Consider the following 288,358-nt stretch of genomic DNA (forward strand, 5'->3'; position numbering starts at 1 on the left):
TGATCCTTCTTGTCTCAGTCTCCCAAGTACTGGAATTGCAGGTGTTCACCTCGACACTCGGCTTCAAAAAAAAAAAAAAAATGTAGACTCATATGATTGTCTGGGCTTTTTTTTTTTTTTTCTTATCCCTAGGAGTACTAAATCATCTTAGGAAATCATAGCAAATGTATCTTTGATAGGTTTTGGTTTTGTTTTTGTGTTTGTTTTTGTTTTTGTTTTTGGTGGTACTGGGGTTCCTGGAAACCCTTCTACCTCTGGGCTACACTCCCAGACCTATTTTTAGATTTTTATATGGAAACAGGGTCTCTTTAAGCCAGTGAGACTGGCTTCGAACCTGCACGATCCTCCTGCCTTTGCCTCCCAAGCGTGGGGATTACAAGCGTGTGCCACCACGCCCGGCTGCTTCTCCATCTTCACCTTCTTCTTCACTCTTCCTTTCGTATTTAGTAAAGCTCATTCTGATAATTTTTACAGTGGCTCTCTTGTCCTGACAGAATCCTGAACTGTACCCTTTCAAGGCAAGTAAGTTAGAGAAACCAGATCTCATTGGCTTATAACTGGTACTGATTTCAAGACAGAAAAGAGTTTCTTACCTCAACTTTAATCATACCATTTTTTCTACCTCCTCCCCTCGGGATAAAGAGGAATCCTCGCCATAAAGCTACATCAGGTAAAGGTGAACTCAGTCACTGCATTTTCTCCTCCTCCTCCTCCTCCTCCTCCTCCTCCTCCTCCTTTTCTCTTCTTCTTCTTCTTCTTCTTCTTCTTCTTCTTCCTCTTCTCCTTCCTCTTCTCCTTCTTCTTCTTCCTCTTCTCCTTCTTCTTCTTCTTCTTCTTCTTCTTCTTCTTCTTCTTCTTCTTCTTCTTCTTCTTCTTTCTCTCTCTCTCTCTCTCTCTCTCTCTCTCTCTCTCTCTTTCTCCTTTCTTTCTTTTATAGTGTTGGGAATTTAACTCAGGGGCATTTTACCTCCAAGCTACACCCCCAGCCCAAGTATTTATTTATTTATTTATTTATTTATTTATTTATTTATTTATTTTGTGTGTGGTACTGGAGGTGGAGCCCAGGAGCTTTTACACCTCCGGGCTATACTACTAGACCTATTTTATACTTTATTTGGAAACAGGGTCTCACTAAGTTGCAGAGGACCTCACTAAGTAGCTGAGGCTGGCTTCGAACCTGCTCGATCCTTCTGTCTCAGCCTCCCCAAGCGCTGGGATTACAAGCGTGTGACACAACGCCTGGCTTTATTCATTATTTTGAAACAGGGTCTCACTAAGTGTTGGAGGACCCAAGTAGCTGAGGCTGGTCTCAAACTCGTGATCCTCCTGTCTCAGTCTCCCAAGTACGCCACCAAGTACACCAAGTGTGCCACCATGCCTGGCTCATTGTACTTATTTCTAAAGAAAGTTGTCCATGACAATACTCAATTGCACCTTGTGAGACTGAACATGCTCACTGTAAATGCTGTCTTTAAACACTTTAGCACTGTAAAAGAGAGAGAAAGAAATCTTTAAGTACCTGTATATTTGTATGTATATTATTTATTTTAAAGTGTGTGTGTGTGTGTGTGTGTGTGTGTGTGTGTGTGTGTGTTTTACTGGAGACTGAACCCAGGGGCACTCTACCACTGAGAAACCTTCAGCTATTATTTATTTATTTATTTATTTATTTATTGGTGGTACTGGGGGTGGAACCCAGGGGCTTTTCTACCTACGGGCTATACTCCCAGACCTATTTTATATTTTATTTGGAAACAGGGTCTCACTAAGTTGCTGAGAGCCTCACTGAGGCTGGCTTTGAACCTGTGCGATCCTCCTGTCTCAGCCTCCCAAGCGCTGGGATTACAAGTGTGAGCCACCACACTCAGGTCATTTTTTAATTTTTTATTTTGAAACTGGATCTTCCTAAATTGTCGAGACTGATCTTGAACTTGTGATCCTCCTATCTTAGCCTCCCAAATACTAGGATTGCATGTTGAGTGCCACCACATCTAGCTTAAAGCCTGGATACATGAACTTTACAGGCCTTAGGACTCCCATGACCTGATGCTCCTGACAATGAACAGCACAGTAGTAAGAGCTAAGCACATTTCAGATGCAGTGCGTCATATTCTTTTGGGGAGTAAAGTTTCCTATCAGCTATGCAGCAGGCATATGTATGAGGCAAAAAGGATGTATGAATTTATTAATGGGTTAGGTTATTCATGCTTGAGAGTCTTTTCGAAAAGACTGACACGGCCTTTGAAACCACAGGTAGAGGTAGAAAACTTCCTCATGCGGCACTAATAGGATGTGGCATTTGAGATGGTGTCTGCGGGAGCTGCAGAGCGATGGGCCCCAGCCCTGAAGAGTGCAGGTGCTGCGGCACTCAAAATGAAGCCCAGACACCTGTGTTAAGTTCATGTAATAACACTGGCCTGGCTGGTTACTGAGGTCTGTTCAAAACTCTGAGTATAACACTTTTTTTTTTTTTTTTTTTTTTTTTTTTTTTTTGGTGGTACTGGGGTTCCTGGAAGCCCTTCTACCTCCGGGCTACACTCCCAGACCTATTTTTACATTTTCATTTTGGAAACAGGGTCTCCTAAGCCAGCGCGCACGGCTGGCTTCGAACCTGCGCGATCCTCCTGTCTCCGCCTCCCAAGCGCGGGGATTACAAGCGTGCGCCACCACGCCCGGCTGAGTATAACTCTTAAAGATGTGTAGCAATTCTTTTTTCTCTTCTCTGTCTTTGTGTGTATGTGTGTGGGGGGGAGGTACTCAATATTGAATCCAGGGAGATTCTGGCTTTGAGCTACACCCACAACCTTATTTTATTTTATTTTTTGGTGGTACTGGGGTTCCTGGAAGCCCTTCTACCTCCGGGCTACACTCCCAGACCTATTTTTACATTTTTTTAATTGGAAGCAGGGTCTCCTAAGCCAGCGCGCATGGCTGGCTTCGAACCTGCGCGATCCTCCTGTCTCTGCCTCCCAAGCGCGGGGATTACAAGCTTGCGCCACCACGCCCGGCCAACCCTATTTTATTTTTGAAACGGGGCTTTACTAATTTGCAGAGAGCCTCCCTAAGTTGCTGAGGCTGGCCATGAACCTGCAATCCTCCTGTCTCAACCTCCCAACTCCTGGGATTACAGCCATGTGCCACCACACCTAACTGCAATCATTTTCCTGATATAAACTTTCTGATACACAGTGCTACACAAAGAATTTGCACCTAGAACCAAAGCAGGCCCAGAATGTTCTAGAAAAATTTATACTTTGATTTTTTTTTTTTAGAATTCAGTAAGAAGCCTGCCACCATGGTTTATTCTAGCCCTTCCGCTTCATAAAAGGCATAATTCTTAGTGTGTTCTCCAAAATGGGACACAAAGTATCCTTTATACTGGATCATGTTCTGCTTCAGCCCTGCTGCCTCGCTGATGAAGAAAGCGTTCCAGCTCCCCAACTACCTAAGAATTTAGAGAGAATCTGTCTTCTTTAATCATTCTTGTGTTTCTACAGTGTGTCCCTCAAATCTACACATGTTCTAATGTACCCCTCTCCTGCTCACTGTCCAAAGATGAGTTTTAAAAAGAATGATCTGCCAAATGCAGAACCGACAACTTTCATGGCTACCTATCAAATAAACAATATGACTAGGTCATTTGTCTTACAACAGAGAAATTTGTAGCAACTTTTCCTGAAAATATAGTTTCATTCCCATTGGTCTCCTTCATGCCTAGCACAAAGAGTTCTCTTTGCCACAAATCAATTCCTTGAAGACAGACAAAATAACCCAGAAGAACTATGGACGTGTTGCCTGATATGAGGATTCTATAATTTTCATATCCTCTACAGCCAGGCCCTGTGGCACACAAATCCTCAGTTTCTATATCCAGCATAATGCAACCTTCCCAAGTAGGGGTAGCCAGCTTCTATTCCAGCCACCCTAGTCAGAGCCTCTCATTACATCCCACTGTCTGCTTCTCTCAAAGAGTCTCATGACGCCTTCCATCCTATGCCAAATTGTATGGCCATTCATCTTCTACCACCACCATCACTCTCTCCCATTTCCTCCTTTCTCAGTATCCTCCCCTTCTCTGTCTTCCAAACTAGTATAAAGCTCAATACAGAAGCCAAGATTTGTCCAGAAATGTCCATTATATCCTTGGAAATGTCTCTGGGCTCTCACTCTACTCCCTAGCTTTAAGTGAAATCTGTCTGTCCCATGAAGAAACCACTTCCCTAAGCTTCACTTAAGTACTTGTTGGCTGTTGGTAAATGAGAACATTCTTGTTTGATGGCTTTCGTTTTCTTAATGAAATAGGAGAGATTACCATCTTCTAAAAGTGATTAGGGGCGGGGGTGGTGGCGCACGCTTGTAAATCCCAGCATTTCGGAGGCTAAGACAAGAGGATCGCGGTTCGCGGCCAGCCTTAGCTATTTAGTGAGGCCCTTTGCAACTCAGTGAGACCCTATTTCAGAATAAAGAATAAAAAATAGGGCTGGGGGTGTAGCTTGAAGGTAGAATGCTGGGTTCCATCCCCAGTACTGCAAAATAAATAAATAAATAAATAAATAAATAAATAAATAAACTGATTAGGTAGGTGGGGGCATCAGAGATTTAAATAAAATGTTATCTTCCCTTTTTAATTCATTAAGTGATATCAAATCATATTTTGAAATTTATCATTACTTCAACTTTTTCTAGCTACCTCCTCTCCTAACACAGTGGTCTAAGCCAGCATTGTGATCTCCTTGGCCTTCAGCTTAAGGATTTTTATGTGGCTCTAGTTTACAACAGTGGACTGAAAAAATTCCTAATTTTAGAAAAGAGTGAGCAGGGAGTCATATAAAATGTGAGTGATGAAAAAGAAAAATTGCTTATCTAAGGAAGGATGAATAAAATTTGGAAGGAAAAAGATTCCCTATCAAAAGCTGTATTAAAATTCTTAGCATGGCCAGGCGTGGTGGCGCACACTTGTAATCCCCGCGCTTGGGAGGCGGGGACAGGAGGATCGCGCAGGTTCGAATCCAGCCACGCTGGCTTAAGAGACCCTGTTTCCCAAACAACAACAACAAAAAAGTATAAAAATAGATCTGGGAGTGTAGCCCAGAGGTAGAAGGGTTTCCAGGAACCCCAGTACCACCAAAATAATAATAATAATAATAATAATAATAATAATAATAATAATAATTCTTAGCATGGTCCACGGGCCTGGAATGACCTGCCTCCTGCTTACTTTTCCAGCTTTATCTTGCAAATGTTTTCCCACTTACTTGCATTTTAGCTCTTTTCACCTAGTTTGATATCTCCTTTCTAAATCTTTGCACATATATTCCTTTTGCAAGAAATATTCATCTCTACCTTTTCTTGCCTAACTACTTTCTACCATCTCTGTTCAGAGAAGATCTATTGTTGATACATTTTGCAATTTATCCTCAGTCAAAAGTGTGATTGTTTTCCCTTCTTCCTTAACTCCAGGAAGTTCCACTCCCACTAACAAAAGTTCCTGGTTCGGGTTTCCTTTGTAGCAGTCATTTTATGTGCGTGCCTAGCACACTAGCCTAATATTAGCTTCAAGGTACAAGAAACTGTGGTTGTTGCTGTTGTACTGGGGATTGAACCCAAGGGCATTCTGCCTCCTAGTTATATTCTCAACCCTTATTTTTAAAGAGTATCATGCTAAATTGCTGAGACTCTTGCTAAGTTGCTGAGGCTGGCTTTGAACCTATGACCCTCCTGTCTCATCCTCCCAAGTACTAGGATTACAGGCATGCACTACCACACTACCACATCTGGCTAAAAATCTATGATTTACTAATCATTTTCTCACCTAACATAATGCTTGGTATATAGCAACCACACCACAAATACGAGATGAAGGAAAAACCATCCTTAAGTTGGGCAAATTACTAAATTTTAACTCATATGCCCAAATTAATCACACACAAACACACACACACACACACACACACACATACACACACACACACACACACACACATGCACCAGTAATAAAAAATAAAAATAGATATCTGATATAAATGAGTGAATAAGGCTGAGAATAAGATAATAGGAATTTGTGAAAACTATGGGGAATTGAAGAGCATGCCCTGTATAAAGGCATTCAAAATTCTAACAACTTTGAAATGTCACTATGACAAAATGCAGCAAGTTTATATTCCAGACTCACCTATAGGATAACCTTTTCTTAAATAAATTCATATATTCACTGTATATTCATTACAAATGATATTATAGATGATATTTAAGGCCATGAGAAAATGAAAAATGGTCACTTTTTTTTTAGAAAAGCATACTAAATATAGCAATGGCATTCTCATTTTGTCTAAAAATACATGGGGAAAGCACTGTGCAAAGGTTTGAACTAAAATGTCAATAGTGGCTATCTCTAGCTGATAGGATTATATGGCCTTCAGTGTCTTACAGTGAACATATGTTATTTGTTTTATTCTTTTGAAATTGGTGGTTATGATTATTATATGATATTAATAATCATTATACTGAGGTTTATTGTTACATATTTGCAAGTTATGCACATACATAATTGTTTTCCCTTCTTCCTTAACTCCAATTTCATTTCCCACTACCTCCCATTTCCTACCCCCCAGTTCCCTTCCTCTACTTTCCTGGTTTTTCTTTTATTTTCATGAGATTTCACTCCGCCTCCCAATGATTTTATTTTTCTCTTTAGCTTCTATATTTAAGAGAAAACAAATGATCCATGACTTTAAGTCTGGCTTATTTAACTTAATATAGTGTTCACCATTTTCATCCCTTTTCCTGTATGTGGCATAATTTTATTCTTCTTTATAGCTGAATAAAACTCCATTGTGTATTCCTCAGTGTATATACATCACAATTTCTTTATCCATTCAACTGCTGACAGAAACCTAGGCTGGTTCCATAAATTGCCTATTGTGAATTGCATTGCTATAAACATGGGTATGCATGTATCATTATAATATTCTGACTTTAATTGCTTGAGATAAATACCAAGGATTAGTATAGTGGGTTCATGGCGTGTGTGTGTGTGGGGGGGGATACTGGAGATTAAACCCAGAGGCATTATACCTCTGAGTTATACCCCCAGCCCTATAGAAGCAAGCTTACTATTCTCCTGTATCAGCCTCCCAAGTACTGGGATTACAAGTATGTGCCACCAAGCTCCATTTATTATTATTTCTTGTTCTTAATGACTGCCATTCTAATTAAAGTGAGATGAAATTTTAGTGTAGCTCTTTGATCCACTTTGAATTGACTTTTGTGCAAGAGTAAAGAGGCTGTCTTTTCTTCAATATATGTTTTTGGCACCTTTGTAAAGGAACAGATAACTGTATCTATGGAGATTATTTCTGTGTTTTCTATTTAGTCCCACTGGTCTATGTGTTTGTTTTTATACTAGCAATATGCTGTACTTATTTCTATAGCTCTGTATTATAATTTAAAATCTGATATTATGATGCCTTTAGCATTGTTCTTTTTGCTTAGAATTCCTTTCACTATTTTGAGTCTTTTTATTCTTCCATATAAAGTTTATGACTTATTTAGTTTTGTGAAGAACATCATTGATATTTTAATGGGGATTGCCATTGAATGCATAGATCTCTTTTGGTAATTTGGACTTTTTTTTTTTTTTTTTTGGTGGTACTGGGGATTGAACTCTTCTACCTCCGGGCTATACTCCCAGACCTATTTTATATTTTATTTGAAACAGGGTCTCTTAAGTCAGCGCGGCTGGCTTCGAACCTGCGCAATCCTCCTGTCTCCACCTCCCAAGTGCGGGGATTACAAGCATGCACCACCACACTCAGCTTAATTTGGACATTTTAACAATATTAATTCTGCCTATCCATGAACATGGGTGATTATTCAATTTCTAGTGTCTGCTCCAATTTCCTTCTTCAGGTTCTATAATTTTCATTGTAGAGGTCTAAATATACCCTTGGGTATATTTATTCCTAGGCTTTTTTTTTTCCCTTGAAGAAATTGTAAATGGAATTGCTTTCCTGTTTTTTTTTTTTTTTTGCATCAGATTATTATTTTTTTGTGTGTGTGGTACTGGGGATGAAGCCCAGGGGGATTCATTCTGCCTCCAAGTTATATCCCCAACCCTATTTTTTATTCTTTATTTTGAAACAGGGTCTTGCTGAGTTGCAAAGGGCCTCACTAAGTAGATGAGGCTGTCCTCGAACCCCGATCCTTTTGTCTCAGCCTCCTGAATGCTGGAATTACAAGTATGCGCCACCACACCCAGCTCAGATTAATTACTTATGTATATTAAAGCTATTGCTATTTTGTTTTTTGGTTTTTTTAAATTTTTTTTTATTTATTTATTTTTTATTTTTAATTGGTGCACTGTATTCATACATCATAGTGGGATACATACTTTTGTAGACATACATGCACAAAATGCCCAGTCAGCCCCCACCCGATCCCCACCCCATTCTCTCCCTATCCCTCCCTCCCATGCTTGGCTTAGTGATTGACATCTAGTATTATAGCTATTTATCAAAAATTAAAAATGATAATCTCACATAACAGTTTCATTTGTCTGATACCAAGCTTTTGATGACTTAAAGATAACATTTCAATATTTCTTTTTGCTTTCTTTCTTACCAGAGAATCTATTTTTTCTATTTTTTAGGTGAAACTATCATATATTTATATATTTATTTTTCAGAAAAAAAAATCTATCCTAATATGGAATATGGACTCTAGGTACCCACAACGATCTTGAAAAAGAACAAAGCTAGAAGATGTATATTTTCTGATTTCAAGCCATATAAAGCTACAATAATTGAAACAGTGTAGTACTATTCTAAAGGCAGATATATAAACCATTGGAATTAAATAAAAGCCTAGAGCTAAATTCTTCCCTATATTGTCAAGTTATTTTTGACAAGGTTTCCACGAACATTTGGTGGTGGGAATAATAATCTTTTAACTAAATATTGTTGAAAAATAATAATTACATGGAAAAGAATAAAATTGGACCCTTACCTAATCCCATATACAAATATTAACTCAAAATAGATAAAAGACCTAAATATAAATCTTAAGACAATAAACTTTTAGGAGAAAATCTGGGTCATAAAACCTCACAACATTGAAATTGGCAGTGATTTCTTGGTTATGATTTCAATGGCACAGGCAACAGAAGAGTATACAAACTCCCTAAAAAATAAAAAACATATTGTATATCCAAAGACAATGTAAACAGAGTTAACAGTTACTAATAGAATGGGATAAAATATTTCCAAATGCTATATCTGAAGGTATATTAATATTCCAACTAGAAATCCTAGAAATTAACAACAATAAAGGCAAACAATACCCTTTAGAGATAGGTAAAAGACTAACATAAATAATGAATCTCCACAGATAACCAATCTTAGTTGTCTGTTGGATGGAAAATCTTGTTTCTCTAGTTCTGGAGTGTGTTACCTATTTCTTCTTTGTAGTTAATCTCTTTGAGTATTTTCTCTAGTGCTGGTTTTGAAGACATAAATTCCTTCAGTTTCTGTTTGTCATGGAAGCTTCTTATTTCCCCATCTAATTTGATAGAAAGTTTTGCTGGGTAGGAAATTTTTGGCTGGAAGTTGTTTTCTTTCAAAATTGGGAATATGTTACTCCAAGACCTTCTGGCTCTCATAACTTGGTTTGGGAAGTCTGGAGTGATTCTAATTGGTTTGCCTCTGAATGTCACTTGGCCCTTTGCTTTTGTTGCCTTTAAGATTCTCTGCTTGGCTTCCACATTGGTCATTTTGACAATTATGTGGCGTGGGGATCCTCTTCTCCGATCCTGTCTAAAGGGAGTTCTATAAGTTTCCTGGACCTGCGTATCGACCTCTTGCTCTATGTCTGGAAAATTTTCTGCTATTACTTCCTTGAAGAGATTGTTGATCCCTTTGGTTTCACTTTCTTTTCCCTCCTCTATTCCAATTATTCTTAGGTTAGCTCTCTTAAAATGGGCCCATATTTCTTCAATATCAGATTCCTGCTGTCGGATATTTTTTCCTAGATTAGAAACTATGCGTTCATTTTTGGAATGATCATCTTCTAAGAGCGAGATTCTGTTCTCCATGTGTTCTAATCGGTTGTTTGTGCTTTGAATTGAGGCCTTTACTTCATTAATTGCATCCTTTATCTCTTTTTGGCTCTCTCTGAGTTCTTTTCGAAGCACCTCTATTATTTCTACAGTTATTTTCCTGATTTGATCTTCTAGAAATCTCTGATTTTCTGTTTTATCGGGTTCTGATGTTGTGGGGTTGTGAGCATTCATTGCTCCAGTATTATTCCTCTTTCCCATGATTTCGGAAGTTTGTGCCTTCTCTGGGTTCTTCCCTTGGGTCACTATGACTTCACTTAAGGTGCTCTGGATCTCGAGTCAGTAGTATCTCAGACCCCACTACTCCTTTACTGGGTTGTATCACAGAGTCTCCGACCCAGAGAGTCGATAGAGGCTGCTTTAGACTGTGGGGGGTGCCAGGTTGCACGTTCTCCTATGGTGTGATATCACTGCCACCGCCCCTCTTCCACTGGGTCAAGTCCCAGTGAGTACAGTACTGGGATTTCTCCTCTGTGGCCCACAATTTGACTCACTGTTCTTGAGTACGCAGATGTAGCTGTACTGAATTCGGTGAATTCAGTGTTGTTTCCGCTGGTGGCAATATGGCGCCGCTGCTACACCCTCAGCTATGGGGCTGGCATTTTTTTTTCTTGGTTTTGATTTCCACTCTGAATCCCTGCAGCGTGTGCTGAGCTCAGCCACTGGGAGCTTTAGATGCCCTCTGTGCCGAGAAATCCCGCCTGGCTGTTCCGCAGCGGCTCCCCTCGGCTTGCTGTGGCCGTCCCGTGAATTCGCCGGTGCCGCCGGCAGTATGGCGCTGCTGCCGCATCCTCGGGCGTGAAGCCGCGTCCTCGGGCGTGAGGATCTCCTCTGTGGCTCTGTTCTCAGTCTGCTTTCTCTCTGGAGCCTGGTGATTTTTTTTGTTTCTCTGGTGATGTTGTTTTCTGGCTTTGAAAAGCGCTGATTTTGTGGTAATGGAGATTTGTTGTTAGCGGGGCTCTTAAGCCCCGCTTTTCTCGGTCGCCATCTTCCCGGAAGTCCTCGCTATTTTGTATATTGATTTTATATCCTACTGAATTTGTTTATTAGCTCGTGAAGTCTTCTGGATTTTTTTAAAGTATATAGGATCATATAATCTGCAGTGATAGTTTGACTTGTTCCTTTCCTATTTGTATCCCTCTCTTTTCTTTTTTTGTCTAATTATGCTGAAGAAAATTTCAAGTACTATATCAAATAGAGGTGGTAGCATGGGCATCCTTGTCTTGTTACTGATTTTAGAGGAAATACTTTCAGTTTTTCCCCATTAATTATAATGTTTGCTTTAAGTTTATCATATAAATTCTTTATTATGTTGAGGTATAAGCCTTCTTTCCCTAGTTTCATCAGTGGTTTTTTTTTTAATCATGAAAGGATGTTAAATTTTGTTGGAGACTTCTGCATTTATTGGGATGATAATGTGATTTTTGTCCTTAATTCTATTTATTTATTTTGTGGTACTGGGGCTGGAACTCACCGGCATTCAATCTCTGAGATACACCCCCTATTTTATTCTTTTATTTTGAAACAGGGTCTCACTAAGTTGTGGATGGCTTCACTAAGTTGCTGAGGCTGGCTGCAAACCTGTCTCAGCCTCCCAATCCTGGGATTACAGTCGTGCACCACCAAGCCCAGATCTTAATTCTATTTATGTGGTGAGTTACATTTATTGATTTGTATACATTAAACCATCCTTGCATCTCTGGAATGAATACAATTTGATCATGATATACAATCTTCTTAATGTATTTTTGAATGTGATTTGTTAATATTTTAAGGATTCTTGTATCTATTTTCATGAGGGATATTTATCTATAGTTTTCTTTCCTTATGTGTCCTTTTCTAATTTTTTTTTTTTTTTTTTTTTTTTTTTTTTTTTTTTTTTTTGGTGGTACTGGGGATGGAACCCTTCTACCTCCGGGCTACACTCTCAGACCTACTTTATATTTTTATTTGGAAACAGGGTCTCTTAAGCCAGCGAGGGGCTTTGAACCTGTGCGATACTCCTGTCTCAGCCTCCCAAGGGCGGGGATTAGGATCTTGTGCCACCATGCCCAGCTCCTTTTCTGATTTTTGTAGTGTATTGGAAAATGTTCAACCTTTTTCTATTTCATGGAATTATTTGAAGGACATTGGCATTAGTTCTTTAAAGGTCTGGTAGAATTCACCTGTATGTTGTTTTTGTATTCAGAAATAGTTTTTACAAGGAAGAGAAGCAATTCAGGTGGCAATGTAAAAATAAAATAGAGGAGAATAGGATTGGAGTCAGGGAGATTGATTATTGTAATAGAATGGGTGAAAATGGTGAAAGCCAAATTAAGACAGTGGCTATAAGAGTAAACACAGTAATTAAATATAAGAACATGGAACAAACAGGATTTGGTAATCATATGTTTGTTTAGGTTGAAGATAAAGGTAAATGAACATTAGTTTATACATGGTAATTTTCATTGATAGTTTTAGATGTATTCTGGTTTGAAACAAAGGTTATATGATCGTTAGCCTTAAGCATGGCCATTAAAACTGAAATTAAATGAAATTCCACAGGGAGAATATGTAAAGTAATAATAGGACAAAAGGCTAGATTATGGGGAACTCTTAAGGTAAGAGTCAGGTAGAAGAAAAAAAAACGTCAAGTTTAAGAGTCAGTTAGGAATTAGAAAGAAAAACAGTAGAAGTGGTTTTAAAGTAGAAAAATCGATTGGGAAAAAAAGCATCTTGTCTATTTCTGATGTCTCCTTCTTATGAAAGGACCTTATTTAGTTCCAGGTCTTTCTCTACATTGAATGATTTATATGATTTGTAAAGAATGTTTGATTTAGCTCTGCCCTCTAAACTCTTAACAAGGTTGTCCACAGACACTAAGTTCTCTTCTGATCCTCTATGTTGTATTGGTCAAGCACTACTAGGAATTGGAGGTATAAACCTGCCTAATTCTATGAACTAGTTGGCAGGCCTATTTAGCTTTCATATGCTTATTGCTGATAAGAGTAGGTGACGTCAGCCAACTTACTCATATCACTAATATTTTGGCTTCCATTTATATCCCTTATTTTATTTCCTAAATTATTTGCCAACTAGTCAAAACAGTGGTGGATTGTTTTATTGAGACTTTCTTGGAAATTGCAATAACTGATGTCAAATGCTGAAAAAGTCAGGTAAGGAAGAGACTGAAAAATTAATCTGGAAAGTTAGAGGTAATTATAAAACACTATCTTCCTTAATAAAGTGAAACACAGTTTCTCCAAGGAAGGTATTTGATTAACTATCTCCATAGTGGGATTCCATAGTTTGGATAAGGTTTGAGTGCATCCTCCCAAAATTTCATGTGTCAGAGACTTGGTTCTCAGTGGTAGTGGGACCTTTAAAAGGCAGGGCCTAGTGGGACGTCATTAGACCATTGAACATGCTCCTCTTGAAAGAGTTTAAAAATGTTTTTATGAAATTGAGGTATTACAAAACCAAACTATACCCTTGACTGGTTCTCTGGCTTTCTATTTGAAGAAATGATCTCTCATTCTGATGCATTCCCCCTATAATGCTGTTGGGCCCTCACCAGAGGCTGAATTAATGAGGCTACCCTACCTTGAACTTTCAGACTGCAAAACTGTGAGCTAAATAAACCTTTTGTCCTTACACAGTTAGCCTTTCTTGGGTCTTATGTTACAGTCATGAAAAATTCATTAATGAATGGGGAGAGAGGCAACTAAAACTTTTGCCCCAATCCTTGTTCTGTAAGATTCTCTAGAATCTGTAAGATTTTCTAGATGCCATCTAGAAAACTATATTAGCCAGAGCTGTTTTAGTTGCAAATGAAGAAAATTTACTTTGAAACATCTTAGATGAGGGTGGTAGGGTGATTGGGGAAAGAGGCAGAATTAGTGGTCACTTAATTAATGAAGGGCAATGGATGAGTCTCTGATCCTGGATTTCAAATGATGTCATTTGGGTTCAGACTCTCAATTACTCATATCTGTCTTCTAGTGTTTTTGATATATCATAATACAGGCTTGCTCCATCTTGTGTTGAAAATGGTCAGGAGCAGCTCAAACCTCAGTAAAATTTTCAGTTGGCTCTGGAAAGACTGGTTCGGTTTATGTGTCTGTATCTTTGTGGCAGGAGGACAAAAGTCACATTAACAGACATATCAGATAGAGGAAGAGCATTCCCTGAAAATAAAAAATGGACGGAGTGAGTGTTGTTGACAACATTCTGCGCCCTTGGTTGCCTGTCATCCATAGTTGTTCTTCTTCTGTTCATGTAATTTCAAAAGTACCCTAGCCCCCCAAAATGTAATTATTCTTCTGTTCATGTAATTTCAAAAGTACCCTAGCCCCCCAAAATGTAATTATTCTATAGACAACTGAAACACTCTCTCATCCAAATGGGAGACATGCTAACATCTCATCCAGTTATTGCATTTGGCTTGAAAACCAAGAATTCTGAATAATGTACATTTCTTTTGGCCAGGTCTGGATGTACCTCTTCATGATAACAGCAGGATAAACGTAATTTTATTAGTCCTATTGAGGAAGGGCATCCTAATTAAAAAGCAGATGAAGTCCTTGGTTATTTAACTTAGTGGTCTTGGGTTTGCTCTCTAGGAAGCACTCTTTCATCCATTGCCCACATGAGAATATGGGAAGTCAGTACAATTCTCTTGAAATCTTAGTTGGCTACTGGTCATTTTGCTTTCTGGTAAATGTGATTAAGAAACTAAAAGCAGGCAGTATGAGATCTTTTTTCTATTTGCAATGGGTTGTCAAGTTGCAATGCAATGTCTATCCCCCAGTCAGCTTAACTAAGTCTTTTGGTTTTGGCCTTTGCATACAAAATTATCAGCTAAGAAATAACTTCAGGGATAATGCAGCCAGGTTATCTCTGTCTCTTTGCCCCAAACTTGCATCTCAGTGGATGGCTCCTTACAATAGGACTAATTTATGTCTGGATAGCAAGAGAGGTGTGAAATGATCATGGACCAGGCTTTTTCCAGAGTTCCAATAATATCTTTCTCTGTGTTTCAAACTCACTGTCTTTGTTTGCATTAACTTTTAGCTCATGGCAGAGCATACAGATTTCCAAGCCTGAAACATGCAGGTTTATTTAACTAAGTCATGTGGACTTCTGGCTACATGCAGAAAGGAGGTATCTTAGAAATACAGTTTTCTCGTTTGCATCCAGATTGCTAGCTTGAATTGAAGTTCATCCTTTCTTGTAGGACCTCATTAATGAACCCACTCCAAAATCCTGACATCGTTATACTGATTCCCCCTACAGTTTAATCTCCATACTATCCCAAATCCACTATTTAATAGTTTCATTAATTAATTAACTTACTTATTTTGTAGAACGGGGATGGAACTCATGGGCATTTTACCTCTGAGCTACACCTTCAGCCCGATTTTATTCTTTTATTTTTTTAATTTAATTATTATTATTTTTTTGGTGGTACTGGGGTTCCTGGAAGCCCTTCTACCTCCAGGCTACACTCACAGACCTATTTTTACATTTTTATTTGGAAACAGGGTCTCCTAAGCCAGCGCGCGCGGCTGGCTTCAAACCTGCGCGATCCTCCTGTCTCTGCCTCCCAAGCGCGGGGATAACAAGCGTGTGCCACCACGCCCGGCTTATTCTTTTATTTTGAAACAGAGTCTTGCTAAGTTGCAGAGGGCCTCACTAAGTAGCTGAGGCTAGCCACAACCTGCAATCCTCCTGTCTCAGTCTCCTAAGTACTGGGATTACAAGCGTAAACCACCATGCCTGGCTTTTATTTATTTTTGCTCCTAGCACATAGTATTTATGTCAAATTTTCTAGCCAGGGACAAGAGATCTTTATAATTGTGCACCCCACTACACTCAGAAGTTGTAAATTTGGGGGTATGTCATTTGGAACTACTTTATGTACTAGTCAGGAATAAAAATGCAATCCTTACCCCTTTGAGATGTCATATTCTCTTCCCGTTTGTCAGTTTTGGGTTTCATATCATTTTGGATTCATGTTCTGGGAATTTAAAATGTGAAGTATTATTAGGCTGTTATCAGATTTTATCTGGATGCAGGAGTTAACTTTTTTATCTTCATGACACTTTTGGAGGGGTATCTGGTCCACATGCTTTCTTAATTTGTTGCTGAGATCTATCAGGAAATATATTGTACAACAATTTCTCAGAGTTTGATTGTTTGGCCTCTATCCTTACCTCAGAAATGGGGCAGTTGTTGTCTTCTCAAAAGCATCCTTTTTGTGTGTGTGGTGCTGGGAGTTGAACTCAGGGATATTCTATCTCTAAGCTACACCCCCAGCCCTTTATTATGTTTTATTTTTTTGTTTTGAAACAAGGTCCTGCTAGGTTGCTGAGTTTCATCAAGTTGCTCGCTAGGTCCTGAACTGATCCTCCTGTCTCAGTCTCCCAAGTACTGGGATTATAGATGTGTGCCACCACACTCAGCTTCAAAAGCATTCTTCACTTTGTGGATTCCTACCACAACTCTGCCATGGGTTTCTGTCACCTTCTACTGTGGCGTGCTGCTAGCAATCAATTGGCCTCTCATCATGAACCATATTTACATAGCTCTTAAATAATTTTGCATCTCTTTTTCATTGCACTGTCGTCCAAGAAGATGTAGGAGTGGGACTGATTATCAATGCCATATGGTCTCTGCTCATACACATTTTCCTTCCATTTCTATTTGACTGTAGCTTCCTATGCTATACAAATGTCCAGGTAGAAAGCAGGGCATAAGCCACAGGCTCCTTGTTTTTGAATCCTCAAGTCTTCCTGGAGTATCTATTGCTTATATCCTGAGGTTTTAACTCTAATAAGAGCCAGAAAATGTCTCAGTTCATGGGCTCTTCTCCCTGGAGAGTGTCTCTTTTTTTGTAATGATTTCTTAGGCAGAGTCACTCTATATCATGACCAGAAGCTAGAGGCAGCTTGAGATTTTTCTTCGTTCCAGAGTTGGATGCTTTCCTTTTTGGTTAGCCAAAATGGTGAGCCTTTCTGAAGAGCTTAATTTTGTTATCCTGTCCATTCTTGACCTTGTTACTATGGCTAAGGATACAGTATTTGGCCAGCTTGAAATATGGAACCATTCGTACAGAATGGGAATTAAGATTGGGCAATGGATGAGTGCTCCTAGGGAAAAAGGTATAAGCCTATATTGGTTAGAATTAACTTTTAAATTTTAGTAGCGAGCAGGGCATGGTGGCGCACGCTTGTAATCCCAGCATTTGGGAGGCTAAGACAGGAGGATTGCGGTTCATGGATAACCTCCACTATTTAGTGAAGCCCTTTACAAATCAGTGAAACCGTTTCAAAATAAAGAATAAAAACAGGGCTGGGAGTATAGAATGCCCCTGGGTTCTATCTCCAGTACCGCAAAAAAAAAAAAAAAAAAAAAATTAAAAAAATTTTTTAGTAGTTCAACACAAAGGAACCCATATGAATTCTGACATAAGCAGTCCTAATTGCCAAGCAGTTATCCTCTAGCCTGAAGAGTCAGGAAACCATTTTTTCCACCTTGATCACCTTCAACACATAGCCTCCAATGCAAATGTATCCATCTCCTTTATTTGGTGGGGGACAGGGAGATAGATCTTGGAAGATTGTTCATGGGATACTTTCATAGGCCAGTATTGGAATAGGAGCACATCACTTCTCACATTTCACTGTTTAAAACCTAATTGGCACACCTAACCCATACATACATGACTTGGAGGAGAGGCTGGGAAATATGCAATTGTGCGTCCAGAAGAATCTAGACATCTGTAAGATTCCACTATTCTGATCACCACATATGTATTTATCTCCTTTCCCACATATAAATCCTATATCTCAAGGAAGATAACCCAAAGTTCTACCTAGTCACTGGGCAGGCACAAAGTCCATGATTTTCAAATAATGTGTAGTCCTCTTCATTTGGTTTATTATTTTTTTATTTTGGTGGTACTGGGGATGGAACCCAGGGGCCCTCTACCTCTGGGCTACACTCCCAGACCTATTTTATATTTTATTTGGAGACAGGGTCTCTTAAACCAGCTGAGGCTGGCTTTGAACCTGCATGATCCTCCTATCTCAGCCTCCCAAGTGCGGGGATTACAAGTGTGCGCCACCACGCCTGGCTCTTCATTTGGTTTAGATGTGACTTATGAACTTAGAAAGATGTTACCTCTGCAAACCCAATAAACAGTGGTAGATCCGGGATAGGTAACTGCAGTATGCTCTGTCATCTGGAAAGAAGAAACACAGGAAACTTTGTAATATTGGTGCATAACAATAAAATGCCACGTGCAACCCACGTCCTCTTGAAAGTGGAGGAAGTTTTGATGTGACCCCAACTTTATTCTTTGGGAGGAACTCTGTTTTCCATTATTTCATAAGGCCCTGATACCAGCTTCTGAATTGTCACACTTTCACATTCTACTTCCCACTTAGTAAGCTTGGGATTAAATGGCTGTCCTGTTATTTTAACATCTGAATAATTACATTTGAGCAAGGTTCATAGTTATATTAGTATTAAAATTCCTTAAAAAGCTGGGCATGGTGGCTCACGCTTGTAATCCCCGCACTTGGGAGGCTGAGACAGGAGGATCGCACAGGTTCGAAGCCAGCCTCAGCTAATTAGTGAGGCTTTCAAGCAACTTAGTGAGACCCTGATTCCAATAAAATATATTTTAAAAAAAGGTCTGGGTGTATAGCCCAGAGGTAGAAAGCCTCTGGGTTCCACCCCCAGTACCACACACACACACAAAAAAAATTCCTTTAAAAACTTCTGACCTGTATTTCTTTTTGTGGTCTTTTGTTTGTTTTTGGTCTTGGGGATGGAGCCCATGGGTGTTCTACCTCTGAGCTACACTCCCAGCCCCATTTTTTATTCTTTATTTTGAAACAGGGTCTCACTGAGGTGCAAAGAACCTCACTAAGTAGCTGAGGCTGTCCAAAAACTGTGATTCTCTGCTCTCAGTCTCCCTAAGGCTGGGATTACAAATGTGCGCCACCACGCCCGGCTTCTGGCCTGTATTTTGTAGTAACTACATCCAAAGTTCTTTTTTACATAAATGTCAAGTCTCATTTTTTCTTTGCTTACTTATCTCATGCCTCTTTCTTTACAACTCTGTTGCATCCACTTGGAGGCCATCTGAAGGGTTTGCTTGGATGGGACAACCAAACCCTTGATCCAATCTTTGTTGCAGGACTAAATCTTAAGGGAATTGTACTAAAAAAATCCAAAAAAGGTGCTTCTAATTCGGTGGCTGTGTTCCAAGTCATGTTTCAAGACACTCATGCTCCTTCTCTCTCTTGACTCTGGAATCTCTATTGTCTGATTTTGAAAAGCACTATACTCATTTGCACCAAGCTGATGAAAACAGAGGGACAAGAGGACTTTCTTAAGCCAGAACATGAGCATATAATTTCTATTCATATTTCACTGGCCAGAACTCAATCACATGGCCACAATCACATGGAAGTCATGAAGGTTAGTTTAACTGTGTGCCCGAAAAGAAGAAATAACTTATAAGGAAAAAAAATTCTAGAAAAACAAAGAGTCACCTTAGGGACCTTGTCCATTATAATATTTTAAAATAATTTTAATGGTATAATATAATTATACATAACTGTGAGATTCAAAGTGATAGTCATATATGCCCACAACATCTCTTAGTGTGTTTCTGTCCTAACCCCATCCAGCTATCCCCTTCCTCCCTCCCTGTACATGCTAATAAGGTCCTTATAATAGTTTTGACTTATCCTACCAGCCCCCAAAAGGTCATTATTTCACTAGTGTACAAAAGAGCAAGAACTAATTTTCTTTCCAAATAATGATATTAAAGAGAATACTTCTTATTTTTTGGTGGTACTAGGGATTAATCCCAGGGGGGTGCTATCTCTGAGCCTATCCTTCTCCCCATATTTCTAAATTTTGAAACAGGGTGGTTGTTATAGTTAGATATAAAGTGTCCCCTAAAGAGCTCATGACTTAAAGTTTGGAGCTGATGTAACTGAGTCATAAGGGTTGTAATGGAAGCAATGGATATATCCATGGGTGGTGACCCAGGCCAGTAGGGTGTGGCTGGAGGTGGGTTTCTAGGTGTGGCCTTGGGGACTATATAAATGGCTCCTCTTTCTCCTGCTCACTCTCTTGCTTCTAGTCTCCATGTTGTGAGCACAGCCCATGTGTTCTCCCTCTCTTTGATTCCTGTCGCCATGCCCAGACATCTGGTCCCAGGCCCGAAGATGCAAGAAAATAGATCATCTATCATCTAAGTTACATGGTTAATCTTTTAGATGATTAGCTTCAAGAATGCTGACTGGAAAAGTGGTCTTGATAACTTATTGTGCACTGATTTTGAGTCTGCAATCCTCTGTCTCAGCATCTTAAGAGAGAACTTGGGCACTCTGCATCTGAGCTACACCCATCCTCAGCCCAATTCTATTATTTATTTACTTGTGGCACTAGGAATGGATCCTAGGGGCATTATATGTCTGAGGTACAGCTCTAGCTTATTCTTTTATTTCGAAACAGGGTCTCACTAAGTTGTGGAGGGCCTAAGTAGCTGAAGCTGGCCTTGAACCTGTGATTCTCCTGTCTGTGCCTCCCAAGTACTGGGATTACAGGCATACACCAATATGTCCAGCTGAGAACACTTGAAAGTGGGATTGGTAAAGCAGTTAAGACTACAGGGGGTTGATGAGCTAATTTCAGATAACAAAGACTTTGTAGAATACATTTTCAAAGAAAGCTTGACTGTAAAGGAAAGAAATTAGAGTTGAAATACAGAAAGATAAGGAAACAGAATTGGTTAAGGATTGAAGACAAACGAATAAATGGAAGCTAGGCATGATGATACAGGCCTGTAAACCAGCTACCCAGGAGGTTGAGGCAGCAGGCAATTTAGGAAGAAAATTTTGAGGCCAGCTTGGGAAACTTATGGAGACTGTCTCAAAAGGGTTAGGGATCCAGCTCAGTGGTTCAATGCTTGCTTAGCATGCTTGAGGCTCAGAGTTGAATACTCTGCACAGCAAATAAACAGGTGAACAAATAGCAAAAGAGGGTAAATGGAACTAAAACATGGGTGGAGAGCGAATCTTGTACAAGAGCAAGGAGCTTCTTATTTCTCAGATATTGGTAAAAAATTCAGGAAATTTCTAGCATTTGGAAAATTGAAGAAATCTGTGCTTAATGGCTTTGATCATCTTGTGAAGTCTGAAGTCCTATAATGACATGGGAGTGGAATTAAGACTGCAAAAAGTATTCAAGTGGAAAGGGAGACAAAGGCGCTAAAGAATATATGAAATGGGAAGGAGGGATCCAGCTTAAATTATAGAAACTAAATCTGTAGTGGTGTGATACACAACGTAGTGTTCTGTTCTATACCGGAACTCAGCAAACACTGCAGGAGAGGAATAGGCAGATGGTTAGCACTTTGTATGTATATTTACTATCGCACTGATTACACTGGAAAACCCCTGGAAACAGAGACTTTGATTTCAGAAATTACGCACACAGTAGGCACATGATGAGTTTTTTGCTTGAATGAATTGATTTAATCACCACCAATTCTGCCGTGGTACTCTGTAGAGTACTGGCAACTGCCCACATCTCATATGGCATGCCAGTGCTAAAAAGAAGAAAAATGCTTAAAAAAAAAAATCCAGGCACGCTTAGCTAAACTTAGCATTCTTAAAATGGCAACTGTGTCAGTTGAGACATGCTTTTTATCTTGTGCCAGTACATCTGTCTTTGATGTTTGCTTCCTTTTCCTTATGACACTCTACTCGTACTAGACCAGAGATGGATAATTTCGAGTTCAATAAGCTTATACTATCATTTCAGAAGTTGGGCAAGTTCTCGGGTCTTAAGAATGATCTCAGAATCCCCACAATATTCCTCTCGTAGGGAGACAAAAATGATTACTTCTGATAAAGCGTAGGTACGGCGTGGAACTGCCGAACAAGCCTGGCACAGATCGCACACCCTCCTCGCCCGAGCTGCAGCGCCAAGACATCGCCTGAACCCACTTCCTATACAGCACGCACGCACGTGCCAAGGCAGGTTCAGGAAGTCTATGATGCAAGACTTCAACTTGGCCCAGGAAGGCTCCTTTCCCCTCTCTCGAGACCCAAAGCTCCCGACTTGGCGGAGAGGAAGGGGGCAAAAAATAGAGGCCAGGAATAAGCCCAGCAGGCGGAGCCGGCGGCGCGCCGCGGGCCTGGCGGGAGCAGCCCGGCGCTTCCGCACTGGCTCCCGCCGCCCGCGTCCCGGCCTCCACAGCTCGCTTCCCACTGGGGCCGCGCGCGCCGCCGCTCGGCGCCGGCTGATGGCGTCACCGCGCTTCCGCCTGCGGCTGCGTTCTAGTCGCCAGCCAGGAAGGAAGCAGGGCGGGCTGCCGCGCCGTGCGTGGGGGAAGTAGCGGGGAAAGAGGAGCAATCCCGGAGCTCGCGGCGCCCGCCGCCCGCGGTCCCGCTGTCCCCGCCCACCGCGCCCCCGGCCGCGTCCCGGGCGCACTTCCCGGCGTCCTCGCCGCCCGCGGGTCCCGACGCCGCCCCCCGCTCCCTCCTTCCTTCCTTCCCTCCCGCCCGCGCCCTCCCTCCGCCCTGCGCCGGGCTCCCCGCCCTTAGTATCGCGAGACGAGGTGAGAGCTGGCGGAGCGGCGGCGGCGGCGGCGGCGGCAGTAGAGGTGACCGAGGCGGTGGCGGCGGAGGCGGCACCCAGCGCTGTGTCGGCCCCGGTGCGGCCGAAGTCGCGGTAGAGCGTACCCCACGCCCTCCCCCGCCCGCGCCTCCCGCGTCCCGGGGATGGAGAAGGCGACGGTTCCGGCGGCGGCGGCGGCGGCGGCGGCGGCGGAGGGAGAAGGGAGCCCCCCGGCGGTGGCGGCGGCGGCGGCGGGCCCCCCCGCGGCGGCGGAGGTCGGCGGCGGCGGCGCTGGCGGCGGCGGCGGGGCTCGCTCGGCCTCGTCTCCTCGTGGGATGGTGCGAGTCTGCGACCTGCTCCTGAAGAAGAAGCCGCCGCCGCCGCCGCAGCCGCAGCAGCCGCCGCAGCAGCACAAGGCCAAGCGGAACCGGACTTGCCGACCCCCCAGCAGCAGCGAAAGCAGCAGCGACAGCGACAACAGCGGCGGCGGCGGCGGCGGCGGCGGCGGCGGCACCAGCAGCAACAACAGCGAGGAAGAAGAGGACGACGACGACGAGGAAGAGGAGGTTTCTGAGGCAAGGGCCTGGGTTCAAAGGAAAGAGGGAGGAAGGGGCCGTAAGGGTTAGGGGCCGGCGGTGGGAGGGGACTTGCGTTGGGACAGATTCCTCAGGGTGATCTATCTTGGGGACGAGGCTTTCGACTGCCCCCTTTCTTCTTTCCTCGGCCTAAATCGTGAGGTGTGGGAATGTGGGGGAGGGTAGCTGACACGTGGGGGTGGGAGGATCGCGGAGTCCACAGAGTTGGTGAACAGCCGGTTATCCTGGGATGGTTCCCATGCTTCAGAATGAAAGGAGCTGATTAGATCCCCTCTTTGCACACACCCGGGAGGAGGGTGGTCTGCCTGGGGCCAGTACGGCCACCTTGTTCCTGGGGCGGGGGCGGAGCTAAGACGGGAGGGGTAAGATAATAGGTGGATGAGTCTCTCGGGGAAAGGCTAGGAGGAGGTTGGTACATTTCTCCCAGTTGTGAGGTAGAGGGGAGCAGTTTTGCAGGGATTGTAAGATTGTAGTGGACTCGAGCTAAGTATTCGGGTACGTGAGAGACACGTGAGAGGCTGTACTTTTCCATACTGTTCTGCTGCAGGGTTTTTGTTTTTTTTTATAACCGTTGTAGCTGAAGTAACCTTCACTTTCTACATTTCAAGGATTTTGGATGAACTGATCTTTACCTATACAGATTTATGAATAACTTAGAAGATGAGAAATGTATTTGATCCTTACCCGTATACATATGTACATCTTCAAATGCTTCCATAGGTAGGAAGAATTAAACTAGGTCCTGTTTTTTAAGTAATATGGGGCAACAAAGAGTCTGCTTTTTGGAACTAGGCTTGGTTGTGGTGAGTTGGAATAGGAAGGCCTCTTGATTTGTCCTAGTGATCTGGTTTCATAATAACTGTTTATAATTTTTCCTGGGTCCACAGACAGGCGGCGTTGCAGGACCTTATTCCTGAAGGAAGGCCTTATAACCCAAAGCTCAGTTGTTAAGACCATACTGATCGCCAACTAAGAGACTGCTTTAGTAGTTACCGTCTCTTTTATAGCTCTTTTGTCCTCTTCCCGAAATGGAAGCTAGGAAAATTTTTATCTAGAGAAGTTGCAAACGAAAACAGCTTTAAAAGTTGATAAAAACTTTAGTTCTGAGAGAAGAGAACAACTGTTTTGTCTACAAGTACCATGCCACTTACTCTTTTCCACAAACAGAGCTTGGTGACAGGCTGGTTTTCTTTTCTTTTCTTTTCTTTTTCTTTTTTTTTTTGGTGGTACTAGGGATGGAACCCAGGGGCCTTTTACCTCTCAGATATACCACCAGCCCTATTTTACTTTTTTTTTTGTTTCAAAACAAGGTCTCACTGAGTTGTGTAGGGCCTAAGTTGCTGAGGCTGGTCTGGAAACTGTGATCCTCTGGTCTCAGCCTCCCAAGTACTGGGATTACAAGTGTGTGCCACCACTCTCCTCAAGGCTGGTTTTCTGATATTGCATACAGGTTCTGTTCAACTAGAGAAGTAGTTTTTAAAGGGCTTTAAATTTTTCTTATTATAAGAACTGGTTCTTTTTTTTTTTTTCTTTTAATCTCAGGTTGGATGAAGTTATATAGGTAGAGATATAAGAGTTGAAGTGAGTGTATGAAAAAGATGAACACTCCTTGCTATTATTTCTCTTTGGCTTATTGGATTCTGAGGATAGGTTTGTTTGTATTGATAGATTTTGTATTGTCTTGATTGGATGTTTGAGGATAGTGTGTTGCTCAGGCTTCATTTGAAGCCATGAAAAAAAAAAAAAGATGTGATGGGATCCTCATCACCAGTAAAATCTGTTATGGTACTTAGAATCATGAGAAACTTTTTAGAAATAAAATACTAGTTCAGCCTCTTTAAATATGTGGGTAATAGTAAGAAACTCAGACCAGTGCACTTTTATTTTCCTGTGATTCTGAGGATTGAACCCAGGACCATTCTACCTCTGAACTATACCCCCAGCTCTATTTTATTTTTATTTTGAAACAGGGATTCACTAGGTTGATAAGTCTCATTACTTGCTGAGGCTGTCTACAATTCTGTCTCACCCAAGTACTGGGATTACAAGTGTACACTTTTTAATGATAACTTATTTTCTTGTATCTCTTTTAAAAAATGTGGGCACTGGATTACAATTTAATTACAATTTGCCCAATTATGCAGCTAGGGGCAAAGTAGCTGTAATATTTTATTAAAAATTTAAAACTTCCAACAGCGTATCAAGCTCTGGCTTGGAATAATGTCATGATACTTGAATGCAGTGCTTACTGGAATATTCTGCTGCAGACTCTACTTAGGTTTGTAGTTTTGTCCACTGGAATGTGGGCTAATAATCCCTTAAATCATAGATGGCTGTATGTTTGTACATAAGTTAATATTGTGGGTCAGGTGTTTTTTCTTGGAAAATAGGAGTGGTATATGTTGACTTTGATCAACTGGGGGAGTGTTGCTTAGTTTTTAATGTGCATTGTACTGTCTTCTACACAGTGGTATAAACAATGGGTTTGTTATTTGTTATAAAGATGAGCCAGGAAAAATATGTGTAAGGAAGTGCAACCATTACAAAATATATACATGATGCAGAGTGAGCAGACAAAAAGGAATAAATTTTTTTCTGCACATACTTGGCCTTCGTTTTTTGATCAAGGTAAAGAAATAAACCTGATGGTTGCTGAATACCATAAGCCAAATAGGTGAGTTGTGCAATGTTTTCTTTTGATTACCACTTTCCTGACGTGTCATCAGAAGTTTTAACTTTATGGAGTTAGGAAGCCTTGTGGCTAAAATCACAGTAAACTTTTCTCATTCATTGTTACAGACTACACAATTTAAAAGTATGGATAACAAAATTTAGAGTTAATCTTTTTAGTAAAAATCATCAAAAGATTATAAAGAAATATGAAAATTATGCTTCTATAGCATTTGAGCCGAAAAAAGTATAAAGAGTGACTCAATGTAACAAATACACTGGTTTGGTAAGAAAAAAAATGCTGGCTGGATATTCTCTGCTGAAAGGGAAAAATGGGAAGGAGAATGAAGTATCTAAGAGCTTTATTTAAATATTGATGAATCAGAATATAATTTTTGTCAAACATTAGTGTTGGCTATTGAGAATTGGATTTTCTCCAAAGTATTTTAAAATAGGATGATTATGCTTTAGGTAATTTACATGACTTTCAGTATATCTGGAAACAAAAGTATAAGGCCAAGAGCTCTCCTTTTCCCTTTCACTCCTTTATTTGATGTGAGACCTTAGATCAAAAATTGAAAAGGGCCCGGTTGCAGTGGCACATTCGTGTAATCCCAGCATTTGGGAGGTAAGGCCCTCTGCAACTCAGTGAGACTGTGTTTCAAAATTAAAAAGACTAAAAAATATGTCTGGGGCTGTAGTTTGAGGTACAATGCCCCTGGGTTCTATCCCCAGTACTGCAAAAAACAAAATAAACAAACAAAAAAAATCGAAAAGGCATAATATTCTTGGCTTCTAGTGGGTGACTGACCAATATGACAAATAGAAACTTGTTTCCCAACGTAAAAGCCGTGATGCAGGTTTTTTTTTTTTTTGGTGGCAGTGGGGTTCCTAGAAGCCCTTCTACCTCCGGGCTATACTCCCAGACCTATTTTATATATTTTTTAAATTTGGAAACAGGGTTTCTTAAGCCAGCAAGGCTGGCTCTGAACCAGCGTGATCCTCCTGTCTCCGCCTCCCAAGCATGGGGATTACAAGCGTGCGCCACCACGCCCGGTTTGAAATTAGTGGACTAAAATTATATCTTTTACTCAAATAAGAAAAAATGGTGAAGGGTATACTTCATTACAAAAATAACATTGACTTATTTAAAGGATATTTTTAATGTATTTGAACAATAGTGTTTTCTAAAGAAGAATTCATAGTGTTCAAATTTGGTACTAAAAGTTGGGTGTTTATTTTCAAAAGTAATATTTTTGTTAATGATGCATAAAATGTAAATATAGTGGGAGTTTATAAGAATTTCATCTATTTTTGTAGCTAACCTGTGGCATTAAAGTGATAAATTTAGAGAGAAATTTTCGACAAGGGAAGCCAGTAAATAAATTAGTACTGACTTAGTACCGAAAGGATTTGCAAGGCTAGGGAGATTCTGTTTATAGACCTACTAAAGATAGGGTTGAAAATGAGGGAAAAAGATAAAATTATTTCAAAATTAGGGTGTTTCTTCAACTTCATTTCCAAATCTTTTGTTTTTAATGCAAAAATGCTAAATTCCTTGGTTGTAAATGTGGAAGAATCCCAGATTAGCCCAGAGATGCTTGCTTGTTTCATTTTTTAATTGATGTAGCAGTATTTGTAAACTAGTTGTTAAGATCTTTGAAGCAGTGTTTTCTTAATTATCTTTCTCCTATCCTGCTTAAGCACAGTGCTTAATAAAAAACATTTTCAGTGAATAGTATTTTAGGAGGATCCAGAGTTTATTTAGACACAGAGAAGGAGTAGAGCTTCTTTCTTTTTGGATCCACAGGCTCTCAGTAGCTTAAGTTTGGAGTTCAGCATCTTTCAATTTCTTTATTCTCTTAGTTATGGTGTTCTTCCATAGGTACTAGAGGGAAGTCCATTTTAACTAATAGGCATTGATTGATAAGTACCTTACGCCTTCTAGATAATATTTAGATTTTAAAACATAGTAAAATCTATTATTTACCCAGTGACTCCTATGTGTGAAGTCTAGGTAATGGTTAAGAGCATGGAGCTTGAATTCAAATTCTTGACCCATTACTTAGTACCTCTGTGAACTTGGGAAATTTATTTCTCTTCACCTCAGTTTTTTCATATGTAAATGATAGTAATAATAGATCCTACCTTAGAGCATTATTATGAGAGTTAAATGAGTTAATGCATTTTTTTTTTACCATAACTCTAATGAAGTAGGTGTTACTATATTTGTTTCATTATCCAATACATGTTTGGAATTCCTACTTTATGCTCTATACTGTGTTGTATTGGGTAACAAAACTGTTAAGACATAGATTTAAAAATATACCTGTGAAGCCAGGTGTGGTGGCTCATGCCTGTAATCCAGGATTTGAGAAGAAGATCACAGGTTCAAGGCCAGCCTCAGCAATTTATCCAGGACCTCAGCAACTTAGTGATACCCTTTCTCAAAATAAAAAAATAAAATAGGGCTGGGGATGTAACTCAGGTAGAAAGCGCTTAGGTTCAATCCCCAGTAAACCCCCCCCCCCAAAAAAAAAAGAAAAAAAGTGCCAGTGAGTAAATACAGGGTTGGGAATTGTGAATGTGAAGTTAAATGTGAACGTGAAGTTAGTATATCCTGTTTAAGGTGTGTAATGCTCAAGTCTTAGAAGTATAAAAATGCTTGGACAGAACATTTGTTTTACAGGCTTAGAAAACTTCATCAGGATCATATAGCTAATAAGTATTAGAATAGAATTTAAATATTTTTTATTCAAAGCATGCTCATTCATTCATTTATTCACTCACTCATTCACATGCTTAGTTAAGCTATGTAATATTGAGTGTAACATCTCTAATGTATAGAGGAAGACACTTTCTGCCAGTAAGGTAGCCAAATTACAGGGATTATAAGCGTGCACCACCATATCCAGCTGATACCATGAAATTAAACAAAAAAAATTGTGTGAAAGGAGCTTACAGAGTTTTTTGTTTTCCTTTCCTTTCTCCCCCAGTCCCGTAGTATGTGTGCAGAATTTTTATTAGATTCCCAGAGAGGTCTGTGACCTCCTCCTCTTCCCTTACTGCCTTGTCATTTTGAATAATTCTTCCCTTAGAGATAGAAAGGAATCTGGCAGCCATTTATTTGGATTGTTTAAAGTTTGCAAACCCCCCCCCCCCCCCCAGTACTGGGGATTGAACCCAGGGGCATTCTACTTCCAAGCTATAACCGACCCTATTTTTTATTCTTTATTTTGAAACAGGGTTTCACTGAGTTGCAAAGGACCTCACCAAGTAACTAAGGCTATCCATGATCCAGGATCCTCCTGTCTCAGCCTCCCAAATGCTAGGATTACAAGTGTGTGTCACCATGCCCACTTCTGCAAACCACTTTTAAGATGGTAATGTGGTTTTAATCTTAGTACTTTGGAGACTGAGACAGGAGGATAACAGATTTGCCATCGGCCTCAGCTACTTAGTGAGGCTCTCCGCAGCTTAGTGAGACCCTGTTTCAAAATAAAGAATAAAAAATAGGGCGGGGTACCATAGCTTAGAAGTAGAATGTCCCTGGGTTCAAACCCAAGTACCACCCCCCCCAAAAAAAAAGAAGGTAATGTGGTAGCAGAGAAGATCTGTTTATGAATCACAGGTTTTAGATTTATGTCTTCCTAGTAAACCAGCACTGTGCCTACTCTCTTATCTCTTTAGCCCTTTAATTGATGAAGCAATTTACATCTAGAGTGCCATGACTGTCAGATCTGAAAGCAAAAATCTTATCTTGCTTGTCTTTTTGTCTCAAACTGTACAGTACTTTGTGTGTTAAGTAAGGCTTAGCATCTAACTTGTTCTAGCTTATCATGAAGTCTGAGGTAAAAATATTTATACATACTCCTTTATTAGCCACTTACTATGGGAACTATGTGGAACCTCAAATCTTTTTTTTTTTTTTTTTTTTTTTTGTGGTACTGGGGAGGGAACCAGGGGCATTCTACCTCTGGGTTATACTCCCAAACCTATTTTAATTTTATATTTTTATTTGGAAACAGCGTCTCTCTAAGTAGCTGAGGCTGGCTTTGAACCTTTATGATCCTCCTGTCTCAGCTTCCCAAGTATTGGGATTACAAGCGCGTGCCATCATGCCAGGCTAGCCCTTTTTATTTTTCATTTTTTATTTTGAAACAGGGTCTCACTGAGTTGCCAAGGGCCTCTGTAAATAGCTGAGGCTTGCAGTGAACCCCCATCCTCCTGTCTCAGCCTCCCAAATGCTTGGATTACAAGTGTACACCACCACACACGGCTCACCTCAAAAACTTGAGGTGACAAGTTGGCTGTAATTACTTACATGGACCTCTATAAGGTGTTTTAATTGGATTCTAATTTTTAGTTGCTTTGAACTTTACCAACCTAATTGGAGATATATTGTGAAAGTTTTGTTTTGAATAATCAGTCTTTATAAACAGTTATTTAAACATCACATTTTTTACTTCTAAATATCACTAGACCATTCATTAGACTGCTTCTGCTGGCATCTGATTATGTTATTGATTTGATTAGAAAAATAACAGGTATATTTGAGGCAGTGTAGTTGTATTTATGACAGTAGTGTATTTTGAATTTTTATAAAGATAACTTAGTGGGTGATGGGTGAGTTTAAATAGGTATCAGAGATAACAAAAATCATAATTCTTATTTTAAATAATGCTATGGTATATCTACACAAAATAGATTATATTTCTGGCTGCTATGCTGTGAAAATGGGGGAATAATCTAGAGAAGGATAGTTTTAAAAAATTTTTAGAGTCGGGAGTGGTGGTATATGCTTGTGATCCTAGTACTTGGGAGGCTGAGGTAGGAAAATTCCAGGTTCAAAGCCAGCCTCATAATTTAGCGCAGCTCTCAGCAACATAGCAAGACCCTGTTTCCAAACAACAACAACAACAACAAAATTCCCCCAAACAGTCTTGGGATATAGCTCAGAGATAGAATGTCCCATGTTCAATCCCTACCACCACCACCACCACCACCACCCCCACACACATTAATTATACTTAATTATATTTTTGTTGCTTATTATTCAATTTAACCAGCTACTCAAATATGGAGAAAATAATGAGGTATATCACCTAATGTTATATTAATCTTGAAAATAAGTAAACTTATTTTTTATTTCTTGAGATTACTAGACTAGGCATGACATATTTGTGGAACTAGTTAATAGCTGTGCTCTCTAGCGGGGAATTTTGTCTCCTTTTCGCTCTTTCCCAAAAGACTATTAGCTGGTCTAATTTAACCTTTTATACCTCTACCTCTCAAGAGATTCAAATAAAAAGGGAAAAAACAAAAGTGAAGAAATGAAAACTTTTTCAAGGTGAACCCAGGCCTTGTGCCAGCTAAGCATATGCTCTGCCTGTGAGCTTCTTCCAATTCTTAATTTGGGCCTTTTCCTCATGGATCCATCTCATATAATTTAAAAACGTTTGAATAAAAATTATTTCAGAGGAGTTGGGTGCCATGGTGCAGGCCTATAATTCTAGTACTTGGGAGGATGAGACAGGAAGACTGCAGGTTCAACAGCCTTAGCAACCTGGTGAAGCCCTCACCAAGTTGAGAACCTTAGAATCTTAGATTCTGTTTCAAAATAAAACAAAAAATAAAAGGAGTTGAGGATGTAGCTGGGAGGTAAAATGCCCCTGAGATCAATTCCCAGTACCACAAAAACAACAAAGGGCTGAGAGTGTAGCTCAGAGGTTACTATCCCTGGGTTTCATCTACACACACACACACACACACACACACACACACACTCTCTCTCTCTCTCTCTCTCTCTCTCTCTCTCTCTCTCTCACACACACACACACGCACACACACACACACACACACACACACACCATTATAGAAGGATCTGTGGAAAGATTAGTTTCATTAGTTTTGAATTTGGAATACATGTCCATTAACTTGGGAATCTATTTTCCTTTGTCTTTTCTATCATCCTAAATAAATGAAACCTGAGAAGAAAAGGAAGTCTTAATGCTTGTGTTGTACTAGGTCTCTTTCCAGTTCAGCCTTTATCCCCATTATTGTCTCTTTCCTTATGCCATGTTTGTCTTTTCATATAGAATTATAATGAAAATTGTTGTGTTACAAACTCTAGTATAGCTCTTACTAGGGTGAGGTAAAATTTAGGAGTTAATTCTTGGCAAACATTTATTAGTATCTCTTATATGTGGCAGTTTACAGTATCTAATAATCCCAGCCATTTCCTTCTCTGATTAAATTAGTTGTATTTAAAATAATCTCATATGATAAACATATACAATTTAAGTGACTTTATACATGTTAGTAAAATTTACTTCTGTGGAACATTCACAGTGATGGAATTTAGTTTCCTACGTGATTTTTAGAATATAGTTACCACTAATACCCTAGCAAAATCAATTAGGAATTATTAGGATTTGAAGAAAAGTGCTTCCTAGAATCATAAAATTTAAGTATTAATGACACTAGTAATAAAACTTTGAAGATAATTTTGTGTATTATTACTTTATTTGTAAGTCTCTGTTTTCAGCGTAACTCAGTAATTTTTGGTATTGAGGATGAGATCTGTGTATAGCATTTTTTTCTTTATAGAATGTCCTTGACAACTAAATTAAACTTAGGAGTCATGCATTCTAATTTTATCCTGAAGATTTTCTAGTAAGAAAGGGGGTCTATATTAATATGCTTGGTGATTGTTATAGGTCGAGATCTGTTAAAACAGGAGAAATTAAAGTACAGGACAATGTAGGGTAAAAAATAATCTTTTAGATTAAGTTTTAAATATAGTGTTTCATATTAAATACCAATTAAGCATTATTAGTTTTATTAGTAACACTAACTGTTAGTGCATTAGTTTCATTATTAATATTAAACATTAGTTTCTACAAGTATATACATATTTGTAGAAAATTTGACAGTATCAAAAATATAGAATACAAAAATCATCAATAATCTTGCTCTCTAGAATTACCTTCTGTAACCTGTCTTCATTCTTTTTCCTTGATATATACCAGTCAATCATGAAGAACAGAGCTGTCACTTAGAAATTTTGCATGCAGAAAGGTTAAGAATTCTTTACATATATCAATTGAAGAGAGCAGTTGTTAGATAATGATTATCTAACTATAGAAACTAATGAATATATTCATACTTGTAAAAGTTTTGTAGTATGTAGTGGTTTTTATCCTTTTCTTAGAGTATATGCTGCTTACAACTTGTTATATGTCAAATCTTTTAGGTTATTTTGAGAGAGAGAAAGGGAGGGATGTGTGTGTCTAATAAAATGCATTAGAATTTTTCACATTGTTCACATTTACTTGTGAATGTTCCATACTATGAATATTAATAATTTATTTTATGTTGGTGGGCATGTATTTATTTTGGTTACATTGCTGTTACAAATACAATGCTGCATTGTTGCACAATTATTTTCAAGTACAAAAATACTTCTTTGGGATGGATCTCTGAAAATGGAATTGCTAAGTTGGACCAGAGGATATTCTCATGTAAATTTGATACATACCCATAAGTTTCACTCTATCAGAAGTATGTAAAAAAACTCAATATAAATAAGATCAGTTTTCTTAGTTTTAAAAGATCTGTTAAAGTGGAATTTTTTTATTTTCCATATTCTGTCAGTATTGAGCAGATTTTTGTGTTTTCATTTGGAACATGAAATCCTTTATCCTTCACTTATTCTGTTAGTGTAGCCTGTGTTTTTCTTAGACATTTGTTGGTGATACTTATATTTGTGGGTATTAATCCTTTATGATGTACCATTTGTTTATATTTTCTGTTTATTAAGCTTTTATAATATGGAAAAACTTATTATTATTTTATTTATTTATTTATTTTTTGGTGGTACTGGGGTTCCTGGAAACCCTTCTACCTCCGGGCTACACTCCCAGATCTCTTTTATATTTTATTTGGAAACAGGGTCTCTTAAGCCAGCGAGGCTGGCTTCAAACCTGCGCAATCCTCCTGTCTCCGCCTCCCAAGTGTGGGGATTACAAGTGTGTGCCACCACGCCTGGCTGGAAAAACTTTTTTTTTATATAGGAAATTCTTTTGGTACTGGAGATTGAGCTCAGGGTCATCCTACCTCTGAGCTACACCCCCACAGTCCTTTTTATTTGTCTTTGCTTTGTGAGGCAGGGGCAGAGTAGGCAGGCAGTTTACCACTATGTCTCCAGCCCCTTATTTGTTATGAGTGGTTACTATGTTCTGATTGTTCAAGAGGTTGATGATAATATCCACATTTCATAGTTTCATATTTTTCTACCTTGTGTAGGACAGGACAGGTCATTCCTACCTGAGCATCATAGAATGCTTTTCCAAAGAAATGTTTTCTGTTGCTAAAAAGAGGTTGTTGAAGGAAATTTACCCCTCTATCCACATGTATCCAACGTTCTTTATGTTTTCTATTTTCTCTTTAGCTTTCACATAAGAGAGAAAACAGGAATCCTTGACTTTCTGAGACTGGCTGATCTCACTTAGCTTCTTTTCTAGTTCTGCCCATTTTCTTGCAAATGATATAATTTTGTTCTTTATGGCTGAGCAGAATTCATAGTGTGTATATGCAACATTTTTTTTTTTTAAGCAGGAAGGGAAAGAGTATTGTATATAAGACCTCCAAAGTATTCCTTGATTTTACTTCTCCATTTCTATCACTGTCATTCTAGCAGTGTTATTTTTCTTCAGTTTCATGGTAGTCTCCTAATTTGGTCTCCTAGACCCCATACTTCATTCTTCATACAGCAAGCAACTAGGCAGACTTTACAGAAATGCCAGTCATTATTTAATGTCTCATTGCTCTTAGAATAAAATCCAAACTCCTAACTTGGCCTGCAAGACTTTCCAGGGCTGCTTCTATTGTCCTGGCCTCCTTTTGTATCCCTTTCAGTTCACTCACTACCTTCTTGTCACACTGACCTTTCTATTCTAAATATGCAGACTTTCTGGCTTGGGATCTTTTTACATCTGAGGTTATTCTTCCCCTGGCTTTTTTTTTTTTTTTTTTTTTTTTTTTGTCCTTTAAGTTTCATTGTAGATATCCTTTCTTTTCCAGGGTTGTTGAAGGAAACTTACGCCTCTATACTTCCTCTTCTACTTCTCTTTCAGTTTTCTTCCTGTGACTAGGTAAATTGAGCTGGGATAAGAAATAAAAAATCCTCTGATATTTGTTGAGACATTATTAGTACTAAACACTTTAGTGAACTCTTTTGTCTGTTTTCTACCACATAGGGGTTTGTGTGTTGTGGGTGGGGTGGAGAAATTTCAGTATTTAGCATCCCCAAATTCCTCGTACTCATTTGTTTCCACATCAGTTTTAGTTATTATGAGTTGAGCTTTGTGAAATTGCTGTTTTTATAAGTCTAAAGTTCTTAAATATTTGTGATTTCATATGGTTCAACATAATGCATTAGCATGCTTTGATGTTAAGATCTTGTTAAGAGTTTTGAGTTGGGTGTGATGGCACACACTTGTAATTCTAGTACTTGGGAGGCTGAGACAGGAGGATATCAGATTTGTGGCCAGCCTCAACTACTTTGTAAGGCCCTCCAAAACTTAGTGAGACCATGTTTCAAAACAAAGAATAAAAAAATAAGGCTGGGAGTGTAGTTCAGAGGTAGAATGTCCCTAGGTTCAATCCCCAGTACTGTAAAAGAAAGAAAGGAAGAAAGAGTTTTGAATATTGTCTGTTTAACCTGTCAGATGTGCTTTTCTAATTATCTTTTCAAAGTTGTCATAAAATATTCTCATTTACATTTGATAGGATATATATTGTGATTTGAGTTAATTTATGGGAGAAATAGAGGTATAATGGAGTACTGGATCATATTGACTTCAGTACATCAGTTTATTCTCTTGATTTTTTTTTTTTTTTTTTTTGCTGGTCTGGGGATGGAACCCAGGGGCATTCAACCTCTGAGCTATACCCCCTGCCCTATTTTTCACTCTTTATTTTGAAACCGGGTCTCACTGAGTTGCAGAGGGCCTCACTAAGTAGCTGAGGCTGTCTGCAAACTGTGATCCTCTGGTCTCAGCCTCCCGAATTCTGGGATTATAAGCATGCGCCACCATGCTCGGCTCTGTTCTCTTGAATTTTCTAACTGAACTGTCATATTGATTTCAACAAATTATTTTGTATTTTTCAATACTTGCATTCTTTTCTTTTTGCATCAGTTTTGAGTGCCCCCAAAATGTTGAATGTCATTGATAATAGAGGGTATTCTTGTCTTTCTCTTATTTTATTTTTATATTTTTACTAGACCAGTGTGATACAAACATACATGCATACAGCTCTTGGTGTGCTTTCCTCTACATCACACTCCACTATCCCCTCCTCCCTCTCTAAATGATAGCAAAACAAGTAATGCTTTTATGTATTGCCAAAGCATTATTTGAATTGTTTTCTTCTTCAGTACTCTTTTTTCACCTTCTCACATTTCCCCCACCTCCTTCTATTATCCTACTGGTCTTTTTCCACATGTATCCAAAGACCTTTGTGTTTTCTACTTTCTTTCTAGCTTTCACATAAGAGAGAAAACAGCAATCCTTGACTTTCTGATACTGGCTGATCTCACTGAGTGTAGTATTTTCTAGTTCTACCCATTTTCTTGCAAATGACAATGTTGTTTATGGCTGAGTAGAATTCATTGTGTGTATATAACACATTTTCTTTTCTTTCTTTTTTCTTTTTGGTGGTCTTGGGGTTCCTGGAAACCCTTCTACCTCCGGGCTACATTCCCAGACCTATTTTATATTTTTATTTGGAAACAGGGTCTCTTAAGCCAACGCGGCTGGCTTCGAACCTGCGTGTTCTTCCTGTCTCTGCCTCCCAAGCGTGGGAATTAGAAGCGTGCGCCGTCACACCTGGCTACATTTTCTTTATTCATTCATCTATTGCTGGACACTTGGGTTGGTTCCATAATTTGATGTACCTTCATATTGATTTCCATCGTGGTTGTACTAAGTTAAAATCCCACCAACAGTGTTAGAAGTGTTTGCATTTTCCCAAGTCTTTGCCAACATTTATTATTGTTTGTATTCTTTTTTTGTTTTTCAGTACTGGAAATTGAACCCAGGGGCATTCTACCTCCCAGCTGCACCCCTAGCCCTCTTTATTTATTTATGTATTTGTTTGTTTGTTTATTTATTTATTTATTTATTTATTTATTTATTTATTTATTGCGGTACTGGGGATGGAAGCCAGGGGCATTTTACCTCTCAGCTACACCCCAGCCCTATTTTTTTTTTTTTTTTTACGTCTCTTAAAAAAGTTTTGAAACAGGGTCTCACTGAGTCGCAAATGACCTTGCTAAGTAGCTGAGGCTGTCTACAAACCATGATCCTCCAGCCTCTCGAATGCTGGGATTACAAGTGTGCACCACTGTGCCTGGCTTCCTGTTTTTTATTCATTATTTTGAAACGGAGACTAAGTTGTGGAGGGTCTCATTAAGTAGCTGAGGCAGGCCTTGAATCTGTGATTCTCCTGTCTCTGCCTCCCAAATACTGTTGCTTGTATTCTTGATGATTGCCATTCTAACTGTACTTAGATGTAATCTCTATGGTTTAGATTTGCATTTGCATTTCCCTAATTGCCAAAGATACTGGATTTTATATATAAAATTAAGATTGTATTTCTTTTGAGAATTTTCTGTTCAGTTCCGTTGACCATTTATTGTTTTTTTTTTTTTTTTAGTGTTTTTTGAGTTCTTTATATATTCTAGATATCTGTCTTCTGTCAGAGGAATAGCTGGCAAAGATTTTCTCCCATTCTGTAGACTGACTTCAGACTTGTGTTTTCTTTGCTACATAGAAATTTTTTAGTTTGGTACCATCCCATTTTATCACATGCATTTTTGGTGTTGTTGAAATGATTATCTTTTTATCCTCTTAATATGTTCATATTGCAATCATAGATTACCAGATATTAGATAGTATTTGGAGTACTTGGTATGATGTAGTTATTAACCCAGTTTTGTTTTCAGATTTGTTGGGAGAAACTAAATATTCTCTTCCTTATATCAGTCTTAAAATGATTTATGTTCTACAAATGTTATTTATATGTGTTCCTTTTCCTATTTTATGTTATATTTTTAACTATTTTTGACACTGAAGTACTAGAAGGGAGTTTGAGCAATTGCTTTATTTGATAACTAAGGATTTTTAAAGTAATTTAGTGCATACTTTTTTAATAACTTTTTTTTTTTGCGGTATTAGGGATGGAACCTAAGGGCATTCTACCTCCAAGCTACACCCCTAGCCCTATTTTTTATTCTTTATTTTGAAACAGGATCTCTGAGTTGCAAAGGACCTCACTAAGTAGCTGAGGCTGGCAGTAAATTGCAATTTCCTGTCTCAGCCTCTGGAGTGCTGGGATTAAAAGTGTGTGCCACCACACCCGGTTTTAGTAATCGTTTTTATTATAGTAAACAGTAGCACAAATTTTATCATCTGAATTGTTTTTACATGTACAGTTCTATAGTTTTAAGTATTTTCACAATGTTGTGCAATATATCATAAGAACTTTCTCATCTTGAAAAACTGATATTGTACAGTATGCCTATTGAGTAACAACTACATTTTCCCCTTCCTCTAGCCTTTGGCACCCATCACTCAATTTTCTGTTGTATATGTTTTTCCCCTCTCTGTTTCACTCTTTGTCTGTCTCTATACTTGTTCCTGAACCCAGAAGCGTTCTATCACAGAGCTACACTCCGAGACTTTCTCACTTTTTAAAAATCCTGTTTTGTTTATCTTTATTTTGTTTGAGGAATCTGAAAGGTAGAGTACATTATCTTTTTCTATTTTATTAAATCACATAGTAAATGTAGACTGTAGAAGTTGAAAGATACAGAATAAGAGTGCAAATGTCCTTTTTTTTATATCCCAGATATAAAGTTTAAGTATATGTAATTCTATGCCTTCTTCTGTATTTTCACACAAATACAAACATATCTATTTATGTAAAGAAATTTTTGTTTTGTGTAAATGGGAACATAAAAATACTGTCTTTTTAAATTGATAATATGTCATAGACTTTCCATGTGAACACACATGTAGGTAGTTATTGCTTTTAATGTCTGTAGTGTATTCCCTTGTCAGGTATTATGATTTGTTTTCTAATTCACTTAAATTTGGGTTGCACCTAGTATTTTGCAGTTGACTCTTTCATATAGGTATTTGTATATGTATTTCTCCATTATGGTAGGGCATGTTTCTAGTGGTAAAAGTGCCAGACCAAATGATACATGGGTCTGTTTTTGTAATTGCTATTTAGTAATACTTGCCTATATCATCATTTTATTTTTATTTTTATTTTTTATTGGTGCACTGTATTCCTACATCATAATGGGATAAAAAACTTGTGTAGATATACGTGCACACATCGCCCAGTTAGCCCCTACCTCACACCATTCCCTCCTCCTTCCTCCTTCTCATGCTTGGCTTAGTGGTTGACGTCTAATATAGCAATTTATCCAAAGTTAACAATGATAATCTTACATAACAGATTCGTTTGTCTGCTATATCATTATTTTTAACACTGGTGATTTTGTAGTGGTATGAAATCTTCTTGGTCAAATGTCAGTTTTCAAGTCCTATTCATATCTTCTTTCCAGTTGGTGCTTTCTGTTGACTGCCTTATCCATAAAGGATCTCATCAAATATCACTTTTTCTCTGTAGGTATTTAAATGTGTGCTTACTATGTGCCAGAAATAGTTCTGATTGTTTGAGGTTGATAATATTATCCACATTTCATAGTTTAAAAAAAATCAAGGCAAAGAAAAATACTTTTCTCAAGGTCAATTAATGATGGAAATGTTATATGAACAGTCTCATGTCAAAGTTGGCTTTTTAACACTTATGCTCTGCTGCTTCCTTAGTAACCTTTTATGGCCTGTATGGCCTTAATTACTCAAGAAATATGTTTTATATAAATTGTAGCACTCACTATTCCAGCTAGGTTTTTTTTTTACAAATCTACAAGAATGATATCTTACTCTAATTTATGTGTAGTGACTTATCCCTTATACCCAAAATACATTATCCAAGTGTAGCTAGTTAACATTGCTCTGTTGTGTTTCAACTTGTTGGTTCTTTAATTTCCTTCTTGGAAAAAGTCATAGTTTTGATCTTGAGATGGATTTCATAATTGTCAGGATTAAGAATCAATCAGTATGCTATTTTTCATTTTTGAAACTTCAAATAAAACGCATGCCTTGAAGATGATCTCTTTTATATTTTTAAAATGTAAAATGGGAAGAATGCTGTTTTAGACCCTGTTATCCCTCTTAATTCATCCTGTCAGGTAAGTGAGACATGTGAACTGAATTTCTTAGAGCCTCAAACAAAAGGAGCATGCCAATACCTTCTTTAGGCAGCGGACAGGTGATAAAGTATGCAAAAACACTTGTGAATTTATGAGGAAGATTGGAAGGCCTTGTGAAAATGGGCTTGCTGGCTACTCAGATACTTGGCTTAGCCTCCCAAATGCTGGGATTACAAGTGTGCCACCATGCCTGGATGATATATGGCTATTTTTACATTTAAAATATCTTTTATTTTTCTTCACAATTCCACTTAATTTGATTATTTTATTTATAGACTTGTAGATTGCCAAAAATTTTCAGTTGTAAATGTGTATGTATAGTAATTATTTTAGGTGGAGCTGATAGTATTACTACAGACTAAGGCAGTGGGCTTTTGTAATAAAAAGTCCACAAATGATAGTTGTTTTGATTAGATACCATTGAAGGTTATATTTTGGCTTTCCTAAGATCTTTAGGATTTAGATGGTAGATTCCCCTAGAAATTTAAAATTGATAATACTTCATCTGTTAGAAAAAGAGGTAGAAATAAGAATAATGGGAAATGTATATCCTTTTTTATCTTTTCTGGGAATGGTAAGTTAGCAAACCATATACCTATGACTTTGCTGCTGTTGGTTTAGTAGTTAATGCTAGGTAGGGTTCTAGATAAAATGGCAAGTGTCAAAGCAAAGATTCTGTCATGTTTTCTTCATCTCAGACCCTTTAAAACATTCCTAATTTACTTTGTATACAGTCTTTTCACTTGTTCCTTTTCTCTTCCACATACTCACTTCACAGTTGAAGATCCCTTCTATCATTAGCTCAGCTTTCTGGCTACACCCTGAGCTCTAGTACCTGAATTCTCTTGGGTAAATCCAAGTAAGGTAATATGTTTTAAAGTTGTGAATGTGCCTTAGTTGTGAGAATTCTTTTAATATTATGATGTTCTTAGCTACTTTACCCTTAGCAACCAGGTCCTCTTGTTTGTTATTCCATGGAGCACAGGAGAATAGCTTAGCTTTAACAAGAGGACCTGTTCATTAGCTTAGGCAACCTAGAATTTAAGATTTGTACATGTTAAATACTAAGGTCCTACTGATCTCACTACCATAGCAAAGTTTTTCTGAAAATTCTCATCAAAGCACAGTTAGGAAAAAGGGTCAGATTTCCCTACCTCCCTCCTTTCCTGCAGTAACGGGGATTGAACCCAGGGTCATTCTACCTCTGAGCTACACACCTAGCTCTATTTTTTTATTCTTTATTTGAAAACAGGGTCTTGCTAAGTTACAGAAGGCCTCACTAAACTTAGCTGAGGCTGACTGCAAACGTGCAGTCATCCTGTTTCAGCCTTCTAAGAACTGGGATTATAAGTGTGAGCCATAGACTCCAATTTCATTAAACTCCAGTCATGTGAGTACTTCACGCATTTTGTGCCTGACCAAAAAAATGCATTTTATTCTAAAATAACCTATTTTCTCTATTTCTCTTCTTAATTATATTCTGCAATGAAACATGATACAGAAGGAGTTTGAAGTCAAGCTGGCTTTGGAATCCTGCTTTAGTAATGTGTGATTTGGGGAAAGTTTTTTTTTGGTGATACTGGGGGTGGAATTCAGGGACTTTTCTACCTCCGGGCTATACTCCCAGACCTATTTTATACTTTATTTGGAAACAGGGTCTCATTAAGTTGCTGAGAGCCTCAATAAGTAGCTGAGGCTGGCTTTGAACCTGTGCCATCCTCCTGTCTCAGCCTCCCAAGCGCTGGCATTACAAGCGTGTGCCACCATGCCTGGCTACCTAACCTTATTTTCATTATCCATGTTGGGGCTAATGATTATTTTTTAACAGAGTTTCTCCAAAGAATGAAGATAATTTACATATCTAGCATAGCACACTGCCTTACATGTTGGAGGTACTTGTTAACTTGTGATAGTACTCTGAATTTAGTTCTGACATACAATTCTAGAATGTAGTTGTCACTTTTTTTCAGGCAGAAACAGCGTCCTTTACTATTATTAGGTTAGAGATTTCAGTTAGATTCTCTTGTACACTTTAGATTTGCTTTTCCTTAAAACATACTTTAGCCGGGCATGGTGGCACATGCTTGTAATCCCCGTGCTTGGGAGGTGGAGACTGGAGGATCGCGTATGCTGGCTTAAGAGACCCTGTTTCCAAATTTAAAAAAAAGTATAAAAATAGGTCTGGGAGTGTAGTCTGGAAGTAGAAGGGTTTCCCGGAACCCCAGTACCACCAAAAAAAAAAAAAAAAAAAAAAACACCTTAAATTTTTGCAGATTGCATATAGTTTCAGGGAGTTAAAGAGCTCTTGCATAGGTCTGTGAACCTTGGATTATAAATTCTGAGTCAGTAGTACTGGATTGCATCTTTTGTCCTTTGAGAAGTTCAATGATTAATCTTTCCTATTTTTTATAACCTCTAAAATTAAAAGTAAACACCTTTTTCCTAACTCTCTGCAGTTATCACACCAGTAGTTACAGAATTTTTCTTTCAGGAGTTCCTACTACATAGTTTTTCAGAGAGGTTTTTCTTTTGATAATGATCTATTAGAAAATTATAAATGACTGCCAACTATTCTTCTTTCTGAAACCATTGGAATCTTGATTCAGAAAAAAAGAAGAGATCATTGGTTTTACATGTTTATCCCCCTAGCTAGGTAAAGGGTATGTATGGGAAAATATATTTAATAAAGTGTACAGCTATTTCCTCATGAGTTAACTGTCAATATGTCACATGATTTCTTTAGGCTTATTTTATAAATATTGACTGACCTTGTAAATAGAGGGATGCAGCATATTCCTTTAACTTTTTTCACAGTGTCCTGATACTGTTTAAAGATTAGATTAAAGCATACTGAAGAGCAAGAAAAGATGCTATTGTATTACTCAGACTGCTTTTGAGGTGCAAAAGGGCCTCATTATCTCTGTAACCATAGTGTGTGGTTGCATGTGTGGGGGGCAAGTGAGAGCCCCGTGGATGGATTCAGACTTGAATAATGTCATTAATGTTTCAGCATTTCTGGTCTCTCTTTTCTTCTCTGTTAGCTTTATTTTTAGCAAAGATGGATGTAGACAAAGAAAAGGAATGGGATATTCTAGGTAGACCTCAGTTGTGAAAAATAACATTTACGAGAACCATGTAGAATATGTTCTCTATATAAGAGGAGGATTATATTATCAGAAAGAGATAGGAAGGGAAGCCGGGTGTGATGGCGCACACTTGTAATCCCAGCATTTAGAGGATCGCAGTTCACGGACAGCTTCAGCTACTTAGTGAGGCCCTTTGCAACTCAGTGAGACCCAGTTTCAAAATAAAGAATAAAAAGTAGGGCAGGGTGTGTAGCTCGGAGGTCAATGCCCTTAGGTTCCATCCCCAGACCCACTAAAAAAAAAAAAAAAAAAAAAAAAAAAAAAAAAAAAAAAGAAAGAGATAGGAAGGAAACATGTTAAACAGTAAAATTAAAATTATAGTACATAGTCTATAGATCAGAAAATTTGAAGAAGATAAAAAGCAGCTGAATCCCAGAGGAAACTGGAACCCAGATACTCAAGGTAAGCTCAGGTTTTTCCAGGGAAATCTCGGAATGACTCCAAACTTCGAGTCGTCAAATACAAAGAGCAGTACTGGACAGTTGGGTAATGATCAGTAGGTCTTTTTTCTTTTTCGGGGTGGGGGGCGTGGTACTGGGGATGGAACCAAGGGACATTCTACCTCCAAACTACACCCCCAGCCCTATTTTTATTTTTTATTTTGAAACAGGGTCTCACTGAGTGGCAAAGGGCCTCACTAAGTAGCAGAGGATGGCCCTGAACCTGGATCTTCCTGTTTCAGCCTCCCAAATGCTGGGATTATAAACCAGTGCTACCACGCCCGGTGATCACTAGGTCTTTAAAGAATTACATTCCAGAGTGCTTGGTCAGTTGGGCCTCCTTCCTGACTTTTCTCCAGCCTACATGGCTCAGGGGAAATGGAGGTTGTCCTCAGGCCTGAAGTTTAAGGACTGTCTTAAAAAATTGGGCCAACAAGCTGGGCGTAGTGGCTCACACTTGTAATCCCAGCATTTGGGAGGCTGAGACAGGAGGATGTAGTTTGAAGACAGCCTCAGCTACTTAGGCGCTGTGCAACTCAGTGAGACACTGTTTCAAAAAATGAAAAGACTTAAAAATAGGGATGGGGTGTAGCTCAGAGGTACAATGCCCCTGGGTTCCATCCTTAGTACTGCAAAAAAAAAAAAAAAAAAAGAAAAAGGCCCACAGTTCAGTAGTATTTGCACTGCACTGAGGAGATGTGTAGGCAGTGAAGCATGCTATCAGCAAAAAGCAGATTTGTCTGTCCCCAGCCAGCTTGATTTCCTCTCCAGGTGTGCTACCTGCTTAAGTAGTATTTCTTTTTTATTTAAGGGAGAGGCCACTTGGGAAAACAAACCTAAACCCAGAGAAAGCACACCCTCAAGTAAATCTTTTACTCACCATTACATACAGGGATAATCAAACAATGGAGGAGACTTGATAATGGAAGAGGATTAAGATGAATAAAAGAAAAACTGACTTCAGATAAAATTCAGAAGAAAACCACAAATATAAACATAAGATTTAAGAGCACATTGTTTTGATTAATTATAGTTACACTAAAAAGTGACAGGATAATTATAATTTTTTATGGATGGTCTAAGTAATGATTTAACATGATTCAAGACAGTTATGATTTAGAATTAAGAGGAAAAACTATCTGTATATATGAAGCAATATAATCTGGAAAAATTGAGAGGACATTTAAGGTATGGAAATAAATCCCCAAATTTTCACAGCTATAATTATAAGTTTAAAAGGAGAGATCAGGATTGATAGAGAATAATAAAAGATATACTTGAAGAAATTTTGAGCTGGAGAAAAATAATGGATTTTCAGATCAAAAGAGCCTATTTAGTACCAAGCAGAAGGATAAAAAAAGATTCACATCAAGATACATCTGGTTAAATTTCAGACTGTTAAGGGTAAAAAATCCCGAAATTACTACCAAGGAGAGGGAATAAAACATAGAAAATCAAATTGAGTTCTTAGCAGCCATGCTCAGTGCTTAAAGACTAGCAACTGAAAACAGATTTGGACTTAAGATTAAGATTTTTATGCCCAACTATATAACATGTCAGGACAAGTACATTTTTGTACTTGGAAAAACTATGGATCCCATATAAAAATATTTGAGATACTATGGTACATTGAAAAAGTTAACTTCAGAGGAAGGATATGGTTGTGATTGGTGGGGAATGGGTAGAAATAGTGAAAGCCATAGTGATAATCTTGGGCCTTTAAAAAATAATTGAAGAAAGAAGAGATTCAAGAGTTTTTAAGTCTAAAATACATGAACAGTTCTTCAACTAATAATGTGTAGATGCTATAAAATTATGTTTGGCTTCAGTGTATTTTGTTATAAATGTGATTAATTGATTTTTTAGTTTTTAGAATGAGCTTAATTATAGTTGTAGGGTAAAATGTGTTATATACTTTTTATCCTAAAATATAAAATTAATATAGGCTGGGTGTGGTGGCGCACGCTTGTAATCCCAGCATTTGAGAGGCTGAGACTGGAGGATCGCGGTTCATAGACAGCCTCAGCTACTTAGTGAGGCCCTCTGCAACTCAGTGAGACCCGGTTTCAAAAATAAAGAGTAAAAAAATAGGGCAAGGGGTGTAGCTCAGAGGTCAAATACCCCTGGGTTCCACCCCAGCCCCCCCATAAATATTTACATATATATAAAATTAATATATAATATATAACACTAGGAAGTGGAGAAAACAAAAGGTCATGCTCATTTCTTCAGTGGACAGTCAAGAAATAACAGCATAACAGTATTTTGTAATTTTGATGCATGAGGATAACAAACATCTTGTCCCTTTGTAGCCTTTACTTTTTAAAAAAACTCCCAAGTGCATGCATCACATTTCTAATATTAAAAAGGTTGCAGACTTGATGCAGCTACTTACTTCACTTGCAGCACTGTTGTCAGTGACACAGATACGTTCTAGATCCATGGCTTTTAGAAACTGAAGTCAAAATGGAAGAAATAATAGGAAAAACTAGAAATCCAGGAATAATAGAAAGTTTAATCGATTGCATATGTGACTTTTTATGTGGGCTATAGGATTATTTGCTGGCTCACACTTTGGATTTAAATTCCCGTCTCCTTTCTGTAAAATCTGATGGGAAACTTTTTTTTTAATTGTGAAAAAATTGAAGTACAGAAAAATTATTAGACCTTCTCTCCAGTGACTCTAAATAAGATGATATTTTCTCTGATGTTTAAAAGACCAGGAGCAGCCGGGTGTGATGGCGCACGCTTGTAATCCCCGTGCTTGGGAGGTGGAGACAGGAGGATGGGATCGCGCAGGTTCAAAGCCAGCCTTGCTGGCTTAAGAGACCCTGTTTCCAAATAAAAATTATAAAAATAGGTCTGGGAGTATAGCCCAGAGGTAGAAGGGCTTCCAGGAACCCCAGTACCACCAAAATAAATAAATAAATAAATAAAATAAAATAAAATAAATAAAATAAAAGACCAGGAGTAGAAACCTGCTTTGTCCTTAAGGTAGATCCTGACATCCAGGGTTATGGGAGGCAGGGTGTGTCTCAAAGATTGGAAGAAGGTAGACATAGAAATTGTGTTTGTCTCCGGCCTCTAAGAAAATGGATGATCTTAAGTTCCTAGCTCTGCCATCTCCCTCAGACAGTATTTGTTGAATGGAGGAATCTTTAAAGTCACATTGCCACTTTAAAGTCACATTAACATCCTGTTTAGGTTCTACATAGATAGTTTTTAAAAGCTTGATTTTAGATCAGGAACATGCATTTTTGGGAAGCTAAATTCTAATTGCATATACTTATATTTTTTAATAGAAAATCTTATGGCACTATAGGCCTCTTAAGAATTGAGATGTAGATTCTGCAACAAAGACCCTAAGACCTGCATATTCTAGCTGCAGTGATTATATTGAATTGTACATAGCAAGCTACAGTATTGAAAAATCATTATGTGAATATAGAAACTTAAAATACTTTCATTCTAAGAAATACTTCATAAAGTATTTCTCACAATTTCCCAGTAATCTTACTGGGAATTGTGAGAATTTGTATGGTTAAGAGGATGTGCCAGGTGTGGTGTGAAATGCTTATAAATCCAGTACTTGAAAGGCTGAGACAGGAGGCTCGCAGGTTCACAGACAACTTTTAGCTACTTAGTGAGGCCCTCTGCAACTTAGTGAGACCAAGTTTTAAAATAAAGAATAAAAAATGGGGTTGGGTGTGTAGCTCAGAGGTAGAATGCTCTTAGTCTCAATCGCCAGTACTGCAATAAACAAAACAACAAAGGGGATAGGTTCTTCAAGTGTATAAAAAATATGAAATTATGTTTGGCAGTTAAGTTATACTTTTAAACATTTTATAAGCTATTGGTTATTCAATGCCTAGCTTTCCAAAAATATAATTACCTTCATGGTAAGAAATTGGCATATATATTCTTGAAGAGGATAGGGGTTGATAGGTTTTCTAAAATTACTTAATTCTGATAAAGAAATTGGTAATAGAGTGGAAACCAAGAATGTGTCTCAGCTTTTATTTCATAAATCATACCGGTGAGAGATCTTTTGCATATATAAAGCTTGGTAAGTATTCTCTCCTACCTTCTAATACCGCTTACTTTTTGTTGGAAACTTGATAGTAACTAGGTATCTAAATTTATGGGAGAAGTTTAAAGTAATTATAACATTACTTATTTTGTAGTTGTTATACTGGGAATTGAACCCAGGGGCATTATACCTCTGAGATACACCTCCAGCTCTGTTTTAGTTTTCATTTTGAAACAGGAGCTCCTTAAGTTGCTGAAGCTGTTCTTTGAACCTGGGAGCTTTCTGTCTTAGCCTCCCAAGAACTGGGATTACAAGTGTGTATCACTATGCCTGGCTCTAATATTTCTTTGAACATAGCTGTGGTATGAGATGTCCTCATGTTGATCAAAGAGGCAGTTTATAGTTAACATTGAAGATCAGAATTTCTTTGCTTCATTTGTTTTTATGTTGAGATAGAGTTTCACTATGTTGTCCAGGCTGGTCTGAAACTTCTGGGCTCAACTCTTCCTTCTTCCTCAGCTTCCTGAGTAGTTGGGGCTATAGGAGTAGCCACTATGTCCAGCTGAAATCAGTGTTTATTTATATATGTATGAGGATAGTGATAGACTCTTATTTGTATGTCCACCTTGGGGATTTGGAGATGTCACATCATGCTTTTGAGATTCTTTTTATGTGACAATGCCTAATGATCCTCTGTCTTAAGGTCAGGATAAGGTCAATGGAAAAGGGAATGGTACCCTTTGTAATTTCTAGCCTAGCCCTGGGTGGGTAAAGATAACTGAATGTAATACAATTTTTGATAATTTGAATTATGGATTTGAAAAAGGGTAGTCTTTCTGTGTAATTGAAATAATTATGCCACGTGTGGTGGTTCATGCTTATAATCCTAGTATGTGAGAGCCTGAGTTAGGAAGATCACAGATTCAAGGCCAGCCTCTGCTACTTAGTGAGGCCCTCCCCAACTAAGTTAGATCCTGTTTCAAAATAAGGAATAAGCTGGGCATGGTGGCACACGCTTGTAATCCCCTCACCTGGGAGGTGCAGACAGGAGGATCGTGTGCAGGTTCGAAGCCAGCCACGCTGGCTTAAGAGACCTTGTTTCCAAATATATAAAATAGGTCTGGGAGTGTAGCCCAGAGGTAGAAGGGCATCCAGGAACCCCAGTACCAATAAATAGATAGATAGATAGGCTGAGGATGTAGCTCAGAGATAGAATGCCCCTGGGCTCAATCCCTAGTAACACACACACACACACACACACACACACACACACACACACACTAATTGAATTGCTACAGGTAAACAGTGATTTATTATAAATAGATTAGCTAGAAGTAGAGTGGTAACAGATATTTAGCTAGAAGTAGAGTGGTAACAGATACTTTGAGACCTTAAATTGGAGTTTAATGTCAGGGACCCCAGATCATCAAGAATCAGAGGGGGAGAACTAGTGACGACAATGGATTCCAAGGCTACTTGCATAGTGTTTACATCCTGATTACTTTCTATGTCTTTGGCTTTGGATTTAAGATTTTTTAATATATATACTGGACTTTGAACTCAGGGAGCTTCTACCACTGAATTACACCCCTAGCCCTGCTTTATTTTTTATTTTGAGACACAGCCTCACTACATTACTGATGTGTAGCCTTGAGCCTGCAGTCCTCTTGTCGGTGGTATGTATTTCTTTTTGTCAGTAAATACCTGTACCTTTGAGTCAGAAGAAAGTTAATATTTACTAGCCAGATTGAAAGTGATATGAGATTAAGCCTATTTACAAAGAAAAACATTGACATAAGTAATTTTATTGTGCATGTACTTGTTTTTATTTTTATTTGAAAGTATACAATACAGACAAAATGGTGGGTGAATATAACATAAAAGCAATATTTTCCCAGTTTTATGTACATAGAATCTTTATAAAATCATAGAAAAGCATTGAATTTAGGGTAAGACCCAACATGGGTAGAGATGATAAATCCAAGTATTCAGCAGACAAAACTCTTGCCAGAGACATGAAGAGAAAGACTAGCTGTTTTGTTTGTTACTTTGCTTAGTGTGTTACTTATATTGGGACAAGACTGCTTATATTTCATTCTGTGTACAGGATACATCTGGGTGAAATAATTTATTTTAAAGTACTGGGGATTGAACCCAGGGATAGTCTACCTTCTAGCTACACCCTCACTTTATTTTATTTATTTATTTATTTATTTATTTATTTATTTATTTTATTTAGAAACAGGGCCTCCTTAGGTTGATGTGAGTCTCACTACTTAATGAGATTGGCCTTGAACCTGTGATCCTCCTGTCTCTGCCTCCCAAGTACTGGGATTACAGGCATGTGCCACTACATCTGGCCTGAAATATTTTATACTTAAAATAATTTTCTTTGCTACTATTCTAAGTTTAACTTTATTAGGGAAGGATGAAAAGAAACTATACTTTATCAGAAAAGGAAAATTCATGAAGATTGTAAAAATTAAACTGTCAAAAGCAAGGATGGAGTTCATCTAGATATGGACTTTTGGTGGTAGACTAGTTTATTTGTCATTTTATAGTCAGTGTATAATGTAAAGCTTGCCACCTAGTAAACACAGTAAATATTTGTATAAATAAATGATTAAAATGCTAATGGTGATCTTTAATAAATTTTTTTTGCTAGGGGCTTTTATAATATTAGTCTTAAAATTCATTTAAACAATAAAATATTTTAAGATATTTAAAATAAAATAACTAGTATACACCCTTACTTGTATTTAGAATATACCTTGGATGGCCTTTGCTTTTATTTCTTGTAATGGGGGGATATAGTTTTATATATCTTTTACTTAAGGTTTCCTTTAGGTATTCTTCCACATTTTCTAGAAGCCTGTCTGTCTTTATTCTGGAGATCCTGGTGAAGATTAATTCTTTTTTTTTTTTTTTTTTTTTTTCGGTACTGAGGATGGAACCCAGGGGCATTCACTTCCGAATTACACCCCTAGTCCTGTTTTTTATTCTTTATTTTGAAACAGGTTCTCACTGAGTTGCAAAGGGCTTCACTAAGTAGCTGAGGCTATCCTTGAACTATGGTCATCCTGTCTCAGCCTTCGAAATGCTGGGGTTACAAGTTTGGGCCACCATGCCTAGCTTAGATTAATTATTCTTATTTTTATATATTAACCAAATCATATCATATTCAAGAAACTGAAATAGAAACTTTTCAGTGTTCTGTGTTAATAAAAATCTAATTAGGGTCTATTTTTTCTTTTAGTTTACATTGCGTTTTCTTTTTTAAGAATCACTATAGAATTTTGTGCTTTAAAAATGAGTAATTAAACATAAACTGGAAGACAAATATATCTAGCAGTATTATTTAGAATGTACCAAACCGGGCATGGTGGCACACACATAAATAGAATAGGCAATATAAATGCCTATCAGTAGTGTACTGATGAAATACATTATCATACGTTTCTTCAGTGAAATACACATGTGTTAATCTGTAACATTTATCATGGAATATTATATTTAAAAAATGAGAATGCAGAAAAGTATAGTTTTCCATCGGTAGTCCCTTGGAATTTTTGGAGAATTGTGTCCAAGACACCCTTCAGGTAGCAAAATTCATGGGTGTTCAAATGCCTTATATAAAATAGCATCACATTTGCATATAATTTTTTCCATTTACTTTATATCCAATACAATGTAAATACCATGTGAATAATTGTTGTGGTATATTGTTTAGGGAATAATGACAAAACTTGTCTGTATATGTTCAGTACAGATGCATTTTTTTTTTTTTTTTGTGGTTGATGCTGGGAATTGAACCAAGGGACAGTCTACCTCTTATTTTAACATTGTTTTTCTGTTGTGAAACAGGGTATCACTATATTGTTGAGGGCATTGCTCAGTTGCTGAGGCTAGCTTTGAACCTGTGATACTCCTGTCCCAGTTTCTTTTATTGTGAAACAGAGACTTGATAAGTTGCTGACTGCCCCCTGTAAGTTGCTGAGGCTGGCTTTGAACACATAATCTTCTTGTCTCAGTTTCCCAAGTACTGGGATTATAGGCCTGTACCACCATGCCCTTCCCAGGTGCTATTTTTTGTTCTGAATATTTTCTATTTGGGTTGGATAGAATCCATGGATGTTGGACTCGGTGAAAACAGAGGGCCAACTATGCATATTTGTATAAAACAATTTTAAATTAAGTGCTTGAAATATGTAACTTATTACATCAATTGGTCATGCCTCTTAGGGGTGGTGAGAGGTTTACTTTTCCCTGTATGCTCTTTTATACCTTGAGTGTTTTCCATGTGCACATATTACTTTTTTTTGTGGGGGGCGTCTGGGCATGTACTTTATAGACCTCTGAGCTACAACCCCTGCCCAAGTTTTTTTTCTTTATTTTGAAACAGGGTCTCACTGAGTTGTGAAGGGCCTCACTAAGTAGCTAAGGCTGTCTGCGAACTGCCATCCTGGGTTCTAAGCCTCCTGAATGCCGGGATTACAAGTGTGCGCCACCACACTCAGCTGCATGTATTACTTTATAGGTAAAAGCTATAGTTAATAAAAACTATAGTGATAGTGAAAAGAATATAACTGTGATACATTAAATATACAACTAGACATCAATTTCTATGCTTATTGTCTTATCTTTTCAGAAAACAAAATTATTCAGTGTCCCCCTAGATTCTTCCATTGCCCCCTTATTTTTACTCAATGCCCCCAGTTGCACCCAAGGCCACTACCATACTCCTGGATCGTTTCAGCATCCCCTCTGGTGGTGTGGTATCTTCACCTTTGGACATTTGTGAAGAACTTTTAGTCATTTACAGCATGACTGGTTTAGGAGAGTTACAGATTAATATCATGGAATGCATTGTTTTATTTAAGTGCATGGATTTAAAATTTTTCAGATATTATTAGCTTATTATTAGTTGTTGTATTAAAGACTTTAATATGTTTGATTTATGCTTGGTCTAGGCTGTTGCAGATGTGGGTTTTATATATCTAATGTACTAGCTCTTCCACAGTAGAAAATAGGAAAATAAAGATATAATAGTGATAAATTTCTCATACTTTTTTTTTTTTTGTATACCCTTCTCAGTCCTGTTTTATTTTATTTGGAAATACGTTGTCACTAAATTGCTGAGGGCCTTGCTAAGTTGTTAAAGCTGACCTCAAACTTGTAATTCTCCTGTTTCAGCCTCCCAAGTACTGAGATTACAGGTCCACATCACCCTGCCTGTCATCTCATACATTTTGAAAAGTGAAATTATTTTGAATTTTTTTCTAGTAGCAGTTGTGGCTTGCTATTTATTTATTTATTTATTTATTTATTTATTTATTTATTTATTTTTGTGATGCTAAGGATGGAGCCCAGGGCCTCTTTCCTGGCAGTCAAGCACTCTACCACTGAGCTATACCCCCAGCTCTAAAGTAGTTTGTTTTTTTGTGGGTAGATGAAATAATTACATTTGTTCTACTACCAATTATATGCCCAAATTTTGTTTGAAAATGTGGATTTTGAAATCTCACCATTTCTTAGACATATAATTTGATAATAAACTTCTTTGAATGGAATTGTTAATTTAAAAAAGTTTTATGTGGGGGAACAAACATCAAGAAGGTATTAAGTTATTACAAATAGCTCCAGCTCTTTGTCAGTACATTTCCACATTTATTTTTTGGCTTTGGTTTCTTTTTCCTTATTCAAGGAAACCAGACCTGGTCCTAGATACTTATTAAGCTTCTATCATTTTCTTTCTTTTTATATGAGGCTTCATTTTAGGCATTGGGATTCTGTTTCACTAGGTATTTTCATTTATGATTTACAATTTTTGTGTGGTTTATATTTGTTTAATATCTTTGCTGTTAGCAAAAGAAAGGTCTTGTGCCATTGAAATCCATTTTAAACAAATGGGAAGCAACTTTTTTTTCATCCGTGAACTAAGGTTGAGCTGAAGATGGTTCACTTTTAGGATTATGGTTCTTAAGACATATGTGTACAAGTCTTCTTTCATATCCTTTGCCTAGAGGAGCCTGCTGTGGCATAGGTTATATTAGCAAAAAAGTTTAGAAAGCAAAATTAGTGAAAAAATAATTGTTTTTCTATATAACAGAAACTAAAGAAATTTTAAAATTTAAATTCTGTTCATACAGAATATTTTCATAGTCTTATTTCAGTGACCTAAACATATAAAGAATAAAGTTGTGTTATTGAAACTTATTACTGGTGTAGTTAGGGGTGTAGCTCAGTGGTAGAGCATGTGCTAAGCATGTAAAAGGACTTGGGTATGATTTCTCAGCACTACCTAAACTAATAATAAAAAATCATTACTAGAGGTAGCATATGATGTAAAGGTAGGATTAGGATGCAGTACTGGATATCAGACAATTAACTTACTCATGCATTTGTTTATTTGGTCAACAAATACTTCAGTGCTTGATCTATGCCAGAGGTTGCTGGCCCTGGTTATGCACTGGCAAATGAAGTGTTTCCTGCTTTCATCACACTTAAGTCTGTGAGGAAGACAGTTAACAAATGGTATATACGAACCGGGCGTGGTGGTGCACGCTTGTAATCCCCGTGCTTGGGAGGCAGAGACAGGAGGATCGTGCAGGTTCAAAGCCAGCCGCGCGTGCTGGCTTAGGAGACCCTGTTTCCAAATAAAAAATGTAAAAATAGGCCTGGGAGTGTAGCCTGGAGGTAGAAGGGCTTCCGGGAACCCCAGTACCACCTCCCCCCCCAAAAAAAAAAACAACAAAAAACAAATGGTATATAAACATCCATAATACTGTAGAAAAAAACCATAATCATATATTTATTATTAAAACAACGCAGGAGGCTGTTGATTCAGTTCTTAGCACTGAATCAACAAAACACTAAACCGATGACAAAATCTTAATAGTAAATATGAGAAAACAGTAGGGAAACACATAGGACAAGAAGAGAGTTAAAGGAAGTGATAGCCTTGACTGGCTTGAGTCATAGAAGTCCTAATTTCTTACCAAACTAAGGATTTGGAAAGCCCTTTTCTTGACTTATAGGAAAAGTGAGTACTGCAAAATATCAGTTCTTTGAACTCAAAGAAGTTTTGAGGAAGAAAAATGTTAATGATGACTTAAATCTTAGGATGAAGCAATTTATTTGGAACGTGGAAATAATTGACCTAGAAGGTGGGAAATCAAAAAGTCAGTTCGCCAGTTCATCTCTACTGCATTTGAATCTTACTTTAAGCTGGGCCTCAGCAATGCGATTTATTCTGTTTGTGAGGGCACCAAATCCTAAGCATTCCTATACGTAAATAAAAATACTAGGTATGATCTGAGGTAAAACATTTATAATTTCTTTGTCATTAATTGCACTTAGTTTTTGAGTCACACAATTTTGGATTTGTATTTGATTTTGACTGTGCTGTATAACTGTGTGCCCTGTCTGGGACTTGATTTTCTTATCTGTAAAAAGAATACCACCCAAATAAAATATAGTTGGTGTTTCTGAGAGCAGAATCCAGAACCAAATGTCTAGATTTAAATTTTAGCTCCTAAACTGAGAGTGAAGCACAACACAACCTGAATTCCCATTACAGATCACTGGTTCGAAGACAGCTGTAGCAATTTGATGAGGCTCTCAGCAACTTTATGAGGCCCTCTCTCAGAATGAAAAATAAAATAGATTGGAAGTGTAGCTTGAAGGTAGAATGCACCTGGGTTCAATCCTTAGTACCACCCAAAAGTCTTCAGTTGAATTAATTTAAGCAGGGAATAATTGAATAAGTTGCTTAGCCTCTCTGTGCCCTAATTTCCATACATGTAAAATGGGGATATTGATAGCATCTTTAGGATTATTGTGAGAATTAAATGAGTTAATATATACAAAGCATTTTAAATGGCATGCAGTAAGCACAGTGTACTTTCTGTTTTATTAACACATAGCTGGTGGTTAGGGTTAAGTAACATACTTATTTAAACAAAACCAATAGTGCTTCCAAAGTATCAGGTACTGTATTATTTCAGCTCAGAAACATGTTAAGAAACGTATCTGTCTTGTTGGTTGGGTCTAGAACACTTTCTGGTATACAGTAGATGCACCAAATCTCTTAGAGTATTTATGGTAATGGAAAAAACCCAGATTATTTCTTGGGTCAGTAAATGAAGTTAAAGGTACTACCAGAAAATGAATATGCCATGGTGTGTAATTTCTTGCTTCAGGAAACCAGTTTGCCATTAAAAAAATTCTACATGAAAAAATTATTTTGTATACTCTTAAGTCAACAACTGTAATATGTATATTATATAATCTATTTGCCTGTTATTGCAAATTCCTAACTTGGTATTGTCTTGCCTACTTCTTTGCATCTTTAATACAGCCATTAATCTTACGACAAGGCTTTAGTAAGGATAAATTGCTGCGTAACCCACTTCAACCTCTTTTGTTCAGCCAGGAAGCCAGACATGTAAAATAGCTTTTTAAAAAAAAAGTAATTGTTTCTTTTTGGAAAAATTAGGATTTTAAAATTTGAAAAGGTAAAATAAGAAGCTTTTTTTTTTTTTTTCCTATTTTGTCTGTTGAAATTACTTGACAGAAGTTTGCTTTGGAATAGAGCTTCTGTATCTTTAAAAAATACACAGTGAGTCACCCCCTGCTCTTTTGGTAGATGCCTGGCTAGTGAACAGCTAAGCTGCTTTAGGCATGTAATAGAACATTCCATTTCCTGTTCCCTTGCTGACACAGAGGAGTGTTCCTGCTGGCAATGATCTAATCATAGTGCAGTAAGAAACATGGCAGTTTGATAAAACATGGTGGAGACAGCGGCTGAAATGGAAGCATATGTTCTAGAAGACATTCTTGAGGTAGGGTTAGGTTTGTAAATGAAATGAAAGTTGAAATCCAAACAAAGAAATCTTATCTGCTGGAATTATTTTACAGATGAATAGATTAGAGGAGAGAGCAAAGAGAGGCAGAGTATAAAAGCAAGACACGGTCAGACCTTCTTCCGTGTGAGAATGTCAGTTTGGTTCACATGATTATTAAAGAAGCTTAGAATTATTTTGTTTAAAGTTCATGTTTTCTGAGTTGTGGATACATATTTGGCAGGGTAAGAAAAAGGAGACGGGTTTGGAATTAATAAAAAGCCTGTGCTGGTGGTGACCTTTAGATTAACTCATTAGAAGGTGGGGTCTGCAAAGCAGCTTTGAGTAGGTTTAGTATCTTATGTCTTAGAATTCATTTACATATCTAAGCCTAACGCTGTGCTTGCAATTAACTATTTAAAATAACTGATTATTTTATCTTAAAACTAAGCATATAAATATAATTACCTAATTTAGGTGGTACACTCTTGTTCTAAATTTTTCATGTGACTGTGATTATTATAAAATGTGAAATTAAAAAATTTAAAAGCCTTGAGATTTAAGGTATTCATACTAGAGTGCCATGAATGAAATTTTTCTGTAATTCAGTATAAGGATTTTAAATTATATTTTCTTTTTTCTGATTGTGTCAGTGATATTTTTTAGAACCTATTTGAGTGTAAATCAGCTCCAGCAAATACATGTCTAAGTGAAACTATAATTGATTTTGGACTTGGCTATATACTATGCTACCAGAAAGATGTATTTATAGGTAAAGATTCCATGTTCTTATCTGCAGGGTTGTAGGGGTTTTTGTTTCTTGTTTTGTTTTTTCTCTTTTCTTCATTAAGAAAAAATGCTTAATTCAGATAAAGAGGCTTCATGGTGAGTGGTATTTCTAATACTTAGAATGTTAGGATAATTCTGATTAACTCTTTCACTGTCTTCTGGAAGAGGTTTTATTGTGGCGAAGAGGGCTTGGGAGAAGCTGCAAAGAGAAGCTAGGCGGGGTTAGCAGGAGAAAAAAGCCTATGCGCATTATAAAGTGCTGCATGATCAATGAGCATTTTCTAGAGTCCCTCAGTGTGTGCCTGGAGCTGACATTGCAGCAAGTCTCAGGGTTCTGCAGGATGAAAACTGATTCCATTTTATTATCTACCTCCTTGCAGCCACCTGCCAACATACTCGTAACCCATCCCAAAACCCATTTTGTGGTTAATTTCTATTCTTTTTTTCTTACTTTGTTTTTTACTTTGATACTATTAGTAAGTTCCTTTAAAATGATGTGGTGAAATTATCTACTTAGAAATACACTTTCATTAAGAGACTTTAGTAATTATGAGTAGTCATGTGACTTAGTGGTTCAGTTTAAACAAGTTTAATTAGATTATGAAGTTGTAGTACATTTTAATTTGCAATTTTATATTTTTGCTTTGGATTCTACAGAAGTGTATTTTACAGTTTTAATGAATCTGACAGTTAATAAGGGATCATGTGAAATTTCAGTGTGTAACAGGTATTAGAAATCTTACTTATTTTTGATGAAAAACCCACTTGAGCCTTGTTTTGTGCTTTAAGTACAGATTTTAAAAATTGCTATCAAACAGTTACCTTTTCATTGTTTGTATTAAAATGATCAGATTATGACTTTGGGTTACCAAGTTTATCCATTGTTACTAGTTATTAAAATAACTTGCAGTTTTAATTATTGGTCCTGTTATCTATCTTAATTGATTTTTATACCTGTTGCATTAAACCATATTGAGGAGGTTTCTCTTTTCAAATATTATGTATTTGTTAGTAATTGGCAGTTAGGTGTGAAAACTTTCCAAGTAATAGTAAGGGGATTATTAAAAATGACAAGTGTATAGAATAACCTAATGCTAAAAATAACAGTGCAGAGAATAAACTTACTCTCTGAAGTAAAATGTACTGTTTCTTAAAGCTCCTCATATTGAAAGTAGATGGACAGGTATTATATAATCTTTCCACAAAAATATTTTTTGTTCTTTAAAGGGATATTATCTTGTATAAATGTTTAATCTCAGATAATAGGGTACTTTTATATATCACAGCAACAATTTTATTATTGTACTTAATTTTGAGCTATTTGAAGGTTGTTAATTTCCTTTGTGATTTTATTTATCAAACATATGGTATTATATATAGATTGTGCTTATTTAAATTAATAATTTTTCTGTCTTTGTAAATTGAACCTTTGAATCATAAATATTTAAAAAATACTCTTATTAAATATTGGTAAAATAGGAACTAAATCACTATCATAAGTGAATAATTCTCCTAGTGGCTTGCCTTTTAAATTGATTGCTTAGTATGCATATCCATATGAACTAAGTTGATATTTTAGATCTTTTTTATTTTAGATTTTATTTTTATAATATGGTTTTATTGGTGCCTTATAGTCTCATATCATAATGTAGATCATGTTGACAGTGATATACCTACAACACAAATACTTTAGATCTTAAAGCTCATAAGCAACCCTGGAGTGGTGGCATACTTGGAAGGGTGAGAGGGCAAGGCAAGAAGATCCCTGGTTTCACAGGTTTACAGCCAGCCTTAACAACTTATAGAGAACAACTTAGTGAGACTTTGTTTCAAAATAAAAAATAAAATAGGCTAGGGGTGGAGCTCAGAGGTAGAATGCCCCCAATTCAATCCCCACTATCCTTTGTTCCCACATAAAAAAAACTTCTAAGTAAAATTATTAAAATAAGTTTTAAAAATTTATAGTAAAACGAGAAGAGGTTGATTTAAACTTATTTTTATTACTCTCAATTATCTGGGTAATGGATTAAAGAAAATAACTTGGTTAAATCTAGTCACTATTTTTCTTCAAACCAAAGTAGTCAAAGGATTCCATTACTTTCAGGAAACTAGACAAATACAAATGCTAGTAATACAGGGCTGGGAGTCAATATAAATACTTTTCTGTGATGTTTGCATTTTTCCCCCCAAAATATGATCATAATTTTAGAAATCTGATGTTTTTCCTTTAAGTTATATGTAATGTAGATCTTAGTTGTACTTAGACCAATAGGAAGAAAAGGTCCACTAAGAAAGTTTTTTCTTGTATATACTACACATGACCAAGGGCTACATCTATAAAACTGAGGTTTTATATATAAGCTTTTTTTATATGAAAATATAAAGCATAATTATTTCAGAAACTTGATTACCATATATTTTGGCTTTATTACTTATTATCAAATCAGTTTCAGAAGTTCCCTATGAGAAGTGTCACACAGAAAAAAGTCCTACTTAAGATTGAAACTTGTAAAAAATAGTATCTCTTACTGCTTTGTAAAGGAACCTGGTTTGTATCCGTGGGCTCCATCAATGTGGTGAAGCATGGTGATATTATAAGAGTAGTTTTGACATCACAGCTCCTCTAAAAGAGGCTTGGGAATCCCCACAGTTCCCGTGGATCACACTTGAATCTTACCCGTCTACAGCTAGCTATTAAGGGGGCAAAACTAAGATTTTTACTTAAGTCTGCTTTATTCAAAGATATTCTTTTGCAGTTTGATTGAACTTATTAATTCTTAATATACTCCCAACTTCTGTTATCTTTGACACTGTCCTCTATAGGTCACTTTACTGTCAACTACAATATAGCAAGTTCAGAAGTGGGAAGAAATATTACATGATAATTTGCACGGTAATTTAAGCTCTTACTTAAATCATTCAGAATTTTGGAAAATACAGAATTCGTTGTCTCCCAAGGGAAGTAGTGAGTAAAAGGAGAAAATAGAAATAAGTAGAAAATTGTTTTTTTGATAGAAAAACATTAAGTAGTAATGAAGTTTTGATACTGGCAAAGATAATTAAAAAATGAAATGAGAACCAAAGGTGGTGGTGCTCACTTGTAATCCTAGTACTTGGGAGACTGAGACAGGAGGATTGCAAGTTCAAAGCCAGCCTCTGCAACTTAGTGAGATCTTGTTTCCAAATAAGAAATAAATTTGGGCCGTGAGTATATGTTAGAGATAGAATGCCTCTGGGTTCAATCCCCAGAACCACAAAACAAAACAAAAAACAAAATAAAAAGAAGATGCTATTTCATATTTTCCAAAACCTTGTGCTGTGTTTAAGTGTTTATCTACTTTAGATATTATTTTAAAAGATTTTGTGTTATCTTTTTATATCCTCTATCTTTTCATATATATATATATATATGTTCTCCCCCCCCCCCCCCCCCCCCCCCAGTTTCTCTCTTCTGTGATTTTTAGTTTTCTCCTTGAACTAAAGGGAGACGACTTTGGGTAGAAAGCTGCCTTCTTCTATGAAGCTATCCAGTTAAATGTTATTCAGTAAAAATATTAGCATTAAACTTACCATTTGTCACTGAAAGATTTGGCACATGAATCATTTTTATAAATATTTTACAAAGATTTATAAAATGTAGATTTTAGGATGTTATATAAGTGGGAGTGCCAAATTATATTGGCATTGATTTTAAGACTTTCTAGGCTCTCTTTCTCATTGTGTTGAGTTTGTAGTGTTATAGTCTGATTTTTTTGTGAATACATTTTTTCTTGGTGTCTTCGGTGATTTAATTTAGAGGGGTAAGTGTGAGTGTTAGAGGTGTGTGTGTGTGTGTGTGTGTGTGTGTGTGTGTGTGTGTGTGTGTTTTAGTGGGTATTGAACCTAGAGGCAGTCTACTTCCCAGTTCCCCAAATCCCCCCTTTTTTGTGGTACTGGGCATGGAACCCAGGGACATTCTACCTCCGAGCTATACCCCCAGCCCAGTTTTTTATTTTTTTATTTTCAAACAGGGTTACATTAAGTTGCAGAGGGCCTCAGTAAGTAGCTGAGGCCGGCCTTGAACCTGCAATCCTCCTGTCTCAGCCTCCCAAGTACTTCACCAACCCCTTATACTTTTTTTTTTTTTTTTGTACTTGGGCCTTCTACCTCTGGGTTACACTCCCAGACCTGTTTTATATTTTTATTTGGAAATAGAGTCTCACTAAGTTGCTGAGAGCCTCACTAAGTAGCTGAGGCTGGCTTCCAATCTACGCAGTCCTCCTGTCTCAGCCTCCCAAGTACTGGGATTATAAGTGTGAGCCTCCACACCTGGCTACTTTTTGTTTTGAAACAGTCTGATAAATTAGTAAGGCTGTCCTTGAACCTATGATCTTCCTGTGTCAGCCTCCAAAGTACTGGGATTAGTGTTCACTACCACACATGGTTTAGGATTATATTTTGAACATACTTAAATATTTGTTTTTCATTTTAACTGACAATCTTCACAGTGAAGACATGCTGTCTTTTTTCCTTAGAGAATGTCTTTGAACATTTGGCTTTGACTAGGTGAAAATATGAAATAGGAAAGTAGGATTAAAAGTCATTTGTATTATAGTACATCAACCCTGGTGATCACTTGGTTGGGATTTTAAATATTGTAAACTTTGTATACTGATTCAAACAAACTTTTATATTGTTGCATTTTTATAAACTTTAAAATTAGGTCATACCATAGCTGAGCTTGGTGGCACAGGCTTGTAATCCCAGCATTTGGGAGGCTGAGACTGGAGGATCCTGGAGGATCAGGGTTCGTGTATAGCCTCAGCTACTTAGTGGGGCCCTCTGCAATTTAGTGAGACCCGGTTTCAAAATAAAGAATAAAAAATAGGGGATGTAGCTTGGAGGTTAAATTACCCTAGGTTCCACCCCCAGACCTGCAAAAAAAAAAAAAAAAAAAAAAGTAATACCATATTGTAGCTCTAGGACCCTATCTGTATATAAAAAATTTATAACTAGATTTCTTTAAATCATGTCTTCAATAACTTCCAAAAAGTTTGAGATGATAGCACATATTTTACATTTCTCAAAAGCTTCATAACCCATTTTACAATGTTGTTTTACATTTAAGAATCAAATTCAAGCTCAGTTTGGCACCTGATCTATGTATTATTTGCCTTCATTCTAACCATCCAATTTTGTCTACCTATCCTTTTCTGCTCTGAAAAAATACTGTGAGACCATAATATATTTAGAGTATTATATCTTTCACTAAATGGTAAAAATTTAAATACAGAGACTGTGGCTCTCTTTAAATTAAAATTATTTATGTTTTATATAAAATCTACTTAATCCCCTAAAAGAACTTATAGTAGTTCATAAGAGCACATGCTGTATAAAAAATTAAAAATACAAAAGCTGGGCGTGGTGGCACATGCATGTAATCCAGCATTCGGGAGGCTGAGACATGAGGATCCCTGTTCACAGACATCCTCAGCTACTTAGGCCCTTTGCAACTCATTGAGACCCAGTTTCAAAATAAAGAATAAAAAATAGGGCTGGGGGTGTAGCTCAGAGGTATTAGAATGCCCCTGGTAAGTTTAAACTAGGGCAAGAATAGAATACTGAAAAGATTAAGCAATGTGTTTAGTTCTAGTTAATTGGCAGCCAGCCAGGTTTGGAAAAAGTATTGTTTTGGGTCAATAAGTATGATATTATCTGTAGTTCCCCCCCCCCTCGATTCTTTTATCTGGCTGAGGTCGAATCCTTTTATTTTTACTTTGCTGAGAGGTTTTATTCTTAAAGGATATTGAATTTTGTCTTTTAGTTACGTATGTATCTTTTGAGACTGACTCTGAGATTTTCCTCCTTTATTTAATTGTGTGAATTGTATTTTGTAGTTTAATCCAACTTTATATTCTTGAGATGAACACCATGAGGTCATTATGTATGACTCCTTATTTATATAGCTGGGTTTGGTTTGCTAATAATCTTGTAAAGGATTATTCCTCACAAAGCATACTATATTTTTCTTGTGATATATTTGATCACTTTTTGTATCAGAAATCTCCCTCATACAGTGATGGGGTAGTATAGCCTTTTCTGCATTTTGAAAGTTAAGAATAATTGTTTGAATTTAATAGTAGAGGTATCTGCCTCTTGAATTTTGTCAGAAGGCTTTTAATTAAAATTTCAATTTTTTTAATAGACCCAGGAATTTTCTAACATTTTGTTTTCTTTTTGCCATACTGGGGCAATACCCAGGGCTTTGACCATGCTAGGGCAAGCACTCTCTACCCCTGAGCTATGTTCCAGCTCCCCCTGCCCGCCCTCCCTCCCTGGATCCAGGGTCTGGCAACTTTGCTGAGGCTGGCCTTAAACTTGCAATCTTCTTCTTTCAACTTTCTCAATAGCTGGGATTACAGGTGTGAGCTATTGTGCCTGTCATTTGTGTCTGGTAAGAAATTTGTCCAATTCAATCTAACTCAACATAATAATAATCTCACATAACAGTTTCATTTGTCTGAAACCAAGCTTTTGATGACTTAAAGATAACATTTCAATATTTCTTTTTGCTTTCTTTCTTACCAGAGAATTTTTTTTCTTTTTCTTTTTCTTTTTTGGTGAAACTATCATACATTTATGTATTTATTTTTTAGAAAAAATTATCCTAATGTGGAATATGGACTCTAGATACCCAAAATGATCTCGAAAAAGAACAAAGCTAGAAGATGTATATTTTCTGATTTCAAACCTTATAAAGCTACAATAATTGAGACAGTGTAGTACTGTTATAAAGGCAGATATATAAATCATTGGAGTTAAATACAAGCCTAGAGATAAATTGTCAAGTTATTTTTGACAAGGTTTCCATGAACATTTGGTGGAGGAAATAATAATCTTTTAACTAAATATTGTTGAAAAATAATAATTACATGAAAAAGAATAAAATTGGACCCTTACCTAACACCATATACAAATATTAACTCAAAATAGATAAAAGACCTAAATATAAATCTTAAGACCATAAACTTTTAGAAGAAAATCTGGGTCATTAAACCTCACAACATTGAAATTGGCAGTGATTTCTTGGATATGATTTCAATGGCACAGGCAACAGAAGGGTAAACAAACTCCCTAAAAATTAAAAAAAAATTGCATATCCAAAGACAATGTAAACAGAGTTAAAAGTTACTGATTGAATGGGATAAAATATTTCCAAATGCTATATCTGAAGGTATATTAATATTCCAACTAGAAATCCTAAAAATTAGCAACAATAAAAGCAAACAATACAATTTAGAGATAGGTAAAAGACTAACATAAATAATGAGTCTCCACAGATAACCAATCTTAGTTGTCTGTTAGATGGAAAATCTTGTTTCTCTGGTTCTGGTGTGTATTACCTATTTTTTCTTTGTAGTTAATCTCTTTGAGTATTTTCTCTAGCGCTGGTTTTGAAGACATAAATTCCTTCAGTTTCTGTTTGTCATGGAAGCTTCTTATTTCTCCATCTAATTTGATAGAAAGTTTTGCTGGGTAGGAAATTTTTGGCTGGGAGTTGTTTTCAATTTCAGAGTTTGGAATATGTTACTCCAAGTCCTTCTGGCTTTCTTGACTTGGTTTGGGATGTGTGGAGTGATTCTAATTGGTTTGTCTCTGAATGTCACTTGGCCCTTTGTTTTTGTTGCCTTTAAGATTCTCTGCTTGGCTTCTACATTGGTCATTTTGACAATTATGTGGCATGGGGTTCCTCTTCTCCGATCCTGTCTAAAAGGGGTTCTATAAGTTTCCTGGACCTGTGTATCAACCTCTTGCTCTGTGTTTGGAAAATTTTCTGCTATTACTTCTTTGAAGAGATTGTTGATCCCTTTGGTTTCACCTTCTTTTCCCTCCTCTATTCCAGTTATTCTCAGGTTAGCTCTCTTAAAATGGGCTCATATTTCTTCAATGTCAGATTCCTGCTGTCGGATTTTTTTTCTAGATTAGAAACTAGGCGTTCATGTTTGGAATGATCATCTTCTAAGAGCGAGATTCTGTTCTCCATGTGGTCTAATCGGTTGTTTGTACTTTGAATTGAGGCCTTTACTTCATTAATTGCATCCTTTATCTCTTTTTGGCGCTCTCTGAATTCTTTTCGAAACACCTCTATTATTTCTACAGTTATTTTCCTGATTTGATCTTCTAGAAATCTCTGAATTTCTGTTTTATCGGGTTCTGATGTTGTGGGGTTGTGGGCATTCATTACTCCATTTTTATTCCTCTTTCCCATGATTTTGGAAGTTTGTGCCTTCTCTGGGTTCTTCCCTTGGGTCACTACGACTTTACTTAAGGTGCTCTGGATCTCGAGTCTGTGGTATCTCAGACCCCACTACTCCTTTACTGGGTTGTATCTCAGAGTCTCAGACCCAGGGAGTCAATCGAGGCTGCTTTAGACCATGGGGGGGGTGCCAGGTTGCACGTTCTCCTATGGTGTGCTATCTCTGCCACCGCCACTCCCCCACTGGGTAAAGTCCCTGGGAGCGCTGTACTGGGATATCTTCTCTAGGGGCCTCAATTTGACTCACTGTTGTTGAGTGCGCCGATGGAGCTGTAGTGGACTTGGTGAATTTGCTGCTGCTGCTGCCGCTGGTGGCAATATGGCGCCGCTGCCACACCCTCGGCTGTGAGGCTGGCGTATTTCTTCTCTGGTTTTGCGCTCCACTCTGAGTCCCTGCAGGGTGTGCTGAGCCCAGCCGCTGGGAGCTCTAGATGCTCCTTGCGCCAAAAAATCACCTTGGCTCGCTGTCTGCCTCTCCTCTCTGGAGCCTGGTGGGCTGTTGAGTGCGTTGGTCTGGAGTCCTTGCATCTACTTTTTAAATGCCTTTTTCTTTGTGCTTTAATTTGAGTAATTTCTGTTGCTATTTTTAAGATCCACTGGTCTTCTACAGGATCTTAGATCCAATCTGGTGCTGTTATAGGCTATCAAATTTTTAATATTTATTTTTTGGAGAAGTGTTGGTGATATTGCCAAGGACATTTTTAGCTCTGGAAATTGTATTTGATCCTTTAGTTTTACAGATTTTGTTTTTTTCTTCATTATGTTCATTTAAAAAATATTGGAGTGTACTTAAAGGGCTGTTTTAAACCTATTGTTTGCTAATTTACCATCTACAATTTCAAGGACGATTTCTGTTTACTACTTTTCTCCTTAGTTTGACATGTTTTCTTCTTTGTAAGTCTAGTAATTTTTATTCAATGCTGAACATTGTTATGTTACAGTATTTTCCTCTTTTAAAGAATATTTATTTTTCCTGGCAGGTTACTTTAGAACCAAAATCCTTTTTAAGTTTCTTTTGGAGCACTGCTAGAACATTTTTCTAGTAGTCTGTTTTCTAGTTAAAGTAACTCTACTATTTTATGTGACCTTTCTGGTTTCTCTATCAAATACTTCAGGTTTTTAGTGAAATATCTTTTTCCTAGTTAGTTGTCTGTGTTTCCCAATCAACCCTGTTGGAGCACCCATTTATTTAGCTTACAGTTCCTTAGTTGTTCTTTTCTCAAATTGTCTTTCTAGTTTTCTTCTCACAGGTGTTAGCTGCCTCACATTCTCCAAACTCTAGTAGCTTTATCCTGAACTTAGTAGGACTTAATTACTTCTTTGTTATTACTGATCACATTAGTCATTAGTGTTGCCCATTGTCTGAAAGAGATGGTGTATTCACATAGACTATGTATGAGGAAAATACAGACTTAGATTTATGCTAAATATGTATATTTACACTGTTAAACCATATACTGTATTTAAACTGCTGACTTGTGGAGACAGCTATGCTAAAGAAGACTACTATGCTGTGACAAACTTGTGCTGAAATACCTTTCTTGGTTAATTGAGTCCCCTATTTTAAACTCTTGTTTAGTTGTAAAGTCACTTCATTTTGTGTGCATGCAGTATATACTTAATACAGTGTCAGAGGTGACATTGGAAATGCTTCTCCTCACAGTGACCTGCCAGTGCATAATAACATCATCTAATGTGCTTATGTTACATAGTATATCTTTGAGAGCCTCAACATATTTAGTCAAAAATATCAAAAATTGCTCAGAGCTTCTTAGGTTTAAAAAATTGAATATGTTTTGGAAAAAATTTAAAATAAATTTTTTAGGTTATTACTTATGGCAGTCATTGTGTGGTTAGCTCTTTTGGTATAGGATGAAAACATCATTAATTATAAAATTTCATGAAACTTAGAAAATGAAACAAAAATCTGTATAGAAAAGTTTCAAAGAAAATTTAAATGATATATTTTGACATATTTTCAAATCATTCTCAATGAAGGTACAAATGTATACACATTTTTAATATATTGTGATCACCTATGAAAAAATTTTTTTCTTTTCTCATTCTTTTGTCTTTAAATATCTTCTAGAAGAATCACTTTATAAATAAATGTGCCAAAATTATTTTTAACTTAAATAATACTGCAGTATTTTTTGTTTGTACTTTAATTTCAGAAAAATTTAGATAGATTTTTGGATCAAGATAAAATGGATTTTGAAGATTTATTAGTCCATATTCAGTATAAAAATTTTAAAACACAAAGGGAAGACAAATATCTTAAAATTTGTATTCATTTTTCTTTATGCTGTGTCTGAACTATTTTTAATAATTCTGAGAATTTTGTTCTTTTTAATGTATGTCTAGAGGTTTTTTCTATTTTATTTTTGAAAATAAGTGTCTTGTCAACCATAATATTCTAGTTTAGAATTGTAACTTACTGTGCATTTGTATTGGATATCTGGGCTATTTTCAGTTTTCCTATAAAAGACTCTTTCTTTTTTTTTTTTGGTGGTACTGGGGTTCCTGGAAGCCCTTCTACCTCCGGAATACACTCCCAGAACTATTTTATATTTTTATTTGGAAACAGGGTCTCCTAAACCAATGTGGGCGGCTGGCTTCTAACCTGCTGATCCTCCTGTCTCCGCCTCCCAAGCACGGGGAAGGGATTACAAGGGTGCGCCACCACGCCCTGCCTATAAAAGACTTTAAAATGTCCTTTAACTATTTTCCTAAAGGAGATTTAACTACTTTTGTGGTAATTTTATGTGAATTTTTGTCAAATTTGATCAAACTTTTTGCATTTATTATTTACGTACTTTTGCTAAGGACATTTTTTGCATAAACTAATTTCCTCACAATTTGAGAAAAGAACAACTAAGGAACTATAAGCTAAATAAATAGGCTCTCCGACAGGGTTGATTGGGAAACTCAGACAACTAACTAGGAAAAAGAAAGATACTCCACTAATTTCCTCACTAATTTCTTTGCTTTTATAAATCTTTTCTTTATAGAGATCAAGTATAATTTATGTGTATGGGGTTTTATTAAATCTCCCTAGAATTTATGTTAAAATACATGTTATAGTCGGCATGGTGGCACACTCTTGTAATCCCAGCATTCGGGAGTCTGAGAGAGGATGGCGGTTCGCAGACAGCCTCAGCTACTTAGGCCCTCTGCAACTTGGTGAGACCCTGTTTCAAAATAAAGAATAAAAAAATAGGGCAGGGGTGTAGCTCCTTGGTTCCATCCCGAGACCCGCAAATAAGTAAATAAATAAAACACATGTTATGTTGAAATGAGATAAAAATATTAGCTTCCCTCCATACCTTTTAAACAAATGGCTAATTTGTGATTTCATATATGTTGTATTTAGCATTATCAGTTTTCTTTACAGAACAATCTTTAAAAAATATTGACTAATTTTACTAGCTAAAAATTGAGCTTGACACCCAATATAGTTAAACCTGAAGATTAGTCCTGATAGATAAACATGTGAGATTCTAGTTGGACTCCTCCTGGTAAGAGTTCAACCTCTGATGGAAAGGAGAAGAGAATATCATAGTGGTAGGTGAGGTGAAGACACCCAAAAGATAGAGGGGTGGATTTCTCATTAAAACAGTACAGGCAGCCTGGCGTGGTGGCACACAATTGTAATCCCAGCATTTGGGAGGCTGACACAGAATAATTGTGGTTCCTGGCCAACTTCAGCTACTTAGTGAGGCCCTTTGCAACTTAGTGAGACCCTGTTTCAAAATAAGACTAAAATATAGGGCTGGGGGTGTAGCTCAGAGGTAGAATGCCTCTGGGTTTTATCCAAGTACGGCAAAAAGAACCCCAAAACCAAACAACAAATAAACAGAATAGGGATTCAGATTTACTCTCTAGTGACTAGCTCAGTTCAGAGAACATGATAGATATTTTCATGATAACTATTTGCTTAATAATTGAAAACATGTGAAATATGATTTTTTTTTTTAAGATGGTACTGGGGTTCCTGGAAACCCTTCTACTTCCGGTCTACACTCCCAGACCTATTTCATACTTTTTTATTTGGAAACTGGGTCTCAAGCCAGCATGGCTGGCTTCGAACCTGCGCGATCCTCCTGTCTCCGCCTCCCAAGCGCGGGGATTACAAGCGTGCGCCACCACACCCGGTGAAATATGATATTTTAATGTGAAATATAAAATACTGTTTTTGAATATAAATGAAGCCCAGCAGAAGCTAGAATTACTAAATGCTTTTTATTCAATTTTTAACCTTTATATAATTACTTTTGTAATGGAGCTACTACTTTTTTAAGCAATGGTTTTAACCTTGAGCTTGCATTAGTTTCACCTGGGGAGCTTTTAATCCTGTGCTAAAGCCATAACCCAAGATATGGTCCAGGCAGGTTTGGGTGCCTGTGAATTCTAGTGTGTAACGCCACTGTTCTGAGACATAGGTAAAGAGTATTTAAGGCAATTTGTTTCAAGAACTCTCCAAGAGAATAAAGTTGCTTCTGTTTTAAATGCTGAATGGAAGGAAATTTGAACTGCTTATGCTTTCTAAATTAGTTCAGATGAGCCAGGTGTGGTGGCACATATTTGTAATTCCAGTACTTGGGAGACTGAGACAGGAGAATTGCATGTTCAAGGACAGCCTCAGCAAGTAGTGAGACTCTCATCAATCTAGTGAGACCCTGTTTCAAAATTTATAAAAAAAATAATAATTAAAAAGGGGCCGGGACTGTAGAGCAGGGGTAGAATGTCTCTGGGCTCAATCCTAGTATAAAAAAATAATAAATGTTTCAGATGGGATTCCATGGACTGTTGTGGTAGCCTTTTTTCAGAATTAAGTGATTTGAATAAAACTTTTTTTCTCCGGTATCATCATCATCATCATCATCATCATCATTGTTATGTGTACTGTTGGGGATTCAACTCTATTTTAGTTTTTTTTTTTTTTTGGGTTGTTGTTGTTGTTTTTGGTGGTACTGGGGTTCTTGGAAGCCCTTCTACCTCTGGGCTACACTCCCAGACCTATGGGTTTTTTTAAATATATTTTTATTTGGAAACAGGGTCTCTTAAGCCAGCAAAGCTGGCTTCGAACCTGTGCAATCCTCCTGTCTCTGCCTCCCAAGCCAGGGGATTACAAGCTTGTGCCACCACGCCCGGCTCTATTTTAGTCTTATTTGGAAGAAAGGTCTGACTAAATCACTCGGGGCCTTGCTTTGATTAATGAGGCTGGCTTCAGACCTGCTGTCCTCATGTCTCAGCCTAACAAGTACTGGGATTATAGGCATATACTGCCATCCTGGTTCATTATTTTATTATCTAAATTCAGTTTGTTCTATAATCAGTACAGATAGACTAAAGTCCTTTATATTTCTTTAATTGATAGCTGTGAAAAATTTCTCCTTTAGTATTTATTTTTCTGGTTTCAGAAAGGATATATACTAAGCCGCCAGTATTAAGTTTTATTACAGTAGTAGTCTCTGGATGGCAAATATGTACTACTTGGGTATATTCTGTTGTCAGAAACATAAGGGAATGATAAAATAATGGGGAGGAATGAAGATGTCTTTCAGGGTCTCCTATCATTTTAAATATTTTTAGGGATAAAATATTCATTCAACAGTCTTCCTCTTACCTAACCTACACTACTGTTGTCTTTAACTATAGCCAAAAGTTGAATTTTGTTTTCAGTTAGAAAGACACAAATTCTTGGATAACGTTAATCTTATGTTTTTTATTTTTCAGGTTTTAGATCATGTTACTTAAGGATATGTAACCTAGGATATTTAACTTATACAGTATCAGGCATTGCAGATGGCTCATATAATTTATTATACAGTTCTTGGACTTGATTTTTTGGGGGAGAACAGTGGCTTTGATTTTGTTTGGGGGTAGTGTGCTATAGGCCAGATGCTCAATAAAAGGAGTACTTATGATTTGATTTGATATCCTTTGTGATTTGGGGGTAAAGTTATAATATGCTAAAAATAGTTCTTTGTGTATGTGTGGTACTGGGGGGTGGAACCTAGGGGCTTTTCTACCTTTGGGTTATCCTTCCAGATCTATATTTTAAATACTTTATTTGGAAATAGGGTCACACTAAATTGCTGAGAGCCTCATTTAAGTAGCCGAGGCTGACTTTGAACCTGTGCAGTCCTTCTCTCTCAGCTTCCCAAGCGCTGGGATTACAAGCGTGTGCCACTATGCCCGGCAAAAATAAATTATTTTTAAATTTTCTCTTTTCTCTCTAATGCTAGTTTGTTTATTCTAAGTTACTTTTTTGAGGTTATTAATTTTGGACCACATGATTGTCAGCATTCAAATCTGTCTTTTTTTCTTTTCTATAATATGGATTTGGGCTGAAAATTTTTATATTTCAAAGACATTTTACATGCATACCATATAGATAGCCTAGCCATATTTCTTGGTGATTCTTAAACTTTTAGTGATGTATGTATGTATTTGTGTGTGTGTGTGTGTGTGTGTGTATGTATGTATGTGTGTATGTATGTATATTGGCAGTACTGAGGATAGAACCCAGGGGTATTCTACCTCAACCTACACCCCTAGCCCTATTTTTTATTCTTTATTTTGAAACAGCATCTCACTGATTTGCAAAGGGCCTCACTGAGTAGATGAGGCTGTCCACAAACCTCAATCTTCCTGTCTCTGCCTCCCAAATGCTGAGATTACAAGTGTGTGCCCCCACACCCAGCTAAGTATGTATGCATATATATATCTTTAAACAGTCTCTATCAAATGAAACATAAATTTGATGGTTACTCAGTTAATTTGTTTGCTGTATATTGGTAAGATAACAAATGCATTTTTCATTTGCATTGAGAAATTAAATAATTGGTTTGGGGAGTTTAATGGTCTCAATATAAACAAATATTTTCTGGATAATTTAATGAAAATTCATATTATTTGCCATCATTATTCTGGGTAGCATATCAAAGCCAGTGATATTTTAGTGAAGCTTCTCCATTGACTGTTTCTATACTGTGTATATACAGTTAGCTGGTAAATGGCTCGACATATCATTCAGTCTTCTTGTGACAATTTTAGAACGTACCTGTTTTCCTGATGTGATTTTTTAAAATGTTTTGATTTAGATTATATGTGTGTGGGTACTCTATAGATAGAGAAAAAAATTTTGGTAGTAATCAGAATTTACATTGATTTATACACAGTAGCTCTAAATATTTTTAGTTTTATGCCAACAAATAGCAGTGGCTGAATCGATACAAAGTATACTGTCATGGCTATCTTAATTTTTTTAACCTTTGCTCAGTTTGTCTAAATGTTTTCTCTTGAAAGTGCTTTTTAAGCTGGGCGTGGAAGAGCATGCCTATAATCCCCATACTTGGGATGCTGAGAGGATTGTAGATTGAAGGACAATCTCAGCAACCTAAATATATGCCCAGTTTCAAAACAAAACAAAAAAAGGCTGGAGGTATAGTTCTGAGGTAAAATGCCCTTGAGTTCAATCTCATACTACAAAAAAAAAAAAAAAAGTAAATGCTTTTTATAGGATTCCTTTGTCTTTTAAAAAGTTGTCAAGGCCAGGTGTATTGTTTTTTTTTTTTTAATTTGTAGGAATTTAATATGTCTTTTTAGGAGTGTGAGTTTTTTTTATTACAAATGCTATTTGTTTTAATGTTCTGATTATGCAGTTTTATAAATTTGAGTGGAATATTCTCAGTCCTGTTTTCTCTTAAACTTATTTATTTATTTATTTATTTATTTATTTATTTATTTATTTGTACTGGAATGGAACCTAGGGCCTTCTACCTCTGGGCTACAGTCCCAGACCTTTTTTATATTTTATTTGGAAACAGGGTTTCACTAAGTTGCTGAGAGCCTCACTAAGTAGCTGAGGCTGGCTTCAAACTTACATGATCCACTTGTCTCTGCCTCCAAAGTACTAGGATTACAAGCATGAGCCAACACACCTGGCTAAACCATATTATTTTTAATGTGCTATTTTGCTTAAAATATGAAGCTTAATCATAATGTATTTATTACCTTATAGCATTAAAGTCAATATTGCTGTGTAAAGAACATGTGAACTAGATTTTCATAATTAAACAATATTTAGTATAAGACTGTGGGAATATATAAGACTTGAATAGTATTTGCTTAGTAAGTGAGCTTTTCTACCTTGTATCACAAGAAACTTTCTCATTGAGAAGCAGCGAGATCTAACAGTTTCAAAGCTGTTTAGGTCAGTGAAGGTAGGGATTTGGTAGCATAAACATCAGCTTTTTTGAGAGAAGTCAGTTTGTTTAGACAAACAGAACATTGGTATTAATTGGGAAATTCTTATAGATCCCTTTCTAAAAATTGGATATATTGATTTTTTTGTATTTCAAATTATATAAATAAAATATAATATTTATGTTAAATTTAACCAGTATTTTTATTTATGACATTTAATATGTGAAGTGCTATGGGGCAAACCTTGATCAGTAAAGACACAAGCCCTGTCAACTAGAAATTACTTAACCTCGTCATTGAGATTCATGTCCAAAATTACATAGGTAGACAATATTTATTGGATTACCCAGAAAGTTTCTTTTAATAGTGCAAGTGATAATTATTTTAATCTTTGTAATTTGAGTTATTTTGATGTTATATTTGGTTAGACCAGTTGTAAAGTCATCCTATTTTTAGGATGAAAGCAAAATTTTTGTGTCAAGGCTCATATAACTCAGCCTGCTACTTCTTGTCTGCCAGCTCACAACAAAATTAGTCAGTTAGAAAAATTAGACTTCAGTGGTGAAACTAAAACAGGGACATTCATGATTAATGACATTTTTTTCATGGGCATGGATTTTCATGATTGCAATTTTCATTTGTGTTTTGCAAAAGTAATAATTATTTAATGAAACCTCAAAGATGTCATTGCAAGTGTTATCTAATAGTTTTTCAGACCTTTTTTTAATTAGGTCTTGGCTAAAAATAATAAATAAAAATAACTTAGTTATAGAAATCTCTTACTATTTCAGTCCTTTGAATGGTTCTTGAGGACACTTCTAAGTAAGGAATCCACTATAGTTGTGTGTGTGTGTGTGTGTGTGTGTGTGTGTGTGTGTGTGTGTACAGGGGATTGAAACCAGTGACATTCTACCTCTGAGCTACACCCCCAGCCTTAAATTATTACTTATATTTTGATACAGGTCTCACCAAGTTGCAGCAGGCCTTATTAAGTAGCTAAGGCTGGCCTTGAACCTAGGATCTTCCTTTCTCAGCTTCCCAAGTACTAGGATTATAAGCATGTGCCACCATGCCTGGCAAAAAGTAATTTTTTAAATGCTTGTTTATAGTGACACTCAGCATTTAGAGTTGATGCATATATCCAGGAATAAATTTTTAATGTTGTTAGATTTGTTTGCCTTAAAAACTCTGTCAAGTGACTTAAATGAATTATGTGCCAGCTCTACATTGTTTTAACTAAAGTGTCTCCTGACTGGCCCTTTTTGGGTGAATTTTTTGGGTGGTAAGGAGGAACATTGCTTTACTTTGGGTTGTGTATAGTATTTGTCATCTATATGTAAATTCATCTTTTTAGGAACTAATCTCTATGCAAGATTCGGTTTAGTTTAAACATATGACATTCTCTCACTACTTACATCTAGATTGATGCTCATAAATATGTTCAAAAGCTTTTCCTTTAAGAGTCCAAGGCTAGGTACTGTGGTACATGTTTCTAATCCCAGTTCTTCAAGAGGCTAAGACAGGTTGGTAGGTTTGCTGCCAGCCTGGGCAATTTAATGAGACCCTGTTGAAAAAAAAAATAGAGCTGGGCTACATGCTACAGCATGCTCCTGGGTTTAATCTCTTGTTCCACAAAACAAAACACAAAGATTTTTACTATTTCCCAATTTTAATATTTTGGAGTTTAATGGAAGTCCTAAGCAAGCATAAATGTAGTCCGTTTTTATTTGATGGCATAAAATTCTACCTTTATATTCATATGAAGCAAAATTGATGGGTAAGGAAAAGTACCAATGATAGCATTGGTCCGTTTGGGTAAATACTAAAATTAACTATTTAATTAATTATTTTATTTTGCAGTGCTGGGGATGAAACCCAGGGGCATCATCCCCAACCTATTTTTTATCCTTTAATTTGAAACAGGGTCTCACTGAGTTGCAAAGGACCTCACTAAGTAGCGCCTCACTAAGTAGCTGGCCCTGTTCAAGCCACAATCTTCCTGTGTCTCAGCCTCCCAAATGCTGGGATTGCGAGCCTGTGCCACTATACCCGGCTTACTGAAATTTATTAATATGGTTATGTATACTATGCCTGATTCTAAGAAAGCATATACCTAGTGTTTCACTATTACTTTTTTCCTGGTGGTTGGTATTGTACTCAGGGTGTTCTGTGTTTTAGTTTTTTTTTTAATGTATGTGGTACTTGGTATTATACAAAGGGTGTTATATATATTACTTCTGACAGAATAAAGGAAATAATGATAAAGCAGAATCAAAAGCCAGAGAGGGGGGAAAATCCATGAATGTTAGTTCTTAGAATTATTAAAATTGTAAAGCTCTAAAAATGAAATTGGTAGCAAATATAGAAATTGTCACTGAACAGTGAAAAATATAATGCTTCTACAAATCCCTTTCATGTACCTATACCAATACCATTTGAATGGAATGGGCATTTTCAGAAAAAACCAAACTACCAAATCTCCTATAAGAATTAGTACTCTGAAAAATATTATCTATTAGAGAAATTGTATTTATTTTTTATTTTATTTCATTTTTTTTCCTAGTGTTACTGGGGTTTCTGGAAGCCCTTCTACCTCTGGGCTACACTCCCAGACCTATTTTATACTTTTTTATTTGGAAACAGGGTCTCTTAAGCCAGCGTAGCTGGCTTTGAACCTGCGCGATCCTCCTGTCTCTGCCTCCCAAGCGCAGGGATTACAAGCATGCGCCATCACGCTCGGTGAGAAATTGTATTTCTAATTAAAGAGATTTCAACAAAGACAATTTTAAATTCAGATGACTTCATGTGCAGATTATATGAAACATAAAAAAAATAATGCCAGTTTTATATTAACTTTCTAGAATATAGACATGGAGGGAATTACACCCCCTTACTTGAGACATAAATTATTATTGATAACAAAGCCAAGTAAAGATAAGAAAATTACAAACCATTATATATTGTGAACACACATACAGAATCCTAGTGAAATGTTGGCAAGCAATCCAGCAATATGTAAATATGATAATACCTCATAACCAAATGTTAAATATCCTAGAAATATAAAGTTGGTTGGATATTTACTAATCAGTATAATTTATGATGTCAGTACACTAAAGGAAAAAGTTTTATAATCTCATTAGATAACAGAAAAAAAATTTGACAAAATTCAACATCTACTGATAATTCTCAGTAAACTAAGAATCTAAGAGAACTTTTTACCCAATAAAGGGCATTTAAGAAAAACCCATAGCCAACATCATACTTAGTGGTGAGACTGATTTCTTTCTAAGATTAAGAACAAAAAAGGCCGGGCGTGGTGGCGCACGTTTGTAATCCCAGCGCTTGGAAGGCGGAGACAGGAGGATCACGCAGGTTCGAAGCCAGCTGCACTGGCTTAGGAGACCCTGTTTCCAAATACAAAAGTATAAAAAATAGGTCTGGGAGTGTAGCCTGGAGGTAGAAGGGTTTCCAGGAACCCCAGTTCCACCAAAAAAAGAACAAAATAAAGTTTTCCACTCTCATTATTCTTACTATATAACTAGAAGATCCTAGTCAGGTAAGTCAAAATTGAAATAAAACAATTGGAAAAAAGTATCTTTATAGTTGACATGATTGTCTATATATAAAATGGTTGGAATTCATAAAACAGCTGTCAGAACTAAAGATTTTAGCAAAGATTCATATTTCTCTATATTCAAAATTAACATTTGGAAAAGAAAATTTGTTTTGAAGTACCATTTATAACACCACAAAATAGGAAACAAATTAAGGATAAATCTAAGTGTATATTAGTTTACATGCTAGAACTAAAAAATATTTATGAAATTAATCAAAGATGGCCTAAATAAAAATATGAAACACTATATATATAATTGAAAAACTCAGCATTTTTAAGATGTTTTTCCTCCTCCCATCTGCTGAAAAGGATTTTTTTTTTTTTTTTTTTTTTTTGGTTTGGGGGGTGGTACTTGGGTTATTGGAAACCCTTCTACCTTCGGGCTATACTCCCAGACCTATTTTATATTTTTATTTGGAAACAGGGTCTTTTAAGCCAGTGAGGCTGGCTTTGAACCTACGAGATCCTCCTGTCTCCACCTCCCAAGCGCGGGGATTACAAGCATGCACCACCATGCTTGGCTAAAAAGGATTTTTTTAAACACAATTTTAATGAGAATTCCACCAGATTTTGGTGGTGGTGGGGTATGAAATAGACTTTCTAATGTCTGTATAGGGAAAGGTCTTAGACTAGCCGAAATAATTTTGAAAAATAAGAACTAAGGTGGAACATTTCAAGACTTAAACTGTAAAGAAAACTTTACTAATCAAGACAGACTATATAGCTATACTAACCACAACAGTATGTTATTGGCAAAGGTTTAACTGCAGTGGTTAATGAAACAATAGAGTCTAGAGAAGATCCATAGAACATGATCAGTTGTCTTTTTGATAGAGTTGCCAGTGCAATTCAATAAAGAAAATATAGTTTTCTTAACAGATAAAGTTGAAGTGTTTAAATATCCTTTTACGATAAACAATTTACACTCAGAGATTGCACTGCATATAAAAATTAACCTAAAGTAAGTCAAAACAAAGAAAACACGAGAAAGTCTTTATGACCTTGTATTAAATTAGGGTACACACAACATACACCTAAAACAAAAAATTGACTATACTATTTTTTTGGGGGGGGATTGTACCCGGGGGCATTCTACCTTCAAGTTACACCTCCAGCCTTATTTATTTATTTATTTATTTATTTATTTATTTATTTATTTATTTGTGGTACTGAGAATGGAACTCAGGGGACTATACCCCCAGACCTATTTTTTTAATATTTTATTTGGAAACAGGTTCTCACTGAGTTTCTGAGAACCTTAGTAAATTAGTTGAGGCTGGCTTCAAACCTGTGCAATCCTCCTGTCTCAGCCTCCCAGGTACTGGGAATATAAGCATGCAACACCATGCCCCGCTTGATTTTATTTTATTAAAATCAAATGCTTGTTCTTTAGAAGATATTAAAAATATGAAAATATAAGCCACCAATATTGAGAAAATTATATAAACCACTTATCTGATAAAGTTGTATCCAGAATGTATTAAGGATTCTCGACTCAATAATGAGAAAACAAAGAACTCAATCAAAATTGAGGAGAAGGTTTTAACAAATACTTTGTCAAAGAAGTACCACCAATGACAATTAAACTTAGGAAAACATATTCATCACCAGTTTGCTATTAGGAAAATGCAGAGAAACTGACAGGAGTATCACAGGTTCATGGCCAGCCACAACTATGAGTGAGGTTCTCTGCAATTTAATGAGACCTTATTTCAAATAAAGAATAAAAGCCAGGGTTGATGGTGTAGCTAGGTGGTAAAATGCTCCTGGGTTCAATTCTGAAGTATTGCTACCAAAAAAAAAAAAAGTGCAGTCATTTGTCTAAAGTAAATAGTATGGAAGGGTATGGTTAACTAAAAGACAAATTCCGTAATTGATTTTTTCCTTTGATTACCACTGTTAATTATCTGGGTTTATCAATTATGAGAATTTTTTTCATGTGTATTTTTACACATGCTTATATTTTGTTTTGCTTTTTCAATTCAATTAAATATGGACATACCATGTTTGTAGTTTGTGTTTTCCACCTAAGGTAAAGATGCTTCTGCATCTATAAGTACTTAATGTTTAAGGTTCTATTCTGGATGCAAGGGATAGATCAACAAACAATAGGCCTCTGCCCTAGTGTATTTGTATTTAAGTGAGAGGAAAAGAAAAAAGTAAGTTCCTGAAGTTAAATAAGGCAGGCTAAAAAGATGTATGATGGGACAGAAAGGTTTGTTAAATGATTGAGGGATAGTACTTCACATGTAGATTTACTTTATTCTTAAGGTAGCTATTTATTTCATACAGTTTACTTAACCATTAGTCCATTGATTTTATTTGTGATAGTTTTTTCATATTAATATTACAATGAATTTCCATGTACATATTTATTTGCTTACGTATACAAATATTTTATGGACTAGATTCTAGAAAGAAAATTACATTTTTTAATGTTGGTCTTTAGACTCTACCAAAAATTTCTCCAAAATATTAGATATTGTCAGTGATAAAAAATGATATGTATTTTGTTCTTACCTTGTTTCTAGTGAAGTTGAGCATATTTACTAGGTATTTGTTTTTTTTCTATATATTACTCATAAAATTCTGTCCATTGTGTTTATTTTCCTACCAAATAAGGTAGGAAAAGAAGGTATTTTTAAATACCTTATTTTAAATTTAAAAATTTTCTTAATATATACACAATATTTTCTCCTAGCATATCAGTTTTCTCTAGCATATCAATTTATGCCCTCTTCAGATTTTTATTTTTATACTGTCAAAATCTGTCAGTCTTTTCTATCCAAACATTTAGGTTTTGTATCTTTCCAGAACAGCTATCTTTATCTACAGTTTATAGTAATTTAGTCTCTCATATTTTCTTCTAATACATAGTTTTATATTTTTCTAGTAGATTTTAATTCATCTGAATTTTTAATATCCTATTATAGGGGTCTCATTATTTTTTATAGCTTCATAGCGATTCAGTGATATGCCTTCTTACTCATTTGAAATACCATCCTGATCATATTTTAACAGGCATAGTGGTGCATGATTGTAATCCCAGTACGTGGAAGGCTGAGACAGGAAGATCACAGGTTCACAGCCAGCTTCAGCTACTTAGGTTCTTTGCAACTCACTGAGACCCTGTTCAAAGTAAAGGATAAAAAATAGGTCCGGGAGTGTGGCTCAGAGGTAGAATACCCCTGGGTTCGATCCCCAGATAGATAGACACACACACACACCTCACACGCGCGCGCGCGCGCGCACACACACACACACACACAAATATATGTGTTCTTGATTCAATACCAAGTTTTTATTATTGTCATTTTATATTTGACATCTCGTAGGACATCCCTCCTGGTTCACTTTTTCAAAAAATTTTTGGCTATTTTTGTGTATTTTCTCTTCCAGATGAACTTTAGAGTCAACATGTCAAGTTCCATTAAAAATCCCTTTGGGATTTTGATTGGAAGTGCATTGAATTTACAGATTAATTTGGGGGAGAATTGACATCTTTATTGAGTCTTCCCATCCAGAAACATGGTATGCCTCTCATTTCTTCAGGTGTTCTTATATATACTTTAGTAAAGTTTTTTTTTCCATGTAGGTGTTCTTTTTTTTTTTTTTTTTGGTAGGTCCCTTCCTGTTTTTTTTTTTTTTTTTGTGTGTGTGTGTGTGTGTATGTGTGTGAATTACATCTTTTTTGTGTTTAGTGATTCATTTCCTAGTGGGTTATTGCTAATAAGGAAAGCAACTCTATTTTTTATGTTGTTCTTATCATTTATTTAAAGTTGATTCTTTTGAAAGTTCTAGAACCATGATTATGTTTTCTACAAATGATGACATTCTTTTATTTCCTTTTTTAGTATTTATACTTCCAGGGGTGTTTTCTTTTGTTTTTCTGTTCTTATTGAGTTAGTTTTCTAGAAATGTTCACTACTATTTCTGATTTGAAAATCTTATTCCTGATTTAAGTTGATTGTTTCTAAGTTTTAAACTTCTAAAGCTATAAACACACATACAGGAACACACACACATATATATACATACATACATACACACACACACCTTTGACTTTTGGTAGGATATCAGAAACAGAAGTTTTCCCCTTGGTTTAACAAGTAATTTTATGGAAATGGTTATCGTATTTAACCATTTACTTTTATTGAGATGTGATATATGTTCTTTTTACTTCTAATATTTAATATGATTCAATACATTTACTAATAATGGTAATGATTTGCTTTATTTTAAATAATTATTTGATAAGAATTTATTTAGATACTACATTATAAAAGGAACTGTGCCATACATTTTGATAGCACAGAGGCCTGAAAGATTCTTTGTTTTTAGATTGAGAAGAGGGATAACAAAGTACCCAAGAAGAAGGTGTTTTCTGGCTATCATAGTGTTAAGGAGGAAATAAACGGATGGATGTCTAGTGGTAGAAAGATGGAGTGCCTCCTTTAATGGTATGGCTTGAGAAGATAAAATGTAAGCTTTGACTGAAGATTGAAAGAGTTGGAAAAAAGCATTTAGGCAGAGGAAAATCACTTTCTTCTGAAATGAATCAATTTCATTTCTTTGTATTTTCTTTTATCCTTTTTATTATAGTCATTTTATGATGCTTTTTTACTTTTATATTTAATTTGCTAATGTCTATACTCTTTGTTTTTTCTATATAGGTTTGTTAATAGGGTTAATTTTGAGCTAAAGAGTTTTTCTATTTTCTGGGTCTTATAAATAAAAGTAATAGCTTTTTTTTGGGGGGGGTAGTACTGGGGTTCCTGGAAACCCTTCTACCGCAGGGCTACACTCCCAGACTGATTTTATACTTTTAAAATATGGAAACAATGTCTCTTATGCCAGCGGGGCTGGCTTCCAACCTGCCTGATCCTCCTGTATCCGTTACAAACGTGCATCATAGGCTCAGCTAGTAATGAAATTCCTGTAAACCCATTTTGAAAGTTAGGTCTATGGCTACCTTTAAGATTTCTTTAGTGCACATATCCCACCATCAATTTTGCTTATAGCTTCATAGTCATGTTCATTTTTCTAATTTTAATAACATTTTATAAATTTTTGTGTAATTTTTAACCATTGTGTTTCTTTTAATAGAACCTTTGTCTTCTCAGTTCTGTTATTTCTATTTTTATCACTATTAATTACATTGATATATTTGGTTTGTATTTTATTTTAAAATCTTATTTATTTAACTCTTTCCTGGGTGCTAATCAGTATACTTAAAGCTTTAAGTGTTTTTTTTAAGGACAGATATAGCCAAATCCTATGGGCAATCATTTGCTTGTAATTTTAATTATTATTCCTTTGAATTCTGAGAATTAATTAGTAGATGTTATATTTTTTCTATCTTAATGTTTAAATAGAGTATCTTCTTTAATTTTTAGTTTCTTCTAATTTTGTGGACCAAGAATATAACCTTGTATAAATTTTTCTTTTGAAATCTGCTGATTTTTTTTGTTTGTTTGTTTAATGTATGGTCAGATTTTTGTTTGCCATGGATGGTTGGGTGAATGGCTGGCTGGCTAGCTGGCTAGCGGGCGGGCGGGCGGGCAGGCAGGCAGGCAGGCAGGCACTGGGGATTGATTTCAGGGGCATTTTAAGTCCTAGTTACATCCCCCTCTCCTCCACTTCCCCCTTCCTCCTCCTTTTTTTCCTCCTTTCCCCTAGCTGGCTCTCTTTCTTCTTCCCTTCTTTCCTCCCTTTTCCTGGAGATTGGATCACAGGGTGTTCTACCTCTGAGCTACATCCCCAGATTTTTAAATTCTGAAGCAGGGTTTCTCTAAAGTTACTGTATGCTGGCCTAGAATCTTCAGTCCTCCTGAAGCACTGAGATTATTGGCATGTGTTGCCCAGGCCTACTAGGCGCTTTTTATTTTTTATTTTGAAATAGAGTCATACTGAATTGTTGGAGCTGGTCTCTAACCAGCAATACTCCTGTCTCAGCATTGCAAGCACTGGAATTATAGATGTGCTCCACCATGCCTGGCTTGTTTGATTTTTTTTTTTTTTTTTTTTTTTTTTTTTGGTGATACTGGGATTCCTGGAAACCCTTCTACCTCCGGGCTGCACTCCCAGACCTATATTTATATTTTTATTTGGAAACAGGCTCTCCTAAACCAGCGAGACTGGCCTTGAACGTGCGCAATCCTCCTGGGTCTGCCTCCCAAGCGCGGGGATTACAAGCGTGCGCCACCACGCCTGGTGTTTGATTTTTGTTTTTTAAACAAACAGATATTCTCTGTATTTTCTGCTCATGTTTATCAAGTTGTCTTTCACTATAAATATAACAGGTAATTCTAAGTCCCCTATACCTTGCGTAATATACTTTTGTTCTTCATTTTCTGAGAGGGATATGAAAAGATTTTCACTGTTAATTTTCCAATTTTTTATATTGCTAGCATTTTTACTTTATATGTTTTTGTATTATGTTGTTAGGTGCATACATTTTGGGCTATTACTAATTCTTGGTGTGATTTAACTGTTGTTATTGCATATTTTTAAACTACTTAATACTTCTGGCACAAATTCTTTTAGTTTGGGTTTTTTCCTAACTTTGAAATTTGTGGTGAAATATCACTTTTATTTTCTAATATTGAAGGTTGTGGTGAAGGTCGTGTTATTTTATTGTTTTGACTTCTCCTTCCCTTTCATGTCTTCAGCTGAATGTACTTAGGTATTTATTTCTCCTCCCAATTTGGGAATTATGCATATCTGATTCCTGTTCTCTGGACAGTGAATTCAGTTAGACAGCATTTGTAACTTATTATTCCCTGGAACATAGGCCTTCAGCATTTTAGTTCTGGCTTTTATGTTTTTTAAATAATCAGGAAGCTTACTAATATATTTATATTACATTATACTTCTACTTTTATAAGCTAAAGAAATCATTCAGGAATTACTTTAGATGTTACAGATAATGTATTTTTTTAGTTTCTTTTCTAATGCTTAGTTTGTGATTCCAAAGATGTGTCTTTCTTGAATTTGCTGCTGCTGTTTTTTTTTTTTTTTTTTTTTTGCAGTACTGGGGATAGAACCCAGGGGTGTTCTGCCTACAAGATACACCCCACAGCCCTATTTTTATTCTTTATTTCGAATCAGGATCTCACTGAGTTGCAAAAGGCCTCATTAAGTAGCTGAGGATGTCCCTGAACCGTGATCCTCCTGGTTTAGCTCCCAAATACTGGGATTATAAGCTTGGCCTCCACGCCCAGCTTGTTTCTTGTTCTTGAAGGAATACTTTAGATTCAGAAAATGTTTGTGTTTTTTAAGTCTCAAAGTGTTCACGTACCTAAAAAACAATTATTTATTCTGTAGTTGAGAATTTCACTGTCAAATAATTGTGCTTCATAACTTTTAATTGGACAGTTTTCTACCATTTGTATTTTATTTAGGAAATAAAAATTTGATTTTGAAATTGCTTAATAATCTACCCTGCTTCTATATTTAAGAATCTTCTTAGATTTTATACATAGATTTTATATGCTTGCAATTCTAAAATTTCAGCTGGTTTCATGGTGTATGTATTTCTGTATCTATGTGTTCTAAAATCATCTAATACAAAACCTTATAGCTATTTTTCTGAGGCTGTTTTTAGATAACTGATGAAAAATACTATCAGAAGCTAAATTCTTAATTAAATATCATCCTACTATTTAATTGTATTGATAAAGAGTTTGAGGGAGTTTTTGAAATGCTCTTAAATTTGTTATAGAAAAATCTATGTATAAACTCTAGAATTGAGAATTCCATAGACTTGTATAACCTTAAACATTTATAATTTATAAAATTCATAATTAGTGAAATTTTATATTGGGTTATGCTGATTACCTATTGAGTTGTGGGCAAATAAGTACTTTGAAGCATAAGAAAGGAAGTCATATTTTGTGTAAGCTCTATCTATGGAACAAAGTTATTTTAAATGATTATTAGTACATTCCTAGATCCAAAGTAGGTGCTTACTAAACTTGTTAGCTCAAGAATAAAAGTGTAGGAATAAATCAGTCATTTATGAGCCAGACGTTGTGGCACACACTTAAAATCCTAATACTTGGGAGACTGAGACTGGAGGATCATAGTTTCAAGGACAGACAGCCTCAGCAATTTAGTGAGGCTCTCAACAATCTATAAGAAAATCAATTTGGGAATGTAGCTCAGAGGTAGAATGCTTCTGAGTTAAATTCTCAGTACCCTCCACCAAAAAAAAATCAGTCATTTTCGTGTGTGTGTGTGGTGGTGGGGGTACTGGGGTTCCTGGAGGCCCTTCTACCTCTGGTCTACACTCCCAGACCTAGTTTATATTTTTGAAACAGGGTCTCTTAAGTCAGTGCGGCTAGCTTTCAACCTTCGCGATCCACCTGTCTCCGCCTCCCAGGCGCGGGGATTACAAGCGTCTTAAAATAAAAAGGTCTGGGTATGTTGCTCAGTGATAGAGCACCTCTGGCTTCAATCCCCAGTACTCCCCCACCCCCCCAAAAAAAAGACTCCAAAAATATAGACCAGATTGCAAGCATGCATAGGGCTTGGTGGTGCTTGCCTGTAATCCCAGTACTTGGGAGGCTGAGACAGGAGGATCACAGGTTTTAGGACAACTTCAGCTATTTAGTGAAGTCCTCCACAATTTAGTGAGAAACTGCTTCAAAAATAAAGAATAAAAAAATGGAGCTGGGGTGTAGTTTCGGAGGTAGAATGTCCCTGGGTTCCATCCCCAGTACTGGGGGAAAAAGAAAAAAAAAAAACAAAAACCCAGAAACAACAACAAAACAAACCAAGTTGGTGAGGTCCAGCAGGATTGTAATCCCAGTACTTGGGAGTCTGAGACAGGAGGATCACAGGTTCTTGGCCAGCCTCAGCTGTTTAGTGAGGTCCTATTTCAAAATAAAGAATAAAAAATAGGGCTGGGGTGTAGCTTAGAATGCCCCTGGTTTCAATCAGAAATTTTTTTTGTGAGGATTAAGGACTATGTGCAAAAGAGAATAAATGAGGAATACCTTATTCAAAGAATTTATAAGATAAAAATGATCATTTTTTTCTAGGCTTGAAAGACAACTATTAAGAATTTATTCAGAGGCTGAGGGCTAGCTCAGTGGTAGAATATTTGCTTACAAGTATTTGTGAAGACGAGGGTTTAATCTCCAGCATTGTGGACACACACACACACACACACACACACACACACACAACGCACGCACGCACAAACACACTTTCAATTACTTTTATAAGATTTATCATAGATGCAAGTTGCTTAAATTTTATATCCACCTACATATAAAGTTATATGTATATATATAACTTTTTATCTCTTAATATTTATAAGATTATTTTTTTATTGTATGTGTATTGTTGGTTGAACCCAGGGTCATTCTACCTGTGGTCTATATCCCCAGTCCTATATTGGTTTTTATTTTGAAATAAGGCATTGCTAAATTGCTGAGGCCAAACCTGCCATCCTCCCAAGTATAGGAATTACAGATGTGTGCCACTACACCCTGCCGCAAAAGATACTTTCATAGTGTTAAAACGATTCAAAGATTCAAAAACTGTTGCCTTAAATGATACTTACCTAGCCTGTGATTTGAATATCACTTAATAAGTTATATTTGAATTAAGTAGCTCAGTTCCTGGCAGTCTCAAGTCAAGTTGTTTGTACTGTGCCTTTATGTTTTATAGGTAAAATGCTATTTTGGGTAAATATCTATCTGTCCCACTAATGACATTGAAATAGCCAAATTGGTCATAAAAATCAAACATTTTACATATACTTAAAATTTATAAAACATAGCAAAACTTCATACACTATTTTTAGAATGATTATTCTACATTGACTGAATTTACTAAAAGATTTTAAAAAGTTAAAATATAGCTGGTCATGGTGTGCACGCTTGTAATCCCAGCGCTTGGGAAGCCGAGACAGGAGGATTGCTCAGGTTTAAAGCCAGCTTCAGCTATTTAGTGAGGCTCTCAGCAACTTAGTGAGACACTGTTTTCAAATAAAGTATAAAATAGGTCTGGGAGTATATCCTCGAGGTGTAAAAGCCCCTGGGTTCCACCCCCAGTACCACACACAGAATGTTAGAATATGGCAAACTTTGGAAGCAAGTGTGGAACTATTTGTTATCTTTTTTGAAAAACACACTATCAGTTTAAAATTTAGATTTCCATCTTGATAAAAGTCAATAAGTGCCTAGGATAGTTTTCAGAGCAACAAAAACAGTAATTGGTGAATTAGTGGCAAAATAGTAGGATGGGCTGTGTTGAATACCAGGAAATTCAAATTTTGAGATTGCCAGCGTTCTAATTTTTTTAAATAGGTTAATATAAGTAAGAGAGTGAACTCTTCTCATTCTTACCTTTGCATAATTTTATATTTGAGTACCTAATTTTTGTCTCTGAAGTCACGTTTATCCAACGAGACCTTTCAAGTGGTCTCTGTCTTTCTAAAACACTAATTACTTTTTGCCTTAATGCTTAAATCCTTCAGTAGCTTATAATATAGATTCTGCCTTCTTAGTACAGTATTGAAAGGCTCCGTATTACTCAACATCATTTAGAATGGTTTTCTCCTTCCACTCCATGTTGATTTATCTATTTAGTACTTAATAAAAAAAAACTTGATAGTTTTTTTGTGCAGTGTTTTTTATGTTGTGTATTTGTGGAAGGCATTAATTATAATAAAATCTACTCTGTATTTTTTTCTTCAGTGTCTAGATTACTGCTGTGCACATAGTATGTAGTTGGTGGTGAAGTTAATCAAAATGCATACTAACCTTATACTTTGGAATAAACTAAATGGACTTCTTTTTCTTTTTCTTTTTTTTTTTGGTGGTACTGGGGTTCCTGGAAGCCCTTCTACCTTCGGGCTATACTCCCAGACCTGTTTTATACTTTTTTTTTTTTTTTTTTAATTTGGAAACAGGGTCTCTTAAGCCAGCTTGGTCTTTAATCTTCTAAACTTTAACAGTTTAATTAGCCTGCACGATTCTTGTTTTATCATTCTTTTGCTACTGCCTTTGAAAACAGCTTAAAAATTTAAAATACTCTTGTATTTTTTATCTCCCTAACATTTTAACAGTTTATTTGATTAGCTAAAATTAATTTACTTACAAGTTTTATGAAGTTTTCAAATATTTATACCATTTTCAGAGCATCATGGTTCTTATACTTGAAATATTACAAATTTCCTTTAATAAGCATTTATTAAAAAAAACTTCACAGTATGCATGGTTACCACATAGGTGATTTTAAAGAATAGAACAATATAGAGTTCTGATATTAATATGGTTGCGTATTTATTATTTATTGCAGTGTCTAGAAGTACCGTAGATTTGTTAAATTTCTTTAAATTGTGTTAGTGATATTTTATAAAATTACCAACTTTTTATCAGTAAACAAAATATGTTTTGATATCTCTTTAATTAGCACTATGATACAGTTTGTTTAAAAAAGAAAACGTATTTTTTTTTCCCTTGTGTCTTGGGGTATTTTCTAATTTTTAAGAATTTCTTAAGTCAGGTGTGGTGGCGCACGCTTGTAATCCCAGCATTCGGGAGGCTGAGACTGGAGGATCGCGGTTTGTGGACAGCCTCAGCTACTTAGTAAGGCCCTCTGCAACTTAGATCCTGTTTCAAAATAAAGAATAAAAAATGGGGCAGAGGGTGTAGCTTGGAGGTCAAATGTCCCTGGGTTCCATCCCTGCAAACAAAAAAGAAAACAAACAAAAATAATTTCTTTTTTATTAAATCCTGTTTATTTTAGGTGTTTATTTATGGTCTGTAGGCCCTTCAGGTCTCAGATACCATTTTATTGTGTCCAAGTGATCCAGACTATTTTCATCATAGTGCTAAGATGTTATTTGCCACTTTTACTTTGCTAACATTTGCACTAATGGTGGTAAATCTTCTGGTCCCTTAAGGTCATGGCATTGCACTATATTAGTCTTATTTTGTTCTTTATTGTCATGCACTTGTAGTTAGAAAAAAGGTAAGAGGCTTGTAATCACAGTTCTTGGGAGACTGAGAAAGGAACATCACAGGTTCAAGGCCAGCCTCAGCTATTTAGTGAGGCCCTCCACAACTTAATGAGACCCTGTTTAAACAATAAAAAATCGGGCTAGGGGTGTAGATTGGAGGTAGATGCCTCAGGGTTCAATCCCCAGTAAACCCCCCCCACACACACACACCCAGTTTTACTTTAATAATATCCTTGAAGAAACAATAAAAATATTAATTTTATAAAAGCTCTACTTTAAAATGAATTGTGAAATAGCAAATTTTTCATATTAGTAGGCGCAATGTATTAAGGAATTCTGCTGCATATAAAATATATTTAGAGGAAAAAGCACTGGTGCTATTTTTTTTTTTTTTTTTTTTTGTGGTACTGGGGTTCCTGGAAGCCCTTCTACCTCCGGGCTACACTCCCAGACCTCTTTTTACATTTTATATTTGGAAACAGGGTCTCCTAAGCCAGCGCGCGCGGCTGGCTTCGAACCTGCGCGATCCTCCTGTCTCTGCCTCCCAAGCATGGGGATTACAAGCGTGCGCCACCACGCCCGGCCACTGGTGCTATATTTTGAGATGTAAGGTGCATTTAGCCACCCCCCCCCCCCCCAATGAAATGTCACTTTTACCGGGAAGCACAACTGATAGACTATGGCTTTTAACTTAGGGTGTGTGGCAGTGGGTCTATCATTTTAATTGACAGTGTCTGTTGCCCGTGATAAAAACTTTGAAGTACACATTTAAACTTTGGAACTTGCAATTGCCTAGGCTTGATAGCTTTCCAATATGTAAAGGCTTTTCTGTTAAAGCCAATAGAGATATAAATGAATATGATTTTATATGATAGCATAATTTCTATATTGGATATATCAATAAATATGGCTTTGAGTGAAGTGTTTGGGAAGGTAGTACTTTATAAATATATCAACGTGTCCTATTAGTAAAATGTTTAAAAATTGTTGATTTTATAATTGGAGAGGGAGAGACTGGATTTATTTCATTAATTAAAGTCAGAAGTTTCACAGCCTAACTGCTAATTTATAAACTTACATATATCTTGCAACCACATTAAAATTGAAAAGAATACATAGAATTTTAGGAAGCAAAACTAGACTGCAGTTGAATAATAAAGTTTTTAAATCTTTTTGTTAATAAACAAGGGTCTTAGTGTCCTGTTGAACTTTATTAAAGGGCAGTTTTACTTATTACTGATACTTACATTAGATATCTTTCTTTCCTCCTCTTTTTTCTCCTTCCCTTTCTTTTTCCTTCCTTCCTTTTTTTGTGTTTGTTTTTTAGGTGGAGTCTTTCATTTTGGATCAGGATGATCTGGAAAATCCAATGCTGGAAACGGCTTCCAAGTTGCTCTTGTCAGGTACTGCTGACGGTGCAGACCTCAGGACAGTAGATCCAGAAACACAGGCTAGACTGGAAGCTCTGTTAGAAGCTGCAGGTATGTCTGGAAACACTAAATGATAAATGTATCTTATTATCTGAAGTTGCACATAAATCTAATAAAACCTGCTATTATAAATGTATGATTTTGTATGTTTAGGATGATACTGTTTAGGATGATACTGGTGATAAGATATAAAGATTTGATTACTTTCTAGAGAATTATATGGAACATTTCATTAACACATTTGAATTTTCATTAGCAGAGTAAATTACACATGCCATAGTTTGCCTTACAAAATAGGATTTCTTACACAGTTGATTTTCATTATTCATGAATTCCTTATTTTTGAATTTGCCTACCTGATGAAAAGTACTTGTAACCCTTAAATCAGTACTGTCTTTCATGGATAGGCAGAGAGCAGCAAAAATTTTTAGTCACCATATGTGCATATTCCTAGTTAAGGTGATCAAGGTGATGCTGTACTTTTTTTTTTTTTTTTTTTGTGGTACTGGAAGCCCTTCTTCCTCCGGGCTACACTCCCAGACCTATTATTTACATTTTCATTTTGGAAACAGGGTCTCCTAAGCCAGCGCGCGCGGCTGGCTTCCAACCTGCGCGATCCTCCTGTCTCTGCCTCCCAAGCGCGGGGATTACAAGCGTGCGCCATCACGCCCGGCTGAACTTTCTTTTAATTCTCATACTATAAGTACACATTCTTTAGCCTTTTGTTTAATGCTACATTTTCCACCTTTTTGTAATTTTTGCTGATGATTTCAGTGTTTAAAATGGCTGCCAAGCATAATGTTGAAGGTACTGTCCAAGTGTTCCTTAGTATGAGAAAGCTGTAATATGCCTTACAGAGAAAAGATGTAGGTTAGGTAAGTTTCACTGAGGCATGAATTACAGTGCTGTTGGCTATGAGTTCAGTGTTAATGAGCAATAAATATATCTTTAAACAGAAATACATATAAAACAAGATTATGGATGTTTATGAAAATGCCGTGACTGAGGCTTATAACTTTGTCCTAGGAAAAATGGTTCAGTATTTACTAATTTGGGGTTTGTATTAACTTGACAGAAGGTAACTATCATGAATTACAATAATTGTATATAATCTCCCCCCACATTTTGGTATAGGCTTTTTTTTTGATATCCTGTAAAATGAACCATATTTTTGTAAAGAAGATTGTATTTCCCCATAAAACAGTGTTTTAATTAGGGATTATATATATGACCAAAGAGTTAGTACCACATACATAATAATTCAGAATCTGTATGATCATTTAAAAAAACATTTATTTTCTTGTTATTAAAAATAGACTTAAATATTCTGTGGACATTAGTTGTTCATGGCTTGAGAACCCTGATACTGTATATATTGCACATGCAATACATGTAAACTGTTATTGCATGTGAAACTGACTTATTAGTGTTCAGTAATTCTTTTCAAAAGATACCTTGTTACACAGGACCTAAATATTTGCCTTACTCATGTTCAAACTTAATTTCTACCCTGGGTAAGGTTCTAGAGTGAGTTCTTAAAACATCTTGACCAAAAGCAGATAAATCTATAGTAAGAATACATGCAAGGTCTTTTAAGCATAGAAGACTGTTTGTATAGAATAGTAGAGACATAATTTAGCTTTTGCCAGAAATTTATCGATGCTATGGAAGTTTATGAGGAAAGAGAATTATGAAATTAGTTGAAATTATGTTAAAAGAGGAATAGGAAATATTTTTTTTCTGATGAAAGAAGATACAGATTGAGAAAATTCTTCTTTAAATGCTTACTATTTAGCCAGAAGTGGTGGTGCACGCTTGTAATCCCCGCGCTTGGGAGGCTGAGACAGAAGGTTCGCACAGGTTCGGAGCCAGCCTCAGCTACTGAGTGAGGGTCTCAGCAACTTAATGAGACCCTGTTTCCAAATAAAATATAAAATGGGTCTGGGAGTATAGCCTGGAGGTAGTAAAGCCCCTGGGTTCCATCCCCAGTACCACCAAAAAGACAAAAATCAAAAAAAGCTTACCATCTAATAGGAGCAGGATGTCTTTTTCTCGCTCCCCAGGGAACAGAACCAGGCCTAAAGATGCTGCAGGGAAGTAGATTACAATTGATAGCTAACTTTTGGAGCAAAGAGTGTCTTTTTATAGGATGCTAGTAGTTGCTTCATTGCTCATTTCTATACTTAGGTTTTTTTCTTTACAGTAACAAGCTAGCTTCCTTTCTCCTTCTCTTCCTTCCTCACTTTTTCACATCTCTCCTTAATTCTTTTGCTTTGTGTTTCTGTTGGAGAGGGGAGGTTGTGAGGGTTGTTACTTGAGGATCGAATCCAGGGGCATTCTACCTCCATGCTGCACCTAAGTCTTTTTTATTTTTTTGCTTTGAAACAAGGTCTTGCTAGGTTGCTGAGAGTCTCTTCATTGCTGAAGCTATCCTTGAAATCTGTGAACTTCCTGTCTCAGCCTCCCATGTAGTGGGATTATGAGTGTGCACCATCATGCCCAGCTTCTCCCCCCTTTTTGATGAAAAGTTTCACACAAAAGCTTAGACACAGTAACATAGTGAGCCTTCTCTGTGTCCCTCATCTGGTTTCAGTAACCATGGTATATGGTCAGTCTTGTTTCATATTTTTTTACTTGTTTCATATTTACCCATTACCACCTAGCTGACATCTTCACCCTTGTTAATTTAAAGGAGATCTAAGCTTTATGTCATTATATATATAAATACTTCAACATAGATCTATAATTTCAAAATTTCTAAGAGAAGTGTAACTGTAAGTACCACTGCACATCTAAAGGAAAAAAAAACAGAAGTTTCCTAATGTCACCAAACATCTTGTCAAGCATTCAGAAATTCTCAGTTATTTCATGTTGTATTTTTGTAGTTGATAGCCTGGGATTAGTAACCAGGCAAGTTTCTTTTCTTTTCTTTTCTTTTCTTTTCTTTTCTTTTCTTTTATTTTCTTTTATTTTATTTTATTTTATGAGGCTGAGGATGGAACCCAGGGGGATTCAACCTCTGAGCTACATTCCCTGCCTTATTACTTTTTATTTTTTATTTTGAAACATGGTCTGACTAAGTTGTAGGGGGCCTCATTAAGCAGCTGAGGCTGTCCGCAAGCCGAGATCCTCAGGTCTCAGCTTCTCGAATGCTGGGATTACAAGTGTGCACCACCACACCCAGCTAAGTTTCACATATTTTAAAATGTAAGTGTTTCTAATCATAACAGTTCTTTGTCCCTATCCCACATTTATTTGTTGAAGAAATGGACATTAGTCCTATTTTATGGATTTTTTTTCATTGTAACTCTGAGCTGTATTTTCTATAGACAAGAATTCAGATCCAGATATTTGACTAATTAAGGTTTATTTTGTTTTGGAGAAGATTAGCCATTTATGGCACTATACATTTTTTCCTTGTCACATAAGAACTGTTGTTTCTCATTTTGTGATGTTGTGATGAGAAAGGATAAATGAGAGGCAAAATATTTGAGTCGTGGGTGAAATGGTTTTCTTACCAATTTTTTTTTCCCCCCCAGTGGAGATTTGTTTCCATCCCCTCCATCCCCCCCCCCCCCAGTACTGGGGTTGAAACTCAGGGACATTCTATCTCCAAGCCACACTCACAGGCCCTATTTTTATTCTTTATTTTGAAACAGTCTCATTCAGTGGCAAAGGGCCTCACTAAGTAGCTGAGGCTGGCCGTGAACCAATATCCTCCTGTCTCAGCCTCCCAAATGCTGGGAGTACAAGCCTACGCCATCACACCTGGCTCTTTAAAATGGAGATTTGTAATTGAAGCCAGGGCTGTTACTACCTCTGAGCTACTTCCTTAGCTCTATTTTATTTATTATTTAGAAATAGGGTCTTGCTAAATTGCTGAAACTGACCTCAAATTGGCAATCCTCTTGTCTCAGCTCTCACTTATTGAGATTATAGGCATACACCCTCACCAGGCTAGAAACTTTGTTATTCTTTGAATCTCTGCCTTCTGTGTCTCTTCTTTCATAAGCTCTTAGGATTGTTTTGGGCCAACCAGGATAATCTGTCTTATTATCAGTTGCACATACAATGTAATATAGGAGTAAAACTTAATCAAATTGTGTCCCAGGGATTGTGAAATATATGTATACCAGGGGTAAGTAAGATTGGGAACATTTTAGAATTTTTGGCAGTGATTAGGCAAAGACCCTCTTAACTGCTTTTAGGTCAGTTACAGCTCTTATTTGCCTTCATAAATACTAGCTTAGATTTTAAAATTTTTTAAATTTTATCAAAGATGGAGTTTGGGTGCATTTTAGTTTTCTTGTAATTATATTCTAAGAGGAAAAGGGAGAAAACCAAAATTTTTTTTTAATTGGTGCATTATATTCATATATCATATTAGGGTAAAAAACTTGTGTGTACATACATGTACACATCACCAATTTAACCCCTACCCAATTCCCACCCCATCCCCTCCCTCTCCCTCCTTCCCTTGCTTGGCTTAGTGGTTGGCTTTGATATGTTTTAGTGCATTGTGTGTTTTAGAGAATTTCCTTCTTACCCCCTTCCATCTCCTCATTTAGGTTGTTCCTATAGGATTTCCTTTTTCTTCTAGAGTTCCTCCTATGACCCGTTTCTCCTTAGCTTTCACATATTAGGGAAAGCATCTGATTTCTTATTTTTTGTGACTGACTAACCTCACTTGACATTATCTCACTTAGCATAATGTCCTCCAGTTCCATCCATTTCCCTGAAAATGATGTAATTGAGTTCTTTTTAATGGCTGAGTAAAATTCCATTGTGTACATATCCCACAGTTTTGTAATCCATTTATGTATTGATGGACATCTAAAACATTGTTGGTGGGATTGCAAATTAGTGCAACCACTTTGGAAAACAGTATGGAGAATCCTTAGAAGACTGGGAACCAATCTACCATTTGACCCACCAATATCACTTCTGTGTATCTACCCAAAAGAAAGGAAACCAAACTACCAAACTAATGCATGTGTATCTATGTCCATAGCTGCACAATTCACCTTAGCCAAATTATGGAACCAGCCAAATATTTACTCCATTAAAATCCGAAATCTAGCCGGGGTGGAGGCAGAGACAGGAGGATCGCTCTGGTTCGCAGCCAGCCTCACTGGCTTAAGAGACCTTGTTTCCAAATACAAATATAAAAATAGGTCTGGGAGTGTAGCCCAGAGGTAGAAGGGTTTCCAGGAACCCCAGTATCACCCCCCCCCCAAAAAAAAATCTGAAATCTAGACTTTAATATATCTTTTATCTTAAATTCTTTGGTTCTACTGTTCAATTAATTGAATGCCAGACTCTGGAAAGAATAATTTGGTTATGTTTCTTTAACCATTGATTAATATCTTAAAACTGGAAAAGCTGGGTATGATGGTGCACACTTGTAAATCTCAGCATTCAGCAGGCTGAGACAGGAGGATCTTGGTTCACGGAGAGCCTCAGATACTTAGTGAGGCCCTTTGCAACCCAGTGAGACCCTGTTTCAAAATAAAGAATAAAAAAATAGGGTTAGGGGTGTGGCTTGGAAGTAGAATGCCCCTGGGTTCCATCTTCAGTACTGCAAACAAGCAAGCAAGCAAACAAACCAACCAACTAAAAAAAAAAAAAAAAAAAAAAAAAAAACTGGATAAGACCAGAGAAAAAGGATTCCTGTATCAGGGATAGCTAGTATAAATAATGACATAAAAGGTTACTATCTATATTTGGGTCACTCCTTAATTATCTTTATACTAAAATTATCATATTTCACTATTCTTAAAGCAGTGACTAGTTTTTGCTGGTTCATATATATATCCTCTTGACTAGGTCTTTATTGTTATCACAGACAAAAATACTTGCTACACAGTTTGATCCTGGTTGGCTGAATATTGGAGCTAAATTTTCTTATATTAAAATCTGTAACCTTGACCCCAGTTCCATAATATATATGGTACACACCTAGAATCTCAATACTTTTGAGGCCAAGATAGGATTGCAGGTTCAAGACCAGCCTCAATATTCTAGCAAGACCCTATTTCAAAGTAAAGTAGGGTGTAGCTCAGAGATAGAATACCTTTGGGTTCAATCTCTAGTACAAAAAAGGGTGATCTATTGAATCTATAATATGACTTTTAATATTCTAGATATTAATGATATAGCTTATATAGTAGTTGTTTTATCTGAACAAAACTTTTTAATTTTTGTGCCTTTTGATAGATAAGAAATTTTGACTGCTCTCAACATTTGGTTATAGCCAAAATCATCTTAGAGACTTCTCAGATTTATTTTTGGCTTTATAAGACAATGTTTGGCATCTCAGTTTTTTTAAGAAAGAAAAGCAAACAAATAAAAATTTGTAATAATAAACTTTAAACACTAACTTATTGTACCATTGCAGTATTATAACATATATTTGTGCAGATAAGCTTATTGGTGCTGAGTTATCTTTTTTGTCTGTTTTAAAACCTATAATAGTGTCTCTTCAACTTTAATTTGCATCTTAATCATTTGGGGATCTTTTAAAAATGTAAATTTTAGGCTATTAAATCTTGAGAACTGAGGTTCTGCATTTTTGACAGGCACCCAAATGATACAGTGCTTTTATTTGTACCATATATTGAGTAACAGTGTTCTATAATATCCATTGTAGTATTACATATAATATTTCTTAATCTTGATCTTGCATAGAACTGTTTTTCAAATATGGAACTGCCTAGGCCCTATATTGAGCGTATTGAATTAGATCTGCAGATAAAGGGTAGCTGAGAAACTGTATTTTACAAAGGTGATTCTGATGGGCAGCTTGGATTAAGGACCACCAGGTTATAATAATGGTTAAGAGGCAAGCTAGCTCTGGGAAAGCAATGTGATATTTTGTTATTGTTGCTTACCATTTCTTCTTTTGAATATTTTTTCTTTTGCTACTCTGAAGAATTTTGGGGTTTGGTACTTTTAGATATGATTTTGTTTGTGTAATATGTTGTAGACATAATTTGAAATAAGCGGTACTCATACATAGGTTATCTTTTATATTTAGCATAGATTGTCTTATTAGGCCATTTTTGGTTGCAAGTGATAGCCTAAATAAACATACTTGAGCAAAAGTGGACATTTACCAAAAATATAGGGATGGTGCTGGCACTACTGGCGTCAGTGCATCAAAAATAACTTTTCAGGTTATTTCTTTCTCTATTCTCTATGTTGACTTTATTTTGGACACTCTTTTTCTGTATGTGATGATAAAAGTAGCTAAATAGCTCATGACTCATATTTTACCAATTTAGCAACCTTTGAACATAGGTTCTTCCAAAGACAGGAGAAATGTCTAAGTAAGCACTTCTAGTTGTCCCAGCATAGGCTAAAGACCCGTTTCTTGCACTGGATGGTGATAGAATCACAGACTTATGAGCCACATGGAATAGATAAGAGTTTTAGAAAATTAGAGAAGAGGAATCTCAAAAAAGAATCTAGATAGACTATATATAATTACTGTACCATGTAGAGGTTATTTTTATATATAATATATAGATGTTAAGTAACTTCAATTTTATCCTGTTTTCTCTTTTGGGGTATATTCGTATTGGTGTGAAAATAATACTCTAGGAATAGGCAAATTATCCACGGCTGACGGTAAAGCCTTTGCAGATCCTGAAGTGCTCCGGAGGTTGACATCTTCTGTTAGTTGTGCGTTGGATGAAGCTGCTGCTGCACTTACCCGTATGAGAGCTGAAAGCACAGCAAATGCAGGGCAGTCGGACAAGTAAGTACTTTTTTGCTGTGATTAGTATGAAAACCATTTTTTAAAAAATAAAAATCAGTAACATCGAGTAATTACTGTTTTGCACCTGATACTGCTAATCATTTAATATGTAATCTCCTACTTGTACTCATAAAAACTTTACAAGCCATACATTTTTTTATTCTTATTTTGTAGATGAAAAGTTGGGAGAACTGAGTAATTTGATAAAGATCAAATAGGTGAAAAGTGGGAGAATATCAGTACTTATTTGAAGGCTTACTTCTTACCTACCCATTATATTATAAAAGACCTTTTGCATACTTTTTGTTTCATTTTCCAATTAGTCACGCTATTTTTCAGTTCCTATGCGTAGTTCTGATCATATTAAAGGGCAAAGTTTTATTTGTTTTATGAATCAAATCATGGATCTAGTTCCTGTAATGTCATTGGGAATCCAAGGGACTTTATTTTTGAATTTCATATATTTTTTTTTATATAGTGAGTTAAGGGCTCAGGAAATAGTTTGTGATTTGGTGTTTTGAGGTTTCCTGATGTTGATACAGTAAAAATCAGAATATCAAATACAAATACAGTTTTGGACATATTTATAGAAAAATGGATGTGAACTCCAAGGAAGTGATTAGAAAAGAATTATTAAGAACCTGCTATTAGCCAGGTATGGTGGCGCATACTTGTAACACCAGTACTTGGGGGAGGCTGAGAGAGGAGGATCTCAGGTTCACAGCCAACCTGAGGCCCTCTGCAATTTAGTGAGACAAAAAAATAAAGTAGGGTGAGGAATATAGGCCAAAAGTAGAATGCCCCTGCATTCAATACCCAACACTTAAAAAAAAAAAAAAAAAAAAAAGCTGGGTGTGGTGGCTTACACCTGTAATTCTAGTACTTAGAAGGCCATGACAGGAGGATTGAAGGTTCTAAACCAATATCAGCAATTTAGCAAGGATCTGAGCAACTTATTTAGACCTTGTTTCAAAATAAAAAAATAAAATAAAGTATGACAGGGGTTGGGGAGTGTAGGTCTGAGGTAGAATGACCCCGAGTTCAGTCCTTAGTGACACACACACACACACACACACACACACACACACACTAATAAATAAGCTGGACATGGTGGTACACATCTGTAATCCCAGTGCTTAGGAGGCTGAGGAAGGAGAATCCCAGGATTAAGGCTAGCTTCTGCAACTTGTGTGTGTGTAGAGGGGTGTTGCTTGTACCCAGTACCATGTACCACATACATAAAATCATTAATATGTTATTTTTCCCCCCCTAACAAAAATGATGCTATTTTATGTATTTTAGCAGTTGAAAGATGGGGGAGTGTTATACCTCTATTTTGCTTAACAGTGGAGTTGCATTCTGAAAAATGCATCCTTAGCTGATTTTATTCTTGTATAAACATCACAGAGTATATTTGCCAAACTAAAACAGCCACTACATTTCTAGGTGGTAATCATGGGACCCTGTCAGGAATGCAGACTGTCATTGAGTAGAGAAAATGACAGCGTTTAAGAACTCTCCTTAAAAAACTGTCTTTTTCTAAGAGTGTTTTCATGCAGCTATTAAATTAAGAGTATAAAGAAAGGTTATATAAAATTAACAAGTGTACAGATTTGCTATTTTTCTTAGCTCCTTCAACTAGAAATTTGTGATTTTAGTAATTTACTATTCTCCTATATTTTTTTTCCCTGTGGTTAACTTTGGGTTCTGTTCCTTAGAAATGTTTAATATTATTAGCCTAAAATATTATTGATAACCTCAGATTTTTTTGAATGTGTCTTCTGAGACTGGCAAGAGAAAATGAAAATCAACTTAAGTATATTAAAGATAGTTCAAACAGGAAGTAGAATAGAAAATAAAAAATCATAGACAACTGGGTGTGTTGGCACATGCCTGTAATCCCTGTTCCTGGGAGGCTCAGACAGGAAAGTTGCGGGTTTAAGACCACCCTCAGCAAACTGGTTGAGGCTCTCGGAAATCTAGTGAGACCCTGTTTGAAAATAAAAAGGGGCTGGGGGGTGTAGATGAGAGGTAAAATACTCTGGATTCAGTCCCCTGGAAACCCTCCCTTCCCTATACACACACACAGTCATAAATTATTTAACATTGAAACAATAAAGCACTATTTTGATAATCATTTGTATATTCATCAAAACTTGGGAAATATGATACATCTAAGTACACTGATTGCTATGTGTCAGATTTTGTTTAGTGTGTGTGCCAGATTTAAAATGCTTTTTGCTTAAAGTTCTGAAGTTCAACTCTTGCTAGAGTAATCCTACTGTGAGGTTGTGTTAATGGTGGCATATACATGTGTAAATTGAATAAAAAGTGAAAATGATAGAGAAATGAAGAAATGAGAAATTAATACCTTGAACAAGAAGAAAGGTATTTTTATTTATGAAATATACTATGGAAAGGATTTACTCTAAACTTGCTTAAAAGTTAAAATTACATGTGAGTACTTTCGGTATCCTATGAAGTAAAGAGACAAGCTTGTTAATTAAGTACTGTTTCAGACATTGTTAAGGGGACAATACAATTAATAAGCAAATGAAATAAATAATATGGCAAATGTTGATAAGAGCTGTAGGTAAAAAAGTCAAATGGGGAAGTGGTAAGAATATTTGGGTTGGAAGTCATGTTACAGTTTTAAAATGGGGGGTCAGGGAAGCCCTTAATTAAACATATAATCTTCTCTACAAACACGTGATAATAGGTAAGGTAGTTGCTTCTGGAGAGAAACTGTTTGGACAGAGGGGAGAATAAATGGAAATAACTTAAGGTTGGAGTTTATTTAGCATATTTGATGATAGCAAGAAGGCTACTATGATTACAATAGAAAGAATAAGGGTAAGGAGAGGACATAAAGTCAGAAGGGTAAAAGAGAGTCATAATATTCTGCTACTGGGAAGATCTTGTAAGGATTTCACTTTATACTGTGAGATTTTGAGGATTCTGAGCAGAGGAATGACATGATCTTTTTTTTTTTTTTTTTGGTGGGTCTGGAGATGGAACCCAGGGCCATTCGACCTCTGAGCTACACTCCCTGCCCTATTTTTATTCTTTAATTTTAAATGGTCTCACTAAGTTGCAGAGGGCCTCACTAAGTAGCTGAGGCTGTCTGAACTGCAATCCTCTGGTCTCCGCCTCCTGAATGCTGGGATTACAAGTGTGAGCCACCACTCCCGGCTTCTACTTTTCCTTAAAGTACTTTTTTTATTTTTTTTTTTTTTTAAGCTCTCTTGTTGAAGAAGAGAGTCTGGAGAGCAAAGGTGAAAGCAGAGAGACTAGTTAGGAAGTTTTCCCATAGTTTGGGCTAAAGATGATCTTGAATTTGGTTGGTTACAATGGCAAAGGGAGAGAAAGATTATCCATTGGTGACTGTAACTAAAGAAATAAGGCCATATTTCAAAAGGATGTATGATTTGAGTTATATTTGAAATAAGGAAAATACTAATGAGCATTTATTCAGTTTTAGAGTGAATTTTATCCAGAAGTTAAAGTTATATCTATAGTAATTCTTTTAGGAGATCCAAAGGGCAGAAGCTTTTTTTTAGGGGGGGAAAAGATCCAAAAAAACTCTTCTGTTGCACTTTTTTCTCTTTCCTTGACCTTTACTCCAGCTATTTCTTTGCCTAGATATTTTTGAAACTTCCCCAAAATATAATTATATAAGTAAATAGTTCTTTCAGAAAGATTCTTTATCAGTTATTTATGTCACATGCTCCCATGTTTTCTGTCTGGTTTCTGTTTACTTGATGGATGATTCAGGTCTTTATAAGAAACACATGTTTTTACTCACTTTATGCTTTTTAAAATTAACTCCTATCTCCGGGCGTGGTGGTGCATGCTTGTAATCCCCACGCTTGGGAGGCAGAGACAGGAGGGTCTCGCTGGTTCGAAGCCAGCCTTGCTGGCTTAAGAGACCCTGTTTCCAAATTTAAAAAATATATAAAATAGGTCTGGGAGTGTAACCCGGAGGTTAGAAGGGTTTCCAGGAACCCCAGTACCACACACACACACACACACACACACACACACACACTCAAAATTTTTCTAGTAACAACAAAATAAATATTTATGACTTGTGTTTCTTAAAATTTCTTTATTTTGAAATAGCAAGGGTCACTAAGTATCTGAAGCTGGCTGCGAACCTACGCCTTGCTAAAATTTTTTTTTGGGGGGTAGTACTGGATATGGAACTCAGGGGCATTCTACCTTTGAGCTACACCCCCCAGCTCTATTTTTTATTCTTTATTTTGAAACAGGGTCTCACTGAGTTGCAAAGGGCTTCACTAAGTAGCTGATCCTCCTGTCTCAACCTCCCAAATGCTGGTATTACAAGCATGCACCACCTTGCCCGGCTTAAATAATTTGTATTTTATGTGAAATTTCTGTAATATTTTATCTTAAAACTTTGTTACTTCACTTAAGGTAAATAGATTTTATTCTTTAATTACATAATGGAAATTATTTGATTATGTTGATAATTTTAATTCAGTGATCTTTCTGTAGATTTTTATGTGAGCATAATTTTTAGCTTTCTATTGTGAAATGTTATTTGAAATAACCATTCTTAGTTCTATTCTCAAGAAACAATAATTATGCTGTGTAATTTTTTTATTCTCAATATATTATACTATAATATTCTTTATTCAATAGCCGCAGTTTGGCAGAAGCCTGTTCAGAAGGAGATGTAAATGCTGTGCGGAAGTTACTCATTGAAGGCCGAAGTGTAAATGAGCACACCGAGGAAGGGGAGAGCCTCCTTTGCTTAGCTTGTTCTGCTGGATACTATGAGCTTGCACAGGTTTGTATTATCATAATATAATAGAAAAGTCAATAAACACAAACCTTACCTAATGAAAATGTTGAGATAAATGTTTATTTTATTAATACGTATTATGTGTAAATATATATGTTCAATATTTTTTTTTTTTTAACATGAGGCACTGGGTTCTATTTCCAGTATTGCCAAAGAAGAGTTGTGGTTGGGAGAACATGAAATTATTTTAATATCTTTTAAACTTTATTTTTCTCTTTAGGTTTTGTTGGCAATGCATGCAAATGTGGAAGATAGAGGAATCAAAGGAGACATTACACCTTTAATGGCTGCTGCTAATGGAGGACATGTCAAAATTGTGAAGTTGCTGCTAGCCCATAAAGCTGATGTCAATGCACAGTCTTCAACAGGTCATACATACTTCTTTTTCAGTTTTGCTAACTAGGAGCATTCTTTGGTAATAATCATGTAATATGGAAATGATCTTTAGTGATGCTTTCACAATTCCCTTATTTCTTAGAAATGTTACATGTTTGTGTACTTCTATGTATGGTTAAAGGATATAGAATAAATTTTGAATGAAATGTTTTCCTTTTTTTTAATGAGGGCTAATACTTGGCCATTTGAGCTTTTTTTAGATTAAACATTGATCTAGGTAAATGGACCACTGTCAGTATAGGTGATAGCTCTCTCAAATCCAGGTTTTCTTTTTTTCTGAGAGAACAGAAGAGGAGATGAGGATAATGAAAGGATATTAAATAAAAGATTGGTCCATCATTCTCTACTGTTACTAAACTGTTGCCTGTGGAAAAGAAAGATTTATTAAAACATTATGTCTCATTTGTTCATGACTTTAATTCCCTGCCCAACCTGGGTCTAGATAGAGTGTGTAAAAATTATAAATTATATGAAAATATATTTTGTTATTTTCTCCATGTAAAAATTTCAAAATTTATTATCTTAAATACATTTTATAGTCTACATGAAAATTTTTACTTTATTTAGATGATTTTTCATGTAACATGAGAGATATTGAGATTTTTTTTTGGGGGGGTGGTACTGGGGTTCCTGGAAGCCCTTCTACCTCCGGGCTACACTCCCAGACCTATTTTTACATTTTTTATTTGGGAACCTGCATGATCCTTCTGTCTCTGCCTCCCAAGTGCGGGGATTACAAGCATGCGTCATCATGCCCGGTGAGAAAGTTTTTGAAATCAGTTTTAATTTTAATCACTAGTTTTTTAAGTTGCAGTAAAAACAAATTTATATAATGAAGGAATGGTATAAGACATATAAAATGAATATTTTAGATGTATAATTATTAATATTTATTAAAATAATGTTTAAATTATTTTTATGGTTATAGTTAAAGGTAGTAACTTGTGTTTCATTCGAAAGGAAAAGTTAGTTTTAAGGCAGAATGTTCAGTTACTTTGCTGCTTGGTAGTCCTGATGAGTAGGAATCCCACATGTGTTTGACTCGTTTTAAATAGAAAAATAGAATTAGGGATTTGGTTACAAGAGCATAAAATGATGTAAGGAAAGGAATTATATACAAGTCTGTTGTTTAATATTTATTATGGATATAGTTTTCGTAATGTACATTAGATGTTTTGTTTTAGTGTTCTGTGCTAATGTGTTTTTGTTTTTCTTCAATAAAACAGGCAATACAGCACTTACATATGCTTGTGCTGGAGGCTATGTAGATGTTGTCAAGGTGCTCTTGGAATCCGGTGCTAGTATTGAGGACCATAATGAAAATGGTCATACTCCTCTTATGGAAGCTGGAAGTGCTGGACACGTGGAAGTAGCCAGATTGCTGCTAGAAAATGGGGCTGGCATTAATACGCATTCCAATGAATTTAAAGAGAGTGCACTTACATTAGCTTGTTACAAAGGTACAGTATTAACCCTTTTAAAAATGTAATTATTAAACATGAAATTACAGTTATTTTGTATAACTTAGTTTTTAAACCAACTGTAAAAATAATAGTGATATATACTATTCAGTTTTTGTGTGTGTGATACTGGGGATGGAACCCAAGGGCATTCTAATTTTGATCTACAGCCCAGCCCTAGTTTTTCTTCTTTATTTTGGAACTGGGTCTCACTGAGTTGCAAAGGACCTCACTAAGTAGCTGAGGCTATCTTTGAACTGTGATCCTCTTTTCTCAGCCTCCCAAATGCTGGGATTACAGTTACTTAGTATTTTATACATAGTATTTTAAAGTAAGGACTCAAAATTATAAATATGAACAAAAATGATTTGTTCCAGTTGTTTTTGCTTTTTAATTTTTTTTTTTTCAGTAATGGGAATTAAACTCAGGAGCATTCTATCTCTGAGCCACACTCCCAGCCCTAATTTTTATTCTTTATTTTGAAACAAGTTCTCACTAGGTTGTTGAAGTCCTCACGAAGTAGCTGAGGATGGCCATGAACCTTCGATCATTTTGTCTCAGCCTCCCAAATACTAGGATTACAAGTGTGGGCCACCCTGACTGGCATTTTTCAGTTGTTTTATTAGAAACAGGAACTTGGATTTTAACTTCAACTGTAATTTATGATGGTTTTCTATGTTGGAAATATTTTACCTCGTTAAAAGAGGATACATGATAATTTAAATGCAAACCAGCCTGAAAATTTTGGTAATACAGACACGGTACGCTCTTTTGGGTGGGCCAGACAATTACCTGAAAAAATGCTTGGTTTGCAAAAATGTTTTATATTTTTGGATTATTTTTCATTTTTTATTTTTTATTTTATTTTATTTTATTTTTGTGGTACTGGAGATGGAACCCTTCTACCTCTGGGCTACACTCCCAGACGTATTTTTTAAAATATTTTTTTATTTGTAAACAGGGTCTCTTAAGCCAGCAAGGCTGGCTTTGAACCTGCGTGATCCTTCTGTCTCCGCCTCCCAAATGTGGGGATTACAAGCTTGTGCCACCACACCCAGCTATATTTCTGTATTTTTAAAAGAGTAATTTTCAGATGCCACATTGTGTGATCAATAAGTTGCTTTAAGGGTTTTTTTCTTTTGTTTTTTTAATTTTATAGATCGTTAAAAAAATAAAGGAGGCATACAATTTTGTGTCTGTATCAATTGTTCCTAAAGTGGGCAATACTGCCCCCCCTTGGGGCACTGAAAATATATGTTCATAAAAGAATGCAATTTGCCCCTGCAGCTTTTTGTTTGCTTAAACAGAGTAGATTTCCACAAAAGAATGGGACTGAGTAATAAAAAAAAAAATTAAAAGGGGGAGAGAAGCCAAATAAATTTGGGAGACTGGTATACATTCATTTCATTGTTACATACTGCAGCTGAACCATATTTCTGTCCTCAGTTAACTGGTACATTCTTGTCCTTGATGTAACAAGAAAAAGCTGTGGGAAGACCAGATACAGAATTTAGGGAGGTGCTCACTCTCAAAGACTGACCCTCCATTCGTACTCCTATGAGTGCCTTCTTAAATTTTGTACCCTAGTCTTTGAATTGCTCAGTCTAATCTTGTCCCTGATGTTGTTCTGTTTTATTCTATTTAAGAGTGGGTAAGTTTAAGTGTCTATTGGAATAATTTCTCTTAAAACCTAAGAAAACAATGCTTAGATACATAAATGACTCAAATTTAAGTTACATTTGAAAAGTAGCTTTATTTACTTAATAAACTTTTGATTATCTGATATTAACACATTGTTGGCTGGGGAACACAGCTGATATCCTTACTTGCCCAGCCTTGTTGGTAATTAGGAAAAGCCTGGTCTTTGTTAGGGAGGAGAGGAGATAAGGCTTGGGGCAGGCTGATTGGGTGGATCTCTCCCCTTTTCACAAACACTTTTCAACTCAGAACTGGGTGCATTTCACTACTGAGTCCCAGCTGGCCAGAGAGCCCTGAGATAGGGCTACGTGTAACTCCTCTTGACTCTATCCTACCTTTGTAGCCCCACTCTGCTTTCCAAGAGTAACAGCTCAAGGTGGGGCTTGCATGCTTTAATTAGAAGCTGGATAAAGAACTGAGCTGGTGCGGTGGTGAACATCTTTCCAGCTTCCAGGAATCCATGAGGCCCTTTCCTTCCTCATTTTTGGTGATGTGTTTTAGGATACAGATTGATAAGGAGACAGGGAAGGGATCAAACTCAGGCTGACACCCAGAATCTTTGTGGGGGGTGGGGGGAGAATAACAGACTTTCCGGAAAGGGAGGTATAGGTAGTCAGAAGTAAAGATGTGGCAGATACTACACTTGCAGAGGTAAGTCTTGTTTTAACTGTTTACCTTTATTCCACTCTATTTATTCTTCCCTCTTTCCAGTTGATTATAAAATCACTATCGTTCTTTTCAAATAAAGGAGTGATGTCATTTTCTATCATTCCTTGCATAGTATTTGAGTTTCTTTTAGAATATCATCAGCATTCTGCTTTTTAACCATTCGAGGTATCTGTATTGTATGGTTTATTTGAAATTCTATGCGTGTGTGTGTGTTTATATCTGAATAAATGTAAATTAAGTGGACTTGTTTTCAAGAATATATAGGCAGGCCCCAATTTATAAGATTATTATTAAAACATTTGTGACTTACTAAAATTTAAAACATATTCTCATAGAAATAGTTTGAATGATTACTATCACAGTCATAGAAGATAATTTATTCCATAGTGCAAATGGGTGTGGTTGCACACACCTGTAATCCCAGTGTTTAGGAGACTGAGACAGGAGGATCACAGGTGTGAGGCCAACCTCAGCAGTGTAGTGAGACTCTTAGCAACCTAGTGAGACTTTTTTTTTCCCCCTCAGAACAAAACATTTTAAAAGACTGGAGAGTGTAGCTCAGAGATAAAATGCCCTTGGGTTCAACCCCTGGTAAGCCCTTCCTCTCTCACACCCACTCAAAGTTATACAGAGTATATTCTGGATGTTGAAAAACAGCAACTTTATTCACCTGCAGCAGGGATTCTGGTAACAACAGTTTCTAGGACAAGAGGATAAGCAGTAGAATAGCATGATCATAATTTTTGTTAGGAAGTTGAGAGTGGCTTATAGATGGCATTAGCACTCTTAGAAATTTAGTAGAATGGGCCGGGCGTGGTGGCGCACGCTTGTAATCCCCGCGCTTGGGAGGCAGAGACAGGAGGATCGCGTAGGTTCGAAGCCAGACTTGTGCGCTGGCTTAGGAGACCCTGTTTCCAAATAAAAATGTAAAAATAGGTCTGGGAGTGTAGCCCGGAGGTAGAAGGGCTTCCAGGAACCCCAGTACCACCAAAAAAAAAAAAAAGAAAGAAATTAGTAGAATGAATTAAATATATCGAAATATCATATTTATTTATTTAGTGGAACTGGGGATTGACGCCAGAGGCATTCTACCTCTGGGCTATACCTGCATCCTGTTTTATTTATAGAGGGCCTCATTACGTTGCTGAGGCTGACTGGGAACTTGTGATCCTCCTGTCTCAACCTCTCGAGTATTAGAAATAGAGGCACGCACCACTACACCCAACTAAAATATTTTTACAGGAAATATAAGTAACCCTACACATTTTTCCTTTAGGACACCTAGAGATGGTGCGGTTTCTTTTGGAAGCAGGCGCAGATCAAGAGCATAAAACAGATGAAATGCACACTGCTCTAATGGAAGCTTGCATGGTAAAACTGGTTAAAATATACACTTGAAATATATTTATGTACTAGATTCGGAAAGACAGAGTTAGTGGACAGTAAGCTCCTTTTCCTTGGGTGCAAAAATCATTTTTTTTTTATTGTGGAATATAATTTCAGCTATCTGAATTAGTAGTAGTTTTCAGAGCTTTTAACATCTGTTTATCACTTTTTGAGGCTTCATTGTATCACTTGCATTTTCTTTGCCTCAAATAATTTTATACTGGCTTTCTGGTTGGCACAAAAGTGGTTTTTTTAAAGCTTGATAAGTGATAATACTAGGTATATTATGTACCTCAAACTAATTAAAAAAAACTCTTTAAAAGCAGAGTATTATAATTATTTTACATAATTTCCCCTTGTCTTGATCTTCTCTAAGCCATGTATTCTTTTTTTAAGAATTGGTTTTAGTTTTCATACTTGGGAATGGGTTTATGACAATAAGAAGACAGTACAGATCATAGATTTAAGAGAATGACATACCAAAGGTAAAGACACAAAGTGAATTTGAAGTGTCTTGTCTTAACTGCCTACCCAAGGATGATTGTTAAAATGATGTTGTTTTATTTATTGAATTTTTAAATATTAGGTAGCTATTAATATTTTATTGTATAGTTATCCTTATTGTCACCCCAGTGTTGAGAACAAGTAAAATATTTTTTCAAAGTTTTAAGAGTTCCTCATCTATAAAAGAAGATAATATTTTTCTCTGGGATGGTTTTGTGGATTAAATGAAGTTTAATGTGAAAAACAAATCAATACTATTAACAATTCCAGCCATTCCCTATGATAAGGATGATTTAATCATTATTTCTATCCTCCACTAAAGAGAAAAAACTATAGATTAAAAAATTAAAGTGGAATATTTAATGCATTCTATTTAGCTTGCGCTGGGAGAAAATGGTATAAGTAAATGGAAGATACTAGTAGAGGTAAGACATTTGGCCTTGCTAAAAATCAAGGTTTTTTCAACAGAAATGTGAAGTTGACTTTGTAATCAGGAGACTCAGAGCTAAAAAAGCTCCCTAAATTACTATGGGTAATAAGCCAGTAAGAGTTGTCAATTTGACAAGTACAGAGTCAAAATGGGCAAAACATGTTTCAAAGAAGAAATTTCTGATACATTGGGGGAGGGGCAAATGCATTGAAGGAAAAGACATTCTTAAAGATGGCTAGTAGTGAAGCGCACTATGGGAAAGAGATCAAGAAAGGAGAAAAAAGATGATGGTAACTTTAAAGATTTTTTTTAATGATGCTGATTTAGTTTCTTAATTGCATTGTGATTAGGATGGCCATGTTGAAGTGGCAAGGTTACTTCTTGACAGTGGTGCCCAAGTGAACATGCCTGCAGATTCATTTGAGTCACCCCTGACTTTGGCTGCATGTGGTGGACATGTGGAACTTGCAGCTTTACTTATTGAAAGAGGAGCTAGCCTGGAAGAGGTCAATGATGAAGGTTATACACCTTTGATGGAAGCAGCTCGTGAAGGACATGAAGAAATGGTGGCATTACTTCTAGGACAAGGTAACTAGATCAGCCAAAGCCCTAAATCATAAAAGTGAAAATATAAGAATATAATTTTATAAAATGGAATTTTACTATTTCACCTTTTTCTTAGTAGATTTGCAATGAGGTATTGTTACCCAAACTTGTAATAAAAGCATTTGATGTAAATAATAGCTCTCATACTATGTTAAATAAACTCAGACAGACTAATTTAGTATACAGCTTTCAGAGTCATCTGTTATGTGAATAGAACAACCAGAGTGGAGTTGAATTAGGCTTGTGGGCTAGGAAATATGAGATTCAACATGGTTCAAATTATTGTGTTGAGGGAATTCTTTGGGGTCACACTTATTAGTAAGTATGTAATAGAAGTAGTGTTGCATAAAACAGTATGGAACTCCTGTCATAGGACTAACTCAATGAAAATGAAAGAATACACATCTGAAGCTGCCAAGGAGCTCAGGACATAAAATACTTCTCTTTGGGGAATAGTGAAACAGTTTGTTAAAATAATCTTAGAAGTAACCTCCATCTCTGTAGCCTGATTTAATTATTTTTTTTTTTACTAGTAGTAAAGTTTATTTTACCTTGTATATTAAAATCTTTATGAGTTTAAGAATAATGATATTTGAAAACAAAACTTGTTTTTATTTAGAAGTAATGCTCGAATTTTAAGTCTGGTTTGGAGCAGATTTCTTTAGGTTTGAATTACAACACCACTGCCTCCAGTAGGCATTTTTCCAACCCTCTGTGCCTCAGTTTTCTCAACTGTGAGGTTAGTGAGTGAGTGAGTGAGTGAGTGAGTGAGTGAGTGAGAGAGAATATATGTGTGTGTATATATGTATGTGTTTATACATGTATGTATATATTTCTATGACAAACTTAGCGCTGTCATATAGTACCTGTTTAATGTTACCTGTGTTCATGGTGATAGTAGTGATGATGGTAATTTGTCGTGCCCTTAGGTAAGTTAATTAAACTCAATTTCCTTAGTTGTAAAATGGAGCTAGTGTAAATGATTTGCAAAGTCCTTTGAATATGGCCTGCCTGACAAATAAGTGCTTACTAAATGTTAGCCACTGTTACCATCAATGTCTTCATCAATTTTGAATTCTTATAAGAAGAGGATACAGGTTATATTTCAGAATACTTTCATCATATGACTTGTGCCTTCTGGCTGAATAAAAACCATTCTTGCTGTGTTTATTAAATACGGATTTGTAGATAAGGTTTTAGTAGTGTTTTTTACTTTTAAGTTCCTCAGAAATGATGGAGAAGTACTTTCTTACTGAGTATAGTAATATACATGTTTACTTAGGAGATAGAGTTGTTAGGAAACAGTCAAGTTATGCTTATGTCTGGAATGAGTTAATGAATTTCTTTAATTAGAATCTTTATTTTAGGAGCAAATATCAATGCACAGACAGAAGAAACTCAAGAAACTGCCTTGACTCTGGCTTGCTGTGGAGGTTTTCTGGAAGTGGCAGACTTTCTAATTAAGGCAGGAGCTGATATCGAATTAGGGTGTTCTACGCCTTTAATGGAAGCTGCTCAAGAGGGTCATTTGGAGTTAGTTAAATACTTGCTAGCTGCAGGTAGGTGTTTTTGTGTTTGGGCAAAGTTTTATTTAAGTAAAAAGAAAGCAAACATTTTTATGGTGTAATGATACACTGAAGATGTGTTGGGAAAAATGTGTGATATACTTGTAAATTACAAAATTATGTGTTCTGAGTAATTTACCTGTCAGAAAAAGTATCTACAGCTTTAATTTCAAGCAGTTTTATGTGTAATCCCCTCCCCCATATCTAACAATACTGGGGATTGAACCTAGGACCCTGTGCATACTAAGTCAAACAAATCTACTTATATTAAATTCCAACCAATTTTTTTGTTTTGTTTTGTTTTCTTGTTTTGAGACAGAATTTCACTAAATCACTCAGGTTGGCCTCAAACCTGCAATCCTCCTGAGCAGCTGGGATTACCTTAATTTTTGCTCTTAAAGATGTTACCAACATTTTTTAGAAATGGATGTTAATTTACTTAATTTGAGAAGTTAGGGGTTATCTAGGAGAAAATTTTTGTTCATTTCTATCTTAAATTCCCTAATAAGTATGTTTTGTTAACACTGCTTCAGGAGCTAATGTACATGCAACAACAGCAACAGGAGATACAGCACTAACATACGCCTGTGAAAATGGTCATACTGATGTAGCAGATGTCTTACTTCAGGCAGGAGCAGATCTGGTAAGCTAAGTCACTCTTTTAAAGCTTATTATTTAAAGATAACACACGAGGTTAATTCAAAACTATGGAGAATTTTTTAAAAATCTTCCAGTTTTACATTTTTGCTATCCTTTGTCTCATATAATCAATTTTTTATACTGTTAAGTCTCTTATTTTCTTGGTTAGTAGAACTGTCCAATCCACTCTATCTTATCTGCCATAGATAAAGGAATACTACATTTCTAATATTTAGAAGGATAGGTGTGGTAATGTTGTGGAAAAAGAGATATTCTAACTGAACAAAACTAGTGTGAATATAACCTGAGAAGTAGGATAGCATAAAGCACTTAAATATGGGGAAAGTAGGTACTCTTTCAGTTTAGTCTATGGGGGAGTAGAAGTAAGATAACAAAAAGGTTTTGGTTAAAATGTAAGCACATTTCCATGGAGTTGAGTTTATGAGATTAAAACAAATATGTTTTTCTATAAGAGCTCATAATGTGTGACAAATTCATGTACAAGCATATATATATTTATTTATTCAACAAATACTTTTAAAAACTTAATGAATTTCTCTTTTCTCATTTGTGTGAAGGGAGGACTGAATTAGATTATTCTTGTACCTTTTTTAATTATACATGTTTGGTATAACCCTTGATGCACTTATTATACAGGTAGTTAGTTTTGTATATATGTCTCCCATGCTAGAGTTTGAACATTTTTAATTTGAAATGATATTTTCTGAGTTTACCGTAATGGCTGTAATATATACAGAATTGCTTTGTTAATAACAGTAAAAACAAACTAAAAAATGGTTTAAGAGAAAAGCCAACAATGTTTCATCATTTACGGGGGGTTTTTGTTTATATATATATAGTGTGTATGTATGTATGTACACACACAGACACATGTTTCTGGGGATTGAACTCTAGTGGTGGTTTATTTCTGAGCTACACTCCCAGCCCTATTTTATTTTTATTTTTAGACATGGTATTACCAAGTTTCTGAGGTACTTGCTAAGTTGCTAGGGCTGACCTGTGATCCTTCTGTCTGTCTCAGCCTATCAAATACTGGCATTGAAGGAATTTTGGACCACACCTGTAGGCTTCTCAGTTGCTCAGCAATCACAATATATTAGTCTTTTAATGGATTCTCCTGAAAGCTCTAGTAACATCTTATACTTGATGGTTTTAGAAGTAAATTACCACAAACCCTTTTTTCCTATTTCTTTTTTAAAATTTATTCTTTTTTTATTTTGCAATACTAGGGATTGAACCCAGGGGCATTCTTCCTCTGAGGTACACCCCTAGCCTTATTTTTTATTCTTTATTTTGAAACATGATCTCACTAAATAGCTGAGACTGGCCATGAACCAGTGATCCTTCTATCTCAGCCTCCCAAGTACTGGGATTACAGAGGAGCGCCATGACGCCCAGCTACTACTAACCCTTTTACTTTTCTGTAAAGCAAATAAAATAAAGCTGGGTGTGGCGGTGTACACTTGTAATCTTAGTACTTGGGAGGCTGAGACAGGAGGATTACAGGTTTGAGGCCAGCCTCAGCTACTTCTTGAGGCCCTCTGCAATTTAGTGAGAGCCTGTTTAAAAATAAATGAAGAATAGGGCTTAGGGCGTAGCTAAGAGGTAGAATTCCCTGGGTTAAATCCCCAGTGACACATATAGAGAGAGAGAGGGAGAGGGAGAGGAAGGGAGAGGGAGGGAGAGGGGAAGAAAGAAATGAAGAAAGAAAGAAAAAGAAAGAAAGGAAGGAAGGAGAGATAATAAGTCTATAAAGAGAAAGAAATGATTTAATTATAGAACTTCCTGGAGACATAGTATACAAAGTAATGAAAGGAATATCAGTTGAAGTGCATGATAATGTTGCTCATCTGGGTATTTGCATAGGGCTGTGCTAGAATGCTACACACTGTTCAAGTTCTACAGTCCTTTTTATAGAGAGAGGAAGAGAAATTACCAGATGGATTTTGATAAGGGTGTCACCATCTAATGACTTTCATTGTAGTTCTTTTTTAAGACAGGTTCTCACTATATTGATCTCTCAGTTTTGCTTTTGCCTCCCACATAGCTGAGATTACAAGCACACGACACCACACCACACTACTCCAATTCTTAAATTATTTTACATAAGGCATGGGACCTTTTTTTAGGTTTTTTTAAATTTAAAAATGTTGCTTAATTTGTCTCAAAGCATGATATTTAATATATTTACATACAGAAGTTGGCTCATTTTTTTTCTTTCTGATTTGTCATGAAAAAGAATAATTGTTCACTCGTGACTAATGTCAATTAAATCTGTATTTTTTTTTTAATGCAGGAGCATGAATCTGAGGGTGGAAGAACTCCTTTAATGAAAGCTGCAAGAGCTGGTCACGTTTGTACTGTTCAGTTCTTAATTAGTAAAGGTAAGTTTATATAAAGCGCTTGTTTTCCCCAAAGATGTCTGCCTGTACCCTGAGGTGTTTAGAGATTGAGAGCCACAGAGCTTTTTTGAAGTATAATATGTAGGAGGGATGCTGTTTACATTTCATGAGTGGATAATTAATCAGTATCGTGCAATACACAGAATTGTTCAGTCTATAAAGAATTGTCATGCCAAGTAGCACCCCTGTTGCAAATTTAAGGAAACATCGCTCTGTAAAACTTTGAAGGTGTAGAAAACTGAAGTGTTTTCTGTTCACATAATTATCTTGAAACATAGATTTTTTTGTTTCTGCCACTGACAACTTGTGACAAATCACTGTCTTAGTTATTATTTTCTTGGGTACAGGTTTTCTTCTTTACAAACTTTAGGGAGATGGCAATAAATATAGCGCAGAAAATTGTTCAAAGTTTAAGTGTTGTAGAATGCATATGGACTTTAATTCATGGTCAGTAATTCTAGTTTGGATACCAAAGGTCTGTTGACCAAACTAGTTTATTATTGCTTCCTTTACATTATTTCTTAGGTGTTTACTAATATATGCACTAGTTAAAATAGTTTTTCTTATGCTTAGGTAATTAAAGATCTTACTTTTGAATCCACATTTAAAACAAAAGGACTATATGGCCATATAAAATCTAAAAAGGCAATATATACCATTTTTTCTTATCAAAATATTAAAAGAATTCACAAATCTTAATTGTTTATAGGTAAAAAAAATTACATAAATTACTGGTCAATTATTTTAAATGTGTTTTGAGCTCACATTTTTTATGTATATTTATTTTTCAACATTAGAATTATGGACTTAAATACTATTCCTTCTCTTTGGTTGAGTTGAATTAATTTGATTCTAGTTTCTTCTATTTTATTTCCATATACCACATTATCTAGAACAGTAATCCAGCTGTATAGGTAGATTTATATTTTTGGGGGAAGTATACCTTTTTCATTCTCAGGTATTTTCTAATAATAAAAAAATAACTCCTACTTTCTATTCTTTGTTAGTTCTTGACATATTTAGCCTATAGAGGGCAATGTAGTTTAATTTGGTGTACAGTCATCTTTTCTGCTGAAGAACTTAAAATGTAAATTCAATTTTTAATACAGTGATTCCATTTGATATAATAGATATTTTAATTATCGCTTATTGGTACATACTCAAATATTTATGAAATTATATCATATTTGTCTGGGATTTGCTTTAGAATAATTCAAGATGGGAGAGGAGAATTGATATGGGTTTATATGACACAAGATTGGCCATGTGTTTATAACCCTTGAAGCTGGGTAATGGGTATGTGGGGCTTCATTATACTATTTTCTCTATTCTTTATGACTTTTAAATTTGCCATATTTTAAGAAAAAGAAAAACTCTACTAATGTGCTTTTTCGTGTCTTATCTGTTTTAGGAGCGAATGTGAATAGAACCACAGCTAATAATGACCATACTGTACTATCGCTGGCTTGTGCAGGGGGTCATCTGGCAGTGGTGGAACTACTTCTGGCTCATGGGGCAGACCCTACCCATCGTTTAAAAGTATGTAACTCAAATAGTTCAGGCAGTATTGTGAATTAATTCTTCATTCTTGAAATCACAGAATATCATGTGTAAATTGTATTTATAATGGCATTTTAAGTATTAGTTTTCTTCTGTCTTATTAGAGGTAAGTGTTCTTTACCAAATCTCTTCTAATGTATCTGGGACTAACTTCTTTTTTTCCCCTCCTCCTGCTCTATTTATTCTTTTAGGATGGCTCAACTATGTTGATAGAAGCAGCAAAAGGTGGCCATACAAGTGTTGTTTGCTATCTTTTGGACTATCCTAATAATTTACTTTCAGCCCCTCCACCAGATGTCACTCAGTTAACGCCTCCATCCCATGATTTAAACAGGGTAAGATTCAAAACTAAAACATTTTATGTTATTTCTTCTTTATCTTCTTTTCCTTATAGTTTTACTTTAAACTAGATTGGTTATTTTTGTTAGAATACATAATTCTCTTTATATATATTTTATGGTTAATGAATATCTTGGTATAATGCTCAGATTTTAGATTGATATACTTCACATTTTTTTGAGTGCCAGAATAACACTTTGAGCTCAAAAGCCTTTTAGTAAAATGTCAAAGGGACAGTGTTTGTAGCTTGAGGGTAGAATAGGAGTCAATCCCCAATACGCCTCCCACGCAGCAAAAAATGTCAAAGAAAATAATTAGATTTCGACATATTTTAAGTAAATATGCCATTGTCTGAAATGGCATGTTAAATTTTTTTAATTAAGTCTCTCTGACTTATTCTGTTAGCATGTTATATAATGAATTTTATAAGAAAAGGAGAAATAATCAATTTAGTGTCCCTTGTCCTTAGGCACCTCGTGTACCGGTTCAAGCACTGCCCATGGTCGTCCCACCTCAGGAGCCTGACAAACCACCTGCCAATGTTGCCACTACTCTTCCCATCAGGAATAAAGGTCAGTTATACTTCTAAAGACTATTCTTACATGTTGTCTATTTGACAGTAAGATTTCCAAAATACTAGCCATTTAAATTTTTTTTCATAAAAAGGTATTTTTACTAAGTTGGAATAAGGATTTTTTATTATTGAAGAAATCATGTTACTGAGAGAGTAGATAGTTAATAGCACTAATCTGTGCTACAATTAGAAGTATTAGGAAGAGAAATTCAAATACTTATTTTTAGTGGAATTCTAACTATCCATGATTTTCTCTAATAACTAGTAATTTTTAATTCGTGTAAAATGTTAAGCTGGGTATAGTTGGGTGAAACTTTTATAAATTATTTAAAATATTTGTAGGGATATAAGACATAAAGATTTAACAAGTTGGATCGAATATTAAAATTTAAAGTAACGGTTTAATTTAGATTTTTATAACTGGAATACCTTTTCTCAACCTATAATTCAGAGTTACTTCAGATATACTTATTTCTCTAGAATTCTGAGGTCCATATTTGACTTGTGGATGTTCTTAAGTAATCATGCATGTTCTTAAGTTATGTCCCCAAAGTGATGTCACACCCATCAGTTTTTCTTTTTAAAAGTTTTATATGAAGAACCAGTACAGTTTTCCTTTTTTGGTTTTGGCTACCAATATTCTTTTTCATCAACAATGCTAAGTATTTTCACCAGCTCTTTTCAATCACTACTACCAACCTAGAGCCTTTGCACCTTTTTCAATTGGTTGCTAAACCTGTAGCCAGATCAGTCTATTCACCTGGCTGTCAGAAGATACAGTGGATGACGTAGTCCAGCATCTTTTCTTCCAGGGAAACTGAATCCCAGTTCTCTACTAGCCAGGTAGCTGTGTGAATATGTGAATTTGTGTCTTGCCTTTATCACTCTTGAAGATAATAGGCCCCAACAAGGAAAAATATTTTAGTTGGATTTTAATTTCTTGTTCTCAGTGGTTTGGACACTCTTTGTATGTATGTGTGTGTGTGTTTAAAAGGCACAGAGTATTAAATGTGAAAAAAACTTGACTTAGAGATGTAAGTTTTCTCTGCACCTTAATAATTTAGCATTATTTTTCTGTTCTTATGATCAGTTTTTACATGACGATATGAAATGTCTACACATATCCTTAGGTTTTACTTTATTTGTACCACTTAGATACCACAAACTTGCATCCCTCTATTGTCTAATTTTAACCTTGTGATGTTTTTAAATTTAAAATTAATTTTCAACAAGTACTCTTTGCACATAAAATACATACATTTTATATTTATGATAAAGAAGGTGGATTTGCTTTTAACTCCTTAAACATACATTTTCACCTTCTGATATAATAACGTGGTGCATAACTGTTGGCACTAAACCTCCCAACAGTAACTCTGTAATGAGGATGCCATTCATGTGCACTTCTGAGGGGGTTTCTTTTTCACACAGCTGCTTCTAAACAAAAGTCCAGCAGCCATTTGCCAGCAAACAGCCAGGATGTACAGGGTTACATCACCAATCAGTCTCCAGAGAGCATTGTAGAAGAGGCTCAGGGAAAGTTAACAGAACTGGAACAGAGGATAAAAGAAGCCATAGAAAAGAATGCACAGCTGCAGTCCTTGGAACTGGCTCATGCTGACCAACTTACCAAGGAGAAGATTGAGGAGCTGAACAAAACAAGAGAGGAACAAATTCAGAAGAAACAAAAGATTTTGGAGGAACTACAGAAAGTAGAACGAGAGTTACAGCTCAAAACTCAGCAGCAGCTTAAAAAGCAGTATCTAGAGGTTAAAGCTCAAAGAATCCAACTTCAGCAGCAACAGCAACAGTCTTGCCAACACCTGGGACTACTAACTCCAGTTGGGGTTGGAGAACAGCTTTCGGAGGGAGACTATGCACGGTTGCAGCAAGTGGATCCTGTTTTGCTTAAAGATGAACCCCAGCAGACTGCTGCTCAGATGGGTTTTGCTCCAATCCAACCTCTGGCGATGCCGCAAGCTTTGCCTCTGGCGGCAGGTCCCCTGCCTCCAGGGTCCATCGCAAATCTTACTGAACTGCAAGGAGTGATAGTTGGACAGCCAGTACTGGGCCAAGCACAGTTGGCAGGGCTGGGGCAAGGAATTCTGACAGAAACACAACAAGGGTTAATGGTAGCCAGCCCTGCTCAGACCCTCAATGACACGCTGGATGACATCATGGCAGGTGGGTTTATATTGTTATGAGCAGGTATCAAATATGATTTGCTTTAGGCGAGTAAGAGTGTGCCAGAATTTTTTACCATTTACCAACTTGAAAACTATTTTTGGACTCTTGACCCATGTATATCTTTAGAAATACTAGTTTACTAGTTCAATCTCAGAAGTTTTCAGATGGATACAGGGCAAATTAAAGATTAGTACATTCAATACAAATGACTGAAGCTTTCTGGCTTAGCTGAGTAGCCTGAGAATTTAGATTTTTCAGTAGTGGGGTTGATATTTGATTTTTTTCTCCTCCCACCCCCCTTTTAAGTTCAAAATACCGAGATTGAATTTTGGTCTTTTTGCTTCTGTATTATCACAAATAAAATGGAAAATTGATAGAAGTTGAAGTCTCAAACTAGTAGGACATATCAGGAAGCTTATTTGTGAACAAATATACTTTATATTTTAATGTACCAGACTTCAAACCTGATGGATATTTAAAAGAAAAAAAGCAAAACAAAGTTAAGCACCTTTGCAACATTAATAAGGTTTGATTATATTGTATGTCAGTGATTTTATTCCTTGTGAATGTTATGTTTAGTTTCTAACTGTATTATGGGAAGATGTGATCCCCTGACAGTATCACAAAATTGTATATTTTTAAATTTGTTGCAGAGAAATTTTATTCCATTATAATTAGTTTCCTTGGCAAGAAAGTAGTACTTTAGAAGGTTGTTTTAGTGTTTCTTGCTTTGGTTCTTATTGGTACAAAATAGGTCTTCCCATTGTGATTTCTGTGGCAAACAGAATGAGATTTGATAGGGTAATAAGCTATGAGAATGCTATGCTGAGAAAGATAATTTGCTTCCTTTAAAAAAGGATATTTGGGAAGGAAAAGTGCAGAGTTAAATAGTTGAGTTTGATAATTTTCTTCTGATTTTTTCCCCTTTTTTATTTATTGCTCTGTGCTTAGATTGCTGATGTTTTCCACTTTTAAAACTTTCCGGAACACATTAAAATGAGATTATATGCAATATTTCATCTTTTAAGAGAATAATAGAAAATAAATTGCATAACATTTTTATATTAACTAAAATCCAGAACTACGAAATTAGATAAATTGGTATAAAGTTTCATAGTCCTTTTTTTAGAATCACCTCAGCAGTAATAAAGTGGAAACAGTAATATGTGAGATGAAAATCTCTGCTAATCTTAAGGGGCTAAATATATAAAAATACTAATAATAATTAGTGGTAAAATCTGTAAAGCTTAATGTTGGTGATTATAAGATTTTTGTATAGATTTGGAAACCACTGCTAATCACCACTAGCTGGTTATAACAGTAGGTAATAAAATTAAATGATTTTTAAATATTCCATGAAAATTGGAGCATAGTAGCCATAAATTAAAATTTGATACTGTGTCCATACTATTAACTTAGATCCTAATAGTGTTCTATTAGGTCAAACTATCAAAGGATGAATAAAGTTAAATGTTATCCACTTAAATTAAGAGTGGATATTCTATACCAATGAATTTTTAAATAATTTTGATATACTATCAGAGTTTACCTAATATACTTGGGCATAATTGTCAACAGTGATTTGCCTGGTTTTTTTTTTTTTAATATGCTGATGAGAATTCTTAGAGGTTTGTAAAATAGGTTTTTGTTGATGGATTACTTACCCTCTAACCCCCAAAAAAGTTCTGTTTGTGTTCTGGGTGGTCCCATATAAAAATTTCTTAAAGGCACCTAACTTTTTAGGAAAAAATGACAAATACTTTTCATTTTACAAAAATATATCTTTTATGATTATTTATGTAGGGAGACAAGATACAACCAAAAGGAAGAAAAGCAGAATTAAATTATATACTTATAATTCATCCTTAGTTTCTCTCACATTCCCATGCATGTGCACAGGCATGTGTATACATGCGCTTGTACATACACACAAACATGCTCACATACTCATGCATTTTTTCATGCAATCTCATTCTTTAAACTTATTCTGTGGTGGTGTTTGTTCTTTCAGTTAACTGATGCTTATTTCCACTTCTTTCTTTGAGTTTCTAGTAGAATATGATCCCATTAGGCTTAAAGCCTTCTTTCTGTCCTTACAGCACAGCCTCTATTCAAGTCCTCATTCATTAGATGGGTCTCATGAAATTTTGGTATCTTTATCCATAGTGCTTAACTGACTAGAATCCTCAGTCTTCCTTGTTTTCCCAACTTGACAAAGCAAAATTAATTCCCTATTTAACCTACATAACACCTTGTCTATGCTTTGGTCCTTAATAGCCCTTTTCCTATCTCGATATTAAAACTTTTCTGAGCATGTGGGTTTTCCATTTTAAAAATATCCCTTGAACTGAACCTGTCATATGAAGATATACCAGAGTGCCTTTGGGTACTTACATTTACATTTGTTACTTTTATCTATAAAGAATGGATAAGTTATGGGCAGTTTAGTTTTAGCAAATCAGTTTCATAGGTACCCCCAAAACTAATTAAATGAATCGATTTTTTTATCTACTTTCAAATGAGGTGATAAGAACAACCAGTTTTACAAAAAGAGAAAAAAAGCCCGCTATTTTAGTAGATTCTTTAAAGGAAATTGTTTCAATTGAAATGTGACTTATTGGTTTAGTCATTCAGCAACAAAGCTTAAATTTTTTTCTAAACCCGTTTAATATTGTGAAATAATAGTGATTTGGACAGACTGGTGTTCATCATATTTAAGCTGGGGTTTTTTTTTTTTTGTATATGGCATTTTCTTCTGTGAAAATCCAGTCAAAGGAGATGATAATGGAATTTCTTTTAAGAGCTATAGATTTAATATGATTTTGAATTTATACCTAGAATATGTACATTAAAGTTACCTGATCATTTTCTTAACATACAAAATTTATAATATGAATACCAATATTAAGGTCATATAAATGATCAATTTAGTATATTACCACATGCCCTTTTCTCTTGATGTGGATCCCTAAGGATTCAAAGAGTGTTTTTTTTTCCTTCGCTTTTCCTTTGACTTTTAAGTGGACTTAAAAATGTATAATTATAGAATGTCTGTTGCTATAATGTATAGTATATGTTTGTGAACTAAGGACTTTTGTGTAAAACAGATTTCTTAATTGACAATTCTGTTGATAATTGTTATAATATCAATTTCAGTTTTATTCTTGACAGAATCATAACCTCTTTTGCCTGGTTTTAGATCCAGTTGTGAATCATGATTATTTTCTGTCTGATGTAGTTGTTAACCACTTTGGTAACACATACCCACACTCTTGGTAACCATTCAAAAATTAATGCCCATACTGTAATTACAGAATTAATAATAGAGGGGTGAGAAGGAATGATGTTCACATAGTAACCCTAGAATTGAGTCATTGACTAAAGAAATAAAGTACCCTTTGCTGAATCTTCAGTGTATCCTCTGCCATCTTTGGCATTCTCCATCACAGCAAAATCCTTTTTAGAACAGGTAGCAATAGCCCATATTTGAAGGATGATTTGTGTGCATACATTTATCTCTACCCTAATTTTTAAATTTTATCCTCATAAATTAGTATGACTGCTGGATTGATGGTCGGGCATTTCACTACCACCCTCAGAACAATTCTTTATGTAAGAAAATATATTCCTATGTGAAAATCAATTTTTATATTTGAAAAATATGAAGCTGAGGGCTGCTTTTGTAGAGTATTACCACACCCAACTATAGTTAGTATAAACAGAGTTATTTTAGCCGGACATGGTGGTACATGCCCCAGCATTTGGGAGGGTAAGACAAGAGGATCACAGTTTGTGACAGCCTCAGCTACTTAGGCCCTTTGCAACTCAGTGAGACCTTGTTTCAAAATAAAGAATAGAGTAGCACTGGGCTTATAGCTTGGAGGTAGAATCCCCCTAGGTTCCATCCACAGAGCCATCAAAAAAAAAAAAAAAAGTTATTGGCTACCAAGGATCTTCTTCCCCAACCTGTGATACTACATTCATTAGTTCTAGAATAGAAGGTGTGAAATTGGCAAAAAACAAACATTTTCTTCCTCTCCCTGCTTTATTATGTTACTTTTTATTTCATTTTTAGTTAAGATGATATAATGAACAGTTTTCTATCCACTTGCATTTTAGTACCTAAAAATGTTTTTGTTTATAGGGTTGTTTTAAATTAAGGCTTCATGATTGTTTTCATAAGAAGAAAAATTGTCTTTCAGGTGGATTATTTGTAGAAAATGAATTACTCTCAGTAAATATTATAATTTTGATATACAGCCCCCTACCCTCAAAAAAAAGTTTTAGTGCTATGGTAGTCTTCCTGTAGACATCACATTCTAAAATGTATATTTTCTAATAAATAATTCTTAACAATTACCTAACCGTGTTTCATCCTGATTAAGTGCAGTTATTTTGTTCAACAGCAGTCAGTGGAAGAGCATCTGCAATGTCAAACACTCCTACCCACAGTATTGCTGCTTCCATTTCCCAGCCTCAGACTCCAACTCCAAGTCCTATCATCTCTCCTTCAGCCATGCTACCTATCTACCCCGCCATTGATATTGATGCACAGGTAAGCTCCAAATCAAGCAATGATGGCTTTTTATTAGAATTATACCATCATTTAAAACATTGATCTTCAGTGATTTAAGCAGTGTTAGACTGTGTTTTCAAAGAATTGAAGTACATAATGGGTTGCATTTAAACAAAAAATGTAGTATTTGTAGATTTAATGTTTTTATTTATAATATATACTTATTTGCATATCACTTTAAAAAATTCTGATCTTGGTGATTGAAAAATGTTTTGAGTCAAGTTGTGTCTGTAAAATTTATAAGTGATTCAGGGAGTGGGAATTGGAAGCAGTTTTTGTCTCTTCAGATTATAAAAAGAAATCCTGTGTAGGGGTGAAAAATGAAAAAATGACACTGTTAAAGTTAAGCTTTAGGAAGCATGGTAAAGTGTGCTTGTAATCTCAGTACTGGGGAGTCTGATAGGAGGATCTGAGGTTTAAGATAGCCTTAGAGAGTACTGAGACTCTCATCAGCCTAGTGAGACCCTCTTCCAAATTAAAGTAAGGCTGGGGATGTACCTCAGAGATAGAAGCCTCTAGGTTTAATCCCCAGTACCATACACAGAAGAGAAAGAAAGAAAGAAAGCTTAAGATGTTTTAATTAAACACTTTGTTGAAAAATTAGCTTACCATGAGACCGCAGGGCAGAGTGAAGTTGGAGGGAAATAGGCTGTGTTTTGTACTGAAAAAAGGCCCAGAGGTTTAACTTAGAAGCCCACTGAGGAAGGTAAAAGTAATAGCCTTCAGGGCTGAGGAAGTGTTTGCAGTTTATATAGTTCTTATATTTTGAGTAATATCTATAGTGAGGAAGTACATGTCAGAAATTTTCATATGATCAGCTTTTTATAAGCCTGAATTTCAGGAACTGTGTATGGGGTGAGTATGGACTGTTAAGGGTCTATACTCCAAAATTTATTTTTTTAATTAGAATCATTCTTGGTAATACTGAAAAAGAAATTTTATTTCTGTTCTTGATTCCCAATTGTCTATTGTTTCACATATGCTTACTTTTCCCCTCCTTCCTCTGACTACTTAAAATTGCCAGTGACTTTTTAAGGAATTTTAAGACAAGCACAGTGGCACACACTTATAATCCCAGTACTTGGGAGGCTAACACAGGCAAATTGCAGGTTTGAGTCCAGCCTCAGCAACTTAGCAAGACCCTGTTTCAAATTTTAAAAGGGCTGAAAGTAAATAAAAGGGCTGAGGATACAGCTCAGACGTAGAATGTCCTTGGGTTCAACCCCTAGTATCCCTTGTCCAAAAAAATTATCTTCAGCTGGATATGGTGGCACCCGACTTGGGAGGCTGAGACAGGAGGATTGCAGGCTCAAGGACAGCCTCTGCAACCTAACAAGACCTTCCACAACTTAGGCCCTGTTTCAGAATAAAATATGAAATAGTCTGAAATAGTCTGGGGTGTGTGGCTCAGAGGTAGAATGTTCAAGGTTCTTTCCCTAGTACTATCAAAAAAGGGGAAAATTATTGCTCATTCTAATTTTCAAACTTTAGATAGATAACTACAATTATTACTATGGAAAGAGTTTATACATTTTGCTTATGATAACTTTATTTAGCTAAGAAAGTATGGAACCAGACTCAGTCTGACTTCAAAGATACCTCTCTCTGGCTAAGGAGTATAGTAGGGTAGTAAGCTGCTTGCCTAGCATATGTAGGGCCCTGGGTTCAAACCTAGTATTGGAGGAAAAACAAAAGAGAGAAAGAGAAGGAAGAAAAGATAGATACCACTTAGCTACCTTATTGTACAATGAGATAATATATTGAGTCACAGTTATTTATATTTAGTGTTGGTTATAATATATAATTGAATTGAACATACATTGAATTTGCATTGTTGTTATCATTATTATTATTATTAATATTACTTTGAGGCTATTAGATTTGGGGAGAGTATTTTCCTAATTTCTGTGGGACCAAGATTTGATACATCAGCAAAACTAAATACCTAAAGATTTTTTTTCCAAGCAAAACAGGCACAGAAAAAGTATGTTCAAGTGTGATTGTGTCTTTACTGAGCTTGAAATTTCCATGGTAGTGAAGTGATTTTACCTTACTATACCTCTTAGCTGTTACTATTTTATAAGTCATCTTCTGAGAATTAGATATTTTAAAAAATACTTAGGTTTTAAGCATAGCAGGCATGTTTAAGTAGTAATATTTAACATTCCTTAAAAATATTCTTCTTTATCTGGTTTCTGCATTGAAAATTTTCATATGCTGGGTTAGTCTAACCTGAGTTAAACTACTTATAATAGAGTTGTTTTTTTTTTTTTTTTTTTTTTTTTTTTTTGCGGGTGTGGGGATGGAACCCAGGGGCATTCCACCTCTGAGCCACCCCCCCCCCTAGTTTTTATTCTTTAATTGAAACGGGGTCTCACTAAGTTGTGGAGAGCCTCACTAAGTAGCTGAGGCTGTCCGCGAACCATAGTCCTCCACTCTCAGTCTCCTGAATGCTGGGATTACAAGCGTGTGCCACCCCCCCCCCACACACACACACACACTATAGTGGAGTGTTTTGTACGTGTTTCTACTTAGGCATTAGAAAGCAGGAACTTTCTAAAATATACAAAGTAATATTTAGAAATAATTGCTCTTTAATTTTTAATTTACTCTTGAAATTTACTAATTTTATATAAAGCAGGTACCTTTTTTTGGGGGGGGATACTGGGGTTCCTGGAAACCCTTCTACCTCTGGGCTACACTTAAACTCCCAGACCTATTTTTATTTTATTTGAAAACAGGGTATCTTAAGCCAGCAAGGCTGGCTTTGAAAAATACGAGTACTTTTAGTGATAAAAATAAAGGTTCTTTTGTATACAGTTTATGTGAAAAATTTTAAATAAAAATTATGTGAGTTTTACATAACGGATATTTTTGGCTTATAAACCAAAATGATACTGTGATAGTACTGTCCCATAACAAATGATAGAATAAAAAAATGTGTACCAAAATTTAGCTGCTCTTTTGAATGATGAAACATTCTCTAATATTTGAATCTTTTATTTGACAAGCCTTAACAACAAGCTTAACATTTTACAAATACTGTTGAGTATTATCTAAAATATTTGGAACCAGAAATACATCTGATTTTGGAAATATTCAGATTCAGAATATTTGCATTGACCTTTCCAAATGAGCATTAGATGAAATCTGAAGTTCCATAATCTGAAACTTCTTGAACATGATATTGGTACTCAAAAAATTCCTGATTTCAGATTTTCAGGTTAGGGATGATCAAACTTATTTTATGTCGTACTCATGAAGTAAGTGCCATTATTATCATCGTCATTCATTATTTCCAGTGTACAGATGAGAATACAACTTCTAATTAGGAGTAGGTCCAGATTTTGAATCTAAGTACTCTAAGTCTGTGATTTGTTTGTTTGTTTGTTTGTTTGTTGTTATTTTTGGTGGTGGTACTGGGGTTCCTGGAAACCCTTCTACCTCCAAGCTACACTCCCAGACCTATTTTTATATTTTTAAATTTGGAAACAGGGTCTATTAAACCAGCGAGGCTGGCTTTGGACCTGTGCAATCCTCCTGTCTCTGCCTCCTAGGTGCGGGGATGACAAGCGTGCACCACTACGCCCGGCTTTAATCACAGCACTATTTAACATGTTTTCCTATTTTTAATTTAGATGGGAACTTTGAATTCAGATTATATTAGCCTGGTAAATTAAATGACAAAGTGTATCTACCACCTATATGTCTTTTATCTTTACATACTTATATTTATATAAAATCTTAATAAAGAACAAAAGAAATGTTATTTTATAAAGCTTCAGTGTATGAGATTAAGACATATTAATGCCTTTGTAATATGATCATCTCTTAAACTGCTTTAATTGGACATTTTAGATAGAAATTAATGCTTTTAACAAGGATTAGTGGGAATCTTATGTTTAATTTCTGGACCTTGAAGAATGATAAAGAATTTGCATTTAACACTCATAGTGGTTTTATTGAATAAAGTCGTTTGGACAGTTTCAAAAGTTTTAAGATTAATTCCACATACTATGCAGTTACCAAAAAATCAGTAAATAATAACTGAAATGAATTATTTTGGGTACTACTTTATTTTCACATTTGATAGCATAGCCCTGATCTTTTTTTTTTTTAAATGGATATAACAAAACTTTTTTTCTGTATATTGTATAAAATAAAGTAGAAATCATATAGAAATGTTTAAGAAACACAAAGTATCCTCAGTTTTGAGGATTGGAGGTGTGGCTCAGTGGTAGAATGTATGTTTAGCATGCAGGAGGCCCTGGGTTCAATCCCCATCACCAAATAAAATAAGCAACAATAGGTTTTACATTAAACAGTAGTTCTGACTTAAAGGTTGGAATACCTGAATATTGCCTGAATTAATTGAATATTTTTTATGGTGGGAAATTTGATGGAGTCTAGTAGCCACTAAATGTGAGGGGAAAAAAAGATTTTAGTTTGTGAACTGTAAGAACTTATTCTGGCCTCTGTGTTGAATGTCCATTCTTCTTTTTCTTATTCCTTTTCTTTCTTTCTTTTTTTTTTTTTTTGGTAGTATTTACTGAGGATAGAACCCAGGAGCACTGTATCATTAAGTTACAGCTTCAGTCCTTCAGTTCTTTTTTTATTTTTTATGTTGAGACTGGTTCTTGGCTCATTTGCCCAGGCTAGCCTCAAACTTGCCATCATGCCTCAGCCTTTCAAGCAGCTGAAATTACAGGCATTATGTGATTATGCTCAGCTACTTCATATGTTTCTGAACTGTGAATCCTTGTTTTTCTTAAAATTCTAGAAGCTTTTCTTAAACTTGGAGTAAGAGAAAAATATGTACTTCCCTATACAATTTTGCTTTTCCCTCAGTTTCTAATAATTAACATATATGAATTTTTGTCTTTCAAAGAGGGTAAATAGTGTTTGGTGTGGTGGCACATGCTTGTAATCTCCGCACTTGGGAGGTGGAGACAGGACGATTGCACTGGTTTGAAGCCAGCCTTGCTGGCTTAAGAGACCCTGTTTCCAAATAAAAATATAAAAAATAGGTCTGGGAGTGTAGAAGGGTTTCCAGGAACCCCAGTACCACCACCACCACCCCCAAGAAAAAAGAGGGTAAATAGTAAATTTAACTTGCCATATATGTAGATACAAATTGGAAGGTATCTGAATTATGTTTTGGGTCTAGACTAAATATCATTTGGAAATTCTCTATTCCTATCGATTTTGTAATATAGTAAACAGTTTTCTCACAGTGATTTAACAAGAAAATAATAAGGGAAGAATTACTTAGCAGTGATATGCTATATGCTAGCATTAAAACATTCTTCTTTAAAATACATGCATCCTACTTGTTCATATGACCTAGTTTTTAAGTAGGTTATTCATCTTTCTGATTTTTATTTATTAGATAGCCCCAAAGTGCTATCCTACTATTTAAGCTCACATGTAATCATGACCATGACTAGAGAATGAAATGTTTGAGATTATGAAGACTATAAAGGTGCAATAAAGGTTCAGCTTTTTTAAGTTAATAGTTTCTACATTAGAGTAATTAGTAGATGTATACCCTATTTTATAGAGAGGTTAGTTAGGTATGTTTTTTACCTGTATATCAGCTCATTATAAATGCCTTTTGAGCTGGGCATACTGGTGCATGCCTGTAATCCGAGTAATTAGGAGGCTGAGACAGAAGGATTGAAGGTTCAAGGCCAACTTCAGTAACTTAGTGAGACCCTGTTTCCAAATAAAAATAAAATAGGTCTGGAGCAAGGTAGAATGCCTCTGGGTTCAATCCCTAGCAACACACACACACTCCCTTTGCCTTCTTTGCCTACATTGTTGCCAACTGTCTTGGAATTCCCTCAACTTCTGAAAGAATTAAAAATTCATGTTCATAATATAAGGGAAAATTTCTAATTGGACACAAATTATATAATTTTTATAATCCAGAATTCATAATAATATTTATAATGGTATAGATTAGTAAAATTTTATGATATCATAAGCTAAATGAAAACTTCATTTAGAATAATACACCTGGATAGGTTCTTAACAAAGCTCTGAGCATCTGTCTCCTTTTTCAGATTTGAAACTTTCTCTTAGATACATGACAAAATATGAATTCTTGACCAGCTTAATATAACATAACTATTTTTTGCCATGTAATGTAAGTCATAAGATTTTTTTTTACGTGGTACTCTGGAACTCGTGGCCTGTATTGTTATTTTGATCATATTGAAACACCTGTTTGGTTTTTTTTGTTTTTTTTTTTTGACCTTGTCTCTCATTGTTGCTATCAACTCAAATTTGCCTTTCAGTTAATTTGATTATTGATGTATTCTGGAGCAGGATAATAACATTTTGGGATTGGAGAGATGGAATATTTGGGATATGGAAACCTTATTTCAGAATCTATCTTTACTGTCTTAAAAGATTGTCATAAAATGTATTCTTTACTTTTTCCTTAATGTAGAAATACAAGAAACTATTCACTATAAATTTTAGTTCAAGAAATTTAACCAATTCTCTCAGCTTCAATTTTTTTTCCTTTGCTCTGATAATATATTGTTTTTAGTACTCTCATAGATTGAACTTTAATTTGCCTTGTACAATAATCAGTAAGATCTGATTGAGCAGATCTGAGTGAGCAGGGCCTGTCCTTTTTAACATGAGAGTATGCAGTGGAGTACTCTCAGTATAAGAGTTGCTTAATAATGTCAGTTGAATTTGTGGCTTAAAACATGGGAAAATATACTTTATTGAGCTACTAAAATATTTTATGCTTATCTTTTTCAAACTCTATACATATATCTTTCTCTAAGCTTAGCACAACTTTCATAAATTATCCTTTAGCACTGGAAGAAATTTAAAACCTCGTAAACTTCATCATAAAGTTGACTCATCTGCAGATTGCATATGCACTGTCATAGAGAGGACATAAAACAGATATACTTAAAATTACACTCACCTCAGTCTACTCTGTGTTAGGGCTACTCTTTGATGTAATGGAGGAGAATAGTATTTTGTTATTAAGAAAATCCTTTGGCTGGGCATTGTCTGTGATCCCAGTACTTGGGAGACTGGGACAGGAAGATCACAGTCTTGACAGCCTTAGCGAGGTAGTAGTGAGACCCTCAGCTACTTGGGGAGAACCCTTTTTCAAAATGAAAAATAAAAAGTCTTGAGGTGTGTCTTTGAGGTAGAATGCTTATGGGTTCAACCCACATCACCCAAAAGAAAGTCCTCTTTGTTTTTAAGCCTCTCTCTACCAGTTATCAGCTTGTAAGACATCATAAAATTATTTTTTGTCTCTTTTTTCTGACAATCAGACACAATAATTTCTCTTTTTAAACCTGAAGACCAAATAGCACAGTCAGAGCTGTCACTCATTTAAGTTTCATGTCCTTCTCCATTGTTGTAGTTGGTGCATCTCTGCCTTGTGGCCATCCCTGATCTCTGCAGTCAGTCAGTAGCGCTGCTCTCTGCCAGCCTCTTCTGCAGAGCAGCTTTTGCGGGCTCCCTCTTCATCATTGACTAGTAGGCTTTTTCTTATTTCTTGACTCTATCAATTTTACCTTTTGTCTTGCTTTTTTTTTTTTAACAAAGTTTGTTATTTAGGATTATTTACATTCTGAAAGGGTATACCTTTCCTTTGATGTAATAAACACTATTGTACATAAACACAATACATACTATATAGTCTTTTATTAGTTGAATCTGTGACCTTTTACAGCTATTGTTATTCATTCTACCTGTTGGCTATTATTTTCTAGGCAAAGCATCACTTGATGGAAAATGTAAACATAAATAAGACATTCATACCTTCTAAGGATTTTTATATCTTAGAGTGATGAACATATAGAGATACATATGAAAATGAGGGAAGTTTCAAAGGGACAGAGTGAATGCATAGAATTTAAATGAGTAGCCACATCAAAAAGTAGAAAGAAATGGAGATAATGAGTTTTAGGAATGTATATTATTTAATATATTCATTAGTGCTATTTTTATTTTTTACAAAAAAAATCTTCAAAACTTGTTTGTGTCATAATTACAGTGAGGAAGGGAGTCATGGTTTCCCTAATACTTTCTTGGTTTCAGTACCAAAAATTCCTTATCGCAGAAGACAGGCTTGTGATTATCATCAATGTTTAGCTTAATTTGGATTTACATTGGAAATAACTTGTATATAATTAGATTTGATTCGATGTACAGTTTTACAAAGTAGATTCGTTTATTCTAGCTGTTTTAGGGACGATAAAGCATTTTTTTCAGTAGCCAGCCTATTAATTACTCAACTTAATTTAAATTTAAAAATTATTCCAGTAATAATGGCCAGTCAGTAGCTGTTTTTTCAAGACCTAGTTATAAATCACATACAACTAGTTGATATTTCTTTAAACAGTACAAGTTTGGAAAACTAAATATATCTAAGGAATGAGATAGTCACTACCTAAGTATTTAAATATGTAGTATGAACACTAATAAATTCATTATTAGTTATTATCATTAGCAGAAGTTAAATTGTATATAGACCGTGTCTTGTTTCAGTTATAATAATCTTTGTCTTTCAAAATACAGATTATATATTTTGGGTTTCTTTAAATATCTGGGGGCTTTATTCTTAAACATGGCTAAAAAATTATTTGAAAACTCTTTTTAATTTAAAGTTTTACTTTTTAGCTTTGCTTCATGGGTCCAGAAAAACTAATTTGACCTCACTACTGAGAATTGTGTTTTAAGGTGTTTCTACTGTGGCGGGTGGGAACCAAAGGATTCCTTGCCCTGTGTTCCTGCTCTGGGTGGTCAGCCTGATCCTTTCTGGTGGTCTATTCTTGTCATTTGCCAATTTCCTCATGCACATGTGCTGATCAGAACTCAGCTGAAGACTCGAGGGGCTCCCTGTAGATTTCCAGAGAACTCTCACTGCAGTGCTTTCTTCAGTAATATGCACTATAAATTTTAGCCACCTCGACCTCTCCAAACTCTGTCTTCTCAATTAAGGGAGACTCCCATGTCTGGTTACCACTCCCTCCATTGTAGCCCAGAAACAGGCAATAAGTTGGGTTAGTCATTTGTATCTTCAAGGATCACTGTCCTACACTGCTTGTTTGTAAACACCATCATTTCAAATAGTTTGTCTTTTTTTTACTATTTGAGTTAGGAAAATAAACCTAGTCTGTTTTTCCACTAATAGCCAGAAACAAAAGTTGTGTCCATTTTCTTTATTTTAATCAAAATGGAAGTTGTGTTCATTTTCTTTATTTTAATCAAAATGGTGTTTAAGAATTGCCAATAAAGTTAAATTACTATTTGAAGCCTAAGGGGGGGGAGAATCACTGGTTGGCTACTAATGGGGGTAATATATATATATATAATCTGTACAATTCAAATGCTTGGTATTGTAGTGGTACATATGTATTTATATGATTTTAGTATTAATATTTTTACTTACATAATAAGCTAATAAAAGTAATTATTTGCAGACTGAGAGCAATCATGATACGGCACTAACGCTCGCCTGTGCTGGTGGCCATGAGGAACTGGTACAAACACTGCTAGAAAGAGGAGCTAGTATTGAGCACCGAGACAAGAAAGGTAGGGTAGGGCTTACTTTTATTAACTTTAGTTTCTGAAATATTTGTGAAAATATTTAAGTCTTTAGAAATAGTGGGGTGTTTTTTGCCCATATTTTGATGGTTCGGTATATTGGAAAGTAATATTGTTCCCTTGCCTCTACCTCATGGTGAGATCTTTATGTTTCTGTAGGTTTTACTCCACTCATCTTGGCTGCTACTGCTGGTCATGTTGGCGTTGTGGAAATACTGCTGGACAATGGTGCAGACATTGAAGCCCAGTCAGAAAGAACCAAGGACACCCCACTATCGTTGGCTTGCTCTGGGGGCAGGCAGGAGGTAACATTTTTTTCCTCAGTTTAGCAGATGTGTACGTAACTCAATTTTGTTTTTATGGGATTGATGACTTATTGTTTGATTACCACAGAATTCAATCTGTTATCTACTAGCAGAGTCAGTAGAATAAGCTACCTTCCCAGAAAAATCATGTTTTTAGAATTCTGCTCATCTAAAAGTAATACCTACCATAGGAATACTTGTGTATTGCATTTAGATTAAGAGAGAGTTTAAGGCATTCCAAATCAGATTAGTAAGCACATGAAGAACAGGTCCAATTTTCACTCCTCTTTGCCTGTCCTAAAACTTTGAACAGCAGGTATTAGACATGTAGTCTAATTATACTTTTATGCTTACTTGTATGTGTTCTGACATATTAATAATTATCTGGGTACCCAGGTGTGCTGGCACATGCCTGTAACCCTAGTTACTTGGGAGGTTGAGGCAGAAGGATAGCAAGTTGAAGGCTAGCCTGGACAATTTAGTGAGACCTTGTCTCAAAAATAAAATGAAAAGGGTTTGTCATGTTGCTCAGTACCTAGTTTGTATACAGCCCAGAGTGTAATATTCCCAGTACTGGAAAAACAAACAAAATGTGGATAACCTGTTTTGTTCCCCCAGATCAATTCTTATTCTATATAGGGGACATAAAGGTTTAATTTGTGCTATCTCTACAGATTCACAAATTCTCCATCATCCTTCCGATTACAGTGTACTGTGTATCATCCAGATTAGTTTCCTACTCAAGTTAAAAGTTTTCCTTTCATTCCATTTATCAAGTTGCCAAGTTTCTCCACTGGTCTTCATTCTGGTCTTTGAACAAATGAACAAAAATTTAGCTGGGCGTGGTGGCGCACACTTGTAATCCCCGTGCTTGGGAGGCAGAGACAGGAGGATTGCGCAGGTTTGAAGCCAGCTGCGTGTGCTGGCTTAGGAGACCCTGTTTCCAAATAAATTTAAAAAATGTAAAAATAGGTCTGGGAGTGTAGCCCGGAGGTAGAAGGGCTTCCAGGAACCCCAGTACCACCAAAAATAAAAAGAAGAACAAAAATTTTTACCCTCTTCTATCTTAAGTATTTCAGTCTGTGATCTCAAAGTCACCTATTTTTTGTGTGAAACAAATTCTTTCAGATGTTAGCTAGAGAATATCTTTTTCAAATCTTTTACTATTCTAGCTATTCCATTGTTTGTCAGTATTTTTTTTTCTGAAATATTCTATCAAAAAAATGCTCTGGGGTGGGCTTGGTGGCATACAGCTGTAATCCCAGTGCTTCGAAGGCTGTGACAGGAAAATCATAGGTTCAGTGCCAGCCTCAGCAACTTAGGGAGGCCATAAGCAACTTAATGAGATCACCCCATTTCAAAATAAAAATTTAAAAGGGCTGAGAGTCTTGATTGGAGGTAGAATGCCCCCGGGTTCAATCCCCAGTATTCACCCACTCCCCACACATACACCAAAACTCAACATATATAGTTATAACCTTTGTAAGAGTCTTTCAGATGAATAATTTTGTCTATAAACACTCACTTGCTTAGATAAGTATTTTGATGTAATGGTAAAACTTGGAAAACCAGTGTTACTATAAAACCACTAACAATTTTCTTATATTGAATGTTTATTACATTTTGATAAAAGAGTACTCTGTCTTAGAAGTAATTAAGGTCAGTGAAACTTTACAAATCTCAAATATAGAGTTTTCTATTGCTTCAGAAATGCTCTGAAATAAAACATCCAAATGCATTTTTTGCCTTTTTTTTCCTGAGTGGTAACTGGGGTTCCTGGGAACCCTTCAACCTCGGGGCTACACTTCCAGACCTATTTAATATTTTTATTTGGAAACAGGGTCTCTTAAGCCAGCTGAGGCTGGCTTCGAACTAGCACGATCCTCCTGTCTCCGCCTCCCAAGTGTGGGGATTACAAGCGTGCACCACCATGCCTGGCTTGCTTTGTTTTTATAGCTGTTAAGTCACCTAATTTTTACTGGCTCTGAATGTAAAAGTAGTTAAAATCATATCTAATTTGGGCATAGCAAGGTTTAGGTGTTAATGTAAGAGAAAGCCCTGCTAGGCATTTGCATCAAAGGGATATTTTGTACATAAAATGACATATAAAAAGCCAGGTGTGGCAGTGCACACTTGTAATCCCAGTACTTGGGAGGCTGAGACAGGAGGATCCAGGTTCATGGACAGCCTTGGCTACTTAGTGAGGTTCTTTGCAACTTAGTGATACCCTGCTTAAAAATTAAGAATTAAAAATCAGGCTGAGGGTGTAGCTCGAAGGTAGAATGCCCCTGGGTTGAATACTCAGTAACGCCCCCCCCCCCCCAAAAAGGCATATCGAGGGCAAAAATGTATGATGGTCAATAAGCACTTTTACACGTATTAAATAAATACTTTGATCTATCAGGGCAGTTCATTGTTACCCAGTGGGCCAGCACCACACACAAATTACCACACACAAATTATAATGGCTGTAATTAAAGACTGGTAATATCAAATGTTGTCAAGGACATAGAACAACCAGAACTCATGCATGGTTGATGGCAGTTGGTCTGGCAGTATTTATAAAATTATATAAAATTGTATTATTATGTGGGACTTAATACTGTGCCTGTATTACAGTAAATTTAGTAATATTAGAATATAAGTAGTTAATATATGTGACATTTTCTTCAACTCCTGTATGCTTTAAATTTTTTAGAAAATTTAAATGATAGGTATTGGCTTTTATTCCAAGTTAAAAAAAATTTAGTTACTCATTGAAAAATTTAAAATTGTCTAATACATTCTCATGTACAAATGAAAAAAAATTATACTGTATTACTTCTGCTTTACCATTCTGAGTTAAAACAATGCAGAAATACTAATTTTCAAATTACTACATCACAACATTTAAGGTCAAGATCTGTGAACATACTATACCTTTCCAGTAGATTTCTAAGTGTCTTACTTTAGAGGCTCTCTCTTTCTTGGCATCTAAGAAGACCTCTTGCCATCTTGTGCAGAGTAAGAAAGAAGACCCTTTCCCTTCTTTTGTTGTACTATAGACCAAAAATAAAGAAGTTAGTTATAAATGTATGCCTTGGGAATTATCTTAGCTATAAGAAAACATATTTATTTATTTATTTATTTATTTATTTATTTATTTATTTATTTATTTTTTAGGTGGTGGAGCTATTGTTGGCTCGGGGAGCAAATAAGGAACACAGAAATGTTTCCGATTACACACCTCTGAGCCTGGCTGCTTCTGGTGGTTATGTGAACATCATCAAGATATTACTAAATGCAGGAGCTGAGATTAATTCTAGGCAGGTTTCACTCTTTTTCTATAGGCCATTTATGTAGAAGACTGTTGTGTTACAGATATTTGTAGAACAACCAAGTTTTAATGTTGCATTTAGGCCCTTCCTTCATTGCAGACTTAAAATCCAAATTGTTAAGAGATTTATAACATTAATTTTACTTAAATAATTAAGACAACATAGAACCTAATAAATACCAGTTATTGTATTTCCTATGGTACTAAAAGCAAGCTGTTTTCTTAGTTTTATTAAGCAAGCAAGTATGTGTTTTGATTCAGAAAGTCCATTTTCATAATAATAACCTAATAATCAGTTTCCAGACCAAGTTATTATATAGAATGAGATATAGGAAGTATCTAGCTGGGTGTGATGGCTCATGCTTGTAATCCCGGTACTTGGGAGGCTGAGACAGGATCACAGGTTTGAGGTCAGCCTCATTACAACTAGTGAGGTGTTACACAACTTAATGAGACCCTGTTTTGAAATAAGGAATAAAAATGGACCTGGGGTTATAGCTCAAAAGTAGAATGTTTCTGAGTTCAATCCCCAGCACCACTTAACACACACAAGGAAGTATCCAGTAAAAAGTTTCTAATGGAGTTTTGAGTATTATGTAGTATCCCAACGATTTACCTAAAGCTAAGAAAAATTGTTAAAAATTTTAAATCAAAATAAAGAATCTTAAGATTTTTCTTCTGTTCTTACCCTATCTTTACCCTCAGAACTGGTAGCAAATTGGGCATTTCTCCACTGATGTTAGCAGCTATGAATGGCCATACAGCTGCTGTTAAGCTCCTATTGGACATGGGCTCTGACATAAATGCTCAAATAGAAACCAATCGGAACACTGCCCTTACATTAGCTTGCTTCCAAGGAAGAACCGAAGTGGTTAGTCTCCTTCTTGATAGAAAAGCAAATGTTGAACACAGAGCTAAGGTAAGAAAAGTTTGAGATTTATTGAATGTATTGCTTTATTGTTTAAGGTATATAGTAGTAACATGATAATTGTAATTTTGGTACTTTCTAGTAATATCTCCTACATATACATATATTATATATGTATATATAGAGTCAGAAATCATTTTGTTTAACAACTCTGGCATCGACTCTGAAATACCTCAGGCAACATATTTTTAATAGGTATTCTAATAAGTTTACCAGCTGAAAAAGATGGGTTGATTTGAAACAATAAGGAGACTTAGTGTAGTGGCTCATACCCATAAACCTAGAGTTGGGAGGCTGAGACAGGAGGATCCCAGGTTTGAGGTCAGCCTCAGCAACTAGATGATGTTTCAAAATAAAAAATAGGGTTGGAGTTGTAGTTCAGAGATAGAAGAATTTTGTTTCAATTACAGACCAAATGCTTGCATCTTAGTAAAATACTTTTCACAATACCATTAATATTAGGTAGAATTATCTTCTTTTAATAAGTCAGAATGTAACTTAGAGAAAGTAGTAAATGTTAATTCTGAAATTCTGTTGTGAATCTTTATAAGTTATACCATATGTTCCTGCAGATTGTTATTTTCTAACATTTTGGCTATTTTCAATATCTTATGTGTTTATTTTCCATTATCCTAGACTGGCCTCACACCGTTAATGGAAGCTGCCTCTGGAGGATATGCAGAAGTGGGCCGAGTTCTTTTGGATAAAGGTGCTGATGTTAATGCCCCTCCAGTGCCCTCCTCAAGAGATACAGCTTTAACCATAGCAGCAGATAAAGGGCATTATAAATTCTGTGAGCTTCTCATTGGCAGGTATGATATTACTATATAATTCATATATGATGTTAAGCCGGGTGTGGTGGCACAGGCTTGTAATCCCAGTGCTTGGGAGGCTGAGATGGGAGGATCATATGGGTTCAAAGCCAGCCTCAGCTACTTAGGCTCTCTGCAACTTAGTGAAACCCTGTTGCCAAATAAAGTATAAAATAGGTCTGGGAGTATAGCCTGGAGGTAGAAAGCCTCTGGGTTCTACCCTCAGTACTACCACCAAAAAAAAAAAAAGCCGCATATATGTTAAATGTTATCCTTGATTACAATTCTCTCTAGGCAGTTGTACAATTTAAAAATTTTATGTGATTACTTTTATAAACTACAAGTCTTATTGTTTTGCTTTCAATCTTGTTATTTTGCCCCATCCAGAGTGTTGTATTAAATTTTTTTAATCCAACCTAAAATTTTTTTTCTTATGCTTACACTAATTTTTTTAGTGCTATAATAAACTATTTGAACATCTAGTGACTCCCATAGAATTTAAATTTTTCAGAGTGTTGCTCCAAGTCTTAAAAGTCCAAAAACTTGTTGGATTTCTTATTCTTCACAGTAATTAAGACTTGTAGGTGTCAGTTGTGGAACTCTTCAAGGTATCAGACAATTTCTACTTTGAGTCACTTTACGTTGCCTGCCAGTTTTTCATATATGCTTGTCTTATTCATATTTCTACTTTAATAGTCTTAAACACCTTTTTATGTTCTCTAACTACTATTAATCATTATTATTAACTACTATTACTACAGTGAGTCTTCTTAGATAACTTTAGATGTTCGCTGAATACTAATCCTTGACTTTTTTTGCCCTGAAGCTACATATTAGAAATACATGAATACAAATCATCTGAAACAGATACAGCTGCCTCATAGGATGCTGTTTGTCTCTAGGATACTGTTTATTTAGTATATTGGTTATGATATTAACACAATGTATTTTATTTTTCACCAAATAAAACTTCACATTTTCTGAGAATTTCAAAGTCAAAATTATTATATCACTTTTAAAATAAGAAAATTAATTTTTTTTTTGTTTTTGCAGTACTGGTGATGGAACCCAGGGGCATCTACCTTTGAGCGACAACCCCAGCCTCAGTTTTAGTCTTTATTTTGAAACAGGTTGCAGAGGGCCTCACTAAGTAGTAGCTGAGGCTGTCTGTGAACCGCGATCCTCCTGTCTCAGCCTCCAGATGTTGGGATTACAAGTGTGTGCCACCATGGCCGGCATTAAATACTTAATAATATATAAAAACTTATTTCATTTGATGGCTGGGAATTTTTTATTACAGAATTCTGAGAGATATCTTAATCAATGAATACTAAAGACAATTTTCATCTTTACAGATTATTTTCATTTTTGAATAGTTGATTTTTATTGTTACTTATCTTGTTCCATTTTATTTAAGACAATGTTCTTTATGTCTTTGATTTTTAGGGGAGCTCATATTGATGTTCGAAACAAGAAGGGGAATACTCCGTTGTGGCTAGCTGCGAATGGTGGACACCTTGATGTGGTTCAGTTACTTGTGCAAGCAGGTGCAGATGTAGATGCAGCAGATAACCGCAAAATAACTCCTCTAATGGCAGCATTTAGAAAGGTAGACACCTTTCATCTTCATCTACTTGAATGCTTTTCTTTTATGTTAGGAAGTACATGGTCTAGTGATGACTGAAGACACTGAATGTATGCATTAGCAGCTTGGTCAAAGCAAGTGATATACAAATAATTATTCTGTTGACAACCTTGAAAGACAGATAAAGGTATTGAGGAAAGTGATTAATATTATTTATATTGGACATCAAAGCTAATAAAATTTAAAAAACAATTTTAAGTAGTATTTTCAAAATCTACTTTGAATCTTAGTCTTTTACAAAATGAGTAACTCAATTAAGAGTAATTGATTGGAGTTTCTTGTATGTGGATAAATGTTTTCTTATGTTACTCCTGCAAAGAAAAATACAGCTTGTTTATTATAATCATTGACTTTAAATAGCAGGAAAAAAATGAAAACTTAGCTGTCAATACTTTAGACTACTACAAATCAAGTGTATTACATTTAGAAGTAGAAATACTAATACAAATGCTGGGAGTACAGGTGTGTGCTACCACGCCCAGCTGGCAAGGTTTTTTCATAGACATATTTCTCTCAGTTGTCATACTAATTTTTGGACTTTTTAAATTCTGAGTGGTTTGGAATTTTAGGTCACATTGTTCTGTACTTTTTAGGAAGTGAAATGAGATTGAATATTATAGATTTAACTCCTTAGAACTAAAGCTTATGTCTAAGAAGACATGAAAAGTTTTATAGTACAAATGTGCAATTAAGTCTTTGTGGCACTAATATCAAAGTTAGTTCAGATAGACTGTAGATTTATTGAGTACTGTTAGAATCTGTTTTTAATCTGACATTGATGTCTTTTTTAGGGTCATGTGAAGGTGGTGCGTTACTTAGTGAAGGAGGTCAATCAGTTTCCATCAGATTCTGAATGTATGAGATACATAGCGACCATCACTGATAAGGTAATATATTCAGATTCATCCCACTATATGGATTGGAGATTCAGTTTGGTAAATGTATGTCCCATGCTAAGAAAATTCTTAGTTTAAGGAGTGAAGTATAATACATAGCAATTTCACTTAAGAGATTTAAAGATTATTTTCCTAATTAATGAAACATTCTGTAATATAATTACTTTTGTCTAATACTTAGCTAGGGTTTTGTACAAATTAAGTTCAAAGCAAAATTATTTTTCATTAGTGGTATTGTGTGTAAATATATATTTATTAATAATCTATTCTGAAAGAAACAAACTCAGTGGATTTTTAATTTACTATTATTATTATTATTATTTTATTTATTTATTTATTTATTTTGGTGGTACTGTGGTTCCTGGAAGCCCTTCTACTTCCAGGCTACACTCCCAGACTACTTTTTTATTTTTTGGAAACAGGGTCTCTTAAGTCAGCCTGTCTGGCTTTGAATCTGCGCCATCCTCCTATCTCTGCCTCCCAAGCGCAGGGATTACAAGTGTGTGCCACCATGCCCGGCAGTGGATTTTTATTACCCAGTAAAAATGAGCAAAATAACCTAAAGATTTTAAGTTAACTAACAATTTAAGAATGATTAGTCAGCCAGAGCATGGTAGCTCATGGCAGTTAAGGAAAGCTACTTTGGAGGCTGAAGTGAAAGGATCACTTGAGTTCACAAGCTCCAGAACCATCTGAGCAATATAACATCTCAAACAACAAAAACAACAAAATGAATTGTCCAGGATTTTGCAGGAAAAATTGGGAACATGTAAGTCTTTTAGAGATCAACTTAAGATCTTTCCCTCATAGCATTATGATTTGTAGTTTGTAATAATTTGAGTAAAATCCTAACACGTGCCCCTAAAAATCTCAAAAGAGCAACAAATCTAAAGATATGTGACTACCATGATAGTGAGCAGCTTTCCCCCTTATCTTTTGTTGAAAATAGGAGGTGACTGACTTCCCTGCTTGTAGATTTTTCTCTGACAGATACAATTCCTGGAATCCACAAATTTGAGAGGGAAAATTAAAAGAAATATTTAAGATAATTATTCTTACATTAATGAGTTTAATGACATTAGAAAATAAGAAATTACTGACAGAAGTTTATGAAATACCAGTGTCTGCAGTGTGTGTGTGTGTGTGTGTGTGTGTGTGTGTGTTACTGGGGATTGAACTCAGGGGCATTCTACCTCTAAGCTACATCCCCAGCCCTATTTTGTTTTTTATTTTAAAACAAGTTCTAAGTTGCTGATACCTCAGCCTCCCACTGCTGGGATTACAAGTGTGCCCCACCACACCCAGCCATCTGCAAATCTTTTCATGTGATTCTTGCCTATAAAACTGTAGCAAAAACACTTAGGGTCATGTGAAGGTGGTGTGTCACTTAGTTTTTGCCAAATAAGTACTTTAGAAATTTTTAAATACATTTTTTGTTGATATACAGATCATTTCCTTTTAGCCTGTTAACCAGCTGTATGGCGGAGGGTAGAATTTTTTGGTTTTTGTTGTTCATTTCATGGTACTGTGGATGGAACCCAGGGGTGTCCCATCTCTGAGCTATACCTTCGACCCTATTTAATCTTTTTTATTTTTTATTTTTATTTTTTGTGGTACTGGAGTTCCTGGAAGCCCTTCTACCTCCGTGCTATACTCCCAGACCTATTTTATACTTTTTTATTTTTGGAAACAGGGTCTCTTAAGCCAGTGGGGCTGGCTTCAAACCAGCACGATCCTCCTGGCTCCGCCTCCCAAGCGCAGGGATTATAAGCCTGCGCCACCACGCCCAGCTTAATCTTTTATTTTGAGAGTCTCATTAAATTAACAAAGCTAGCCTTGAACCTGTGATCCTGTCTTACCCTCCTATGTACTGGAATTGCATGCAAGCTTGTACCACTGTGCCTGGCTGTATGCTGCATTTCTTATATTCAAATTATAAGGAGTAAATAATTTTAGTTTTCAAAGTACCAGTCAAGTGGATCTTATGAATAACAGAAACTCTTATTAGCTTGTGTATATTTAAAAATATACCATTTAAATTATGTTCTTATTTTCACCCTTTTTGTTTTTTCTGCCACTGATCTTTATTGCTAATGCTTTGCATCCCTTGATAAAGGTCTTCATTTTTAGGAATCTTATTAACTGTGAATCTTTCTTGAGAATTGAAATATATTCAATTTTCCATTATAGGAGATGTTGAAGAAGTGTCATCTTTGTATGGAATCAATAGTACAAGCCAAAGATAGACAGGCCGCTGAAGCAAACAAAAATGCCAGCATACTGTTAGAGGAATTAGATCTGGAAAAGGTAATGGCAATTATTACAATAAAAACTACTCACTTTTTCCCTTTCTGCTTGTTCTTCCCCTAATTTGTAATCCACTGTTCTGTGGGTTTGTTTTGTTTTTTTTTTTTCTCTAATTGTTATGTATGGTTTTTCTACCCATGTTTGTCTTAAATTTTCTTCATAATCTAATTAATATTATTACAGGAATCACACTGATTGGGAAGTTAAGAAACATAGCTTCTAATTCTGGATTTTAGTTTTATTTCTGTTTATGCTCGATACAGCTATAGTTCTTTGATACTTGACTTTATTGCCAACAGATTTATCAGAAGTACCACAGATATTGTCATGGTGTAACCAACTAGTGGGATACAGCCACTTGGAATATTTAATGAGTATGTTTTATTTAAATTGTGACTTCTCTTATACTTTTTTTTTTTCCAGGCAGATTTGCAACATCAATCCCATCTTCCTATGGGAAATAAAATACTCCAAAACAGCATATTGTTTGGATTGTCCTGTAACTTCTTCATACCTCTTTTCTCCCAACTCTTTTAAATAGTTTCTGGTTTAGATTCTAATCAAACTAAAATTAGGTTTGGTGGCATTTTAAATTTTTATGAGTATGAGCTCTTTGAGAGATAGTGTTGTAAGGAGCATTATTTTACTTGATCTCTTTGTATTTTAAGACTGTGTCTCATTTGGCTTTGTTGCCCCTGCTGGCCTTGCAATCCTGCTGCCTCACCCTTCTGAAGAGCTGGGATTATAAATTTGCGCCACCTTGCCTGGTTTATTTCTTCTTCTTCTTCTTTTTTTTTTTTTTTTTTTTTTGGTGGTACTGGGGTTCCTGGAAGCCCATCTACCTTCGGGCTACACTCCCAGGCCTATTTTATATTTTTATTTAGAAACAGGGTCTCCTAAACCAGCGCACGCGGCTGGCTTCGAACCTGCATGATCCTCCTGTCTCCGCCTCCCAAGCGCAGGGATTACAAGCGTGCGCCACCACGCCCGGCTTTATTTCTTCATTCTTAAACAACTTTCTTTGACTCCTCCAAAACCTTGTTTCAGCCTTTATGCTACAGACAGACCCATTTCTCTACTTCCCTTTGCAGCAGTATTGTTAAATTTTTTAAATTGGTGTATTATAGTCATATATCTTAATGGAATACAAAAAGGCATATATACACACATCCCCCAATTAGCCTTACTCAATTCTTGCCCTATTTCCTCCTCCCTCCTTTTCATGTTTGGCTTAGTGATTGACTTTGATATATTTGTTAATGTACATCTTGTACATTAGGGATTTTTCTCTTTCCCCTTCCTATCCCCCTTAGTTAGGTCATCTTACTTGCTTATTTATAAAGTTACCTATGTGGCGTATCTCTAGTTCTTTCTTTTGAATCTACTTCTGCAAGGTTCTCAATTCCACAACTCCAACAAAAATGCCTTTATAGTCTCCAGTGGTCTTTCTGTTGCTGTGTTCAGTGTTGACTTCCCAGGCTTTACCTTACTAGTACTGGTAACATTTGATACACTTTATTCACTTGTATTTCATGCCACAGCATGTTCATGCTTTTCAGCTACCTTTCATTTTGGTTTATTCCATGGTCATTGTCTTTAATCACTGGCATTCTTATTCTGCCTCCTAAATAAAATGCGTACCATCTGGCTTTATATTTACGTTTCTAAATATAAAATTAAACCTCATCTCTAAATTTTGTTGTCATATCTCAGTGGCTGCTCAGTGTGTGCATTTGTGTCCTCAATTTGTTGTTTCTCAAATGCCAGTTAATTTCCTGAATCTCTAATTAAAAATGACTAGTTGGATTAGTGCCTTTTTAAATTTCACAGTGAGGTTATTTTGTAAATTGACTTTCTCTCAAAGCTTCTTCCCTCCCCCATATGTATTCTCAAACATACAGCACTCTGCCAATAAGTGAAATGAAGTCTAGGCATATGTTATATATATATATATATATATATATATATATATATATATATATAATCTTATGACCGATATGTGTATATACACAGGTTTATACAAATATACACGTACCTATATTTTGTGAGAAAATGTAAGATATGAGACTGCATTTCTTACCATTTTCTTGTTTCTCTAGAATTCTTGAATCTTTGTTTTAATTATTCTACTTACATCTGATATTTTTGCAATCTTGTATCATTTTTAGCACTTTTTATTTTTTGTTTGTAAGTACTGGGGAATGTACTTAGGGCATGGTAAGCTTGCATTCTAACACAGTTAACTCACAAAGACTTTTTTTTTTTTTTTTTTTTTTTTTTTTTTTTTTGAGAGACATGGTCTAGCTGTGCTGCCTGGGTTGGCCCTCGATTCCTGAGACCCAAACAATACTCTTTGCTTCAGGATTTCAAGTAGCTAGGGCTATAGGCTTGAGCTCAGCTAGTCCTTTAATTTTAATTTTCCTTTATTAACTCTTACTCTCTACATACAACTTAATCAAGATAAGTGCTATTCTAATAAAACTTCCTTAAACTTAGTATAGTTGGCCCTCTGTTTGCATCTATAGATTCAACCAAATTTGGAATAAAATTATATAGGGGGAGGAAATACATCTGCACTAAACATGTATACTTTTTTCCTTGTCCTTATTTCCTAACATAACAACTATTTACATATTATTTATACTGTATTAGAAATTTTAAGTAATATAGAGATAATTTAAGGTATAGGAGAAATTTTGAGTAGATCATATACAAATATTTTATGTGAGTATAAAACCACTTTATATCAGAAACTTGAGCATCTCAGGGGCAATCTAATAGGAATAATTTGAAAAGGCAGGGCAAAAAGTGTCTATCAAGACTTGAAAAAAGAGACCAGACTTTCTCATCAAATTTATGTCTGAGAACTGGGGTGTATTTCAGTGGCACAAAACAAAAAAAAACCAAAAGAACAACAGAAGTAAGTGATTTGGCTGGTGAGCTTGAAAGGATTGGTTTTAATAGTTAGGATACTGTGACATACATTCCTACTACATATAAAATACATAGAATGTTTGACTATGGACAGGTAATAGTTTTCTTTTTTTTTTTCTTAAGTCTTTAAGTGCCTAGAAGAAAAAATTAAAAGTTAAAATAGCTTATTAAGTTGTTACTGAAAAGGCAGGGCATAATGGCACACATCTGTAATCCCGGTACTTGGGAGGCTGAGATAGGAGGATCACTGGTTTCAAGCCAGGCCCTGCAACTTAATGAGATCCTGTTTAAAAATAAAAAGTAAAATGGAACTGGGGCCTCTGTAGAGACTACAGAGGTAGAATGCCCTCCTGGGTTCAATCCCAGTACCACCACAAAGAAAAAAAAGAGAGAGCTGTTACTTTACTTTTGAAGTTATTCTTAATTTTTTGACTGAAAGTAATACACACCCATTTAAGATAGAAACTATATATATAGTTATAAAGTAAAATGGAAGGCCATCATCTTTCTACTATCCCTCTTGCACTTCTGCCCTTGAGAAATAATCACTATTAGACCTTTCATTTGTAAGCTGTAAGCTTTTTTTTTTTTTTACTTCTATAAATTGAATATTTAGGATTTTTTTTTCCTCTGTAAAGTTGGGTGGCTGAGATATTCCATTGGACTGCAGTGCCTTTTTTTCCTCCTAGCAAACATAATTTGTGACCATTTACCTGTATACATGTTTAGACCACTTTCATGCGTATTATTCAGTGAATGCATTCATCTCCCCATAAATAATGTTACTGTTTCCATTTATGTCCATTATAATCAATTTTACAGTGAAAGGGTTTGAAACTTTTTTCCCCTACTAGAATGTCATTTTATGGAATATATTCTTAGAATGAGCAGTTTGAATTTCACTAGGCTATATTTTTTACCCATAGCACTATGAAAGGGAACTAATTTCCCCCAGCTAATATGTAATGATTTTTTAATTTTGTCAAATTAATTTAAAAAACCCATTTTATTCTAACTTACATTTTATTCTAACTTATATTTTTTTAGTTTTTGTAAAGCTATATATCATCATTTATTATTCTCTCCTAATAAATTTAGATTGTTTTTTACCTTGAATTTATCTTGATATGTTAAAAATATTATTCTTTTTACAGTAGTGTTATGGTCTAGATCAGACAATGGATCAAACTAAATGACTTTGAATTTTATGGTATTTAGGTTTTCTTATGTTAAAACACATTATGTGCCAACTTTTTAGTGTAAATTACAGTTTTATGTATGTGGCTGTTTGTTGATTCTTTAACAGTTGAGGGAAGAGAGCCGGAGACTAGCTTTGGCTGCCAAAAGAGAAAAGAGAAAGGAGAAGAGAAGAAAGAAAAAGGAAGAACAAAGAAGAAAACTAGAAGAAATTGAAGCCAAAAATAAAGAGAACTTTGAACTTCAAGCTGCTCAAGAGAAAGAAAAGCTTAAAGTTGAAGGTATTCTAGTCAAAATATTTATGTGCTCTTCTTTTTGTTTTCTTTTGTTCTTGTCATTTTTATTTTGGCAGTATTGGAGATTGAACTCAGGGATACTCTACCACTGAGCTGTATTTCCAGTCTTAAGCATTTATTTACTTATTTATTGAAGTCCTGGGGACCCAAGGGCATCTCTGTGACTGAGCGGTACACCCAGATTTTTATTTTTTTTTGAAACAGGATCTCACTAAATTGCCTAGGCTGGCCTCGAACTTGTGATCCTTCTGCCTTAGCCTCTTCTGTTGCTGGAATTACACCTATGTTCCTGGTCCTTTTTGTTTTCTCTAGACAGAATCTAGATAACTAGCACAGGCTGGTCTCGAATATTCATTCCTCCTTTATTTATCCTCAGAGTTGCTGGGATTATAGACATGTGCTACCACTTCTGGCTTGCTATTTTCATTTGTTGACTTCTTCCAACATTTTGGGGTTGTTTGTTGTTTGAAGGGGTTTGTTTGTTTTCTGTTTTTTCTTATATTCATGCATTCTTTTTTTTCTAATTGGCGCATTAAGGTAGCATTTTACTATGTTGCTTAGGCTGGTCTTAAACTCCTTGATTTAAGGGTTCTTCCTAATTCAGCCTCCTATTTAGGTAGAATGACATGTGTGTGCCACCATGCCCAGATTCCAGATTTTTAATTATGGAGAGTTTCAAAACTACAGTTAGGTTAAAAGAATTACAAAGTGTACATTCTATATTTACAAAAGCAACATTTTACTGTATTCGCCTTATCTTTATCTTTAAATACCTATACATATTTATTTGGTTTATTTGAATGTTAAGTGAGTACATTTCACATTCAACCTAAATTTATTTCAACACACATTCCAAAGATGACATTTGTTTACATGATCATGAAATACCAATTATTCTTTCCATTCCTATTCAGCTAGCATTGAATCTCGATGATGTCCCTTGAGCTATATACAATCCTAAAACAAAGCAATAGTGATTACATAATATCTTTTATAATGCAGACCATATTCACATATCCTCAAGTAAGGGAATTGTTTGTAACTGAAAGATTCTTTGAGATAGAAAAATTGTGCAAGAACAGTTGTCACTGAAATACCAAATATATTTGCATAGTATGTGCATGTTTTTTTTTTTCATTTTATTTTTATTTATTTTTATTTATTTTTTATTGGTGCACTGTATTCATACATCATAGTGGGATACAAACTTTTGTAGACATACATGCACACATCGCCCAGTTAGCCCCCACCCGATCCCCACCCCATTCTCTCCCAATCCCTCCCTCCCATGCTTGGCTTAGTGGTTGAAATCTAGTATTATAGCAATTTATCCAAACTTAAAAATGATAATCTCACATAACAGTTTCATTTGTCTGATACCAAGCTTTTGATGACTTAAAGATAACATTTCAATATTTCTTTTTACTTTCTTTCTTACCAGAGAATATTTTTTTCTTTCTTTCTTTTTTTTTTTTTTTTGGTGAAACTATCATATATTTATATATTTATTTTTCAGGAAAAAAAAATCTATCCTAATATGGAATATGAACTCTAGATACTCAAAACGATCTTGAAAAAGAACAAAGCTAGAAGATATATATTTTCTGATTTCAAACCATATAAAGCTACAATAATTGAAACAGTGTAGTACTATTCTAGAGGCAGATATATAAACCATTGGAGTTAAATACAAGCCTAGAGCCAAACTCTTCCCTATATTGTCAAGTTATTTTTGACAAGGTTTCCACGAACATTTGGTGGTAGAAATAATAATCTTTTAACTAAATATTGTTGAAAAATAATAATTACATGGAAAAGAATAAAGTTGGACCCTTACCTAATCCCATATACAAGTATTAACTCAAAATAGATAAAAGACCTAAATATAAATCTTAAGACTATAAACTTTTAGGAGAAAATCTGGGCCATAAAACCTCACAACATTGAAATTGGCACTGATTTCTTGGATATGATTTCAATGGCACAGGCAACAGAAGAGTATACAAACTCCCTAAAAAATAAAAAAAATATATTGTATATCCAAAGACAATGTAAACAGAGTTAAAAGTTACTAATACAATTGGATAAAATATTTCCAAATGCTATATCTGAAGGTATATTAATATTCCAACTAGAAATTCTAAAAATTAACAATAAAGGCAAACAATACAATTTAAAGATAGGTAAAAGACTAACATAAATAATGAATCTCCACAGATAACCAATCTTAGTTGTCTGTTGGATGGAAAATCTTACTTCTCTGGTTCCGGTGTGTGTTACCTATTTCTTCTTTGTAGTTAATCTCTTTGAGTATTTTCTCTAGTGCTGGTTTTGAAGACATAAATTCCTTCAGTTTCTGTTTTTCGTGGAAGCTTCCTATTTCTCCATCTAATTTGATAGAAAGTTTTGCTGGGTAGAAAATTTTTGGCTGGAAGTTTTTTTCTTTCAGAGTTTGGAATATGTTACTCCAAGCCCTTCTGGCTCTCATGACTTGGTTTGGGAAGTCTGGAGTGATTCTAATTGGTTTGCCTCTGAATGTCACTTGGCCCTTTGTTTTTGTTGCCTTTAAGATTCTCTGCTTGGCTTCCACATTGGTCATTTTGACAATTATGTGGCGTGGGGATCCTCTTCTTGGATCCTGTCTAAAGGGAGTTCTATAAGTTTCCTGGACCTGTGTATCAACCTCTTGCTCGATGTTTGGAAAATTTTCTGCTATTACTTCCTTGAAGAGATTGTTGATCCCTTTGGTATCACTTTCTTTTCCCTCCTCTATTCCAATTATTCTTAGGTTAGCTCTCTTAAAATGGGCCCATATTTCTTCAATATCAGATTCCTGCTGTCGGATATTTTTTTCTAGATTAGAAACTAGGCGTTCATGTTTGGAGTGATCATCTTCTAAGAGTGAGATTCTGTTCTCCATGTGGTCTAATCGGTTGTTTGTGCTTTGAATTGAGGCCTTTACTTCATTAATTGCATCCTTTAACTCTTTTGGCTCTCTCTGAGTTCTTTTCGAAGCACCTCTATTATTTCTACAGTTATTTTCCTGATTTGATCTTCTAGAAATCTCTGATTTTCTGTTTTATTGGGTTCTGATGTTGTGGGGTTGTGGGCATTCATTGCTCCAGTATTATTCCTCTTTCCCATGATTTCGGAAGTTTGTGCCTTCTCTGGGTTCTTCCCTTGGGTCACTATGACTTCACTTAAGGTGTTCTGGATCTCGAGTCAGTAGTATCTCAGACCCCAGTACTCCTTTACTGGGTTGTATCACAGAGTCTCCGACCCAGAGAGTCGATAGAGGCTGCTTTAGACTGTGGGGGTGCCAGGTTGCACGTTCTCCTATGGTGTGCTATCTCTGCCACCGCCACTCCCCCACTGGGTCAAGTTCCAGGGAGTACAGTACTGGGATTTCTCCTCTGTGGCCCGCAATTTGACTCACTGTTCTTGAGTACACAGATGTAGCCGTACTGGGCTTGGTGAATTCGCTGCTGCTGCCGCCGGTGGCAATATGGCTCCGCTGCCACGCCCTTGGCCGTGAGGCTGGCGTATTTCTTCTTGGTTTTGATTTCCACTATGAATCCCTGCAGTATGTGCTGGGCTCAGCCACTGGGAGCTTTAGATGTTCCTTCGCCGAGAAATCCCGCCTGGCTGTTCCGCAGCGGCTCACCTCGGCTTGCTGTAGCCGTCCGGTGAAATCACAGCTGCCGCCGGCAGTATGGCACTGCTGCCGCGTCCTTGGGCGTGAGGCCGGTGTATCTCCTCTGTGGCTCTGAGCTCTGTTCTCAGTCCTCTTTCTCTCTGGATCCTGGTGATTTTTTTTTTGTTTCTCTGGTGATGGTGTTTTCTGGCTATGAAAGGCGCTGATTTTGTGGTAATGGAGATTGGTTGTTAGCGGGGCTCTTAAGCCCCGCTTTTCTCGGTCGCCATCTTTTTTTTTTCATTTTTGAATTTCCTCCTTCGCCGTTTTATTGTGAACATGTTCAAACTAGAGAAGTTAAAGGATCAATATAAGTATCTGAATATAACCTGAATTTTCACAACATCATCTGCCTTTTTGAGCAAATGAACATGTAGTTTGTACATATGATGTGAAATCATCCCTAAATACTTGAGTATTTCCCAGAAAAAGTACATTATTTTATATGACCACAGTAACATTATATCTGAGAAACTTAAGTTATATAGCATGTAATATATTTTACATATTCACAATTCCCAAATTATCCCCAAAATAGTTATTATAACCACTTGTTAATACTTTTTTAATACTATTTATTAAACCCATTGGGCATTTTACTTCCAAGCAATACCCCCCTCTTTTTTTTTTTTTTTTTTAATGAAACAGTTCTCACTAAGTTACTAAGGCTAGTCTCAAACCTGGAATTCATAGTCTTCTAAGTACTGGTATTATAGTTGTGTGCCACCAACTATGTTTGGCACCATTTATACTTTGAATAGTTCTTAGGGAAATACCAATCCTATCTATCGTATTACTCTGCATTGTGGAATGGCTATTGATTTTATGTCCTAATAATAGGGAAGTAACTCCTGGATTTTTTGAGTTTTTTTTTTTTTTTAATACTTAAGGTTAAATAGAACTTGCTAATTAAGTGTTGCTTGCTACTTTTACAGAAGAGCCTGAAGTCTTGATGGAGCCTCCAAGTGCCACAACCACTACTACCATAGGTATATCTGCAACCTGGACAACTCTGGCAGGTTCCCATGGTAAAAGAAACAATACCATAACTACAACCAGTTCGAAGAGGAAAAACAGGAAAAATAAAATTACTCCAGAAAATGTTCAAATTATATTTGATGATCCACTACCAATTTCATACAGTCAGCCAGAGAAGGTGAATGGAGAGTCCAAGAGCAGCAGTACCAGCGAGAGTGGGGACAGTGATAACATGAGGATTTCCAGCTGTAGTGATGAAAGTAGTAACAGCAACAGCAGCCGGAAGAGTGACAATCATTCACCAGCTGTGGTCACTACCACTGTGACCAGCAAGAAGCAGCCGTCTGTTCTCGTTACATTTCCAAAGGAGGAGAGAAAATCTGTTTCTGGCAAAGCTTCAGTAAAGTTAGTTCCAGTTTTTATTTTTATTGTTCATAATATCACCATTAAATACATTGTTTCTGACTTTGTTGGTAGAAGTGAATTAAAAACTTGCACAATAAGGATTTTTCATTGTGCTAAAGAAGAAACCTTTTCAGTTGATCACTAAGCTGATTTTTAGATGATCTCAATGAAAGAGCAAATTATTTGTATAGAGGATTTATTAGTCATTAAACTTTTAGCCTGTGAAAAATATCAGTTGTGGGTTATTATTATTATGAATCAACTCTGCTAAATTTGTCCCCGATGTGGAATCTTTCTTAAGATTGGCTTATTCATTTGTATGCTAAGTATTATTAAGGAGCAGTGCAAAGAAACTTTCTCATTTACTTACCTTGTTTAAGCTAAAAATAAATAATAAAATTATGTAATAGTCTACTTCATTATTTAAAAATTCTGTATCTATATTTAATGTACTCCTTCTCCCTTTGTTAAAGATTGTCAGAGACTATCAATGAAGGGACCAGTAATTCCCTATCTACTTGCACAAAATCTGGTCCATCTCCTCTTTCCTCTCCAAATGGGAAGTTAACAGTAGCAAGTCCTAAGCGTGGGCAAAAGAGGGAAGAAGGATGGAAAGAAGTTGTAAGAAGGTGAGTGATTTTTTTTGTCTATTTTTTTTTATTGCAATATATCTCAGTGTAGTATTACTTACCTTATAGTTAAATTCCTCCTAATATTCCAAAGGTTGCAGATAGACTGAATCTGGCCAACAGAGAAATACCCTTGCAATATTCATATTCAAAAATTTAAAAAGCAGTCCTTTTTTTTTTTTTTTTTTTCAGGCAGTACTGGGGAGAAAACCTAGGGGCATTCTACTTCTGAGCTATACCCCTAGCCCTACTTTTGATTCTTTATTTTTTGAAACAGAGTCTCACTTAAGTTGTGGAGGGCCTCACTAAGTAGTTGAGTCTGGCCTGAGCCTGTGATCCTCCCGTCTCAGCTTCCCAAGTACTGGGATTACAAGTGTGCATGTGCCACCATGCCTGGCTTAGAAGTCTTTGATAAACTTATTTTTAAGAACTTCCTAAGCCGGGCGTGGTGGTGCACGCTTGTAATCCCCGTGCTTGGGAGGCTGAGACAGGAGGATCATGCAGGTTTGAAGCCAGCCTCAGCTACTTAGTGAGTCTCTCAGCAACTTAGTGAGACCCAGCAACTTAGTGAGACCCTGTTTCTAATAAAAGATAAATGGGTCTGGGAGTATAGCCCGGAGGTAGAAAGCCCCTGGGTTCCACCCCCAGTACCACCCAAAAAAAAAAAAAAATCCTAGAAATTTCATAAAGAAATAAGCTTTGATTTGAAACAAGAGCTCTAGAGAACCAACTTAGTACTATTAATCCCCTTCCCCATCTTTACCTGTTTTGTCACTCTCCATGTCTGATAAACACACTACCATTAACATATACCCTCTCTTCTAAACTGTCAATACCATCACAGTATTCTCATACAAGATTAAGATGATTTGTTGTACTTTTTTATTTGCTTTTTTTATTGTTATTTGATACTGAAGATTTAACCCAGAAACATTCTATCTCTGAAATATACTATAATCCTATTTTATTTCTTATTTTTCATTTCCTATATATTATTTCTTATATTTCATTTCCTAATCCTATTTTATTTCTTATTTTGAAGCAAGAGCTCACTAAGTTGAGAGCCTCATGAGATTGCTGAGGCTGGCTCCCTGTCTTATCCTCCCAAGTACTGTGATTACAGGCGTGCACCACCACTGCCCAGCTTCATTCATTTTTTCTGTGTGCATTAACTTCTTGTATACCAAGAAATTATTAACCAGGAAATAATGATCAGTGGCTAGTTATGCTCGTGTGTGCATGTGTGTGTGTGTGTGTGTGTGTAAACACATACATACGTATACACACACACACACATATGGACAGAGAGCATATCTTTTTGAAAATATGACAGCTTACTATTTAGTAGACCATTCTAAGTACTTGTTTATAAAAGCTCTTTATTAAGAATTATACTAGCTGAGCAATGTGGTGCACATCTATAATCTCAGTGCTTGGAAAGCTGAGGCAGGATAATTGCAGGTTTCAGGCCAGTCTCAGCAACTTAGTAAGATCCTGTTTCAAAATAAAAAGTAAAATAGTACTGGGTGTCTATGATTCTTTAATTGGCTTGCCAAAAATTTACAGTGACCTTCCCAAAACTTGAATGTTGAAAATTAAAATGTGATTTTGCATTTTTGTTTTGTTTTGTTTTTATGGGGTACTGATGGTTGAACCCAATTCTACGTTTGAGCTACACCCCTAGCCCGATTTTATTTCTTCTTTGGAAACAGGGTCTCACTAGGTTGAGTGTCATTACTTGAGGCTGTCCTTGAACCTGTGATCCTCCCATCTTCACCTCCTAAGTGCTGGTATTCTAGGCGTGTGGCACAACACTGGGCTGATTTTTGCCTTTTCTTTTAAAAAAAAAAAATCAATAGGGTTTTCTTTTTCCTGAAATCCCTAAATGTCCTTTAGCAAATTTCTGTGTTTGTGGATAATAATTTTAATATCTCTAGAAGAATACAAGGAAATAAAGAATTTTAATGTCATTCTCTCAGTTATAATAGAATGCCTACAGAAAGCCTTTCTTGACACTTCAGGTTAGGTTAGATACCATGACCAACAGGTCTTTAATACTTTATTTCAGCACTTAGGATAGTCTGTGGTAATTTCTTATTTGTTAACCATGTAGTCAGTATATGTGGACAGGAACCCATTCCTTTCATAGTCACAATTAGTATTGCGTTAGCACAGTGCTTTTTTGCATAGTTTATGCTTTCCTGATACAAGTGAAGGATGATAGTCAATTAAGCAAATAGTCTTTGTTTATCTAATCACTACCATTTATGCTTAATATGTTCATCTGAAGTAAAAGTAGATAAAAGAGGCTTATTTAACCATGATTTTATTCTCCTTATAGAAAAACATTTTATTAATATTCTTTGCTCTTATTTTAAATCATAATCACTGCTATTTATTTTTTATCCTAATTAATTTATTTTTGTAACTTTTAATTAGGTCAAAGAAAGTATCTGTTCCATCAACAGTGATATCCAGAGTGATTGGAAGAGGAGGCTGTAACATCAATGCTATTCGGGAGTTCACTGGTGCACACATAGATATTGATAAGCAGAAAGACAAGACAGGAGACCGGATAATAACTATAAGGCAAAACTTTATCTTTATGTTTTCTTCCTGTTTTATTATACTTTAGCTTAATAAAATATAACCATTTAATTTTTCGGTAGAATTTTGTGCTTAACTGTGTGTGTGTTTGTGTGTGTATGCATATACATATATTTCATACTGTGGATTGAGCCCAGGGTCATTCTACCTTAAGCTATACCCCCAGCCATATTTCTCCCTCCCTTCTTCCATTTCTTTCTCCCTTCCTCCCTTTTTCTTCTTTCTTTTTTGTTTGAAACAGGGCCTTCCTTAAGTTTTAGAGGCTACCCAAGAATCTAAAGTCTTTCTGTCTCAGCCTCCCCAAGTATTGAGATTACAGGCTTGAATACTTTCTTAAAATGGCAATTTTATGAATATTTTGAGAAGATACACTCTAATCTTTTATCCCTAAAAAATGGTGTGGTTTACTTGATTTTATGAACTTTTGTGTATAGGTATATGTATGTGGCAAAGGTTTAGACAGTCTTTTCTGTACATAAACTGTTAATTGGATTTTTTTTTTTTTTTTTTTTTGGTGGTACTGGGGTTCCTGGAAGCCCTTCTACCTCTGGGCTACACTCCCAGACCTATTTTTATATTTTTATTTGGAAACAGGGTCTCCTAAGCCAGCGCGCATGGCTGGCTTCGAACCTGCGCAATCCTCCTGTCTCTGCCTCCCAAGCGCGGGGATTACAAGCATGCGCCACCATGCCCGGCCTTGATTGGATATTTTTAAAAATTTTATTCTGAGACTAACACGTTTTAAGCAGTGTGCTTCTTTCAAATTAGCCTTTGAGATTTGTTATTATAAATTTGTATCTTTAAATTTTTAGCTCAGTAATAGAATATTCTCTTGAATAACTTATAGAATGTGTCTATGCCCAAATATCTCTACAGATGATATTCTAAGAGATTGTAGGATTTTCTTTAATGTAAATCTAAGTTTTTTTTGAGAGAGTTACATATATTTTAGGATGGCAGTTGTAAGGTTGCTGTGAGATGCATGTGTCCCTTTGCAATATGTAGCAGGACTGATAGTTATAACTACTTCTAAAGTAGGAAGTTAACCACCTCTATTTCCTACTCATCTTCCTCTCCTTTCTATATTTTCTAGTCAAGTAGCCACAACTTGATCTGTCTAAAGAAGAGGGAAGCAGATTCTTTTTCTGGATAATTTCTTCCTCGGGTTTCCATAAGGTGTTCCTTACAGTCAAATATGTTTCTGAAAAATGCAGTGTTTAGGATTTGATGTCATGGCCTTTGTTGGTATTACCGGGAATAATCATCCTACTAGTAAGGAAATTACTAGTAAATACTTAGTAGATGAGGTCATACTAGCACTTAAGATAAAGTACAGTCAGATGTGGTGGCACAGGCCTGTAATCCCAGTACTTGGGAGGCTGAAAGAGTAGGATCACAGGTTTATGGACAGCCTCAACAAGTAGTGAAACTCTAATCACCTAGTGTGGCCTTGTTTCAAAATACAATTTCAATAGGGCTGGAGTTGTAGCTCAGGAATAGAATACCTCTGGGTTCTGTTCCTAGTACAACACAAAAAAGATGAACTATTTTGTTACTCGGTTGTAATGTCTTTCTTGATTACTTTAATTGCTTTTATTTATTTTTGTTGCACTAGGGATCAAACCCAGGGCCTTGCACTTGGTAGGCAAATGCTCACCAATGAGCTACAACCCTACCTCTTATATTGTTAATAGTTTTAATCAGCTATTCAGTTTTACAGTAATGTGGTTTTTCCTAACCATCATTTATTTTATCATAGTAAAAATGATTTTCTTTTTTGGTTCTGTAGATTGAACTCAGGGACATTCTACCTCCAAGATACACCCCCACTCCCTGGCCCTCTTTTTTTTTTTTTTTAATTTTGAAACAGGATCTTTCTGGGTGGATGAGTTTCACTACTTGCTGAGGCTGTCCTCAAACCTGGCAGCCTCCTAAGTCCTGGGATTACAAGCATATGCTTCCACACCTAGCTTAAAATGATTTCTTAGTCTGTAGGAAACAATAATGAAGTAAATTTTTAGAAGGTAAATCACTTATTCCTTTGAAACATATTATGCTCATTTGGGACAGTTTATTGTTTCATCTGCAAAATAACCTAAAAATGGTCAAAAGAAGCTAAGTGTGGTGTCACACACTTGTAATCCCAGCACTTTGAAGGCTGAGACAGGAGTGAGGCCCTCTGCAACTTAGTGAGGCTTTGTTTCAAAATTAAGAATAAAAAATAGCCGGGCGTGGTGGCGCACACTTGGGAAGTGGAGACAGGAGGATCGCACAGGTTCGAAGCCAGCCACGCTGGCTTAAGAGACTGTTTCCAAATAAAAATAATATAAAATAGGTCTGGGAGTGTAGCCTGGAGGTAGAAGGGCTTCCAGGAACCCCAGGACCACCAAAAAAAAAAAAAGAATAAAAAATAGGGCTGGCAGTGTAGCTCTGAGGTAGAAGTTCCCTGAATTCAATCTCCAGTACTGAAAAAAAAATTTTTTTTAAAAGGGTCAGAAGATTTATCTTTAACTTTATTTGTTCTCTTTATTTGTGCATATACACATACAAATGCATGTTGCCTTGATAGGATTAGAAAGTAGGAGAAATGGAACCTAATTATTTTGTTCTGGTCAACATCCAGGGGTGGCACAGAATCAACAAGACAAGCAACTCAGTTGATCAATGCTCTGATCAAGGATCCAGACAAAGAAATCGATGAACTTATTCCAAAGAATCGTTTGAAAAGCTCCTCAGCAAATTCCAAAATAGGGTCATCAGCACCTACCACCACAGCTGCTAACAGTTCCTTGATGGGAATTAAAATGACGACTGTAGCTTTGTCATCGACATCTCAAACTGCCACAGCACTCACTGTGCCTGCAATTTCTTCTGCATCTACTCACAAAACCATTAAGAACCCAGTGAATAACGTGAGGCCTGGTTTTCCAGTTTCTCTTCCATTAGCATATCCTCCTCCACAGTTTGCACATGCTTTGCTTGCTGCTCAGACTTTCCAGCAGATCCGTCCACCAAGGTTGCCCATGACCCACTTTGGAGGTACTTTTCCACCAGCTCAATCCACTTGGGGTCCTTTTCCTGTCAGGCCTTTGAGCCCTGCCAGAGCTACTAACTCGCCTAAGCCTCACATGGTGCCTCGCCATAGCAATCAGAATAGCAGTGGTTCTCAGGTGAATTCAGCAGGTTCTTTAACTTCAAGTCCAACAACTACAACCAGTTCATCAGCTTCAACGGTGCCTGGTACATCTACAAATGGCAGTCCAAGTTCACCTTCTGTCAGAAGACAGCTTTTTGTCACAGTTGTGAAGACATCCAATGCCACCACAACAACAGTCACAACCACAGCAAGCAACAACAGCACTGCTCCCACAAATGCCACATATCCTATGCCTACTGCCAAAGAACACTATCCAGTATCATCCCCATCTTCCCCATCACCACCAGCCCAGCCAGGAGGGGTTTCTAGAAACAGCCCTTTGGATTGTGGATCAGCATCTCCAAATAAAGGGGCATCTTCCTCTGAGCAGGAAGCAGGTAGTCCACCAGTAGTAGAAACAGCAAACAATAGACCTCCAAACAGCAGCAGTTCTTCTGGGAGTTCATCAGTTCATTCCGCTCAGCAACAACCTCCGGGATCTGTTTCTCAGGAGCCAAGACCACCTCTTCAGTCTCAGGTTCCTCCCCCGGAAGTTAGAATGACTGTTCCTCCTTTATCAACAACAAGTTCTGCTCCAGTGGCGGTGCCTTCTACTGCCCCAGTGACTTACCCTATGCCTCAGACACAAATGGGATGCTCCCAACCTCCGAAAATGGAAACCCCTGCTATTAGACCACCCTCTCATGGCACAACTGCTCCTCACAAGAATCCAGCTCCAGTGCAGAATTCATCTGTTGCAGTCCTCAGTGTCAACCACATTAAAAGACCTCACAGTGTTCCCTCCTCTGTCCAGCTACCTTCAACCTTAAGTACACAAAGTGCTTGTCAGAATTCAGTACATCCAGCAAATAAGCCTATCACTCCCAATTTCAGTGCCCCTTTACCCTTTGGGCCCTTTAGCACATTATTTGAAAACAACCCTACTTCTGCTCATGCCTTCTGGGGAGGATCTGTGGTTTCATCTCAGTCAACACCAGAGTCTATGCTATCAGGAAAATCCTCATATTTGCCAAATTCAGACCCTTTACATCAGTCTGATACTTCCAAAGCTCCAGGTTTTAGACCACCACCATTACAGAGACCTGCTCCAAGCCCCTCAGGTGAGTTTACATTTTCTGACATTCTGTGCTTGTTTATTTACACAGGTGATAAGAAAATTGTCAGTTATTTTCTAATGTTTTTGCTCTCTGATGGTGCTATATAGACAGATTGTTGTTTTCTTCCCCAGCGTTAGGCACTGAACCCAATGTTTCTGATTATTGTACCATAGAACTACATCCCTAGCTTCAGATGGTCTTACTCAGTTAAATCAAATGCAGCTGTATCATGTTATGTCTAGTATAGTGGCTGGTTTTTTTTTTTTTTTTAAGTTGCCATAAACATTTTTTCTCAAAATAAAGTCTCTTATGCTTTAAGGTAATAGGGACATGCCACCAAAAATTTGCCTCTATTTCAAAAACCAAGTAATGAACAAGAATTTTGTAAAATTTGACTTCATTTATTTTTGTCTTTTGTGTTTAAAATATCTAACTACACAGGCTAATATAACAGCCACTAGCCGTTTGTGCTATTTACATCAATGAAAATTAAGTAAAATTAAAAATAAATTTGTCAAGCTAGCCATATCTCAGGCGTCAATGAATATTTAACTAATTACGACTATATTGCACAGCAAAGATGTTGAATATTTTTATTATAGAAAGTTCTGTTGGGCAACACTGATCTTCTGATTTTAAGCTTTTTATATTTTTTACTATAAAATTTATTTTTTATATTAGAAGTTCTTCTATAATTTCTCTAGCTTCCTTGTATGTAAACATCTTACAAACTTTGTTAAATTGAACAGAACTAAGAAATTGATATTGGTACATTACTGCTAACTAGACTACAGACTATTTTTTTTGTACTGTGAATGAAGCTGAACCCAGAAGCATTCTATCTCCAAGCTATACCTCCAGCTCTTTTTATTTTTTATTTTGAAACAATTTCTCACTAACTTGCTGAGGATCTTGCTATGTTGCTAAGTTGACCTCCAATCTGTGATTCTCCTGTCTCAGCTTCCAAGTACTGGGATTTCAGGTGTGTGCCACCATGCCTGAACCAATAATGTCCTTTTTCTGTTGTAGAATCCAATTTAAGATAACCAAGATATATTTACAGCTATTGCATTTTAGTATTAGCATTTCAGGAAATTAGAGGCAGTTCTTGGGAATAGTTGACACACTGGGGTCTATGGGCCATATTTGGCCTGATCCCTGTTTGTTTTCCTCCCTTCCTTCCTTCCTTCTTTCCTTCCTTCCTTCTTTCCTTCCTTCCATTGTGGATTGAACCTAGGGACATTATATCTCCAAACTAATCTACCCCTAACCCTTTTTCTATTTTTTTTTTATCTTGAAAAGGGTTCTTGCTGAGTTGCTGAGGAACTAAGTTGCTGAGGTTGTCTTAACCTGCAATCCTACTGTCTCAGCCTCTCAAGTACTAGGATTATAAGCATGTATCACCACAACCAGCTTGTTTTTAAAGTTTTTTTTTAAATATGTATTCATTTACTTATTTATTTGAAATAGAGGGCTTCCTGTGTTGCCCATTCTGGTCTTGATGTCCTGGACTTAAGTGATCCTCCCACTTCAGCTTTCCCAATAGCCGATACATACCCTGTTTGGCTTTAAAAAAAAAAAAAAAAGGAGAGAGAAGAAAAATAAAATACGATATAAAATAGTAAAATCAAATCTCAATGTTCATAAGTTTTATTGACATCTATGCCCACTCACTTGCATAATTGCAAAATTTTAGCTCATTTCACACTATGATAACAGGAGTAGTTAAAATAGAGACCATGTGACTGTCCTAGCCGAAATATTTAATACTTTTTGGGCAGTACTGGGATTCAACCTAGAGGCCTCATGCATGCTAGGCAAGTAATTCACCACTGAGGCATATCCCCAGCCATTTTTTATTTTATTTTTTTCTTATTTTTATATTGAGATAGGATTTCACTAGGTTTCCCAGGCTAGCCTGTAACTTTCTATCCTTCTGCCTCAGCCTCTGAAGTAGCTGGGAATACAGATATGTGGTAGCATTTGATCTTTTATAGCAAGGTTGCCATGTCCTATCTGTGTTATTGGAGATAACATTCTGTGGCAAAAATTCCCAAGTTTAGTAGGAACTTAATGTTATTTTTACCTATTTCTTTAACATACACACATACGTGTAGTTAATTGCAAAATATTTCTTTGCCAGGTCTTGATTGAAGTACTTGTATTTACTTTGAAAAAGAATTTCTCTTGAGTATTAAAAGAGTATGGTTTATTAGACTTTTTAGGATTATCTTATGACAATGCATGAGAAATACTTTTAAATCTCATGATTATTACAGTTACAATTTAAACCAGGTGTGGTGATGTACACTTGTAATCCCAGTATATAGAAGACTGAGGCAAGAGGATTGCGGTTCGCAGCCAGTGTCACCTACTTAGTCCTTCTGCAACTTAGTGAGAGACCCTGTTTCAAAGTTAAGAATAAAAAATAGTGCTGAGGGTGTAGCTCAGAGTTGTAATGCCCCTGGGTTCCATCCCCAGTACCTCCAAAAAAAAAAAAAAAAAAAAAAGAATTTAATGAAAATATCTTTCCAAAAATGTGCTAACCTTTGAAGGATTATATATTGCTAGTTGGTATATTTTAAAGGGCTAAAATTAAGATTCAGAGAAGGAAGAAAGTTATTTTATGAAAAGGTATAGGAAAAACCAGTTTTATAAGAGGCATAGGAGACTGCATTTGATTAAAGTCAAATTAGCATTGAAGTTTAAGAGTATTGTTAAATACAGGTCATTTAGAGTTAAAATATTCATCCTTTTATATTCAGGAGGTATTTTATGTTTTCCTAAACCTCCTTCATATCCTAATTTTCATTTCTCTCTACATTTTTCTAATTTTGTGTTTTATACATTGTCTTTCTTTGCTTAACTAATTTTTCTTACATAAATAGACTGTTACAGACTCTGATCTGTTTATGTAGTTTTTATTTGGAAAAACTTTTGAACCACTTAGAAATTTAAGGAGCAATATAAACAATAGTAAATGCCTATATGTTTTGTCATTTATTTTATCTACTTGTTAATTTTTTTCAAACAGCCATTTTGCCTTCATAGTTACCAAGAAAATTGAAATTAATAATAGCACAACAACTCACAGTACCATGATCTCAAATACATCCTTCCTGCTGGTGTGTCTTTTTCTATTTTTCTTTTGACCCAAGATTTAGTAAAGGTTCACACATTCATTTTGGCTGTTATATCTCTTTAGTTTTCCCTGATTGAAAGCATTCTACCACCTGTTTTAAACCTCACGCTGTATTATATCAGGGGGCACTCAGTGACAGATTGTTATTGGTTGTGGAAAGCAATGCCAGTTGGTTAATGTGCTTATGTCAGATTTATCTGTTTTCAAAGTCAACCAATGCCCCCACCCTTTTTTTGTTGTTGTGGATCAAGTCCAGAACCTCCTTTACATCTCCAGAACCTTTCATCCTGGTTTTTTTGTTTGTTTGTTTGTTTTGGGATGTTATTGTTTGGTACTAGTATTGAGTCTAGGGGTGCTCTACCACTCAGCTATACCTCCACAACTTTTTATTTATTTATTTTGAAATGTGATCTCACTAAGTTACCCAAGCTGCTTTCAAATTTAACCATCCTCCTGTCTCAGCCTTTCAACTACAGGAATTACAGATTTGCATCACCTTACATAGCTTCCTGTAGTTATTTAAAGATGGAGTATTTCTTTTTAAACTACAGATCTATCTTAAATCTGCATATATTTTATAATAGCTAATAAAAGATCAAATACTATAATTAAGTATAAAATTATTTTTCCTTTTTCTATACTATAATTTTATAAAATGAAGAAGCACCAAATCAACAGACTGAAAGAATTAACCTGAGGAAATTTTTAAATAATTAAAATACTTCAGGATCTGTCTGGACCTCTTGGAATATTCTTTGTCTAACTATTTCTCCCAGGGGTGATTATTAAGATTTATGGTGGTCTTCTACATTCTAGGTATTGTCAGCATGGATTCACCATATGGGTCCGTAACACCATCTTCTACACATTTGGGAAACTTTGCCTCAAACCTTTCCGGAGGTCAGATGTACGGACCTGGAGCACCCCTTGGAGGAGCACCTACAGCTGCTAACTTTAACAGACAGCATTTTTCCCCACTTAGTTTGTTGACTCCATGTTCATCAGCATCAAATGGTGAGTATTGTGTGTGTAATTCTGATAAAGAACCTGCCTGTATACTTGTTACTTTTTTTTCCCCTTTTGTCTTCTGGGTGTTTGGGATCAAACCAGGGAATAGTGTATACTAGGCAACCATTCTACTGACCCACAACCATAACCCTTCTTGTAGTGCTACATCCTTGATACAGAATACCATTGAAACCATTAAAATTCCTTCATTGCATTCTTCCAGGAACTTTTTTTTTTTTTTTTTTTTTTTTGTACTGGGATTCCTGGAAGCCCTTCTACCTCCAGGCTACACTCCCAGACCTATTTTTTTTTTTTTTTCATATTTTTATTTGGAAACGGTCTCTTAAGCCAGAGCAGCTGGCTTTGAACCTGTGTGATCCTCCCATCTCAGCCTCCCAAGCGTGGGGATTACATGCGTGTGCCACCAAGCCCGGCTTCTGGGAACTTTTTAATACAAAAATTTTAAAACATATAGTAAAGTTGTAATAACAGTTTAGGAAACACCCATGTTCTCTTCATAAAGATGTTCTCTTCATTAAGCTTATCCGTTATTTTAAAGATTTTGTCAAATCTATTTCCCTGGTTTCCTTCATTATTGTCATTGAACCATTTGAAAATTGAAAATTTGGGCTGAGACCAGAGAACCATGGTTTATGGACAGCCTCAGCTACATAGTGAGGCCCTTCTCTTCATTAAGTTTAATCCGTTATCTTAAAGATTTTGTCAAATCTATTTCTCTGGTTTCCTTCATTATTGTCATTAAACCATTTGAAAATTGAAAAATTGGGCTGAGACCAGAGGATCGTGGTTTATGGACAGCCTCATCTACTTAGGCCTTCCACAACTTAGTGAGACCCTGTTTCAAAATAAAAAAATAATGCTGGATGTGGTGGCTCACACTTGTAATCCCAGTGCTTGGGAGGCTGAGATGATAGGATCACACAGGTTCAAAGCCAGCCTCAGCTACTTAGTGAGGCTCTCAGCAACTTAGCGAGATCCTGTTTCCAAATAAAGTATAAAAAAGGTCTGGGAGTATAGCCCGGAGGTACAAAAGCCCTGGGTTCTACCCCCAGTACCACCAATAAAATAAAAATAAAGAATGAAAAATAGGGTAGAAGGTATAGCTCAGAGGTCGATTGCTCTTGGTTTCCAGTCCCAGACCTGAAAACAAAACAAAACAAACAAACAAAAACAGTTAAGATAAGACTTTAGCCTGGCGTGGTGGCATACACTTGTAATCCCAGCATTTGAGAGGCTGAGAGAAGAGAATCTGGGTTCAAGGCCAGCCTCAGCTACTTACTGAGGCCCTCTGCAACATAGTGAGACCCTGTTTCAAAATAAATAATAAAAAATAGGGCTGGGGGTGCAGCTCAAAGGTAGAATGCCCCTGGGTTTCTTCCCCGGTACTGCAAAATAAATAAATAAATAAATAAATAAATAAATAAATAAATAAATAAGACTTTAGACCTAAAACCATGTATCACTTAAGAATAAGGACACTGTGTTAGTATGTGTTATAGAGGATTTAACTCAAGGGTACTGTATCACTAAGCTACAGTCCCCCTCTCCCTGTTGTCTAGCTAGGACATTTTTTTTTTATAACCACAATACTGTTGTCAAATACATAATAGATTAATATTAATAAAATAACCATATGATACATAGTTCATTTTCAAATATCTCTCAGAACCCCTTTTTTTGGATTTTCCCTCTTAAACTAGGATAAAAATACCATACCAGTCTTCAACATGAGGACCTTTTCTTTTTTTTTTTCCTGAGTTATGTTAGTTGCAGATATCAAGCTCTCTTAATCCTACTTAATTTTCTAAAAATAAGCACATTCCCTTTCACAACTGTAGTACAGTGATCAAATTCAGCAATGTTACACATGAATACAATATTATCTAATTACAGTTCATATTTATATTTCATCAATTTTTCCAGTTGAACCCAGGGGCATTCTTCCTCTAAGCTACACTCAAACCCTATTATCAGTTTTATTTTCAAACAATGTCTCACCAAGTTTAACTGAAACTGGCCTTGAAGTTGTTATCTCCCTGTCTCAGCCTCCAAAGCACTAGGATTACAAGCATGAACTACCACATACAGCTTTCAATAATATATTTATAATTTCATTTAATCCTAGATTCAATTTAGGATTGCAAATTACATTTAATTCTCTTATCTCTGTAGTCTTTAAGAGTAGTCTCAGCTTTTCTTTATCTTTCTAAGAATGTTTTGAAGACCATAGGCCAATTTTTGGAAGGATTTCTTGATCAACTTTAGAGTATATTGAATAAACACTGATGAAAGTAGAGTGCCATTTTCCTAAGGAGTATTTTTTTCCATTTGTAACTCACAATGTTTAAATTTTAATTCAGGACTTTCTTTTCAATTTTAAATTGAGATGGATTCACTGTGTGTCAGTAAAGCTTAACTTCAGGACACCTCAGCATAGGTTCCTTCCAAAGTCTTGAACATGATATTTTATTTGCAACTTGGCATTCTTTTTCTAAAATTGGTTCCTGAAACTATATAAGTTTAAGGCCCCACAAAACATTGAACTGCCTCATTCCCTAAAACCTGTTTCTCTCTCTAATGCATTAGCTGTTATATTTTACAGTAACATGGCTCTTAATTACATTTTTCTTTTTTTCTATTAAAGAAATGATAATAGAGGTAAGATTTTTAATCAGGCTTTCTTCACAAGGATTAAGGACCCATTCAGAGAATCTCAAGGAAATAGTGCTTGTTTATAAGGCTACATAGTAGCATCTTTAGAACCATCCAGGACTTAAGGATAACTCTCTTTCTCCAAATAGATGCTGTCTCATGCATGGTCTGTTTCTTGTGAGTCTCTTCTGTTTTGCTTTCCTGAGGCTACTCTTTTTTATAGTCTCATCATTTATATGATCCACAAATTAGTTCAGCTTTGTAGTTGATGAGACTAGTTTTTCTCTCTTTGTCAATTGCCCCTCTTGAATGAGGAATGATTGGTTCAGCTCATATGTTTAGGTCAGGCCATCTCAGTTATGAACTATTCACTATCCTGAAATGGATCATTCTTGGGTCGGTGCCTGATCTTAGTCCAGCATAGGTATCTTCAGGAAATAGTCATCCAAACCGAGAATGATAACAGCAGTGGCTAATTGACAAAATCTGTGAAGAGATTAAATCAAGCAGGTCAGCAGTAAGCCTGTTCTGCTCATTTCAACCATGCGGAGGGTTGTCACTTTGCTTTTTATTTGGTTTTAGAAGGATTCAGGAAGAAAGGAAAATCATACTCTCAGGGATGGCATATAAGAACAGGTAGGGTTCACTTGTTCATCCTTCTTGAATTCCTGCCTTCCTTATGTAGATCATGATGTTAATTGTTCTGGATTGTTTTTGTTGTTGCTGATGTTTTTTAAGGGGATAAAAGTGTGACCTTTTAATAAGCAGTTTGCTAAAATGTCTCTTTATTGGTGCATTATAGTCTTACATAATGTAAATTATGTTGACAGTGACATAAATGTACAGGTAGTTTAAAAAAAAAAAGGACACCAAAGTTTTAAAGTGTTTCTCTTCTATATACATTTTCTTTTATCTCTTGTAGTTTTCTTTGACATTTACTTGAAATACTCTCTCTCTTTTTTTTTGGTGGTACTGGGGTTTCTGGAAACCCTTCTACCTCTGGGCTACACTCCCAGACCTATTTTATATATATATTTATTTGGAAACAGGGTCTCTTAAGCCAGTGCGGCTAACTTCAAACCTGCGCGATCCTCCTGTCTCCACCTCCCAAGCATGGGGATTACAAGTGTGCGCCACCATGCCCAGCTTTTGAAATACTCTTTTTAAGTTTAGTATTTTACTGAGTTTTGTCATCTTTTTTCCAGTTTTACTAATTCTAAATTATATCATTGCTTCATAGGTTTTTGGTTCATTTTGGAATTTTAGGTTATAGCTTTATTTCTAGTGTGTTTTCATTGCCTACAGGGATGTTACTGGTCCATCTCTTTTATATCTTTCTGGGGATTGAACCTAGGGAGCATTTTACCTCCAAGCTACACCCACAGCCCTTTTTATTTTTTATTTTGAAACAGGGTCTTCCTAAGTTTCTGCAGATCTCACTAAATTGCTGAGGCTGGCATGTGACCTGTGATCCTCCTGTTCATCCTCTTAAATACTGGAATTATAGGAGTGTGCCACTGAGCCCGGCTTTGATATGATAGCACACACACACACACACCCAGTATTGGGGATGGAACTCGGGGACATTCTACTCTAAGCAATACCCCCAGCCCTATTTTTTATTACTTATTTTGGAATAGGGTCTCACTGAGTTGCAAAAGGCTTCACTAAGTAGCCGAGGCTGTCCGCAAACGACTGTCCTGTCTCAGCCTCCCAAATGCTGGGATTACAAGCGTATACCAGCATGCCCAGCTTTATATGATATTTTTTTAATAGAATCCAACTTCTTTTCTGTTCTGTGTTTTTAAGTAAAATAAGTTTATCTGAACTTTTATAAGAAATATGTGAATTGGGTTATTTTCTCTAGCTTAAAGACTTTAGAATTCTCTTATTTTTGGAAGTATGCAAAAATACAGCTTTGTACTTTATTATATCTGTAGCTTTGTTGTTTCCATCTACCTCTTCACCCTCATTTTTTCTTCATTGATTTATTTGGCAGTGCTGGGATTAAGCCTCGCTTGGACATTAATTAATGGATTATTTTTATCATTATTACTTTTTGTATGTGTGTGTGGTACTAGGGATTGAACCTAGGGGCATTCTACTTGGAGCCACCTCACCCCCTCTTTCAGTCCTATTTTGAAGTTTTTAGTTTAAAACAGGGTCTCACTAAGTTGCTGAGGCTGTTCTCTAACCTGTCAGCCTTCCAAGTACTGGGATTATAGATATGCACCACAATGGCAGGCTTCACACATTTTAATTTTACAACTTAAGTTGTGCTGTGGTCTTTCTATACATGCTTATATTGGGCATGTTTGTCCACATTTCTACCCTTTCCTTTTTCCCATCTTTACTCTCTGTGTTGTCCTCCCCACACAAACACATGTACACCATCTTTTTTCCCCTCTACTTCTAATTATTTTATCTCTATACGTGTGTGCATGTGTGCATGTATGTGTCGATGTGATTGAATCCAGGGTCTCAGCCATATTTTATTTTGAAGTAGGATTTTGCTAAGTGTCTGAGGCTGCATTTGAACCTGTGATCCTCCTATTTCAGCCTCCCAACTACTGGAATTTACAGGCATGGATCACCATGCCCAGCTACTTGCAGGGGTTTTTGTTTGTTTCATGTAAGAGAGAAAACATAAGTTACTTCTTTTTCTGTCTGGCTTATTTTGTTTAACATGATGTTCTCTAGTTTTACCCATATTTCTACAGGCGACATTTTATTCTTTATGGCTAAATAACTCTGTGTGTGTGTGTGTGTGTGTGTGTGTGTGTGTGTGTGTGTGTACATGTATGCATGCATATGTATGCATATATGTTTGTATTATGTATATACACATAAACACTCATGCTATTTTTCTGATCCATTCATGTATTAAGAGGCATGTAAGCTGATTCCATATCTTGGCAATTGTGAAATATTCTACAAAAAAATATGCATAAGTATTCAGGTATCCTTTGTATGCTAATTTCATTTCCTTCAGAGAAATTCAGGAGTGGTATAGATGGATGGATCAAATGGGCAGTTCTGTTTTTAAATTTTTGAAGGATACCCTATACTGTTTTTCATAGGGCCTGCATAATTTACAAGTTTACCCACATAACCCACAGTATGTAAGTGTTCCTTTTTTTTCTACATCCTCACCAGTATTTCTTTTTGTTTTTTTATATTAGCCATTCTGATTGGGATGGTATGTAATCTCAGTGTAGAGAAGCTTTTTTAATTTGATATAATCCCAGTTGTCAATTCTTGATTTTGTTTCATATGCTGTTAAAGCTCTATTCAAGAAATCATTGCCTATCCCAATATCTTGAAGTATTTCCCTTATGTTTTCTTTCTTTATGGTTTTTCTATTTCATTTATCTACATATTTCTTTTTAGGTTTATACTATGGTTTTTTTGGTTACTATGGCTCTGTATAGTGTATTTTGAAATCAGATATTGTGATGGCCCCAGCTCGGGATTGCTTTGGCTATTTGAAGTTTTTAATAATTACATATCAATGTCATTTTTTTTAATGGGAATTGCATTGAATCTATAGATCACTTTTGGTAGTATGGCTCTTTTAGCCAGGTATGGTGGCACATGCTTATAATCCCAGTACTTGGGAGCTTAAGATAAGGCATATCACAAGCTTGATGCCCAGCCTAAGGAAATTAGCGAAACTGTCATTTATTTATTTATTTATTTATTTATTTATTTATTTATTTATTTATTTATTTATTTATTTATTGCTACTGTTGATAGAACCCAGGGGCATTCAACCTTTGCGCTTTACCCCCAGCCTAATTATTTACTCTTTATTTTGAAACAAGGTCTCACTAAGTTGCAGAGGGCCTCACAAGTTGCTGAGGTTATCCATGAACTGCAATCCTCCCAAGTCCTGAGATTACAATTATGCACCATTACACCCAGCTGAAACCCTGTTTTAAAAATTTTAAAAGAGCCGGGCGTGGTGGCGCACGCTTGTAATCCCCGCGATTGGGAGGCGGAGACAGGAGGATCATGCAGGTTCGAAGCCAGCCGCGCGCTGGCTTAGGAGACCCTGTTTCCAAAATGAAAATGTAAAAATAGGTCTGGGAGTGTAGCCCCGAGGTAGAAGGGCTTCCAGGAACCCCAGTACCACCAAAAAAAAAAAAAAAAAAAAAAAAAAAAAAATTAAAAGAAAGCCGGGCGTGGTGGCGCACGCTTGTAATCCCCGCGCTTGGGAGGCTGAGACAGGAGGATCGATCACACAGGTTCGAAGCCAACCTCAGGTACTTAGTGAGGCTCTCAGCAACTTAGTGAGACCCTGTTTTCAAATAAAGTATAAAAATGGGCCTGGGAGGATAGCCTGGAGGTAGAAAGCCTCTGGGTTCCACTCTCAGTACCACCAATAAATAAATAAATAAATAAAAATTAAAAGACATGGGGGTATAGCTCAGAGGTAGACTGCCCCATGGTTTCATCCCTAGTACAAAAAATAAAAATAAAAAAAGGAGCCGTACATGGTGGCAAATGCTTATAATCCCTGCGCTTGGGAGGCTGAGACAGGAGTATAAAATAGGCCTGGTAGTATAGCCTTGAGGTAGAAAGCCTCTGGGTTCCAACCCCAATACCACCAAAACAAAACCTAACATGAACTGTTTTAACAAATCAAGCCTCCAGTTCTATAAACATGAGTTGTAAAGTCTTTGATTGCCTTCTTTAGTTTCTTTTTATTTGGTGTTTTCTAATTTTTATGGGCTTTTCATCTACTTAGGTTTATTCCTATGCATTTTATTTTGTTTATAGCATATGTGAATAGAATGACTCTTCTGATTTCTTAGTGAGTTCATTATAAAAAGGCTACTGATGGATTATGTTGATTTTGTATTCTATTTGCTAAATTTATCAGTTAGAAAAGTCTTCTGTAGGTCTCTAAGGTTTTCTGAGAATCATTATCCTCCAAAGTGGGATAATTTGAATTCCTCCTTTTCTATTTCTGTTTCTTCTCTTGTGGACATGCTTGTCTTTTTCTTGATTTTAGAGGAAATACTTTCACATTTCCTTCATTCAGTATAATGCTGGTTATGGGCTTATCGTATGTAGCATTTATGATATTGAGGTGGTATAAGCTTTGTATACCTAATTTATTATTCAGTCTTTTTTTTTTTTTTTCGGTCTGGGGACGGAACCCAGGGGCATTTGACCTCCAAACTGCACCTCCTGCCCTATTTTTTATTCTTTATTACCTGAGACTGTCTGCAAACTGTGATTTTCAGGTCTCAGCCTTCCTAATACTGGGATTATAAGCATGTGCTACCACACCCAGCTATTAATTCAGTCTTTTATCATGTAAGGATGTTAAATTTTCTCGAAGGCTTTTTCTTTATCAAGATGATTGTATGGTATATGTTTCATATTGCATTTATTGATTGGCATATGTTGAACCATCCTTGAATCCTTGAAATGAAACCAAGTCATTCATGACATGTGATCCTTTTTCCTATTATTTTTGTTATTTATTTATTTATTTATTTATTTATTTATTTATTTATTTATTGTGGTGGTACTGGGGTTTCTGAAAGCCCTTCTACCTCCAGACTACACTCCCAGACCCAATTTTTATATTTTTATTTGGAAACGGTCTCTTAAGCCAGGGATCCTCCTGTCTCTGCCTCCCAAGCACAGCAATTACAAGCGTGCGCCACCATGCCCAGCTTTATATGTAAATTATAACTGTTCATAACAGTGAGATGCTGTTGAATTTGGTTTACAAGTATTTTATTGAGGATTTTTGTATCTATATTTATCAAGGGTGATGTATAGTTTTGTTGTGTCCTTAAGTAGTTTTGGTAGCATAAGAGTCCTATCTTCATAGAATGGAGGAGATCCTTCCTTTTCTGTTTTATGGAATAGTTTGAGAAGCATTGCTCTATGTTCTTTAGAATTTTCTCAAGATTTATAATGAATCTGTTCAGTCGTAAGCTGTTTATTATGTTGTTGTATAAGACTTTTTATTACTTATTGTTAGTTTTTTTATTGCTTATTATTAGTTTATTTAAAATTTTATATTTTTTTCCATTTTGGTAGGTTGTCTGTGTTCATGACTTTGTTCATTTCTTTTAGATTTTCCAATTTATTGATAAATAGCGTTTTGCGCTACTAGGGATGGAACCTAGGGGTATTCTACCTCCAAGCTACACCCCTAACCCTATTTTTTATTCTTAATTTTTGAAACAGGGTCTCACTGAGTTGCAAAGGCCCTCACTAAGTAGCTGAGGCTGTCCACAAACTGAGATCCTTCTGTCTCAGCCTCCCAAATGCTGGGATTACAAGCATGTGCCACCATGCCTGGCTCAAATGTTTCTTTGTTGATTTTTTTTTTCTACTTGTTCTCTCTACTGATAGGAGTTGGATAATAAAGTTACATAGTAACACACACTCTCTCTCTCCTTTTATGACCAGTGTGTTTGCTTTATAAAATTAGTTGCTCCAACTGGATATGGTGCCACTTGCTCATATTCTCAGTACTTAAGATACCAAGACAGTATAACTAGGATTCCTTAGTGAGACCTTGTTTCAAAATGAAAAATAAGGGCTGGGAATATACTTCAGATGTAGACTGCCCCTTAGTTAATCCACGGTACCCTTTCCCCAAAACAGAAACAATTGAGATGTCCATGTTTAATGAATAATATTTATAATTATGGTATCTTTTTGATTAATTATTCCCTTAAAATCAATATATAATGTACCTTCTTTGACTCTTCATTGATTTTCGTTTACATTTTGCTTTATCTAATACATGTATAGTTACTCCCACTTGCTTTCAAATTCTGTTTGTTTGTAATATCATTTTTCCATCCTTTTTACTTTCAGATTTGTGTATGTCCTTGATATAGTGAGCTGGGTTTCTTTCAGGCAGCATATTATTTTGTCATATTTTTCAATCTAGTAAGCCAGCATGTGTCGCCCAAGTACTGGGAGTTGAACCAGGGACATTTTACCTCTAAGCTTACACCACCACCACTAATTTTTACTCTTTATTTTGAAATGAGGTCTTACTAAGTTGCAGAGGGCCTCAATAAATAGGTGAGGCGAGATGTAAACCTGCAGTCCTCTTGTCTCAGTCTCCCAAGTACTTACAGAGTTTCCCAAGGCTGACAAAGGTATACCACTATGTCTGGTTAAACTCAGGATTATTATTGAAAAGTGTCGATTTTCTTCTTGTTGTTTTGAATACTCATCTTTGTTCTTTTCCCCCTTATTCATCTTAGGTGTTTGATGATTTGCTGTATTAATAATGGTTGCTTGCTAATTCACACTTGCTTTTCTTCTAATGAGATTTAGTCTTTCCTATGTCTTGTAATTGTATTTATTCCATGAAATTTCTAAGTTTATTTATTTTTATTACTTTTTTTTTTTGCAGGTTTGAGGATGTAATAGGGGGATTAAACCTCCAAGTTACACCCCCTGCCCCATTTTTTACTTTATTTTGAAACAGGGTCTCACTAAGTAGCTGAGGCTGTCTGTGAACCACGATCCTCAGATCTTAGCCTCCCGAATGCTGGAATTACAAGCTTGCACCACCACGCCTGGCTTCTAAGTTTATTCTTATCTTTGAATAAAGATAATGGTCTTTATTTCTCTTTCATTTCTGAAGGATAGCTTTGCTTGGTATAGTAATCTGCATTTTTGCTTATTTTCTTTTAAGGCTTCAGATATGAAAAGGACTTCACAGTGACGTGGTGCTTCTCTCTTGCACCTTTTCATATTTTTTCTTTGTTTTTTAAGTTTTGGCAGCTTACCTATAAAATGTCATGGAGTAGTAGTATCTATAAAGTGTCACAGAGTGGTTCTTTTATAGTCATGTCCATTTGGCATTCTAAATGCCCCCTACACTATTTCTTTCCCAAGATTGAGAATGTTTTTGCTATCCTTTCACTAAATAGATTATATATATATATATATATATATATATATATATATATATATATATATATATATATCCTGTAGCTTTTCTATTCCTGTTATACATAAGTTTGGTCTTTGAATGGTGGCTGTGACATCCATTCTTACTGTGTTTACCCTTATTACTGTCTGAATGTGATAATTTCATCCACTTTGTATATTTTGTTTGTTTAATCCCTTCCTCGCTTTCTACCCTGTTCTCTTCCCCTTCTTCCTTCTCATGTTTGGCTTAGTTATCAACTTTGATATGTTTGTTAATGTACATCATATAAATTAGGGAAATCCCCCCCATCTCTCAGTTAGGTCACCTATGCTCATATATGTTTCTTCATCTAGAGTTCCTTCTATGCCCTATTTTCTTCATTTTTCCATATTAGGGAGATTATCCAATTCTTTACTTCTTGTGACTGACTAATCTCACTTAGTATCATGTTCTCTAGTTTCTTACATTTCCCTGCAAATGACATAATATTGTTCTTTATGGCTTAATAAAATTCCATTGTGTACATTTCACCTAGTTTTGTAATCCACTCATCTATTGATGGACATCTTGGATGGTCCCATAATTTGGCAATTGTGAATTGTATGGCTGTGAATATGGATACGCATGCATTAGTTTGGTAGTTTGGTTTTCATTTTTGGGGTAGATATTTAGAAGTGGTATTGCTGGGTCATATGGTAGTCTCATTCCCATTCTTCTGAAGATTGTCCATATTGTTTTCCAAAGTGGTTGAACTAATTTGCAGTCCCATCAGCAGTGTAATAAGAGTTCCCATTTCTCCACATCCTCTCCAGCATTTGTTAGTGTGTGTGTGTGTGTGTGTGTGTGTGTGTGTGTGTGTGTGTGTGTTTTAATGCAAAGGCAGGAAGGGTGAGGGTTTATTGGGGAGCTAGCTTGAGCTAGGGTCCAATTCCTCCAATGCAGTGGAGTTTTGACAAGGACCTTGAGTCTTTGTTCCAAGGCAGTTTATACATTTCAGTCATTCAGGTGGGCTGTGATTTACATTTCAGTCACTCAGGCTGTGATTTACAAAGGAGTTATCTTTAAACCAAAAGGAACCTTTGCTGCTGTTATCACAAGCAACTAGACAGGATACTTGGTGCCTCCCATTTGGTTTGTGCCTCTTGAGGTTGGTTGGGAGTTATTGTTTGTGTTTTTAATGATTGCCATTCAAATTGGAGTTAGGTGAAATCTCAGGGTAGTTTTGATTTGCATCTCTGATCGCTAATAATGTTGAATGTTTTTTCATACATTTATTGGCTATTTGAATTTCTTCTTTTGTTAAATGTCTATTTAGTTCACCTGCCCACTTTTTGATTGGGTTATTTTTTTCTTAGCAGTTTCTTAATTTTTATTTATTTTTATTTTTATTTTTTTTTTTTTTTGTTGTTGTTGTTCCAGATATTAGTGCTCTACGGGAGGAGTTGTTGGCAAAAATTTTCTCCCATTCTGTTGGCTTTTCTTGTAGGGTTCTTGATAGTTTTCTTTGCTGTACAGAAGCTCTTTCAGTTTCATGCAGTCCCAAGTATTGATTCGCTTTTTAGTTTTTTGTGCCTTTGGGGTCTTGTTGAGAAAGTTTTTACCTGTGCCTATGTGTTGCAGTGTTGGACATATGCCCTCTTCAAGGAGCTGCAAGGTCTCTGGTCTGATTTTCAAGTCTTTGATCCATCTTGAATTGACTCCTGTACAGGGTGAGAAAGTGGGGTTTATGTCCATTTTTCTGCATATGGTTTACCAGTTTTGCCAAAACTATTTGTTGAAGAGGCTTTTTTCCAGTGTATGTTTTTGGCCCCTTTGTCAAAAGTCAATTGGCTGTAAGTGTGGAGATTTGTGCCTGAGTCTTCTATTCTGCTCCATTGGTCTATGTGCCTTTTTTGGTGCCATTACCATGTTATTTTTATTACTATGGCTTTGTAGTATAGTTTGAAGTCAGATACTGTGATGCCTCCTGCATGGTTTTTGTTAATGAAAACTACTTTGGCTGTTCTGAGTTTTTTGTTACAAATGAATTTAAGGACTGATTTTTCTATGTCTGTGAAGAAAGAGCTTGGTAATTTAATGGGTATTGCTTTGAATCTGTAGATCATTTTTTAAGAATGGCTATTTTGATGATGTTTATTCTATACCTATCCAAGAGCATAGAAAATCTTGATTTCTTTTTTTCAAAGTTTTACAAGTTTTCTTGTAAAGGTCTTTTACTTTCTTGGTTAGTTAAGTTTATTCTTAAATATTTTCTTTTTTTGTGTGAGATATTCATAGTGAAAGTGTTTTCTGGATTTCTTTTTCTGTGGATTTCTGGTTGGCATACAGGAAAGCTTCTGATTAAGATTGATTTTGTATTCAGACACTGTTAAATTTGTTAATCAGTTAAAATAGGCATTTTTTTTTAGTTTGTTGGGTCTTTTAAGTATAGTATCATGTCATCAGCAAATAAGGATAGTTTTAGTTCTACTTTTCCTATATGTACTCCTTTAATTTCTTTCTCTTGCCTTATTGTTCTGGCCAGGCTGTTCAAGTACTATATTGAAAAGAAGTGATGACATCCTTTTCTTGTTCCTGTTTTTTATGGGGAACTCTCGAGGTTTTTCCTTGTTTAATATAATGTTGGGTATACACCTGTTGTATACACCTGTTGTATACACCTTTATAATGTTGAAGTATGTTTTTTCTGTCTTTTTTATTTTTGGTGGTACTGGGGTTCCTGGAAACCCTTCTACCTCCAGGCTATACTCCCAGACCTATTTTATATTTTTTAATTTGGAAACAGGGTCTCTTAAGACAGCGAGGCTGGCTTCGAACCTGTGAGATCCTCCTGTCTCCACCTCCCAAGTTTGGGGATTACACGTGTGCGCCACCACACCTGGCCCAGTATGTTCCTTCTGTTTTGATTCTCTGCAGTGCTTTTAGCCTAAATGGGCATTGGATTTTATTGAATGTTTTTTCACTGTCTATTGAAATGGTCATGTGATTTTTGTCTGGTTCTATGTATATGGTAAATTATATGGATTGTTTTTGGTTTGTGAAACTAGCCATGCATCCTTCAGATGAACTTGGCTCAGTTATGGTTTATGATTTTCTTGGTGTGGTTTTGAGTGTGTGTTGCTACTATTTTGTTTAGCAGTTTTGTGTCTAAGTTCACCAATGATATAAGCCTATAGTTTTTTTTTTCTTTGAGCTGTCTTTATTTGGCTTTAGTATTACTGTGATATTGGCTTCATAGAATGTACTTCTGTGAGTCATTTATTTCTATTTCATTGACTAGTTTGAGGAGTATTGGGATTAAGTCTTCTATAAAGATTTTATAAAATTCACTTGAAAATCATCTGGTCTTGGACTTTAGTTTGATGGTAGACTCTTATTGTTGCTTCAATCTCTTTGGTTGCTGTTGGTCAGTTTAAACTTTTCTATATCTTCTGGACTTTGGGAAGGTTGTATGTATCTAGAAATTCATCAATTTTGTCTGGATTTTACATTCTGTTGCTGTATCGTTTTTCAAAGTAGTTTCTGATCAGTCTCTGATTTTACATGCTTTTGGTGGTAATATCTCCTTTTTCATCTAGTATTTTAGTAATTTGGATTGATTCATTCTTTTGGCTATGTTGGCAAGTGGTTAAACTATCTTGTGGGTTTTGTTTGTTTGTTTGTTGAGTTACTAGGGATTGAACCCAGAGACATTCTATTTCTGAGCTACTCTTATCCCTATTTTTTATTCTTTATTTTGAAATAGGGTCTCACTAAGTTACAGAGACCTCACCAAGTAGCTGAGGCTGGCTGCAGACCTTCCATCTCCTGTCTCAGCCTCCCAGGTACTTTGCTTACAAGCATTGCACCACCACACCTAACTTTGGTGTTGTTGACTTTTTTGTATTGTTCATTTATTCGCCACATTGTTGATTTCTGCTGTTATTTTAATACCTCCCCCCCCCCTTCAACTGACTTTGGGGTTAAAGAGTTACCTTTTCTTAAGAGCTTGGAGGTATGTCTTTAGATTATTTACTTGGTGATTTTTCTGTTCGCATATGGACACTTAGTACTATCAATTTTTCTCTTAATACTGCCTTCAACATGTCCCAGAGGGTTTGATATGTTGTATCTCTATTTTCATTTGTTTCTAGGAATTTTTAATTTCACCTTTTTTTCTATGACCCATTCCTCATTCATCAGTGTTGTGTTCAGTCTCCATGTATTTATGTGGATATTCTGGGTCTTATAGTTGATTTATAGTTTTGTTCCATTGTGGTCTGAAAAGATGCAGGGGATTATGTCACATAATGTTTAGGTAATTTTCTGATATTACTTTGCAAAGATTTTTTTAAATCTCTTTGGTTTCAGCTTCTATTTCCTCTTCCATACCTTTTTATTATTCTTAGGTTAGCTCTTTTAAAATGAACCCATGTCCCTTTAATGTCCAATTCATGGTGTCCAATTGATTTTTCTAAATTTATACTATATGTTCAGTTTTGAGTGGTCATCTTCTAAGAGTGAGATTCTATTTTCCACATGGTCTGGTCTTTTGCTTATAATTTGATTGAATCCTTCATTTTCTTCAGAGCTTCTTTCTGATTCCTGTTCAGGATGTCAGATTCTTTGTTCATTTGTTGTTTTGTTCTTTCAGGCACTCTCCAAATTCTTTTCAGAAGTCCTATATCATTTCTACTACTAAAGTTCTGATTTGTCCTTCTGGTGATTTCTGCAATTCTGTGTTGTCGGGTTCTGTTATGATGGGTTTGTGGGAGCTCATTGCTTCCCTGCTATTTTTCCTTCTCAAGATTTTAGGTTTCATAAATTTGTATCTTTGTTGCTTTTGGTAGCTTTCTCACTCTGTAAGTGTCAACTGGTATGCATAAGGGCAATTTGTGTTTTGACATTAAGTGAGGAGAAAGGTGATAAGTAGTAAATGAAAGATTAGGGTAAGGTAGGAAATAGGATGGAGTAAAATGAGAGTTTGAGTGTAGTAAGGTAATATATACTAGTGATTAGAGATAGTGACTATATTGGAGAATTCTAGTAACCAGTGTAGAGTATTTAGGTATAGTGGATTTAAGACAGAAAAGGGGGGAAAAAGATAGAAGATATTAGATTTGTAAAAGGGGTAGGGAGGAGAGCAAACACAAAGTAAGGGTGGGAGGGAGGGGGGAGAGAAAGAGAAAGGGAGGGAGGGAGAGAAGGAAGCCATCAAAGTAAAACAACTCTACAGATATATGCGTACAGAGCAGACTTGGCCTCTACAGTCCTCCTGGGTGTGTGTGGATTCTTTCAGACGTTTAAGGCTCACTGTTAACATTAGGTTGTTGAGTATGTTTCAAGCACTCTCATTTGCTCTGTAACCTACACTATTGATGTCAGTTTGTAGTCCCACTTCTTGATCTTCTTCAATGATTGAGACCCTGGTCGGGTGCTTTTCTGTCTGTGCAGGTGCCAAGTGCCACTGGTGCCTCTTCTACTGTGAGCCTGAGTCTCTGAGCTCTCCTCAGGACCTGTCCCTGAGTCTCTGTCTATGCAGGTAGCTGATATTACTGGGGTCAGATACAGTGTAAATGCAGGTCTCCATACTTTCCACCGATCCTGAGCCTACGTCTCTACCCACCTACATTGGCAGTAGGTGCCCTTGGTACCAGATCCATTGTATACATAGGGGGCCCCTTTTTTCCCAGATAATGCTGTGTTGGTCTGACTTCTCCCACATCACCATGATTGAGTTGTCTGTAGCAATCTCCAGAGGCTCTACTAGGGTGCTGCACCCTGACCTCTGTAGGCCTTTTGGCCCTGGGGTCTGTCTGCTAACCTGTGCCTCTGCTGTGTCTGACAGCAGACTACATCCCCACCTTCACCAGGGTGAACCACAAAGTCTCAGGCTTTGCTAATCTATCACTTGCTCTGCAAGTCCCTGCAGCCACATTGGGTGATCTCTTGCATGGACGGCTAGTTCACTTACCCTGTTGTTGAGCACTTTTCTGTATCAATAGGGGCATGGTGGGATTGTCCACGGGTGCCAAGGTGCCAGCTGCTTAAAATTCCTATGAGCTTTTTTTTTTCTTTTTTTTTCTTTTTTTTCTGGAGATCTCTGGAGGCCACAATGCAGGCAGTCCTGGAGTAGTTAGACAAGATGGCGCTACCACAGCCCCTGTTTTTGCAGCAGTTTGAAAGGGGAAGTGTGTGGAGTACTTGGTTGTCCTCTTCTTCTGGCTTTGTTTTTGCCACCTTTCAAGTTTTCATTGCTTTGGTTAACTTTTTGCTGTTTATTTTTTCTCTTGTCAAGATGCTGTTTTCATGGCAATATAGATGGAGTGTCAGCACAACTGAAATGTGCTGCTTCCCTTAGCCCTCATCTTCCTGGAAGTCCTTTTTTCTTTAGTACTGGGGGTTGAAGCTAGGGGCATTCTACCTTTGAGCTAAACCTCCAGCATTTTGCAACAGGGTCTTACTAAGTTTCTGAGGCTAGCTGCAAACCTGCAATCTTTCTGTCTCAGCCTCCCAAGTACTGCAGTTACAAGCCTGTGCCACCATGCCTGGATCCACTTTTGTCTTTAAGCCCCAACATTTTTCTTCCATTTGATCTAGTCTCTTGGTAAGTCTTACAACTGAGATTTTTATCTGTCCTATAGAACCTTTCATTTTCTAGATTTGTATTTGATTCTTCCAAATTTATTTCTCTTTTCTGAATTACTCGTCATATCCTCTGATGTCTTCCTTAATTCTTTCAGATTTTTATATCCTCTTGGAATTTATTGATTTTTTTAAAAATTTTTTTAAATATATATTTTTTTAATTCTTAGCCTGAGATTTTATCTACTTTGGTATCTTGGAAATGAGTTTTGAACATTAGGAGGTATCATTTCTAAATGTTCATATTTCTTGCATTTCTGTTTTGAGCTTCAAGCATCTGTTGCATGGTTATCTCTTCTTTTACAGGAAAACTAGGTACTCAATGTCAGGAGGCAGACTGGAGCTGTCACTTTCTTATTCAATAGTGAAGGATCAGCAAGCCAAGCTTCAATCTGAGGCCTGATTTCTAAACAATACAAGCTCTTTTATACATTTGGTCACCTAATGTTGGGAGGGGCGGGGTAGTTATAAGATGTGCATAAGCATGATGTCAGAAGCTTTAATCATTATATTAAACATATTGTTTTTCTTTTTCTCACTGCTTTGTTTATATTTAAAAGAGCCTGTGCTGAGCTATCTAGGGTGACTCTGCTTTGTTTATATTTCAGAGAGACTGTGCTGTCTTACCTTCCGAACTGCCTGGTTGTTACTATCTGAAAGGGGACTGTGAAGAAGCTTTATTATTTTATTTTGCTTTTAGCCAAATATAGTTTGAAAGACAATTCCGGGGGTCCTGCCTCAATTCCACTTTGTGTGAGGATCATCTTAGTAAGCAATCTTCTCTTGACAATGTTTCCTGGGTTATCACTTTATTGTGTAACATTGGACTACGGTTTCCTTGTTGTTTTGCCTTGACTAGCGGGTTTTGACACAACATACTGTATCAGAGCTTGAGGGACCTGTTTAGCCTGTACATATCTTAAGAGCGGAGACCCTCTGGTGACTTAGGTAGGTATGATGCAGATAACAGAATATATCATGTACATCCTCTGCAGTTATTCCTCCAGTCTTGTTAACACTGTATGGTCTGCTATATTATGGTAATGGCATATTCTGAGGTTCTTTGTAGGTGTGATGTTCACAGCCTTTTGTTTTGAATGACCAGGAACAGGTCTTCTCCTTCCACCTCCAGGCTTTGCCTACTTGGTTTTGAGTCACTGACTGACAGCGGCTTTAATTTCTCCCATTTTTTAAGCTGAAATATGTGCTAAGGTTCAAGTGAGTCTGGGTCATCGGTGATATAAGAGCTGATTGTTCTTAGCTTTTCTGGGGGTGATGTTCAGTGGCAGAGCATCCTCACAGTGTATTTTAAACATTAGGTTCAGTCTCCAGTACTGTGTAGAAAAGAGGAAAACAAACAATAAATAAAAGCAATCCAGATAAAAATGTTAAAACCAAATAAATACAACAACCAAACAATAGCAAAAACATAAAGGTGGCAAAAATACTGTAGAATGATCTAAAAAATTTAAATATAAAAATAAATTAGGAGCCAGGTGTGGTGACGCATACTTGTAATCCCAGTATTTAGGAGGCTGAGACAGGAGTATCACAATTCATGGACTGCCTCAGCTACTACTTAGTGAGGCCCTTTCCAACTCAACTTTTGAGACCTTGTTTCAAAATAAAGAATAAAAAAATAGGGCTGGGGGTGTAGCTCAGAGGTAGAATGTCCCTGGGTTCCATCCCCAGTACCGCAAAAAAAAAAAAAAAAAAAAATTGGTTTTAGAAAAGGTTGAAATGGAAAAGAAAATAAGCAGGAGAATCTCAAGTTTCAGGCCAACCTGGTGGACAACTTAGTGATACCATGTCTCAGCATAAAATAAAAAGGACTGGAGATAGAGTTTAGTGTTAAAATGCTTGCCTAGCTATACATGAGGCTCCGGGTCCAATCCCCACAACTGCAAAAAATAAAAATAAGTTTCTTTTTTGCCAATGTGGTCACTTGTGCATACAGGAATGAATGTTCACATCCTATGCTGATTAGTACTTCTTTTCATGTCTTCTTAGGGCATGCACCCCTTAGAGAAAAGGTTTGGGCTTAGTCGGTCCTTTCCTTTTGTTGCTGGCCAGGTGACCAGTAGAAGTGGTCTCTGCCTTTAGCTGTCCTGCTCATCTGTGTACACAAAGGCAGAGAGCAGACTTCTCTTGGGGAGATATACTTGCTCTTTGCCTCCAAGGGTAGAGAATGAAGCTTGGTGCCTCCCACTTCTTTCATGATGCCCTTTGAGATGGGAGGCTGTGAGAGGCTCTGTGGTTTTAAGTATCACACTGTGGTAGGGGGCAGCCATGGGCTCCCCATAATTCACCACCCATGTCTCTTCTGTTCTGTGACTTAATGAGAGTGCTTGTTCTCCCAAACTCCTGCATCTTGTTTACAGAGCTGCAGGTCTTAAAGGCAACACTTTCTCTATTCCCTTATGCATCACAGACCTGTTCCACTGCATAAAATTCTTAGCAGGTTTGTTTCAGAGGCGCCCGCTCTTTCTCTCACTCTCTCTGGGGGCCAAACTGGGTCTCAAGGCAAATGCCTGCTGAGTTAGTGTTGTAGTGTTTGCCTCTGGTTTCTTGGAGACAGGAAAATGCAGCAGCCTTGGACTCCCAGAGCAGCTAGCTCATTCAAGACATCTCAAGATGGCTTCCCATTACATCAAGTATATTCTAGGAAGGACAGAGCACTTTCCAGTGCCAAATTGCTATGCAGATCCTGGACTCAGTGCCAAATAATCTTGTGCTGGATGTGCTTACTCTTTCTCTCCTTTCTCCTCTACCCTGCCCTCAGACATACTTTTCTGCTAAGGTTTGGTGCTGAGGCCTCTGTCTCCCCCACTGTTCCCTTATCTATAGTCTCTGGTTTTCTCCAAGTGTTTGCTTACTATTGAACTGCAGCATTTTCCCAGTCTTCCACTTCCATGAAGAGTTGTTCTCCAGTTTTGGTTCTCGCTGACAGAAAAGTAAACAGTAGAGTGAGTGCTGGATGTTTCTAAGCTGCTGCCCTGGATCTCCTCTTATTTATTTTTATGTTGTTGTACTGGGAATTGAATAAAGGCACATTCTACCTCCAAGCTATGCTTCAAACCTTTGTTTATTTTTTGTTTTGAAACAGTCTTACTAAGTTGTTGAGACTAGTGTCAAACCTACAATCTTCTTGTCTCAGCTTCCCAAGTACTAGAATTACAGGTGTGCACCCTGTGCCTGGCAAGATCTCTCTCTCTTTTTTTAGTTGCTTTTATTTTTGCTTGGTTTTCAATTTACTGCTCAATTTTTAATCCATTCCCAGAAGTTCTTATCATTGTGGAGCTTCGTACTGGAAGGAGGCTTAAATATGCAGTGCCAATGGTGCTCTAGCTTCAGACATTATTGTATACCCCTTATATAAGCAGGAACTTTCCGACTTTACCTTTTTCCAGAGTTGCAATCCCTGCTTTGCATTGAGTACCTTAGATTCTTCTGAGTTTCTACGATTGTCTTGCTCTTCTATCTGTAGAATTCTGATTTCTTTCACATAGTTGATGATAATAGATGAGTCATACAGATATTCATGATTTGTTCCCATTTACTTATATCTTTGCATTTGTGGAGTCATCTTGTTGGTCAGTTTGTTATTGATGTTATTCATAGATTTTTTAGTTTTGCTAACTTGGGTAGTATTTTGGTTTTTTTTTTTTTTCTCTTTTTTTTAATAGGATTTAAGAAGAAACAAAACCTATGCTGCTGCCATCTACATATTTCTAACATAATTTTAAGATGAAACTTCATGAATTTAAAAAATGTAATTGACTTTAAAGACAGTCCTTTGTTTTTTCTTTTTTTGTGCATTTTGCTAAAAGTAAATGCTTGTAATGTTGGTGGATCCAAAACTGTAGAAGATGTTTTTATTTTTCACTAGACAGAAGTAGTTTTCCTGGTTTACATTTTAGAAATACCACACTTGTATATTTCTTGGTCACCAATAATATCAATATCCATGTAATAAATCTTTTTAGTTTAATGGTCACCACAGCTGGGCATGGTGATGCACACCCATATTCTAACTACTTGGGAGGCTAAGGCAGGAAGATCACAAGTTCAAGACCAGCCTGGGTAACTTATGAACACCCTCATCTCTCTTTTTTTTTAATTTGGAAACAGGGTCTTGCTAGGTTGCTGATAGCCTCACTAAATTGCTGAGACTGGCTTTGAAGCTGTGCTGCTCCTGTATTGTCCTCCCAAATACTGGGATTATAGGCCTGTGCTACCGCCTCCAACTGTATAATTCCATGTATGTGTGTTATTTTGAAACAGCTTCTGTGTTGCTTAGACTAGCCTTGAACCTGTGATCCTGTCTCAACTGTTTGTCACTATGTCTAGCAACTGTGCATAATTCCTTTTTTTTTAAACAAATTTTTTTATTGAACATAAATGGTATACATTTAAACTATATTTGGTGCCCTCTCCCCCCCACCCCCATTTTCCCTTCCCCCCTCCCACCAATGGTTGTCCAGGTTAACCATGTCATATTCATAATTTTATACATATTCAGATGTAGACCCTCATTAATCAAGATCAGCCTTCCTCCTCTCCTATCTTTCCATTCAAACTTTACTGATATTTCCCCTCCATTATCTGGAGTCCCACTGGTATCCTCTGTGTTTCCTAGTTTGGGCATATTAGAGGAAACATATGTACCTTCTCCTTCTGCACAGCAATCAAATGCAGGGATGTTCTGCCTCTGGGCCATATTTACTCCAGCCCTACTTCCTTCCTTCTTCCTTTCTTTCTTTCTTTCTTTCTTTCTTTCTTTCTTTCTTTCTTTCTTTTTTATCTATCTATCAATCTATCATGGTGCTGGGGATTGAACCTGGGGCATTCTACCTCCAAGCTACAACCCCAGCCTTATTTTCATTCTTTATTTTGAAACAGGCTATTATTATTAATACTGTTTTTTTTTTTTTCCCAGTACTAGGGATTCAATGCAGGGACATTTTACTTCAGAGATATATACCCCTATACCTATTTTTTCAATACTTTATTTGAAACAGGGTCTCACTAAGTTGCCGAGGCCCTCATTAAGTAGCTAAGGCAAGTAGCTGAGGCTCATCATCTTCCTGTCCCAGCCTCCCACTTACAGGGATTACAAGCATTGTATAGTTGCTGAGGCTGGCTTTAAACTTTCCATCCAGCCTAAGTATTGAGATTGCAAACAGGCATCACCATGCCCAACTAAAAATGCACCAATGTTCTATGGAATACCCTTTAAGATAAAACAGAACAAATCTAGGACAATGAAGCATATTCTCCTATTAGTATTTTATCAGAATATATAAAGTTTTATAAAGCTATGATTAAGGAAACTATTTCTTAAGCTAGGTAGCCCCCAATTTTTAAAATTATTTTGTTTTCTCATCATAAAATATCAGAAAAAATTGTTCCTAAAGAGTAGTGTGAAGCCATGCGTGGTGGCTTATACTTGAAATCCCAGTACTTGGGAGGCTGAGATAAGAGGATGCAGGAGGCTGAGATAAGAGGATGCAGGTTAGCAGCTAGCTTCAGATACTTAGTGAGGCCCTCTGCAACTTAGTGAGACCCTGTTTCAAAATAAAGAAGAAAAGCCAGGCATGGTGGTGCAGGCTTGTAAACCCTGCTCTTGGAAGGAAGGCGGAGACAGGTTCAAAGCCAGCCTCTCTGTCTTAAGAGACCCTGTTTCCAAATAAAAATATAAAATAGGTCTGGGAGTGTACCCCAAAGGTAGAAGGGTTTCATCCCCAGTACCATGAAAGAGAAAGAAGGAAGGAATAAATAAATTGGGCTGGGGGTACAGCTTGGAGGTAGAATACCCCTGTGTTCAATCCCTAGTACAAAAAAAAAAAAAAAAAAAAAAAAAAAGACTAGTTTGAGAGTGGGACATGGTGATGCATGCATGCCTGTAATCCCAGTACTTAGGAGGCTGACAGGAGGATCACAGGTTCAAAGCCAGCCTCAGCAACTCAGTGAGGCTTATATCAACTTAGGCCGTATTTCCAAATGAAAAATAAAATAGGACTTAGGGATATAGCTCAGAGATAGAATGCATCTGGGTACAATCCTCAGCACCGCATGCACAAACAAATACACACACACACACACACACACACACACACACACACACACCCAATGCCTCCCCCAAAAGGGGGGTAGAAAGGGAAGGACAGTTTGAGAATTACCACTATAGGCATTGATTTTTCTGCCACTTTTTTTTTTTTTTTTTTTGCTGTGGTAGTTTGTATTTTAATTTAAATATTGTGTTCTCATTGCTGTGGTGTTGTATTTGAGTTAATATCAAGGATTATATTATCTTAATATTAATTTAAAGCACATTTTACCATGAAGTCATGGAACTTTAACCAAGTTTTAATAACTTACTACTTATGTATTATTATTACATTTAATTTTTCTTCAGAGAATACATATTTGAAATGTGTTCAGGATTTAAGATTTGCTTTTACAAAATTATATATTATATGGATGACTTGTGTTGTATTTCAATTTATCTTTTCTCCAGATTCTCCTGCACAGTCAGTATCCTCTGGAGTTCGCGCACCATCTCCTGCCCCATCATCAGTACCCTTAGGGTCAGAAAAGCCCAGCAATGTCTCTCAGGACAGGAAAGTTCCGGTTCCCATTGGGACTGAACGTTCTGCACGGATCAGGCAAACTGGAACTTCAGCTCCTTCTGTTATTGGGAGTAATTTGTCCACATCAGTAGGTCATAGTGGCATCTGGTCCTTTGAAGGGATTGGAGGCAACCAAGGTAACCTTCTGAATAGAAATTAAGCTTATGTATTTAACTGTAATTTTGTAAACAATGTTTATCTATCATAAACTTTTTAAAAGATCATAATGTCTATCTTTGTTTTGACTACTTATTTTAGTTCTTTTCTCTGTGATTTCTCCGTTACATTTATTTAGCATTGCTTGCTGAAAATTGGCTAATGCAAGCATATTTTTTTCATTTGATCATATTAAGATGTTAATATTTCCTTTGAAGGCATTAGCTTTTATCTTAGCTGTTTTTTTGTTTTGTTTTCTAGCACTGTTTCTATTATGTTATAGGCTACTAACGTGGAAATGGTGCTGTAAATATACATATAATAGTAGGCTACTCTGAAAGAACTCAGTTTAGTAGTAGATAAAGTAATAGAAAAATACAGCACATACAGCACATAATATTTTGCTGTCCTTTTGTTTTAAATATTTGTTTCTGGCTTTCTTTTCCCTCAGACAAAGTAGACTGGTGTAACCCAGGAATGGGAAATCCTATGATTCACAGGCCAATGTCTGATCCAGGAGTGTTTTCACAACATCAAGCAATGGAGCGAGATAGTTCAGGAATTGTAACTCCTTCTGGTACATTCCATCAGCATGTTCCTGCAGGATACATGGATTTTCCTAAAGTTGGGGTAATGGTTAAATACACATTTCCTTTTTCCTTTTTTCTCCCTCCCTCCTTCCCTTCTCTCCTTCCAACAGAATCTTGTTAAGTTGCTGAGGCTGGTCTCAAACTATATCTTCTGTCTCAGTCTCTCAAGTACTAGGATTACAGGCATGTACCACCACACCCAGCTTAACTAAGCATTTTCATTATTTTAAAATGTTCTTTATTAATCTCACTCCCAAGTAGATGAACATTTATGAAATGATATTAGTTCGGGCTACAGATAACAGGTCAATGTAAGACTTGTTTTTATCTCAGTTACATAGAGGAGTTATATTGACGATATTTTGAATAAAGTAGGCTTATTTATAACCTAATATAAAAATATAAAATGAAAAATAATTTTTATATCCTCATGTAATTACCCACTTCTAAAATGAGGAGTTTTAAATATCAGTTTTAAAGTTGCTGTGTCTACTGGGAGAAGTAAACAGTATGAACGTTAATTTTTTTTTCTCTTATCTTTTCCCACTTTTATTAGGGTATGCCTTTTTCTGTGTATGGGAATGCAATGATTCCTCCAGTAGCACCTATTCCTGATGGTACTGGAGGACCCATATTTAATGGCCCTCATGCTGCAGATCCCTCTTGGAATTCACTAATAAAGATGGTTTCAAGCTCCACAGAAAATAGTGGTCCTCAAACGGTAAGACTGGTTATTCAGCAAACATTTATTTAATGTTTATAAAATACCAAATGGGGTACAGTTAAATAATGGTAGCAAAAAGTGTAGTGAATCAGTTGGGGAAATTCATTGGAGCTGAAATATAGCAAAAAGGTGTGGAAAATGGTTCCAAAAGTAGTGGTATGGGGCTAAAATTATGGAAAGGCATTATATATATGCATTAGGTATCAGATGGTAAATAAAAAATTTTAAATTACAATGAGGTTATCATCTAAAATAATTTTATATAGACATAATTTCCTACGGATATGAAAAGAAATATCTAAAGAGTAACAAAGTGTTAAAACTATATATATATATAGTATGTTTGATACCTTTGATTTACTGTCCTTCTACAACCATAAATCAAGTAATGAGTTGGGAAAAAATGGTAGTAAATCAGATCCTGTTAGGGATAAAAAGAAAGGTAGGAAAACAAAAGATAAAAAACATTTTGAAGCAGGAGGTATAGTTTAGTGATGGAACACTTGACTAGCATGTACAAGGTCCTGGGTTCAATCCCCAGCACTGTAAAGAAGAAAAACATAGTCTTATGTTGTTTTCCTCCATTATTTCCTAGTGTGTTGCAGATTGAATGAGATTTAGCTATTTTAATTCTTAGATACTAAGAGTACTTCATTTGTTTTTAAGAGTTGCTTTTGGTCAATTTCATGTTAAGTATATTTGGTTAAACACATGCTTTCTGCTTGCAGGTGTGGACTGGGCCCTGGGCACCGCACATGAACAGCGTGCACATGAACCAGCTTGGCTGATGAGGGTCGGCTCGTTAGCCTTCAGACTCCTTTTCATTCAGAGGAAACCACAAGTGGCCGGAAAAAAATTTATGCTCCCAAATCATTCTACTGATGTGCTTGACTGAAGTGTGTAGGCTTTTTGCAGAAGAACTTACTAACTGACCTATTTTCTGTGAACATTTGTGACTGCCCCATTCCCCATCATCATCCGTTTTACCTTAGTTAGCATTTTTTCTTACCATTTTTCTTTTTTTCTTTCCCTCTTCCCCTTTGGACATAACTTTCTGTTGAAGCTGTTCTTTGGCTGGTTGGTTTTAGTACTGTAAACTGCTTCTGAGCAAACACGGAAATTTAGCAAAATTATGTAAACTTGATCCTGAAGTTTTAGAATGGCAAATAAATGTACAATTGTTTACATAACAAAAAGGCTAAGCAGAAAGTAAATTTCAATATGTCAGTATAGAGGCTCTACTTTATGTAGACTTAAATTAATGTGAGATATGTACCTTCATATTCAGAAATCTGGATGTTTCCTTCATACATTAAACTATTAATAAGCATAACTTTTCTACTTGTGTAATTTAAGTATAAAGTAAAATAATGGGCATTATCAGTGAATTTTTCCCCACATTGGCCTTTAAAACACCACCCATCTTGCTTTCTTTCAGGTTTGTTTGTAGCAAGGCACATACAGAAGACATTTCTGACTTTTCCATGTCTTACTTTTCACACCTTTAGAACTAATATACACTTCCCTCTTCACTTTCTCCTCTCCTTATGTTTACCACTAATATCAGTAAAATTCTCTTACTCAAAGAAAAAATTCTGTAAAGATTTTCACTATAATGGCTGCTGCATTGAGATGGAACCTCTTCATCACCACCAGTGGTTTCTTCTAACCATAAAATGTTGATCTCTTAAGAGTTTAAAAAGCCACCACTGTTCCCAGTCAGCATATACAAGCCCTTGATATACTGTTTATTATTAAGAAATTCACTGTACTATTTTATATTTGATAGTATTGATTCTTAACATTGGCTTTCCAGGTATCAAGAGTGAACATAAAATTTTCAATTTTCATTAATTAAGTGGAAAGTATTTTATTTCTTTTTCAATTTGAGAGGCTTCTTACTTTCTACACTTGTATATTATCAATGAAAAGGATCAACAGCTAACTTGGGCCAAGTAATAAAGTTTGCATTTGTCAATAAGACAATTTATGATAGATACATGATTACAGAGATTGCAATATAAGTCTCCATTTAACCTGTTTATATAAGATACAGGACCACACTAAACTACTCCTTGGGATTTATATATTCCATCCACTTAAAACAATAAACAGAAATGTATCCAAGAAGAGTATGTGTCCTACCCTGTCTCCTATGAAAAATAAATTACATGGTTGAAATGTGAAAACAAGTAAGCATAAAAGTAAAATAATGTATGCATCAACTTGTCTTTTTAAATGAAATATAAATTCCATACTGGTAAAACAAACATTAACTAAAATTTAGATAAATCACCCAGTTGATAATAATTCCTTGGCTGTTCAAGTAGATGAAATGATTTTTTTTTTCCTTATGTAGTCTGACTAAAGAGTAAAAAGTTGATTTCTCAAGTAACCCTAGAATATTGTAGACAACACACTCATCGTTTAGTTTAGATGATCTTAAAATTCAATATGCTTGAATTTAAAGGAAAACCTTAAAGATCTCCTACAACTAAATAGTTACAAAATAAAATTACAGCACTTTAATAAGAAAGGCATGTAGTGTTATTTAACGGTATTTTTATATGACTTTTGCCACTGTTCTCTTTTTTTCCTCTTAGTTCTTCTCTTTGATAGAGTTATTTTCTAAAGAGAATCCTCCTGGCAGAACAGGTACTACTTAATACTTATTACAACACATAAGCTGTGTTGTTATATTAAATAATTTCTTAATATGGGGTGTCTTACTAAGAATGCAGGGAGGAAAATCCCATAATTTCTTGACTTTAAAAACTGTTGGGCAAGAGATCATAGATTAGAATGTTTCATATTTACATTTTGGCTCAGGCTTGTGAAGTACAGTAACATGGTTTTAGAAGTCTGTACTAGGAACATTTTTCAAATACATTTTTTATATTTCAGATGTAATGCAATGCATATTTATTTGAATAATAAAATACATAATTTTTTGAGACCATGCTGGTCTTTTTTTTCTCCCTGTTTTTTTAAAGTATGTGGCATATATATATATATGTACATGCATGCAGACTACATGGTGTCTTTTCTCTCATTCTTTTCAGAAGTGATTTACCAACCATTTCTTTTTAGAGGTGATTTTATTATTTCCAACAAAATCCCTATATCCCTATTTCATGCCTTTCATATACTTAAACATAACTTCACAAAAGTTGATTTTAATACTTACATAGAAGAAACTTCTGTTTCTCATTAAAGTAAAATCAATTTTATTTTACAAGTTTATTAAACTTAGTTTTTTTTAAATAAATTATTAAGTCACTTTTGTTCTCTGGGGAAACAAAACAGGTAACCTGTTAAATAATCCTGATTATTCTTCATAAAAACAGCATTTCATTTGTCATTTGACTCAAATTACCTTTACACATTTCATAAAAAGTATTCTGTACACTATATTCACTATTTTTAACAGTGCAAAGTTTTTGGCTAAATTAGAAAAGATCATATTAAATCTATTTTCACTTTGATATTCTACCAAAAAAGAAAACTTTCATGGGCAAGGGGTGATTCAGTGGTGGAGTACTTTCCTAGCTTACATAAGGGGATCATGGGTTTGATTCCAGCACCAAAACAACAAAAACCACTCTCTCATCCCCACACATATAAATGTACTCAAACTTTCTATTAAATAAACTTTAGAATCAAGATTATTCTAAAATATCAAAAGAAAATTAAAATATCAAGGAAAGCCAATTTATAGTTTTCAGTCACTAGAGATTCCGTATTTCATTCTCTCAGTGTATTTTTACTATAGATATATCAATCTATCAAGATGCCTTACACTAGAACGTTAATGTTTGATTACTTAGGAATTTGCTTTGTAAACTCTGGATTCTACTGAATCTCTTTGGAAATACTCATCTCACTGATAGTTGCTTAAGCAAGTCTTAGGCAGTTAAAATTTAAGATGAAAGCATTATTAGTGCCTTAATATGACTTTTATTGCAAAATGCTGTCACTCACTTAAAACTTTGAGTATAGCCGGGCGTGGTGGTGCACACTTGTAATCCCAGCGCTTGGGAGGCAGAGACAGGAGGATCACGCAAGTTCAAAGCCAGCCTCGCTGGCTTAAGAGACCCTGTTTCCAAATAAAAATATAAAAAATAGGTCTGGGAGTGTAGCCCAGAGGTAGAAGGGTTTCCTGGAACCCCTGTACCACCAAAAACAAGACCCCCCCCAAAAAAAAAAACCACTGAATATCCTACTGTAACTGACATAATTTCTTTATAATGTGACGGAGTACAAGACAAATAACTGTGCTATAAGGCTATAAGGGTTCATGTTAGACTTCTACCTTGAAACAAATTTTTCACACTTTAAAAAATTAAAAGGTAACTTAGCATGTTCAGATTTTAAGAACCAAAGATAAGAAAGATGACACGAGAGGATGTTTTTCATCAGAGGGAATAATGCTAATTCTACATTACATACCTTAGTAATGAGAAGTAATGCCCTAAATAAATAGGAAAAGAGAAATGAACATAAATCTGATTCTAACGGGTGACTTTTAACAATTGCTCATAAAAATGATTTTTTAAAGATTTTTATTACAGACATTTCAGAAGGTGTTTTAGGGAAGTAAGAAATATAAATGATTAGCCGGGCATGGTGGCGCACGCTTGTAATCCCCGCGCTTGGGAGGCAGAGACAGGAGGATCGCGCAGGTTCGAAGCCAGCCGCGCGCGCTGGCTTAGGAGACCCTGTTTCCAAATAAAAATGTAAAAATAGGTCTGGGAGTGTAGCCCGGAGGTAGAAGGGCTTCCAGGAACCCCAGTACCACCCAAAAAAAAAAAAAAAAATCTCACAAGTCTGGCATCCTGGAATATGTAAGGATACCAAAACTTCCTTTTGAGTAGAAATTTCAGAGGTGGGCGTCATAGTGCATGCTTGTAATCTCAGCATTTGGTAGGCTGAGCTAGAAGGGTTGCGGTTCAGAGACAGCCTCACAACTTAGTGAGACCTTTCAAACTAAAGAATAAAAAATAGTGCTGGGGGTGTACAGCTCAGAGGTAGAATGCCCCTGGGTTCCATCCCCAGTGCCGCAAAATAAATTTCAGAATCACAAATTTTATTAAAATATTCAGAGACACCAATTCACTGGATTTTTGTATTTGTTTTTTTTTTTTATTGAGGTCTTATAGATTAAATTCGGGAACTCATATATGCTAGGCAAGAATCTACCACTGAATTATCCTTTTAATTTGTTTTGAGGCAGGGGTTCACTGAATTGTCCAGAGTAGCTTCGAATTTAGGACCTTCTTGCCTTAAACCTGCTGGGGTTACAAGCATTAGCTACCGCATCTGGGCCAATTCACTGTTTTAATCACTAGTAACTCAGTATTCCACTAAGATATCTTTTTACTTCAGATACAGCTATACAGTTTGTGCTGCCCGTGATGATAATTCTTTAAACCAAGAGATGGTACTTGAGGATTTTTATTACTTTTTTTTTTTTTTTTTTTGCTGTACTGGGGAATATAACCCAGGGGCATTCTACCTCTGAACTACACCCCCATTATTTTATTTTTTATTTTATTTACGGTACTGAGGGTGGAACCTAGGGGCATTCTACCTCTGAGCTACATCCCTGGTCCTATTTTTTAATCTTTTCTCTTTTTTTTAATATTTGAATGGTGTCACTGAGTTGTGAAGGGCCTCACTAAGTAGCTGAGGCTGTCTGCGAACCAAGATCCTCAGGTATCAGCCTCCGGAGTGCTGGGATTACAAGCATGCGCCACCATGCCCAGCCTTATAATTTATTTTGAAACAGGGTCTCTCTAAGTTGCAAAGGGCCTCAGTAGCTGTCTGGCCGCGAGCCGGGATCCTCCGGTCTCAGCCTCCCAAAGGCTGAGATTACAAGCGTGCACCACCAAGACTGGCTTATTACTGTTCTTAATGGAATATAAAACATCGAAGAAAAATCAGTTTGCAGGTGGGGATGACAACACTAACCGGAACGCTAGCGGGGCCAATTAAACTTTATACCACAAACTAAATTATGCCCACGTAGGCTTAAAGCATGCGGCTTAGCATTCGGGGCAGGCTAGAAGCACGTGTTGCTCTCTAAAGCCTGCATTTCTGCAACCCGCTGACTTTGGGGCACTGTGATCCATAATAATCGCTCCGTAAGCAATCAAATGCAGTAAAACGATATGGTCACTAAAAACACACAATGCTTAACCCAGGTACAATAAACACGATCGGCTTTGCTGAAAAAGAAAGGTACAAACCAAAGACTAAGAAGAACGCCCCGCCCCTGCTTCTGCAGTTCCGGTCCCGACTCCGAGAAGCTCCGCCCCAGCTGCTGGAGTTTCCCGGAGTGCCGCGTGGGAAAGGCGGGACTTCCGGATGCCCGCCTTCTTCACCTGCGCGACGCGTGATGTCATGGGTTTGACCGGGAAGGTCAATCGAAGCAGCGCACGGTCTGTACGTCATCAGGTGCTGCTGGCGCATGCGCCTGGCTCCTCGGGCAGAAAGGCGCGCGGCGCTGGACTGCAGAGCCCGGGTCCTGCGCCCCGGCCCGGTGCAGACATGCTATGTCGGCGGAGTGGTCAGTGTCTTCGGCTGCTGCCCACCCTGCAGCCCCGCGCCCGATGCCTGCCGCTCCCGCTCGCCCCCCGGAGCGGCACCACGTTCCGGGCCCTGCCGGTGTGGGCGGCGGCGCCGGTCTCCGCCGCGGACCCGGGCGGCGCGGGCGGCTGGTATGAGGCCCTGGCGGCGTCGGCGCCGGTGCGGGCCGCGGAGGAGGTGCTGCTCGGCGCGCACGCCGCCTCGGGGCTGCCCTGGTGGGGCAGCATCCTGCTCACCACCGTGGCCCTGCGCGGCGCCGTGACGCTGCCCCTCGCCGCTTATCAGCACTACATCCTGGCCAAGGTGAGCGGCCGGCAGCGCCGACCTGCGCGCCGCAGTTCAGGTGAAAGGAGGTCGACGTCCTCCCATGCTAGCGCCGGAGTTTTAGTGCTAAACAGTGTGACCACTTTATTGCTAAGAAATAAAAAATATCATGAGGTGTCCAAAAGTTGTTTGGTGTCGCGAGTACCTGACATTTCTTTTGACCCCAGTGGGTTTGTGCTCGATTCATAAGTGGTTACTCAACTTGTTTTTGATTTGAGGCCAGGAAAGAAATCAGAAGAAATCATATGGAGAAACCTATAACATTACTGTCCTAAAAGTTTTAGCGGGGAGTATGTCTGCAGCATTTCCTGTCCCAAAGTATTTCAACTGATGTTTCTTATTAGAAATTACTCAGCAAGCCGTTTACAAGCGTGGTATCTCGGCCCTACTATCTACAACTTTGTTAGCTGCTGTCATTTGACCTTTTAGCACTTCATTCTCTTTTCTGTGGACTCAGTATAGCTATGCCTTCCTTGTCTGTTATGAGATGAAACCACATAACATGGATTAAAGTGCTTGAAAACAATAGGGATTATTCAGATTTGAGATTTCAGAAAGAATGCCTTTTAGGAAGCAAAACAGGAAAGAAATCAGCAGCCTCATTAAGGTAGTAAGCTACTTCTCAGAAGAATCAACACAGGACAGGAATAAATTCAGTTTGGGGGGGGGGTGGATGGAGAAGGTACTGGAGATTGAACCCAGGGGCATTCCTACCTCAGCTATATCTCCTAGCCCCAGTCTGTTTTGTTTTTGTGGTACTGGTAATGGAACCCAGGGACATTCTGCCTCCGAGCTACACCTCCAGCCCTATTTTTTTTTTTATCATTTATTTTGAAAAAGGTTTCACTAAGTTGTGGAGGGCTTCACTAAGTAGTTGAGACTGGCTGTGAACCTGCGATCCTCCTGTCTCAGCTTCCCAAGTACTGGGATTACAAGCGTGTGCCACCATGCCAGTCCCCAGTCCAGTTTGTTTGTTTGTTTGGTGGTACTGGGGTTCCTGGAAGCCCTTCTACCTCCGGGCTACACTCCCAGACCTATTTTATACTTTTTTATTTTTGGAAACAGGGTCTCTTAAGCCAGGGCAGCTGGCTTCCAAGCCACGGGGATTACAAGCGTGCGCTACCACGCCTGGCTATGTTTTTGTTTTTAAACAGGCTGTTGTTGAGCCAGGCATAGCAGTGCAGGCTTGTAATCCCAGCTTTTGGGAGGCAGAGACCTATGTGGTTTCCAAACAGCCTCAGCTGCTAAGCAGGCCCTTTGCAACTCAGTGAGACCCTGCTTCAAAACTTAAAAAAAAAAAAAAAAAAAAGACTAAACAAGGTCTTGCAAAATTGCTCAGTCTCACTACATTGCTAATGCTGTCCTCAAATCTGAAGTCGTCCTGTCTCAGCTTCCCAAACACTACTAGGATTACGGGTGTGAGCCACCATGCCTGGTGATAGATGGTTTGTTTATTTGTCTATTAATTAGTTTATCATAATAGGAATGGAGCCCAGGGACGTTCTATCTCTGAGCTATATCCCCAGCCACTTTTATTCTTTATTTTTAAACAGGGTCTCACTAAGATGCAGAGGGCCTCACAAGGTGCTGAGGCTGGACTTGAAACTGTGATCCTCTTGTCTCAGCCTCCCAAGTACTGGAATTACAAGCATGTACTACCATGCTGGCTATGGAGCAGTATTTTAGAAGTTAAATAATTTACCCAGAATTATATTGAAGCCTAGCAGATGCTGCTCGTTACTTAGTTCTGCTATGGAAGGTTGCTGCTTCAGGTAGCTACAGAAAAGCTTGTTTCTTAGTCCTGCCATGGAAATAGCTACTCTGGGCAGCTACCAAAAAGTTGTCTTCTTGCACAAAAATGACTTAGATGTGATAATTTGGAGAAAATTATATTTAATAATTACAATAATATGCAGGATGGTTGGGAAGGAATTAGCTGACAATTCTCCTGTCCTCCTGCAGCCAGTGACTTTCTTTTATTGAGGGTTTAAACAAATAAACTGAGTTAAGATTAGGATTACAAGTTAAGTTTTAGGGAAAGGCAATCATAAGCTAGGTTTAGGAAGTCACAGGCCAGGTTTAGGGAGTGGCAAGGTAAAACCTTTCAGGGAGAATAGGTCATCAGAGTCCGCTTTTGGTCACATCTGGTCCAAGAAAATTTGTCTGCTTGCAGACAATTTCCACTTAGCATGTACTATATACATAGCTAATCTGGTCTAAAATGCTGACTTCATTGTGTGGACTAAGATGGCTCTCAAAGCATCACACACCTATGTGTACAAGTGAGAGTTTAAATTTTTGACTGAGGGCATCTTAAGCAAATTAACATCTTATGTTTGCTGAGGCTGACTAGTACCTGCAATCCTCCTGTCTTAGCCTCCAAGTACTGGAATTATAGGCATGCACTACAGTGCCTACTTGGACCACATTTTTAAGTGAATGAGGGAATGGAATAAAATTATAAATGATTGTGACTAATCCATTATATGTTCATAAGTTCTACTTTTTCTTCAGCTAGGTGGAAAATTTGCAACCCGAAGTAAAAAACATAGCCAAGCATCTTAACCAGGAAGTTGCAGTTTATGCACGTCAGTTGGGATGGTCCAAAAGAGTTGCTAAGTAAGTAGTTTTATGTTTATAAAACTAAATAAAAAATAAATTAAAAATACACACACACACACATTGGTCAGCAAATGACAGGTTATTTATAAACATCTGTGTTGAAAAGATATAGCAGATTATAGCACACAAAAATAAGGAAGTAGAAAACATAAAGGCCAAGCCAGGCGTGGTGGTGCATGCTTATAATCCCAGCATTTGGGAGGCTGAGATAGGGTAATCGTGGTTCACGGACAACCTCAGCTATTTAGTGAAGCCCTTAACAACTACCCTGTTTCAAAATAAAGAATAAAAAATGGGGATCGAGTTATAACTCGGAGGTAGAATGCCCCTGGGTTCCATCCCCAGTAACAAAAAAAAGAAAAAGAAGAAAAGAAAGAAAATGTAAATGCCGTGGTTAGAGCACTTGCTTAGCCAAGGTGCCATCTATCCACTGGGAACTTCAAAATCCTTCTGCTTTAGTCAGCCTGAGCTACTACTGGGTCTATTTAAGAAAGTAGTCACTAGATCACAGCAACGAGAAAAACAAGGGGTTTGCAGTACTAATGTGTTAAATATGTTATTCATATAATTTATATAGGTGTAAGTCTGTTAATTCTTCTTACTATGAGATTGTGCCCATCTTTGATACTAAAAGACCTCACATTAAAAAAAAAAAAACTCAGCTGGACGTGATGGTGCAAGCTTATAATTCCAGCATTTGGGAGACTGAGACAGGAGGATCACGGTTTATGGACGCCTCAGCTATTTAGTGAGGCCCTCCACAACTTAGTGAAATCCTGTTTCAAAATAAAGGATAAAAAATAGGGTCAGGGGTATAGCTCGGAAGTAGAATGCCCCAGGATTCATTCCCAGTACCTCAAATAAATAATTAAACATACATACAAACTCACTTGTGATAGCTTAATGTCTTTTTTGATAAAACTATAAGTTGATAGGCCTATGGTTTTGAAATTTTACCTATCAGAGGAATCTGAGAGTTATAGGCATTAGCTAGAAGAACAGTTTAAAGCTTTTCATCTGAACTGTGAACACAGCCTGGATAAGGCTTATGTTATCCAGGTCCATCCCTACACAAACAGTTTTCTAGAAAGACAACTCTGAAGGCTTCCTTGCTTTTTAAGCAGTATTGTATTAAATGTGAAATGGAGTTAGTCAAGTAATTAGTACTTCCAAAGGCATGCTGATGTAACTGTCTGATTTATTGGATGACTAGTAATTTAGGAGCCAAAATATGCAGGGGTGTGTAGAGAAGTAATGAGATAAAGTTGGAAAAATAGAAATGCCTAGAAAGTCTGTGTACTCTTTGTGTGTGGGGGGGTTACTGGGGATGGAACCCAGGGGTGCTCTACCTCTGAGCTGCACCCCCGGCCCTATTTTTTATTCTTTAGTTTGAAAGGGTCTCACTAAATTGCAAAGGGCCTCATTGAGTAGCTGAGGCTGTCTGAAAACCACGATCCTCCTTTCTCAACCTCCCAAATACTAGGATTATAAGCGTGCGTTATTATGCCCCAGCTTGTGTGTACTCTTAATTGAATACACTGCAGTTTGATTAAGTTCAAAAAAATATTGAATGCCTGCCTGGTATAATTTGCCTTTTGTTTAGATGGCTACTTAATACAGCTTACATCAATTAAAACCTATGCAAATCCTTTAGCCGGTAATCACAATATATGTATGTTTGTGCTTTGGGAATAAATTAGTAGTCATAGACATTCTCTCCTTTTCCCTCTTTCCTCAATATAGGCTGACTTACCTAAAGAATATGAGGAGGCTCGTTTCAGAGCTGTACATTCGGGATAACTGCCATCCTTTCAAAGCCACTGTGTTGGTCTGGATTCAGCTTCCAATGTGGATCTTTCTGTCTGTTGCCCTCCGGAACTTTAGCATTGGGGCAGCACATTCAGACGGTAACTTGTAGAAGTCCTCCTCTTCCAATAAGTTCCCTACCGTTGTAGTTCAAGAAAAAATAACATAGTTTTCATAATTGTCATTTGCTTTCTTCCTGATATGGATATAGAATTTAAAATCTTAAGTGTAAATAGACTAGCTTTGTTTAGAAGAACATTTTGTTTGTGTTGAGCAAAAAAGGAAAAATTGTGTTGTGAATGAAAATGACCTGAATTAAATGCACATCTTTAGTGTGAGGGACACCCTTTCGGCATTGTCAGACTACTTAAGTTTTGTATACTTCACTCTACTACTTTTCAGAATTCTCTTGTTTCATTTATAAAACTGCCAGCAGGTTTTTCTGTTCAGGAGCAGTTGACTACTGGTGGAGTCCTATGGTTCCCTGACCTCACTGTACTGGATTCCACTTGGATTCTGCCTGTCTCCCTTGGCATCATCAATTTATTAATGGTTGAGGTCAGTGATTTTAAATGAGATTTTGTTTGCCATTTAAATCATTGGTATTTTTGTTGCTTCCTTTTTTGTTTTGTTTTGTTTGCAGTACTGGGGATGGAACCCAGGGTTCCTATTTATTAGTCTTTTTATTTTTGAAACAGGGTCTTATTGAATTGCAAAGGGCCTAAGTAGCTGGGGCTGTCCACGAACCACGATCCTCCTGTCTCAGCCTCCCAAATGCTGCGATTACAAACATGTGCCACCACGTCCGGCTTTGTTGCTGCCATTTTGACATCAAGTATACATAAGTTTTTTGTTGTTGATGATGGAGATAGTGCAGAGGCAATTAAGACTCCTTCGTTTCTTGTCCCAGATCAGCCATTGACTTAGGCTACTCTCTAACAAACTGAATATCAGAAGTCTTATAATTAAAATAGAGTTCTGAGCCAGGTATGGTGGCACATGCCTGCAATCTTAGTACTTGGAAGTCTGAGAAAAGAAGATCACAGGTACCAAGCCAGCCTCAGCAACTTAGCTGTGCTCTCAACAACTTTATGAGAACCTGTTTCCAAATAAAAAATTAAAAAGGTCTGGGGGTATATCTCAGGTCGAATGTCCCTGGGTTCAATCCCCAGTGCTATACACACACAGTACTGAATTAGAACAGTTTCAAAATCTTTTTCAAATCTCAGATTACATAATTTGATTTAATTCATTTATGTAGAGTGTGTGTGTGTGTGTGTGTGTGTGTGTGTGTGTGTGTGTATTACTGGGGATTAAATCTGGGAGCATTCTATCACCAACCTACACCCCCCAGCCCTATTTTATCTTTATTTGGGAACAAGGAGGGTATTATTAGGTTGATGAGAGTTTCCCTATTGCTGAGGCTGTTCTCAAACCTACAATCTTCCTATCTTAGCTTCCCAAGTACTGGGATTACAAGTGTGCACCACCATGCTCAGCAGATGACATGATTTTAATACATTCAAATTTATAACTTGCTTTTTGGTGAAGATAGTAATTAAAATGCCTAATTATTCTAATTTTCTAATTTTATTCTCACAATAAAGTAGTATTTTATACATACATGTTTAAGATGTGAATTTGTATGTAGGGAACACAGTTCAGTACCTGACTGCTATTTTCTTGCGTAAGTGACCTTAGAAAAGTCATTGAATTTCTTTGTAAGATGAAGTGGGAAGATATATATGTGTAAAGTATGACCTTTCAGTTGTTTCTTACTGATTGTCCCATACTCCTTACTAAACAGTTTGAAAGCATGTTTATAATTTCATAAAGAGCTGCTCTCAGACTCTAGAACATATACTGACCTGGAAGAAACCTTGGAAATGTTTACCATGGTTGGAATCTCAGAGAACTCATGCTCACTGATCCCTGTATAGGAAATCTAATGTATGTCTTACTCTTTTTAAATGAGGAATAGGAAGCTGATTGAATCTAAGGTCATGGCTAAAAGTTTCTTCAGGATTGGCCTCACGTGTAGTCTAACATGTTTTCTAAGAGCACCTGACATAGCCCTCTGGATATGGTTGATGATCAGTGGAGATTTGGTGGAAGGAAGGAAGTGATAAGCACAAAGTTAAAAAGACTTAATGACCATATGCTAGTCTTTCCTCTGTACCATCTAATGACTAATAAAAGCTTACTTTTTTCCGGGTATGGTGGTGCAAGCTTGTAATCCCAGTTCTTGGGGAGCTAAGAAAGAGAATCACAGGTTTGAGACCAGTCTCAGCAACTTATGAGACTTTTCAGCAACCTAGCAAGACCCTGTTTGAAAGCAAAAAATAAAAGAGAGTCAGGGTGTAACCATGCACTATATTTAGGTTCCCAAAAAACAAAGCCAGTGAGTTATACATAGTTCTGTCTTCTAGGGATTCTTCAAGCTTCATTTAAGAATTTTGCATAATGATTAAGATTTTTACAAAATCAGTGATCAATCATAAATTCAGTAGTGCCTTATTTTTTCTTTTGCTTTTATTAAAGTATTGGCAGAGGCCAGTGAAAAATCAGCTTGCATTTTAAAGCTTGTGTATGTATATATTCTACCCCTTCAGATTTCTGCTCTTCAAAAAATTGGAATGTCTCGCTTTCAGAAGTACATTACATACTCTGTCCGTGCTGTATCAGTATTGATAATTCCAATTGCTGCAGCAGTACCTTCAGTGAGTAACCACCAGCATTATGTACAACATGTGCTAAATCTTCTCTGTTGTTAGCTCAGACTTGCTGGGATCCTGTGTCCACTGTTTCTTCTAACTACTTGATTTCAGAGTTTTTATATTAACTCACCTATATCACCAAGTAACTTTGGAACATTTCTTGGGATCTCCCCCCGCCCACCCCAGTGGTGCTAGGAATTGAACCCAGTGGCATTCTACCTCCAAGTTACATCCTCAGCCCTAATTTTTTTTTTTTTTTTTTTTTTTTTTATACTGGGGATAGAACCCAGGGGCATTCTACCTCTGAGCTACATCCCTAGCCCTATTTTTTATTTATTTTGAAACTGTCTCACTGAGTTGCAAAGGACCTCTCTAAGTAGCTGAGGCTGTCTGCAAACCAGGACTATCCTGTCTCAGCTTCCTGAATGCTGGAAATACAAGCATGAGCCACCATGCCCAATTTCTTATTTTTTATTTGGAAACGGGGACTTGGTAAGTTGCCCAGAGTCTTAGTAAATTGCTGAGGCTGACTTCGAACCTGTGATCCTTGTGTCTAAACCTTCCAAGTACTGGGACTGTTGGCAATGTGCCACCATGACCAAGTCAGATTCAGACACTCCTTATAAAGACCTCTTTGCTGCCCTTTATGTCAAGTTCATCTCAAGAAAAATGACAGTATTTTCAATAATTTTGAAACAACTACAAATGTCACTATCACCTTGATGCATTTAGTTTTAGGAATTTAGGTATTATTTAATTTGCTAGCTTCTTGTTTTTTTGGGGGGGGGGTACTGAGGGTGGAACCCAGAGGCATTCTACCTCCGGGCTATACTCCCAGACCTATTTTATATTTTATTTGGAAACAGGGTCTTACTAAGTTGCCGAGAGCCTCACTCAGTAAGTGAGGCGGCTTCAAACCTGTGCGATCCTCCTGTCTCAGCCTCCCAACCACGGGGATTACAAGCGTGCACCACCACGCCTGGTTTCTTGGGATTTTTTAATCTTTTATGTGAATGTGTCTTAGTTGTCCTACTAAATCAAACTTTTTTTCCATCTTTCAAATTACCTGGCATAATACCACCAATATAATTTTTGCCCTATTTGATTAGTTGATATATTGAGCTTTTGCTTCTTTGTATAGACTGGACTAAGGAATTTAACATTTAAAAAAAAAAGAAGAAGAAAAGCCGGGTGTGGTGGTGCACGCTTGTAATCCCAGCATTCAGGAGGCTGAGACAGGAGGATTGTGGTTCATGGCCAGCCTCAGCTACCTAGTGAGGCTCTCTGCAACTTAGTGAGACCCTGTTTCAAAATAAAGAATAAAAAATAGGGCAGGGGTTTACTCTAGCTCGGAGGTCAAATGCCCCTGGGTTCCATCCCCAAACCCGCAAAAAAAGAAAAAAAAATGAAGAAAGCATGTGCCATACGAATATGAATTTATATGTATTATGCTTTAACCTTATAACCATGCTATGAAATAGGTGTACTTTATCCTATTCGCACCTAATTAAACTGGAGAGAAACAGAAGTTGTTTGCAGTTATTTCAATTTTTTAAAATATTTCCCAGAGGTACTTTAGAAGCTACGAGGATGGCAAAAGCCGTGTCAAGTATATCTCTATCTTTACTGAGAGCCAGCACATAGACCATTAAGTAGAATCCAGTTGTTGCTAGTAGTTAGGGTTATATCTGCAAATATAAAAGAACTTTACAGAGCTGGGCACACTGGTGCCCATACTTGAGAGACAAGAGGATTGCAGATTCAAAACACAAACATAGAGTAACCCTGTTTCAAAACAAAAAATAAAATAGTGCTAAGGGTGTAGCTCAGAGGTCCCCGGTACTACAAAACAAACAAGAAAAGAATAAATACCTATCTCTGGACTTGGTGACCTTGAAGAATGGACAGGTGCTGACACTCACATTCATGTCCCTTTCTCTTTAGTCAGTTGTTCTCTACTGGTTGTGCTCCAGCTTCATGGGCCTTTCACAGAACCTGCTACTCCGTTCTCCTGGATTTCGCCGGCTCTGCCAGATACCCTTGACCAAGTCAGATTCAGACACTCCTTATAAAGACCTCTTTGCTGCCTTTTATGTCAAGTTCATCTCAAGAAAATGACAGTATTTTCAATAATTTTGAAACAACTATAAGTGTCACTCTCACCTTGATGTATTTAGTTTTAGGAATTTAGGTGTTTGTTATTTAATTTGCTTTTATTTAAAAATCATGAATTATATGAACTACTATGGGTTAAGATGTAATCCAGGTATATATGACAATAATTGAAATAGTGGTTGGGCATGGTGATACATGCCTGTAATTCCAGTACTTGGGAGACTGAAACAAGAGAATCACATCAAGGACAGCCTCAGACAAGAGGATCATAGGTGGAGGGCAGCCTCAGCAAGTAGTGACACCCTCATCAACCCTCCAGACCCTGTTTCAAAATAGAAATAAAAGAGAGCTGGAGTATAGCTTGAAGGTAGAATGCCTCTGGGTTTAATTCCCAGTATCACACAAACACACACACACACACACACAAAGAGCTAGAGATGTAGTATTTTTTTTTGTGGAAAAATATAAGAATGGAACCAAGATGTCTCTCGGTGTTTGTAAAATTGTAACTTGTTAAATATATGATAACCTTGAAGAACAGGACCAGATATTGAATGATGTCAAACTGTACTGAAAAGTCCCACATATTAAAGTTTTGTGAAATAAAAAGATCCGGTGAAGTGATTCTTAATATTTAGTGGGTGGGGGGAGTGTAAAGGCCTGATAAGGTTGTTTATGATTTTCTCTTAAGAGAAATTTTGAATTCACAGTCTGAGAGTCTTCTGGCTACTCCTTGTTAAGAAACCTTAAGAAGATACATTGATATTAATTTGTGCTTGAAAACAAACATGCTGTAGAGTAGTCGATGCATACAGCTACTAATGCAGATAATACAAAAAGTATACATTCTGCTGATTGAGATGGTGCATGCCTGTGATCCCAGCAATGCAGAGGCTGAGGCAGAAGGATTGTAAGGTAATGGCCAGGGTAGGCAATTTAGCAAAAGAAAGTTTAAAGAAATTTAGCAAAAGAAAGTTTAAAGAAAAAAAAATAGGCTGAAATGTAGTATTTCACAAATTTACTTAGCATATACTACACCCTAGGTTTAATCCCCAGTAACCCCCCATCAAAAAAAAGGTCTGTGTATATACAGAGTATAGCATTATATCACTACTAGAGTCCAAAGCAAAGTGTGTTTTTTAGGCGTTAAGTTTATTATTATAACAGGTAAGAAACCCTATCATTTCATCTTGGTGTTTCACACACAAAAAAACTAAAGTACAATTAGTCATTTATTTTAATAATGTCGTGGTCTACTTACTGAAGTTAAGTGGTTTGGTTTGGTTAGGTTTGTGGTGCTGGGGATTCAACTGGGGCATTCTACCTTCAAGCTACACTCCCGACTAATTTTTTTTTTTTTTTAACCGATCTGGGGATGGAACCCAGGGGCATTTGACCTCCAAGTTACACCTCCTGCCCTATTTTTTTTTTATTCTTTGTTTTCAAACCAGGTCTCACTGAGTTGCAGAGGGCCTCACTAAGTAGCTGAGGCTGTCTGCAAACCGGGATCCTCTGGGCTCAGCTTCCAGAATGCTGGGATTACAAGCGTGCGCCACCACTCCCAGCTTCCGACTAATTATTTTTTATTTGGAAACAAGGTCTTGCTAAGTTGCTGCAAGGCCTGGTTAAATTGCTGAGACTGACTTTGAACCTGCGATCTATCTGTCTCAGTCTTCCAAGTACTAGGGAAACAAGTGCTTACGTACCCCCTCACTCGGCAGTTAGGCAGTTGTTTTTGTTTCTGATTTTGTACTGGGTATTGAGCCCAGGGACATTCTATCTCTGAGATAGACCCCCAGCTTTATTTTTATTTTGAAGCAGAGTCTCGGTAGGTGTATGAGAATCTCACTACATAAAAGCTTGCTCAGCGGTAGAATGCCCTGGGCTTGTGTGTTATCGTTTCTCTCTCTCTCTCTCTCTCTCTCTCTCTCTCTCTCTCTCTCTCTCTCTCTCTCTCTCTCTCTCTCTCTCTCTCTCTCTCTCTCTCTCTCTCTCTCTCTCTCTCTCTCTCTCTCTCTCTCCCACCTCCCTCCCTCCCTCATTTCCCTCTCTCTCTCTCTCTTCCCTCCCTTCTTCCCTCCCTCCGTGTGTGTGTGTGTGTGTGTGTGTGTGTGTATAAATAATGATGGGGTCAAGCTAATGATAATTGAAATAATAGATTTTTAATTCTTGGTATAATAATATATAAAATTAAGTTTGTATGGGAAATTATGTTTATGGCTTAGGAAAAGGAGCAAGATATATTTTAAAAGCTTGATAGATCAATATTTGGCAAAATTAAAAATAATTTTGAATATGAAAGTATTTTTACAAAGATTTTTTTAATATGTGCTAAATCTTAGAAACAGGACAACCTTCATGTCAGTCAGCTGGCTTGTAAAAGGCTAAGAAGCATGTGATTTGGATGGTGAAATTTCCATTTTGGAATCTCGATTTTTAAAAGGTACACTTTGTTGCAACTTTAAAACGAGATGCACCTTTCCCCTATTTTTCCTTTCTTTTTTTTTTTTTTTGTGGTACTGGGGTTGTTGCCAGTGGTCATTCTACCTCTGAGCTACATGCTAGCCCTATTTTTTTATTTCTTATTTGGAAACAGGGTCTTGCTGTTGCTGGGGGCCTCAGTAAGTAGCTGAGGCTGGCTTTGATCCTCTTCTCAGCCTCCCAAGTACTGGGATTACATGCGTGCACCTCCATGCCCAGCTTCCCCCCTTTTTCTTACACTTTTAAATTTGGAGGAAAAGTGTTACAATTCTGAAAACAAAATAATTCTTATAAATAAGATCAGTGGCACACTCTATTTATTTATTTATTTTGTTTTATTTTATTTTATTTGCAGTGGTAGGGTTGGAACTCAGGGAGCAGTCTACCTCCGAGCTACACCCCCAGCTTGATTTTTTTTATATTCTTATATTCTTTACTTTGAAACAAGGTCTCACTGAGTTGCAGAAGGGCCTCACTAAGTAGCTGAGGCTGGCGTCGAACCGGGATCCTCCCCTCCTGTCTCAGCCTCCCAAATGCTGAGGTTACAAGTGTGAGTCACCACATCTGACCCGCACATTCTTAATACATTAGCACTTCTATATTGACCTATCGCACCAAAAACATTTGCAATACTAAACATGCAGATATACCAATTCTGGTTGAGCCTCATGATAGAACCCATATTGAATCGTTATTTGCTTAGTAACACAAAAACTGGGACAATAAGGGTGTTAGCTTCCTTAATGGGCAGCATGCAGAGGCTTCAAATTGGAGACCAAAACTGGTACTGATAATGAAAAGGCAAGTTTCTTACCTTATTGTAATTCTGAGTAAGCAACTAAGCATCCATGCTTGAGCCAAATAAAAGAGTTTGTGAGACAGCATGCTTGGGGAAAATATTAATAAGAAAACTGGAAGAACTATTTTGAAGAAATTGGCTAAATATTCACAGGCTGTTGCTTTCATTTTCAAATGTAATGCAAATTCAAAAGGCTCCTTTTTAACCACTGCTAGAATTAAAATGTCTGAAACTGCTGTTAGTTACTAGTAAAATATCATCATGAAAAATAGAAAACATTTTATAATTTTAAATTTGTGCACATACTAGCTAAAAGACAAAAGGCTAGCAAATTACCACTGCAAGAAAAAAATTGACATAAAGATATTAAATACGATTTTGTTATTATTTCCACCTCTGCAATGCTGAAGATGAAAATTTGGTTGGTAGAGGGCTTAGAAATAGCAATATATTTAGCCAAGTTTTAATGATGCAGAAGTATGCTTTCATATTCCTGGAAATTAAATAATAGATGAAGTTTGTTCAGCCAGAGAACATGCATGTGAATCTTTTATTTATGTATTCAGTCATTATATATGGATCACATAACTGCAAAATGAAGGTGTCGGGCAGTTTGGAGACTGAGCTCCTTGAGTCTTACCGTCTCAAGGCAGCACAGCCTTCTCTTTGGGCAGCTGAAAGCCACCACATCCTAAGATCTAAAAACTGCCAGCTGCTAGATTTCCAGCAAAGAAAGCAAGTGGAGACAGATGAACCAAGGAGACCATCAGGCAAGGACAGACATTGCCACAGAGACGATGCCAAGGGTGACTGGTGAAGAGCAACCTTGAGAGCCACTGGTGGACCGCGGCCTACAATCAAGAGGAGTTTAAAAAGCGGGAACTTCATTTAGTAATTGCTCTTAGTGATACTGCATTGTTGTTTTTAAACATTTTGCAGGTAAAACTGTTAATGTTCATTAGGTGCATTTGTTTGTGCTGTCATAACAAATTTCTTTATGTACCTTATACCACTACTGCCATCTGCCTTCTTGACCAGCCAGATTTAGGTAAGTCTTGCAAGGTAGTCTTGCCTTCAATTGCCTAGTTCTGTGCTACTGATTTTGTTTTATAAAATAAGAACTTCTGAGTGTTGGAACAAAAACATTGGTGGAAGGACTTGAAGTTAAAAAAAAATGCTCCTAGAAAGCAACCACTCCTATGGAATTATTCTACCTAGTGGAGTGAAGGAGGGGACCTAACAGAGGGAGGCAGGAGAGGGAGGAAGACTTGAGGATGAGAACCCCTCAGTGGACATGATGCACAGACACAAACTTATCAAAGCCAATCACCGAGCTGAGCACTGGGGAGGGAGCGGGAGGGCGTGGCCCTGGGGGAGCGCTCAACGAGTGCTCTGTGCATGTGTGCATGTGTGCCTCCATCACCCTAAGCTGCATCAAAATGTATTATCACAATGCACCAATAAAAGTAAATTTATTTATTTATTTATTTATGGTAGTGGGGATGGAACCCAGGGGCATTCTACCTCTGAGCAACACCTCCAGCCCTACATTTTTTTCCTTTATTTTGAAACAGAGTCTCACTGACTTGCAAAGGACCTCAATAAGTAGCTGAGGCTGTCCGCGAACTGCGATCCTCCTATCTCAGCCTCCCGAATGCTGGGATTACGAGCATGCGCCACCACACTCGGCTTAAAAGTAAATTTATATCCTTGAAAATCTCTGCTTGTTTTCAGAGGTCTAAGAATTGTGTTAAAAAGAGGATGCTATGGATAATACCCGAATCCTAGTTTTTTCCATTTTGAGATTTTACAGGCATGCTTCTGTCCCTCTGTGTCCCTGATAAGACAGTTATATTTATTTTACCTTAGTTGGAAACTGGAAAGGCAGTATTGCATTTGATTTAGCTTTGATTCTTCTGAGCAAATTGTAGCTTTTCAGGACAATTTAAAAATGGAATATGAAATATACTTAAGTATATTGATTTGACTGAACTATATTTGTGCATCTTCCAACTATGGTACAATTAATAATTTGAGGAATTTATTCTTTTTTTTTTTTTTTGCAGTACTGGGGATGGAACCCAGGGGAATTCTACCTCTAAGCCACACCCCCAGCCCTATTTTTCTATTCTTTATTTTGAAACAGGGTCTCACTGAGTTGCAAAGGGCCTCACTAAGTAGCTCAGGCTGTCCTTGAACCATGATCTTCCTGTCTCAGCCTCCCTAATACTGGGATTACAAATGTGTGCCACCACACACAGCTGAATTTATTCTAATTTTAACTTCAGACTTCGTTGAAATTTGAGAATGATGAATGTTTATGAGGGTGAGAGTATCAAAAATATAAAATCTATATGAAAGAGTGTACATCTTTTATTTCATGCTATTTAAAATTATCTCATTGCTGGATGTGGTAGCGCATGCCTGCAATCCCAGCAACTGGGAAAGCTGAGGCAGGAGGATCACAAGTCTGAGGTCAGCCTGGGAAATTTAGCAAGTTCCTGTATCAAAAAGGGCTGGGGATGTAGCTTAGTGGTGGAGTATTCCTGATTTCAATCCTCAACATTACCACCACACACACACAAAAAAAAAATAAAAAATAAAAACAATAACAACAAAACTTCCAAACTCATGGTTTGCTACAGGTGAGAAATTCGTGTAAAGTTTATTATAGAAGCTTCAGTTGAGCCTATAAATGAGATTAGTTTTCTATTTTTTTTTTTTTAGTACTGGGGATTGAACCCAGAAATATTCTACCTCTAAGCTACACCCCCAGTCCTATTTTATTCTTCTGCTTTGAAACAGGGTCTCCCTAAGTTGCAGAGGCCCTTACTAAGCTGAGGCTGGCCTCAGACATGAGATTCTCAAGTCTGCTAATTACTGGGATTATAAATATGTGCCACCATGCCCCACCTATACTACTAGTTTTAAAATACAATGTCCTATTGGGATCTAAATAAAAAAAACAGAGTTCCCAATTTCAGGAATAGTCATAATCAAATACGATTGTGTGGGGGGGGGGCGGTCCTGGGGTTCCTGGAAACCCTTCTACCTTCGGGCTGCACTCCCAGACACCTATTTTTTATATTTTTATTTGGAAACAGGGCCTCTTAAGCCAGCGCGGCTGGCTTCGAACCTGTGCGACCCTCCTGTCTCTGCCTCCCAAGCACAGGGATTACAAGCGTGCACCACCACACTTGGCCTCAAATATGATTTTATTTATTTATTTTTTTTTATTATTATTATTATTTTTGCCAGTCTAGGGGTGGAACCCAGGGGCATTTGACCTCTGAGTTACACCCCCTGCCCTATTTTATTTTTTATTTTGAAACCAGGTCTCACTGAGTTGAAGAGGGCCTCACTAAGTACCTGAGGCTGTCTGTGAACCGTGATCCTCCAGTCTCAGCCTCCCGAATGCTGGGATTACAAGCGTGCACCACCACGCCCGGCTCAAATATGATTTTAAAGTGAAATATTCTTCTCTTTCATCTTTATTTCTAACACCCTCCCTCAACAGACTAAGCCTTTTAGATGAATTATTTTGTCTTATTCTTGTATATCTGTGTGATAATGTGTGATTTTATATAAAATACCATTGCTTCTCACATGTTACATATTTGCAAACCCACTAAAACGTATTTGTAATCCTAAATCAATGCTTATGGCACTTTAGTTATTGTTAACAGAGATACCCATGCATAAAGAACACCTAAGCACTGGCACCCCCACCGCACACTACAGCAAAGAGGAGGGCCCTCTTCTTTCTTTTCAGCTCTCAAATTGCAAACAAATGACTTAAATAGCAAAAATAGCAAATGGTGTACAGTTTATCTTCTGGTCAATGCAGGGACACACTCTGTGTGTGTGTGTGTGTGTGTGTGTGTGTGTGTGTGTGTGTGTGTGTGTGTGCACTTCACTGCCTAGAGTCCCAAAGCACAGAGGCCACTGTGCTGTGCCTTACAGAGAACATGCCTCTGTCACATGAGCTGTGCAGGCAGGAGCCTGTTGTGCTCTTGGCCACCAGCTCAATGTTAATGACTCAATATATAAACTTGTTCTCTGAGTGCTTCTGTTTAAAGACACTGTACATACATATATAGTAGTTCCATTTTATCTCTGGTCAAACTGTCCTAAATGGGGGACTATCTGTGTTGTCTCTGGATGTTTTCACAATTCAACCACAGAGTTGTGTTGCTGTGTCAAAGACCTAATATCAGAGAATTTCATATTTTGCTCAGCACACTGCAAATCTCAGGGATGCAGTCATAACCACATTTTCAGGATTGTGTGTACTGTCCTCCGACATTGTATTTTTATTACCTTTTCATATCCAGTCAAAACAAGGCCAGTGGACATTAAATGTGCCTTTAAGGCAGAGTAAAGTGAGTATTATTTTGTTACTGAATTTGATGGCAAACCACTTTATTATGACATGATTGCTTGGCTAAAAGAACACAGTATTACCAGACACCACTGTATTCCCAACTCACAGGAAAGCAATGGCCAGAAAAAAGTAGATAACTTAAAATGATGTATCTCATACAGCAGAATTAATTTTAATTGATAGAATTAGTGGCATTTCTGTAAGCACAATGGATATTTAAGGTGGGCTGTCATTGATCAGGTGAGTTATATGAGACACCTAGATTGATTGAGACAGTTTAGGAACCTGCCCTGGGCTGGATATGGGGGTGCACACCTGTATTCCCAGTAATTGGGAGGTGGAGGTAGGAGGAGTGCAGGTCTGAGGACAGCCTCAGCAACTTAGTGATTCTATTTTTAAATGAAAAAATAAAAAGGGCAGAGAGGAAGCACTCCCTGGGGTTCAATCTCCAGTACCAAAAGCAAATTAAAAAAAAACATGAAGAACATGCCTCGTGCCCCATGCCACCTGCCCTACATTTCAGTAAACAGGGTGTAAGAGATAGTGAAGCCTGTGACCCATGCCCTTGTGAGCCAGTCCTTGAGCTCTCATGTGGACAGTCGTGACCCCTCTTGGGGACAGTGGATTTCTGCCTATAGTAAGTCTTTCATGCAGAATGTGATGAGATCACTTAAAGGAGAGTGACTGGGATTCCACTGAGCTTAGAGCACAGAACTGTGAACTTACTCGTGTATGTGTGTGGTACCGGGGATTGAACCCAGGGGCATTCCATCTCTGAGCTACACATCTCACTAAGCTGCTGAGTCTGGCCACAAACCTGTGATTCTCCTGTTTCAGCCTCCCAAGAACTCGTATTGCAGGTGTGTGCTACCACGCCTGGCTTTTGTAGATAGTTGCTAATATAGTTCTTGTTTAGTAAGTATAACTCTAGCAGAGTTTAGACCTTGACCCATTTTTATTTTAACTTCCTGGTGAAGTTATAGGGTGTGTGTATGTGGGAGGGGGATAACATTAGCTCCTATCATATCAAATTCCTGAAAGGTTGCCATTATCTACTGTAAAGAGCCTAAGAGTGATGTATCACCAAACTTATTGACTTAGGTATTGCTCTTATAAACCAATAGGCCCCAACTAACCACTATGGTGAGAATAAATGTTACCTGCCTTCAAAAAGGCATTGAAAAATATTATGTGGTGATCAAGATATTTTCTGAATATAACTGACTTTTGGGGAGGTACTGAGGATTGAACCCAGGGATGTTTTACCTCCAAGCTGTACCCCAACCCTTTTTATTTTGAAACAGGGTTTTGCTTCTGTACATGTCTACTACACAAATATTATATGCTCATATGCATATGAAACAGTCATTTCATCACCCTTAAAATCATAAACTGCTAATCATAGGGTTGCTTGTTTGTGGTATTGGAGATTGAACCCAGGGGAATTTTATCTCTGAGCTACATTCCCAGCCCTTTTTATTTTGAAACAGGCTCTCATTAAGTTGTTGAGGGTCTCACTAAGTTGCCGAGGTTGGCTTCAAACCTGTATTCCTCCTATCTCAGCCTCCCAAGTACTGAGGTTACAGACTTGTGTCACCATGTTCAGTTTATACATGGTATTTTATTTTACTTTATTTATTTTTTGTGGCACTGGAGATGGAACCCAGGAGTCTTCTATCTCTGGGCTATACTCCCAGACCTATTTTATATTTTATTTGGAAACGGGGTCTCACTAAGTTCCTGAGAGCCTCACTAAGTAGCTGAGGCTGGCTTAGAACCTGTGCGATCCTCCTTTCTCAGCCTCCCAAGTGCTGGGGTTACAAGCGTGCGCCACCATGCCTGACTTACATGGTATTTTAAAGAAAGATTTTAAGATTCTTTTTGTGGTGGTTAAAATGAGAGTGGCTCCCCACTGAGCTTGGTCCCTGGAACCAGGTCTTGTCACCATCCTGCTCCTACAAATTGGGACACCTTCAGAAATACAACCCTTCCAGGCCTTAGTACATTCCTTTGAGAAAACCCAGCGCCATCTGTAGAAGCACAAGTAGAGTGGATTGTTTTGGAAAGCTTGGGGTCAGCTAAATCTGCTTTGTCTGACTTCTGGTCCTTCCTCTCATTATTCCTCTCCCAAAGTTTCCCTTTCCTCTTGATCTGGGTTTCCTCTTTATTAATGAACCTCCCACTGCACCCCTACCCTCCCAAACCTTTCCACTCATCTCTTCCTCTCCAGTGTGAGTAAACAAAACTCCCCTAAAGCTCCAGTGTCCCCTTCAACTCCTCTCAGGCGGTGGAAGGATAAACTCAGGATGGTGAGAGGTGGGAGACATCTAATTTTTACTTATAAGTCATCATTTCCCTACCCCTATATAAAAATAACTTTCTCTTTACACATATGCCAACTGGCCATACCACTATCTATCTTCATTTTGTTGTTGTTGTTTCTAGGGATTGACTCGAGAGCATTCTACCTCTTAGCTACACTCCCAGCCCTTTTAAAATTGTGTTTTGTTTTCAGACAGGGTCTTGCTTGGTTGCTGCAAGTCTTGCTAAATTGCTAAGGCTGGTCTGGAACCTGAAAACCTCCAGTCTCAGCCTCCCATGTACTGAGATTAAAGACATGTGGTGCCACCATATCTGGCTCCTTTTTATTTTGAAACAGGGTCTTATTAAATTGCAGAGGGTCTCACTAAGTTGCTGAGGCTGCAACAAACTTGAGATCTTTCTGTTTCAACTTCCCAAGTACTGAGATTGCAGACGTGAGCCACCACACCTGGCTCCTTCTTCCCTTTTTCTGCCATCTGTTGACTACTTGGTCACCCCTTTCTCTTTTACTGGCTGCGTCTCCGTCTCCAAAACTGCCATCACACAGGGTGACATCAGTAGCTAAGTTGGTGGTCTGACAACTTTGCCGCTCAGCTGTCTCAACTGCAATGTCAGATATGTTAGTAATTTCCTTCCCAGTCTTCAGGAATAGGTTTTTTACTTGATGACAACAATCTTGTTGTAGGCCATAGATGATTGGGCCAGTGTGGTTCATGTAGCCTAATTTGGACCAATCAGATCGCTTGAAAATTTGAGCTGAGAAGATGTAATGAGACATGGGTAGTGAGGGACAAACCATTCTAAACCAGGTACCACAGCAGCCCCAAGCTGCATGGATGACAAAGCTGGGCTGTTGCTCAGAAGAAGACAAACCTAGCAGAAAAGTATAGCTTACCAGAGAGAAAACAAAATGACATTTTGGGAAAAGAAGCTGAGGCTCCTAGATCTCCCAGTTCTCATTCCTAAGAGGGAGTGGAATAGCTAAAGTTCCAGCGTTTGATGATGTAGGTGTGTATTAGTTTGCTCTTGCTGCTATGATAATGACTATGGCATCCCTGACTCAAAATAATACAGGTGTGTATTTTGCTGATCTGGATGGTTCTGCAGGGCTGCATTCCTCCCAAAGGCTCTAGAGATGATGTGTTTCCATGCCTTGCCCAGCTTGGGGAGGCTGTCCACGTTCCCCAGTCCAAGTTGCCCCGTCCATGACCCAGCTTTGCTCTAACCCCTCCTGTTGCTGTGTCTTGTCCTCTCACTCTGATGCTCCTGCCTTTCTTTTATATGGGTCCACATGATACATTAGACACACTGGTAATCCAGAATAATCATCAGATCTCAGAGTCTTTAGTCACATGTAAATGCCCCTTTTTCTATTTGCCTAAAACATTCAGTTCATGTATTAAGATACAGGCATCTTTGGGCAGGGGAGGTAGTTCACTGGTAGAGCACTTTTCTAGCATATGAAAGGCCCTGGATTCAAGCCCCAGTACTACCAAAAGAAAAAGAAAAAGAAAAAAAAAAAAGCAAAATAAGACATGAACATCTTTGGATCTTTGGAGGCAGGTGTTTTTCTCTATACCAACCCCCCTTGGCTGTACCTTAATTTCTGTTCCTGGGTGTTTATTATATATCTATGTTTTGTATGTATGTATGTATGTATGTATGTATGTATGTATTTACTGTGGTATTGGAGATTAAATCCAGGGGCATTGTACCTCTGAGCTACACCTCTAGACCTTTTATTTTTAAATTTGAAACAGGGTCTCACTAAGTTGCAGAAGGCCTCATTAAATTGTTGAAGCCGGCCTTGAACCTGTGATTCTCCTCTCTCAGCCTCCCAAGGATAGAGTTTACAGGTGCCACCACGCCTGGCTATTTCTGTCCCCCGTATTATCCATGCCTGGCCCTCACCATGCATTAGTTCCCTAGGGCTGCCAGAGCAGGGGATCACAAACTGGGCAGCTTAAACTAACAGCAATTTGTCCCCTCACAATTTAGGAGGCTAGAAGTCTGAACTCAAGGTGACAGGGGGCTGTCTCCTTTGGGAGACTCTGAGGGGGAATTTGCCCAATCAGCCTCTTCTAGCTCCTGCTGGTTGCAGGTAATCCCCGGCTGTTCTTTGCGGCACTTTGATCTCTGTCTTTGTCCTTATATGGCCTCTTCCCTTTGTGTCTTCTCTGTCTCTGTGTCGAAATTTCCCTCTCCTTTCTCTTACCAAGGCACCAATTTGGGACCTAGGGCCCACCCTAATCCCTCAGGACCTCATTCGAAATGGGTCACATCTGCAATGACCCTATTTCCAAATACAGTCACACTCCCCCAGGTATTGGGGAGTGGGACTCCAGCATATCTTTTGGGGAGACACAGTTGGAACTAGTACATAATTTTTATTTAAATTAGGGAAGTGACCTTCGGCTTCACTCTTCAATTGCCTATTTCCCTGGATACTACCAATTGCATAATACAATGCCAGGAAATGCTTTACCTTTTAAATTCGTGTGTGTGTGTGTGTGTGTGTGTGTGTGTGTGTGTGTGTGTGGTACTAGGGACTGAACCCCGAAGCATTTGACCTCTGAGCTACACCTCTTGCCCTTTTTATTTTTTGTTTTGAAACAGGGTGTCACTAAGTTGCTGAGGCTGGCCTTAAACCTGGTATCCCCCTGTCTCAGCCTCTCAAATACTGGGATTATGGGAGTGCACCATCACGCCCAGATATATTTTTTTTAGTTATTAAAAACTTTAAACAAGCCAGGCGTGGTGGCGCACACTTGTAATCCCTGCGCTTGGGAGGCTGAGACAGGAGGACAGCACGGGTTCGAAGCCAGCCTCAGCTACTTAGTGAGGCTTTCAGCAACTTAGTGAGAACCTGTTTTCAAATAAAATATAAAAAAGGTCTGGGAGTATAGCCCGGAGGTAGAAAGCCTCTGGGTTCCACCCCCAGTGCCACCAAAAAAAAACAAATAAATAAATAAAAATGTTAAACAATACTGAAAAGAACATATATTTTACCTTCATTACCTATAAGATCATAAATTCAAGTACTTCACTCTTACTAAAACCTTTTACTCTTCAAATATTTCCGCCTGGCCACTCCCAGTACATCTGTTCTTTGATCTCACTGAGACCTGCAGCTCCTACTCCCTCTGTTCTTTCCTTCTTTACTTTCTTCCCACGTAGCTTACATCTCCCCATCTGAAACTCAAGCTGGAGTTTTGAAAATGCATTCCCTTGATCCATTGCCCTTCACTCGCATCCTCCTGAAAAATTCCAAGTCTGGATCTATCCAGCCGCTCCCTCCATAGAGCCCCTATAGAGCAAATTACACCAGGCCTCTGTGGAGTCTCAGCTTTCATCCTTAACTAAGTCCTCGAGACTGCCTAGCAGTCCTAAGCAGTTAATAGTTGTCTGTCACTTTCCAGTAGAACTTCTTAAACCTAATATATTCAGTGTACAGGTGTCTTTGCCTCCTCCTTTTTTTTCTTTTGGAAACAAGGTCTTGCTAAATTGCTGAGGCTGGCCTCCAATTTTTGATCCTGTCTTAGCCTCTCAGGTACTGGGATTACAAGTACTGGGATTACACCACCACACTGGGTTCTCCTCTGGTATCTTGATACTTCACATATTCTGGGGCATGGAAAGGACTCCACTAAGGAGAGAGCGTGGCAAGGTCCTCTGCCCTCTCTATTCTCACAACAAAGAAACTCAAACAGAGCATCTTCTGTCTTGGATGTTAGTATCAAACAGACAAACATCCTCTTTCTCCTTTCCTTCCTCCAAAGTCTTCTCATTGCTAAAAAAGAAGAAAAAATTAAAAGGGGGAGTAGTATAATATTACATAAGATTGGAGCATTATAATATATATAATTATAATATATAACAAGTATAATTATATAATATATAACATAATTATAATAATAAATAATTAGCATTATACAGTACAAGAGAGTGGGCATATATGAATGTATCACTTTGAATCTCACTACAGTGTATAATTAAAGTGCATCAGTAAAATTTCAAAAATAAAAAAATAAGTAAAAACAAAGTAAGAAATAAGACAAGGAGGCTCAGTAGGACCATAACTACTTTGTACTGTTAAGACTCAAAATTTAATGGTACATACCTATAATCTCGGTATTTGGGAGGCTGAGACAGGAGAATCTCATTTTCAAAGCCAGCCTCAGTAATTTAGGGAGATCCTGTTTCAAAATAAGTTGAGAGGTAGATATGTGCCCTTGGGTTCAGTCCCGAGTACCAAAAAGTAAAATAAGATGACGATGACTCCAGCCCTGTGCTCTCCAATGCAGTAACCACTAACCCAGTGCTACTGAGTAGCTTGAAATATGATTGGCCAAACTGAGATATGGTCTAAGTGTAAAATATACATAGGACTCCAAAAATCGAGTATGAAAAAAAGAATGTAAAATTGCTCCTTAGTAGTTTTGTATTAATTATATGCCAAAATAATATCCTGGATGTTTGTATTAAATATAATTTATTAAAATTGAAAAGTAAAAATAAAATATAAAAGTTATCTGAGCAGTGAGGTTTCTAAGGTTTCATGGGGTTTCTAAGGCAAATGAGTTGGCCCCACAAGCTAGGCAGCACCTAGTCATGTGGATGCGCCTCCTCCGGATTCACTCAGTGCGCTCAGAGTCATCCGTGTTCCTGGTGGGCTTCTGTGCCTCTGTGCGGAGCCATCAGTGGCTTCTTTGGTTCTGCCAGGGAGCCATCTTCCTGTCTGTCCCTTCCTTGATCCTCAGCCCACCCTTCTGCTCAGAGGCATATCTATCTTGTCCCTGAGTCCAAGAGCCACTGCCTCTTGATTAAGATCTGCAGGACGCACACACTTCCACCCTTTACATGGCAGTGACACCCGTCCCACACTGTCTACATCCAAGAAGGCAACCATCTTGCATCATCTCCTGTCTTCACCATCCTGTTGTACCCCTCTGTTTTCTTCCATGGTGGAGTTAAGGAGAATAGGCCCCCTTTGACTAGAATAATCCCTCCAATTTTTGTCTTGGATGTTAGTATCAGTGCCTTGGGTAGTGTACATTCTCTCCCTCCCTCCCAGGGCAGTAGGTCATTATAAAATGCCTAACTAAGATGATCCTGACCCTGGTCTCTGGTACCTCCCTGGTCTCAGGCAGCCTTTCCTGTCCACCACTAGATGGGAAGAGCTTCCAGCAGGCAGCTGGTTTGGTGCCACTGTTGGGCCTGATCCCTCACTTGCCATTCCTACATCTCAGTGATGTGGCCAGCTGCTCAGGGCTCGAGAGATAACACACTCATTTGCTCACTCCCTCCTCCAGCTTAATACCGTTGGCACCTTATCACTTTAAAACTATCAAAAACAATGAGGTGGGTCCTGATGGCGCCGTGGGCACAGCAACCCGCACATGGGCTCTGTTGTGATTTTGTTCTGAATGCAGAGTTTCTGGCATTGTTGGCAATGTGCTATTAAAATTCTCAGGATTTGGGGTCCCCTGAGAATAAAAGAGAATAAAATGTAAGAAGCCCTGCTGAATGGGGAATGTCTTTAACAACCACCTCTCAGTCTTTCTCTTGACCGCACAGAGTATCCCAGAGCGTCCATGCCCTTGCTGGTGGATGCTAGAATTTCCATTGTTGGGCAGACAGAAAATCGATGCTGAAGTTAGAGCCTGCGACTGTGACTTCACAAGAGTCCTTAGCAGCGTCTAATTTACATAGAACAGAGATCAGGGAGTGAATGTGAGTCCACATTTATAATGATAATTATTCATTGCATAAATTTATATCTTATAGTCCCCTTCAGTGCTAAAAATGCATTCATTGCATATGAATGGGATTCAAACTTCTATGACTGTTCCCATCCTCTTGAAATTTTCCTGGAGCACTGCCCCCAAACCTTCCCCACAGATGTGCACATCGTGTCGGCCAGAGGATGCTGGGACAGTGACCCTGAGGACTCAGCCCACTAACACAGAGAATGCAAGGAGATCGACAGAGTGATTCTGCCAGTGTGCAAGGCCACTGGGGGTGGGGGGGGGACATCAGAGGAGACAAGAGGCACATGGTTATCTAGCAAAAGGGTAACCTCACACCAAAACAATGAGAAGAACTGGATATCCAAGTTCTTGAAAACAAACCCACCTGTAACTGCTGTAACATTCCCAGTTCACTAGAGCCCTGAAGTGGATGGGACAGAACAAATGGTTAGGCAGAATTCCTCCAAGAGTCTTTAATTGCAAAGCAAGTGTGTGTCCCGTGCACCTCACAGGGGTATAGTACAATTATGAGTTATCAAGGGGACATTTGAATTTGCCTCTTTGAAGTGGTATATTACTTTAAAAACTTAATATAAGATTATCTAGGTACACCATGATGTCTAAGGCATTTATTCCTGATCACTCTCTATCTATTGCTGAAAGGTAGGAGAGATCTCAGAGACACAGCTTTTTCTAGACTTGATGTTTTCCTCCCACCTAAACTACTTTTTATTTTTCCCCTGAGCTGGACCTTTGTTCTATGAACTCCTGGGCTCAAATGATCCTTCTGACTCAGCCTCCTGAGAAGCTAGGACTTACTGGCACACACACAAACACATGCCTGGCTTGAATTTTCTTAATTTTGTTTTGTTTCAATTTTCTTTTACTTCAGTAAAAGGGCTATTGACTGGTGTATCCATCAGCATTCTTGAAGCTATAATCTAAAATCATAGTTTAGAGGAAAGAAGATTTTTTTTTTTAACAGTTTTGGTCTCAGTCATTCAGAGCACGATGCCTGGAAGAGAACATGGGCTGTGCTCACATCTTGGAGGCTAGAAAGAAGAAAGCCAGAAAGCAGGGAGAGGAGCCATTTATATAATCCCCAAGGCCACACTCCCAGGCATCCACCTCCTCCAGCCCCACCCTACTCGCCTACCAAGGTACCACTCAGGTAAATCCACTACAAAGGATTAATCCATTTCTGGAATTACAGCCCTCATGACTCCACTATATCCACCCTGAGTATTAATACATAAGCTCTTTAGGGGACATTTTATAGCTAAGTAAAACTGGTATCTTAGTCTGTTTTATGCGGTTATAACAAAATACCTGAGGCTGAGTAACTTATAAAGAAGTTTAGTGCTCGATTCCGGTGGCTGAAAAGCCCAGAAAGTACGGCAGTGCAGTCTGGAGAGGTTCCCTCTGACTGCACTACGACATGGCGGACAAGCAGGAAGGGAGATGGCCTCATGCAGAAGGGGCCAAGTGTGCGGGGGGCCTCCCTTTATAACAACCCACTCTCAAGAGAGCCAATTGAGGCACATGAGACCTAACCCGCTCCCACGAGACCGGCTCCAGTTCCTTCTAGGGGAGGATCACTGGGGACTCATTGACTCCCACCTCCACATGGCCCCCACGCCTCCACACGGCCACACTGGAGGCCGAACATGAACCTTCAGAGGACAGACTATTCAACCACAGCAACTGGGCGACAGATATTTTCTTTTGTTTTATTCCTAGATGTATTCAGAGGCAGGGAGTCTGAGGCAAAGCTCTCCAAACAGGTATAAAATGGCATCAGTTCAATTGGTCTGAGAGAGCGGTGAATCACAGGCTGCTACTGTAAGCCAAGTCTGCGCTGCACCTAGGACAGTTCTTTTTCCAGGGAAGTATTCTTTTTTCATTTCTTTGGGGAAGAATTATAGATGTGAGGTGTTATGAATCAAAACTTTATTACCTCAGCATACTTAAGGAAAAGTTCTCTTTTTCTCTACTAAAGACAGTAACTACTCAGAGGAAAGCTAGAGTAAATAAATATATATATATATATTTTGGTAGTACTGGGGGTGGAACCCAGGGTGTTTCTACCTCTGGGCTATACTCCCAGACCTATTTTATATTTTATTTGGAAACAGGGTCTTACTAAGTTTATGCTGAGAGCCTCACTGAGTAGCTGAGGCTGGCTTCAAACCTGTGAGATCCTCTACAAGTGTGAGCCACCACACCCGGCCAGAGTAAATTTTTATTAAAAAATAATGGGGCTGAGTAAAATTCCATTGCATTATGTCATTTGCAGGAAAATGGATGAAACTAGAAAATACGATACTGAGATCAGCTAGTCTTAGAAAGTCAAAGGTTGAATATCTTCTCTCATATGTGGAAGATAGAAACTAGGAAACAAAAGAGACAAGATAAATGAGGAGAAAGACCAGTAGAATAGGTAGAGGAAATCAGCGGGGTATGGTGGCGCACACTTATTAGCCCAGCGCTTGGGAGGCTGAGATGCTGAAACAGTAGGATTGCACAGGTTCAGAGCCAGCCTCAGCTACTCAGTGAGAGCCTGTTTCCAAATAAAACATAAAATAGGTCTGGGAGTAGAGCCTAGAGGTAGAAAGCCTCTGGGTTCCACCCCCAGTACCACACACACACACACACACACACGAATAGGTGAAGGAAATTGGGCAAGGGAAGGAAGAGGGAAAAAGGAGAATGATGAAGGAAACAGTTCAAATAATGCTGTGTCCGTCTCTGGAGGCATCACTACCCATCTCTCTACTGAGTACAGGGAGGGTGGGGAGCACAGGAGGATCTTGAGGGAGTCGTGCCAAACTGTGTGCGTGCATGTTTGTACATTTCTGTCACTTTGAACTATACTCTGATGTATAATTACAGTACTCAAAAAAAAATGCTGGGTCTAAGAAGGCTGCAAAAGAACATTCTAATTTGGGGGAGGCAAAGTATTTATAGAGGTGTTCTAGGAAGGGTTATCTGAAATTTAGACAGAATGGAGAATTAATCAAGGATGCTCTTCTAAGAGGAAGGAATATATAGACCAGCAGCCACGTTTGACAGTATGGACTTTATTGATAGGAGTGGAGACCCAAACGTACGTGACGCACATTCACAAACAGATTGAAGCCAGTCACTAAGCCAAACGTGAGAAGGAGGGAGGGGGAGGGGATGGGTGGGAATGGGCAAGGGCTAATTTGGTGATATGTACATGGATGTCTCCACCATCTTGTACTCCATTAAGATATATGACTACACGAAGCCGCGTGTAATGCCAGCATTCGGGAGGCTGAGAACAGAGGATCGTGGTTCGCGGGCAGCCTCAGCTACGTAGTGAGGCCCTCCACGACTTAGTGAGACCCTGTTTCAAACTAAAAAGAATAAAAATAGGGCAGGAGGTATAGCTCAGAGGTTGAATGCCCCTGGGTTCCATCCCCGGACCCCCCCCCCCAAAAGATATATAACTATAATGCACTAATAACAAATTTTAAAAAGTTTTAGAACTTGAGAAAGGAAACCAATAAATTGCTTTTCTAAGGCATAGAAATACATAACTTCCCTAAAAATTTGAGGAAGAAAAAGGAGAAGAGAACATTTAGAGGCTAAAGCCACGTGCAGGAGGGTAGTGGAGAGGAGTAGTTATAGGGACAGAAGAAGGTTGTCAGTCCTCAGGGCCTCTTACATTAATATGCACATACACGTTTACAAACAAATATGTGTAAATATATATAAATACATATGTGCACATATATGTATTTTATTTTTTGTGAATTATATATAACAAGACAAGCAAGCATGTTTTATCAAAAACGAAGGCTATTTTACAGTGACCTTACAAGCATTATAAATTCACTTTTCTTGCAGCATTATGCACCCTCAGAAGGGACATACAGATCCTTGCAGTGTGTTACTGAAGAATAAGAGATAGTATTTGCAATCTAATAACCTATTCAGTTTCATGAGAAGGAAGAATTATTACATGGTAATAGCATAGGATTTCCAGGGCTCCCATAACAACAAGGTAAGTCCTCCGGGAAAATACTAATCTCATTTTATTTCGTTGTGTGTGTGTGTGTGTGTGTGTGTGTGTGTGTGTGTGTGTGTGTGCTGGGAATTAAACAAGAGTATTCTACCTTTGGGCTATACTCCCAATCCTTTTTATTTCCTATTGGTGAGTCTGGCCTCAAACCTGTTACCCTTCTGTCTCAGCCTGCCAAGTGCTGGGATTACAGGTGTGAGCCACTGCGCCCAGCTTAATTGCTTAAATTTAAAAAATCACCACTAAGCCGAGCGTGGTAATGCACACTTATCCCAGCATTCAGGAGGCTGAGACTGGAGGATCGTGGTTCTCGGAAAGCCTCAGCTACTTAGTGAGGCTCTTCACAATTCAGTGAGAGCCTGTTTCAAGAATAAAAAAAAAGACTAAAAAATATGGGCTGGAAGTGTAGCTCGGAGGTAGAATGCCCTTGGGTTCTATCCCCAGTACCGCAAAAACAAAACAAAAAACAACCAAACAAATGAACAAAAAATCGCCACTGCCATCCCACTCTCGTCACCATCACCACTATAGCAGAGCACTGGCTTAGCTGGCGCCGCATATTGAATTACTAACCTAAAGTACTAATTTATTTTAGTCAGTTTGTCCCAGGTCATATTCCATTTATATCTTAATTTTGCTGGACTTTAAAACCCATATATTGCCGGCCGTGGTGGCGCATACTTATAGTCCCCGTGCTTGGGAGGCAGAGACAGGAGGATCACGCTGGTTTGAAGCCAGACTCGCTGGCTTAAGAGACCCTATTTCCAAATAAAAAAGTATAAAAATAGGTACTGGGAATGTATAGCCCAGAGGTAGAAGGGTTTCCGGGAACCCCAGTACCACCAAAACAAACAAACAAAGAAAAAAACAAACAAAAAAACCCATATATTATTACATTAATCATTAGTATGGTTTCTTTAAGTTAGTAATTTTCTCTAATAAAAGGTTTTCCTAGAATGTTCCTTTAAAAGCAGAGCTTTGAGCTGGGCATGGTGGCGCACGCCTGTAATCCCTGTACTTGGGAGGCTGAGACTAGAGGATTGTGGGTTCATAGCCAGCCTCAGAAAGCAGTGAGACTCTCATCTACCTAGTAAGACTCTTTTTCAAAAATAAAATAGGACTGGGAATGTAGCTCTGAGGTAGAATGCATCAGGGTTCCATTTGCAGTACCAAGGAGGAAAAAAAGCAGAGCTTTGTATTGCAATCTTTTTTTTTTTGTATTTGTGGTAGAACCCAGGGGCTTTTCTACCTCTGGGCTACACTCCCAAACCTATTTTATATTTTGTTTGGAAACAGAGTCTCACTATGTAGCTGAGGCTGGTTTCGAACTTGTGCAATCCTTCTGTCCCAGCCTCCCAAGTACTGGGATTACAAGTGTGCACTACCACGCCTGGCTATATTGTAACCTTGTTCCTCTTGTAACACATTTTAAATATCATCAATAATGGAGAGCAACTAAATCTCAGTGTATACCTTGATTTTCCATCACATAGTGAGATTACAAATCCTTTTTGGATTATAGTGACTAGTAGCCTCATTCAAACCACCTTAAGGGAATACATTTAGTCTTATAAACACAAAGTCTATGGGTAATGTTTGCTTTAGGCAAGTAATCCTAGGAACTTAATATTCTCAGGATCATTTTTCTTTATCTTTTTTTTTTTTTTTTTTTTTTTTTGCAGTACTAAGAATGGAACCCAAGGGCATTCTTCCTCTGAGCTACACACCCAGCCTTATTTTTTATTCTTTATTTTGAAACCGGGTCTCACTGAGTTGCAGAAGGCCTCACTAAGTAGCTGAGGCTGTCCGCGAATCGCAATCCTCCTGTCTCAGCCTCCTGAAGTACTGGGATTACAAGTGTGTGCCACCATGCCAGCCTATTTTATTTTTAAGTTTTAAACAGGATCTCACTAGACTGTTGAGTCTCACTGAGTTCCTGAGGCTGTCCTCAAACCTGCAGTCCTTCTGTTTCATCAGAGACAATGGGTGGGACCTGTTCTACAGAGCAGAACATAGCTAGGCTGGATCCCTACAAAGATGGCTTTTCAGAACCAAGGGGAAGTAAAGCTTCACTCTCTTAAGAAGAGAACTGAGCTGACATAGTACAGGTTATCAGGAGAAGAGCATCCAGGTTTTACAAATATTCCCCGATGGGAAACTAAAGACTCACACAAGTGTCAAAGCCTGATGTTTATATCTTAGCTTGGACAAAGAGAGGAAGTTGAGGAAAAAATAACAAAAATATATGGGGATACGAAAAGACACTAAGTTATTTCAACAAGGTCTTTTTGTACAGAATTCTCTGGGCCTTGACTCCCTGTGCCTGGAGATAGCAGTTTTTTTTTTTTTGTTTTTGTTTTTTTTTTTCGGGTCTGGGGATGGAACCCAGGGGCATTTGACATCCGAGCTACACCCCCTGCCCTATTTTTTATTCTTTATTTTGAAACCGGGTCTCACTGAGTTGCAGAAGGCCTCACTAAGTAGCTGAGGCTGTCCGCGAACCGTGATCTCCAGGTCTCAGCCTCCGAATGCTGGGATTACAAGCGTGCGCCACGACGCCCGGCTTGCAGTGTTTCTTTCTTCTTGGTAGTGGGAGGGCAGCTTTCACATGGGAGTTGATCTCCTGCTTTTGGGGAGAAAAGGGGAGGTTGGAGTGTCACATTCCTGTACCTGCCTGTCTTCCAGGTACCTTCAGCTCAAAGTAGTCCTTATGCAGAAGTGCATCTTATAGGGTGGTATTCTTTTCTTTCTTTCTCTCTTTCTCCCTCCCTCCCTCTCTCCTTCCCTTCTTCCTCCCTTCTCCTCCCCCCCTCCTCTTTCTTCTCCCCCACTTTTTTTTGGTACTGGTGATTGAACTCAGGGGCATTCTACCTCAGAGCTACACCCTTGGCTTTTTATATGATTTGTTTATTAATTTAAAAACAAACATCTTGAGAGCCAGGCGTGGTGGCGCACGCTTGTAATCCCCACGCTTGGGAGGCTGAGACAGGAGTATCACACAGGTTCGAAGCCAGCCTCAGCTACTTAGTGAGGCTCTCAGCAACTCAGTGAGACCCTGTTTCCAAATAAAATATAAAGTAGGTCTGGGAGTATAGCCTGGAGGTAGAAAGCCCCTGGGTTCCACCCCCAGTACCACTAAATAAATAAATAAAAGCATCTTGAAACAGGTTCCCACTAAGTTGCTGAAGTTGTCTGCAAATATGTAATCTTCCTGTCTCAGCCTCCCAATACTGGAATTACAGGCATGTGCCACCATGCCCAGCCTCACACATGCATCTTACACATCAGAAGGAGAAGCATATGACATTTTGAAGAAAAATGTTCTGAGTTCTCTTGGATTCACTGATTCTCTCTACATCGCTCAGGCTATCTCTGAATTTGAAATCCTCCTGCCTCAGACTTCTGAGTAGCTGGGATTACAGGCATGTGCCACTGCTTCCAGATAGGCAAATTCAAATTTCAAAGATGAACTGGGGGGGTAGTCTTGATTTTACAATATAAATAGAAATTGTTGTCCAGATTTTTAAACCTTGGATCCTACGTGGACATCAAGAATTTAGCAACAGTGATACTCAGTTCAGTGTTGTGAAATTGCTAGAAATGACGGAAGCTTTTCAAAACAGCAACTGACCGACCTTTCTCCTATGCCTGTGATGTAATACTCTGCAGACATTAACAAGGATGATAGAGAAGATAATTAGGGACAGGAAAATATTCAAGACTTGATCAATAGTGAACAGCAGATGATAAAAAATATGTGCAATAATTCTTTTTCTTTGGTATTGGGAATTTAACCCAGGGGCATAATACCTATGAGATGCACCCCCAACCCTATCTTAGTTTTTATTATTTTATTTTATTTATTTATTTATTTATTTTTGGTGGTACTGGGGTTCCTGGAAGCTCTTCTACCTACAGGCTACACTCCCAGACCTATTTTTACATTTTTTATTTGGAAACAGGGTCTCCTAAGCCAGCACGCGTGGCTGGCTTCGAACCTGCGCGATCCTCCTGTCTCTGCCTCCCAAGCGCGGGGATTACAAGCGTGCGCCACCACGCCCAGCCTTTATTTTATTTTTGAAACAGGGTCTCACTGAGTTATGAAGGGCCTCCCTAAGTAACTGAGGCCCTCCGCAAACTGCAATCCTTCAGTCTCCGCCTCCCAAAACAAGTACCACCATACCTGGCTTAGTTTTTATTTTGAAACAGGGTCTTGCTAAGTAGTTGAGGCTGGCATTGGACCGGCTATCCTCCTGTCTCATCTCCCAAGCACTGGGGTGAAAGATGTACGCCACCATGCCCAGCTATGTGCACCAATTCTTTAAACACAAAAGCCAAAGTCCTACACAAAGGGTAAGCCACCAAATATTAACAGTGATATTTTCAAAATGTTGTAAGATTGGTTGATTTCTATAGTGTGTGTGTGTGTGTGTGTGTGTGTGTGTGTGTGTGTGTGTGTGTGTGATTTTCTGAATTAAAAAAAATTGTGAAGTTAGGCATAGTGTCCCATGGCTATAATCCTAGTACTTGTGAGGCTGAGACAGGTGGATCACAAGTTCAAGGTTGCACATAACTTAGTGAGACCCAGTTTCAAAATAAAAAATTAAAAGGGTTGTGGGTATGTCCTGGGTTCAATCCCAAGTACTAGAGAATAAGATAAATAAATAATTAGTGAAATGCATTGTTTTGATAATCTTAGAAAGTGTTGTTATTCATATATATTCAGAAATTTGTCTGTATGGATAAAACAAACCCTGTCTTTTTTAAATAATTGTCTTTCTTCAATAAGATCTCAACTTGGATGTATCACTCAGTGGTAGAACGCTTGGTTAGTATGCACTAACTTGATTCCCAGAATCACACACACCCACACACACCCACACACACTTTTTTGAAAGATTATAGTTTTAAATTATATAATTTAAGTAATTTATTAAAAACCGAACTAAAAATGATCTCACTGAGAAGTGGGGCCCATTAGAACTTACACTGAAAACAAAGTAAAATCTAATAACGTCGAGTCTTTTATTTGTTAAACTTTTATAGGTTACACACGAGATAACAATTTTGGCCCCAGGCAGGCCGGCTGCAGGAGTCCAAGTACCTCCAGTTGTTCAGGGGTTGGGAACCTCATTGTTCTCAGGTTAGGCAAATAGTCCAACACTGCCCACTGGTGGTTTGTAGAAGCATAGTGCCAATGTTGATAGAGGACAGCTATTTCTTTTTCTTTCTCCTTTTTCTTGTGCTGGAGATTGAACCCAGGGCACTCTACCACTGGCTATATCCCTAGCCCAGGATCACTATTTCTTCTAGTTTTTATTTTTTTTTTTAACTTGGAATTGAACACAGGGGCATTTTACCTCCGAGGTAACCCCCCAGCCCACTTTTATTTCTTATTTGGAAACAGAGTCTTACTAAATTGTACAGGGCCTCACTAAGTAGCTGAGGCTGGATTTGAACCTGTGATCCTCCTGTCTCAGCCTCCCAAGTACTAGGATTACAAGTGTATGCCACCACGCTCAGCTTTCTTCTAGGTTTTATTATATCTTGAACTTTCAAATGATAATACATTTTTATGCTCACAAGGATTTATGAGTCATAAGCAACAGCATCATTATTTTATAGATGAGAAATCTGAGAGGTAGGTCACTTTAGATACCATACTTAGTGATGAAGTTGGGGTAGAACTTGGGGGTCCAGTGTCTCTGGCCAGCATGATTTCTGCCAAGCCGAGTAACCTTCTAAATGAGGTTGCTCATATCCTAGGTGTTCGAGGTATTTGTTTAGCATAGTCTTGAGTTCGGGAATCAACTGTGCAGGAAAGATCATAGCTACTGATTGTTTTCAGCTGTCCCTTAACTTTGCCTGGTAATTTCCATCTTGAACATACACAGATAAGTCTTTGAATCTCTGGACTCTACTCCAGCAAATGTTACAAAGATGAGATATGCGGGTGATAAACTAAAAATATCATGCAAGCCAGGTGCATGCTTGTAATCCTACTACTTGGGAGGCGAGACAGGAGGGTCATTGGTTTGTGGTCAGCCTCGGCAACTTAGCGAGGCTTTCTGCAACTTAGTGAGAACTTCTTTAAAAATAAAGTAGGGCTGAGGGTGTAACTCAGAGATAGAACGCCCAGAGGTTCACTCTCCAGTACCACAACACAACACAACACCCCCCAAACCAAAAAACCAAACAAATCCCATTATCTAGATTTTTTTAAATTGTTGATAAGATAAAGCTGAGCTTTCTGGAACTGTACCCCTTGTCCCTGACTGATAGCAATAGTAACCCCCAGGATGTAATATCACTACTGCAGACACTTTTTCATTCTTAAATGTGTGTGTGTGTGTGTGTGTGTGTGTGTGTGTGTGTGTGTGTGAATGGGGATTGAACCTAAGTGCAATCTATCTTTGAGGTATACTCCCAGCCCTATTTTATTTTTTATTTTGCAACAAGGTCTCACCAAGTTGCTGGGACTGGCCTTGATCTTCCTGTCTCAGCCTGCCAAGTAGTAGTGTGCAACATAACCCCAGCTGTTCTTTTTTAATGTTAATTATTGTCTGGATTGGTCAAGGTTCCAATTTCTTTGTCTACTGACTGCCCACAGAACTGTGACCTTTCTCTTGTACTTCTTGCTGTACAAGTGAAACCTTAAAAGTGTTAATGAAGGAGATAGTGGGATGGATAAGTATAATGATTTAATAGGTTATGTCTATTGATGTAGCTCCTCTTCACTTATTTTTTTACTCTGAAAGGATCCGTAGATGGGAAGACTTTACTTGATTAGCTGGTTTTGGAATCTGTGACTAGAGGGAGAACAGAATTGAAAATCACTCATATCAGAGTTCATTGAAATGGACAGACTTACAAGGCGGTACCTGTAGGTGGTGCCTGTGACCTGTGTATAAAATGAGATTTGTCTGTCACAGGCAGAGGTAGGACACTGCAGAGGAGAATGGTGTGTGTGTGTGTGTGTGTTTCACTTTTTTTTTTGGTGGTACTGTGGTTCCTGGAAGCCATTCTACCTCCAGGCTACACTCCCAGACCTATTTTTACATTTTTTATTTGGAAACAGGGTCTCCTAAGCCAGCGCGCACAGCTGGCTTTGAACCTGCGCGATCCTCCTGTCTCTGCCTCCCAAGCGCGGGGATTACAAGCGTGCGCCACCACGCTCGGCTGTGCTTCACTTTTTGAACTCTGTGATGGAGTAGTGGTAAAAATCAAAGAGTGAGGTTGAGGATTCTTAGTAGTTTTTTATTTTTTCAATTTATCTTGTTTTCTTTCACTAGAGATTTCATAAAGTTGACATCAGCAAGGGTGAGACACAAGGGGGAAATTTTGAATTTTAAAAACTCATGATCAACCGTTTGTTTGTAGGGGTGATGACGTGACCGTTTCATGTATGTTTGAGCAGACAGTATTTGTCTGGTAGGTGTGCCCAGAGGCATTCTGTTAGATCCTATTGGCTCTCTCTCTGCATGCTGTACATAGCCCGTCCAATTTAGCATAGAGAACAGAGAATCTCCACTAAGTTGTCAAGGTCATTTGCTTGCTCAAGTGGTTTTGCCAAGTTGGCCTCCTGTGTGGTTGTGGGTTGTTGGTACCATGGTAGCAGGGAGGGCCTTCTTTGTTTTTTGTGGTCAAGGATCTTTCAGGCATTAAGAGTACAATCACATCTCAGTGTTGGAGTAATTGAGTGAAGCACACAGGGGCACAAGGTCTGCAATGAACAGCGCCTGCAGTGAGGTCAGCCTGTCTCCAGGTCCAACTGCTACCATATCTACTCTCTGAGCAAATTTCAGTGATTTCACACACTAAACATTTGAGGATTGTTTTCGTGTTGGCAGTGCTTTCTATAGCAAGACTTTCAAGTTATCCCAAAAGGCAATGGACAAGGTAACCAGCAAGTTCAATACTTCATATATAAATAGTCTAATCTCATACAAGGACTTTTTCTTTTCCATGGAAAAGAATTAAAGTGTTAGAAGTCAAGACGTATTAAAGAAAAAGATATTTTCCTAGTGGACCTATTCTGAAGAGGAAAAGAGGAACCTTTCCTCTGAAAAGCCTGAAAATCCAAACCATCAATCATGTCACCCGTATTACTTGTATCTCACAGTAATATTCTAAGTTAGAAACTTAATTTTATGTAAAACTCTACATTGTTCATTTCAACCAAGGCAAATGAACTTCTCAGATGTTGGTGGTCAAAAATGAATGAAAATTTCTGAGTAATGGATCTGTACTATAGTAACCACCAGGGGGCGCTCAACACTGTCAGATTACCATCATTCTGCCTACAGCAAAATTTGAGGACCACCAATTTTCTGTAATCCTGTCTTTCCTTTCAGTCCATCCTTTCCTTTTCAGAATAGGTCCACTAGGAAAATGTCTTTTTCTTTAATATGTCTTGACTTCTAACACTTTTAATTTTTTCCATAGAAAAGAAATAGTCCTTGTATGAGATTAGACTCTATCTGAAGTATTTAACTTGCTGGTTACCTTGACCGGTGCCTTTTGGAATAATTTCCTAGTGCCTTCCTTGGAGATGATGCTGTAGGATGCCACTGGAATGCCCCTTGCCTCCCATCTCAAGTTCTCTCATTTTATGCAGTTCTAGTGCATCTTTTATAGCTAAATATAAATTCCTTTTCCCTTAATAAAATATTATCTGGTTCTCAGAGAACTTTCTCCTAAACTCTTACATCATTTGAGTGGCAATTCCTGACTCTCCACTTAGTCCTGTACTGTCTAACATCCTTCACCTTTCAAGTGTTGCTTTATTTCCTCCATAGCGCTAAGAGCTCCGGGAGAGTAGGCAACAGAAAGCTTTCTTTGGAGACCACAAGTCTCTGCGTAACTCTGGAGTCTCGGTGACATTGGGAAAAATATTTGCAGGCCCTATCCTCACATTTGGCGAGAATGATAGCTCTTCAGATCCTTCCAAAGCAGGTCCATGAGTCTGGCTGGTCTTCCCTCCCTGGCTGGCAGGCCAGTGTGTGTGGCTGTGGGGAAGCGTGTGTGTTCCTCTTCTCCCCTGCAGTCACCAGAGGCGCCAGGGCCTGCTGCGCAGGTGGCCTGTGCAGGGCTGCCCCTCAGCAGCACCAAGGTCCTCCCTGGCTCTCTGTAGACCTGGCTTCTTGGCCACGCTACTCAGGTCTCTGTGCTGCAAAGGTGACCCGAAGGGGTGGACTGATCCTCATGGTGCTGTATCCTACTGTACAACTCCATGCACTGCATCCTGCTGGTTATGAAAACTTAGAGGCATCTTAGATAAGAGTTTTAAGGTCTGGTACTCTTTTTTACCTTTTTTCTTTCTGAGACATGATCTAATTTTTTGTTTTCTATTTCTTTTGTGTGTGTGGTACTGGGGTTCCTGGAAACCCTTCTACCTCCAGGCTACACTCCCAGACCTATTATATATTTTTTTATTTGGAAACAGGGTCTCTTAAGCCAGCGAGGCTGGCTTCGACCCTGCGTGATCCTCGATCCTCCTGTCTCTGCCTCCCAAGCGCCGGGATTACAAGCGTGCACCACCACAGCCAGCTTAATTTTTTGTTTTCTGATTCACAAAACAAATGCAAGTCTTTTAACAGGAAATTGCATAGCCTGGAAGTGATTTTCTGCGCGTCCATTGGGATGCAGGTAGATGCGTGCAGCCGTGTGCATGTGTTTGTTTAAAACTTTTTGTGGATGTGTAACTATGATTAATTTGTGTTTAATTTTATGAATACATTTTAATATACTTTTATTGGTACATTATAATTGTACATCATAATGAGGTTCAGAGTGACTATAAACGTGATTTATTTATTTATTTATTTTTATTTATTTTTATTTTTTTGGTGGTACTGGGGTTCCTGGAAGCCCTTCTACCTCCGGGCTACACTCCCAGACCTATTTTTTATACTTTTTTATTTGGAAACAGGGTCTCATAAGCCAGCGTGGCTGGCTTCGAACCTGCGCGATCCTCCTGTCTCCGCCTCCCAAGCGCGGGGATTACAAGCCTGCGCCACCACGCCCGGCCTATAACTGTGATTTAAATTTAAAGTTTATTTTGCAAACCTCTGTGTCCACAAAATACGACCTTCTTTCTGTTAAACTTCCACATAATCCTGGCAGGGAGGCCATCCTGACAGAGGGGCAGACAGTCCAGGCTCATCCCTGGTCTCTTTGCTCCAAGTGTCCTGAAACTCCCCAAAGTCAGCTGCATCCACACTTCTGTTACCTGGCCTTGCTCCACTGTGCTGTCCCCTGGCAGTGCCACATCTCCTAGCCCCAGGATAGCGCTACCCGAGGACTTGAGCACCGCGAGGCGTTTTCCTCTTGTGGTGTCCACACCAGGGGCCTCCAGAGGCGCTTCTGGCTTCTGTTCTTGCTCTTGGTAGAAAGACCTCAAGACTTGCCTGTACTGTGGGGTTTGAAGGAGGTACTTCTCAGCACCCTGCTTAGCTGGAGTATCCATCATAAAACTGCTCTGTCCTGTGAACCACATTTGATTAATTTATTGATTCATTTTTTTTTTAATTTTTTATAATGTGCTTTTATTGGTGCATTATAATCTCATATAATTTAAATCATGTTGACAATGACATGCGTGCACACAACACTCGACAGCCCCCCCACCTCTTCTATTTTTTATTTTGAAACAGGGTCTTGTTGAGTTACTGTTGGCTGGCCTTGAACATGCATTCCTCCTATCTCAGCCTCCTAAGTACTGAAATTATAGACATGTGCTGCCATACCTGGCACCTATTCCTTTTTTAAAAAAGTTTAGAATGTAAACCTGTCCTACGATGAGTCATTTTGGCACTTATCTAAGGCTGCTATCATTGATGATCTTGCTTTCTTTTTTTCTTTCTTGCAATACTGGGGATTGAACCCAGGGAGACACTGAACCACTGAGCTACATCTAGCCTCTTTCATTTTTATTTTGAGACACGGTCTTGCTAAGTTGCTGGGGCTGGCCTTGAATTGTGATCTTCTGCCCCAGCCTCCAGCACTGCTGGGAGTACAGCTGTGTGACACTGCTCGCTGACCACTGCCTTTTGATTTGCTGTCAGAAACAGCTGCATGTTCCCTTTGTTTTGTTGATTTTTGGAGCTGGGGTCTTGACATGTTACTCAGGCTCATCTCAAAACTCCTGGGCTAGTGTCCTGAGTAGCTGGAACTGTGGACTTCTTCTTTTTTTTTTTTTTTTTAATTTTAGTACTTTTTTTTTTATTGGTGCACTGTATTCATACATCATAGTAGGGTACATACTTTTGTAGACATACATGCACACTTTTCCCAGTCAGCCCCCACCCAATCCCCACCCCATTCTCTCCCTATCCCTCCCTCCCATGCTTGGCTTAGTAGTTGACATCTAGTATTATGGCAATTTATCTAAAATTAAAAATGATAATCTCACATAACAGTTTCATTTGTCTGATACCAAGCTTTTGATGACTTAAAGATAACATTTCAATATTTCTTTTTGCTTTCTTTCTTACCAGAGAATATTTTTTTTCTATTTTTTTTAGGTGAAACTATCATATATTTATATATTTATTTTTCAGAAAAAAATCTATCCTAATATGGAATATGGAGTCTAGGTACCCAAAACGATCTTGAAAAAGAACAAAACTAGAAGATATATATTTTCTGATTTCAAACTATATAAAGCTACAATAATTGAAACAGTGTAGTACTATTCTAAAGGCAGATATATAAACCATTGGAGTTAAATAAAAGCCTAGAGCTAAATTCTTCCCTATATTGTCAAGTTATTTTTGATAAGGTTTCCACGAACATTTGGTGGAGGAAATAATAATCTTTTAACTAAATATTGTTGAAAAATAATAATTACATGAAAAAGAATGAAATCGGACCCTTACCTAATCCCATATACAAATATTAACTCAAAATAGATAAAAGACCTAAATATAAATCTTAATACTATAAACTTTTAGGAGAAAATCTGGGTCATAAAACCTTACAACATTGAAATTGGCAGTGATTTCTTGGTTATGATTTCAATGACACAGGCAACAGAGGAGTATACAGACTCCCTAAAAAATAAAAAAGTAAAAAAAATTGTATATCCAAAGACAATGTAAACAGAGTTAACAGTTACTAATAGAATGGGATAAAATATTTCCAAATGCTATATCTCAAGGTATATTAATATTCCAACTAGAAATCCTAAAAATTAACAACAATAAAGGCAAACAATACCATTTAGAGATAGGTAAAAGACTAACGTAAGTAATGAATCTCCACAGATAACCAATCTTAGTTGACTGTTGGATGGAAACTCTTGTTTCTCTGGTTCTGGTGTGTGTTACCTATTTCTTCTTTGTCGTTAATCTCTTTGAGTATTTTCTCTAGTGCTGGTTTTGAAGACATAAATTCCTTCAGTTTCTGTTTGTCATGGAAGCTTCTTATTTCTCCATCTAATTTGATAGAAAGTTTTGCTGGGTAGGAAATTTTTGGCTGGAAGTTGTTTTCTTTCAGAGTTTGGAATATGTTACTCCAAGCCCTTCTGGCTCTCATGACTTGGTTTGGGAAGTCTGGAGTGATTCTAATTGGCTTGCCTCTGAATGTCACTTGGCCCCTTGTTTTTGTTGCCTTTAAGATTCTCTGCTTGGCTTCCACATTGGTCATTTTGACAATTATGTGGCGTGGGGATCCTCTTCTCCGATCCTGTCTAAAGGGAGTTCTATAAGTTTCCTGGACCTGTGTATCAACCTCTTGCTCTATGTTTGGAAAATTTTCTGCTATTACTTCCTTGAAGAGATTGTTGATCCCTTTGGTTTCACTTTCTTTTCCCTCCTCTATTCCAATTATTCTTAGGTTAGCTCTCTTAAAATGGGCCCATATTTCTTCAATATCAGATTCCTTCTGTCGGATATTTTTTCCTAGATTAGAAACTATGCGTTCATTTTTGGAATGATCATCTTCTAAGAGCGAGATTCTGTTCTCCATGTGGTCTAATCGGTTGTTTGTGCTTTGAATTGAGGCCTTTACTTCATTAATTGCATCCTTTATCTCTTTTTGGCTCTCTCTGAGTTCTTTTCGAAGCACCTCTATTATTTCTACAGTTATTTTCCTGATTTGATCTTCTAGAAATCTCTGATTTTCTGTTTTATCGGGTTCTGATGTTGTGGGGTTGTGGGCATTAATTACTCCAGTATTATTCCTCTTTCCCATGATTTCCGATGTTTGTGCCTTCTCTGGGTTCTTCCCTTGGGTCACTATGACTTCCCTTAAGGTGTTCTGGATCTCGAGTCAGTAGTATCTCGGACCCCACTACTCCTTTACTGGGTTTTATCACAGAGTCTCCGACCCAGAGAGTCGATAGAGGCTGCTTTAGACTGTGGGGGGTGCCAGGTTGCACGTTCTTCTATGGTGTGATATCTCTGCTACCGCCCCTCCCCCACTGGGTCAAGTCCCAGGGAGTACAGTACTGGGATTTCTCCTCTGTGGCCCGCAATTTGACTTACTGTTCTTGAGTACGCAGATGTAGCTGTACTGGCCTCGCTGAATTCGCTGCTGCTGCCGCCGGAGGCAATATGGCGCCGCTGCTACGCCCTCGGCTATGGGGCTGGCGTTTTTCTTCTTGATTTTGATTTCTACTCTGAATCCCTGCAGCGTGTGCTGGGCTCGGCCACTGGGAGCTTTAGATGCTCTCTGCGGGGAGAAATCCCGCCTAGCTGTTCCGCAGTGGCTCACCTTGGCTTGCTGTAGCCGTACCGTGAATTTGCCGGTGCCTCCGGCAGTATGGCGCTGCTGCCGCGTCCTCAGGCGCGGGGCCGGTGTATCTCCTCTGTGGCTCTGTTCTCAGTCTGCTTTCTCTCTGGAGCCTGGTGATTTTTTGTTTCACTGGTGATGGTGTTTTCTGGCTATGAAAGGCGCTGATTTTGTGGTAATGGAGATTTGTTGTTAGCGGGGCTCTTAAGCCCCGCTTTTCTCGGTCGCCATCTTCCCGGAAGTCTGATTCATTGACCCATTCCTTGAAGAAAAGTCTTCACTGAGTACTTGGTTCATGGCAGGCCCAGTTCTGGGCACTGGGTAGCTGGCCCTGTCATGGTGTCCTCACAGGGCCTGCAGGGTGAGGCACTGGGTTGGGCCAGGTCCCAGTACTAGATGCGTGCTGATCCATAAATCCACATTCCTTTCCGTGATTTTCAAGTCTGGGCCTCAGTTCTGATGATTAACAACTTTGTCTTTTCTTCTTTTTCCTGTGGTTCTGGGGATTGAACCCAGGGCCTCACATGTGCTAGGCAAGGGTTCTACCACTGAGCTGTATCACCAACCCTAGTTCTGTGATTAGTGACCTAACTTCTATTTCATTGTTGACCAGAAGGCACTGTGTACACCACATACATTCATACACAGAATATGGTCTCACTCAACTCCCAGACTAAGCTCTAAATTCTACTGCCCTGCAGACAAAAGTGGCATGATTCCCTTACCTATGAACCAGAGCCTGGTTCAGCTATCACATCCTGAATAACTGTGTGTGGGATTTGCAATTCTTTCCCTCTCCTTATACTTCTCCTTCTTCTCCCCCAATTATATATATGTATATATATATATATATATATATATATATATATATATATAATAGATGCTAGAGGGTACCATTAAGTATTCCCTGAAAACAGAAACTTCAATACCTGTATGATTAGCCATCATGCTAATGGACTATAAATTATTTTATCATACTACTGAATAGCTTATTTTTATAACTCTTTCTATTATACAAAATGCTGTGATGAGAAACTGTGGCTATAAATTTTAGCCCATAACTAATTATTTATTTAGGAATGATTCCTAAGAGTAGAGATAGTGGCTCGTATTAAACAGAAAAACCTTTCCAGAGTTTTCATCAAGGGTTCTCTCTACCAGCAATTTATGAGAAGCTCTTTCACTGTGTCTTTGTTAATAGTGCTTTAGTATTTATAGTCCTGGCATTTTGATAGATACCTTGTTTTAATTTATTTTTTATTATCACTGAAAATGAACATTTTATATGCTCATTAGATTTTTATATTTCTGTCAGTTTTAATGCTTAGTTCTGATCTTTAAAAGTTCTTTTCTTAGACCAGCAGAGTAATGAAAAGGGATTGAAGGAGGGATAAGAGGAGGGAAATGAGAGGTATGGGGAGGGCAGCGGAACATAGAATGTCACGTGCACACATGAAGATACCACTATGAATTGCACTACCACATACAATAGCAATGCAGCGATAAAATATTATAAAAAGTTATTTTATTTTTCTAAGTGGTTATAAACTTTCAAATTCCTATTTTTACATCTATTGAAATTATTATTTAGTTCTTTTCCTTTGGTTTATTATTATTATTAATATTATTATTATTATTATTATTAGTAGTAGTAGTAGTAGTAATAGTAGTGGGGATTAAACCCAGGTACATTCTACCTCTGGATTATACCCCCAGCCCTTTTTATTTTTTATTTTGAAACAGGGTCTGGCCAAGTTGCTGAGGCCCTCACTAAGTTTCTAAGACCGGTCTTGAACCTATGAGGCTCCTGACTCAGCCTTCCAAGTACTGGGATTATAGGTGTACACAACTACAGTCTGTTCCTTTGATTTACTTATAGATATTATAGTATTAAGAAATTGTTGGACTCATAAAATCAATGTTACTTGACTACATATTCTGTTCTAGTATTCTGTCCACTTTACAAAGGTTCTTATTTTATTTTGGCCTTTCAAATTTGCCTAAATAAGATTGATTTACACCTTTTTTTTTGGTGGTACTGGGGGTGGAACCCAGGAGCTTTTCTACCTCCAGGCTATACTACCAGACCTATTTTATATTTTATTTGGAAACAGGGTCTCACTAAGTTAATGAGAACCTCACAAAGTAGCTGAGGCTGGCTTCAAACCTGTGCGATCCTCCTGTCTCAGCCTCCAAAGCGCTGGGATTACAAGTATGAGCCACCACGCCTGGCTGATTTGCACCTTTTGTATCTTGAACTCGTTTGGTTATTCTTGGTATTTTTGTTTATGCTAATTTTATATGATTGCCTATAATATTTTAACCATACATCAGGTCTACGGCACAGACAATACACTGTGACAAAGTCTACAGCAAGCATTTTGTCTGTGATGTTTTATTTATACATATAAGTAGTTGGTGAAATAGGCATCGCTTATCCCATTTCATGATCTTATGCTCCATTTTATTTTTATTTTTTGCAACTCTTGGAATGGAACCCAGGGGGCATTCTACCTCCCAGCTATATTCCCACCCCCATTCTGAGTTGCAGAGGGCCTCAATAAGTAACTGAGGCTGGCTGAGAACCTGCGATCCTTCTGTCTCAGCCTCTCAAGTACTGGGATTACAAGTGTGCACCACCATGCCTGGCATTATGCTTCATTTTTAAAGCTAAGAAAACTGGAGCCGGGCGTGGTGGCGCATGCTTGTAATCTCAGCGGTTGGAAGGCCGAGATGGGAGGATTGCACAGGTTTGAAGCCAGCCTCAGGTACTTAGTGAGGCTCTAGCAACTTAGTGAGACCCTGTTTCCAACTAAAGTATAAAATAGGTCTGGGAATGTAGCCCGGAGGTAGAAAATCCCCTGGTTCCACACCCAGTACCACCAAAAAAAAAAAAAAAAAAAAAAAAAAAAAAAAAGGGCTAAGAAAACCGGGTAATGTAGACCATCTCAAGGGGTGTAGAGTCAAATAGATTGTAGAAATGCTCAGCTATGATCTGATCTCAGTCCTGGAAAATGGTAGGAAGGTGAGAGCAGCTGGATTCCCAGGCCAGTCCCCTTGGACTGCCCGCTACCTGGCCCCAGTGTGCTGCTCACATAGAATCTTCTATGCCACCAAGATGCTGAGATTGGGAAGCACAGTAAATTACCTCCCTAAGGCGATAGGTCTCATATAGAGCCCAGTTAGAGATCCAAACCACGGTTTGCAGGACACTAAAGACCGTTTTGTTTCCACTGTACCTCACCACCCTTGAAGATCCAAGGAGTGATATTTCAGAAAGCTCAAGTTCTTCTCATGAAATTTAAGTGAAGTAGCAGGAGATAGTTAATTATGCGACAGGGGCTTCTCCAGAAGGTGCAGATTCTAAACACTGTGAAGCACAGGGCTGGACACGATGTGGACAGTGTACGGTAAGACCGAGGGCTCTGTTGCATGTTGGCAGCTCTTTGCTCACCAGCCATTTGAGTTGGGACAAATTCCTTTGCTTCTCTGTGCTGCAGGCTCCCCATGTGTGCAGTGAATCCATTCATTCATTGATTCAGTGAATGGTTAATGAAGGCTTCTGCATGTCAGGCCTTTGAGCATCTGTTAGTGCAGCGGTCAACAAAAACGCAACCTGGAGTTATTCTACTTGGAGTTCTTTGAGCTTCTTGGGTGTATAGATTCTTTTTCTTTTTCTTTTTCTTTCTTTTTTTTTTTTTTTGGTGGTACTGGGGTTCCTGGAAGCCCTTCTACCTCCGGGCTACACTCCCAGACCTATTTTTTTTTAATATTTTTTATTTGGAAACAGGGTCTCTTAAACCAGCGAGGCTGGCTCCGAACCAGCCCGATCCTCCTGTCTCCGCCTCCCAAGCGCGGAGATTACAAGCGTGCGCTACCACGCCCGGCTTTTTCTTTTCTTTTCTAAAAACAAAACTTAAGCTGTTACCGGCCATTATTCATTTATATTTTTCCTTCTCTCTGTCTCTCTCCTCTCCTTCCGGGACACTCATTATGTACCCGCTGGTAGCTTAATGGTTTCCTACAGGTGTCTGATGCTCTGTTCACTGTCTCTGTCAGTATTTCTCTCTGTTTCTTGGTCTGTATAATCTCATTGGCCTATATTTAAATTTTATTTTATTTCTTCTGCCCATTTTGCTAGGGAGAAATTGTAGAGAGGGATGCTGAGATGGGCATTACTTTAGCAAGAGTGTGTAGAGAAGGTCTCTGGAGGTGACATTTGAGTTGAGGCCTTAGTGAGATGGGCTTGTGTATAGCCAAAAAGAAGAGCAAGTACGAGGGCGAACAATTTAACTGAAGGAACAGAAAGAGCATTAAGAACCGTGAAGCAGAGGGGCCAGATCAGGGAGGATCCTGAGGTGCAGCAAGTAGTTGTGGATTTTTTTTTTTTGGTTGCAAAAGAAAGATAATGGAAAGTTTTGAGTAGGAAAAAATCTGATCTAGACTTGAAAAAAAAAATAGCTGTGATGACTGAAAAGGAATAGATGGCCAAAGAGTTAGATTTGAGGCAGGAAGACTCCTAAGGAGGATGCTATAAAACTCCTTCGATTACACAGGATGGAGCAGGGTAATAGGATAGGGCAGAGATGGTGTGAAGCAATTAGTTTTGTAGTGGAGTTTTTAGGTAAAGTTGATAGGATTTACTAACAGACTGATTACATGCTGTGGGGTAAAGAAAGGAATCAAAGGATTCCTAGGATTTAGATCTAAGCAAATGGATGTCAGTGCTACTTAATGAGACAGGGCAGGCTTTGGGCAGGAGTAATACAGAAATTGTGGGAGAGATGAGAGTAAATAATACTGTTCAAAGAAATGCAAAAGAGTGTGAAATGAATATTTTTTTCTTTAGTATTTCTTGATTCTCAGCCAATTTTTGCAGAATGGGTTAGCAGCCCCTCTTGACATCTCATGGTGCTTGCTGTAAAAAAAACAAAATATATTACTATTTGAGCAGTGGGAAATAGACTTACATTTTTATGAAATACATTTTTATGAAAGTTGTATTTTTTTGTGTGTACACAATTATAAACACAGAACATTTTTAAAGCCCTATTGTTAAGTTGTCTAGAAAGAATGAGGCTTTCTTTTTGGTTAATGTATTTCTTAATCCTTATCTTTTTTGTGATGCATGGGGATTGAATCTAGGGGCATTCTATACCCCCAGTTCCATTTTTTATTTTTTATTTTGAAACAGGGTCTCACTAAATTGCGGAGGGCTGCACTAAGTAATGGAGGGCCTCACCCAGTAGCTGAAGCTGGCCAGGAACCTGGATCCTCCTGTCTCAGCCTCTCAAGTGCTGGGTTTACAGGCATGTGCCATCATTCCTTATCTTTATATCTTTTTTTTTTTTAACAAAACAACTTATTTTTTTATCTTCTTTTCCTTCTTTTCTTTCTCCTTTTTCTTTATCTGTAGTAGGGATTGAACCTAAGAGCATTCTACATGTGAGCTACACCCTAGCCATTTTTAATTTTTTAATTTTTATTTTACTTTTATTTTTATTTTTTGGTGGTACTGGGGATGGAACTCTTCTATCTCCGGGCTACACTCCCAGACCTATTTTATATTTTTTAAAATTTTTAAATTTTTTAAAATTTAAATTTTTTAAAGTTAGAAACAGGGTCTCTTAAGCCAGTGAGGTTGGCTTCGAACCTGTGCGATCCTCCTGTCTTTGCCTCCCAAGCGCAGGGATTACAAGCGTGCACCATCACGCCTGGCCTATTTTTTAAAATTTTGAAACAGGGTCTCACTAAGTTGCTGAGGGTCTCTCTAAGTTTCTGAGGCTGGCCTCGAACCTGAGCTCCTCCTGTTTCAGTCTCCCAAGTGCTAGTATTATAGTTATGCACGGCCATGCCTAGTCACAATGCTTATCTTTTCAACTGATATGCCATATTTGTACATTTTTTGTGGGGGACCATGAAATGTTTTAATATATGTTTACATTGTATAATGTTCAGATCAGGCTAAGCATATCTATCTTCTTAAATATTTATCATTTCTTTGTGCGGAAAGTATTCAAATAATTTCTTCTGGCTTTTTAAAAACACATTATCATCATGTATAGTTACTCTATTGAGCACATACCAAAACTTATTTCTTCTAGAAAGTTAGATTCTTTTTATTTATTTATTTATTTATTTATTTATGTTTGGTGGTACTGGAAGTGGAACTCAGAGGCATTCTACTTCCGGGCTATACTCCCAGACCTATTTTATACTTTATTTGGAAACAGGGTCTCACTAAGTTGCTGAGAGCCTCACTAAGTAGCTGAGGCTGGCTTTGAACCTGTGTGATCCTCCTGTCTCAGCCTCCCAAGCATGGGGATTACAAGCGTGTGCCACCACGCCAGGCTCTGAAAGTTAGATTCTTAATACTTTTATTGGTTAAGGTACAACATGTTTGCTAAGGATGGTAAACTATTCTCAGACTGAATCATAGATTCTGCTTGGAACCACGAGTTGGAGAAAGGGTTGATTATTCGCTAGGGATTGCTATAAAACAGTGCATTTGATGGGAATTGCTGTGTCCCTACCTGAGCTCTCCAGATATACAACACAAATAAATGGTTCAGTTTTGAGGGCTTTATTTATTTAACTTAAAACTCATTTCCAATTGTTTCAAACTCTCCTGCATCTGAAAAAGAATCTCTATTATTTAGACAGACTTGATTTTTTTTCCCTGGAGAAGTGGGAGGACTTAATTACAGTTTCAATACACATTGGCATGCTCGGAGCAATCGAGAAGGAAGTCACAGAATTTTGAGAATTTAAGCCAAACAACTTATTCCATCTTAATAAGGTTGTGACTTGATGTTTATTTTACCAGAAAATATCCCCGTAAGCACCAAGTAATTGGGCTTTATTCTATAGCCTGAAGGCCAATAGCCTGCACTTGGTGAAACCAACTTGAAAAAGTGAATTCCAAAGATGGAATTTCTCCATGGAAAATGTGTTGCTTGCAGCCCTTGGTATTCACACCTAAGGCCTGTTGGCAGCTGTTCTTTGGCCGGCTGAGACAGGCATGGTGGTACATAAAGGCAGTTTCTATGGAAACCTGAACCCAAATGCTATTGGGGCTTTGACATCAAAGGCAATGTCCTGAATTGTTTGGAGAGCCCGGTGAAGGTTTTAGAACTTTATTGTTCTCCACAGAAAACAGTGCAGTCAAGGCTTTGGAATGCTTTCTTCTCCAGGTGCACAAGAACTGGGGGCACAAAGTAGAAGTTTGTAGTTTATTGTAAATTTATTCGTTCTAATTATTTTACCAGCTCTTTTATAACATTCATCTCTGCCATAAAGAAAATTGTCAACTTCCATTTTTTCCCTGTCTCATCTTTATTTTAATAGAAAGGTGAAGAAATAAGGCCTACAGAATATACTGAGCTTGTGAATTTGGTTTCAGGGTATGGTTCCTTCTTTTCATGAGCCTCGGGTAATCTATCTAGGATACCATTTTTCCCCACATACTTTTGTTAATATATTTAAATTACTGTGTTGCCAGGTAGAATTCAGGTAAATTTCACTTTTGCCTGTAGAGGAGATTTTGACTAAAATAGGGTCCCTTCATATAAGTATAGTCTTTAAATGGATTCCTTATAGTCTTTATCTTCCTTAGTATTTGTGACATAAACTTTATTATCACAATGTTAGTAGAAATTAAAGTGGAAGAAAGAATTTTCAATGGATGTGTCTTCCCCAAGAGTCTTTTTATTTTTGTGTGTGTGTATCTTGATTTAGACAAATTTTGTAAGTTCCCACTTTTCAAAATCCAAAACACCCTGACTATGACAATGCTGTATAGTCTTCCTGGCTGCTGGAGCTTGTCAAGATGCAGGTGGGGACTTACATCCTGTTCTCAGGAACATTTCAAGGTAGATGGATGTATTACAGTGAGTCACAGTATTTAACAGTCATCACATTCCCAACAAAGTAATGAAATGAAGGCTTTGTAGGTTACACCAAGATTTATGATTTTATTCATCTATGCCTATGAACTATGGACAAGAGAGTAGTAGAATCTGTAGGAGCTCCTATGAAGCTTTTATTTAGCCTTTTATATGCTTTAAATCTCAGAGAGTTCCAGAACTTAAGTAATCAAGTTTCTGAGACTGAGTCTACTGGAGTCTGTAGTTTTCTGATCTCTATCAGAAGAAGGTGCCTCTGTCTATCTTGCAGGAATCACACCTTCTCTGCCTCTCCTCTGAGAAAAATTCCCTTTTCTCTCAGCCACATTTCCAGGCTACTTCTAGATAATTACCTTTATTTCTCATTCTTGTTTCCTTTTTTCACCTGTGGAGAATCAGACACATACTTGGAAGACTCTTTTCTCATTATACCTCAAATTTCTCCTTCCCCGAGTTTCCTGTTTTCTCCAATTTGTGAAGTCAGAGGTCCCCAAAAGGACCTTTGACTTTGGATTGTGAAATATCTTAATCTGAAATTTTAAGTTCTCATTTCACAAAACATGTTTCAGTAGTGAGCTATAACTGGCGTTTAAATCAAATGGACAAATTGGCTATTTGCCACTGAATACACAGAATCATAGGATGAAAAATATAGGAAGAACTTTGAGGAATATTTATCAGTATTTTGCCATCATTTTGACTAAAGATTTCTAACAGCAGAAGAAAAGGAATCTATTCAGTGGATATCTGGGAGCATAGAGAAAGTTCCACTGAGATTGAGCCAAATGTTTTTGAAGTCTACTCTTTTATCTTTAAAATGTAGCAAATCTAAAAAGTTTCAGGGGTAGGGGTTAAATCAGTGATATGTACATCTATGTACACACAATTTTTTTTACCCCAATATGATGTATGAATAGAATGCACCAATAAAAAATTAAAAAAAGGCAAAATAAAAATAAAAAGTTTCAGATTATTCTTACTTATTAGAAAATAACTTTACTAGAAAGTAAAATTAATGCTTTAAATTTGTTTACCAGTGAGGACAATGGTCCCTGTTTATGACACGTTTCTGTAGCTCCTCCCACATGTCTATATACCTTGAGATGTTAATATACACAAAAAAATACTATCTGGGCAGTTGTGTTTTAAGGCAGGTGAGGGAACTAAGGTCTAGAAGTATAAAGAAATTTTTCTCGAGGTAAACATGGCAGGACCAGCATGAGAATTCAGGTCCAATGACGTCAGCTCAATGGGCTTCCCACTAAACTTTGACACAAGTTTAAACTTGATGTCTTTTCCACATGAGTTCCTGGAAACTGGAGTTTCTGTAAGGAAAATCTTTGGAACCTGAATGACCCATTTAACTTGGTCTGTGGTATACAGGTGAAGCTGGAAAACTCTCATATGAGTAATATCTTTCTATACATGCCCCTGGGGGGCAGCCTTGCTCAGAGGGGGAGTTGTGAGTGTGTGTGTGTGTGTGTGTGTGTGTGTGTGTGTGTAGCACACAGTGGGAAAGTGGGGGCGAGTGAGGGTGGCTGTGGAAGTGGTGCATAGAATTCAACAATAGATCACCGTATTTTCCCATTTCTCTGAAACCACCACTCTTTCCTTAAAGCCATTAATCTGGTTTTGGCTTCAGGCTGCTGGAGGAAAGCATTATTTAGTGACTATGGCAGGGGCTGATTCTTGTGGAACTCATGAGAGTTATATTTGGCTAGTGTCAAAAATTTCATAAGATTTTGAATTTTCAGAGACATTTTGTACTCAGGAGCTTGATCTAAACAGTCCTGTTTTTAGCCAGGTGTGGTGGCGCATGCCTGCCATTGGGAGGCTGAGATGGGAGGATCATAGGTTCCAGATCAGCCTCAGCAATCTCTATAATTTAGTGAGACCCTATTGCAAAATTAAAAAAAAAAATAGGGCTGGGAGTATAGAGGTAGAATGCCCTTGGGTTCAAATCCTAGTAACACACACACACACACACACACACACACACACACACATTCTATTTTCTATTTGTCCTATAAAATCAGTGGATTAAAAGAAGTTAACTTGTTCCATATGGAAGAAATTAAAAATAATACTTGAGTTTCTGAATGGATGGATGAAGTTCTGTGAATAACTGTTGCCCAAATTTATATTGCCATTTTCAGAGGAGGCCAACCTGTAATTTTAAAGTCATATCCAAGCCTTCAGACCTTCATATATAAGGCAATAATTTTTCTATTTTAAAATGAATTGATGAGGAGAGAAAAGGCAATATTATATCCCTTTAAAGACTAAAATATAAGTAAGATGTACCTAGTCTAACAAACCAGACAGAAATAAGGACCAATCTTTACTGCTTCCTTTCCTGGGTGAGGAGAGAAACCTGGCTCCTCCCTTTGGTCAGGTGAACTATTCATGAATGTTCCTCAAACCATTATTTGCACTCGTCAAATAATCCTGGCCTTCTATTCAGTGTCAGTTACTATAATAGAAGTTAGAAATATGAAGAAGACTAAGGTTAGACATGTCCTCAAGCTTCTTACAATCCAGTAGAAAGATGGATGCAAGGGCAACTCACATAATATACTATGCTAGTGGTGTGTAGACCAGAAGGATAGTATTAATTTATATTATTTTGGGAAAGGGAGTTAAGGAGGATTTCACTGAGAAACCTTTCCTAGGGAGAAAAGAGGAAAAGGCACAGAGAGAGGGAAAGTGCCATGATCGTCTGAGAAATGGTGAGGAGAAAAGGTCACGCAGGTAAGGTAGTACCAGCCATCATATTAAGTGATGAATGATGTCTCTAATGGGAACGTGTAGAACTGATTAGGTGTGAGAGGACCAAGGAGAGGGGAGCCAGTGTTACTGAATTCTCTAATGCTTTTTTCTCATACAGAAGCAAAAATGATGCTCAAAATAAAGGCAGGCCCTCGAAAACTGCCTGATAGGCAAGATGACACTAAATAAAGAGAAAAGGTAGCTGCTGCAACAAGAAGGAAATCTATGTAGGAATAGGAATTGTGAGAAGAGAATGAAAAGGTCTTTAAAATCAGACATTCAGTGTTTTATAGTTTTCATTGTAGCGGTCTTTTACATCTTTGGTTAGGTTTATTCCTAGGTATTTTATTGATTTTGAGGTTATAGTGAATGGAATTGTTTTCTTTATTTCTTTCATTGTGGATTCATTGTTGGCATAAAGAAAGCCACTGATTTCTTTAGATTGGTTTTGTATCCTGGAAAGTTTCTTCTCATCAAAGGAAACCATCAATAACCTAAAGAGAAAGCCTACAGAATGGGAGAAGATCTTTACCAGCCACCACTCTGATAGAAGACTAATATTCAGAATATATGAAGAGCTCAAAAGACTCTACACCAGCAAAACAAATAACCCAATCAAGAAATGGGCAGCTGAACTGAATAGACACTTCACAAAAGAAGAGATACAAATGGCCAATAGATACATGAAAAGATGTTCTACATCATTAGCCATAAGGGAGGTGCAAATCAAAACTACACTGAGATTCCATCTAACCCCAATCAGAGTGGCAAACATAAAGAAATCAAATAACAACAAATGCTGGTGAGAATGTGGGGAATGAGGAACTCTTTTACACTGTTGGTGGGAGTACAAACTAATTCAGCTGCTATGGAGATCGGTGAGGGGATTCCTTAGAAAACTGGGAATAGATCCACCATATGATTTTACTATACCTCTCCTGGGTATCTTTCCAAAGGGTTTGAAATCAGAGGACTACAGTAACATATGCATACCCATGTTCATAGCAGCACAATTCATATTAGCCACAATATGGAACCAACCTAGGTGTCCATCAACAGATGAATGGATTGCAAAACTATGGGAAATACACACAATGGAATTCTACTCAGTAATAAAGAAGAACAAAATCATGTCATTCACAAGAAGATAGAAAGATCTGGAGAACATTATGTTAAGTGAGATCAGCCAGGCACAGAAAAAGAAGGGACATATATTGTCTCTAATATGCCCAGGCTAGGGAGTATTAGGAATATCAGAGGGACTCCAGATAATGGAAGGGAAATCTCAGCAAAGCTAGAATGGAAGGATAGGAGAGGAAGAAGGCTGAGGTTGATTAAAGGAGGAGCTACATCCAAATATGCATAAAAGTATGAATATAGCATGGTTTACCTGGACACTCATTGTTGGGAGGAGGGGGAAAGGAAAACGGAGAGGGGAAAGGGCACCAAGCACAGTCTGAATGTATGCCATTTTTAATATGTTCCACATAAAAATAAAAAAAATAAAAAAATAAAATCAGACACTCAGATTTCTTGGCCAACACCAGGAGAACAGGAGGAGGCCTGGTGTGGTGTGTTGCTATGCTTCCAGTGGGCTGCACAAGCTGCTGTGGGCTGACCTAAGAACACACCTGGATTTCTAGAAGGCTTGAGGTACTCTGTGTGCATTGACTTGGGGAGATAGCACAATATTGTTATTTCTGTTGCTGGGACTCTATTTTTATAGGCCGGTGGATTGTCATCAGATGCAGCTGTTATTTGTCTCCTCGTGGGAGAGTGTGGTCACTCACCATACCCATGGCCTTCCTGATCACTCAGGTGGTATCAGGTGGACAAGCCAAGGATGACGGGTGTGGTGAAGTGCCTGTGTTTAGCTGTTTACTGGCTTTGGGTTGACCTTTGTGTCTTTGGTTTCATCTGTGTAGATTCTCTTTGGAGGTTATATTGCTAAAGAAAAATCCATAGTCACCCTGGGCTTGGTGTTCTTTTTTTTGTGTGTGTGTGTGGTACAGGGGATTGAACCCAGGGGCATTATACCTCTGAGCTATTCCCTCAGCCCTATTTCTTATTCTTTATTTTGAAACAGGATCTCACTAAGTTGCAAAGGGCCTCACTAAGTACCTGAGGCTTGCCTTGAACCTGTGATCCTCCTGTCTCAGCCTCCCAAGTACTGGGATTACAGGTGTGCGCCACCACGCCCAGTTTGCTTTATTTTCTCAGAATTTCTTCCTCTTGCTTGGAGGGCTTGTTTTTCAGTCTGGCTGCATTGAAGGCTCTGGGTCTTCTGAGTGTGGACAGCAGGACAGCTCGGCACGTGTTGTTTTTACCTCTCACTCTCAGTGTTTTGGAATGTCAATTTCTAAAAGTATTTCCGATTGTGGTATCAGCTTAAAGTTGTGTAACACAAAAATCGTGAAAATTCCCTGCTTAAAGAAGAATTAGTTTCCTGATTAATTTACAGGATGTTAGAAGAAACTATTTCATGTGAGTGATTTTTGTCTCTTTTTACCATGGTGCAATTTGTAAAATTAAGAGTAAATTACAAAAGAAAAAAAAAATTGAGACTTCCAGCAACAGTGATTTTTCCAAGCAAATTGGGAGCAGTCACAACATGATCCCTCAGACAACTAGAGAAGAAGAGAGTAAGGAAGGCGTAGCCATAGTGTGTGTTCATTTACTGCACATGGTTTAATGTTATGTGAAAACTACCCAGACATCAAACCTTTAAAAACGAATAGACACACTCTTGCCCTCAGGTACTCACAGCTTCTTCCGTTATTGACAGCTAGCACCAGAGCAGTACATTTGTTTCGAGGAATTAACTGACATTAGTATACTCAGCAACCTGTCTGCATTTGTTAGGGGCTGCTACAACAGAATACTATGGACTGGGCAGCTTATAAGCAGCGAACATTTATTTCTCACAAATCTGGAGGCTTGAAGACCCAAGACAGAGGTGTGAACCATTCAGTGTCTGGGGAGGGATGGCTTCCTAGTTCATAGATGGTGGTTTTGCTGTGTCCTCACATAGTGGATGGGGCAAGGAAGCCCTTGGGTTTTAATTTTTATTATTGAGTTCAGGGGTACTCCCCCCTCAGCTACACCTCCAGCTCTATTTTATTTTAATAGTTTGGAACAGGATCTTGCTAGTTTGCTGAGAGCCTCACTACATTGCTGAGGCTGTCCTGAAACCTGCGATTCTCCAGTCTCGGCCAAGTACTGGGGTCATAGGAGTGTACTGCCACACCCAGCCTCTGGGATCATTTTTATAAAGACACTAATCCCAATCATGAGGGCTCTGCCTTTATTACCTAATCAACTACCAAAGGCCCAGCTCCTAATTCCTTGGGGGTAAGTATCTCAACATATGAATTTGGGGAGAGGCGTAAGAAGCATTTAGTCTATAGCACATCCAGAGGCCCTCGTTAACATTAGAGTTCATGCTTGGTGTTGTTTATTCTATGGATTTTTGACAACATGTAATGACATGTTAAACCATTATAGCATTCTAGAGAATAGTTTCACTGCCTTAAAAATCCTCTGCGATCCAGAAAACATTTTAATAATATGCTTTAGAAATGTGTATACATGTATGTATATAAATGATCAGAATTAAATTCAGCAGTATTTTTTTTATAAATGTTGATACTAACTTAAAAATTCAGATTCCCTGCTTGCTAATGGAGTGTGCTACTGCTCTTTCCTATAGCCCGGCCTTACACTAGATGGCTCAGGCCCATCAGCCACGTTAACATCAGACCTGAAGAGTGGTGAAGTGAGATTACTTGGGCTAGGAGACATTTCTTTTTGAAATTTACAGATACAATGAGATAGATTGGGGAAGAGTCTCAAGCCCATTCAAGAGCGCTGAAATAAACATGTTAGGGATGTCTCAATCATTTTAGAATATGAGTATTTGTGATGGAGGATGGCACTCACTTAGAGCCCCGGAGCTCTTGCCCTTCACTTTCTCATATTGTAGCTGCAGTGTGACCATGCTCAGAAATCCTGAGACACCTATTCTCTGCAAAGCAGAGAAGTAGTAGAGGCAGGGGTGCTGTAGAGGCAGCATGTGGAGAATCAGGTATTATGATTTTTTAAAAAAAATGTAGTTATGTTCATAGTAATAAAAAGAGTAATAATAACAGTTAAAGGGGGGGGAATGGCCCAAGGAAAGTAAATTTAGAAAAAATACCTAGGAATCCAAATAATGCCAGTCTCAGACTTTCTTTTTATCTTTTGTTCCTATTAATTTGGGGCATGTACTGGTTAGAGCAAGAACAATATGTAGTCATGAAATATTTTTTATTACATATGGGATAAAAAAGAATTTCCATAGCATTCTTTAAATAGGAATTGTAGGTCTGTCTGAAGATGGGTGGACCATTGTGATATGGTAATTGGGAGAAATCAAGTTCTTAGGTAGGGAAAATAAAAGGCTGTTACTTTATTTTTATTTTTTTGTTGCTGGGGATTGAACCCATGGGCATACCCCTGAGCTATACCCCAGCACTTTTTATTTATTTATTTATTTATTTATTTATTTATTTATTTATTTTGAGACAGAGTCTTGCTAAGTAGCTGAGACTAGCCTTGAACCTACGATCTTCCTGTCTCAGTCTGCCAAGTATTGGGATTACAGATATGCACCGCCATGCCTGACAAGGCTGTTATTTTAATTAAATTCAAAATAAGAAGATTAAAAAAGAGGAAATAATTGTCTCTGTTTTTAAGAATGTCTTTTTTTGTTCATTATCTAACACACTATCTTGTGAATTAAACATGAGCGCAATTGTCTTAAGAACATCAAAATGTCACCTTTTGGCATAATTTCCATTTAATTTTTATTTTTGGTACTGGGGATTGAGCGCATGAACAATCTCTCTCTCTCTCTCTGAGCTATATTCCCAGACATTTTTATTTTTTGTATTTTTCAACAGGGTCTCACTAAGTTTCTGAGGCTGGCCTCAAGCCTAATATCCTCCTATCTTATCCTCCCAAGTACTGGGATTACAGACAAGTGCCACTGCACCCTGCTTGAAATAATTTCCATTTTTTTGTGGTGTTTAAATATGGACATGTTGCCGGGCGTGGTGGCGCACGCTTGTAATCCCCGCGCTTGGGAGGCGGAGACAGGAGGATTGCGCAGGTTCGAAGCCAGCCGCGCGGGCTGGCTTAGGAGACTCTGTTTCCAAATAAAAATGCAAAAATAGGTCTGGGAGTGTAGCCCGGAGGTAGAAGGGCTTCCAGGAACCCCAGTACCACCAAAAAAAAAAAAAAAAATATGGACATGTTTTAGATAGTTTGAGAAAATAGGGAATATTTAGTTGCATGGAAATTTACATCTAGCTGTAAACCCAGCATCTTTGTCCCTTATCCAATGGCAGTGGTGAGAACAAGCACAACATGTGGTGAATATATGAAGGGAGATAGAAAAGGGTTTCTTGGTTTGATGTGTGACTAGTTCCCCTCCCAATCTGCCTTCTTCCTGGAGCTCACGGAAGTCGGCTATAAACATGACTCTAATGAAAATGCAAATTTCTCAACTTTAGAGTGTTGTGTACAGTACCAATGTGAATTTTATCCCTGAAATGCTTCATGTAAATAAGTGCTACTTAAAAATCAATATGTGTAAGCATACAAACTAAATAATATCAAACCTTTCATTCTGATATAGATAACCTATCCTAGTCTTAACTATTATTTTCATGGCAAAATTTGTAGAATTATGGGCAAAAGACATAAAGAAGTAGAAAGATTATGCTCACAACAAAGGCGTTAGAATCTTAGGATGTCAGAGGCTGATATTAGAATTGCTTTTTGCAAATAGTCTCCAAGATATCTGGGGAAAGCAAATTAACTAGGTAATTAGCCAATCAACTAACAGCAGTAAAGAGAGTCACTGAATTGAACACTTGTGCTGTGTGTACCTTTCTGAATCTATGTCATACTTAAAATTTACATTAAAAACCACTTTGGAATTGACATGCACCTAGGCTGCTGAGATTAGAGTATTTAAACAATAAAAATATTGACTGAGTTTCTGGTGAAAATATAACTATGGATTAGAAACTGCAGCTTGAGACAATGTTGGTGGAGAAAAATGTTTTTGAGGATATCACTTATAAATATTCAACAAAGTTCTGGATAAAAGTATCCTAATCTCTGTTAATGAGAGTACCATAAAAATTGAAATAAACACTTGGTTCTTTAGTTTTCAAACAAATGTTTCGTACTTGGGGATGGATGCTTGTATACTGGAAAGAAAAACCCACCAAAATGAAATATGAGAGCTTTTAAAAATGTGGGCCAACACTGGTGGAATCATGACTGTTGGAAGAAAGAATGGAGATAACAATAGCAACAACAGACTGCTTGGAGAATATAATTCAAGGAGAAGATGACACCCCAGGACTCAGTGAGACACAGACATGTTAGGGATTTGAAGTCGTAGGGCTCAAGTTCAAGTGATTCTATGACTCTCTGTACCTGCCTAAGTCCTCTCCCCACCCTAACCCTTTCCTCACAGGAACAGAGCGGGGAGGGGGGAGGACGAAGTAGGTATCATGTTCTCATAGCCATTTGAGTTGCCAATTCATTTTTGTTGTTTCCTGACTGGAATGACTTCAGAAATTATAGTTTATATTTTATTTATTTATTTATTTATTTATTTATTTATTTATTTATTTATTTGGTGGTACTGGGGTTCCTGGAAGCCCTTCTACCTCCGGGCTACACTCCCAGACCTATTTTTTTTTTTTATTTTTGGAAACAGGGTCTCTTAAGCCAGCACAGCTGGCTTCGAACCTGCGTGATCCTCCTGTCTCCGCCTCCCAAGTGTGGGGATTACAAACTATAGTTTACATTTTAAATTATAATAGCTAGTGTATGAAGGGTGAACTTTGTTTAAAATATACATGTGTGAAAACAAATATATTGGTATATTTCATTCTATCTGTGGCAATGATGAGTTCACATATAACTAATATGCATGTAATATATTTAGGGTATTATGTTAAGTATTGAGTTGGGTACCAAGAAGTTAAGACTCAGTGTTAATTCTCAAGAAATTTGGGAAGGGAACTGATAATTTATTCATCTCTTTCCAGGTTTTCAGGTCCTGGACTAGATGATAGGTTTGTGGGTTATTCAAGGTAGGCTTCTGTTGGGAAACAAACAAAAAAAATAACACCCAAGTCAAGCAGTTTATATATCCCAAGTTGTTTTGGGCCAGCGAAGGTGAAAATGTCTACTTGCAGTAATTCAGGGCCGTGGACTTCCATTCCATGCCTCCACCATGGATTATATCAGAACCTGGAATCCTCCCTAGATTCTCTATATCTGGGCTTCAGCTGAGGTCCAGACCTGGAAGTGGCAGATGTCGCCTCTCCCACATTCCAATGGCTAGACTGAGCCAGATGATCAACCCACTGACAAGAAGGGCTGAGAAATGCTGTTTGCCTGTATTCTCAGAGGAAAAATGTGGTGGCATGTTCTCTGTCATTAGAAGGGATTTCTCAAGAGGACCTTTTCATACAGTGATAAACTCCTACAATTTCAGTAGTTGGGAGGTAGAGACAGGGGGATCATAGGTTCCAGGCCAACCTCAGCAACTTAGTGAGACCCTCAGAAACTTAGAAATACCTTGTTTCAAAATAAAATAAAATAAAATGGTCTGGGAGGTATAGCTTGTTCAGAGGTAGAATACTCCTGTGTTCAATCCCTAGTACCACCACCATGAAAAAACTAATTTAAAATATAAAAAAGACCTTTTCTATTTTCTTGAAGCTCAAATTGGATTTTCTTGTCAGTCATTAAACTTCCCACTTTTAATAAGAAATGAAAATAGGAAATACAATGAAAACTTATTGAAAATCTACTACATATATGCATGATCTTAATTATCCTTCAAACTCTCCACTTCAGTGGTATAATACCAAATTACATATGTAGTTCCTGAGGCTGGAAGATTGTTTGAGAGCATTTCATTTTCAGATTGGTGTAGTATTTATTTATTTCTAAGGAGTTTACTCTCTCATCTCTGAAATAGAAAGTTTGGATCTGGATGAATAAATATTTACTGAATGAATGAAAAAGATACAAACCCCAAGTTATTTAAAAAGATTGAAGTAAGCAATTCAGAAAAAATTAAAGACTCTTATGTTTGATATATTAATGTATTTAAAGGCTGGGGCCAATGAGGCTGTCATCGGAGCCTGCCGTGAGGCAAGGCCGGTGCTGGAACCTCCGAGGCCGGGATCGGAGACTGCCGAGGGGTTAGGCCAATGCTGGGGCCAGCGAGGCTGGCATCGGAGCTCACCGTGAGGCAAGGCCAGTGCTGGGGCCTCCGAGGCCGGGATCGGAGCTTGCTGAGAGGTTAGGACGATGCTGGGGCCAATGGCTGGCATCGGAGCCTGACAGGAGGCAAGGCCGCTACTGGGGCCTCTGAGGCTGGGATCGGAGCCCGCCGAGGGGTTAGGCTGGTGCCGGGGCCAATGGCCGGCATTGGAGCCTGCCTTGAGGCAAGGCCACTACTGTGGCCTCCGAGGCCGGGATCGGAGCCAGCTGAGGGGTTAGGCTGGTGTCGGGGCCAACGAGACCAGAATTGGGGCCTCCCATGAGGCAAGGCCGCTGCTTGAGCCAGCGAGGTCTGGATCAGTCCACCGGGTAGCCAGGCCACTACTGGGGCCGTCAAGAGTTGGATTGGTACTTGCAACGCGGCATGCACAGAGAAATATCGCAGAAAATATAAATCAGATGCTTCCCCTAATCAACAGGAAGAGGTTGAGCTATAGAAAGGGCCCTATAGTGAAGCAACTAATGTGACCAATCAGAGGGTATGGAATAGTGGAGGGCGGAGCCTCTTTAAAACGCAGGAGGTACATAAACAAATGTATCAAAGTTAATCACCAAAGAAGCATGGGATCGAGGGAGGGGGTAGGAATGGAATGGGGGCTGGATGAGGGCTAATTGGATGATGTGTGCTTGTATATCCTCTCAAGTCTTGTACTCCAATGTGATTGATATATGACTACAATGCACCAATTAAAAAATAAAAAAAAGAATTATAAAGAAAATGTGTTTAGCAGTTAAATTGTAGTTTCTATCTTGAACCTAGAGAAGAGTGATTGGTTCATTTTTTAAAACTACTTATTTCTTTAACATTATTTAGTGAAAGCTCACCATATGTAAATTGTGGCATATAGTGATAAAAAGACAAATACATTTCTTTCATTCATGTAGCTTATAGAGGAGGCGTGAAGAATTATTTTTGAATGAATTAAATAAATACAAAAATTATTCTCATGTGGCTGGTGTTTGGTTGGGGCATCCCTTTCTCTTCTGTGAATGCTGCAGTTGATACCTGCCTAGTAATAGCTTTATTCTTTCCAAGCAGAGGGGAGAAGTACTTCTTGTAAAGCAGAGTTTTGAGAATTCTTTCTGTGGGGAAGCATTGTAATAAGAAATTTTTTTTATGATTGCTTTTCTAGAAATTGTTGAATGGCTTCTTCCAAACATAGAGGGGAGCTCAACATGTATTTATAGTTCCCCAAAGCATCTTTGGATAGCTATGCTTACAAAGGTTCTAAAAGGTTGAAAACTTCATAGTTTTAACTCTGCAAAATGAGTCTCTTCTCATGTTCATATTTTCCCTTCTCAATTAAATTTCATGACTTTACACTTCCTAAATAAATCTGTTCTTTAAACCTGGGATATTGAAAACAAGGTTTCAGTTGCGGGGCAATATTTTTTCACCAGGCCTGTACCTAGAGTCTCTGAGTGAAAATCATACAAGTAAAATAAAATGTTATAACAATCTCCTTATTTTAAAAATAAGATTAGCCTATAATTTTAATGTGCACTGTGATGCTAAATTAGTCTGTAATACACTTAATTTTAAGTCAGGTTAGGTTCTGTGTATTTTTAGCCCACGTAGATAAACTTGTCACCATATGCCAGTTCTTTCTGAAGTCTTCTAAAACTTGGCAAAGCACCTTTCTCTGAAATATTAATCAGATGTATTTAGTTGTTTTCTCAGTTACTAGAATTATTAAATTCTTTTATATACTTTTTTATTACTCCCAAATGACTCAGTTTTGTCTTTTTGTATAGATAAATTATTATTTTTAGCCTTACACATTCAACAAATAATCGTTCAACATTTCCAATGCATCAGGTCATATACTGGGTGTTTGAGAACCATCTATGAACCAAGTGGGAAAAGTCCCTGCCCTTGGCCTTTGTTCTAGCAAAGGGAGATAGTATAATAAACAAATAATGTGATTAAGGATGGAATTCTTTGAGAAGGTGGCATTAGAGCAAAGATTTGTAGGGCATGAGAGAGTTGCCTGTGTGTATTTTGGGGAAGAGGGTTCCAGATTTCAGGCACCCCCCTTGCAAAGGCATTGTGTGAAAGGCACGCTTGGCATATTTGGGAACAGTGAAGAGATGCATGTGGTTGGAGCAGAGAGCCAGGGGAGCTGAGCTCAGAACTACCACATGGGCGGCGTGGGCCACTGTAACGACCTTGGCCTTTACTCTGAATGAACTGATGAACTACTGCAAGTTTATTTTCCCATGATAGATTCTTTATTTTCTTTTCTTAGCCTCTTTTGCTGCTGTACATATTTGTAATACGTATAATACTCTCTATTCATGAATATAAACTTTTATCAGGTATCTGTTACCTCCAGGATGGGAAATCAGATACTGGTGCCGGTTACTTAAATAAACAAACAATTCACATTTTGTGGATTTCCAGGTGGCCAGTAATTTCGGACTTCTGACCAACTTCCTTTGCTTGTGATCCTGTTCTTCTGCACATCAACCTGGTGCATATTTACAGACTGTGGATTTGAATAACCAGTTTTACAGTCAAGTGATGGCTGTAAATTGGCATATTAGGATTTTTTTTATTCTATCTCTTCTAGATGGATTTTTGAACATTTCCACTTTAATAACCTGTCCCAACAGAGGGATACATTTTTCCTGTACACAGTGATTCTCCTAACATGAAAATATGAGCCGTCTCTGTTTCATAATTTTTCCCCACCGCCCTCTGTGAGTGAACCGTAGGATGAACTGTAGGATGCTTCTCATACTATGAGGGAGTGTTCTGTATTTTTGAATTGGGTTTCTGTTTTAGTCAGGATGCTCAGTGCTATTACCCAAACACCTTACATGTAAAACTTAGAGAAAGAAGGGTTTATTTGCTCACAGTTTTGGGGATTTCAGTATTCATGTGCACATGCATTCACACACACACACACACACACACACACACACACACACACACACACACTTATTCCATGTTACTTTAGCTGCCAGGCAGGAGCCAGGGCTACACATCCTTAGCGCATTATGGTAGGGAGCCTAGAGCAAAGCAGCAGACAACCTCTCTGGAACAAGGTGTGGCCAGGACACACAAGGTACCTGGCTACACCACTAGAGACCCCCCACCCCAGCCCTGCCCCTTCCAAACATCACTATTTCCAGTGCATGAGGTCTGGGGGATAGTTTAAATCTAAACTCTAACAGTTAGGAAGACAGTTTGGGGGCTTCGTTTCAAGCCTGTGGTCTAAGGAGCTTGTTGCCTAATCTTCCCAGTTCACACCAAGGACAACCAGCCAGGAGAGTGAATTTGGCTCATTGGGCCCATTGGAAAAATGGGCCCATTGCTCTAATACCAACTTCTCAATGGCCTATGGAGTATTGGGCCCATTTGGGGGATCAAGTATTACTTAATTATTTAATATATTTTTGTTTGCATGTAAGAGTTGAATGATTAGAGGGTTGTTACTTTATTCTGCTAGTGGAAGCCATTTTATTTTAGCAGTGGGTGAATTCATGTAGATTGCTGACAGTCACTGAAGCCAAGGAAAGGGGTAAGAGAGCCTTCGTTGGCTTATCAATCACCTCTTAGGCAAGAGGCACAAAAGTAATCCTTGAATTTTCCACATGGACCAACTTCCATATCAGAGAGGCTCTACCAGGGACATGAGATGATGTAAATTTCTTGGCCTTATTGTCTGTGCACCTGCCACTTTTTGGGCACTCAACCGGCTACCTTATGACTTTGGTGGTCCTGAGGCACTATTATGTTGTATGTTTATGTTGGTATAGAGATACATATACCTACAGATTTATGCTATTTAATGATGAGATGTATTTTGAGAAATATGTCACCTGGAGTTTTCATGAGTATACTTATGTATACCTAGGTAGACTCGGTCAACTATTTGATGTGGTCTCATAATGCAGTTAAGACAGGAAGTGAGTAAGGAGACACTGGAGGCTCCAGCTGGCCTACCAGAGCATAGGGCTTTATAGTAAACTATTTTTATAACTAGGAGTATACCCTAAAATAATAATAAAAAGTATAATATAGCAAACACACAAACCAGAATAGTCATTTAATACCATTATCAAATATTATACTCTGTATATAATTGTGCTGTACTTTTATATGACTGGAAATTCAATAGGTTTGTACCAGCATTACCATAAACATGTATGGTTATGACAGTTATGATCTTTCTTGGTGATAGGAATTTTGCACCTCCATTATGATCTTCTGGGACTGCTGTACAATATGTGGTCTGCCACTGATCAAACTGTTATTATGTGGTACATAAATGTATGCTATATTTAAGTTTATTTTATCTAAACATTTATGTTTTGTTTGAGTTTATTAGAATTGAGAACATTTTCATGGGCTTCTAAATGTGTTGTGGAACCTGGACTCTGAGTCACTCCTGGTCCTAATGAAAAAGTTGGTCCTGAGTCGTTTGGAATGGCTATAGTTAAGAAAGGCAGCTGAGGATTCAGGAATCCTGGCCTCAGCCAAGTATGATCTGATAATCACTGAGGATTGGGGCTTGGGAAGAGCCTAAAGCAAGGACTGAGCGTACATCGCTTGTTTGGAAAGTCTGAGTCCTCTAACAATTATGAAGGAAAGGAAGTGTTTTGTTGGTGTTGTTCATCTTTAACCCACTGTTTCTTTTTATGCAACAGCTGCAATGAATTAGTCTTTTGCTAAAGTGCAACCACGTATACATGAACAGTCAAGGGCCGAATGGCTGAATAGGAAGATTTTGGGAAGCAACATATGAGTGGAAGACTTCTTTACCTCTACTATTGCAGCATGGGATATGTTAGAGGCCGACTGATTGAATCAACAGGCATGCACTGAGCACTTATAGGTCAACACTATGCGGTGGTGGGGTCCTTGTGAGCACAGTTGACAAACTTTTTAATTTTGGAAGATGTGGTCCGGGGAGTTGAGGTGGGGTGGAGAGAATGGGAGAGAAAGGAGTTACCAGGAAATTATAATACAAAGGGTGACACGTGATCAAAGGGGAAAATGGAGTCTAAGAAAACTCATGGAAAGAGTGCTTAATCCAGATTTGCAAGGCATGGGCATAGATAAAGCTTTCCAGAGTAAGCAAAATAAAAAAGATAGCCAGCTGAGATAAGGAGGAGGGCTGAAGGGAGAGGAGGAGGAGGAGAAAGAGGAGGAGAAAGAAGAAGAGGAAGAGGAGGAAGAGGAAGAGGAGGAGAAAGAGGAGGAGGAAGAGGAGGAGGAAAAGGAGAAGGAGAAAGGAGGAGGAGATGATCTTAAGTAGCCAGAAGAGAATTAAGAGTGGGGCAGGAGGCGAGGAGGGCAGTGGGAACAGGGGACAAATACAGGGTCCATTGGAAGAGCGATAAGGAGTTTGGTATGGATGGAACATAGAATGCATTTGGGAAGAAGCAGCTGTGGAATTATGCAAAAGCCATAGAAGCAGGGTTTTGAGAACAGCTATGAGAGTTGTATTTAAGAGTGGCAGGAGCCAGGTGTGGTGGCGCACACTTGTAGTCCCAGCATTTGGGGGGCAGAAACCGGAGGATCGTGGTTCTCAGACAGTCTCAACTACTTAGTGAGGCCCTTCCCAACTCAGTGAGACACTGTTTCAAAAATAGAAGACTAAAAAATAGGGCTGGGTGTAGCTCTGAGGTAGAATGCCCCTGGGTTCCATCCCCAGTACTGGGGGAAAAAAAAAAGAGTGGCAGGGATATGTTTATGTTTGAATTTAAGAAAATTCTGTCAAATACTATTTAAAAAGGAAAATCAAGTGGGCCTGATAGAATTTGCAGTCAAGACCCTTGTGTTGACAATGAGGAGACAATGTAAGCAGGGCTCTTCTTTGCATGTTATTAACACTGAGTGCAACCTGTTCATTTTTGAGTGTGATACCTCTACAAGACTGCTGCTCAGTTGGCCTTTCTTATGACCAAATTTATAGAAGTGCTACATTTTAGTTGAGTCTTACTGTTTCTTCTTGTTTTCTTCCTCTGACTTTATCCTATATCCCTTCACATTTTTGTCCCAACTTTCATCCCTTTTTTGATGAAACAGCCCAGGAATGCCAATCTCATAATAGGACTGCATTTTAGCAGGAGACTCGGGACCAGCTGCCTCTGGCAGCACCATGCTTTAACTCTTGGATGAGAACCCTGGACAAGAGTGTGCTGTTGTTTATTTGGGCATCCTGATATTTATAATTGGCCAAGGAATGTCACAGCCTTCACAATTTGCACAGAAAAGCAGTGTGTTAGCAAGTTGTCATCATTTAACCCTTAGAGATGCCAAAGTTGCCCTGACCTAGACCAGAGGTGATTCCATCTTTGCTTAATTTTAGGGAAAAGGGCCTTGGAATCATAGGGAAGAGATACTCCTATCAGTTGTTGATGTTGCCCTCCTCCTCCTCCTCCTCCTCTTCTCCTCCTCTCATGTTCTTTTTTAATTATTAGCACATACTCTCCATATCCTCTAATTGTAAAGTCATGCAATCCACAGATGTTGGCTTGGTGAGTGTGAACAAGGCAATCAGAAGAATGTAGCAGCGGAGGTTCATTGTGCAGGTACCAGGGCATAGGATTTCAAGGAAGCAACGCCTTCCCAGTTAACTGGTGAACAGTAAAATATTGTACCCTTTCTCCTTCTGTTTTCTTTGGGGTGTTAGAAAAGGGTTGGGTGGAAATGTTGGGTTGGGTTGGGGCAAAAGGAGAAAAAGACTGCAAAGGAGTTTTCCTATAGAACAGCTGGAGTCTCTGTACCATATCTTGTGTTTGGTTTTGGTTTTATGCGTCCACAGCTGAAATATGTAGAAACCAGGTGCCAGAAGGATTGAAAAGTCATCTGGAATAAAGATAGGATCTGAATGAGGCCTCATTGGAGAATGTGGCTCAGTGGAGATGGTGGGGAGTTCACCTAGATGTGGGGGCTGACGTGCTGTTCAGTCTCCAGAGGAGAGTGTGGGGGCAGCAAGCCAAATGCTGGTGAAGTGCTCTGAAGGACAAAAACCTTCCATGGCCTGAGCGTGTGGAATCTTCTGTTGTCTTCTTTCTGCCGCCACATTTTCCAGCTCCTTCTTGGGCATGGGAGAGCTCTTTTCATTTCCTTGTAGACTCTGAATTCTCTAATGTGTAGTCTTTGTCTCACTGATTAATTCCAAGCCACAGACTAGCAAATAGGAATTTTATTGTTTCACAGCTCTGTGCCGATTGGAGTTATACCACCATAAATCAAAGAAGTACAAGAAGCTAGGAGAGAGACCTGGAACAGGCCCTCCCCTAGCCTCAGAGGGGGCATGGCCCTGCTGACACCTCCATCTTAAACTTGTAGCCTCCGGATCCATGAAACAATAAATTCCCATTGTTTAAGCCATTCCATGTGTGGTACTTTGTTAAGACAATCCTAGGAAACTAACTCCCCCCACCTCCTTTTTCTTGGCACTAGGAATTTAACCCAGGGGCATTCTACCTCTGAGCTACACTCCCAGCCCTTTTTTATTTTTCATTTTGAAAAAGGCTTTCACTAAACTGGGGAGAGCTTCGCTAAGTTGCTGAGGCTGGCTGTGAGCCTGTGGTCCTCCTAAACCTTGGGATTATAAGTGTGCACCACCACACCTGGCTACCTAAGTACTTTTAACAAAGTGGGGTTTGGAATCTATTTCTCAAATGCCATTTTTGTTTGTCTCCTTTTTTGTGTGTGTGGTGCTGAAGATTGAACCCAGGGGCATTGTGTCTCTGAGATACACACTCTCAGCCCTATTTTTTTTTTTTTTTCGGGTCTGGGGATGGAACCCAGGGGCATTCACCTCCAAGCTACACCCCCTGCCCTATTATTTATTTTTTATTTTGAAACACGGTCTCACTAAGTTGCGGAGGGCCTCACTAAGTAGCTGAGGATGTCCACAAACCACAATTCTCCTGTCTCAGCCTCCCAAATGCTGGGATTACAAGTGTGTGGCACCATGCCTGGCTCCTGTTTTTTTATTCCTTATTTTGAAACGAGGTCTCACTAAGTAACTGAGGCTGGCCTGGAACTTTAGATCCTTTTGTCTCAGCCTCACAGGTACTAGTATTACAAGTGTGCACCACCACACACCCTGCTTCTTTGTCTCTTTTGCAAATGCTCCTTCCTGGAGCATGCAGGCAGCTCAGATGGAGCCTGTTTGCAGTGTTACGACCAGTGGTTTTATTTTCACGTAGTGGTGACTGAGGTGAGCTTTGCTGAGCTGTGTCCATCTGGGTGTTTAAAGAGACCACGATAGATCTCTGGATGCATATGTCCTTTATTTTTGGAAAAGAATTATGCTTAAGGTTTGAAAATATTTTTAAATTTTAAGAGAGATTTCAAAGACAATTTAATGTTTCCTCATTTAAGTAACTGTTAGGTTTCTAAGGAATCTCCATACTGATCTCCACAGTGGCTGAACTAGTTTGCACTCCCACCAACAGTGTACAAGAGTCCCTTCTACGCTGCGTACCCATGTTCATAGCAGCACAATTCACAATAGCCAAATTATTGAACCAATGTAGGTATCCATCAACAGATGAACGAATTACAAAATTATGGGAAATACACACAATGGAATTCTACTCAACAATAAAGAAGAGCAAAATTATGTCCCTTGCAAGAAAACAGAAAGACCTGGAGAACATTATGTTAAGTGAGATTAGCCATTCCCAGTTTTCTCTAATATGTGCAGGATGGGGAGTGATTGAGATACAAGAGATACCTCAGATAATGGAGGAGAAATCTTAGTGGAGCCAGGGAGGAGGTATGGGAGGAGGAAGACTGAAGTTCATTAATGGAAATGTTACTGTCAACTATGTCTATCCATGTGAACTGGGAGGGAGGAAAACAGGAGGTGGAGGGGGAACCAAGTGCCGTGTGCATGCATGTCATTGTCAACATCATTTATATTTTGATGTGAGAGTCTAATGCACCAATAAAAGCACAAAAATAAAGGAATAAACTGTTAGAATGAATACAACTGAGCAATCTTGAGCAAGTCATAAATAACACTTAATCTTAAAAAAATGGTAGCCACAACAGTTTCCTGCTTACATCCAAGGGTTTAAAAAATGTGAAAGCCTCTCCCCACCTCCCTTTTGTGATCCTGGGGAGTGAACCCAGTCTCATTCTACCTCTGAGCTATGCCCTCAGCCCATTTTTAATTTTTTGTTTGAAAATAGGGTCTTGCTAGGTTGCTGAGAATCTTACTACTTTGCTGAGGCTGTCCTCAACCCTGTGATTCTCCTGTCGCCTCAGCTTCCCAAGTACTGAGATTACAGGCGTGTGCCATCATATCCTACTGTGAAAGCCTGCTGTGAACTGTAAAATATGCACTTTCTTTTACATTAACCAAATTTATGATTGTTGCTTTATTTTTAATTTGTATTCTCTTTTAAGACAAATCTGTGGCCCCCTATAATGAAACATATAAACTCGAAGAGAATTAAAATAAAAAATAAAAATTTTAAAAATCTGGGAAAAATAAAATATAAATATACCCTAGACCTTAAAGTAAAATGGCATGGTGAAGACAGCCTAAGCAAACAGCCAGGCTTCAGTTCCTGGCCTTGCTTTCAGAGAGGTGTGGTCAGATGGTTGGTCCTAGTGAATGGGAGAGATGTGTGCTACCTCCAGGAACCTCCAGTGCTGAGATTACAGATGTGCCCAGCAGCTCTCGACATTTCTTAATCACAGGCTACTATAATTGGAAAACAACACAGTGTTTGTCTTCCAAAACATGTTTTTCAGATTATTATCTCTCTTTGTTTTGAATCATTTAGGTCTCCAGATTCCTGCTCCTCCTCCTCTTCTTCCTCCTTCTCCTTTTTTTTTTTTTTTTCTTTTGTGGTGTTGGGGATGAAACCCAGGGATGTTCTACCTCTGAACCACACTCCCAGCCCTATTTTATTTTTCATTTTGAAAGAGGGTCTCACTAATTTGCTGAGGGCCTTGCTAAGTTATAGAGGCTGGCCTCAAATCTGTGAGCCTCCTGTTTTAACTTCCCCAATTCTGGGATTACAGTTATCTGTCACCACACCCAGCTGCCTTTATAATTAAATTCAAGATCTTTAATGTGGTTCACAATGCGTGCTCTCATTTTTCTTTACTTTTCTACATTGTTTCTTGTCACCCTTCCTCCCTCCCTTTCTCTTTTCTTTTCTTTTCTCTTCTTTTCTTTTCTTTTCTTTTCTTTTCTTTTCTTTTCTTTTCTTTTCTTTTCGGTGGCATCAGGGGAATGAACTGTGTGACAACCCCCAGCCTGATTTTATTTCTTATTTGGAAATAGGGTCTCACTAAGTTGCAGAGAGCCTCGCTAAGTTGTTGAGGCTGACTTCAAACCTGCGATCCTTCTGTCTCAGCCTCCCAAGTACTGGGATTACAAATGTGCGCCACCGTGCCTGGCATCTTGTCACTCTTTGTATAGACTATTCTCCAATTAAACATAAAAGCTGTTCTTCTATCTTTTCCATTTCTGTTTTCTTGCTTTTTCTGGACTATTCTTCCTCCATTTTCTTACTTGTTTTGAGATGAACTCAGTTGTCCTCTGGGAAGCATTTCCTAGCTCTATCCACAATCCTGACTGGCTAGATACTGTCTTGCGTTTCCAACAGCACTCCGTGTGAATGCTTCTCATTACTCCCTGTTCTGTTGTAATTCTCAGTTCAAGTTAGGGATTTGTCAGTTAGACCATAGTTAATTGATGGTAGAAGACATCCTTTGAAGCATCTTTGTATACTTATTTTCTTTTTTTGTGGTACTGGGGTTCCTGGAAGCTCTTCTACCTCTGGGCTACACTCCCAGACCTATTATAGTTTTTTTTTTTTAATTTGGAAACAGGGTCTCTTAAACCAGTACGGCTGGCTTCGAACCTGTGAGATCCTCCTGTCTCCACCTCCCAAGCATGGGGATTACAAGCGTGCACCACCACGTCCGGCTTGTATACTTATTTTCTAGTAGGGTAACTGGATTATTTTTCACGTAAGTGAAAAAAATTATTTCAGCAAATATTTATTGAAGACTTCCTGGGCGCCAGCTACTTTGTTAGATTATAGGTGGTGGTGGTGGTGGTGGTGGTGGTGGTGGTGGTGGTGGTGTGTGTGTGTGTGTGTGTGTGTGTGTGTGTGTGTTATTAGGGATGGAACCTAGGGCATTCTACCTCTGAGATACACCCTTACCCCTGTTTTACTTTTTATTCTGAAACTAAGTCTTATTAAATTGCTAAAGGCCTCACTAAAGTGCTGAAGCTTGTCTGGAGCCTATGATCCTCCTGTATCAGCCTCCCAAGTACTAGGATTACAGGAGTGTGCCACCATGCCATAATTACAGTGATATGGATTTAATGATAATAAAAGTTGACAGAATGTTTTCCTTCATGGTGATATAGTCTAGCAAGGGAGACAGACAAACATGACACATGCTTATAATCTCCGTACTTGGGAGAGTGAAATAGAAGGAATGCAAGCTCTTGGCCAGCCTCAGAAACTTAGTGAGACCCTCTGCAACTTAAGGCAACCCTGTTTCAAAACAAAAAAATGAAATAGGGTTGGAAGTATAGCTAGGAGGTAGAATGCCCTAGGGTTTTTTCACCAGTAAAACACACACACACACACACACACACACACACACACACACACACCTTAAAAACAAAACAACAGAGAAACAAACCTCACACAAAAAACTGGGCATGGTGGTGCATGCTTATAATCTTAGTAGCTAGGAGGCAGAGATAGGAGTATCACAATTCTAGGGCAGCCTCAGTAACTTAGTGAGACACCACTAAAAAAAAAAAAAATTAAAAAAGGGATACGGATGTAGTTTGGAGATAGAATGCTCTTAGATTAAATTTTCGGCACAAAAACCAAACCAAACCAAAAATATTTTGCACAAATAAAAATTGATGTTGAGTGAGTGCTATATACATAGATATATCAATGATTAGTAACCTATCTTCTCAGCATTTGAGCATAATAAATGTCATTCAGTTTCAGAATGTGCAGAATTATCAAATCCCATAACTAACAACTAATAGTCCTCATGTACTGAGCTCTTATTATGTGTGAAACACTTTAAAGAGATGGTTACGTTCTCTGAGAATGTGTTGAATACTTATGAAAACCGCATGATGTACAGTCTATGGCAGAGAAGTGAATGTTATTGTGGTCTTACAATTAGTCTTCTGAGCAAACTCAGAACCAGAACCATTCACCTAAATGTGTCGTCAGACATGATTGGAGAACTGGTTTTCATGAATGCCTCAGACCTATCTCTGATAATAATCACTTGGTACTGCCCAAGAATTGACCTATAACTCACTTTTATTCATAGAGGAAATGAAAAAATATGATGCTTCTCAGTTTCACTTCTGATGCAGTTTCACTGTACCAAATCAGTAGTTTTATTGACATCTGTGTATTATTTTGGATTTACTCAAGTTTTCACCCTCCCCCCCCCCCCAGTCTCTTTCACCATCCATTGTCTATTATCTCCATTTTTCAGGTGGGAAAGTTGGTTTTAGAGCTATTCAGTTGTAATGATAAAAAGGATAGAACTTGAGGTGTTCTATGATTTACCTAAATTCAGTTATTGAAAAATAAAGAAACCTCTATTTTCATACATTTGAGAATCAATGGCTCTTGGAGACAATAAAAGTATAATTATATTATAATTTTAGCTATTTAAAAAAAAGAAGGCACTCACTTATTCAGGTGATGTGGTTTGGGGCCTTAATTGTAAATAGAATTGTCTGTAACTTTGCGATCATTTGTTCATTTACAAATTTGTTCATTAAAATGTTCTGTAGGACATTTTTATTGCTCTGGAGGAGAGAAAAACAGATGTACAATTAAATGTGGGACACAGTGCCAGCGCTATGAGAGAGAGTAGCCATTGAATGTTAAGAGGATGTAAGGAAAGTAATAGTTGTATTTCCATGAATGATCAGGAAAGACATGAGTGAGGAGGTGGCACCTGACCTGTTCCTTCCAATAAGAGTAGAGGCTCATGACACACATACAGAGAAAGGATATTCCAGCCAGTACAGTGTGTGCAAAAGCTTGAAGCTGTTACTGGCCATAGAGGCCAAGAGCTCGGAGTTGAGTTTGATGGTCATAAAAGGTGCTGGGTGTGCAGTGGTAATGGTGAGAGAATGGCTGAGGAGGAAGGAAGATGAGATCATGGGAGTCTTGGTAGGCCACAAATAGATGCTTGGATATTATGCAAAAGATGAAATGTGAGGTTAGTGACAGCATTTGGGGAAAGAAAAGGACATAAACTGATTGATGTTTCCAAATGGTAAAAGTGGAGCTGAGGAAGGTAGTATTTTGAAAAGGATATTCTCAAGATGAATTTAGTAGATTAATGGTGACAAGAATCTAGACCTGGTGGTAAATTAATTTAGGTGAAAGAAACGACTATGGATGTACTCTTTGATAGCCACATGTAGCTACTGAAATTTGGACTAATTAATGTTAAATATATTAAAAATTCAGATCCTCAGCCACACTAGACATATTTCAAGTGCTCTATACAGTCATAGGTGGCTAGTGCTACCATACTATAACACAGACACAGAGGATTTCCATCATCACAGAAATTCTTGGACGAGAGAATTACTCAGTTTTCACTGTGGGCAGGGAGCCGTGCATGGGGGCACATGCCTATTCTCTTACCCCTTGGGAAGCTGAGACCGGAGAATTGCAGGTTCATGGCCAGGGCAAGACAACTTAGTGAGACCCTGTTTAAAAATAAAAAGGAATGTGGGTGTAGCTTAGAGGTAGAACCAAAAAACAACTTGGACAATGCATGACAATAGCACTTAGCAAAATAAAGAATATAAGAGAAAGAGAAAGTTTGAAAGAAAATAAAAGACTTGTGTTTAGACACATTAAATTTGAGATATGTTCAGACATCCAGGCAGAGATGTCAATTTAAGCTTTTGAAAATCGGGTCTGGAGCTCAGAAAGCAGCAGAGGTTAGAAATAAATATTTCAGAGTCTTCAATGTATTAGCTGAAGCCATGAAAGTGGGTATAAGAAGAGGGATAGGAACATCCCATAGACTTCCCTTACTCGAGGGACTGCAGAGAAATTGAAAATCCAGAGACCAGGAATTGAAAAACCAGAGAATGATAAACATAAGCCCAATTACAAACTAAGACAAAGATGTCCAAAGCCTTAGAGCATGAAAACAGGATTTGTCCTGAAAAGACTCCTTTGGTTACAGAGGTCAGGAAGTCCTTAGTAATCTTGCCTGGAGTGGTTTTTTCAGTAAATGGTGGGAGTAGAAGCCAAATCTCAGCAGGGCTCAGATGAAATGGGTATGTGTTGGCTGGCGGGTGGTATAGAGGAGACAAGCTCTCCCTCCTTTTGGATATTCTGGGCTTGAGAATGGGAAAGAGAAGTAATTAGTTTGAAGGACAGGAAGGGATAAGGAAAGATTTTTATTTTTTAGCAAGTGTGAAACTTGAAAAAAAAATTAAACTGTAAAGAAGGAGTGGGTGGAGTGGAGACGTCTTACATGACCTTAGAGTAAAGGTTCAATTAATTACTGAGCCAAATGTCAGAGATGGTGGAAGAAAAGATGGGTGAGCCTTGCAGGGGGAAAAAAGATACTTCTGTCTCCCAAAGTCAGGATGGAGAGAGTGAGTAGTCCTTAGGGGTGGAAGGAGGAAAATTTGGAACTGCTCACCTCTCAGTTTTTTACCATAACATTTTCAACTATGATTTATAGACCATACTGAAACGTCATGTATATGACTTTTATTGAACCTGGTAAGGACCAAAGGAATGACACCACCCTGAAACTCAATTAACATGGTTCCACAGTGTAGAAGCTAATGCTGAGTAGACAGTTTTCTAGATGGAATGACTGCTGAGTACATCCCTTAGGCTAGCTCCGCATACACCAGCCTCTCAGCTGTCCTTCTGCAGAGTGGATTAATAATCACCTGACTAAAGTTGAATTCTGTCGTAAGTGAGAACCTAAGAGACAAGAAATACCTCAGCTCATACCTTTTGACAGCATAACCAGACTGTGAAATACCAAAGTAAAGAGAAGAGGCAATCCCAATAATGAACAGAGGAGAAAGAATACTACCTACAAAGTAGTAGTATTGGCTTGACAACAGGCTTCTCTATGGCAACAACAGAGATCAGAAAAAAGAAGGAAAATATCTTTAAAGAAAAAGTAGTTCCCAGTCTAGTACAGCCAACTAAGCTGTGATTCAAAGGCATTCGACATATGTTAAACAAAAACTTTTAAGAATAACTTTAGATAAATTTGCCTGTTGCTCATTCTCACTGAAAAAGATTACTCTAAGCTGGGCGTGGTGGCGCACGCTTGTAATCCCAGCATACGGGAGGCTGAGACCAGAGGATCGCGGTTTGCGGACAGCCTCAGCTACTTAGTGAGGCCCTCTGCAATTTAGTGAGACCCTGTTTCAAAATAAAGAAAAAAAAAAAAAGGGCAGGGGGTATAGCTCGAAGGTCAAATGGCTCTGAGTTCCATCTCCAGACCTGCACAAAAAAAAAAAAAAAATTACTCCAGGATTTGCTTTAGGAATAAAAACATTGAGTATAGAAGGAAGAAATGAGATACTAAGACCAATATGAGAGAAGATTTTGGTAAATGGGAAAATACATAAATAATTAGTAATTCTACAAAATAAAAACAATACAGATTACACTAGAAGCAAAACACAAATACTAGCCTGTAATAATGTGTAAAATTATGGATGTGAAGCAAGGTGTGGCGGCACAAGCTTGTAATCCCAGTACTTGGGACGCTGAGACAAGAGGATCCAGGTTCACGGCCAGCCTCAGCTACTTAGTGAGGCTCTCTGCAACTTAGTGAGACCCTGTTTAAAATAAAGGATTAAAAAAATAGGGCTGGGGGTATAGCTCAGAAGTAGAATACCCCAGTACTGGTTCAATTTCCGATACTGCAAAAAAAAAGAAAAAAAAAAAAAGAAAGGAGGTATGATTAGGGTGAAAAAATCTAGATAATTCAGAATATGGGAACAAAAAAGAGAAAAGAAAATGTAGTCTAAGCAAGATAATAGAAAAATATTGTAGAAGATTTTTAACATTGTGACCACTGGCTCTTTTTATTTTATTTATTATTATTATTATTATTATTATTATTATTATTATTATTATTATTTAGTGGTACTGGAGATGAACCCAAGGCTTCAAGCTTGCTAGGCAAGTATTATACCACTGAACTACATTCCCAACCCTTTAAAAATTAAATAAAAAATTTTGTTGTGTTTGTTTCTGGGAATTGAATTCCTTCGAGCAACACCCCCATCTCTGTTTTAATTTATTTTTTAATTTGGAAACAGGGTCTTGCTAAATTGCTGAAAGCCTTGCTAAGTGGCTGGGGCTGTCCTTGAACCTGTGATACACTTATCTCAGCCTCCCAAGTACTGGGATGACAGGTGTGCACCACCACACCCTGCTCTTTTTAATTTTAACAACACCAAAAAGATTTCTTCACTACATTGTGAATGATTTGGGGTAAATGTGGTGAGAGAGAAGAAAGCATATGCAGTGTTCCTCCATGTCTACTATGATGCCAGTGAACATAAGGCTAAATGTTAGTTTAACATAGTGTTACTTTGGAGATGAAACCATGCACAAAAAAATTCCGGCAGAATTAAGAAAAAGCTACTAGAACTAAAAAGAAAGTTTAGCAAAAGTTTAGGTAGAAAACCAACTTAAAAATCAATCATATTTTCTAATGCCAGCAATTATCAACTAGGAAATATAATAGAAATAAGATAATATTTTTAATATCAGCCAAAATTAATAAATTTCTAGCAATCAGTCTCATAAGGAAGGCATTATCTTTTTGGAGAAATATTTATTTATTTATTTATTTTCAGATTTTTTATTATTTTTTAATTGGTGCATTGTAATCATATATCACATTGGAATACAAGACTTGAGAGGATATACAAGCACACATCATCCAATTAGTCCTCATCCAGCCCCCATCCCATTCCCTCCCTCTCCCTAGATCCCATGCTTGTTTGGTGATAAACTTTGATACATTTGTTTATGTACCTCCTGCGTTTTAAAGAGGCTCCATCCTCCCCTATTCCATACCCTCTGATTGGTCACCTTAGTTGCTTCATTATAGGGCCCTTTCTATAGTTTGACCTCTTCCTGTTGCCCCTTTCGTCCTAGTTTTTGCTGATTAGGGAAGGAAGCATCTGATTTTTATTTTCTGCGATATTTCTCTGTGCATGCTGCGTTGCGAGTACCAATCCCACTCTTGACGGCCCCAGTAGTGGCCTGGCTACCTGGTGGACTGATCCAGACCTCGCTGGCTCAAGCAGCGGCCTTGCTTCATGGGAGGCCCCAATTCTGGTCTCGCTGGCCCCGACACCAGCCTAACTTCTCAGCTGGCTCCGATCCCGGCTTGGGAGGCCCCAGTAGCAGCCTTGCCTCACAGGCAGGCTTCGATGCTAGCCATTGGCCTCGGCACCGGCCTAACCCCTCAGCAGGCTCCCATCCTGGCCTTGGAGGCCCCAGCACCGGCCTACCCTCATGGCAGGCTCAGATCCCGGCCTTGCTGGCCCCAGCACCACCCTAACCCCTCGGCAGGCTCTGATCCCAGCCTCGGAGGCCCCAGTAGTGGCCTTGCCTCCTGTCAGGCTCCGATGCTGGCCGTTGGCCTCGGCATTAGCCTAACCCCTCGGCAGGCTCCGATCCCGACCTCGGAGGCCCCAGCACCGGCCTTGCCTCACGGCAGGCTCCGATGCCAGCCTTGCTGGCTCCAGCACCGGTCTAACCCCTCGGCAGACTCTGATCCGGCCTTGGAGGCCTCAGTAGCAGCCTTGCCTCACGGAAGGCTTCGATGCTGGCTGCTGGTCCCAGCACCGGTCTAACCCCTAGGCAGGCTCTTATCCCGGCCTCAGAGGCCCCAGCACCGGCCTAGCCTCACGGCAGTCTCTGATCCCAACCTCGCTGGCCCCAGCACTGGCCTAACCCCTCGGCAGGCTCCGATCCCGGCCTCGGAGACCTCAGTAGCGGCCTTGCCTCACGGAAGGCTCTGATGCCAGCCATTGGCCCCGGCACCAGCCTAACCCCTCGGCAGGCTCCGATTCTGGCCTTGAAGGCCCCAGCACCGGCCTTGCCTTACGGCAGGCTCCGGTCCCGGCATCACTGGCCCCAGCACCGGCTTAACCCCTCGGCAGGCTCCAATCCGAGCACCCTCTTCGCCTAACCAATCGTCCCACCTTCTTGAGGGTGCGTGGTGGTAGCATTCTGCCTCTGGGGTTATTATTTCAAAGGTTCCAGGTGTAATGCATGAGATCTCTGCCTCCCCTGAGTGCTGGTCACTGCCATTGCCACTGCCTCTACCATTTCAAATCTTTCCCAAGCTCTTTTTCCACTCTGAATGTTGTCCAGTGTTCCAAAGCATGCATGACAGTAGCATTCAACATTTGGTGTAATTTCTCAAAAAAAAAAAAATAAGGTTGGTGGGATTTGATTTCTGCTTCTCCTGAATACAAGTCTCCACTGCCATCTCGGAGACCGCTTTCAACACCGCCTTTCTTCCTGGTCTCCGCTAGACTCTCTCCTTAGATGATGTCTAAGATTCTTAACAATATAGAGAAACAGCAGTCCTCCTTCATGGGGAATTTTTCCATAACTTCCAGTGCATTTGGGTAAGTTTTGTCTACATCTCCAGTATCCTGGCATCCGCAATGGTCTTCTTAACCTCTCTCCGATATTTTTCTTTTTTCTTTTTTTTTCTTCTTCTTTTTTTTTTTTCTCAATAAGAGAAGACAGTATGTGTGGTTTGAGGAGGTAGTGGGATCAGGCACTCAGTAGCACTGTGACCCGGCCTGGTTTCCCCATGGGTCCAACGTGCTCCGTACTACTCCACCTGGGGCCCAGAGTCCCGCGACCCGGGCCCCGGCTGGCATACCCCGTGTGACCCCTACCCAGGACCCAGGGTCTTACTGGGCCTGGTTTCTCCAGGGGTCTGGCGTCCTATGCGCAGTCCAGCCTGGGGCCCAGAGTCCGCGACCTGGGTCCCGGCTGGTGTGTCCCACGCGACCCCTGCCCGGGACCCAGGGTACTGGGCCCAGTTTTGGAGAAATATTTAAAAGTCCATTAAAGCTGGGTGTGGTGGCGCACACTTGTAATCCCTGAGCATGGGAGGCAGAGACAGGAGGATCACGTAAGTTCAAAGCCAGCAGCACTGGCTTAAGAGACCCTGTTTCCAAATAAAAATAAAAAATAGGTCTGGGAGTGTAGCCCGGAGGTAGAAGGGCTTTCAGGAACCCCAGTACCACCAAAAAAACTAAAACAGGACTTCCGGGAAGATGGCGACCGAGAAAAGCGGGGCTTAAGAGTCCTGCTAACAACCAATCTCCATTACCACAAAAAGAGCGCCTTTCATAGCCAGAAAACACCATCACCAGAAAAACAAAAAAACCACCAGGCTCCAGAGAGAAAGCGGACTGAGAACAGAGCTCAGGGCCACAGAGGAGACACACGCGCCCGAGGACGCGGCAGCAGCGCCATACTGCCGGCGGCAGCGGCGAACTCAGCGGACGGCTACAGCAAGCCGAGGTGAGCCGATGCGGAACAGCCAGGCGGGATCTTTCGGCGCAGACAGCATTTAAAGCTCCCAGTGGCTGAGCTCAGCACACGCTGCAGGGATTCAGAGTGGAAATCAAAACCAGAGAAGAAAAAATACGCCAGCCTCATGGCCGAGGGCGTGGCAGAGGCGCCATATTGCCACCGGCGGCGGCAGCAGCAGTGAATTCACTGAGTCCAGTACAGCTACATCTACGTACTCAAGAACAGTGAGTCAAATTGCGGGCCACAGAGGAGAAATCCCAGTATTGTGCCTCCTGGGACTTGACCCAGTGAGGGAGTGGTGGTGGCAGAGATATCACACCATAGGAGAGCGTGCAACCTGGCACCCCCCATAGTTTAAAGCAGCCTCTATCGACTCTCTGGGTCGGAGACTCTGTGATACAACCCAGTAAAGGAGTAGTAGGGTCTGAGATAATACAGACTCGAGATCCAGAGCACATTAAGTGAAGCCATAGTGACCCAAGGGAAGAACCCAGAGAAGGCACAAACCTCCGAAATCATGGGAAAGAGGAATAACACTGAAGTAATGAATGTGCACAACCCCACAACATCAGAACCTGATAAAACAGAAAATCAGAGATTTCTAGAAGATCAAATCAGGAAAATCACTGTAGAAATAATAGAGGTGCTTCGAAAAGAACTCAGAGAGAGCCAAAAAGAGATAAAGGATGCAATTAATGAAGTAAAGGCCTCAATTCAAAGCACAAACAACCGATTAGACCACATGGAGAACAGAATCTCGCTCTTAGAAGATGAGCAATCCAAAAATGAATGCATAGTTTCTAATCTAGAAAAAGATATCCAACAGCAGGAATCTGACATTGAAGAAATATGGGCCCATCTTAAGAGAGCTAACCTAAGAATAATTGGAATAGAGGAGGGAAAAGAAAGTGATACCAAAGGGATCAACAATCTCTTCAAGGAAGTAATAGCAGAAAATTTTCCAAATATAGAGCAAGAGGTTGATACACAGATCCAGGAAACTTATAGAACTCCCTTTAGACAGGATCGGAGAAGAGGATCCCCACGCCATATAATTGTCAAAATGACCAATGTGGAAGCCAAGCAGAGAATCTTAAAGGCAACAAAAACAAAGGGCCAAGTGACATTCAGAGGCAAACCAATTAGAATCACTCCAGACTTCCCAAACCAAGTCATGAGAGCCAGAAGGGCTTGGAGTAACATATTCCAAACTCTGAAAGAAAACAACTTCCAGCCAAAAATTTCCTATCCAGCAAAACTTTCTATCAAATTAGATGGAGAAATAAGAAGCTTCCATGACGAACAGAAACTGAAGGAATTTATGTCTTCAAAACCAGCGCTAGAGAAAATACTCAAAGAGATTAACTACAAAGAAGAAATAGGTAACACTCACCAGAACCAGAGAAACAAGAGTTTCCATCCAACAGACAACTAAGATTGGTTATCTGTGGAGATTCATTATTTATGTTAGTCTTTTACCTATCTCTAAATTGTATTGTTTGCCTTTATTGTTGTTAATTTTTAGGATTTCTAGTTGGAATATTAATATACCTTCAGATATAGCATTTGGAAATATTTTATCCAATTCTATTAGTAACTTTTAACTCTGTTTACATTGTCCTTGGATATACAATATTTTCTTTTATTTTTTAGGGAGTTTGTATATTCTTCTGTTGCCTGTGCCATTGAAATCATATCCAAGAAATCACTGCCAATTTCAATGTTGTGAGGTTTTATGACCCAGATTTTCTCCTAAAAGTTTATAGTCTTAAGATTTATATTTAGGTCTTTTATCTATTTTGAGTTAATACTTGTATATGGGATTAGGTAAGGGTCCAATTTTATTCTTTTCCATGTAATTATTATTTTTCAACAATATTTAGTTAAAAGATTATTATTTCCACCACCAAATCTTCGTGGAAACCTTGTCAAAAATTTCTTGACAATATAGGGAAGAAGTTAGCTCTAGGCTTGTATTTAACTCCAATGGTCTATATATCTGCCTTTAGAACAGTACTACACTGTTTCAATTATTGTAGCTTTATATGGTTTGAAATCAGAAAATATACATCTTCTAGCTTTGTTTTTGCTTCGAGATTGTTTTGGGTATCTAGAGTCCATATTCCATATCAGGATAGATTTTTTTCTGAAAAATAAATATATGATAGTTTCACCTAAAAAAAAGAAAAAAATATTCTCTGGTAAGAAAGAAAGCAAAAAGAAATATTGAAATGTTATCTTTAAGTCATCAAAAGCTTGGTATCAGACAAATGAAACTGTTATGTGAGATTATCATTTTTAATTTTGGATAAATTGCTATAATACTAGATGTCAACCACTAAGCCAAGCATGGGAGGGAGGGATGGGGAGAGAATGGGGTGGGGATCGGGTGGGGGCTGACTGGGCGATGTGTGCATGTATGTCTACAAAAGTTTGTATCCCACTATGATGTATGAATACAGTGCACCAATAAAATAAAATTAAAAAAAAAAAACTAAAACAAAAAGGTCCATTAAAAGCAGTTAAGAAGTATTGATTTAATGTAGTAAGACATCAAACAAATCTACAAACTCAATATAATTCAAGTCAAATTGTCAATGATATTTTCTGAAGAATTAAAAAAACTATTTATAAAATTTACTTGATGAGAGCATTATGCTAAGCAAGATTATTCAGTCACAAAAAGTAAGGAATCGGATGCTTTCCCTAATATGTGAAAGCTAGGGTGAAAGGGTTCATAGGAGGAACTCCAAGTGAAAAAGGAGATCCTATATAGGAGCAAATAAGGCAACCTAACTGTGGGGATGGGAGGGGGGAGAAGGAAATTCTTTAAAGTGCACGATGTACTCATTCATATTATAGTCAACCACTAAGCCAATCATGAGAGGGAGGGATGGGGAGGGAGTGGGGTGGGGACTGGGTGGGGGCTGGCTGGGTGATGTGAGCATTTCAGTCTACATAATTTTTTTTTTTTTTTTTTTGGTGGTACTGGGGTTCCTGGAAGCCCTTCTACCTTGGGGCTACACTTCCAGACCTTTTTTATATTTTTTAAATTTGGAAACAGGGTGTCTTAAGCGAGCGTGGCTGGCTTCGAACCTGCGCGAATCTCCTGTCTCCACCTCCCAAGCGCGGGGATTACAAGCGTGCGCCACCACGCCCGGCTATATAATTTTTTTTTTTTACTTCATCATGATGTATAAATACAGTGCACCAATAAAATTAAAAAATAAATAAATAAAATTTACTTGAAAAAATAAGTCTATTCATAACTGAGCCACATTTGAAAATGAAGAACCAACTATTCCTCCAATAGAGGACTAATATCTAGAATATACAGAGAACTCAAGAAACTTAGCGCTTAAAAAACAAATAACCAAATAAAAAATTGGGCAAGTGAACTAAATAGACACTTCAAAAAAGAAGAAATTTAAATGGCCAATAAATGTATGAAAAAAGCTCAACATCATTAACAGAGAAATGCAAATCAAAACTACCCTGAGAGTTCACCTAACTCCAACTAGAATGGCAACCATTCAAAACGTAAACAACAGCAGATGCTGGCGAGGATGTGGAGAAGTAAAAACTCTAAGGCATTGTTGGTGGGATTGTGAACTAGTGCAACCACTTTGGAAAACAGTATGGAGACTCCTCAGAAGAATGGGAACAAATCTACCATTCGATGCAGCAATACCACTTCTGGGTATTTACCCAAAACATAGGAAACCAAACTACCAAATGAATGCATGTGTATCTATGTTTATAACCACACAATAACATGATTTAAAAAATATTGATTAAGGAATAGTTGCATAGGTCAATGGAGTATAAAAACTCAGGAGTTGATCTGTGTACATAGGAACTTACTAAATAGTTGAAAAATAAAGTAGCATATTAAAAATGGTGAAAAATTCATTTATTGTAATGACAGCGGGAAAACTCTTACTCTATGAAGAAAAATACATTTTGCATGCTTTTTTTTTTTTTTTTTTTTGCAGTACTGGAAATGGAATCCAGGGAATTCTACCTCCAAGCTACACCCCAACCTGATTTTTTAAAATTCTTTATTTTAAAACAGGGTCTTACTTACTTGCAAAGGGCCTCACTGAGTAGTAGCTGAGGCTGTCCTTGACTACAATCCTCCTATCTCAGCCTCCAAAATGCTGGGATTACGAGCGTGCACCATGCCCAGTGAAAAATACGTTTGATTCCTATTTTTTTCTTTTTCTTTTTTTTGTGGTAGTGAGGATTGAATACAGAGGCAGTTTACCTCCAAGCTATACCATCAGCAATTTTTTTTTTTTTTCGGTACTGGGAATAGAACCTGGAGGCATTCTACCTCCGAGCTACACCCCCAGCCGTATATTTTAGTCTTTTTATTTATTTTATCTATATGTATTTATGTATTTATTTATTTTGGTGGTAGTGGGGTGGAACACAGGGGTTTTCTACCTCCGGGCTATACTCCCAGACTTTTTTTTTTATTAATTTCCAAATAAAAAAAAGTCTGGGAGTATAGCCCAGAGGTAGAAAGCCCCTGGGTTCCACCCCCAAGTACCACCAAAAAAAAAAAATAGAATAACATGTAGAAAGATATCAATATCAACATCAAAAAGACAAAGATTAGAAAATTAATGAAAAATGGGTTAAGGATATGAAAAGGCAACTTAAAAGGACAGCCTGACTGATTAAGTTTATAAAGGGAGATGGAAATGCTGTGATCAGAAAAATTAAAGCTATAGTGAGATGCCCTGTTAAAGTTATCAGGAGAGCAAACATTGCAAAGGCACGTAGGAAGGGTTGGGCAGGATCTGTGGAACCACACACTCTTCTGTTCTCCTGTGGGCGTGTGAGGTGGTATGTTCATTGATGGCATGCCCTATAGCTAGCGTATTCTTGAGTGTTTATCCCAGAGAAATTCTTGAACAACTGTATGGAGTGTCTATTAAGTATTATTGATGTATGAAACAGTGTGTGTGTTAAAAGTGATGGAAGTATTGAAATATTTGAAGAGGGGGAAAGTAGAGCTGGTTGGACAGACGCCTTTACCGTTACTTTTCTTTCTCTTGAGTCTGAGTCTCAAGAGGAGCCCATGAAACCCTTTGGAGAGCTCTGGGTTATAAGCATTGCATTTGGCTTAAGACACATCTAACATGGTAGGGGAGGGAAAGAAACACAGGTGGAGGGTGACGTCCAAAGAAATGAAGCAGGGGCAAACGTTTGCAGTAGATGAGAAGACGACGAGAGAAGGCAATGGGAGACAAGGAGGCTGCAGTTCCTGTAGACTCCCTGGTCCATGGACTTCAGCACGGGGTCTGCATGATGCTCCCACAGGGCTAGGAGCAATCAGATGGCTTTCAACAGACAACACCTGAATATGCCTGGGAGGCCAAGTCAGATCCCACTACTTCATGCATCTTGGTACAGAGAGAAGCCATGAGGACCTATAGGTGAGGGTCTTCAGCACTTTCTTCTCTGTTGTTTAAAATGACATGCTTTCCAGCGTTATGGAGAGGAGAAAAAGGCGGAGCAGGTAGTCTACAATGACCGAGGACTTACCCCAAAAAGAGCGAATTTGAAAAACACAGAGTTAAACAGGAAGAGATGGAGATGTCTTCAGCTGGCATAAAAGACTAGATGGGGTTGGAAATGCGAAGCTGCGCTCCCTCCTCTAGGTCTGTGAAGTCCATCGCATGACCTTGTTGCACGGCCATGTGTCTTTTCATTGCTCCAAACTAACGATGTGACCCAGGCAATTCTTATTCACACTGATCTACACAGACGTAAACCCTGTGGAGCCAAGAAACAGGAAGAGCTAGAGCAAGAAACACACTGTCACCAGGAAGCAAGAATAAAGAGGCCACAGCATCCATGTGCAATGGCTCCATGCGCAACCCATTAAACAGAGCTCCTTGAGGGGTTCTTCATAACTTTAAATAACCAAGAACACTGAGTTCAGCCTCACTCTGATTTTAGGACCCCAAGGATGGCTGTTAGTATCTTCCTGCCTCGACTTTTAAAAAAATATCCTGACAGGTACTATCCTTTCCTGAAGCCTTTATTTTCCATCAAACTGCATGCATCCTTTATTTAACCTTGATTTAAAACAATTGCCCCCACCTTTTTATCATCAAATATTTTCCTTGTTATGTTGTCCTATATGGTTTGAACAATAATGCTACTAGCAAAAATAAATTACTAAGCATATTTGTTTCCCATTATTTATAACCAAAGAAATGGAATAGTTAGAACAGGTCTGCCTAAGCTAGCTACTGCTGCTTTACTGCCTTGGTACATTCTGGGCTAAAGTTCCTCTCTTGACCCCAGTACTCCCGGAGACTTAGCACTTCCAGGAACTCCAAATGGAGACAGTGGGTGGAGAAGCTAATATGGTTTTGGAGGAAAAGAGGAGTGGTTATTTAATCAGTTAATATGCTAGCTTTGTAAAATTTTTTTCACCTAGGCACCATTTAACTGAAATATTCATTTCAAGGAGATAATAAGACTTTTTGCACTGTTTTGGGGTATTTATATGGCTCACTATACAGAATAGTTTCTTGTATTTCATAGTATCTAATAATGCAGCATTGCTTATTTGTGTGTGTGTGTGTGTGTGTGTGTGTGTGTGTGTGTTTGAGAGAGAGAGAGAGAGAGAGAGAGAGAGAGAGAGAGAGAGAGAGAGAGAGAGAGAGATATGGAGATGGATATGCAGGGAAAGAGAAAGACAGCTCTTTCTGGTTGTCTCTGATAACTTTCTCTTTACAATTTAAAAAATTGGCATATGTTCATTTAAATGTAAAGAATGGCTATGATTTTTATTGTAAAAAATTATTTTTTTAGTTTCATAGGTTTTATTGAGACACCAACTGGATTCTCTTGATAAGAGCAGGTCAACAACACTAGAGAACTGGGCCCCATGAGCAGATTATACTCATACATGAGAAAATTAAACCTTCTTCTTGGCTTATGGAGTGAATTTCAAGTGTTAATAGAGTGTGAACTATATTGACTCTGTATATTTCTGTAGGTTTTTTTCCCCTTCTCTCCAATTATTTTGTGTTTTGTTTCTGGTGTGCTGAGAGAAAAGCCAGTGAGTTATTCCCCTCTCCAAGGAGCAAAAATGATGTAAAATTTGATTTTTATAGCCCATTTGATAATATCTACAAATTAGATATTTACTATTGAGTGAGAGATAATAGTTTTAATTTGTTATCTGCTTACTCTATTTGTACTTCAGTAAAGGAAAAAGCTCTTACTGAGTATATTAGTTCACTTTTGTTACTGTAACAAAATGCTTGAGGCAGGCTACCTCATAAAGAAAAAAGCTTGCTGGGCATAGTAGTGCCATCTTTAATTCCAGTACTCAGGAGGCTGAGACAGGAGGATCACAAGTTCTAAGCCAATATCAACAACTTAGCATGACTCTGAGCAACTTAGTGAGACTTCGTTTCCAAATAAAACATAAAATAGTGCTAGGGGTGTAGCATGGATATTGAATGCTCCTGCACACACACACACTCTCTCTCTCTCTCTCTCTCTCTCTCTCTCTCTCTCTCTCACACACACACACACACACACACACACACACACACACCACAGAGTTATTTTGGTTTATGGTTCTGGAAATGGTCTTGGGGCCTCAGGTGGTGATGACCTTGCTGGCAGAGGCCCAAAGTGGTATAGAGCATCGTAGAGCATCGTGTGGCAAGAGACAGTTGCTGAGGGCCTTGCTAAGTAGCTGAAACTGGCCTTGAAGTGTGATCCTCCTGCCCCAGCCTCCTGGGCAATGGGATTACAGGTGTGTGCCATTGCACCTGGCTAGATCACTACATTAGTTTCCTAGGACTGCTACCAAATACACAAACTAAGTAGCTTAAAACAATGCAAAATTTAAAACAATATAATTTATTATATTATGTTTGCAGAGACTAAAAGTGTGAAATTGAGGTGTTGGCAGGGCACACTACCTCTTACGTGTGTAGGGGAGAATCCTGCCTAGCCTCTTCTAGCTTCCTCTTCCTTGGTTTCCATATGCAGGACTCCATCTCTGCGTTTTTCATGACCTGGCTGGTGGCTGTCTTCTCTCTATGCGTCTTCCTATCATTTTCCAAGAGTGTTTGTGTTCAAATTTCCCTTTTTAGTAAGGGTATCAGTCACACTGGATCAGGGGCCCACCCTCCTCCAGTATGACCTCCTCTTGGCTAATTACACCTGCAACAACCCATATCCAAATAGTCACTTTCTGAGGTACTGGGGGTTAGAACGTCAACATATAAACTTCAGAGGGAGGATACATTGCAACCCATTACAAGGAGAAAGTCAGAATTCTAGAGGAAACAAATTGCTACCTTTCAGCTAGAGAACTGACCTAGAACCTTGATAATTTTGCATGTTCTCTGTTTTCTTTAAAGCTCTGAGTCAATACAAATGCTGGGCCTTAGCATATACTCCCCCACCGGAGAGCTGAATGAGAGGCAGGCCCATGAGAAACGTGATCTACTTCAGCAGTGGTGGCATGTGAGGCTCACCATGGGTAAAGATAGTTGTACTGTCTGCGTGACCTGGAAGCAGAGTAGATGAGTCCATGTGCAAGTTGAAAAAGACCTTTCTGCTCTGGCTCTACGGCCCAGCACCTCACAGAAACCAGTTCCTACTGGACCTGGGAAAAGTGCCTTCTTTCCCAACAGAAGGTGACCCTCTCCTTCCAGAGTCACAGATTTATGAGTTTTCCTGTTGGTTGCTTTATTTTCAGCTCCCTAGTTGCTTAGAGGAAAATCAGGATAATTCTGAAAGTAGAACTTTCAACCCAAGTTTCTTTTTATTGCTCCTCGGTTGTGGTTTCAGGTATTACTCATACATTTACACCAGCAAAGCAAGCTGAAGCTGTTGAAATGTGGTCATTAATTAATCAATTAATTTAAGTAAAACCTTCCCTGTTAGGCATTTCTTGTCTCATCCTTCCAGAGAGTTTGGAAACAGATTTCCAATAATTTTTGATCATGAAGACTTCCCTGGCTTAGGACTCTTGGTAGAAAAGTTCATG

At 37.7% G+C, this 288,358-nt stretch overlaps 2 protein-coding genes across 7 annotated transcripts; both read left to right on the forward strand.

Moving 5' to 3' along the window:
• Positions 1–22,902: 22,902 nt before the first annotated feature.
• Positions 22,903–191,798, forward strand: ANKRD17 (ankyrin repeat domain 17; the record flags this gene model as incomplete). 5 transcript variants are annotated; one of them, XM_080698023.1, is made up of 34 exons in its annotated part: positions 22,903–23,313; positions 91,039–91,192; positions 98,744–98,900; positions 103,566–103,713; positions 103,949–104,096; positions 105,351–105,584; positions 109,228–109,322; positions 110,622–110,859; positions 112,245–112,436; positions 112,976–113,085; positions 115,399–115,486; positions 116,916–117,043; positions 117,256–117,399; positions 117,873–117,975; positions 119,409–120,161; positions 124,571–124,719; positions 134,208–134,319; positions 134,491–134,636; positions 137,799–137,941; positions 138,658–138,871; positions 139,517–139,692; positions 141,139–141,301; positions 142,129–142,224; positions 144,424–144,540; positions 148,781–148,952; positions 153,597–154,044; positions 154,518–154,673; positions 157,113–157,262; positions 159,904–161,537; positions 165,493–165,690; positions 189,429–189,677; positions 190,148–190,326; positions 190,843–191,007; positions 191,739–191,798. In XM_080698023.1, the coding sequence occupies 34 exons, from the start codon at positions 22,903–22,905 to the stop codon at positions 191,796–191,798; spliced, it is 7,830 nt and encodes a 2,609-aa protein (XP_080554149.1). The 5 variants fall into 5 exon arrangements, with proteins under 5 accessions (XP_080554149.1, XP_080554150.1, XP_080554152.1 ...); XM_080698024.1 differs by having other exon boundaries at positions 124,574–124,719; XM_080698025.1 differs by lacking the exon at positions 22,903–23,313 and adding an exon at positions 56,763–56,816.
• A 5,761-nt stretch (positions 191,799–197,559) lies between these two features.
• On the forward strand, positions 197,560–207,185 carry COX18 (cytochrome c oxidase assembly factor COX18; the record flags this gene model as incomplete). 2 transcript variants are annotated; one of them, XM_080698108.1, is made up of 6 exons in its annotated part: positions 197,560–197,901; positions 200,441–200,541; positions 202,288–202,451; positions 202,784–202,908; positions 204,963–205,070; positions 207,012–207,185. In XM_080698108.1, 6 exons carry the CDS (start codon positions 197,560–197,562, stop codon positions 207,183–207,185), a joined length of 1,014 nt encoding a protein of 337 aa, XP_080554234.1. The 2 variants fall into 2 exon arrangements, with proteins under 2 accessions (XP_080554234.1, XP_080554235.1); XM_080698109.1 differs by lacking the exons at positions 197,560–197,901; positions 200,441–200,541 and having other exon boundaries at positions 202,307–202,451; positions 202,787–202,908.
• Between the last annotated feature and the right edge of the window lie 81,173 nt (positions 207,186–288,358).

Source organism: Muscardinus avellanarius (assembly GCF_963383645.1).
Source record: "Muscardinus avellanarius genome assembly, chromosome: 6".
In the NCBI taxonomy this organism is placed as follows: domain Eukaryota; kingdom Metazoa; phylum Chordata; class Mammalia; order Rodentia; family Gliridae; genus Muscardinus; species Muscardinus avellanarius.